The 288,358-nt window shown below is 42.7% G+C and overlaps 8 protein-coding genes, 3 long non-coding RNA genes and 1 pseudogene across 22 annotated transcripts in view; 4 read left to right on the top strand and 8 right to left on the bottom strand.

The window, feature by feature from the left end:
• LOC130405542 (uncharacterized) overlaps positions 1–32,420 on the bottom strand; it is a 44,363-nt gene extending 11,943 nt beyond the window's left edge. For 2 of the 3 annotated variants that reach the window (XM_056610686.1, XM_056610687.1), the window contains exons 1-22: positions 30,344–30,469; positions 28,989–29,036; positions 28,499–28,783; positions 28,065–28,106; positions 27,765–27,800; positions 27,202–27,273; positions 25,329–25,442; positions 24,637–24,684; positions 24,136–24,423; positions 23,702–23,743; positions 23,402–23,437; positions 22,839–22,910; positions 20,966–21,079; positions 20,274–20,321; positions 19,773–20,060; positions 19,339–19,380; positions 19,039–19,074; positions 18,476–18,547; positions 16,603–16,716; positions 15,911–15,958; positions 15,410–15,697; positions 14,194–14,226 (exon numbers count right to left, since the gene is read on the bottom strand). In XM_056610686.1, the coding sequence (XP_056466661.1) occupies positions 14,194–14,226; positions 15,410–15,697; positions 15,911–15,958; positions 16,603–16,716; positions 18,476–18,547; positions 19,039–19,074; positions 19,339–19,380; positions 19,773–20,060; positions 20,274–20,321; positions 20,966–21,079; positions 22,839–22,910; positions 23,402–23,437; positions 23,702–23,743; positions 24,136–24,423; positions 24,637–24,684; positions 25,329–25,442; positions 27,202–27,273; positions 27,765–27,800; positions 28,065–28,106; positions 28,499–28,783; positions 28,989–29,036; positions 30,344–30,410 (2,233 nt within the window). In that variant the 5' untranslated portion in view covers positions 30,411–30,469. Of the gene's footprint in view, positions 1–11,873; positions 11,910–12,017; positions 12,084–12,163; positions 12,306–12,520; positions 12,647–13,012; positions 13,146–13,342; positions 13,396–13,506; positions 13,557–13,777; positions 13,811–14,193; positions 14,227–15,409; positions 15,698–15,910; positions 15,959–16,602; positions 16,717–18,475; positions 18,548–19,038; positions 19,075–19,338; positions 19,381–19,772; positions 20,061–20,273; positions 20,322–20,965; positions 21,080–22,838; positions 22,911–23,401; positions 23,438–23,701; positions 23,744–24,135; positions 24,424–24,636; positions 24,685–25,328; positions 25,443–27,201; positions 27,274–27,764; positions 27,801–28,064; positions 28,107–28,498; positions 28,784–28,988; positions 29,037–30,343; positions 30,470–32,016 lie in introns of those variants that run through there. The other variant, XM_056610685.1, reaches the window with a different exon arrangement.
• Positions 32,421–33,638: 1,218 nt separating this feature from the next.
• LOC130406312 (uncharacterized) lies at positions 33,639–36,890 on the bottom strand. Its single transcript, XM_056611810.1, has 6 exons — positions 36,879–36,890; positions 36,530–36,658; positions 36,396–36,443; positions 36,217–36,285; positions 35,221–35,493; positions 33,639–34,173 (listed from the first exon to the last, which is right to left on the bottom strand). Exons 2-6 carry the CDS (start codon positions 36,636–36,638, stop codon positions 34,136–34,138), a joined length of 537 nt encoding a protein of 178 aa, XP_056467785.1. The 5' UTR covers positions 36,639–36,658; positions 36,879–36,890; the 3' UTR covers positions 33,639–34,135.
• Positions 36,891–38,444: 1,554 nt separating this feature from the next.
• On the bottom strand, positions 38,445–38,881 carry LOC130405451 (uncharacterized). The gene is made up of 3 exons (XR_008904336.1): positions 38,777–38,881; positions 38,605–38,654; positions 38,445–38,498 (listed from the first exon to the last, which is right to left on the bottom strand). It is a non-coding gene; the product is annotated as an uncharacterized LOC130405451 (long non-coding RNA).
• A 7,935-nt stretch (positions 38,882–46,816) lies between these two features.
• On the bottom strand, positions 46,817–72,630 carry LOC130406242 (uncharacterized). Of its 3 annotated transcripts, none has more exons than XM_056611712.1 (14): positions 70,773–72,630; positions 66,241–66,522; positions 62,510–62,782; positions 61,583–61,681; positions 58,163–58,234; positions 55,492–55,541; positions 55,347–55,399; positions 54,934–55,160; positions 54,222–54,478; positions 53,669–53,803; positions 53,427–53,568; positions 53,275–53,348; positions 52,209–52,467; positions 46,817–48,599 (listed from the first exon to the last, which is right to left on the bottom strand). In XM_056611712.1, exons 1-14 carry the CDS (start codon positions 70,777–70,779, stop codon positions 48,340–48,342), a joined length of 2,190 nt encoding a protein of 729 aa, XP_056467687.1. In that variant the 5' UTR covers positions 70,780–72,630; the 3' UTR covers positions 46,817–48,339. The 3 variants fall into 3 exon arrangements, with proteins under 3 accessions (XP_056467687.1, XP_056467688.1, XP_056467689.1); XM_056611714.1 differs by having other exon boundaries at positions 48,484–48,599; positions 53,270–53,348; XM_056611713.1 differs by lacking the exon at positions 58,163–58,234.
• Positions 72,631–86,034: 13,404 nt separating this feature from the next.
• Positions 86,035–138,141, bottom strand: LOC130405755 (uncharacterized). Of its 7 annotated transcripts, none has more exons than XM_056610941.1 (24): positions 138,054–138,141; positions 136,142–136,414; positions 135,424–135,696; positions 134,729–134,998; positions 133,722–133,961; positions 132,479–132,577; positions 126,817–126,930; positions 121,191–121,463; positions 120,588–120,860; positions 119,986–120,255; positions 118,552–118,650; positions 114,247–114,360; positions 112,156–112,443; positions 107,707–107,841; positions 100,063–100,185; positions 99,635–99,760; positions 96,590–96,712; positions 96,164–96,289; positions 93,413–93,460; positions 92,486–92,764; positions 92,229–92,276; positions 91,152–91,229; positions 90,728–91,018; positions 86,035–90,545 (listed from the first exon to the last, which is right to left on the bottom strand). In XM_056610941.1, exons 2-24 carry the CDS (start codon positions 136,332–136,334, stop codon positions 90,493–90,495), a joined length of 3,936 nt encoding a protein of 1,311 aa, XP_056466916.1. In that variant the 5' UTR covers positions 136,335–136,414; positions 138,054–138,141; the 3' UTR covers positions 86,035–90,492. The 7 variants fall into 7 exon arrangements, with proteins under 7 accessions (XP_056466916.1, XP_056466910.1, XP_056466911.1 ...); XM_056610935.1 differs by lacking the exon at positions 138,054–138,141 and adding an exon at positions 137,594–137,792; XM_056610936.1 differs by lacking the exon at positions 138,054–138,141 and adding an exon at positions 137,594–137,792 and having other exon boundaries at positions 96,590–96,709.
• A 1,203-nt stretch (positions 138,142–139,344) lies between these two features.
• On the top strand, positions 139,345–140,006 carry LOC130405786 (uncharacterized). Its single transcript, XR_008904377.1, has 3 exons — positions 139,345–139,412; positions 139,505–139,537; positions 139,747–140,006. It is a non-coding gene; the product is annotated as an uncharacterized LOC130405786 (long non-coding RNA).
• A 983-nt stretch (positions 140,007–140,989) lies between these two features.
• LOC130406730 (uncharacterized) lies at positions 140,990–188,273 on the bottom strand. Its single transcript, XM_056612417.1, has 16 exons — positions 187,969–188,273; positions 182,597–182,869; positions 181,985–182,257; positions 181,460–181,648; positions 180,211–180,450; positions 179,834–179,932; positions 176,629–176,919; positions 175,137–175,244; positions 173,264–173,551; positions 168,894–168,965; positions 165,901–166,008; positions 163,993–164,280; positions 142,992–143,270; positions 141,617–141,694; positions 141,189–141,479; positions 140,990–141,006 (listed from the first exon to the last, which is right to left on the bottom strand). Exons 1-16 carry the CDS (start codon positions 188,207–188,209, stop codon positions 140,990–140,992), a joined length of 3,135 nt encoding a protein of 1,044 aa, XP_056468392.1. The 5' UTR covers positions 188,210–188,273.
• On the top strand, positions 184,904–185,018 carry LOC130406754 (5S ribosomal RNA; annotated as a pseudogene).
• A 26,343-nt stretch (positions 188,274–214,616) lies between the features above and the next one.
• Positions 214,617–215,416, bottom strand: LOC130405784 (uncharacterized). Its single transcript, XR_008904375.1, has 2 exons — positions 215,219–215,416; positions 214,617–214,914 (listed from the first exon to the last, which is right to left on the bottom strand). It is a non-coding gene; the product is annotated as an uncharacterized LOC130405784 (long non-coding RNA).
• A 4,418-nt stretch (positions 215,417–219,834) lies between these two features.
• On the bottom strand, positions 219,835–240,690 carry LOC130406728 (uncharacterized). Its single transcript, XM_056612415.1, has 20 exons — positions 240,328–240,690; positions 240,049–240,096; positions 239,827–239,907; positions 239,399–239,686; positions 237,947–238,210; positions 236,882–237,145; positions 235,687–235,956; positions 235,120–235,176; positions 234,299–234,592; positions 229,811–229,879; positions 226,978–227,084; positions 226,747–226,884; positions 224,876–225,447; positions 224,341–224,525; positions 222,029–222,117; positions 221,604–221,777; positions 221,297–221,516; positions 220,980–221,165; positions 220,712–220,821; positions 219,835–220,538 (listed from the first exon to the last, which is right to left on the bottom strand). The coding sequence occupies exons 1-20, from the start codon at positions 240,644–240,646 to the stop codon at positions 220,431–220,433; spliced, it is 3,843 nt and encodes a 1,280-aa protein (XP_056468390.1). The 5' UTR covers positions 240,647–240,690; the 3' UTR covers positions 219,835–220,430.
• A 5,740-nt stretch (positions 240,691–246,430) lies between these two features.
• On the top strand, positions 246,431–250,793 carry LOC130406727 (zinc finger MYM-type protein 1-like). Its single transcript, XM_056612414.1, has 3 exons — positions 246,431–248,265; positions 248,569–248,878; positions 250,509–250,793. Exons 1-3 carry the CDS (start codon positions 246,671–246,673, stop codon positions 250,791–250,793), a joined length of 2,190 nt encoding a protein of 729 aa, XP_056468389.1. The 5' UTR covers positions 246,431–246,670.
• Positions 250,794–286,243: 35,450 nt separating this feature from the next.
• LOC130405765 (NACHT, LRR and PYD domains-containing protein 1 homolog) overlaps positions 286,244–288,358 on the top strand; it is a 53,483-nt gene continuing 51,368 nt past the window's right edge. Inside the window, exon 1 of one of the 2 annotated variants that reach the window (XM_056610958.1) lies at positions 286,244–286,492. In XM_056610958.1, the coding sequence (XP_056466933.1) occupies positions 286,486–286,492 (7 nt within the window). In that variant the 5' untranslated portion in view covers positions 286,244–286,485. Of the gene's footprint in view, positions 286,493–287,217; positions 287,311–288,358 lie in introns of those variants that run through there. The other variant, XM_056610960.1, reaches the window with a different exon arrangement.

Genomic DNA, 288,358 nt, shown 5'->3' with positions numbered 1-288,358 from the left:
CAAAGACACTGCAGACACTGCTGCCACCAACAACCGTCAGGTTACCAGCCAACGCGCTCTACCACCTGAGCTACTGCCGCCACACAGTATATATATTAACAATGTAAATCGCAGAGTTAGGCCTACTCCAGACCTCCCTCCAGACACAGACAGACTGTCCTAGCTCACAGAACCAGTGAGTCATCGTCACTCTGGTCAAGGCTCTCTACTGCAGGTTCAGCTGTAGGTGCTACCTTGAATGAATAAGCAGCTTATGTTCCAAAAAGCTTCAAAACATGATCAGGCAGCTGGTGCTCAAAGCAAGCATCACCTGACAGCTTTAATCCACTCTGCTTTAATCCATATCGGATGTATACGATGGAGTTTAAGGTCTGCAAGGACATCCGGTTCCTGAGTTTGCTTTTTACCACCAGGACTGAGCTGAGTCTGAACAAATATTTCTAAATTGAGCTCCTAATCAAACATAACAGTGTTTTAGGAAGAAAACAAAAAATATATATTTGGATTGAATGACAAAATTATTAATCAGTTGAATACACAACCTTAAAATTTTACATTTGTCAAAATGGATATTTCTTAATTGAGCTCCTAATTAAAAATATCTATATTTCACAGTATTTTGAAATAAAAAAAAGTTATTTTAAAAATAAAACAAAAAATGTTTATTTGAATTGAATTACAAAATAATAATCAGATGAAGTACGGCTTAAAACCCTTTTTCCAGTGTACAATGAATATATGACGTAAATAATAATAGATTGATGAATAGAAAACAATGGAAAACGTTAAACTTCATAACGTACTATTGTATTCACAACACAAGGTGTGTAATGGGACCGGATTGACCGGCTGCTCGGTCTGGATGCTGGCCGAGGTCGGACTCTGAGAAGTCCTCCTGACCGATGGTCACTATCGAGGTAACGCTGCCCACATCACCTTAGAGGACTACTTTAAAGCCTCACTGGCAGCAGCGGCACACGGCACGGAAACAGACATTACCCTAACCCCAAGTATCATTACGACGACGCCACCTGCAGATCTAATAGGCAGTGCACCTATTACACCAAACACACTTCTTTTCAATACATCACATTTATTTAGCTTTTGTCAAAAGCAAACGAGAGTACGTTCATTGAACTAATAAGATACAAACTAACTAGTAAAGGAAAACGTGATTACATACATACATTACATGTTGTGTTTCAATGTGTCATGTCAATGTGTGTAATTAATGTTTTCTGTTTTTACATGCAACGGCTGCTGGGTCGCAAGACAAATTTCAGCACTGCTGACGAATAAAATTCATATCATATCATACAATTGATCAAATAAGCCAACTGCTTTAGGTGCTACAAATAGAATCAAGTCGGAGAAAGTTATTTTTATTTGTGTATATTTATATATATGATATATTTCATAGATCAATGCTCATGCATGAAAGACGTTCACTGTGTGGGGGTGAAGTACGTTACCTTTCAATAACCGACGAGTCTCGACAGGTAGGTCCTCCAGGCCCTGCAGACCTCTCAGCAGGTCCTGTGCTGTGGCCTTTCCTGGGCTTCGTCGCTTCCACAGCCGCAACATGTTCCGTCTACGCATGTACTCATCTTTGTTGTCTTTCTTGATCTCGTCCAGATCTCCCTTCTTCAGCCCCAGGTGGAGGGCTGCCGGCTCCCACTTCCGTCCCAGCGATTTTGCCACATCCTGGAGCAGCTTACCAGACAGATCCCGACCTGCCGAGAGGGTTTTATTGTCGCCTACAAAAAGATACACAAAACCCAATCAGGCAGGTCAAGTTCCACCTTCTGATGATGTAGCACTCAACATTATTTTTTATATTGCCCCTTTAGAAATGGGTGTGAGGGTGGACTGGCCATCTGGCATACCGGGCATCGTCCCGGTGGGCCGTTGACCCAATGTGGGCCGGTCCGGTCCGCTATGTTTTCTTTTTTCCTCTCTCTCTAAATTCTCTCCAATTGGTCCGGCCAATGGGCTACAGAGAGCTAGCAGTGTGTTGCCAACATCGACGCATATTATTGGTCTATGTTTGTCATTGTCAATCAATCATGGGCTGACTGGCTCAGAGAGCCCTGACAGTGATGTCAATCACAACACAAACCAGGGTGGGCGGGACCTCATGGCATGGGCCGGAGTCGCGGGAGCCGGTACGGAGCTGAAAACGCCCGGGTGGTGCTGAAAAACGGCGACTTAAGCCTCTGGAGGTGGAAGTTAAATGTTCCAGGAGACGAGCGAGTGGAGGCATATATTCTAAGTAACGTTAGCCTGGGGCTAGCTAGGCTACATTTTGAGATGTCCAAAACAAAGTAGAAAACGTTTTTAATGTTACATTGAATGTGATGTGACCTAATTAACTGCATACTTGTGACAACATATTAGCGCAGAGTTGAAGGGCTGTGACTGTTGGTAGTTGTGGTGGATTTTGTTTAAATAGGCCGAATTGGAATATTATGGGTTATTATTGTTCAGATGATTTGGCTAAGCTAGCTAACAGCTGCTAACGTTAGCAGTCTCTTGTTGCCATAGCAACAGTAAACATTGATATGGACTAATGAGCTGTAAATAATAATAATAATAATACATTTAATTTAGAGGCTTCTTTCAAGACACCCAAGGTCACCTTACAGAGCATATAGTCATCATACATTTTTTAAAAAACAAGACATTGTGGAAAAAATAAATAAATAAACATAAGAAATAAGAAATAAATAAAACAAAAACAAGACAAAACAAAACAAAAAAACAATCAAAACAGTGATCAGTTAGACGTTGTGTGCGAGTTTGAACAGGTGAGTTTTGAGTTGTGACTTGAAGGTTGTAATGGTGTCTGACTGTTTTATGTGTGGGGGGAGGGAGTTCCAGAGCCTGGGTGCTGAACAGCTGAATGACCGGGCACCCATTGAAGTGAGTCGTGATGTGGGGATACATAGTAGTCCAGCAGAGGTTGAGCGGAGGGAGCGGGAGGGAGTGTATTCTTGGAGGAGGTCACAGAGATAACTGGGGGCTAGGATGTGGAGAGCTTTGTAGGTGAGGAGTAGGGTTTTGTATTGGATGCGGTAGTGTACTGGGAGCCAGTGAAGTTGAATGAGGACAGGGGTGATGTGGTCAGATGATTTGAAAAAACTCGGTTTTTTAAATAGAGATGCAGAATCAAGCTGTATGTATGTTGTAGTAGATATGGCGGGTGGAGATGCAGCAACCACAGGATGTCTGTTGACTTCCTGTTCGGGTCACACCTTTCTTGTCAGCAGCACAAGAAACACAAACTTGAAAAACAAAAAACGGAACTATGATTCGGATATACAGGGTTCTTCCCGTTCGTCTCGTCCCACCCCTAGTGCTAATGATGTAGTGGGCTGGTCTGGAGAGAAAATTCCAGGGCTGAATTTTTCTCCCAGTCCACCCCTGGGTTAAAGGTTGGGTACGCGATTTGCGAAACGTCAGCAGATTTTGAAAATACACAACTCAAATGGTCCTACCCCCTCTCCTTCAACGCTGACTCTGACTCCACCCATTCCAAGTACCTGGACGCGCAATCATGCACGAGCGCGAACAGAGATGCGCGAGAGCGAGCCAGGCTAGCGTAGGTTTTCGTTTAACAACATGGCACTACATTCAGCTGTAAATTGCACCCAGTACCGCGGGAAGTAGGGGTTTTGGGGGTGCTGCAACACCCCCTGTCCGAGGCCCTGTCTTATCACAGAAAACGATCATTTCTAAAAACCAAAGTGGAGATTTCTGAAAACGCCGGTTATGTGTTGTCGTATCAACGGGGAGAAACGGGATTTTAGGTTCTGAAGCGTCACATTATGCACCAGGAAATGCTTAACGTCATGTGAGCGCCCGCTGTACCGTATTGGTCCGAATATAAACACAAACCCCATTGTAATACGACCTATATTTGGAAAAAAGATTTGAAGACCAGATCTTGATTTCATGAATAAATAAATTGTATTAATTGAAATAATATACGAAAATAAAAAGGCATAGAATAAAACACTGCATTGCCACTAAACAGTAGTGCAAATAGGCCGTACTGATGTGTACACCAAAGACTTCCTGACACTCCTCTGCCCCGCTGTGTTCGCTCTGGCTGTGGTCGCTCCGAACTGTTTCGGCCCGTGGCAAAGCGAGTCATCCTCGCTACTGTCCAAGGCATGTTGAGACGCAGCATTTATTTAATGCTCATATGTCCTAGTGCTGAAAAAAGGTTATATGAAAAAGTGTGAGGGTAGCGGTGGTGCGCTAAACTTGTTCTGTGAGCAGCTGGATGTGAACCATGGTGTGAAGGAAGTGAACACAACGATCGATTTTCAACTGTGCGCGCATGCACTGGTGTAATTGAGCTGCGCTGCTATATATCTTTTTTATCAATGTGACGAGTTGCGAGTCTAGTGCAGGCCGGGTTTTTTTTTCCAGCACCCCCTGCTGAGAATACGTTCTCGCGGCTATGGTTGCACCAGATGTTATAAACATTAAACGGTCACATAAATCATTACTATTTTTAGAAAATGTATGTTTGTTTCATTTAATTGTATTGGAAGTCCTGGTTTTCACTAGGGTTGCCGCGGTGTGGACATTTTCACACCGAGTAATACACTCGTCTCAACACCGGTATTACCGAGTATAAACGGTATAAACTTTGAAAATAGGTCAACCGCCACACAAGCATCGGTTTTTAGACCCTTCTCGTCCTTCAGTTGCCGCCAACGTTCAAAAGCAGCGCCTAGGATTATTCTTGATTTCAGTTTTTCTCTTTCAGCGTTTTTATTATCAATTACTCTCTGAAAAAGAGTTTTCCTTCTCTTTGCTGGTGGTGGTGGTGGTGGTGGTGGTGGTGGTGGTGGTGGTGGTGGTGGTGGGGATTGTGGCGTCTTGTCTGCCATGGAAATTGTCTTCTACTGCTAGGTCCAAATGTGGATTGACTAGTTCCAGTAGATACCGCAGGATAACAACAAACAGGAGCTTGCTCTGGGTCACGAGCTCTGGGTCACGAGTACTGCACGAAGGGGTCGCGCGCGGGGCGCGGGGGAGGGGGGGAGGGGGAGTGCAGTACGACCGTTTGATTGACGTACTTACTGTCCAATGAAACTCGGTGGCAATGGAAATGATTGGCTGGAGTTTTTCGAGCCCTGCCCGTTCCACAGATGATTGACAAGTTTAATTTTCATGTCAGTACTTCTAACTCAGTGGCTGTAAGCGGGTTATGATAAGGATTTCAAGTAATTTTCCAAAAATGGCCAAAAAAGCAAATCACCTACGCAACCTTTAAGGTGAGGGTTACCAAACTATAAAAGCTATCCTGTCACACTAGCATCAACCCCAATGAGCCAAGGATCACAGCAGCACTCAGTAAAGCACTTACCTCTCGTTTGTTCCTTTGGCTTTACTACCGTCTTGTCGTGCCCAAGTGCTAGGATATGAAAAAGGATCGTCAGTCTTAAAAATTTTCGTCATCACCATCAGAGGGCCACATGAACAGTTGAACACGCACTTCCACTAATCGGATATGGGAGAAGCAACCAAATAATTCTAAATAACAAAAAAAAAAAATGGATAGATGTCTGCATGTTTATTGAACCAACGACATTAAGTAAAGGTATGGTTTTCATGATCAATTTTTCTTTTAATTTCTGCACTGCTCATCACCATGGCTCTGTCTTTATTCCTCGCTGATGAGGAAGGCCCAGGGCCCCGGGATCGTTTGAAAAGGAATCGTCCTCTATCGGTGAACAGCATAACTACAATGACTGATTCAGTTGCGGTTAAAAAAATTAAAAGCCGCCAGTTGTCCATCCCTGATCTTGAGGGTTATGGAGGTAGACGTATTACTCCTAAAACTAAGAGCCTTCAACTCACCCAGCGGGCCGTCACTAGCCGGCTTTTTGAGGTGCAGAGACGAGGACAGCTCACCAGGACGGCTCCCCGGTCCACTACTGCATGACGGCTTCTTAACAGGTTTAGATCGAAGTCCTGAAAGACACATCAAGAGAAATGGTAATTTTTTTTTACTTCCAAAAAAGACTCTACATCTCTCAACATCTGATGGCCACAGATCATGCAGATGGCTACTGATAAATGTGCCACAAAGTCTGTTAAATTACCACAACTCAATAAGTTATGTATGTCCCAAAAGAGAGAGAGAGGGAGAGGGAGAGAGAGAGAGAGAGAGAGAGAGAGAGAGAGAGAGAGAGAGAATTAAATTACTTATTTGTCTTTTATGCACTCATTTTACAGTAATTTGTGTATGCAGACCTGAAGCACACCTGAAGCACACCTGCAGACCAACAGGTTCATATAAGACAGTGGTTCTCAACCTTTTTTGAGCAAACGCCCCCCCTGACCTTACCCTGATCCTCTGGCGAAAAATAAACGAACAACCCCACTCACACTCGTGTTATATTGCTTAAAGTCGTCAATGCATCGTTTTTCATTGATTTTGCGTTGGTCACTAAAAGCAATGAATGCCCTCTGGCTCTGAGTCGGTTTTGGTGCGAGGAATATTAATGAATATTCATGACATGCAATTAAACTTCCAGAGCGACAGGGGGGAGGGGGAGAGAGAGAGAGAGAGAGAGAGAGAGAGAGAGAGAGAGAGAGAGAGAGAGAGAGAGAGAGAGAGAGAGAGAGAGAGAGAGAGAGAGAGAGAGAGAGAGAGAGAGAGAGAGAGAGAGAGAGAGAGTCGGAGAGGGAAAGGGAGAGGGAGAGAAAGACCAAGAAAGAAGAGTTGGGGAAGAAATGGTTGGATTGAACATTCATTCCCGCGACTCCCGGCCGCCACGTCTCCCGTCGTGCCCCGGCCGCGGCACCCTGCGGATCGGGCACTGTGATCTTGGGCACCGCGACCACTCCCGCGACTCCCGCCATGCCCCGTGAATGAATGAATGAATGGCCCGGGAACCACGGGCACCGCGGCCCGGGCAACGCGGACTCCACCAAAACAGATCGCACGCAGAGGCCTAATAAGGCCTATATATTTTGTATTTGAAATGCAACAGCCTTTTCGTGGAGACTACGCTCAGAGCAGCTGGAACTGAACAAGAGGAAGGAGGAAAACGGACTATGAAACAAAATTTGATATTTTTTTCTTGCTATCGGCCATGTTTGATTGTGTTGTGTTGGTTATTGAACTGTTATACCGCGAACTTGGGTTATGTTTATCAGCGTTAGTATAGAGATCATGACGATAGCTGATGTAACGGGAGTCCGGGCGTGTGCAGGACCGAACCGCAATGTATTATCACTGTTCCACTGCGCATAGACAGTAAAAAGTAGCTGAGACGGTAGAGGGGTTAGAAACCAATAAATGAAAATAGGCTATTTATTTCAGGTAGCCTATTTTTGCACCCCCCCAAAAAAAAAGGTGGTTTTTTTTGTTTTTGTTTTTTAAACCAAAAATGGAATCATGTTCCAAGCGCCCCCCTAGGTTGTGCGAACGCCCCCCGGGCCCAGGGGCCCCGTTGAGAAACCATGATATAAGAGCACCTTATTATCGTCACAATGATGCATTTCAGCCTCCCCGGGTAGGACAATCCCGCAGTTATTGATCTAATTTCCATCCTGACAACCCGTAGCAGTATTTATCGTAGGCCTATGCTATGGCTTTGGTCCAAAGACGATACATTGAAAAGCTAGGTCTACGACTACCAGAAATGGAAACCAACCGAGTCCTATAAATAATATGCCCGCACAAGCAGCGACATGTTAGTAATAAAACAAACAAACTGTATAGTGTTATGGAACCGTGGGAAAGTGAGTTAATTCATGCAATCACAGACGGGAAGGGTTGAGCGATGAATACTTGAGTGAATCTAATATACAGTGAAAGGACAATGAATCTGAAATCAGTCCAGATTTAGTAATGTTCCTTTACAACAGCACAGTATAGACCGACCACTACAGTATAAATTACCGCTAAAACCAATGTGAATTTCAATAGTAGGCTCCACCAAAAGGATGAAAAAATTCCAAGGGTAGGCTACTTTATCACAGCTTACCTTCCATCGTTTGTGGTCAGCATGGGCTATGTGGCTTCTTTAAGATACAATATCGACCAACAAGAATCTACTTTGGTTTTCACAGACTACTTCCTATAATTTGCGCTCTTTTTTTATTGGTTTCGATTGTTGTACCATGACGTGTTTCGTGTATGTACACCTGGAACAACAGGTTGGTTTCGGTTTCGGATGGGAAAATCACTTTAAAATATCTCAAAGAGGTTTGGTTTTAAATATAGTTATCATCCAAGGTATACTTACCACGAGCCAAGAGATAATGAAACGAACTGGTATATGCTCCTGTCCTGTAGAAGCCACACGTTAAAATCTTATTCGAGAATGATGTCCTTTAAAAGCACTACACTACCCACAATCCTAAAATGTGTCGCCTCGTCTTTGATTGGTTGAGCTTGCTGGTACCATGGAAACGTTTACTGCCGGCGCGGAAGTCAAGCCGTGGGTTTATGCGGCTGAACTCGGTCGTTTGCCACAGAGCGATCGTGACGTCCCTTTCTGACATGACGCGGGTTTTTAGAGATGAGGACAGAGCGTCATGTCCAAAGGGGTGAAGACCAGTACATGTCCGGCCGTGTACTGGACTGTGGTGTTTGTGAGAGCTAGCTTGAATGAGAAGACATACAGGGTGATGGTGAGTTTTGCAGGCCGGTTAGTTAGGTAGCTGACTTGACATAGCAACTTGGACTAATCAAGTCGTTGAAAAAAAATAAGGATTTGGCAGTGCTATATAGTAATATCAGGGTAGGATAAAGACTAGGAATACATCATATTGAATGAATATGTAACTCCAATGTATTGAAAACCAGTAACGTTATTCCCATATCCTTCCACTCATTATCTTGGCAACCACACTCGACGGGAATCGATGGAAGAAAAGCTGCCTTTTCAAGACGTAAATAATCGGATTGATATCGGTATCGCCTGCTAGCAAAAGATGCGGTATCGGTATCGGAAGTGAAAAAGTGGTATCGGGACATCTTATGAGCAAGTATGAGATCACCTGATTTGAAGACCTTCAGGATTCCACGATGGCCTTGTCAGAACCCGATCCAGGATACAATTAGCTGCAGACGCATACGTAAACATACACACCCATACACAATCAAATACACAGATGTACACACACAGAAGCATGTTGTGGCATTGCAAGTACCATTTCTCCAGGAATTGTAAGAATTCTGGTTAAATCTGTAGATGTAAAACTATAGGACAGTTTACAAATAAAGGTCATTTTTCCTTGGAACGCAATTTTCTTCCCATGTCAATATAATAATTACTAATCATTGAGCTGAATGGGACTAATAGCTTTACACTAATGTATTCCATTATCTATTGAATGCTGTTGAATTATATTAATTTCATTAATGTTTTAATTGATATTGAATATGTTGGCATGACTAGTACAGAAATATGTTGGACAATAAAGCAAGAAGGCAGCCTTTCCCACAAACCACTTTTATTTTTTCCCCAAACAGACGTCTGAACCTTCCTGGCTCGGGATCAGAAAGTTAACATAATATATAAAAACAATGAACTGACACAGTACCATTAGCCTCTTGGGGAACCTGTAGAAAAGATTGTGCTAGTCGTAGTGGATTGTTAAAAAGGATAATTATCTTTCTTTGGCACAATGTCAACTTGTTCAGAAACTCTGATCACAACCATCTATACCTACTGCCTATAGGTACCTGAGGGGAACAGCTTAGCACTATCAGAGGATGGAGGACCTATTCTGAACATGACATCAATAATTACTTTAAGGTCAAGACATTTGGGAAAAGATTGCAGACTGAAAACTCATCTCTCTTCTTTATCTCTTGTTTCTATAATGTAGCGCTTAAAGGAGCTGCCTTATTGAAAGCATTTCATGTGCTTGCACGATTCTTGCTCTTTTTGGGTTGTATCTTCCATTGTGGAATGCAATTACTGTAAGTCGCTTTGCACTTAAGTGTCAGCTAAATACATTTAATGTAAAAATACAGAATTGAATAAATCAGTCCATATTTTCAATTCTCGTGGAAGGGGCTGATCACACAGCACAGGGTCGCAACTGAAGCTGATGCTTCAAAAATGCCTTGGCAGAGAGTATGTGCATCTTGACCACTGGTAGAGCAAAGCTGCATGAGCAATTGTGCCTCGGCAAGATCTTAGCTCTTACGGCTGCTTACACTTTTGAATAATCTGTTCTGAACTGTTACTAGCTTGAATACAATTGCACTTGATTTCAATTATCCAGTAGGTTACGATGGAACCAAAAACGTGTCAACCCAAAATTAAGTTCAACTTTAGTGCAATACGTGTGTTGTTGTTTGCCTTTATGTTCAATAGGGTTAGTCAGAACAATGTAGTGAGTGAGTGATTATTCCTAGAGACAATATTGGGACAATGGGTATTTCTCCACGCTGGCCAAATGACGCTGTCGGACACAGAGATAACGTCTAACTACCAAAACAAAGACTAAACTACAACACAGAGACACGAGAACTACAAAACCAGATCTCCTCTGAAATATTAGAAACACCATAAAAAGCTGTAAAATCCACACTCAAGCTGCCTCTCGGGGGAACTGTAAATATTTCCGTGATCAGTTCCGAGACCAACAAAATGAAAATTCCTATCTATACCTGAATATGGGAGGTACAGCTTAGTACACATGTACTAGCACAGGAAGGAGGACATAAACTAAACATGATATCAACAATTTGTCAGCTAAATAAATGTAATGTCTTATCAAAACAAAGTCAGCAGTGACGATTTCTTTAAAAATGGCATTCATAGTTACAACTCAGCCGCAGCAGCAGGAGAAGGGATCAGACCCAGGGTGATGCATAAGAGCTCGTCCCTAACCTTCATGCTATCGATCATTATCCGACATGCTGTCTCCCCTTTCCCGATCACCATGTCGATCAAACAACGTGCTCGTTCTGCTGTGATCTTGTGGTTCTCCATCACAGTGTCCTTCTCCTCAGTACTGAACACCTTCTGCTGCCAAAGGTCATCCAGGAGACCATTGATAAGTGGGGTTTTAATTCTTTGCACAAATTCTGAACGGATCCTTTTAAGCTCCTCTGGAAGAGAAATCCAAAGGCAATATAAATCAACTATCGTGCAAACAAAATAGTTGATTAATTAAACTCTTTTTTATTGGGTTAAAGACAAAACCGTTTGTCGCACCAGCTTGATCACTCTCAACATAAAAGTCCATTGTTGAACAACCCTGATAGTTTGGTTAAAACTTGCTTCCAGTTCAGATCAATAATAATAATAAAAAAACAATGCCTATCATACAGCAGGCCAGGCATGTTCAAAGTTAAACTGTCTGTCCCTTGTGCATTAAGATCACAGCTCACCTTCCATAGTTTATAGTAACGCAGCTTTGCGCCGATTCCATATACTTTAGTTTTTCCCTCACACTTCCTTGAGGCTAACTGCAGATTCTTTACAGGTTAGAACATTTTCTTTGACATTTCACATTTCTATGACGCGTGTTTCATTCGTGCAGATAAACCATCATCAACAATTAAGTGTTGAGAATAATCCTATCTCCTATAACTTTAATATGTAGATGAGCTTTGGTCCAAACGCGATACAGAGACCTACGAAAGGGTTTTGAGGAACCCTCTCATGACCTGCTGGTATCTTTACACTTTTCGGCTTCCATATGGGTTTCATTTTTTAATTGCAGGTTGTACGCAAATATTAAACCAATATCATTTGGGCTATATGGGAAAATTATAATCCTTCTTTGAATTTAACAATACAATGATTACTGATAAACAGGAGCTTTCATAAATATGTATACAAATAATGTTTTTCATTCCAACACCTTCCATGGCTCACCTGACTGACTGCTCTTTTGTCCTTGGCTCTGCTCTCCTGAAGAGAAGGGGGATGTTGTGGCTGATTAAACGTGCCTAATAATCCTACTATCCGATTGGAACACCAACAATGATCCAAAGAACACAGCATCAAAGAAAAGTGTACCTCTCCCTCTGTTGTTGGCCTCCTGGTTCATCTTCGGAAGAGAACTTTTCATGCCTTTCCAATCCTCTAGAATTTGCCATAGAAAGGATCATCAGAGTCTTATGATGCAAACCACAAAAACAATACAAATTGTGTCTATTGGTTACCTTCTCTGATTGTAGCAGACCACAAAGGCTCATCACAGTCTGAGTCCATGAGAGACAACTTGAAAGGAGGACGCTCAAGCGCGCTGAAGCGTACTACAAAAAAACCCTTAGACGCCAACACTGCAGTGGTGAATTTCTGATTCTACACACACACACACACACACACACACACACACACACACACACACACACACACACACACACACACACACACACACACACACACACACACACACACACACACACACACACACACACACACACACAGAGTTATTTTTCAATAAACTTTCTCTTCATGAACTGCACAAAACATTTTCATTACAGGATTAGGTACATAAATGGGGGCACAACACATACCTTGTTTTCAATTTGCCCTTCTGGCTCGATTGTGAGGTGGTAGACCTTCTCTTCCAGCAAACAGCGGGCTGATTTGTCAATCTTGATCCATTGCTTATCACCTGTTTGAATTTGTTCTTCAACAGCCTGAAGACAAAGGACCAGAATGTACAGGAACCAATGGCAGAGAGGAAGAGGAAGAGGGGGGTATTAATATGGGAGACTTGAGTTATTGTCAAGATCGAAGATCCCAGAAACAGAAAGACATGGGCACTCGAGAAAGAAGACGTTAAACTGAGTTATCTAGCCTAGCCTATTGCAGTCTAGCCTAGCCCAGTCCAATTTAGCGCATAGGCCTTTAGCCTAGTTTGTCCCAGCTTAGTCTATCACAGCTTAGCTCAATTTAGCAAAGCCCAGTTTAGTGCAGTCTGTCCGTCTATCCATGACTCGGTTTATCAACACACAGGGACTCTCGTTCCATTACTGACTCTGTGGTCCATTTTGTTTCATTACCTCGGTCTCAGGGATGGTGTTCAAGGACAAAAACACGCGGAAGATGTGGTCCGTTCGGCATTGTCTCTTCAGCTCCTTGTAAACCAGCACAGCCCCGTCGTGCTTCACCGGAAGACTGCTGGGAATGATGGGACTAACACACACACACACACACACACACACACACACACACACACACACACACACACACACACACACACACACACACACACACACACACACACACACACACACACACACACACACACACACACACACACACACACACAGTTGGGAACATATAATTCTGATAACCCCATGGGACTGATGTCAGGACCGAATGTCACTCACTTGGAGCTCTGCTTTGAAATCTCCGTTGGGGTAACCTTCACATACTCAGGGCTCTGTAAATGTTCAGAAGCAAACAACGATAAAGAGCAACACAACTTATTATCTTAACTTTAAGGTCATTTATGCAAATGTAATGGAAAGAAATGTATTTGGTTGAAATTCACCTGCTGAGCTGCTTTGCATTTTTCACGTTGTGACTTGACGTGCATCTCCTCTGTCAGGATAAATAATTACTGTCAGTAACAAAACCGACAGCATGTCCAGTGTGAGAGTAATGTGTACATTAAGCCCTAACAGTTGGCCTCACACACTGGCAGGCAGCATTCCCGGTTCACTGAACCGGGAATGTTTCTTTAACCCCCAGTGATATAATTCTGTTGTCAGATCACCTCGTCATTGAGACTCAAAGCTCAATGGAAGAGTGACACTGCTCACCTTCATCCTCTTCAGCAATCTCAGCACTGGCGTCTGGCAAAAAGACATAACAAGAAGAGAGAAAAACATTACACTTTTCGGCTTCCATTAGTTCACATTTTTTAATTGCAGGCTGTACACAAACATTAAACCAATATCATTTTGGCTACATGGGAAAATTATAATCCTTGTTTCAACTTAACAATACATTGATTACTGGTCAACAACAGTAGCTTTTATTCATATGAATGTTTTCGCTCGATTCAACACAACGTTTAAATCATTTAAACAGCATGCTTGCTGTGTCTTCGGTGGGACTCGTCCCTGTGAAAGGGTGATCAATCAAACTCTGAAATGTGTGAAAGCACCTCCTCAACCAATCATGGGGAGTTTAGTTGAAAGCTCAAATTGTGGCTTATTTCAAAAAACAAACATACCTGAGCTACTGCTTTCCATTTTTGGTAGTAAATCTGCAACAGCACATAATTAGTGTTTAGTTAATAGTCTCAGGGCGTCACTGTTTGGTACTCAGCAGTGATTGGTTTTGTATTCAGTGTTAGCCTAAATGAAAGGATATCAGTAGCAACCCTCTCACTCACACACACACACACACACACACACACACACACACACACACACACACACACACACACACACACACACACACACACACACACACACACACACACACACACACACACACACACACACACACACACACACAGAGCCAATACCACCTATTCCAGGGGTTTTGAAACATATTTCTCATAAGGATGGCATCTGATTTTTGAAGAACAGTGATCCGGAACGATTGCCGATGTTTCTCACTTGGAAACAAACATCAACTTTAACACAGTTTATGGTTTGGACAGACATTATTTTGGTTACAACTTTACAACATTTGCTGTTTTTCCAATAACTTATTCCTTTTCGAAAGACAATTGAAACGTAATTAAACTGGGAACAGGATTGGCATAATTTCCAGCTACAATGAATATTCAACGCAACTAATAATCTATTGATGAATAGAGAACAACAACAGAAAACATTAAACTTCATAACGTACTATTGCATTCACAACACAAGGTGTGTAATGGGACCGGATTGACCGGCTGCTCGGTCTGGATGCGGGCCGAGGTCGGACTCTGAGAAGTCCTCCTGACCGATGGTCACTATCGAGGTAACGCTGCCCACATCACCTTAGAGGACTGCTTTAAAGCCTCACTGGCAGCAGCGGCACACGGCACGGAAACAAGACATAACCCTAACCCCAAATCCATTCATTACAACGACGCCACCTGCAGATCTAATGCTGGAGGCAGCGCACCTATTACACCAAACACACTTCTTTACAATACATCACATCACATTTACTTAGCTGACGCTTTTGTCCAAAGCAAACGACAGAACGTTCATTGAACTAGTAAGATACAAACCCAATAGTAAAGGAAAAAGTTATCAAGAAAAGTGCTTTAGGTGCTACACTAAAGAATCAAGTGAGTATTTTTTTTTTTATATATTGATATTTTTTGTTATGTAAATATCCAACCAATCCAACACAAAGCTCAACAAAAGTCCACTCATTAGCCAGAGTTTCATAGATCAATGCTCATGCATGAAAGACGTTCACTGTGTGGGGGTGAAGTACGTTACCTTTCAATAACCGACGAGTCTCGACAGGTAGGTCCTCCAGGCCTTCCAGACCTCTCAGCAGGTCCTGTGCTGTGGCCTTTCCTGGTCTTTGGTCCATCCACAGCCGCAACATGTTCCGTCTCTGCATGAACTCATCTTTGTTGTCTTTCTTGATCTCGTCCAGATCTCTCTTCTTCAGCCCCAGGTGGTGGGCCGCCTGCTCCCACCTACATCCCAGCGATTTTGCAACATCCTGGAGCAGCTTACCAGACAGATCCCGGCCTGCGGAGAGGGTTTCATTATTTCTGGCTGGAAAGAAAAAAAAAGACAATCCACACACAGGTAGGTCAAGTTCCACCTTCTGACGATGTACCACTGAACAAAAATATAGATTTAGATTGACCACTTTAGAAATGGGTTTGAGGGGTTAAGGTGAGGGTTACCAAATTATTAAAGGTAACCTGTCACTAGCATCAACACCAATGAGCCAAGGAACACAGCAGCACTCAGTAAAGCACTTACCTCTCGTTTGTTTCTTTGGCTTCACTACCGTCTTGTCGTCCCCAAGTGCTAGGATATGAAAAAGGATTGTCAGTCCTTAGATGAAAATCATGCACAAAATTTAGGAGACATTGATTAAAGTCTTCTTAACCATAGGATGTATCATCAATAAGATGTTTGTTTGATAGACTTAGTATATGCTATTTTAGGTCAACTTTCCATAAAAATAGGTGGTCGGTATTGTGCTATATCAAGTGTTAGGTTCGTATGCAATTTTTGGGGTAAGATTGTGATGATATAGAGCAGGGATGGGCAACTTTCAAGATAAAGAGGGCCAACAATTTTCAGCATCACCATCAGAGGGCCACATGAACGCGTACCTCAACTAGTCGGATATGAGAGAAGCTACAAAATAATTCTAAATAAGAACAAAATATTTGTATATATGTGTATATGTCTGCATGTTTATTGAACCGACATACATTAAGTACCTATTTTCCATGCTCAAATGCATTTTTAACATGGGCCCCGAGATTGTTTGCTTAGGAATCATCCTCTATCGGGGAACAGCATAATTACAATGACTCGCTAAATTAAGTAAGTTGTGTTTAAAAAATAAAACCTTTTTTTAAAGGCCGCCAGTTGTCCATCCCTGATCTTGAGGGTTATGCAGGTAGATGTATTACTCCTAAAACTAAGAGCCTTCAACTCACCCAGAATCCCGTTACTAGCAGGCATTTTGAGGGGCAGAGACGAGGACAGCTCCCCAGGACGGCTCCCCGGTCCGCTACTGTGTGACGGCTTCTTAACAGGTTTAGATCGAAGTCCTGAAAGACACATCAAGAGAAATGGTAAACATATATGTAAACGTACACAATACATTACACAATCATAAAGATACCAGATGCAGACAGGATATAAAAATGCTTTAATGTTCTATTAGTGTCCAGTCCAGCTCGTGGTCACACTTCTGATTGGATTTGAGCCATTGTTTTAGTTGTCCTGTAAAATAAGAATATGTGGGGCACTCTCCAAATATATATATATATATATATATATAGATATAGAGAGAGAAATATACAATTATTTAGTTATAATATTATAAGTAGACCATAGCTTTTATTCAATTATCGTTATAACAAGATCTGTATCATGACCATTGAACAGCCTGAATGAAATTCATATTGACGGTATGGAACTATATCCCTATTCACGCACACCCATCTTGAATTTAATAGACCATTCTCGTTGCTTCGAGGAAGTCTGGTGGTCTCCGTAGCTTAGATAACAAATAAATAAATAAATAAATATCCTTAAAACGATCCAATAGGAAAGGTGCTCACAGCGTCGTAGAGCCGTAGTCGGGTTAGTAGGCCTACAGGTGTGGCTGCTGGGGCACCCGCTCTGAACGTCAAACATCGCCGGGTATGGAATAACATTGTATGCCATATCTCCATCTGCAGACGACGCCGAAGGGTACTTTTCCCGTCAGCTAGCGACGCTAAAGTGCCCTTGCCAACAGTCGTATACGTTCTCGAAGTGAGACTGTGTTGTCAAAACACACCCTACACACTCAGGAGGAAGAATGACCTCTCACACATGATAACTTAATGAATTATTTCAAATAACCCTGCCTCGTTAATTGTGTCCGTGCACATCTCTCAGAGTGACGTTATAGCCTAGGCCTACTAGCCACCAGACAGTGATAAAAAAAATGAAAGGAGTCACGTTGAATACAAAAGAAACGTATTAATTACAAGTCTAAACTGTGGGAAATAGAACGATATGGGGGCGAGAGCGTGCACTGCGCAGCCCTTCTGAAGTCTAAAACAATCTCCCGATTGAAATGCTTTGGTTTAATATTGAATTCATTTAATATTAAAGTATATATTATATATATATATATAAATATAAAATTATTTAACGTGTAGCTTTTATTCAATTATCGTTATAACAAGATCTGTAGCCTAATTGACCATTGGAAATCCACTTCCACCAATTTGTAAGTATGGTTCAGGTATACCAGAAAATATTAAGCTATTCATAATACAAAAACAATGTAAAAAATAAGGTTAAAATACTATGTTTACTTTTTTGGAAAACTCCATAATATGTCTCCTTTAAACATCTTCCATGGCTCACCTGACTTACTACTCTTTCGTCCTTGGCTCTGCTCTACTGAAGAGAAGGGGGAGGTTATGATTGATTAAACTTGCCTGGTTATCCTACTATCCGATTGGAACACGAAAAACCGACAGCATGTCCAGTGTAAGGGTAATGTGTACATTAAGCGCTCCAATAACAGTTGGCCTCATGATACACTGGCAGGCAGAAATCCTGGTTCAGTGAACCGGGAATGTTTCTTTAACCCCCAGTGAAATACTTCTGTTGTCACATCACCTCGTCATTGAGACTCAAAGCTCAATGGAAGAGTGACACTGCTCACCTTCATCCTCTTCATCATCTTCTTCAATCTCAGCACTGGCGTGTGGCAAAAAGACATAACAAGAAGAGAGCCAGAAGGAGGCATGGAGAGACTTGAGGTATGTAGCGAGAGTGAAGAACCAGAAGAACCACGACTCTTACCAGAATCAGAACAGTCCTCTTCACACCTGTCCACCACGGACATGCTTGCTGTGTCTTCTGTGAGACTCGTCCCTGTGAAAGAGGGATCAATCAGACTCTGAAATGTCTAAAAGCACCTCCTCAACCAATCATGGGGGGTTTAGTTGAAAGCTCAACTTATGGCTTATTTCAAAATACAAACATAACTTAGCTACTGCTTTCCATTTTTGGTAGTAAATCTGCAACAGCACATAATTAGTGTTTAACTAATAGTTTCATGGAGTCACTGTTTGTTAATCGGCAGTGATTGGTTTTGTATTGTTTTTTAGCCTATGTAAAAGGGTTTTGAGGAACCCTCTCATGACTTGCTTGTATCTTCACACTTTTCGACTTCCATTAGTTAAAAAATAATAATTGCAGGCCGTACACAAACATTAAACCAATATCTTGTTCTCTATATGGGAAAATTATGATCCTTGTTTCAACTTAGCAATACATTGATTACTGGTCAACAAAAGTAGCTTTTATTAATATGAATATTTTGGCTCGATCCAACACAACGTTTAACATCTTCCATGGCCCACCTGAGTGACTGCTCTTTCGTCCTTGGCTCTGCTCTCCTGAAGGGGGAAGTTATGATTGATTATACTTGCCTGGTTATCCTACTATCCGATTGGAACACGAAAAACCAACAGCATGTCCAGTGTAAGGGTAATGTGTACATTAAGCGCTCCAATAACAGTTGGCCTCATGATACACTGGCAGGCAGCATTCCCGGTTCAGTGAACCTGGATATATTTCTTTAACCTCCAGTGAAATACTTCTGTTGTCAGATCACCTCGTCATTGAGATTCAAAGCTCAATGGAAGAGTGACACTGCTCACCTTCATCATCTTTATCATCTTCATCAATCTCAACACTGGCTTCTGGCAAAAAGACAAAACAAGAAGGGGGTGAGACAGAGGTTTGGAGAAGCCTGGAGGTATGTAGCGTGAGAGAAGAACCAGAAGAACCACGACTCTTACCTGAATAAAAATAAAAATTGGATTTGTATTCAGTGTTAGCCTCAATAAAAGGATAACAGCTTTAGGTGCTACACTATAGAATCAAGATGATGGAGAAAGCTATTTTTATTTGTGTATATTTATATATTTTTATGTAAATATTACCAGGTAAGGCTGATTTCGTGCCACTTTACAACCATGTAACCAAACTCATGCGACACAAAGCTCAACAAAAGTCCACTCATTAGCCAGAGTTTCATAGATCAATGCTCATGCATGAAAGACGTTCACTGTGTGGGGGTGAAGTACGTTACCTTTCAATAACCGACGAGTCTCGACAGGTAGGTCCTCCAGGCCTTCCAGACCTCTCAGCAGGTCCTGTGCTGTGGCCTTTCCTGGTCTTTGGTCCATCCACAGCCGCAACATGTTCCGTCTCTGCATGAACTCATCTTTGTTGTCTTTCTTGATCTCGTCCAGATCTCTCTTCTTCAGCCCCAGGTGGTGGGCCGCCTGCTCCCACCTACATCCCAGCGATTTTGCAACATCCTGGAGCAGCTTACCAGACAGATCCCGGCCTGCGGAGAGGGTTTCATTATTTCTGGCTGGAAAGAAAAAAAAAGACAATCCACACACAGGTAGGTCAAGTTCCACCTTCTGACGATGTACCACTGAACAAAAATATAGATTTAGATTGACCACTTTAGAAATGGGTTTGAGGGGTTAAGGTGAGGGTTACCAAATTATTAAAGGTAACCTGTCACTAGCATCAACACCAATGAGCCAAGGAACACAGCAGCACTCAGTAAAGCACTTACCTCTCGTTTGTTTCTTTGGCTTTACTACCGTCTTGTCGTCCCCAAGTGCTAGGATATGAAAAAGGATCGTCAGTCCTTAGATGAAAATCATGCACAAAATTTAGGAGACATTGATTAAAGTCTTCTTAACCATAGGATGTATCATCAATAAGATGTTTGTTTGATAGACTTAGTATATGCTATTTTAGGTCAACTTTCCATAAAAATAGGTGGTCGGTATTGTGCTATATCAAGTGTTAGGTTCGTATGCAATTTTTGGGGTAAGATTGTGATGATATAGAGCAGGGATGGGCAACTTTCAAGATAAAGAGGGCCAACAATTTTCAGCATCACCATCAGAGGGCCACATGAACGCGTACCTCAACTAGTCGGATATGAGAGAAGCTACAAAATAATTCTAAATAAGAACAAAATATTTGTATATATGTGTATATGTCTGCATGTTTATTGAACCGACATACATTAAGTACCTATTTTCCATGCTCAAATGCATTTTTAACATGGGCCCCGAGATTGTTTGCTTAGGAATCATCCTCTATCGGGGAACAGCATAATTACAAGGACTCGCTAAATTAAGTAAGTTGTGTTTAAAAAATAAAACCTTTTTTTAAAGGCCGCCAGTTGTCCATCCCTGATCTTGAGGGTTATGCAGGTAGATGTATTACTCCTAAAACTAAGAGCCTTCAACTCACCCAGAATCCCGTTACTAGCAGGCATTTTGAGGGGCAGAGACGAGGACAGCTCCCCAGGACGGCTCCCCGGTCCGCTACTGTGTGACGGCTTCTTAACAGGTTTAGATCGAAGTCCTGAAAGACACATCAAGAGAAATGGTAAACATATATGTAAACGTACACAATACATTACACAATCATAAAGATACCAGATGCAGACAGGATATAAAAATGCTTTAATGTTCTATTAGTGTCCAGTCCAGCTCGTGGTCACACTTCTGATTGGATTTGAGCCATTGTTTTAGTTGTCCTGTAAAATAAGAATATGTGGGGCACTCTCCAAATATATATATATATATATATATATAGATATAGAGAGAGAAATATACAATTATTTAGTTATAATATTATAAGTAGACCATAGCTTTTATTCAATTATCGTTATAACAAGATCTGTATCATGACCATTGAACAGCCTGAATGAAATTCATATTGACGGTATGGAACTATATCCCTATTCACGCACACCCATCTTGAATTTAATAGACCATTCTCGTTGCTTCGAGGAAGTCTGGTGGTCTCCGTAGCTTAGATAACAAATAAATAAATAAATAAATATCCTTAAAACGATCCAATAGGAAAGGTGCTCACAGCGTCGTAGAGCCGTAGTCGGGTTAGTAGGCCTACAGGTGTGGCTGCTGGGGCACCCGCTCTGAACGTCAAACATCGCCGGGTATGGAATAACATTGTATGCCATATCTCCATCTGCAGACGACGCCGAAGGGTACTTTTCCCGTCAGCTAGCGACGCTAAAGTGCCCTTGCCAACAGTCGTATACGTTCTCGAAGTGAGACTGTGTTGTCAAAACACACCCTACACACTCAGGAGGAAGAATGACCTCTCACACATGATAACTTAATGAATTATTTCAAATAACCCTGCCTCGTTAATTGTGTCCGTGCACATCTCTCAGAGTGACGTTATAGCCTAGGCCTACTAGCCACCAGACAGTGATAAAAAAAATGAAAGGAGTCACGTTGAATACAAAAGAAACGTATTAATTACAAGTCTAAACTGTGGGAAATAGAACGATATGGGGGCGAGAGCGTGCACTGCGCAGCCCTTCTGAAGTCTAAAACAATCTCCCGATTGAAATGCTTTGGTTTAATATTGAATTCATTTAATATTAAAGTATATATTATATATATATATATAAATATAAAATTATTTAACGTGTAGCTTTTATTCAATTATCGTTATAACAAGATCTGTAGCCTAATTGACCATTGGAAATCCACTTCCACCAATTTGTAAGTATGGTTCAGGTATACCAGAAAATATTAAGCTATTCATAATACAAAAACAATGTAAAAAATAAGGTTAAAATACTATGTTTACTTTTTTGGAAAACTCCATAATATGTCTCCTTTAAACATCTTCCATGGCTCACCTGACTTACTACTCTTTCGTCCTTGGCTCTGCTCTACTGAAGAGAAGGGGGAGGTTATGATTGATTAAACTTGCCTGGTTATCCTACTATCCGATTGGAACACGAAAAACCGACAGCATGTCCAGTGTAAGGGTAATGTGTACATTAAGCGCTCCAATAACAGTTGGCCTCATGATACACTGGCAGGCAGAAATCCTGGTTCAGTGAACCGGGAATGTTTCTTTAACCCCCAGTGAAATACTTCTGTTGTCACATCACCTCGTCATTGAGACTCAAAGCTCAATGGAAGAGTGACACTGCTCACCTTCATCCTCTTCATCATCTTCTTCAATCTCAGCACTGGCGTGTGGCAAAAAGACATAACAAGAAGAGAGCCAGAAGGAGGCATGGAGAGACTTGAGGTATGTAGCGAGAGTGAAGAACCAGAAGAACCACGACTCTTACCAGAATCAGAACAGTCCTCTTCACACCTGTCCACCACGGACATGCTTGCTGTGTCTTCTGTGAGACTCGTCCCTGTGAAAGAGGGATCAATCAGACTCTGAAATGTCTAAAAGCACCTCCTCAACCAATCATGGGGGGTTTAGTTGAAAGCTCAACTTATGGCTTATTTCAAAATACAAACATAACTTAGCTACTGCTTTCCATTTTTGGTAGTAAATCTGCAACAGCACATAATTAGTGTTTAACTAATAGTTTCATGGAGTCACTGTTTGTTAATCGGCAGTGATTGGTTTTGTATTGTTTTTTAGCCTATGTAAAAGGGTTTTGAGGAACCCTCTCATGACTTGCTTGTATCTTCACACTTTTCGACTTCCATTAGTTAAAAAATAATAATTGCAGGCCGTACACAAACATTAAACCAATATCTTGTTCTCTATATGGGAAAATTATGATCCTTGTTTCAACTTAGCAATACATTGATTACTGGTCAACAAAAGTAGCTTTTATTAATATGAATATTTTGGCTCGATCCAACACAACGTTTAACATCTTCCATGGCCCACCTGAGTGACTGCTCTTTCGTCCTTGGCTCTGCTCTCCTGAAGGGGGAAGTTATGATTGATTATACTTGCCTGGTTATCCTACTATCCGATTGGAACACGAAAAACCAACAGCATGTCCAGTGTAAGGGTAATGTGTACATTAAGCGCTCCAATAACAGTTGGCCTCATGATACACTGGCAGGCAGCATTCCCGGTTCAGTGAACCTGGATATATTTCTTTAACCTCCAGTGAAATACTTCTGTTGTCAGATCACCTCGTCATTGAGATTCAAAGCTCAATGGAAGAGTGACACTGCTCACCTTCATCATCTTTATCATCTTCATCAATCTCAACACTGGCTTCTGGCAAAAAGACAAAACAAGAAGGGGGTGAGACAGAGGTTTGGAGAAGCCTGGAGGTATGTAGCGTGAGAGAAGAACCAGAAGAACCACGACTCTTACCTGAATAAAAATAAAAATTGGATTTGTATTCAGTGTTAGCCTCAATAAAAGGATAACAGCTTTAGGTGCTACACTATAGAATCAAGATGATGGAGAAAGCTATTTTTATTTGTGTATATTTATATATTTTTATGTAAATATTACCAGGTAAGGCTGATTTCGTGCCACTTTACAACCATGTAACCAAACTCATGCGACACAAAGCTCAACAAAAGTCCACTCATTAGCCAGAGTTTCATAGATCAATGCTCATGCATGAAAGACGTTCACTGTGTGGGGGTGAAGTACGTTACCTTTCAATAACCGACGAGTCTCGACAGGTAGGTCCTCCAGGCCTTCCAGACCTCTCAGCAGGTCCTGTGCTGTGGCCTTTCCTGGTCTTTGGTCCATCCACAGCCGCAACATGTTCCGTCTCTGCATGAACTCATCTTTGTTGTCTTTCTTGATCTCGTCCAGATCTCTCTTCTTCAGCCCCAGGTGGTGGGCCGCCTGCTCCCACCTACATCCCAGCGATTTTGCAACATCCTGGAGCAGCTTACCAGACAGATCCCGGCCTGCGGAGAGGGTTTCATTATTTCTGGCTGGAAAGAAAAAAAAAGACAATCCACACACAGGTAGGTCAAGTTCCACCTTCTGACGATGTACCACTGAACAAAAATATAGATTTAGATTGACCACTTTAGAAATGGGTTTGAGGGGTTAAGGTGAGGGTTACCAAATTATTAAAGGTAACCTGTCACTAGCATCAACACCAATGAGCCAAGGAACACAGCAGCACTCAGTAAAGCACTTACCTCTCGTTTGTTTCTTTGGCTTCACTACCGTCTTGTCGTCCCCAAGTGCTAGGATATGAAAAAGGATTGTCAGTCCTTAGATGAAAATCATGCACAAAATTTAGGAGACATTGATTAAAGTCTTCTTAACCATAGGATGTATCATCAATAAGATGTTTGTTTGATAGACTTAGTATATGCTATTTTAGGTCAACTTTCCATAAAAATAGGTGGTCGGTATTGTGCTATATCAAGTGTTAGGTTCGTATGCAATTTTTGGGGTAAGATTGTGATGATATAGAGCAGGGATGGGCAACTTTCAAGATAAAGAGGGCCAACAATTTTCAGCATCACCATCAGAGGGCCACATGAACGCGTACCTCAACTAGTCGGATATGAGAGAAGCTACAAAATAATTCTAAATAAGAACAAAATATTTGTATATATGTGTATATGTCTGCATGTTTATTGAACCGACATACATTAAGTACCTATTTTCCATGCTCAAATGCATTTTTAACATGGGCCCCGAGATTGTTTGCTTAGGAATCATCCTCTATCGGGGAACAGCATAATTACAAGGACTCGCTAAATTAAGTAAGTTGTGTTTAAAAAATAAAACCTTTTTTTAAAGGCCGCCAGTTGTCCATCCCTGATCTTGAGGGTTATGCAGGTAGATGTATTACTCCTAAAACTAAGAGCCTTCAACTCACCCAGAATCCCGTTACTAGCAGGCATTTTGAGGGGCAGAGACGAGGACAGCTCCCCAGGACGGCTCCCCGGTCCGCTACTGTGTGACGGCTTCTTAACAGGTTTAGATCGAAGTCCTGAAAGACACATCAAGAGAAATGGTAAACATATATGTAAACGTACACAATACATTACACAATCATAAAGATACCAGATGCAGACAGGATATAAAAATGCTTTAATGTTCTATTAGTGTCCAGTCCAGCTCGTGGTCACACTTCTGATTGGATTTGAGCCATTGTTTTAGTTGTCCTGTAAAATAAGAATATGTGGGGCACTCTCCAAATATATATATATATATATATATATATAGATATAGAGAGAGAAATATACAATTATTTAGTTATAATATTATAAGTAGACCATAGCTTTTATTCAATTATCGTTATAACAAGATCTGTATCATGACCATTGAACAGCCTGAATGAAATTCATATTGACGGTATGGAACTATATCCCTATTCACGCACACCCATCTTGAATTTAATAGACCATTCTCGTTGCTTCGAGGAAGTCTGGTGGTCTCCGTAGCTTAGATAACAAATAAATAAATAAATAAATATCCTTAAAACGATCCAATAGGAAAGGTGCTCACAGCGTCGTAGAGCCGTAGTCGGGTTAGTAGGCCTACAGGTGTGGCTGCTGGGGCACCCGCTCTGAACGTCAAACATCGCCGGGTATGGAATAACATTGTATGCCATATCTCCATCTGCAGACGACGCCGAAGGGTACTTTTCCCGTCAGCTAGCGACGCTAAAGTGCCCTTGCCAACAGTCGTATACGTTCTCGAAGTGAGACTGTGTTGTCAAAACACACCCTACACACTCAGGAGGAAGAATGACCTCTCACACATGATAACTTAATGAATTATTTCAAATAACCCTGCCTCGTTAATTGTGTCCGTGCACATCTCTCAGAGTGACGTTATAGCCTAGGCCTACTAGCCACCAGACAGTGATAAAAAAAATGAAAGGAGTCACGTTGAATACAAAAGAAACGTATTAATTACAAGTCTAAACTGTGGGAAATAGAACGATATGGGGGCGAGAGCGTGCACTGCGCAGCCCTTCTGAAGTCTAAAACAATCTCCCGATTGAAATGCTTTGGTTTAATATTGAATTCATTTAATATTAAAGTATATATTATATATATATATAAATATAAAATTATTTAACGTGTAGCTTTTATTCAATTATCGTTATAACAAGATCTGTAGCCTAATTGACCATTGGAAATCCACTTCCACCAATTTGTAAGTATGGTTCAGGTATACCAGAAAATATTAAGCTATTCATAATACAAAAACAATGTAAAAAATAAGGTTAAAATACTATGTTTACTTTTTTGGAAAACTCCATAATATGTCTCCTTTAAACATCTTCCATGGCTCACCTGACTTACTACTCTTTCGTCCTTGGCTCTGCTCTACTGAAGAGAAGGGGGAGGTTATGATTGATTAAACTTGCCTGGTTATCCTACTATCCGATTGGAACACGAAAAACCGACAGCATGTCCAGTGTAAGGGTAATGTGTACATTAAGCGCTCCAATAACAGTTGGCCTCATGATACACTGGCAGGCAGAAATCCTGGTTCAGTGAACCGGGAATGTTTCTTTAACCCCCAGTGAAATACTTCTGTTGTCACATCACCTCGTCATTGAGACTCAAAGCTCAATGGAAGAGTGACACTGCTCACCTTCATCCTCTTCATCATCTTCTTCAATCTCAGCACTGGCGTGTGGCAAAAAGACATAACAAGAAGAGAGCCAGAAGGAGGCATGGAGAGACTTGAGGTATGTAGCGAGAGTGAAGAACCAGAAGAACCACGACTCTTACCAGAATCAGAACAGTCCTCTTCACACCTGTCCACCACGGACATGCTTGCTGTGTCTTCTGTGAGACTCGTCCCTGTGAAAGAGGGATCAATCAGACTCTGAAATGTCTAAAAGCACCTCCTCAACCAATCATGGGGGGTTTAGTTGAAAGCTCAACTTATGGCTTATTTCAAAATACAAACATAACTTAGCTACTGCTTTCCATTTTTGGTAGTAAATCTGCAACAGCACATAATTAGTGTTTAACTAATAGTTTCATGGAGTCACTGTTTGTTAATCGGCAGTGATTGGTTTTGTATTGTTTTTTAGCCTATGTAAAAGGGTTTTGAGGAACCCTCTCATGACTTGCTTGTATCTTCACACTTTTCGACTTCCATTAGTTAAAAAATAATAATTGCAGGCCGTACACAAACATTAAACCAATATCTTGTTCTCTATATGGGAAAATTATGATCCTTGTTTCAACTTAGCAATACATTGATTACTGGTCAACAAAAGTAGCTTTTATTAATATGAATATTTTGGCTCGATCCAACACAACGTTTAACATCTTCCATGGCCCACCTGAGTGACTGCTCTTTCGTCCTTGGCTCTGCTCTCCTGAAGGGGGAAGTTATGATTGATTATACTTGCCTGGTTATCCTACTATCCGATTGGAACACGAAAAACCAACAGCATGTCCAGTGTAAGGGTAATGTGTACATTAAGCGCTCCAATAACAGTTGGCCTCATGATACACTGGCAGGCAGCATTCCCGGTTCAGTGAACCTGGATATATTTCTTTAACCTCCAGTGAAATACTTCTGTTGTCAGATCACCTCGTCATTGAGATTCAAAGCTCAATGGAAGAGTGACACTGCTCACCTTCATCATCTTTATCATCTTCATCAATCTCAACACTGGCTTCTGGCAAAAAGACAAAACAAGAAGGGGGTGAGACAGAGGTTTGGAGAAGCCTGGAGGTATGTAGCGTGAGAGAAGAACCAGAAGAACCACGACTCTTACCTGAATAAAAATAAAAATTGGATTTGTATTCAGTGTTAGCCTCAATAAAAGGATAACAGCTTTAGGTGCTACACTATAGAATCAAGATGATGGAGAAAGCTATTTTTATTTGTGTATATTTATATATTTTTATGTAAATATTACCAGGTAAGGCTGATTTCGTGCCACTTTACAACCATGTAACCAAACTCATGCGACACAAAGCTCAACAAAAGTCCACTCATTAGCCAGAGTTTCATAGATCAATGCTCATGCATGAAAGACGTTCACTGTGTGGGGGTGAAGTACGTTACCTTTCAATAACCGACGAGTCTCGACAGGTAGGTCCTCCAGGCCTTCCAGACCTCTCAGCAGGTCCTGTGCTGTGGCCTTTCCTGGTCTTTGGTCCATCCACAGCCGCAACATGTTCCGTCTCTGCATGAACTCATCTTTGTTGTCTTTCTTGATCTCGTCCAGATCTCTCTTCTTCAGCCCCAGGTGGTGGGCCGCCTGCTCCCACCTACATCCCAGCGATTTTGCAACATCCTGGAGCAGCTTACCAGACAGATCCCGGCCTGCGGAGAGGGTTTTATTGTCTCCTAAAAAAGACACACAAAACCCAATCAGGCAGGTCAAGTTCCACCTTCTGATGATGTACCACTCAACATTATTTTTTATATTGCCCCTTTAGAAATGGGTGTTAGGGGTTAAGGTGAGGGTTACCAAACTATAAAAGCTATCCTGTCACACTAGCATCAACACCAATGAGCCAAGGAACACAGCAGCACTCAGTAAAGCACTTACCTCTCGTTTGTTTCTTTGGCTTTACTACCGTCTTGTCGTGCCCAAGTGCTAGGATATGAAAAAGGATTGTCAGTCTTTCGATGAAAACAGTGCACAAAATCATTCCAAGTGGGAGGTTGCATTCGATAATGAATCACTGGATTCCAGTCAAATCAAAAAACAAAAAGGCAATATAAAAATGACGGCGTGCAAACCCGATTGTTGAAGCAAGGTGTTCAACACATTGTTCTGAATTATTGACCTCAGAATTTAATAATAATAATAATAATAATACATTTAATTTAGAGGCGCCTTTCAAGACACCCAAGGTCACCTTACAGAGCATCACAAATCGTTTAAAAAAAGAGAGACATTGTGGAAAAAAATTAATAAATAAATAAATATATATAATAAATAAAAAATAAAACAAAAACAAGACAAAACAAAACAAACAAACAATCAAAACAGTGATCAGTTAGACGTTGTGTGCGAGTTTGAACAGGTGAGTTTTGAGTTGTGACTTAAAGGTTGTAATGGTGTCTGACTGTTTTATGTGTGGGGGGAGGGAATTCCAGAGCCTGGGTGCTGAACAGCTGAATGACCGGGCACCAATTGTAGTGAGTCGTGATGTGGGGATACATAGTAGTCCAGCAGAGGTTGAGCGGAGGGAGCGGGAGGGAGTGTATTCTTGGAGGAGGCCGCAGAGATAACTGGGGGCTAGGTTGTGGAGAGATTTGTAGGTGAGGAGTAGGGTTTTGTATTGGATGCGGTAGTGTACTGGGAGCCAGTGAAGTTGGATGAGGACAGGGGTGATGTGGTCAGATGATTTGGTGCGGGTGATGATCCGGGCGGCCGAGTTCTTAATTGATCTGCAGTCTGTTGATGAGTTTGGTGGGGAGTCCGGTGAGGAGGGCGTTGCAGTAGTCTATGCGTGATGTGACAAATGAGTGAACTAGGATTTCAGTGCTGGATTGGGTCAGTGATGGGCGGAGTCTGGCGATATTGCGGAGGTGGAAGAATGCAGTCCGGGTGATGTTGTGAATATGTGGTGCGAATGAGAGGGTGTTGTCCAGGATGACGCCGAGGCTCTTGACTTTGGAGGAGAAGGGTACTGGGAATCCATCGATGATTATGAGTGGAGCTGGGGTGTGTTGTGATTTAGTGAGGGTGGATTTGGATCCGATGAGCGGGGCCTCAGTCTTGTTTCCATTGAGTAATTTAGGAGCCATTGATTAAACTCTTCTTAACCTCTGTAAATATCAAACCATTTGTCATACCACCTTGTCCCCACAACTTATCTCATCACTAAGCGTGTAGGAGCCGCATTTAAGTTTTTTATGTTTTGACTGACTCACTAATTACCCCTTCTTTCCCACCTGTGGTGAGTGCACACCTGCGACAGGTGCTGATGGTGCCCCCTTTAAATAGGTGACGGAAGTGCATGACGAGGAGAAGGCTGGCAAGCAGATACAGTTATTGACCGTCTGTTTGTGAACTGTGCAACTTGACCCTAACCCTACTGCTTTGCATCCTTAATTTGTTATATTTCATTTACAATAAATGACGGCCTTGGACAGTCAAACTCTTACTCTTTTTTGGACACAAACTGCGCGTCAAACAATGCCATCACCAGCTTTCTCCGTGTGGCAAAAGGACAAGAAACCTGGGATCTTGGGGTTATAGGAAAACCCAACCACGGTTTGGTTGCCATTACAAAGATTGTGTATCTCAAAATATGCTATATTAGCTAAACTTTCCATAAAAATAAGTAGTTTCTCGTTATTGGGTTATATCAAGTGTAAGGTTCGTATGCATTTTTGGGGTTTAGATTTTGATAATATATAGAGCAGGGATGGGCAACTTTCAAGATAAAGAGGGCTCACATACATCATCATTCAATGATGGCCTTTTAACTCTATGAACAGATACTCTGCTTCCCATGACGGAAAGGTATGGTTTTTTTTGATCGAGTTTTCTTTTAATTTCTGCACTGCTCATCACCATGGCTCTGTCTTTATTCCTCGCTGATGAGGAAGGACCAGGGCCCCGAGATCGTTTGCTCGGCCAGGAACCGCTACTGAGAACTCCAGAAGAAGTCATTTAGTAATGTTACAATAGAATGGATCGACCACAACAGTAGGCCCTACTACTAAACACTTGACACTGATGCTTTAGACACCAATACATTCACAACCAATGCGCATCATATCATACAGTAATAGTGTACATCAAAATGTTAAAAAGTACAAATGTAGTTAAAAAAAAAACTCGGCTTACCTTCCATAGTTTACAGTAAACATTGGAGGCGTACCTGACTAAGTTCAGATGCATTTTAACCTCAAACTTGTTTTGCAGGTTTGGTATCAATCAGTTACAATGGCCTGCAACGAGTTCACATGAAGACCGCCATATTTTCGTCGTCACACATTAACACGTAGACAACTCCCGAATATACAGTTGTATAGCGCAGAATAGATAGATATAGATAATTTAATTACTTATTCGTCTTTCTTTTATGCACTAACTTTACAGTAATTTGTGTGTGCACACCTGATGCAGACCAACCTGTTCATAATAAGAGCACCATTATCGTCACAATAATGCAATTCAGCCTCTCCGGGTAGGACTATCCCGCAGTTATTGATCTAATTTCCATCCTGACAACCCGTAGCAGTATTTCGTATCGTAGCCTATTGCTTTTGTTTTGTCCAAAGACGACACATTGAAAAGTTAGGTCTACCAGAAAGGGGCGCCCACTGAGTCTTATTAATAAATCCCACACAAGCAGCAACATGTTAAGATAAAAAAAATGCGCATAGTGTTAAGGATCCGTTGGAAAGTGAGTAAATTCATCATGCGATCACCGACAGTGAAGGGTTGAACGTAGAATACAGGAGTGAACCGAATCTACAGTGAAAGGACACTTAATCTGAAATCAGTCAAGATTTAGTAATGTTTCTTTGCAATAGCACAGTATATAGTCCTACCGACCACTACAGTATATTACCTATGGAATTTCAATAGTGTACACCAAAACCAAAACGCTTACCTTCCATCGTTTGCGGTCAGCACGGGCTATGTGGCTTCCTTAAGATACAATATCGACAAACATGAATCTGCTTTCGATTTCAGAGAATACCTCCTTTATTTTTTGGTTTCGATTCATGTCTTTACCTTGACGTGTATCGTGCACACCTGACGCACCAGGTTGGTTTCGGACGGGGAAATTCCTTTCAAATATCTCAAAGACGTTTTGTTTAAAGGCCATCATTTCGTATTCATAAACTTATCACGAGACACGATTTAATTCGCGAGGACATTTAAAAGCACTAAAGTATCCAAGGCCTAATAGTCGTTTACTACTTTAACCGGACCGACAAACCAAAAACCCAGTCGAAACTAGATGGATAAAGTGTGTAGGCCTATGCCTAGTTCAACGCAGGGTTCGTGACGCAGGTTTTACTTTTTCGCCACCTAAAGAGTTTGTTATGTACGGTCATTCAAAAACGCCATGTTATTTATTTCCCATAGACATTTGACAGATGGAACCAGGAGCCTCGGAGGCGGGACTTATTTTTCAGAGGTCTATGGTTATTCAACTGCTCGTTAGACCGTTGGGCTGCCGCAAGATGTGCGTTATTTAGAAAATATTTCAGTAGTTGATTGCCATCTATTTTTGTATGTCGTGGCAAAGAAAAAATGAAACCCCCTAAACGTATCATCCGCCTTGTCCTTCACCTTCCAGCTGCAGTGGTTCACCTCCCACCAGTAGCCTACCAGTTAGTCTCATAATACAGTCTACCAATACACAATGAGTATCTGGAAACTATGATATTCTCCCGACCTAAGCCTTTGTTCCCAGCTTGAAAACAATGCTTCGTTTGAGCCTTCTGATGATGACCTACGCTACAGCCAGGACAAACGCGCACCTGTCGACCAGGGAACAATAATTAACAAAAATTGACTTGACTGGTCAATGCTCCCTAGGGGAGGAAACTGCCACCAGGTGGAGCTAGAGATCTTCCCGACAGAGGATCGAGGTCCCGCAGAAAGATGACGCGCATTCCATCCGTGGTCAAGAAACTTTTCATACCTTTTTATAGGCATAATGCATGTATCCCTGTCGCCACCTAAATGTGGAGTTTAAAATAACAATTTAAAAAAGAAATGATGATACACATAGGCCTATAATGCCAGATCAATGTTCTTTGCAATTAAGAAATATCTTGCCTAATTTCATAATAGTTAAAGGCCTAATACATTTTGCAATACAATTAAAATAATCGGATGATACATAAATATGCCCAATTTTGTAAACCTTACACATCAAATAATAACACGTGTCAAATGTCCATATTATTTCAAATAAAGCCGTTCCCTTCGCCGTCAACATCCCATCAACATTTGAAGACAATTAAGGGCCTTAATTTCAGAGTCGTTCCACTGTCACACACTAAAGACTACTGACCTACAGAATACCACAACTAGGCCATAACAAGAATCATAATTATATAAATAGTCATTTTACTTACAGCCTTTGTTACTTACTTATGTCACAAAAGAACAAATGAGCTAAGCATTGAACAATCCTCATTATACATAAATAATGAGGGTCGTTCGATGCTTAGCTAATTTGTTCTTTTATGGCGTCATATAAATGAATAGCGTCAATAGCAGGAGGAATTTCGAAGCGCATATATACTATGTTTATTCAAATGTTCTGACATCATACACCTATTTTTTCAGGTGCCATGAATAACATTACACATGAATCTACTGAATTTTCATTGTTGACCCAACAGCTTTAGTGCTGTCAAGCGATTAAAATATTTAATCGTGATTAATCACATTATTGTCATAGTTAACTTATGATTAGTCGCAATTCTTTTTTCTATGCTAAATATCCCTTGATTTCTTCGTCCCATTAATTGTTCTCATTTTAATGCTCTTATCACCATGGAGAAGTGCATCGGCTTGCCTTGTGAAAATGTTTTTTTATTGATAACAACATTGGCATATACTGATCAAAACAGGACGAAACAAAATAAAAGCTTATAGTGCAATTAAACGATGAACATAAAAAACATACTGCCTTGAACATAGCAGTCAGGCTACTGCTTCTTTGTTTTTGAGCCAAAGAAAAATAAAACACACTGTTACGCATTTGCTTAGCGACCTGGTTGTGTCAGGGTACCATTTATCCAGTCTGAGGAAACAAAAACAGAAAGGAAATGAGTGCACATCAGTATACTTCAGAAAGCAGTAACAACCACAAATATATTGAATTGAATATCAAAGCAAACTAACACCTGAAGAATCATTCCACATCCCCACAACCCTCCATCTTGTTTCACATCATATCACAGAAGTGAGATTCTCTCTCTATATGCAGCCTCATGGGGCATGGCGTCCCCTCTGTTGGGAGTATGGATCTGGACGTTTAGTGTAGAGCTCCCTTGACACCGGGCGCATAACGAATAAATGACATGAAAAGCAAGAACAACTGGGGAAAACAAATTCGTCAACTATTTACATCGTTTCCTATGTGAATATGTGGCCTTTTCTAATAAGAATCACACCCAAAAAGCGGATGGATTTAACCTCATATGGTAAGGACACGCTTTGTTGTTTGACTCCAAATCAACATATATATGTATTTAGACAATTAAAATATATTGGAGCTTCACTTTTAATCTAACTTGCAAGTATAAATAGTGTGGCGAACGGCAGTTGGCTGATGGGGGATAATGATTAGTGGAAGTGTCTCTGTTGGCTCTTGGAGACGTTCGTTTTCTAGGTTTTTGGGGTTGCTTCCCTGTTCAATAACTAAAAGTAGGCCAATCACACGTTGGTATCCAAAACGAAACGGTTGCGATTCCACAGCACACCGTCAAAATCAAAAGCATCTATATTCATGTATGAAAATATATATTCAAGCACAGAAAATAAATGTGAATGTAGTTTAATACTATGGATGCGGTAAGACTGTGTGTGGAATAAACTGAATATTAGTACCGCCATTTTATACCACTCGTGACCAGGGAGATTAGTGACAAGGTGAACTACCACGAAGGTACCTGATTGTATTTGATTAAAACTGGATGATTCACAGGCTAAATCAGTCAAAAATCCACAATCGATTCTAAATGTATGTGTAGTCTTCGCAAAAAATATTTCATGATTTTTTTATTAGGCGAAAAACTCGAAATTAACAACATGACGCGATCTGCAGACTGGGGGTGAAGTGCGTTACCTCTCAATAACTGACGGGTCTCGACAGGTAGGTCCTTCAGGTCCTCCAGACCTCTCAGCAGGTCCTGTGCTGTGGCCTCGCTTGGTGTTCGGCGCTTCCACAGCTCCAACATCTTCAGTTTTTGCATGGTCACATCCGCTTCCTCTGCCTTGATGTCGTCCAGATCTGTGGTGCTCAGGTCCAAGTAGACGCCCACCCGCCTCCACTCCTGTCCCAGCGTTTCGGCCACCTGCAGGAGCTGCTTACCGGACAGAGCCTGACCTCGGTTTGTTTCTGGAAAATAGACACCATGGTTATTCATTCATTTGATAAATACACTGGGAACATTTCCAACTTAGTTTCTACTCAAAGTGCATGCAAACTTAAAACTCATAAAGAATTGAGTGCGATATTAACATTAAAGATATCGTATGTCATTTCTGCCGCTAGGGGTTTTGTAATCAAAACAATGTAACGTGTGGTAGCCCAGTGCTGTGTTATAGCCCAGTGGTCAAACAATCATTCTAAAGATAACTTTGAGCATGTTGAACGTTCTTGTAACTTCACAACATTACCATACACATTACACCGACTACAGTGATGTGACGGTAATCACCGGTATGAGTCCCGTGTGTCTTGTGATGTTTAGGCCTACCTGCCCAGGAGAGGGTAGGACAGCAGCAAATCCTCTCTATTGAGCCATCGCTTGGTCAATACTTCTATATAATTACAAAGTGACCTTTAGCATGGATAAAACTACAGATTTTTCTGGGTTTGAACATTTTTGGAAACAATTTGGATAATGTAAGGATACAACATCGATATATACATCATAGGTCTAGTTGTTTTTTGTTATTTAGATGCATTAATGTTACATATTAGGCCATTAACATCATTAACAACTAGCTATGGCAAATAGTTGCTATGTAATAACGTTATATAGAAACTATTGTTACTAGCTAATTGTTAATGTTAACTTCTATTAATTATTTAATTGCATCACCTTCCAAGGCTCACCTGGCAACAAAGGAATGTTATTCGGCATCACTTCCAAACGGGCCTTCTTTTTTTGGCATGAGCTCTGCACTGCAAGAAGAAAAGGCGGATGTCATCGATAATGTATACCTGTCGTCCGAATGACTGAACAACAATGATCCAAAGAACACTGCACCACTAAGAAACGTGTGAAGTGATACCTTCCGTTATTTTCCTTGGCTTTGGTTCCTCCTTGTCCGCCCAGTCCCCTAGGATTTGCCACGAAGAACATCATCACATAGTCTTACGATGCAAACCATAAAAAACACAAAATTAAATTGTGTACTTCTGTAACCTTTTGTGATTCTAGCAGTCCATAATTCCTGGTTAATGTCTGGGTCCATGAGAAACAATTCGAAAGGGGGAGGCTGATCGAAGGTGGCTACAAAGAAGCCCTTCAGCATTGTTCCTTCAGTGATGAATTCTATTTGCTGTGTGTGTGCAAACACACACACACACACACACACACACACACACACACACACACACACACACACACACACACACACACACACACACACACACACACACACACACACACACACACACACACACATACACACACACACACACTCTTTATGGACTGCACAGCAGTGCAGGATTATGTACATGCAAATTAGATTGAATGGGTTCACAACACATACCGAAGGCATAATTTTCCCTTCTGGCTTGCTTTCGAGTTGGTAGTTCTTCTCTTCCAGCCTACAGGCGGCCGATAGGTGCATATTGATCAATTTCTTACCAGAAGAGAGCACCTGTTCTTCAATAGCCTGAACACACAGGAACAGGATGTGTAGGAACATATGATCAGAGATGGAGAATGGGAGGAAGAGTGAGAAGGAAAAAGTAATATGTAAGATGAGATTCATTTTCAAGATAACAAATGATGGAAACAGAAAGACAGATGGAACCTCTAACCCTCAACTGAGTTATCTAGCCAAGTCTACTCCACTCTAACCGCGCCTAGTCTGGCCTAGACCAATCCAGTCAAGCAAAATGTAGTCTAGTCCAGCCTGGCCAGTTCTTGACTAGCCCAGTCCAGCCTTGCCAGTTCTTGAATAGCCCAGTCCAGCCTTGCCAGTTCTTGAAAAGCCCAGTCCAGCCTATCTTAGTCTATAACCAGGACTCTCGTTCCATTACTGACTCATTGGTCCATTTGCCTTGTCACCTTGATGTCAGATTTGTTGTTCGGGGCCAAAAACACATGGAAGCAGAATTGTTCTAGATGGTCCTGATGCTTGTAAACCAGCACCGCCCCGTGGTGCTTCGCATGCTGATGGCTCGGAATGATGGGACCCACAGGAGAAAGCGAGGACACGCGCCATTTAACATGGCTCGCCGTGAAGTCCACCGTAGGCTCCATGTTGGCATGGCTGCCCTTTACGTGCAGAACACTGAAGCTGAGCTCATGCTCAGGTTCTGTGGAAACGTTAGCATAACATAACATTATTCTAGCCTGTTGGGAAACGATCATAGCCAGTATGTACATGAAATACCATAATTCAGAGTGTAATTCATGCGAAAGTAAAACGCATGATTGTGTGATTTTTTTTACGGAAAGTTTGACAAAGCAATATCTGGAACATGGAACAGAAACAGAGATCCAACTATCAAAATTCCCTCCCTCTCTCTCGCCAATAACTCTAATTTGGAGAATCCCGTTCAAGGCATTACGTCGCTGGACGAGAACTCCTGGGAACGAGGTTACAAAAGCTGCCATGCACACACATGCAGTATTCGGCTCATTAATCCCCCCCCCCCCCCCTCACTCTAATTATATTCTCACCAGTAAGGCACAGAGAGTGGGGGAAATGGATAAACTTGAGCACAGATGGATCCTTGTTGACCACATCCACATCATAAATCGATCCAGCAGGTCTCCAGGAGTCATGGAGGAACTCAGAGGATTCAGACCAGGACAGAACCGAGTAGCGGACCAGAGCCTGCTCCGACACTTCAAACACCAGACCTGTAGCCGAACACTCATAGGTCCCCTCGCCTTCCAGCTGTACCCTAACACACACACACACACACACACACACACACACACACACACACACACACACACACACACACACACACACACACACACACACACACACACACACACACACACACACACACACACACACACATCCATATAACAACAGAATCTGTTTGTGGTTGGGACCGTATTATTCAGATAACCCCATGGGACCGAATGTCACTCACTTGAAGCACCACTTTGAAATCTCCGTTGGGGTAACCTTCACATACTCAGGGCTCTGTAAAAAATCAGAAGCAAACAACAATAAAAAGCAACACAACTTATTATCTTTAAAGTAATTTATGTAAATATAATGGAAAGAAATGTATTAGGTTGAAATTCACCTGCTGAGCTGCTTCGCATTTTTCATGTTGTGACTTGACGTGCATCTCCTCTGTCAGGATAAATAATTACTGTCAGTAACAAAACCGACAGCATGTCCAGTGTAAGAGTAATGTGTACATTAAGCCCTCCAATAACATTTGGCCTCGTGATACACTGTCAGGCAGCACTCACCGGGACAGCTCCCCCGTCTGCTACTGCATGACGGCTTCTTCTTAACAGGTTTAGAACGATTCTGTACAAGTCCTGAAAGACAAATCAAGAGAATTTGCAAATGGAATTAATAATTTTTTCTACTTTCTAATAAATACAGAAAAAAAAGAATGTACTTCCTCAGTTTACTACTGCTAAACCAAACTGTTTTAGTGTTTGATCAAAGAGCCACAACGGCCAAGCGAGTTCTCTACGTGTCCTAAATTTCGACGGTTTTCATGTCAGCCTACATTAGGTACAATTTAAATATATACCACAACATCAACATCATGCATAATGTCCGTATATATTGAAATAATTGTACGTGTTATTTAGCAAAGTGATTTGCTCCTGAAGAATTTGGGCCCTTTCTTGCACCCAGTGCAATTGACTTTCTACACCGACACATATATCATTGCTAGAACTTTGCACCCGGCTTAAAGCTAATTTTTCCCCCGCGCAAACTCGCGCCCCTACACATGCGCCTGGAGTGACGCGTCTGCCGTGTTTTTTGTAGTCTGCAATGAAAAAGCAGGACCGTGTTATTTATTTATATGGGACTTGGTTATATTTGTATTTGATTTTAAGATAAATTACGACGTTTCATTAACAGTTAAGTCTGTTTGTATATTGCAGGTTCAAACCTTAATACCATTCCATAATACCAGGTTAATATATGTTTCCTCTAGGAGTATATGAGTTTGGAAATTCTAGACAAACGTTTAATTAATGCTTTACACTTTAACCCGTAAGATTTTAGTCGACTAAAATCAAAATAATATTTAGTCTACAAATACTAGACTAAAACTAAAACAATTCAGATGACTAAAATACGACAAAAACTAAATTGCATTTAAGTCAAAAGACTATGACTAAAACCAAATGAAAACTAGCTGTCACAATTAACATTAGCATGGTATTAGTATAGCATAGGTCTACCTTTATCAATGCATGTCCCCTCTAGATTCTTGTGTTTTCCATGGGAAAGGCTGACGTCAGAGTTGTTGATGAGGCCACTCGTTTGACCCCTCATGGGAACTGCCGAGTTGTGTTCCTGAAAACGTAATGCCACGTCAGATGATGCGTCATAAAACATAATACACGGAGGTCAAAGTCTGATTGTTATGTTGTGTAATCATAAGAAGTAGGCCTACTTGAGGAAGTTGTGGAGCAGACACAGTTTCAGTGGAGGCCAAGGTTCTACAATTACAACTACAATTAGGGCATTTAGCAGACGCGTTTATCCAAAGCGACTTACATCGGTTAATACACACATTGACACACCGACGGAGACAGCCAGCTCGTCAGGAGCAGTTAGGGTTGTCTTGCTCAGGTGTCCCTGAGCTAAACCGACCCCTCTAACGGAATCGTGACCTCCACTGAAACACACTGTGTGCATATATTTCTCATTCTCTGTAAAGAACATAACAGGATAAAAATAAGATAATAAAAATTGTTTTTGGTATTAAGTTATTCTTATTCAATTAGATCTCTGCATTGGACCCATGACTAGCTAGCCATCCTAGCCATCATGATAACGGGACATCCCATTCGGTTTCGTTACACGGATCAGCCTGGACCTCTAAGGAAATGACAATGGAATGGACTGTGGGGACTGTCTGTGTCGTAGATGACCTAAGCAGGCAAATCTTGTACTGAGTCATAGATTATGATTATTTTATTAGATTCAGCCGCTGCTGTAAACACATTCGTCGTCTCTCGAAACAACGAGTGGAATCGTTAACATCTAGGATAAACCCATCCATGCCCTCCCCAGTCTACTGCAGAATTAGACTCAATAACAACTATTACACCAGAAAAACTAGAGGATGCACTAGCTGCGTTTCTCTAAGGAAAATCCATTTTCGCAGTTCTAAAAACTTTCAAATGGGGAGTTTGTTCACCTTGTGCCTTAAACTGCAGGATATGTAGCGGACAGACTCGTTCCAGTCTCTGCTGCAGCCGGTGGAGATCAGAGCGGCTCAGTAGGTCCTTGCGCTCTATTTTTTGTGTAGACCCAGGGATAATAGCATAAAAACGTACATAGTGCAGCCTTATTGCAGACTATTCCTATGTAAAGCACTCTGAAGGGCCTGTTAGAAGTGTGCTATCTAAATTAAATTGTCTATGAATTTGAAAACATGATCTCAAAAATTAAAACTATATTCATAATTAGAAACATTCACAAAACATCAAGAACAGCCCTGGGTTTAGTGAGTACCAGTATTGCGAAAGTTCTTACAACATTCAGCGCCACAGCTGAACGTTTGAGGTCGATGCTCAAAATAAATTGATGTATTTCAATATACAGCTTGTCAGAAGACCAATGTTAATGCATGCAATGAAATCTCACGTTTCAAAAAGTTTCCAAAGTGTTAAAATCACTGGTTAGTACTGTATCCTACTGTCTACAACAGTAAAAAAAGCAGGTAAAGAACTGCGTGGTCAGTGGAGCTCCAGTGTGGGTTTAACGCACATAGACGGTATATTATACAGGTTAAACTGACTTAACATAGGCTGTAATAGCAGTAATTATGTATTCATAGTATTAGGTCATATTATGTTATTGTGATATACTATTTAACTGGTGTGTGTTCAATGTATTTTGATATTCCTGAAAGACAAATCCAGAGACTTCCTCAGTTTACTTCTGCTAAACTGAATTGTTTCAGCGTTTGCTCAAAGTAGCCCAAATAATCAAGCTGAATTTCCGAAGTGTGTCATGGTCTGTCTTTGTCTTCATATTGTTAGGTGTTTGATCTCTCCTTGTCCACTAGATCAGTCTTTCCCAAAGAATGGGTCGCGACTCACATAAATTCGGTCACCAATTTCTTTACACATTAGCATTTTACATTTCAACAATAAGCATGTTTTTGATAGTACTGAATGTTTGTATTGGTCTGATAATTTTACTTATAACATTGAATCTAGTTGAAAGGCTGAGGTACATTGTGTTTGTTTTACTGATGAGAGGAAATAAAAATAATGAGATAGCCAAAACAAGTTGATGTTAACTCCGCCTAAAAGCATTTATTTGGTCTCATTTATAAAGTATTTAATACGTGTATTATGTTTTCAATAACAAGTGCATAAAACAAAGTTGTGATTCATCTCTTTGAAATGGCTGGTTTAACTTCATATATGATGGGTTGCGGAATTGGCAGTAAAAACATTCAGGAATGATCATTTATGCACAAATTTGTTGGATCGTGATGGTTGTAATTTAAAAAAAAATGGAGACCCCAGAAAGAAAGTTTGGGAAACACTGCACTAGATGTGCTTAGACTTTTCCCCTCACTTCACATCGCCAGCCTGCAGTCACCACATTCCCCTCAGCTGTGCGTTTATCTTCCCACCTGCAACTCATTCCCTGATTAGTCTCTTTGTAGCTGCCAGCAGAAACATGTTTACAAGCTTACCTGTTCATGTAATGTATAGCGGAACTATTGTTCTGAGGTGCAGACATTTATTGCTGTAGCACCAGCATCGGAGCATGCAGCGCATGCCGAGCCAATTGCCGCTCGTTGAGATAAGTGGTAACTCACTACATTTGTTAGTTCACAGAGAGACACACAGGAGAGAAGTTGCCTCCGTGTTACCTGTTTCTCTCCCTGGAGTTTACGCGGCCAATGAGGTTTGCATAGTTCATTTAATGTGTAATTATCATGTGGTGTTCTCTGTGATAATATTCTTATTTATGTAACTCATGTAGGATTTCTATGCTTTTATTTAGTTCTCACGGCATGTTTGATGGCATCGAGGAAGATAAGACTCCGCTAATAAATGCCCGTAAGCAAGAACGACTTGCGTCCATGACTGTTCACTGGAGGGAGCTAGTCTTCCCCTTAATACAATACGAAAATGACAGCTTTCTGTAAAGAATGTTCTTGTATATGCACTCAGTACTTGGTTGGGGCTCCTTTTGTATGAATTAATGCATCAATGCGGAGTGGCATAGAGTGTGTTATGAGATGTGTTATGTGTTATGGAAGCCCAGGGTGCTTCGATAGTGGCCTTCAGCTTGTCTGCATGGTTGGGTCTCGTGTCTCTCATCATAATCTTGACAATACCCCATACATTTTCTATTTTATTCTAGTTTGCTGGCCATCAAGCACAAGTAATCCTATGGTCATTAAGCCATGTATGGGCACTTTTGGCCACGTGGGCAGGTGCCAAGTTCTGCTGGAAAAGGAAATCGGCACCTCCATAAACCTTGTCAGCAGAAGGAAGCTTGAAGTCCCAAAAGTCTCCAAATCATCACTGACTGTTGAAACTTCACAAATCGAGACCAGTTCTCTTAGCCTTGGTAAGACGCTGCTGACGTTGTCTCTGGTTCACTTGACAAGAGGGATGCTACTGTTGTAGTAGCCCATGTAATGGATACGTCTGTGCGTGGTGGCTCTTGAGGCACTGACTTCTGCCTCAGTCCACTTCTTTTGAAGCTCCTACTTTTGCCTGACCTTCCCCTCAGGCTAGGGGTTATCCTTGTTGCTTGTGTACCTTCTTCTACCACACTTTCAAGTACCACTCAACTTTCTATGAATATGCTTGGATACAGCTCTGTGAACAGCCAGCTTATTTAGCGATGAGATTTTGAGGCTAAAGGCCCATTCACACCCTACGGTAAATACGGATACGGGCCGCTTCGTCAGGTCCTGGAGGTGTTTCGTCCGTCAATGGGTCCGTTGCCTCTGAGCTTACGAATCCGGAGTGCTCCGGGAGAAACTGAGCAATACCACCGGAAATGGAGGCGGCAGTATAGAGTCAAAAGTCAGACCCTACGCGAAAATAGATAGAGTAGTATAGTCTCGCAAAGCCAGACCAAACTACAGCAAGTAGAATGGTCTGGAGCCACGCTACCTCGAGCCGTCTATCCGTGGGGAAACTGGGCGGGCCTGTTTTTATTAAATTTATAAAATTTATAAATGTGGCTGAAACGGGTGCATTCAGCATTTTTCAACATAAGCATTTGAATATAATATTATAGTCAATATGTTCTTTGGAAAAACGATTTTTGGGGGGGAGTTGAGGTATTGCACTTTGGCCAAAGCTTTTGTCCTTAATGGCATTTTCCCCTTACATTACTTTTATACTTCAAGTAGTTTAGAAACCAGTACTTTTGCACTTTTACTTGAGTAAAAAGCTTGAGTTGATGCTTCAACTTGTACAGAAGTATTTGTAAACCCGAGTATACTTCTACCTGAGTAATGAATGTGAAACTTTTGACACCTCTGTAATTTTCTGAGACACTGAATTCATGGTTTTCATGAGCCGTTAGCCATAATCATGAAGATTAATACAAATACAGGCTTGAAATATTTAACTTTGGGTGAAATGAATCTATATAATATGAGTTTAACTTTTTTAATTGAAATTAACTTTTAGACAATATTCTAATTGATTGAGATGCACCTGAATGCATATAAAATGTTTAATTAAAATGTAAAAAAAAGTGACATGGAAATGTATTTTTGGAGGGGTTAGAAAAATGAAGCAAAGCTCGAGCTAAATCTGTGTATTCAGCAGCAAAAGTTTACAAACTGCACCCCGTATTCATCAAGCTACCATCAGCTTGCATTATTAAACTACATGAGCTCAGGTTTATCAACTCCCATTCGGCCTGTAACGTATCGTAAAGTAATAGTGTACACAAAAATGTTAAAAGTCCAAAAGTTAGTTTAAGACAAACGCTTACCTTTCCATGTGTCCAGTAAACGTAGGCTACGTGACTTCGTTCGGATGCGTTATGAACCAATATCAATCTTCTCAGCTTAACCTTAAAATGGCTCTGTGGTCTAACCTATATAGTCTCTCGTTAGGCCTACCTCAGAGTTATTGCTTATTTCTACCCTGATAAGGATTTTGATAACACAAAGCAGTAATTAATCTATTAATCATTAACCAACTTATTGAAGTCAATAGAACCGTTCAGGTGTATCAACTCCTATTCGGCCTGGCTATGAATGCACTTTTTTTATGTATTACAATGTCTATCAATTTATCTACTATTGCAATAAAATATTTATATGCAAGAATCCATTTCATGTATGGTAGACCTTCAAAGAGGATACATTGTTGTGCTTCGTTCTACCTAGCCTATTGGCAAGGAACGAAGCAAACCGCTGGTTGACTCTCTATAGACGGACTACTGGAACCAGCAATAGAAGACCATCTCTGTCTTTCTGTCTTACATAGTTTTGATAGGGCAATATGTAAAGCGTCTTAGAGTACCACATTAAGCGCTATATACATTTCATATATTATTATCTCAATAGGACCATCAATATTAAGTACAAAAAACACCCTGTGTAGTGTTGTGGGGTTGGTAAGTTACAAAACTGTGCCGTGTGAAAGTGGGTGAACTCGTGATATCACAGACAGTGAGGAGTGAGGAGATAAACATGAACTACAGGAGTCACACCAGGAGTCTACAGAACACAGTGGATCTGTAGTCTGTACACATTTAGTAATTTCCATTAGAATAGCACAGTATAGACCGACCACTATGCTAGGTCCTATAACTAACCTCTGGACACTGACGCTTCGCAATACTTGGAGACCAATTTGCACATATGGTGAGTCAAATTTATTATAAAGTCCAAAGGTAGTTTAATAGAAACTCTGCTTATCTACCATCGTTTCTGGTAAACGTAGGCTATCTTTTCCATGACGGGATTTGTGGGAAACCGGTTTCCACAAAGGTTACCCAGGGCCTCTTTCGTGTCTGAGAAGGCCGTGACCAGCCCTGGGTTTAGTGAGTACCAGTATTGCGAAAGTTCTTACAACATTCAGCGCCACAGCTGAACGTTTGAGGTCGATGCTCAAAATAAATTGATGTATTTCAATATACAGCTTGTCAGAAGACCAATGTTAATGCATGCAATGAAATCTCACGTTTCAAAAAGTTTCCAAAGTGTTAAAATCACTGATTAGTAGATCTCCTCCCACCAGGTCAGGGCCTCCTGAGCTGCAGACCTTTACCTCTACAGGGCTGACCCGAGGTCAGCGGCGCCAGGGACCAACCGGTGTAGGAGCTCACCATCCCTGGGATTCCTGGAGATCCCTGGTCGTGGAGGTTGAGAGAAATCTGCCCTCGCAGCCACCTTGGAAGGCTGCGGCCCAGCTCCGTCCCAGCTGGTGTGATGCCCCAGGAAGTGGACGGACGACCGGCCGAACTGGCCCATGGCCGGCCGCACAATGAGGCCGTGCTGGTTGAGGCGTTCAAAAAGGATCCGTGGGTGGGGCGGGTAGACGAGAAGGAAGGGGAGGTCCTTCAGACGGAATCCATCAGACTCTGGAAAGCTTGTGCGGCGCTTTAAGACTGAAGGGCCAACGCAGGACCTCGAAGCCTGAACGTTGGGATGACTGCGGTTTTAGGGATATCGTGTTGACCAACCAGTACCAGTGACAGCCCCGGACGAGGTCCGCCTTAGAGAGCACCGTCTGTCCAACCAGCCGGGACAAAGGATCCTGGATATGAGGGACTGGACACGGGTCTGGGATGGTGGAGCTGTTGAGACGGCGGTAGTCGCCACACGGCCGGTAGCCTGTCTGATCTGGGCACCACGGGCAGGGGAGAAGCCCAAGGGCTGTCTGACCGACGGACGTGGCCAGGCGCTCCGTGCTCCTGAACTGGGCCTCGGCCACGGCAGGTCCGGCTGGGTCGAGGCGCCGGGGGCGGGCGTGGACCGGGGGGCCCGCTGTGGGTATGTGGTGTACGTTTACACGCTACTGTCTGGCTCACCTTCAGTCTCTCTACTTACTGTAAGGAATACCTGCCCCCACTCACTCTGAAAGCACCTGAGCTCACATTTCTACTCAGATCTTTAGAGCCGTGAGTGAAACCATGAATAACGTTACACGTTAATCCACTGAAGGGTCAATGGTCACCCAATAGCTGATGTATTCCATCATTCATAGAATGCTGCTGAATATATTAATGTGATAATATTTACTATATCAAAAGTATTGATTGATATTATGTTGTTAAGACAGGTTTAAAAATATGCAAGAAAGCAGCCTTTTCCACAATTTTAATTTTTTTATTTTCCCCCAAACAGATGTCTGAACTTTCCTGGGTCAGGATAATGTGACGGTCAAAACCCTGAGAGTGGGAGTTTGGTTATATCCATGTTAACATGTATAATTTATATACCGTACATAAAAAGATTATATGACCCAATGCTAGCTGCCACTTGGGGAAAATGATTAAAGTTTATTTTAGTCATTGTGGATTATCAAAAATGTCGAAGCAAAGACAAAATCTTTCTGTGGCATAATGTCAACATGTTTTACAAAGTCTGTGATCACAACCATACAAAAATAACTTGAATATGTTTACAAATTTTACATTTAAGGCATTTAGCAGACGCTTTTATCCAAAGCGACACACAACCATTCATACACACGGCGGAGTTGACCATGCAATGTTCCATCAGCTCATCGGGAGCAGTTAGGGTTAGGTGTCGAACTAGCGACCTTCTGTTTACAAGCCAACCTGCCAACCTCCTATATCTGGATATAGTAGGTAGGCCTACCCGAGAGGAAAAGCTTGGTAGACTTTATATATGTATGCATTAGGGATGGGTGTGAGGAATCGATTACTCGAGTACAACTCGGTTGGTGGACAGGCAAACTCGAGTTTGCATATACACACAAAATGAAGTTTAATCTAATAAAGTTTCCGAAGCAAATGTATACATTTTCTGTGCGGTGCCACTGGCGCGTGTTGTGTGCACAAAGCAAATTAAATGCATCAAATTTCTCTGTGGCACGTGCCGTGTGCACAACGCCAGAATTAAAAAAGTTAAGAGATGGCGGTTAGAGCGCAGCCCAGAATGGAAATATTTTACAGAAATAGATCATAAGATGAAATGTAAAATATGCCAAGTGAAATTGAGCTACCAGAGTACTATGCGGCAAGTACTATGTGGCAACATATACTCCTGAAACACAATGGTGAGTTCAGGAAAGCAGACCCGCAGCAACCAAATGTGTCAGCTATTTTCACCGCCGCAAGACGCTGCTGTAATCCCGTCCGTGGAGAGAAGATCACGGCAATGAGTATTTTTTTAGTTCATTTGCTGCCGTTTTATTATTTTTGTAAGGAAAATGTGTTTTGAACTTTTGCAAAAATATATGGTGGATACTCTGATAACTGAGAATTGAGAATAAGCATTGTTTGGTTGGTAATATTGCCGTTCATCATTAGGCCTATTCCTGCTGCAGATGCGTTGCATTCTAAAAATAGATTTGATTAAACGAGTACTTGATTGATCCTTGAGGAATTCATTCGATCACTCGAGTTTGGAATTTTCTTTCTCATACCTAGTATGTCTGTCTGTCTGTCTGTCTGTCTGTCTGTGTAGGTATTAGCACAGGCAGGAGGTCCTATTCTTAACAGGTGTTCAACAATTACCTCCTGTCTAAACAAAGTCGGTGGTGACAATTTCTTTAAAAAATACGTTCATAGTTACAACTCACCCACACCATCTGTAGGGGAAGAGAGCCAACGTGCGATTGAGCTTGGTCTGTCAATAGCCAGGCTACAGACCCAGGGTGATGCATAAGGGATTGTCCCTAACCTTCATACTATCAATCATCACCTGACTTGCTCTCTCCCCTTTCTTCATCACCTTATCGATCAGAAAACGTGCCCGGTCTGTTGTGCTCCTCTGCTCCTCCATCACAGAGTCCTTGTCCTCAGTACTGAACACCTTCTGCTGCCAAAGATCATCCAGGAGACCTCTGATAACTGAGATTGAAACTCTCTTCACGAATTCAGAACGGATCCCTCGAAGCTCCCCTGGAAGAGAAATCAAAAGGCAATTTCAAATGACGCGTGCAAACACGATAGTTGATTCATTAAACTAGTCTTTATTGGGGTAGAGATAAAACCGTTTGTCGCACCAACTTGTTCACTCACAACATAAACAAAGTCCTTAAACAAACAATCTTGATCAGGGATGGGCAACTTTCATGATAAAGAGGGCCACATTTTTCACCATAACCATCGGAGGGCCACATGACTGCACACTAGGGATGTGTCGGTCGCGACTGATTCGTTACAACGAACGAATCCCGAACGTGAACGACAAGAACTGGTTCCCCAAAACAAGAAGAACTGGTTCTTTGATTCTTTTTTTTTAACATAAACCAAACATATGGTCACGTAAATAAAATATACAAACGAACAGAGCTCCGTCTCCCCGCGACTTCCATTGATTGAGTCTACAACTTTCTCAAAGATTCAGCCAATGAGAGGTAGCAATGGTGTTGGAATGGCACCTGGGTAAACCAATGACAAGGCGGTACCGTCGAATATGCGCGCTTTCTCTGTCTGACGTATCTTGGGTCATACCATTCGACTCATATATCCCCCTACATTTTTTCGAAAATAGACTTGACCTCCATCTGTTTATTGGATAAACGCATTTCCCAATCCCAGGAGTCTTTGCTCCATTCTACGTCAATTTAAGAACAAACAAAGAAATTAAACTGCAGTTCGTATTTTTTATTTATGACCATGCAAGTTCTGTAATGCCTGAACAATGAAGAAATAAATGTAAAGTAAAATAAAATTATAAATGTAAAACCATGAATGAAATATAGAGAGTAAGCAAGTGATATAAATATTGGTGGGACGTTTGACTTACTATAGAGCAGGCATCTCCAAACGGCGGACTGCGGTCTTGACAGTCCTATCTGGACCCATGACCAATTATAAAAAAATGTTTTTTATTTTTTATTTTTTTTAAGATGTAATCTGACGTAACGAACGAATCAAATAAACAAATCGTTATAGTGAACTGAACTGAAAGAACTAGTTCCCGGAAAAGAATCATTTTGCCCATCCCTACTGCACACTTCAACTAAACGTGAGCTGAGAGAAGCTACACAATTTTGAATTTGGTAGATATGATTTCCTGTATTCTGGTGCATTTTGGGGATGGCCACTACCTAAAAAATCATCCAGAATCATAACCTATGTACGGTATGTTAATTGAACCAACATACATTAATTTCATGTTTTCCATGCTCAAACAGCCACATGAATGGTCAGTATTTTTATCAGTGCAAAGGGCTCACATACATCATCATTCAATGAAGTCAAAAAACTGAAAAACAGTGGCCCAACATTAAGTGCAACAACTCAATGAACTCAAACCCAACAAGCAGTTGTAGTAGTTGTAGTGGCGACTTAAGTGGATATCTTTAATGACTGATATCGCTTCTAAGCAAACTAGACGCATGGGTTTGCCTTTGAATTCTATGAATTCTTCTCATCTTTCTTGACCGAGTTTTCTGTAACTCGATCAATTATTATTATTATTATTTTTATTTTATTTTTTATTATGTGCGGGCCTGACTGAGTGAGGATGCGGGCCGCACTGAGTGAGGATGCGGGCCGCATGCGGCCCGTGGGCCGCCAGTTGCCCATCCCTGATCTTGATAGTTCATTGAAACTTGTTTCCAGTTCAGATCAATAATTAAAAAAAATATAGTTATTAAATAATGATTAAATAGGCCTATTGTGATGGAAGTATTCTCTGGCTTTGTCTCACGCGCTCTCATTGTCGTTTCACTTGCTCGCACACACTCTAAAGATCATTAGCAATTAGCACAAATGTCGAAGGAAAACAAAATTTCCGTTATACATGCTCTTCATCACGGACACGTACACTTGTTTTACACCTCTCCTATTTGAGAAAAAATATAATAACGGATAAATGGCTTAAAGGGGACCTATTATGCTTTTTCGACTTTTCTAACTTATAAACGTTGTTATAATGATTGATAGTCATGTTTAACCATACTAAAGTGTCAAATAATGACGTACATGCATTTCGACGTATTCCCTGTTGACAGTCTGGGGTGGCTGTGCAGAGCGCTAAACACTCGGGACAACGATTGCGATTCACTTCCGGGAAACATCTCCGTAGACGTACTCCTGCCACGCCCCCATATGCCTGGTCAAATCTGCCCGCGCGCGCACTCCAAGGAAGGTAACCAATCACAACGGAGTAGGGTTGGCAGGAGGGGGGCGAGGGGGCGGAGAAGGACGAAACGGAGCGTTGACAGAGAAGGCTGAAAGCGCCCAGATGAGAGGAAGAGTTTCCCGAAAATCTACATCGTTTTTTGTGTATGGTTAAACATGACTATCAATCATTATAACAACGTTTATAGTTCCTAAAAGTCGAAAAGCATAATAGGTCCCCTTTAAAGAAGTTAATCCCACACCCAGAGAGGCAAAATAAAACTGCACTGGTACTACACATGAAGCCCGGGCTGTGGGAGCAGCTCCTCAGGTCATACTGGTACGATCACCAGTTCTGATGCTGCTTTAGCTGTACTGGTGCTCCTCAGGTCATACTGGGGGGATCACCAGTTCTGATGCTGCTGTAGCTGTACTGGTGCTCCTCAGGTCATACTGGTACGATCACCAGTTCTGATGCTGCTGTAGCTCTACTGGTGCTCCTCAGGTCATACTGGTACGATCACCAGTTCTGATGCTGCTGTAGCACCAGTTCTGATGCTGCTGTAGCTCTACTGGTGCTCCTCAGGTCATACTGGTATGATCACCAGTTCTGATGCTGCTGTAGCTCTACTGGTGCTCCTCAGGTCATACTGGTACGATCACCAGTTCTGATGCTGCTGTAGCTCTACTGGTGCTGCCACCAGTATGGACAGTGATGACGAAGCAGCCCAAGACCCCCAGACCCCCGCCCCAGGAAAACACCAAATTGACAGGGAGGTTGGGGTCTATAACAACAACTATATTACTATGGGGTTCACTTACACTGGGAGTGAGGACTTCCCTCAGCCACAGTGTGTCATATGTGCACAGGTTCTGTCTAATAACTGTTTGAAACCTTCTCTCAAGCAACGTTTTTTGAGCGTCAACTGAGGCAACTTTCTTACCCCAACAAATGTCTAACAGCCACAGATACTATTAGGAGGGCAGGGCCAGCGTCTTACATGGTCAGTGATAGAGTGGCTACATCAGGCAAACCTCAGACGTTTGGAGAAAATATACTATTTCACATACAAGCCAGTGATTTCTATGCAGTCGTTTTTTTAATTAGCAGAATTACAAACAAAAAACTATGACTTGATGATACGTGACGTGAGTTTGGGAACCACTGAATTACATCAGTAAAATAAGGTCAGGAATCTTGTATGGGTACTGTAGACAACTTTTATAAATATAGATGGTTGCGGTCTAACATACAGTTGAATAGATTCCCTAGCATCAATTTGTGGCAAAATGGACAAGACAATGTACAAGACATATGTTCTTGACTGATTGTGAATATTTGATAGAATTACAGAAAAAATGGGTCTGGATTAGTTCATATTGACCATATTGATCCGTTACATAACTGCAGCTGTAACATGCATTAACTCAACTCACCTTCTGCCTGTGTTGCCCTGGAGGTGGCTGGAGGGCTGGATGTGGTGCTGGATGTTGGATGTCCTGCAGCCTGTGTTGCCCTGGAGGGAGCTGGAGGGCTGGATGTGGTGCTGGATGTTGGATGTCCTGCAGCCTGTGTTGCCCTGGAGGGAGCTGGAGGGCTGGATGTGGTGCTGGATGTTGGATGTCCTGCAGCCTGTGTTGCCCTGGAGGTGGCTGGAGGGCTGGATGTGGTGCTGGATGTTGGATGTCCTGCAGGCTGTTTTGAAACATACAGTTCATCCATACTGTTTTAAGACATTCTACTGCATATAAGGTAGCACTTTACAAATAAACTCCATATAATTTGACTTAGAATTACATTTAATTAGTAACAAGGTGTAACTAATGTTCAACATTAATAACTAGAAAATGGATTTCCGTCAGGAAATGCGGTTAGTGCAAAGTGAGGTTTAAATATCTTTTAATTAACACAGTGAGTAAGTGAGTGTGGTAGGAACTTGGAAAAGTATGCTATTGACCTTATCCCTTCACAACCAGTTAATCGAGATAAGCTCACAGAATGATGAGGATTGTACCGTTGGACTCTGTGGAGTCTCAGCTTTCATATTATATATATTGTTTTTGTCGATAGACATTTTTGAAATTGTTGTTAGCATTAAGCTTCTGCCGAAAGTACACCAGATAAAGAGCCTAGCCTCTAGCCATATAAACGGGGGTCTTCACACAATCGCCCGTTACGTGAAAATCATATTTCCAATTGATTCATTATTTTAGCGCCAATATAACAAGAAATACCGTAACTGTTTAAGCTCTACATTGTTTTTCTAGGTTAAATATTGACATTTGGCTCCGCAACTTCTGAAATGGTTAGAAAAGTTGTTTACTTAAGGTATTTAAGGTTTTAAAAGTTGGATATTTAAAAAACTATAGTTATAAAACTAGTCACTCATGATTCCAAGCAAATGAGAACATTTTACAATTGGAATGGAGTCTCCAGCCCAAATAATTTAGGAGGAGTAGAATTGGGAATAAACAGAGACCCCAAATAGTTGGCTGACCGTACATGCTCCAGAGAGAGGCGAGGTGAAGATGGGAGATCAGATGTCACTTCTGGTTTCTCCTCACTGTGCCAATCCTCTAAAATTTGCCATATAAAGGATCATCAGAGCCTTAAAATTCAAGCACAAAACAATTCTAAATGTGTCCATTGGTTACCTTCTTCGATTGTAAAAATCAAAAAGGGTAAAGGTTCGTTTATCAAGGAGTCCTTGAGAAACAATCTGAAAGGAGGAAGCTTCCTGAAGCGTACTCTAAAAAAGCCCTTCAGTCCCAACACTGCAGTGGTGAATTCAAGATCCTGTGAACACACACACATTAATTTTCATTTGCATTGCAGGATTAATTATATGCAAACGAGAATCAAAATAAATATAAGCTTAATGGGGGCACAATAATACCGTGGGTTCAATTTGTCCTTCTGGCTCACTTGCGAGGCAGTAGAACTTCTCTTCCAGCCTACAGGTGAGATGTTTGTATGTTTCTGTAATCTTGATGCCATTCTTCCTGGCCTTGAGCACCTGTTCTTCAATAGCCTGCACACACAGCAACAGGATTAACAAATGGTCAGAGATGGAGAGAGGGAGGGACAGTAAGAGGGAGGTATTAATATGTGCGATGACTTTCAAGATAGCAGATCACAGAAACAGACAGATGGAGGCTCAAGAGAGGATCTTCAACCGAGTGATGTATCCTGTATCCTAGCCTAAGTGCAGTCTAGCCTGTTACAGGCTAGCCCAGCCAACCTATTTAAGTCTATCCCAGTTCAGCATAGCCTCGTCCAGTCCAGCTAAATTTATCCCAGCTTGGTCTAGCACAACTTAGCAGCTAAGTCTTAGCTCATCTTAGCCTAGCCCAGTTTACTGTAGTCTGTCCATTTATCCATTAATCTGTTTACCAACACACAGGGACTCTCGTTCTATTAGTTAATCGTTAACCATTGTTCTACGTCACCTTGATCTCAGAACTGCTGTTCGAGCCCAAATACACTCGGAGGATGAAGTCTTTTTTGTTCAGCTCCTTGTAAATCAGCACCAACCCATGGTGCTTCCAATTCCGATTGCACAGAAAGCAACTCCGAATGACACCCAGGAGAGAAAGCGAGGACACGCGCCATTCAACATGGCTGGCCGTGAAGCCCACCGTCGACTCAATGTCTGCATGGCGATCCTTTACGTGCAGAACACTGAAGCTCAGATCACGCAAAGGTTCTGTTGAAACATGAACAATCCTTTATTCAAGCCCTTTGGGAAATGATAATAGCCAGTAAGTGGTTCCAGCGATGATTTTCTAATTGAGATTGTATTTGAAAAATAAGCAGGGCTATTGTAAAATGTGAACAAGAGGAATACTAAACTGGGAGCCATGGCAAGTTCCATGTCAATCAATCAAATATTATGAAAAAAGGTATTCCGTTGCCTATTTGGTATCTTTAAAATTATAAAGTCCAGAACATTTTAGGAAAATAACGAATACTGAAATAATAGATACGTATATATTATATTGAGTTTCAAAAGTCATTATGGGCAGAGTGAGTCAGCCCAAACCAAGAAATAACCAAAATGGTTGGTCAACAAAACACTGCCAAAGCTGCCATGCACTCAGAGATTCTTAGAGGATTCGGCCTATGAATCCCCCCCTCTTCACAGTCAGAGTGTGTTCTTACCAGCAAGGCACAGAGAGTGTGGGAAATGGATAAACTTGAGCACAGATGGATCCTTGTTGACCACATCCACGTCATAAATCGATCCAGCAGGTCTCCAGGAGTCTTTGAGGAAATCAGAGAATTGGAACCAGGACAGGACCGAGTAGCGGACCAGAGCCTGCTCCGACACTTCAAACACCAGACCTGTAGCCGAACACTCATAGGTCCCCTCGCCTTCCAGCTGTAGCCTAACACACACACACACACACACACACACACACACACACACACACACAGACACACACAGACACACACAGACACACACACACACACACACACACACACACACACACACACACACACACAGTTTGTTGTTGTGAACATATTATTCTGGTAACCCAATGGGACTGATTTCAGGATCGAATGACACTCACTCGAAGCTCCACTTAGTAATCTTTGTTGGGGTAACCTTCTTATACTCAGGACTCTGTAAAAGCAGAAGCAAACAACATTAAAGAGCAATACTGAATTTATGCAATGTAAATTTAATGTAAAAGTATATATTTTGGCAAAATTCACCTGCTGAGCTGCTTTACATTTTTCACAATGTGACTTGAAGTGCATCTCCTCTGTCAGGATAAATAATTATTGTCAGTAACAAAACTGACAGCATGTCCAGTGTGAGAGTAATGTGTACATTAAGCCCTCCAATAACAGTTGGCCTCATGATACACTGGCAGGCAGCATTCCTGGTTCAGTGAACCTGGACATATTTTTTTAACAACCAGTGAAATACGCATTTGACGCATGAATGAGATGCGTCAAAATAGAAATGTATTTGATGCAGCATCAAGCCAGAAAACCATTCATTACATTGATGGAATCTAACACTCTATGATTGGTGGCAGCGCTATTACACAAAACACTGCCAATACATTAGGCAAGGCAAGGCAAGGCAAGGCAACTTTATTTATATAGCACTTTTCATACACAAGGCAGACTCAAAGTGCTTCACATATAAACATTGTTATACAATAAAATAAAATAATAGATAAGTAAAAGAAAACATATGCAAAGAAATGAGTAAAATAGAAAGTGCAATGTGTTTAAGATCAGATCAACAGTCTCTCTGGTATCCGCGTCGGGACTCCAACCCGACCTAAAAGGAACTTGGTACTTTCTCTGGGACTCCAACCCGGATTCTAGTAACCCTTATCCTTTCTCTCTGGTATCAGATCATGTATCTTTCTGGTAAAAATAGAAAATTTAATTGAAAGTTAAAAAGGCTTTTTAGTAAGTAAAATTGAAAGTCCAATGTATTTAAGAAAGTGAGAAAATTAAATTGAAAGTTAAAAAGGCATTTTAGTAAAATAAAGGTAAAGTATTTAAGATTTAGCAGAAAGCTAAAGCAAGCATAAAAGTCTTCAATCTTGTTTTGAAGGTGCTCAGAGTTGGGGCAAGTCTTAAATCTGTCAAAATAGTTTATTCCAGCTATTTGTTGCATAGTAACTAAATCCTGCTTTCCCATGTTTCGTGTTTACTCTGGGGATAATTAACAGATTGGTCTCAGAAGATCTTAGTGTTCTAGAAGGCTTATGTAGTGGAAGCATATCAGTTAAATAGTTTGGGCCTAAACCATGTAGGGATTTATAGGTTAGCAACATGATTTTAAAATCAATTCTCTGACCTACAGGAAGCCAATGTAACGATTTAAGAATTGGTGTAATATGTTCAAATTTTTTGGTCTTTGTTAAAACTCTAGCAGCAGCATTCTGAACAAGCTGAAGCTTCCTTAGAGTTTGTTTTGGGAGACCTGTAAGGAGACCATTGCAGTAATCAAGCTTACTAGTGATAAAGGCATGTACAAGTTTTTGTAAGTCTTCGGTGGACATGAGCCCTCTAAGTCTTGCTACATTTTTAAGGTGATAATATGCAGATTTTGTAACTGATTTGATGTGACTTTCGAAATGCAAATCAGAATCCATGATAACCCCTAGATTTCTGGCTTTGATTGAGGTTTTCAGGGACAGAGAGTGAAGGTGTTGGGTTACTTTAAGCCTTTCCGTTTTAGCACCAAATACAATTATCTCTGTTTTATCCTCATTTAGCTGAAGGAAATTTCGGCACATCCAGTATTTCACTTGCTCAATGCACTGGCACAGCAGATCTATGGGCCGATAGTCATTTGGTGATAGCGATACATAGATTTGCGTGTCATCAGCATAGCAATGATGGTCAATATTGTTATTATGCATGATTTGCCCTAGTGGGAGCATGTAGATGTTGAATAAAGAGGGTCCTAAGATCGAATTACTTGGCACATGCACATTTAATTTGTGTGTGTGTGTGTGTGTGTGTGTGTGTGTGCGCGTGCGTGTGTGCGTGCATGCGTGTGAAATCCATCCAATAACAGTGGCCCTCATGATTCACTGGCAGGCAGCATTCCTGGTTCAGGGTGTGAACCAGGACATTTCTTTAACATTGAAATACTCCTCTCATCAGATCTCCGATAAGTCTTTCACACATGCACTGTATGCCGGGCACTCTCTGGATAATACCCAGAGGGGCTGTATGTGTGAACACAAATCCTGAATCCGACCCTCCAGAGTTTACCAGGAGTTTATCCATCCAGGCCCCTAGTGTAAAGTCTGGAGAATCAGAGAGCTGAAGAGTTCACAAAGAGCGAGTGGGCGTGTTGCTGACGTGTTGATGGTGTTTCTATTATGCGACTGGCGCCAAACCAGAAGGACAGAGTGTTCCTGCTTCGTATGATTTTCTTCTCGCCTGTATTCTACGTTCCAGCTTCTTTCTGCATTTGAATCTTCTATTGATATTACGTATAAGTCTTAATAAATGGTGTATTGATATCTGCTCAAAAACATTACGGAGTCTGAAACTTCATCCGCGATCTGCGATGTGTTGTAAACAAACCTCTGCGACTTCCACTGCATGTTTTATGCATCACGTCCTAGCTCCTACACACTCCCCACAGGCTCCACCCCTCGCCTTAAGTATCCAGAGTATCTCCAGGATGTGGGAACACGACTAATGCAGCTTATCTTCTGTTGTGTATTGCAAGTGTGAAAGGGAACTCCAGATCAACTCACAACCTTATTCTCCAGATTTCATCCGGAGTTCATGTGTGAAAGGCCTACCATTCATTGAGACTCAAAGCTCAATGGAGAAGTGACACTGCTCCCCTTCATCCTCTTCATCAATATCAGAAAACCAGAAGAACCACTACTCTTACCAGAATCAGAACCATCCTCCTCTTCGTACCTGTCCACCTGGGGCATGCTTGCTGTGTCTTCGAGACTCGTCCCTATGAAAAGGTGCTCAAGCTCGGGTTGAGTGCTTTAAGACATTTCAATCTTAGGGTGTTTAGTTGAAAGCTCAATTTATGGCTTAAATTGTGACAATATATCTGCAACAACACGCAAATCTGCATCGACAAGCAAACAATTCATTACAACGATGTCACCTACAACTCTATGGCTGTGGCACCGCACCTATTACAAAAACAAACACTTTTTTACATTACGTAGCATTTATTTTGCAGATGCTTCTGTCCAAATTCAACTAACAGTAAGTACGGGTTAGGTTACGATTAACCTTGAAGATACAACCCAAAAAGTGGAAGAATCATAGGAGTGAATCAGAGAACTTTTTTGCCCGCCGGCCACTGTGGCAGGTGGATTTAAAAATCGTCTAATCCGTTTTACATCAAAATTAAATGACCAATGTGTGGTTTCATAGAGGGTAAATTGGGTAAATTGGGTTGCTAGCTCTAACAGGCAATTTACCTAGGGCAGTGTAAACACACGGACCATGCCGGGGAAAAGGCGTGCATAAGACGGGCATATTTGGCAGTGTAAAAACGTCTTAGAAATCTTACAACGTCTTACCAAACGAGTAAATATCAATAAGAAATCAATAAGAAAGGCGAAGAAGGGGGGCGTTCGGCGAAAACTGATCTAACTGTATGGTTTTGGAACTGTGGAGGCGCATTGGCATGCGTACGACAAATGTATTAGATATGCAAATTCGATCTGACCTATGCCCACCACAGTGGTGGGCATAGTGACACAATTTACCCGCCAGCATACAAATCGACCCATAGTAAATGTGTACATTTCCATCCCTGGAGTGAATACAATTAATCAAATAAGAAAACTTTCAGTGCTACATTATAGAAACAACAGATAGAGAAGGTTAGGGCTGTCAAGATAATGTGTTAATGCTTGCGATTAATTTTGAAACATGAATTTTATTACCTAACACAAATTAAAGCATTTGCTCAGTTTTTTCACAAGGGTCTCTGATTTGGGTGCACGTCAGATCTGCCAGCTTAGTGTGTCGGGTGTACGATTGCTGCTCTGTTTCTCTTTTGTGGGGAAATGGCCGACCGGTTGGTAGTGATCGCCTACATGCAGTGGTGAGGTCTATTTTATTGTATAGTGGGTATACTGTGATGATTCCCTCCCAGCCTCGTACACACCTGTCCCGCCGGTACATGTATGTGTGTGGCGCTTATGGGGTATCGCACCACACTCACTAACGCAGGGGTCTACCGTGCACATTTTTTCAGTGGGTATACGGAAATCCTGGAGTGTTCCTAGTGGGTATACGGCGTATACCTGCGTATCATGTAGACTACACCACTGCCTATATGGTGGTGGGATGTGTCATTGCCTCTCGACTTCCCATGTGAGAATGAGCGTGTGCTGGGGAGCCAAACCTAGGGAGTCAAATGGGAGGCCAAAGGGGTCCCAACTAAGCCTCATTGACTTAAATAGACGTAAAATTAAGTGTTTTTGATTCCATAATGCCTCATTTTTGCGCCGTTGCATTTTATAACTTACTTTATTACTCCGCTTTTTCACAACCCTACAATGACAAACCTTTCGACGGCTTTTTAACACATCTTTTCTTGTAGAATCTTGAAGAAAAGTTGTGCTAAAAAGCCTAGAAAAAAATCTAGATGTTCAGTGTGTCTGTTTCCCGATAGTGATTATGCATGCGTTCTAGTCTGCTAGGCTATGGATCCAAATACTTGAACTAGAAAATCCAAATCCACTCCAATATTCAATCTAATATGCAACGCAGATTAAATCTGATTTCTGCATTGAAGAATCGTTCGGGGAGGTTGCTCATTTGTGATGGAACTGATATAAATGTCATCAATATAGTGCTCACGTATTATAAAATATAGATAGAGATTACATATTCCTTGTCTCATCACATGCCATGAAAGCAGAATATTGTTATGGTTCTTGCAATTGCTATTGAACTAACATATTCAGTCCAATCGCAAAAGCTTCCTCCAGAATGAGCAACCACCAAGTCTTCAAAGTAAGACGCTGTAATATTGTTTGAGTCCTCATATAATGGTTTAATCTGTGTTTCCTTCATAGGAGATTACCAGCGGAGTTATTGTGGATTTTATGTTCAAGTATTTGGATGACGACTAGTGGACACCAAGTGGCCAAACTTTATCTAAATCTATTTACGTTTATAAATCCCGTGGCCGTGTGCGGACCGCCTGCGTATTTCACTAGCAGCGCACCGCGGCGATGTAGCGCCCGCTACGGGGGTTGACGGGCGGAATGTGTCTCTGCTTCTCTGCTCGATGAAAGAGAGAAGGATGGCTGTTCCATCCAGTCCTGCCTGAAGTCTGCTACTACCAGCTGATCTCTGGAAGGTAGTAAAGTCTATGTACTAAACACTGCATGAGCTTGGTGTCTGGCTGAGCCACTTGTCCAAGTAGCACATCGTAGTGATCTAGATTAATTGACCTATCATATCAACACATTAGGCCTCTACGGTATTTTCATGAGTTTCCCTGAAGTTAGGGGGTAAGGCCATATGACGCTATTGACATGTGACCAACGCAACGGACCATTAGTGTAAAATAAACTCTGAATATCTCTGGGTTTGAACATTGTTGGAAACATTTTGGATTATGAAAGAACACAACTCAACAGAATATATTAGGTATATTTAATGCGTAAATGTTACATATAAGGCCTTGATATATGAGGAATTTTATTATAGACGTGCTTATGTTTCCTTTTGTTGGATTGCATCAGAGACCAGGAGGGTTTTTAGTTGAACAGACAGTTAAGATTGCTTCATTGTGCTGCTTTGACATCAGTCTTCTGTATTATAATATGAAATTATGTACCCTTTGTTTCTTTTGTCCTCTAGAACCACACACACACACACACACACACACACACACACACACACACACACACACACACACACACACACACACACACACACACACACACACACACACACACACACACAATTTACAGCCAAGAACTATGTCTGACCAGTCTTCTTAATTTTAATGCTATAGAAATGGAATGTATGGACTCCGGAAAATGTTGAAAAAGTACAAACGTGAGTCAGGCAAATTATTTATGTTGAAAACAAGCCATAAGTTTAGAATTGATAACCCAGGATCCCAAACAGATATTCCAGAAAGCCATACACCTTTGGCCTTGTTTATTAAAATCAAGTATGTATTGATTAAATTAGGTCTTATGTTATTATATGATAAATTATTTATCTGGTGTGTATAAAATGTATTTTGACAGGAAAGAACTATGATATAGAGGGTTATGTTACTTATTACTCCTAAACCTAGGAGACTTAAACTTACCCAGCTCGCTGTCGCCTTCATGCATTTTGAGGGGCCGAGACGGGGACATCAGACCAGGACCCTCCTTTCTACTGAATGACTTCTGACTCCTACGAAACCCTGAAAAACAAATAAGAGAATTTGCAGATGAAATTAATTCATTTTCTTTTCACTCAAGAAATACTGAAAATGAAGTATATATAGCGGACAACATCTAAGATTTTGGGTGACATTATACAATTGGCTGTCTGGTGCAGTTATCGTAATATTTGATGTTCTTTTGTAAGACAAGGAATCAGAATGTATTGTTAGTGTAGATTTATCTTAATACCAGCTGTTCTTAGATTGAACAGTTCTAAAGAGAGAGTAGAAAGAGCAGAAGAGAGCAAGGTTATGAAACTAAACAACTAAGAACCGCCCTCTCCCTCTTTGCTCCCTCGCTCCCTGCGTTTATAATGATAATAATAATAATAATAATAATAATAATAACAACAACAACAACTAGGACTGCAAGCAGCCCCCGAGGTATTCACAGCCCGCCCACCGCCAACCCCAGCGACCGCCTTATCAAGGGATTCACGTCATGATCCTAGACGCAACTATGCCTCCGATAGGGGCGGGGCTTTCTTCAGCACTGGCTCTTATTTTAGTCCCCAAATCAAACGTCACACACACACACACACACACACACACACACACACACACACACACACACACACACACACACACACACACACACACACACACACACACACACACACACACACACACACACACACACACACTTAAAAGAAGATGCTGTTTATGTGTGATTCTGGCCCCTACAGGTGAAGAGGTGCATTATTCTTAATAGCAATTACTTTGATTGACACCGAAACTTCAGCAAAGTAGTTGCTGAAAGAACTTTACACACATAATGAGGAAACTTCATTAACATGTTAAACTCACTGATCCAGGCAGAAGTTGGGGTCAGACCCAGGGTCCAGCATAGGTCAGGGTGCCTCTCCGTCAGATAATCAACCATCAGGCGACTTTCTCTCTCCCCTTTCCTCATCACCGTGTCAATGAGACAACGTGCTCTGTCTTCACTGGTCATCTGGCCCTCTACAGTCTTCTCCTCCTGGCCATTCAACACATTCTTCTTTCTAAGGTAATGCAGGAGACCGATGACATCGTCGTCCGACAACCTGTTGATTAATTCAGAGCGAATCCTTCTAAGTTCTGAAAGACAAATCAAGAGAAATGGAAAATAATATTAAAATAAAACGTTACAACTATTCTCAGATTACCACTAGTGGTAGTGTTGGTTCAAGATGCCACAAAAACCAAACTGATTTCTCAGCATCACCTAAACTTCTGTGTGTTCATCTTAATTCACAGCCTACATGAAGTGCATATAGTGGACAATATTTAAGATTTTGGGTGACATTATACAATTGGCTGTCTGGTGCAGTTATCGTAATATTTGATGTTCTTTTGTAAGACGAGGAATCAGAATGTATTGTTAGTGTAGATTTATCTTAATACCAGCTGTTATTAGATTTGACAGTTCTAAAGAGAGAGTAGAAAGACCAGAAGAGAGCAAGGTTATGAAACTAAACAACTAAGAACCGCCCTCTCCCTCTTTGCTCCCTCGCTCCCTGCGTTTATAGTCATAACAATAATAATAATAATAATAATAATAACAACAACAACTAGGACTGCAAGCAGCCCCCGAGGTATTCACAGCCCGCCCACCGCCGACCCCAGCGACCGCCTTATCAAGGGATTCACGTCATGATCCTAGACGCAACTATGCCTCCGATAGGGGCGGGGCTTCCTTCAGCACTGGGTCCACCTCTCTGAGGAAGTGTGTTCCACAACCAGAAAACACCACAACACTGCCACACAATGTCTTTTTTCTTGCAGCAGATTCCCCACAAGGAGGGCATTGCAGTGTTCCAGACGGGATGAAGGCATTGATGAGACGCTGGCAGGTCGGCTCAACAGGTGATTGGTTTTGTTCCTGAGGTTGAAGAAGTTAACTCTGGTAATGTTCTTGATGTGTGCCTCGAGGGACAGTTTTCTGACCAGTATCACTCCCATGTTGCGGACTCTTGTGCGTTAGGAGTGGGTCAAGAGAGCATGTGTTAGTGAGCCTCATCTGGCTAACTAGCTTTGACACATAAGCTTTATCTATGGTGGAAGAGAGGCTGACCCCTAGGTGTACCGGGGGGGAGGAAACTATATTGACGTTGGTTCTGTCAAGTATGTTTCGGAGAAAAAATGATGTATTTATTACACATAACGGGAGAGGAGATGGCCCCTGAGTTAGGTCAGAAGAGCCTGTTTTCTGTAGAGAACAGTACTCTTGTCATTCCCCTTCCGTTATTGATACTGTTGGAATAGTGGCAGTTGTGTGCATTTTTAATGTCCTGTTGGTGCTGCTGAAACATCTGTATGTACCGTCAGAACACTTCTCTTACTTTGACGCTCCAGACGGCAGCCTCCACTTTAAATGAATGGAGCTCCTTGTTGAGCCATTGAGAGGATCTGTTAAAGGAGACTGTGGAATTCTGTGGGATGTATACATATTCTTATATTTACGTACTAGCTCTGGTATTTGTCACATGCTGTGAATAGCAAAATACAAATGCTGTTGTGTGCTCTGTAACCTGTGCTCTCTTTCCCACAGTTCGAACTGAGGCTGCTGTGACATGGACAAACTCCTCTGTTCCTTACTGCCTGACGTCATGAGACCAGCAGATTGATTCCTGACATGTTCTGAATGTCATGACATGTCAGGCATGCCAAAATCAATTGGAATGCATACGATAATTGTAAAAAACCTTGCGCTCATGGTCTGCTCTGTTCTTTGCCGCTCCTCGCTGGAATGCCAAAATTAAATCTGTGCTGCCAAGTTCCTACAAGATACCAACTGGTGCACCCTGGATAAAATGGGCGTGTCAAGATAACTTTTGACCGTTCATTGTAAAATGCTAACTTGTGTAATGGGACGGTACTTGGTCCGCAAAAGATAACGTATCACAAAGACCCAAGAACACGAGTACAGACAAGAATGCAGAAGGCCAAATGCATTTACAATCAAAAACTTTACAATAATTGATTACAAGTGCGGGATTGGCAAAAAACTCAATAGTGAGCATAATAGTGACAGCCAGAGGCGTCACTATAGGTAATGACAGCAGAGGCGGACTGGGACAAAAAGAATCGGCCCGGGCATTTTGGACCAGACCGGCCCAACACATTCAATAACGCACACCTATTCAGTCTTTTCTAGGGCTGTAACGATACACAAACTCACGATTCGGTTTCTATCACGATTTTTGAACCACGAAAGAATACTATTAAAGTATAGCTAAATTAATAAAGAAATAACCAAAGATTGCAGTTGGAGGATGCTTTTTGCTGGTAGGCAAAAACCCTCAACTGTTTGGTTGGTTTAGTCAAATATCCTTATTAACGCTTCTTATTAGACTACGTAGCTTAAATAATGACATAATCAGGCCGCATAGAATGCAACATGTTTAATAGCCTAACTTTCATTAGATGGGGAAAAACATGAACGTCTAACATGAACGTCGCAAAAGACGAGGCATAGTGTTACGAGTAGCATATGTGTGTGCGCGAGAATGGCAGTGTGCGTATGCGTGTGTGAGTGACGTCAGTGAGTGAGTGGACGAGCGAGGAGAGCGAGCGGTAGCGCGTGTCTAGTGAAGAAGCGAACGAGTCCGGTAGAATAAAGTACCCATCCTGTCAATAATCGGTGGCCGCTTCATTCCGACCTATAAGCAGACAAGCTGCCAGTCAAATCACACAAAACAATAGAGACAGGATCACACAGGCAATTTTTTTCGCGCTTGGCCCACTCTGGATAAATGCCGTTCATATCGCATATGAGGACTTCGACGGCTGTGGAGAAATGCAATCCTCCGTAGCCACAGAGAGCTGTCATCACAGAGAGGGCATCTCGTCGCATACTTACGGCATCGATGAGAGCGGGCGGTGTCAGCAGACTATTGTTTAGACAAATTATTAGCAAATTTCAATCTGACAATTTGACAGGAGAGTTAGAAAGGGCATATCGCGCTTCTGCCTTCTCACACCGCGAGACAGGTTCGTGGCTTTGAGTGTCGCGATTTCGGTTTCGATACGCGTATCGTTACAGCCCTAGTCTTTTCGGTTTCTTGAATGTGTATACCAACTGTGCAACTCTTTAAAACCACGTACCTTAAGCCATGCAATGAGTTAACGGGAATCAGTGAGAGCGGACACATTAAATACTTCCAAAAAGTGTACCTTTACGAAACGGAACAACTCAACGAAGGGCCCTGGGGAAGAAATGGGTCAAGCCACCCCCAAACTGACACACACACACACACACACACACACACACACACACACACACACACACACACACACACACACACACACACACACACACACACACACACACACACACACACACACACACAAACCCTGATGCCAACCCTCCCCTTTAATCCAGGCTTGGGACCGACACCTAGTTGAGCTGGCATGCCCCCTGAAGTGGCTGGGTTAGGCTAAACTATAAACATATATTACAAAGACTCCCACTAAATAAAGCCATATACACTACGGAACCACATCTAAAATACCCCCCGCCCCACCCCTGTGTGTGTGGGGGTGAAGTACGTTACCTTCCAATAACAGACAAGTCTCGACAGATAGGTCCTTCATGTCTTCCAGACCTCTCAGCAGGTCCTGAGCTGTGGCCTTTCCTGGTCTTCGGTCCTTCCACAGCCGCAACATGTTCCGTCTCTGCATGTACTCATCTTTCTTTTCCTTCTTGATCTCGTCCAGATCTTCCTTCTTCAGCCCCAGGTGGAGGGCCACCTGCTCCCACTTCTGTCGCAGAGTTTTTGCAACATCCTGGAGCTGCTCATCAGACAGATCCGGCCCTGGGGAGCTGGCTTCATAGCCTCTCGAGATGATGTACAAGTCAACCAAAATGTAGATATTACCTCTTTAGAAATGGGTGTGAGGGGTTAAGGTGAGGCTACAAACCTAATTATCTTTATTTAAGTAGAAATTCAACTTGAAATCATTTGAACTTAAAGAACATCAACCAGACTATGTTCAGTCCACGTCAGCTCCACTAATACATCATGAATCAAATCTCCTTAAGACTGGTGCAGAGGTTTGAGTGACAGGTCTGATGGCCCTCCCTCGCCCCTAATTACTATTGGACAGATGCCCATCACCCACCCCTAATACTAACTCTATGAACTCTATGGGTAGAATCGAAAAGTCAACTCAACCTCACGTCTATTGGTATTGATTGATTTTTGTAAAAAATAATTATTTTAATATAATAATTGTATGTACCCGCTCAATCTGGCAACACTGACCGTAGAGGAAACGATTAAACAACAGCCTCGGGTTTAGAAGAAGCCAATTTAAATGTACAGCGGGGGATGGTGAAGTTTAAAAAAGTTCCCGTAATATCTTATGAAGCCACCCATTTAGAGAATGTATGAGACTAGCAACATCGGACCATGCGGAAACAATCCAACCAGCTTTGACAAGTAGAGATAAATTGTTGGCTTTATGCTGTAATGTTTCTAAAAAACCATATTAAATAAGAATGGAACAACTAGTTGGCTGTGTCGCCTATTAACACGTTAAGGTCCCATGGCATGAAAATCTCACTTTATGAGGTTTTCTAAAACTTGCTATCGGTGTAAAACAAGCACGAGGTATCCTGCTCGCCTTTGAAAAAATGGAAGCTTAGGCGCGCTGATTTGTAATGTGGTCCCATATGTTGTCATAAGGGAACAAGCTACCTCCCCTCTCTGCCTTGCCCGCCCAGAGAATTTGGCCCGCCAATAAGACAATGAGCTACGACCGTGCGAGCGCCACATGGTGTGTGTGTGATTACACACAGTGTAACGCAAGTGTTTGCTGTTGGTATTATGGCGCATAACACATTGGTTCTTTGACGTCTCTTGTATTTCAACAAGGAGAATGTAGTTTGGGTTACCTCAGCCATGGTTGAGAAGGAATTGGGGGAAAGGAACTTTGGCCTTGACTCCCTGAAGTACATGAACTGCGACATGCTGAATGCTGCCGGTTGCCGCGAGGCACCACCGCCCGGCAGCGGGCAGCGGGAAGTGTGAGGTTCAGTCTACTTCAGGTTGATGTGAAAGTGGAAGAACTGGAGACGTCGGAGAACCCGATGCAGTCGTTTGTTATTCAAATATCGTCTGGAGGCGCACACAGCTTCTGATAATATGTATTATAGGATATAGATATCTAGGTATTATATGATATTATTTAGATATAGAGCTCCAGGACTGTAACGCAAGTGTTGTACACTTCCTAGTTATTTGGATAACCGTTCTGCTGTTGGTGTTATGGCGCATAACACGTCGGACTCTGGTATTTCCACAACGAGACTCGTAGTGGGGGTTATCTCAGCCATGGTTGAGAAGGAATTGGGGGAAAGGGACTTTGGCTTTGACTCCCTGAAGTACATGAACCCCGACATGGAGGAGAAAGGGATTGTTGCCCACGAATGTCTTCCGCTTGAGCCCCGCTTCCCGCTTCCCGCTGCCGAGGGACCACCGCCTCGGCGCTGCAGGAGGCGGTGGTGCCTAAGCGCTGACCGCTGCCGAGGCGGTCCGTGGTCCCTCGGCAGCGAGGCTCCGGCGGGAGACAACTGCAGGCAACAATCCCTTTCTCCTCCATGTCGTGGTTCAGTCTACTTCAGATTGATGTGGACGTGGAAGAACCAGAGACATCGGAGAACCCGACACATTCGTTTGAGATTCATAATATCGTCTGGAGACTAACACAGCTTTTGGCCGTGATAATATATATTATATGATATAGATATCTATGTATAATATGATATTATTTAGATATAGTGCTCCAGGACTCCCGTGTGTTCTAGAATATTTACAGAACATGGCTAAAGGCTGTTTGCGCCACGCCATTGCGATACATCCACTGTAAACAGAGCGCATGGTACCGTGGCTGCAAGCTGCTCAGGGCCACACCCCAACCCTCCTCCTTGACCCTCCTCTCTCCTCCTCATTTGCATTAAAGCTACAGACACCCAAACGGCGCGTTTGGGGAAAGCTCAATGTGCGACTGGCACATTGAGCTTTTACAGCCACTCGTAGTGGCTGTAATTCTGCACCACGGCTGAATTTCGGGAACGTCTTCAAATACTGTGTTTGGGGACCACTAATATCTATATTAACCCATTTAGGCCTAAAGCGCCTGGAAAAAATGCCTGTAAAACCTATAGGCGATTTCAGAAAAGCCCCCAAAACCTGAAGTTTTTCTAGAAATTCAGCAATTGTGTCAACGCCTACTAAATTACTGATTTCTCAGCCCCTGTAACAGATAGGAACACAATTCAAAAAGTATTTGAGAGCTGACACCTGTGGCTTTCATGGGAAATTGGAGTTTTTATTTACAAATATTTACAATATTTACATACAGGTAGAAAAGTAAATAAAAAAGTAAAAAAATATGTAACAGTGCAGGAACAGCACAAAACAGTAAAAAAAATAAAGTATAATAAAGTGAAATAAGTATATAAGAAAGTAATAAAGTATATAATAACAAACATGGGAAGGGGAACAGACTGGGACTAAAACTGTAAACAGTCTGCGTTTTAAATTACATGCACTTGTATGTGATGACTACTGAATAAAAGTATTATGCATAATACAAATACAATTGCATTCCATCCTAAGAAGTAGCGTAATTAAAAGATACAGGCTATAATTTGGGAATGTATAGTAGCCTAGGCTTTATTGTTCTGGAGATCGCAGTTAGGTGTGAAATTCCAAAGAAGCTCTATTCTTTGGAAGAGCCTTGAACATCCTGCATACGGGCCCGTCGTTGCCTTGTTACGCCACTGGTGACATTCCAGAGAAGCTTATCTGGTTTTACGGGTGCTTTACGCATCTCCGGGACAGTAATACATCTCTTACATATAAACTGTCGTAATTTCTTATTACAGCATCATCACAATCAATAAGTATTAGGCCTACTATTGATAAGTATAAGTGACATTCCAGAGAAGCTTATCTGGTTTTACGCACCCGGGTGCTTTACGCATCTCCGGGACAGTAATACATCTCTTACATATAAACTGTAGTAATTGCTTATTACAGCATCATCCCAATCAATAAGTATTACTATTGTCCTTGCCTCCAGCTGGACGCAAATCTGTCCCGGGACATATTTCTGGCGAATTGCGTCCGAAAGAGATTCTTACTCTGTCGCCAGTAATCTCTTCGCACCGGCAACACAAGCAGCCCCATTCCCATAGCCCCATTCCATACTTCTTCTTCCTCGTCGTCATTCACGAACATGTGCCTTAACCATAATTCCCGGTCAATCGGTTCGTATTCGTCATCAAAGTACTCGGCCTCATCAACATCTTCGAAGCCGTGAAACTCCTCGAAATCGCTACCGTCAGAAAAGTCTTCAGTCCCAAATTCCGCCATACTTGCTTGAAGAAATTTCTGAACTAAACTCACGAGGAACAAGTTGACACCTATATGTGTCTATTTTGATGCATTTCATTGGCCCAGAGGCCGACACTTTGGGCAAAAACCCCCCTAATACAGAAAAACGACGCAAACGCTTTCCCGTCCTTAAAGGTAGAATGACGCAACAGCGCCCCCGGCTTTAAAGGTAGAACAGCGGCAATGCTTTCCCGGCTTAAATGGGTTAAAGCATTCACAAAGTCGCATGCCATGGGACCTTTAAACCGCCAAAATTAGAAGTTTGATGTGTGATTATCTACCCGACATTATCGTGTCTAATCTAAATCTAAATATTACGTGTTAACACGAGTTTGGTCTTGTTAAAGCAACATGTCTAAGAGTTGATTTGCTTTAATGGTCGATGCCGACGTCGTGTCGACACGGACTGGTCGTTAAAGTGTTTGTTGTGGACATACACAGACCCTGAAGATATCAGGAATCTACAGAACACAAGTGGATCTGAACTTTACACAGTTTGTAGTTTTCCATTACAATAGCATAGTATAGCCCGACCAATTTACTCTACAAAAAAACTCTGACACTGATCATTCTCCATTATTATGAAACCAATGTGCATATAATATCATAGGCTACAGTAGTGTAATAGGGTGCACCAAAATGTTGCAAAATCCCAAGATAGTTTTATGACAAACACGGCTTACCTGCCATAGTTCTGGGTCAGCTTGGGCTATGTACATTTGTTCAGATGCATTATAAACCAATTTGAATCTGCTTTGTTTTGACCTCACCAACTTCCTTTATCTTGCGTTGTTTTTCATTGGTTAGAATATTCTCTTTCATGACGTTTTTCATGCATGCAGACCAACAGGTTTTATCTACTCCACCTCAGTGCTGCATTCAACACTGTAGACCATACATTACTTCTGGAAAGGTTAGAAAACTGGGTGGGGCTTTCAGGCACTGTCTTAAATTGGTTCAGGTCCTACCTACAAAATAGGAACTACTTTGTTTCCATTGGCGACTTTGTATCAGAATCAACCAACGTGACATGTGGAGTCCCACAAGGTTCGATCTTAGGACCCTCTTTATTCAACATCTACATGCTCCCACTAGGGCAAATCATGCAAAATAACAATATTGACCATCATTGCTATGCTGATGACACGCAAATCTATGTATCGCTATCACCAAATGACTATCGGCCCATAGATCTGCTGTGCCAGTGCATTGAGCAAGTGAAGGAATGGATGTGCCGAAATTTCAATCTCAATGAGGACAAAACAGAGATAATTGTATTTGGTTCTAAAACGGAAAGGCTTAAAGTAACCCAACACCTTCACTCTCTGTCCCTGAAAACCTCAATCAAAGCCAGAAATCTAGGGGTTATCATGGATTCAGATTTACATTTTGACAGTCACATCAAATCAGTTACAAAATCGGCATATTATCACCTTAAAAATGTAGCAAGACTTAGAGGGCTCATGTCCACCGAAGACTTACAAAAACTTGTACATGCCTTTATCACTAGTAAGCTTGATTACTGCAATGGTCTCCTTACAGGTCTCCCAAAACAAACTCTGAGGAAGCTTCAGCTTGTTCAGAATGCTGCTGCTAGAGTTCTAACAAAGTCCAAAAAATTTGATCATATTACACCAATTCTGAAATCGTTACATTGGCTTCCTGTAGGTCAGAGAATTGATTTTAAAATCATGTTGCTTACCTATAAATCCCTACATGGTTTAGGCCCAAAATATTTAACTGATATGCTTCCACTACATCAGCCTTTTAGACCACTAAGAAGCTCTGAGACCAATCTGTTAATTATCCCCAGAGTAAACACAAAACATGGGAAAGCACGATTTAGTTACTACGCAACAAATAGCTGGAATAAACTCCCAGAGGATTTAAGACTTGCCCCAACTCTGAGCACCTTTAAAACAAGACTGAAGACTTTTATGTTTGCTATAGCTTTCTGCTAAATCTTAAAGACATTGCACTTTCTAAAAAAGCTTTTTTAACTTTGCCTTTATTTTAACTTCTATTTTTTTTTTGCGGATGTTTTTCTTTTACTTACCTATTATTTTATTTTATTGTATGACAATGTTTATATGTGAAGCACTTTGAGTCTGCCTTGTGTATGAAAAGTGCTATATAAATAAAGTTGCCTTGCCTTGCCTAATTGTTGTCACACTGTAGCCACCCAAATAAGCGTCTCCAGATAAAACTATATCGCAATTACAGATCAAATCTCCTTCCTGGTAAATATTTTGACAACGCGAGTAGTATAAAATAACACTATTTCGTATGGCAGGCCTATTACTTTTGTCCAAAGGTAAAACATTGAATAGGTATGTCTCCCTGAATCCGACTTCCTACTATTATTTAACGTTAAAAAAATTAGATATGCAAAATTCAATGCATGAAATTCAGCGTTAACATCCAGGGACCCAAGGAAGAGCAATCGATCCTAGATGCCAGATCGTGCTCAAGCAAGGGGAGCGAGCGGGAATAAGAGTTGAATAATAGTAAATCGTTGGACTCTAAACAGCATTTTACACATTTGACTATAATAGGAAATGCTGAAAGGTAAATCAAAGTAATTAAACACTGTAGCTTTTTATGGAGAAAGAAGCAACGGTGATGGACCGTACTAAACGCCCTATCCATTGTATGGGTCTGTACATGGTTGCACGACGGCGTTCCAGACTGTGCTGTCGGACTACAAGGACGTAATTGCATCCGCTTGGACAGAACAGCTGACTGCTGTAAATCACGTGGAGGGGGTCTGTGCATCTATCTAAACAAATCCTGGTGTACAGACATCCTTACCATCGCTAAGCACTGTTCTGCCAACATTGAATTTCTCATGGTTAATAATAGGCCTTCCGAGAGAATTCACCTCCATTATAACCATCGCTGCTTACATACCACCTGATGCTAATGCCAAGCTAGCTATGAAAGAACTACATGCTGCCGTTAGCAATCAACAGACACGACACCCGGAGTCTGCTTTCATCATTGCTGGCGATTTTAACCACTCCAACCTAAAAACTGTTCTACCCAAATTCTATCAACACGTTTCCTGCCCCACAAGAGGAGATAAGACCTTAAACCATGTCTACACTATCATCAAAGAAGCATATAAGGCCCTACTTCTCCCCCACCTGGGTCAGTCAGACCACATCTCCCTGTTTCTCCTACCTAAATATCACCCCCTCATCAGGCGAGTAAAGCCTTCAGTCAAGTCAATGAAGGTTTGGCCCGAGGGAGCAGATCTCAAACTTCAACACCGGCTTCATCACACCAATTTGACTGACTTTGCTGTCACAAACACAGTAGACCTACACACAGACATCCAACTTCCAACCACACTAGACCCCTATCAGTTTGCCTACCGTCAGAACAGGAGCACGGACGACGCCATCACCACAGTCCTAAACCCAGCCCTTAAACACCTGGACCTGTGTAACACCTACGTAAGGCTGCTGTTTATTGATTTCAGCTCGGCATTCAATTCAATCATCCCCTCCAAACTAATCAATAAGCTTAGTGTCCTTGGCATCAACCCCCTCCTACGCAATTGGATACTGGACTTTCTGACCAACAGACCCCAGCATGTCAGACGGGATAAGCTCACCTCGCAAACACTCATCCTGAACACTGGTCTTCCTCAGGGCTGCGTGCTGAGTCCCCTCCTCTACTCCCTCTTCACAGGTGACTGCAGTCCTGTTCATGCTTCAAACACAATCTTGAAGTTTGCAGACGACACAACAGTGGTCGGGCTCATCAGCAAAAACGATGTGTCGGCATACAGGGAAGAGGTCCGGCACCTGGCAGAGTGGTGCAGCAACAACAACCTGGCCCTCAACACAAGCAAGACTAAAGAGATCATCCTGGACTTCAGAAGGAACAGAACAGGCACACACCGCCCTGTCCATTTCAATGGGGAGGAGGTTGAGCGTGTCACCAGCTTTAAGTTCCTTAGAGTCCACATCTCTAAGGACCTCTCCTGGACCCCCAACATCACAACCCTGATCAAGAAGGCACACAAGCGCATGTTCTTCCTCAGGAAATTGGCTGAAGTCCATCTATCCCCCCAAGTGCTGCTGAACTTTTTACCCATCCATATCTCATACTGCCTAGTCCCTACTGCTAAATCACACTTGTCTGCACTACCTGCACTTTACTTTATAACTGTTGTAATTAACTTTTGCTGCACAGATATTATACTGTAAATATATTTATACATGTTGCTCAAACTGATGTTGGCACTCTGGTTAGACCCACCTACCTTTCGTTGCATTGCAACCTGTTACTGTGCAATGACAATAAAGTGAATCTAATCTAATCTATAATTTATTTAGCACATTTAATACCAAGGAGAGGGGGGGATCTTTTGTTTTATTTATGTTTTTGTGATAATGCACTTTTTTTTTTACTGCAGTTTATGAATAAACGACAAACTAATGCCTGTATGTGAAGTGTGTATCATTGCAGTGACTTGGGGGGATTTACATGCAGCGTAAGGATAATTGTAGTTGGCTGCTATTACACAAACCTCCCCGTGGTGCAGCGTGGGAAACACTGATTTGTTCAATCTCATATTGCTATATGATTATTACTATCAGCAGGCCAATATCTGTATACCTACCTAAGGTATACAGAGATCCGACACAGACAGCATGCGTCAGCTGTATCCAGCAGAACAAACCTCGCGATCGAAGAGGTCTGCACCCACACCACAGAAGGGCAAATGGAAACCATCACAGTTGCCCTCCCAAACGTCTCCGTCACATCAGTGTACAAACCCCCCAAAAGTCTGTATCTCCACTCTGAACTGCCAGACAGATGCAAGGGGAGATACCCCATCAGCATTGGGGACGTCAATGCCCATAGCACATTGTGGGGTTATGCAGTGAACAATCAAGATGGAGAGGAAGTCGAAACCTGGCTCGAGTCGAAACACCTGACCCTGATCCACAACGCCAAACTGCCTAAATCTTTCCACAGCACCAGATGGAAACGAGGATATAACCCAGACCTTGTCTGTGTGAAGAGGGAACTAATATCCAGAGCTGTGAAAGAGGTCCTGAACCCTATTCCCCACAAGCAACACCAGCCAATCACCATAACCATCTGATCCGTTCTCCAAGCAACAACCGTCCCCTTCCGCAGAAGGTTCAATCTGCAGAAGGCCACCTGAATGTCATTCCAACAGGAGACTGAAGACCCCATCCCAAGCATTCCTCCACACCCCAAGAACTATACCATGTTCACAGAACTGCTGAAAAGGTCAGCCAGGCGACACATACCAAGAGAATGCCAGACTGAGTACATCCCCGGGCTGACTGAAACATCCAGCGATCTGCTGGAAGCCTACCACAGGGCATACCAAGAGGACCCTTTCTCCTTCACCACCATGGAACTCGGTGAGATCCTGTTGAACACAGTCGGGGAAGATCGAAGGCAAGCCTGAAAGGAGCTGATAGAAAACACAAACATGACCAATAACAGCAGGAAGGCATGGGCCAAAATCCGCCATCTCTGTGAAGATAATACCACACCGCCCACGCTCACCAACAGTCACAGCAAACTCCGTTGCAGCACAGCTGGTGGCAAACGGTCTCAGCCAAAACCGGCGCAGACCCACAGGAGAATGCCGCCGGACAGCGGTACCAGACTGCCCTCAACCAGCCAGCGCTCTCACCAAGCCCTTTGACCTAGAATAACTCGGGAAAGTAGCAGGAATCGATGATGTACTGGCCTAAATGATACAGCACCTGGGACCTAAAGGGATGACCTGGCTGCTAGAAATGCTGAACTCATGCATGGCACAGAAACCATCCCACCTGTATGGAGAAAGGCCAAGACTGTCGCAATTTCCAAACCTGGAAAGGACCCATCATCCCCATAGAGCTACAGACTATGAGACATAGAGCACCCCCATAGAGCTACAGCCCCTACTACGAGAGGCTATTACTCCAACGCCTTATGCCACTTATAGACACCAAGCTTACTCGAGATCAAGCTGGCTTCCGCCCTGGCCGGTCCTGTGCTGGGCAGCTAGTGATAAAGATGGTAAAGAGCCGCATTTATTAGGGCACCAATTTGGGGCGATCCGATGTCCCTTTGCCTACGTTTGGTGTGATGCTGGGGCGATCTGTAGCCCGCTGCCTACTGAAGAACGAGAGCGCAGAGCCAACAGTATTAGACAACTGAAGCGGCAGCAGCTTGTAGTTCCACTCGAAGCACGGCGTGCCTTGGGAAGAAGCGCCCGACAGCAACCTGATTTAAATTTTCATCCTCATATCGGTATTATGACACTCGAGATATCGTTGGCTCTACTGACTCGTTGTGCTCTTGTTATGCGACCACAGAGGAATATCAACTGTTTTGCTTCAGCGACTCAACCTGTTTTTCCCTGGTGTCACAAAACAAATGCACCCATTCCAAGTGATCGATGATGGTCATAAGCGTCGATTACGGGGGGGACGGGGGGACATGTCCCCCCCACTATTTGAAATACGAATTTTGTCCCCACCACTTTTAAAGATATGCAAACCGAATGCGACTGAAAAAATCCCCAAATACTCAACCGAAATCGTCAAGTCTAAAATCATGCAATAGGCGCGCACGAAGACATCATTTATTAGATAGGCCTACCTACCTAATAAACCGTTGGAACACAAAAGACCGGAACCTATAGCAACGCCGGTAAACAAACCCCAACTCCCGAGAAGCCCAATCCCTATGAGCTCCCCGCGCTACGGCCATCCGGAGGCGCACAGAGCTTTTGGCCGTGATATTACCATTATATTATATTATATATACAATTATATTATATTATATACTATTATATAAAGAGCTCCGAGAGTCGCAAACGGCAACAATCACTTTCTCCTCCATGCTGCAGTTCACCCCGGACTGCACTGCACTGAGTTTGACGGTTGAACGCTGATTGGCTGTTATGTTACACATGTCACTCAGTGGCCACGCTGTTGAACGCTAATTGGCTGTCATCACGCGAAATTCGTGTCAAAGTTGAAATCTTTCAACTCGAGCGTATTTGTCGCGACAAATCCAAAAAATTCGCCCGATACGCGTCTATACGTTCACTTTGTATGGGATCTTGTCGCCCCGTTGCGTTTGGTGTGAACGCACTGGAGAAGTTTCAAGACAGACATCCAAAATTGAATTTTTTTTCAGGAAATAGTCGGCCCTTTTGCTTCCTATAAAAGTATGTTTGTGACACTGGATAACGATATGGATACATCATCTAGCCTGCATGTGGAGGGCCACATAAGGTAAGAAATTGGTTTACGTAAACTTTGCTGCTGGTTCTGTTTGCTCGTGATGACCTGGCCAAAGGTTACCCACGGTCCTAAGCGATTGTGATCCGATTCTGGTTGGTGCTCCAGCTAGTATGCATTGTTTATATAGATTGCAGCCAGTAGCAGCTACACACGGTGCGATTGCTATGCCAATGTGGTTATAGTTGTTTTGTCTGATTTGAGATATGTGACGACTTGGAGCCTGGTAGGCCTATCCTGACATAAATATCTTCTCGCATAACCTGTGTGATTATCCTAAACTGTAGGGGATTTTATTTGCGGGCAATTTGCTTATGATGTTGTAACGAGTGAAGTCTACATTGATTCTTCGCAAGTGTTTACTGGTGGTCAGGATTTGGCAGATGCAATTCTCCTCTGGGCGCTTGTTTTTTTCTTCTTTTTTTAATGCAGCATAACATATGCTACCAGCAGCCCTTGCTCGTCTTCAAAAGGCTCATGCTCAGTACCTCGTTTCATTTCGTACCCCCTTTACAGTCTGGCATTGTTTGTCTGGTAAACTTTGTTGATGTCAATATAAGTGTTAAATTGCACACACTGTTCTTTGTCCTGTGTGTATTAGTATTACGTATCCCGAGCCAATACCCTGGTGTTCCCAACGCCGTTTTGCAAAAAAAGCCAAAACACAAACAGTGGTTTTCAACTTTTATTGTTCGAATAGGTTTTTCAACACCTGACAATACACTGTTGAGCATTTTGTAATGCAGAGTTGAATGGATGAATAGCTTACATGAGGGTACCCAGCACTTTTGAAACCACACTCAAGCTTATTGCCCATTTTTATTACCACCACTTCTAAAAACAAACTGACGCCCTTGATGACGATGCAGGCGACTTCATGCCTGTCTACGCTTCAATCTCTAGCATGTTGCAGAAAACCTGCAACAGCACATTGTCACGCAATCTTTGCAGTCTAAAGTGACTTTATTCTGACGGAAACGTTGGGTGAAATGTTTTTTGTGACTCATAGTTCTCTGCAAATTGGCAAATCAAGTTGCATGGACTTCACTTCAGCTTTTTTCAAGTCTCAGCACAGACTCTTCATGACATTCTAAGCAGGGCTTGAACTGGATTACTGCCACTCGATGATGGATCCTGGATGAGCTTTCCCCATCTTATTAGAAAAGGTAATGGCTTCTTTATTGCTCTAATGCCACAGGCCCAATTTTTTTGTTATAGAAGCCACTGAACTGGTTTTTAGTCAGAGATCGTTATCTCTTACCAGTTGCTTCTTGTTCAGGTGCACAGATTGGAGGCCCTGATTTGACCATATCTGTCTTGTATGATTCGTCTTTCAATGCTTTAGGATATGGTGGACTGTCTCCATGGGGCTCTGATATTTCTCCTCATATCTGCTTTGCTATAACTTGATCTCTTGCTTCTATCCAGGTAATTACGATTTAATCTTTGCCTCATTTTTCATCACTTACAAAAGTTTCCTCTCTCATTCTGAACCATTATCCAACCGCTACTAGGAACACGCTTATGCATAAGCACAAAATTATCTGCAAAAATGAAAGCCCCATCCAACTTTTGCACCTCCTGTTCGTTCAGGTACACAGTGAAAGCTTCAGGGAGACAGTTCTTGAAGTCCTTCAAGAGAACAAGTCGTCTTATGTCTTCCCTGCTTTGAACTTTCTGTGCACTGCACCACCTATCAAACAGGCGATCTTTCTCGCGTGCAAACTCAACAAAAGGATGCTGATCTTGGTTCTTAGCATTCCTGAACTCCTGGCGATAAGCCTCAATGACCAGCACGTAGGCATGCAGTATGCGGTATTTGACTACGTCATACTGAGCTGCTTGGTCCATGCTTAGAGCGGACAACACCTCCTGGGCCTTACCAGTAAACACACACTGAAGCAATGACGGCCAAATCTCTTTCGGCCAACTATGGGTGGTTGCTACCCATTAGAAATTGGTGAAATATTATCCACCTCCTTCTCAGAGAAGGGTGGACCAAGACGCATATTTTTTACACACGTCAACACCACACAACTCGAGTTCAAGCTGCTTCAATGACAAAGCATGCTCTCGGGTCGCTCTCCAAGCATGCTCCATTCGCTTGTGCTCGAGTCTGCAAAGCTCTAGGAACAAAGTCACTTTTATATTCTTCTCTTGCGCTGTTATCACCAAGTCATAGTGCGTAGCCACTGTGCAGAGTTGTGATTTGGTGAGGCCAGACAACAGCCGAGGAGTTCATTTGGAAAAACAGATAACTCATGTTTTTTTATCGTGCATTACAAGAAATTGGACTGCAGTTGGGTCGCTTTGATTAAGTAAAAACAACTCAAGAATAAAGCTTACTTACAAAATGTAACTTTATTGAAAATGTGTGTGTGTTTTTGTTTACGTTAAAAGTATTTTTTTTGGGCAAAAGCAGATGTCTCCAAAAGCCATTTTTTCGCAAAAGCAGATAACTCCACGTCATGCTTCAGAGATACACAAAACCATGTATGGGCTTTAAGTGATTTTTTGAGAGATACATTAAAACAAGTAAATAAAGTGCAGGTAATCGCAGTAATAGTATCAAAGTATTCCGATTATTGTTTTACGGTGTTCAGTTTAAGTCAGTATTCAGTCTCAAAATAGTATTACGTGCGAGTCAATATCTTTTAATTATTTTAGTCTGTCACAATCACTCCTTATCACTGCATTCCTTGGTGTGTCGCAATCACCCCTGATCACTGCATTCCTTAAGGTCCTGTCTGCTGACGGACATCCTCATAGAGGTTGCAGATTGCCTGTCTGATTAACCGCTGGTTCACCTAGTAGTTTAACTGGCGTGGTATACATGCAAGACAACAGAGTGGCATTTTGTTTTTCTTTTACTGTTGTGGAATATAACACTCGGTTTATCATTGCCAACACCTCCGTAGACAGTGCAACATTTTTCTGCGTTGACGTGATAACAAGCAATGTAGGGAGCTTTTCCCTCACCGCTATAACTTTGCAACGTTACGGCAATACGTTTCAGCATCTCTCTTCTGTTTACACCCGTATCGGGATAACATTACAGGTTAATCCGTTTCGCTAAAATTATCCATCTTAGATTCCTTTTTTTAAGTTACATTTGCCGAAATGCCTCTCAGAGGGTTTAGGTTTAGGTTAAACTTTATTGTCCATGTGGGGAAATTTCTCTTTGGCACAATGCATCATTGCTTTCATAACAGATGGCTCGTCTTCCTTTGAACAGCCGTGTCACCTGACCTGAATATGGCTTGCTGTTTCGCTGAATGGATTTATCGGGTTGTGTTCAGAAACGGCAAGGATGTTTGGCGGTTTCTGCTGTGAAACGCAAATGGAGAATGACGCACGGCAGCCCATTAATTTTTTTGCAAATGAACTCAACTCTTCAGAAGGAGTCGCAATAAAACTCTAAAACTCAGTGAGCAACAAACTCACTCGAACAAGCGAAAACACAGAGCACAATTCACAAAAATCTATGTGCTAAGCTACCTATTCCCAATAGGCGTTATAGTAACACAAGCTAGGCTACCTTTAACAGCAAAGAGATACAAATAACTTTTTATTATTCCTGATTGGCTGACAGAAGAAGCGGCAGCTTCTGTTCTGGCGGTCAAAATACTGCGCCACTTTTGCACTCGCGATGGATAGAGAGAGACTCACAGAAGCTGTGGGTCTACTTAACAACATTTAGGAACTGTTGAGACATTGTCCACCATCTCTCGTCAATTAAACCAGGCCCAACTATTCAGGGGTCAAACTCCAGGCCCTGGCGCTTCTTGTTCTGCCGGAGGACCCCGTTACCAAACCAGACAGAATTTTGGTGGCTGGCCGTCGAGATCCACCAGGAGGAGGTAGGTTGATTAAAATATAGCCAATGACTCTTTTACTCTTTTTACGTTTATTAACGTCCTCCTATCTTCAGTGTTTCCCCAAATTCCTGTTAGCATGGTCGTGACGTTAGCACTGATTAATCGCTAGTGCTAGGCCACCGACATTACACGGGCCATTTTCCATTGAAAACTCTGCTGCTTGAACAAACCGGTTTCATGCGATTTCGTGCTCATGCTCACATACTTTTATTTATTGAATCGAGTCCCACAGCACGAGTGTCCGACTTTTTTCGTGCAGAACGCGAAAAAGTCCGGTTGAGGTCTAATTCGATTTTTATATCCGACAATGACTCTGCATGTAAACGCACTGACTGTATATTCAAATACATTTGACTTTGACTTTCACTAGGAGAAAAAGCTAGCAGCAGCAGTTATGGAAGAATATTGGTAGTAGGCTACCCAGGCTTACCCATAGTTTCAAACTATTTCAAACACATTTAGTAATTTGCTATTCAATGCGCAGGTTGTTACAGTGTAGTTCTGCATTTATTGGATTTCGTCTATCTTTGGGTATGGAGACATCAGAGTATGGTGTTTACAACAAGTCTAGTGCTAAATGAGAAAGCTCTAGAATTGGCTGGGTAGCTGGCCTAGCTGCTGAGTTGCAAGCATCTGGCTAGGTGATGATGTTTCTCTTGCCATTAAGATGAATCATGATGCAAGCTTCTCTCTTATTTATGCATTTTCCTTCATTTTTACAGTATGCACAATTTCATTTCAGATTGAGTTGTTGTAGTTTTGTTCGGCGGTCACCGGATTGGAATCGCCAACAACAAAAAGCAGAGTGAGTGGCAACATGTTGCTGCAGCAGTGAACTCTGTCAGTAGCACGGAGCGCACAGTCCCAGAATAAAAAAATAAGTGGTCTGACATAGAGTTACATATTTTTATGTAGCCTACCAATAAATCGTTATGGTCCCTAAATACCCTCTCCCTCCGAATCCTGCATGGTCCGCCAGAAGTGCCATATGGTGCAGCATTACCACGGCGCTCACCTCTGTATTTATAGGGTTACGGTAATAAGACTGAAGAGAACGCCTTGGATAATCAGTTTGTAATTACCCACGTAAAATGTTCTTGAACATAACCCCTTTATAATGCCTGATTTGTCATGAAAAGCATCAAGAGTAACGGACAACGATTGTGATGAGTGTGGCTTGGTTTTTCACACTTGGGATTTAATTGACGTTTGATCATGTGTTTACAGTGTCACATAAAAATATTATGTTATTGACAAATGTTGGACAGATGCTTTATTCCATGCAGTCGCGCCGTCAGTGGACAGTATGGAGTGACGGGATTAAATATAGAGAATTTCTTTTTATTTCTATTCTAAGGAGATATTTCTGGAGTTATAACTGAGAAATAACGCAGTCGACTTAAATTATTCTGATTAGGATTTAACGCATGATACGGGTTGAAATTAAATTGATGAAGGGCGATGATAAAACATAATCGTTCTTCTCACTCTGCAATTCTTCGGTCTGACTTCAGTTCACCACCACACCGTCTGTGTCGCCAATTCTCCTTTTCCTCCAAACCATGCGTACGCATGGGTCAGAGTTTGCTTAGGGCTGCGCACATTTTCCCGTCAAGTTGGTTTTTTATAGATCACAACCTTGGCGTGAAAAGTCACGTACGCAACTTTCAGCCCCGTTTTGTGCATACGCAACGGTTATAAATGAGACCCCTGGGGCCTCATGTACTAAGACTTGCGTTGATTTCATACTGAAACTTGGCGTACACCAAAACCCAGAAACTGTCTTACGCACAAATAAATTCAGATGTATCAAAGTGTGCGAACGCATGGATCCAAGCATGTTTCTTTTGTACATCTCGATCAACGTGGAATTGAGCGCACATGCCGAGGTGCCAAACTCCTCCCTGTCCACGCCCTCATTTAAATATGCAATTTCATTTAAATAGGCCTCTGGACCTGAGATTCACCTCTTAATCCGATCACCTGGCACCATGAACAGAGGCAAAAAACGAAACTTCACGGAGTCTGAGCTCGAGATTTTGCTCCACGAGGTAGAAATGCGCAAGCATATGCTATTGGAACCCTGTCAACATGCAAAACAAAAGAGAAGTGAGTGGGAGTGTGTTTGCGAGGCCGTCAATGCAGTGGGGTCTCAGCAGCGCACACACTCTGAAATTAAAAAAAAGTGGTCAGACCTCAAGGTGGAGGTGAAGCGGAGGGTTTCTGCCCACCGCCGAAGCGTGACCGCAACAGGTGGGGGGACGGGAGTGGGGGCACTCTCCCCCTTCGATTTGGGAGTGGCCGCTTTGATCGGTGACACAGCTCTCACCGGAGTGGTGGGAGCCCATGAAGGGGACGCCGATCATCCCCAAGGTAAATATGCTGAAGTCATAAATGCTGTAATTATACTGGTCATACAATTGGCTGCTTGCAATACACATAAGTCGTGCGTAAAGATGCCAGGATATTAAAGACTTTGACTCGTGTTTATTAACTTAAATTTTTTATTTTTGAATAGACAAGCACGGAGAGGGCACGGATTGCTCCGTCGGCCCCGGCGTCTCCAGCGCCCTTCGGATTTGACCATTTGCGATGTCCTCTAACAACGCTAACGCAGCCATTTTTAAAACAATTTTCTTCATCCATTGCGCATGCTTTTATAGCCACCCATATAATTGCAAGGTGTGTAAATTGTTCATTAGTGTGTCTCTGATGTGCAAATCACTCTGAGTCATTGTTTTCACCTTTTTTCCCAGTTTCCCAGCGTCACCTCTAAGTTTCGCCAAAGGAACAATAGCTGTAGAAACGTGCGTACGACAGCTCTGGAGCTGGCGTGGGGACCGCACATTTTTACGGTCATTTCACGTTTTGTACATCTGAACGTGAGCGTGGAAAAGGACGTACGCCACGTTTTTGTGCGTACGCAACCTTAGTACATGAGGCCCCTGGCCACTAGCGAGAAAATGGCCTATTGTTGTTGTGCTGTTCTGATGTTTATTTGATGAAAGGGAGACCCGTAGTGGTCAACTTTTAACGCAATGTTTTTGTACTAGTAGTCTTGCCGTAGTTCGACGATGCATGGTGAAACAAGAGTCATGTATTTTTTCTTTTTCGTATTGGTTGGCTAGAAAACACGTTTGCCTGTAAGTAGATGTCATACAGCTATCTTGACATGGAATTAAATTCGTTCAGAATGTATATTTTGATCCTTTATGCTAATCGCGAGCATCTTAATGTAATTTCCAATAGACGTTAGCCCTAAGCTAACGCATATGTTAATGTTTGTTATGAAACGTTTTAAACGGACAATATATGAATATTGTTCTTCAACGTCTGTATGAGATACTGAAAGATGTATTTTGTATCTGTCCAGTTTTACAGTGCTTCCTAAGTAAAGTTTGGAAAGGAAACAAGCTGCTTCACTCTTTATGAGGGAAAACTGTTAGCTATCTGCCGAGCTGATGTACCAGGCTAGTTCGCGCCACACACACACACAAAGAAGCAGGGGCAGAACACCTACCATTTTCACCCTGAATGGGAGGAAGATTATTGATTATTGTTGAGAAGGTGCCGTGCGCAGACGGAATGAAACCCCCACTGAAGTCCGTAGGTTAACGATACAACCCCCCCCTTGAAGGTAGGTTTGCAATGTTGACACTAGGCTGGTTGCACACACACACACACACACACACACACACACACACACACACACACACACACACACACAGTAGCTTACTTTGAGTGGATTCAGCGCTGTCCTCCCTCCCTCCCTGTCCTTAGCGGGAGGCGGCGTTTCTCCGAGCTGAACCTCCTCATCAACATATCCTTCCACTCAGTACTGCGCCGATGCTCTGAGAAGACGTTTTTCAGCTTGGAAAATGACTTTTCACACATTACTGTGCAAGCACCTAAAGTTAGGGCAAGGGTGTAGGCTGTGAGAACAGCCGGCATAGCCTGGAGTGCACAGTTGAATGTGCTAAGGATGTTTGCTATTGTCCATTTTCCGTCTTCGGGGTGTCATTAATTTTCTTAACTCACAAGCCACAGTATATTCAGATTCAGCCACATCAGTTCCAGCTAATAGCAGGAGAGGTGTGGTTACCTTTGATGGGTCCAGCTAATTATCTGACTGATTAATTAGACTGTTGGTGGGCTTTTCAACCACTTACGAATATCCATGATGATGAACTAGAAATGAAAGTAAGCTAGCGAAAACTCATCCAGCTTCACTTCAAAATGCGCGGTAACTGTTAGCGGCTAAATGGACGTAGTTACGTAGGCCTACGTAGCCTAGATCGGCAGATTTAATAGTCCGCCAAAGACGTTGACGTCGCTTAGCAACCGAAGACGCTGGGGTTGACAAGTTACCGGACTTCTTGCGGAGCGGTACCAAAGACGCCATTAGAGGCAAAAAATCCTTTGTTTACCTTGACAGCGGTCAATTATACCTAAGTTGTGAAGGGCCCATGCAAGTGAACGGAGCGTTAATAATATAAATAATAATATAAAATAAAAGGTGTTTTTTTTTGTTTGTTTTTGAGACGTGCCTCAAGTGGGGGGGCACAATCATTGTGGGGGGCGGGCCCGGCCCCCTATGGCCCGCCCATAGCGACGGGCCTGGGCTGGTAGATCTCGGGAGGTTGGCTACTTGAAAAGTAGATCTTGGGCATAGGTGTCGATTACGGGGGGGGACGGGGGGGACATGTCCCCCCCACTATTTGAAATACGAATTTTGTCCCCACCAGTTTTAAAAATGTGCAAACCAATTGCGACTGAAAAAATCCCCACATACTAAACCGAAATCGTCGAGTCTAAAATCATGCGATAGGCGCGCTCGAAGACATCATTTATTAGATAGGCCTACCTAATAAATCGTTGGAACACACAAGACCGGAACCCATAGCAACGCCGGTAAACAAACCCCGACTCCCGAGAAGCCCAATCCCTATGAGCTCCCCGCGCTACGGCCATCCGGAGGCACACAGAGCTTTTGGCTGTGATATTATATATACAATTATATTATATTATATACTATTTTATACAACGGGGGGCCTAAATCCAGCGATCTGATTGGTTCCTAACTGTTGTATAATAAGCGTATACGTAACTGCTATGACGCCCGATCATTTTGTGAAAGTATCACTCTGCGCCTTGAAGTGGAAACCGTTACAACCGTTCTCTCGGAGGGACGCTAAAGTGTGTTGCATAGCGACCGTCGTGCATTTTGAAGGCAGCCAGGAGGGACTACTTTTTGGTAGTCTTTAATAAAACGGCTACTTTGACTTTCTTGGTTTCTTTTTAAATGTAGTGTGTCTATGACTTTCGTTTCGCCATAACAGTAACCGTTGTATAAAAGCAATAGATCACTTCAGTCAGTGGCATGTGCTCATTATACCACTGTGAAGGGGGTCGCCGGCCCTCCGCTGCGCGTCGGGGCCGGACAACGCCCCTTAACAGTGGTATAATGAGCACATACCACAGCCTGGCGTGATCTATTGCTTAAATATATAGAGCTCCGAGAGTCGCAAACGGCAACAATCACTTTCTCCTCCATGCTGCAGTACACCCCGGACTGCACTGCGCTGAGTTTGACGGTTGAACGCTGATTGGCTGTTACGTTACACATGTCACTCAGTGGCCACGCTGTTGAACGCTGATTGGCTGTCATCACGCGAAATTCGTGTCAAAGTTTAAATTTGTCGCGCCACAAATCCTCGTGAACGCGCTCGCCTGTGCACGGCGAAAGTGTGGCGCGACAAATCAAAAAAATTCGCCCGATACGCCTCTATACGTTCACTTTGTATGGGATCTTGTCGTCCCGTTGCGTTTGGTGTGAACGCACTGGAGAAGTTTCAAGACAGACAGCCAAAATTGACATTTTTATTCAGAATATAGCCGTTTTGCTTCCTATAAAAAGCATGTTTGTGACACTGGATATCGATATGGATACGTCATCTAGCCTGCATGTGGAGGGCCACATAAGGTAAGAAATTGGTTTACGTAAACTTTGCTGCTGGTTCTGTTTGCTCGTGAATCGTGATGACCTGGCCAAAGGTTACCCACGGTCCTAAGCGATTTTGATCTGATTCTGGTTGGTGCTCCAGTTAGTATGCATTGTATATATAGATTGCAGCTAGTAGCAGCTACACACGGTGCGATTGCTATGCCAATGTGGTTATAGTGGGTTTTGTCTGATTGAGATATGTGACGACTTGGAGCCCGGTAGGCCTATCCTGACATAAATATGTTCTCGCATAACCTGTGTGATTATCCTAAACTGAAGGGGATTTTATTTGCGGACAATTTTCTTATGATGTAACGAGTGAAGTCTACATTGGTCCTTCGCAAGTATTTACTGGTGGTCAGGATTTGGCAGATGCAATTCTCCTCTGGGTGCTTGTATTTTTCTTCTTTTTTTAATGCAGCATAACATATGCTACCAGCAGCCCTTGCTCGTCTTCAAAAGGCTGATGCTCAGTACCTCGTTTCATTTCGTACCCCCTTCACAGTCTGGCATTGTTTTTCTGGTAAACTTTGTTGAAGTCAAGATAAGTGTTAAATTGCCAACACTGTTCTTTGTCCTGTGTGTATTAGTATTAGGCCTACATATCCCGAGCCAATACCCTGGTGTTTCCAACGCCGTTTTGCAAAACAAGCCAAAACACAAACTGTGGTTTTCAACTTTTATTGTTCGAATAGGATCTTCATAGGGCTGGCCCGAATGCCATTTTTCAGGCTTCGAATACTCGTTGGTTTTTACGAGCGAATATTCGAATACTCGTTCCAGAAAAAAACACCATCAAAAACAACATTAATAATCCTTATATACTCCCTGGAACCGATTTTGACAGTATCTGCATATTTTGTAGAAGATTTAATAGCTTTTGAACATTAATTAGTAGGCCTAAGTAGGTTGAAGTTCCTTCGTTTTTCCCCGTGAAAGCGAACAGCTGTTGCTCCGTTCCAAATCAGCTGTTCTCTGCCATCTCAGTCCTTACGGGAGCTTTTCAATTCATCCTGGAACGTGCATCTTTTCAGGAAATTTGTACAATAAATCCATAACAAATACAGAATATTGATTGTCTTATGTGTCCATATTATATCCATTATATTGACCGGGTATTCCCAAGACGCTCACGCTCTGCAGCAAGCCAGTTGATTGGCGCGGCGCTGTACAGCGAACGTAAACAAACAACTAAGCTAAGGTTTTAAGTATTACTTTTCCTCCAGAGATCCCACTAATGTTGTGTTATAAAGTAAAGGGAAACAAGATATCTATTCTTCCTCCACCTCTCTCGCTTCTCTGCTTGGTGTCGCTGACGCTTATAGTTTGCCTCCCTCCCTCGCTCTGGTAAAGTCACGTACGTGAAAAAAAAAAATAACGAAGCTCCGAATACTGATTTAAGCTTCAAATACTAATTTTCCGAACCAGTATTTGAATAATTTCAACACCTGACAATACACTGTACAGCATATTGTAATGCAGCGTTGAATGGATGAATAGCTTACATAAGGGTACCCAGCACTTTTCAAACCACACTCAAGCTTATGGTTATTGTCCCCACCACTTCTAAAAACAAACTGATTATAACGGATTCCAAAATGGCGCCCATTCATTCCTATGTAAACCATGGATATGGACTCACAGAAAGGGCTCGGTAAGTGTGGACTCAAACACTCACGCCCTTTGGATTTTGACATTGGGACAGCCCTAAAGCCTTAATAATTTTCCGAGAACACGCAGCAAAGTCTGTGAGTCCGGACATTGGGATAGGGCATATAGGTCACAGCTTACAAGTAAAGGTCCTTTTACATTGAGCGCAATTTTATACCCATGTCAATCTAATAATTACTAATCTGAACGGGACTAATAGCCCTACTTGAGTAGACTAGTTTTAATTGATATTGAATATGTTGGACAATGAAGCAAGAAGGCAGCCTTTCCCACCTTTCCCACTTTTATTTTTCCCCAAACAGACATCTGAACCTTCCTGGCTCGGGCTCAGAAAGTTAACATAATATATATAAAAACAATGAACTGACACAATCCTAGTGGATTGTTAAATAATCATTATCTTGCTTTGGCACAATGTCAACACAAATGTTCAGAAAAAAGTTGTTTCAGTGATCACAACCATCTATACCTGTCTATAGGAGGTAACCTGAGGGGAACAGCTTAGTACTAGCAGAGGAAGGAGGATCTATTCTAAACATGATATCAATGATTACTTTACAAGGTCAAGACTTTTGGAAAAAGACTGCAGACTGAAAACTCATCTCTCGTTTTTTTGTAATATAGCAATTAAAGAAGCTCCCTTATTGAACTCATTTCATGTACTTGCATGATTCCTGCTTTTTGGGTTTCATCTTCCATTGTGGAATGCAATTACTGTAAGTTGCTTTGCACTTAAGTGTCAGCTAAATAAATGTAATGTAAAAGTACAGAATTTAATAAATCTGTCTATTTTGAATTTCTGTGGAAGTGGCCGATAACACTAACCTGACTCTCGCCCGATGAATTTTTTCCACCTAGCTCCACTCATCCATGTATGATCAATCCATTGGAGAGGTGTTTTAGAAGGATGGGCCATAACAAAAATCCTTGATTGGATAAACCACTTGTCCGTCATCTTTATTGACGTGCTACTTCAACCACTCACATCGAAACCAACCCGTGACGCTGATGAGAGCGTTCTCTGATGTTCTTTTAAAGAAAGAATATTCGCTAGATTGGACAACACGGATGAAATAGCATCATCAATGTTGACGCTTGCCTCCTCGATGCGAGCCGCCATTGTTGTCTGAATCAAAAAAGTCCCTTGTCCGCTACGTCACATATATACAAATCCCGCCCGACAGTCCTGATTGGCTCGACCATTAAATCTGGTCCCCAAATCTGGGAGCGATCCCAGATGGATGAGTGGAGCTAGTTGGAACGAAATTCCTCTGTGGTCGCGAGTCAGGTTACATTAACACAGCACAGGGTCGCAACTGATGCCAACGCTTCAATAATGCCTTGGCAGAGTATGTGCATCTTGACCACTGGTGGAGCAAAGCTGCATGAGCAATTGTGCCATTTAAACAGTTTATACGGTAAAGATGGACTCGACAAGACCCTAGCTCTTACGGCTGCTTACACTTTCGAATAATCTTTCTTTCATCATCTGGCCGTATCCCAACGACCAGGATGCATTCACAGACAGCTTCACTGTTTCAGGTAATTCTGCATATCTTCACTGTTTTCTTTGGACAGAGCCATCTAGTTCACTATGGCACTTCATCAATTCTGAGGAAGCAAACAGACAGGTCCTTAGTGCACATACAAAAACCAAGTTCAACTCAATTGCAACTGCGACCACATTACATTACTACCACAAATAATATTGAATGGAAACGAATGGATCCCGTAAAAGAGGGGGGCTGCTCAAATGGGCTGGACGTTCACTGTGTGTGGGTGAAGTACGTTACCTGTCAATAACTGATGAGTCTCGACCGGTAGGTGCTTCAGGTCAGTCAGACAATTCAGCAGGTCCTGTGCTGTTGCCTTTCCTGGTGGTCTTCGGCCCTTCCACCGCACCAACATCATCAGCTTCTGCATGGCCACAGGTCTATGTTCTGCCTTGATGTCATCCAAATCTTTGGTCGTTAGCTCCAGGTGGATGGCAGTCGGCTCCCACTCCTGTCCCAGCGTATCGGCCACATTCATGAGCTCCTTGTCAGTCAGAGTCTGCCCTGTGGAGTGGGTTTCAGTGATGCTGTCTGAAAAAAAGACAAAGACAATCCACATACAGGCAGATCAAGACATCTCAAAAGAGAAAACACTCACGAAACATACTTCTTAATCATTTGTCCTGAGACCAATCATCTGATTCAAAAGATGACACCCGCTCACCTGACACATCTACCGTGCAAGGTTTCTTATGGGCCACTTCTTCAGATTTACTTCCATTTATTTTCCGGCCTCCATTTCCTGAAGATGTACATTACATAAATTGTCAATTTATTTATGTGTAAATTCTGCCCTGTTCCCTTTCAAGGAAATGCTATGTGACCCTGTGATACCAACTAGCTGTCTTTTCCAGTGACCATCATTGTCCTCTCAGTGGCCAGCAGGGAAAGGCTGGTTAAACGGCCTTGGCCCATTGTGTTACGGGTGTAGGACTTGAGCCACTTTAAACAGGAGAAGCTCCTTTCTACACCTGCAGATGTAGCTCCTATTGTTGCCACTAATGAGAACATTTTGTAAAGCTGAGGCATTGCACTGTCCAACTCCATTGTTAAGGGTTGCAGATAAGGACCCAGGTGAAGACCAGATGCAATTGGCAAAAATATTTATTCATTTTCTAAAGTCAAAACTGTAACGCACAAAAGATCCAGGCAAAGTTCCAACATGGAATGAAAAATCCAAAAACAGAAAATCACAAGGCAGAGAATTCAATTGGTAGAGCAGAAACAGGCAGAGCAAAAACAGGCAGATTATCTCACCAAACTCTAGTGCAATCTGAAAGCCTAACTGGACCAAGCCAAGTCCGTGGGAGGGACATAATCGAAGCAAAAATCTGTCAACGCACTAAAAAAAGTTGTTCTATGCAGCCCCATTGAAGTCGGTGGACGCTGACTTTCAACAAGCAAATGCAGTGTGACGCTATGGGAATTTATGAGAAGGAAATCTAGTCAGTCGACCTGCGATAAGCAGCTGATTCTGAACAAACTCGTCTTTGAGATGGACGTTTTCTAACGCATTTTTAGTCAATGAAATGTTAACACAACAGTATATAGTTGACCATTTAATTTTTTAAGTTTTAGGGGAGGCCAAGGTTCCCTTGTAGTCTTAGAAATTGCCACTGGTTTACGGGGTTAGGGTGAGTCTACAAACCTGTAACAAGCCTATGAAAGGTATCCGGTAAGATCAGCATTTTTAGAAGAAAATATGTAATATGTTCTCCAAGGAACACAGCACAACCCTTACCTTTGTTTTGTTTCCTTTGCTTTTCCAACGTCTTGTCGTCTACATGTCCTAGGATATGTAAAAGGATTGTCAGTCCATCTTACGATGTCAGCCATAAACCTACCAAGTGTAAAGTTTTATTCCACACAAATGTAATCCCGAGTGGACGATAATGAATCAGTGGATCCCAGTGGACTAAAGGACAAAGAAGCTCCCCTCTTGTCAAAACAAAGCTGGTACTGACCGTTTTAAAAAGTACATTCGTGGTAACAACTCACCCACACCAGCAGGAGAAGAGATAAGACCCAGGGTGGAGCATAAGTCATTGTACTTCTTCTTCATACTAGCAATCATTATCCGACTTGCTTTCTCCCCTTTACCGATCACCATATCGATCAGACACCGTGCTCGGTCCTTTCTGCTCCTCTCGTTCTCCATGACAGAGACTTTGTCCTCAGTACTGAACACTTTCTGCTCCAAAAGGTCATCCAGGAGACCTCTGATAACTGAGATTTTAACTGTCTTCACAAATTCACAACGGACCATTCGAAGCTCCACTGGAAAATAAATCAAAAGGCAAAAAAAAATGACGGCATGGAAACACGATAGTTGAGGCAGGGTGTTCAACACATTGTTCAGAATTTTGGACCACAGAATTCAGGAGACATTGATTAATCTCTTCTTGATCTCTGTATATTTTAAACCATTTGTCGTACCACCTTGTCCCCCACAACATATCTCATCAATAAGATGTTTGTTTGCTAGACTTGGTTTAATCAAAATATACTACATTAAGTTCACTTTTCCATAAGAATAAGCAGTTCCTCGTTATATAGTTAGTCAGGTGAGATGCGGTCGGTGAGGTGTTCTGTCTTGGGCCAGCTCGGTCAACCGTTGTCCGTTGTCTGTGCTCTTAATGAAGCCTATATCAACAATGTTTGGAGGCCTACTAATTGGCCCAATGTTTTAAGTACAGGTAGGTAGGTGTGTACTGCTATGCATTAATATTTATATTTATCTGTTCCTTAGACCATACAGCAAAGGTCCTTAATATTATAGTCATACATCAACTGCAGTAGGCCGGGCTAGGGCGAGCCTACAAACCTGTTACAAGCCTATGAAAAGGTATCCGGTCGAATCAGCATTTTAGAAGAAATGATGTAATATTTTCTCAAAGGAGCCAAGGAACACAGCAAAACCCTTACCTCTTTTTGGTTTCCTTGGCTTTACCACCGTCTTCTTGGATATATTTCCTACGATATGAAAAAGGATCGTCAGTCGGACTTACGATGTCAACCATAAACCTTCCAAGCAGTGGCGGTGGGTCAATAGGGGGCGCTAGGGCGCCGCACCTCCGTGAAATATCCACTTGAATATTTCTGCCAAGTATGAATCAACAATTATAATACAAAATAAATCGACAAAAATGCATGGTGTTTATCCTCGTTTAATTGTGTGATATACCGTACTTGCACTGCCAGCAACCATTTAAATGCGTCTGAACTTCAATGATTTGGGCATATAAACAAAATGAAGCAATTGTCCCATATTTCTAACAGCATTTGAATTAGACATTGAGACTCACAAAAAATGGATGCTATAGGACAGTGATCATGATTTGTCTCAATATGAGAATAGGCATTTTTATTTACTAGGCCTGGAATTTCGTGATTTTAGGGGCAAGGCCACTTGGCTTGCAGCGGGGCAATTCTTTTGGGGCACAAAGGCCACATGCCAGGGCATCAAGACCTTAAGTTAAAAAACATGATTTAGATTTAACCTAAATAGACAAATACATTTCTAAAAGCATTAACACCTTTTTACTAAACAGCGTAACGCTTCTAGAGAAATTGTTCATTGTTTTGCAGTTTTTATCTGCATCTTGAAGAGCCCTTTTGCAATAATTCTCCACTTCTTTTTCAAAAAGAAAATAAGTTGAGTGAATTTGTTAACGTTAAAACTTTATTATTGTCTATAAGTTTAGAATTTGCCATAAATAATATTTGTATTTTTAATTACACATTATAATAACGATTGCTAAAAAATTACAATAACCCTCCCTCTGGGCATACGATTTTCAGAAGGGCATCACGGCCAGATAGCGGGGCGACGACGGCCATGGCAGTCGTGGCCGCCGGGGAGATTCCTGCTCAGCACAAATACTCACTATTTCACGCTCTGGAAGTTATTCTACAAAGTCCTGCAATTTCTCAGATTAATACTATAAACTGCTTTTGAGTTGGCAATCCTTGATAAACGTTTGAATCACTGTATGACAACTAGAAAAAGTCCTGTGTATGATGTATGTTTGAAACAAGCCAGTGGCTTACAATTGATATCCCAGAATCCCAAAAGGATGTTTCCAGAAAGCCACACACCTTTGACCTTGGTCAAAAAATTATGTATGGTCTTATTATGTTATTATATGAGATACTTTTGAAGTAGTGTGTGTGAAATGTATTTTTTCAATTCAATTAGTCGAACCAGGTTTTTTCCGCTTTAGGTTCAATGCGCGTTCACGTGAAAGGGGCGTGTATCGCTTCATTTTACTCACCTTTACAAACTGGATAGATCAGGCAGTCTAGATAAATGTGTTCAAGTGAAAAGATTCTGCATATATTCTATACAATAACTATGCCAAATGCAGAATTTTTTCGCCATTAATCCCAATAGAGTGATGATGATATCAAAATGCAAAGGCATTTTGAAAACCTGCCTTATTATATATACCCAACCTGCCTTATTCTATAATTTAGGGAACTCACTTTAAATACCCCCTATGTAAGAAATATATCACATCTGTTTTCAACCGCAGAGAGTTAGCGCCGCGGCAGTGGCGTAGTGGATTAGTATAAGACCCGAACGCCAGCGACCGGGGTTCAAATCCGACGTGCTACCTCCACTCTGTCTCTCTCACCGAGCCCCATACGTTTCCTGTCCCCCCCTGCCCTCTTCCCTTTTGTTCTGATTCTCTTGGGAATCAGGTATTCATTTATTTCCCCCCCATTTTGTGGTTTAGTAGTTTACCATTCTTTACATTAATTATTTTGACTATACATTGTCATGTAAATATCAATGCATACATTGCAGTGTTTTGGTGAACTTTATATTTTATTCCGATATGCTAGCATGCACCACCTGACCTTGGTGTAATCATGCTAGTACCCCTCCCCCTCTGTGTGCTTTGTATAGGAGTTGGAGGATTGTTTAAGGGCACTTTCTGAAAGGAAGCTGTTTTATATTTATCTTCAGCGGCAAACAATAAATGGACGTCGGATTTCCCCGAGTCCGGACTGAGATCGTGGGTCACGTCTTGACTTAAGAAAAATACACAAAGCAGATTCAGCCGGTCACATACATAAGGATGATCAAATGGAAAACCTGCTCCCGACCAGGTTTGGTTGAGAGCATGAGTCACCATGGTGATACAGCGACGCTAAAAGAGATCGACTTTCGTGTCCCAGCTAACCCAGGCTTTGAGCGCAACATACCTCGCTAACCCACTAATCGAGGTTCGTAGTACAGGCCACTGGATTACTGTTCTCCTGTTTCCCTGAAGTTAGGGGGTAAGGCCATACGACACCATCGACATGTAACTGACGGCAACGGACCATCACTGTAAAGTAAACTATGGAGTTCTATGACCGGGCTATGGATGCAAACACATCCATTAGGAACTATGTCTGACCAAGTGTTTCCAGTTTTGGTCATTTGAGAAGCTAGAGAAATGGATTGTGTGGCCTTTGTTGGGTTCTATAAAATGTCAGTCATGTGAATCATTTGTACGAAACAAGCCATAGGTTTGGAATTGATGTTCCAGACTCCCAACAGATTCCAGAAAGCAACACACCGTTGACCTTGTTTAAAAAGTATGTATTTATAAAATGATTTCTTATTATGTTATATTATATGATTGATCTATAATGTATTATGATGATGATTATTTTTCAACTCACCCAGCATCCCGTCACTAGCAGGCATTTTGAGGGGCAGAGACGAGGAACTCTCACCAGGAAGGCTCCCCTGTCCGCTACTGCATGAAGGCTTCTCCTTAACAGGTTTAGATAGATTCTTTACAAGTCCTGAAAGACAAATCAAGAGAAATTACAGATGGATTTTCTTTTTTCGTTTTCAACTCAAGGACAATAATGAATGGGCTTGTTTGGGCGACTACAGACTACTGAAATATTATTTAAATACAATTATTCAAAATAACACCTGGAACAAGAATAGGCTCTAAAATGCTGGGGGAAACCCTGATGGCTACATGTCCTGCCTTTTCATCTCAGGCTTTGAGGGCCCTTCCCCCATTGGGTCCCTTGGTAACCAGTCCCCCCCCCCCCCCCACTATGACGCCCCTGTGTGTGGATGAAGTACTGTACCTTTCAATAACTGTTGAGTCTCGACCGGTAGGTCCTCAAGGCCCTTCATACCTCTCAGCGGGTCCTTTGCTTTGGCCTTTCCCGGTGAGCGATTGCAGCTTTTCCTTTTGGTTTTTTCACCTGCTTTGAGTTGGAAATCACTTTTGTAACACTGTATGACAACTCAGCACGACGTATGGTTAAACTGACGTAACATAAACCGTACATTACACAGATTAAATAGATTTAACATAGACCATTTAAAAATAAAAAACGACCTGCCTATGCAAAGTCTTTGTGTCAAAAACTGCATTAGCTTGGTGTCTGGCCTGAGCCACTTGTCAAAGTAGCACAGCGTAGTAAACTAGATTGAACTCGGCATAAGAGTTCAATGTTGTCGTTAGCTGTTACGTATTTCTGACCAATCGCAGTTCAAGGCCCACCTGGGCTGTACCACTTCGGGAGGGGCCGCTCAGTTACTCCCCTCTAGACAAAATCGACTTGGTTGCAACGTTGACAGTTTGTAATTACTGCGTCTGTTGAGTGAGTGAGAGGTTGCGGTTGCAAAGCTCAGGCTTCCTGACGGCGTCGCAAGGAATTTTATAAACGCAATATTGTTATCCCGCAGTAATCAGCCCGACAGCCCCGAAACGTTAACGGCCCACCGGGAACTCTCCCGATTACCACTCCGCCACCGTGTGTGTGTGTGTGTGTGTGTGTGTGTGTGTGTGTGTGTGTGTGTGTGTGTGTGGGCGTTATTCACTAGCCTGGTAATGTGTATAGGCCTACGTACGGTAGGAATATTCATACTGGTTTAAATAATAAATGTTATAATATTTCCCATCAAGAGTTTTGTTAGAAAGTTCAGTGATTGAAACAAATAAAAGCCTGGGCTATTGAAGTTTTACGGTAGGCCTACCACTGTCATGCACCTACCCGATGTCAAGTGGACCGGGTTGACTTCACTGCGGGTCTCTCTTCTTATATCAATCTTGCCAAATATATTTTATTACTGTCCTTCTCAACACTCTCTGATCTCACTAAAAGGCTAGCAGCACGAAATCAAGGGATAATTTGAATAGAAATAAAAATATTTTAATTGCTTGACAGCACTAATTATAATATGATATTGTGTACCCTGTGTTTCTTTTGTCATCAAACAACACGCACACGCACACACAGACCATACTGTCAAGAAGCTATAGAAATGGGTTGTGTGGACTCTGGTGGGTTCCATAAAATGTCGACCGTCACAAGATTTTCATAATCTAAAATATATGCCAGTCATACGAATGATTTATGTTTGAAAAGAATCCATAGGTTTAGGATTTATATCCCAGAATCCCCAACAGATATTCCAAAGAACACACACCTTTGACCTTGTTAAAAAAATCAAGTATGTATTTATAACTCATAGGGCCCTATCTTGCATCCGGCACAAGTGACTTCGTCACTGGCGCATGTGTCGTTGCTAGTTTACAACTGGCGCAGAGCGTTCTTTTCCCACCACCGCCACTCGCCGGTAAATTAGGGATTGATCATGCGCCGCAAGGGGCGGTTCGGCGGAAGGAGGAGGCGTGCTCTGGCGCAAACGGTATTTTGCCGTTTCTGAATACCATTGCGCTACTGACCAGGAAATACCTGGTTTAAAGTCAGTGGCACGTTGTTCTGATGCTATTTTAAGGGCGCATGCGATGCATACGAATTGCTTGTGCACCTCGCGCATACACTTTGCTTCTCCCATCTACCTAGCCGCACATTCTTGGTAAATTATTTGGCAAAGAACAGCTGATGCAGCGGTAATAAGTTGTACTTTTAATAATGAATCTGCAAACACCGTACAGCAAACACATATTTTCTTGACAGAGACATGGTGTAGGCCTACGTGCCCTTAACTTTTAGGATTGATGAGTATTTGATCGTGAAAAACATTATTTTACCGCAAGTGAGTGTTAAAAAGAATGAATGAATGCGGGCGCGCGTGTGTGCTCTGTATAAACACACGCAAACTAAACACGTAACGCACAATCAATGGCAATGTCTATTACCGCGGGGACACATGCATATTAGGATAGCATACAATACTGATAAGAAACAATGTTTATAATGTATTGCGTATATCATTAAATAGAACCACAGTTACCGCATATCATATGTTATATCATGTACGTTTTCTTTGCCGAAATTTATTTGAGGACTCAGTCTTTCTGAAGTTGTGGAAGAAAACCCCTTATTCCATGTGTGAATTAGGCCATATTATTTGGCAATAAACTGAGCCATTTGCAGTTTGAAATTCATGTGCATCTGTCTCATCGGAGACTGCAGACTCACTGTCAAAATATCAACTCGTCCGATTCAAATGCGCTCATGACTCTTAAATGGGATGGGAGCTCGCACTCTCATTGGTTTGTTGGACGTTACGCCCAAACCAAACCTACGGGTAACTAGGCTGCTTCAGACCAACCCTTTTGACACTTGCGCCGCTACGCAAGTGTCATTTATCCGCCTGTAAAATAGCGATAGCGACGTAGAACCGCCCACAAAGCTACTTGCGCTTTGCGCTTCCCACTTGCGTTTCAGACCGTTAAAATAGGGCCCATAGTATGTATTGGGTCTCAATATGTTATTATATGATCTTTTATTTATCTGGTGTGTGTGAAATGTATTTTGACAGGGTAAAACTATGATACAGAGTGTTATGTTACCCATTACTCCTAAAAGTAGGAGACTTACTGTGGGAAGGTATTTTGGGGAGGGATATAGACGGGAACGTCGGACCAGGATGGCCTTTCTGTCTGCTATATTTCTCAACATCACCTAAACTTCTGTGTGTTCTACTTAATTCATAGCCTACAATAAGTACACAATTTTTGCCACGGTATATGAGTGTCATTAACTTGCATTGGAGCAAAATCTGTGGCCATATCACAGGAATTGGTGTGTTTCCGTGAGGATTCCACGGATTTTGAGTTAAGCGTCCGTGGTCATTTCACAGATTTCTGTGAGACCAGGTTGACTACAGGATTATGCAGGTTGACTCACAAAAACTAGGAGACTTCAACTCACCGAGCATCCCGTCACTAGCAGGCATTTTGAGGGGCGGAGATGAGGACAACTCACCAGGACGGCTCCCCTGTCCGCTACTGCATGACGGCTCCTTCTTAACAGGTTTAGAACGATTCTGTACAAGTCCTGAAGGACAAATCAAGAGATATTACTGATGGATTTTTTTTTTTTCAACTCAAGCACAATAATGAATGGGCTTGTTTGCGCGATAGATTACAGACTACACTCAAATATTATTTCAACACAATTATTCAAAATAACACCTGGAACAAGAATAGGCTGTAAAATGCTGTGGGAAACCCTGATGGCTACTTGTCCTGCCTTTTCATCTCAGGCTTTGAGGGCCCTGCCCCCATTTGGGCCCTTGGTAACCGGTCCTGCTCCTCCCCCCCACTATGACGCCCCTGTGTGTGGGTGAAGTACTGTACCTATCAAAAACTGACGAGTCTTGACCGGTAGGTCCTCCAGACCCTTCATACCTCTCAGCGGGTCCTTTGCTTTGGCCTTTCCTGGTGGTCGATTGCAGCTTTTCCTTTTGGTTTTTTCACCTGCTTTGAGTCGGAAATCCTTGGTCAACTCACTTTTGTATCACTGTATGACAACTCAGCATGACGTATGGTTAAACTGACATAATTTAAACCGTATGATATACAGATTAAACAGATTTAACATAGACTTTAAATAATACAGATTTAACAGATTTAACATAGACTGTTTAAAAATAAAAAACAACCTGCCTAAGTAAAGTCTTTGGGTCAAAAATTGTATTAGCTTGATGTCTGGCATGAGCCACTTGCCAAAGTACCACAGCGTAGTAAGCTAGATTGCTATTGACTATACATCAATACATTAGGCCTTTACTGGATTACTGTTTTCGTGTGTTTCCCTGAACTTACGGGGTAAAGGCCATATGACGTCATCGACATGTGGCCGACGGCAGCGGACCGTTGTAAAGTAAACTATGGATATCTTTGGGTTACTTAACGTAATCCCTGGTTCTTTGATAACAGAGTGAGGTGTTTCACTATGGGAATCGCCTAGGCGTGACCTACTACTGGAAGCTCCAATTGCACCACGTCTGTCCTTGACAGACAGGTCGGACTGTGCCACAGGGTCCCGCCCCCTGCACTTATACAGTCTACCCGCCCTCCTCAAATCATTCTATACCGGTTTCTTTCTGTGTAAATGCAAGGAGGGACGTGTTGGTGAAACACCTCACTCTGTTATCAAAGAACCAGAGATTACGTTAAGTAACCCAAAGTTATTTTTCTAACTTCGCTCTGTGTTTCACTATGGGAGATATAGACCACTCCCGTATTGCATATGTCTCCCGATGCAAATTCAGCCAGGCAGCAAATATCCCTTTGAGTCTGAGATCGTCTCCAGCACGGCTTGAGAAACAGAAGGCCCTGAGACATCCAGCCTATAAAACATAACGAAGGTGTGAGGCATAGCCCAGCTTGCCGCAGCACAAATGTCATGCACTGACACTCCCCTGAATAAGGCCCATGAAGTAGCCATACCCCTTGTGGAGTGGGCCCTCAAGCCATGGGGGGGCTGCAAGCCCCTACTTTCATAAGCAAGAGATATAGCCTCCACAATCCAGTGGGATATCCTCTGGCGGGACAAAGGCTTGCCTCTATGGGGAGTGGCCCAAGACACGAACAGTTGATCCCCTTTCCTAAAAGCAGCTAACCGACTCACATATACATGTAGGGCCCACACTGGGCATAATGTATTGAGTCTCTGCTCCTCCGCAGAGGAGAACGGAGGCGGGTGAAACGCAGACAGTTCCACCGTGAGACACCTATAGGTCGACTCAACCACCTTAGGCACAAAAGCCGGATTGGGCCGCAGGCAGACTTTGGAGATCCCCGGAGCAAACTGCAAGCAGGAGGGACGGATAGACAATGCCTGTAAATCACTCACACGCTTATCTGTGGTTAAAGCTAAGAGCAACACCACTTTCAGCGACACAAACTTCATCCCCACCGCCTCCAACGGCTCAAATGGGTGATGAGACAGGGCATCCAGCACCACCGATAAATCCCACAAAGGGACCAGGGGCCTGGAAACCGGGAGCTTGTGACACGCCCCCTTCATGAAGCGACAAACCAAGGGATGCTGCCCTGCAGGCTTATCCCCAAAGCCAACATGACAAGCTGAGATGGCCGCCAAGTACACTTTAATCGTGGAAAATAATCCCTTTTCCAATAATCCCTGCAGGAAACACAGTAGGTCCACCACGGAACACTGATATGGAATGGCGTGCCTCGAGTCGCACCAGTCCTAGAAAACCCGCCACTTGCCACTGTAGAGCCGGCGAGTGGAAAGGGCCCTTGCATTCTGAATAGTGTCAACGACCTGTGCAGGCAGGCCTGCCGCATTCAAGTTCCACCTCTCACGGGCCAAGCCCAGAGCGCTATGCGGTCGGGGTGCGGATGGTGAAGCTCCCCGCCCGCTTGGGAGAGGAGATCCCTGCGCAGGGGAAGGGGCCATGGGTCGCCCGCCAGGAGTTGTATTATTTCCGCCACCCAATGTTTGGATGGCCACCGCAGCGCTATCAGGATTAGAGACAGACTCTGTTCCCTCACCCTGGCTAGGGTGGGGGAGATCAGGCTGAGAGGGGGGAAGGCATATAGCAGCACGTTTGGCAATGGATGGGCCAGCGCATCTACCCCTAGAGGAGCCTTTACGTCTGACAGGGAGAAAAACAACGGGCACTGAGTGTTTTCCCGCGAGGCGAAGAGATCTACGGCTGCCAAGCCATATCTCCACCATATTTGTCCCACTACCTGTGGATGAAGAGTCCACTCCCCGTACAGGGGGTTTCCTCTGGACATAAGATCTGCTCCTCTGTTCAGGAAACCTGGTACATGTGTCGCCCGAAGGGACAGGAGCCTGGTGCTGCTCCACAAGATTTAGGGCATTTAGGATTTAAGATAATTTCTCGAGCTAACTTGTGTAGTTTCAGTGAGCGAGTGCCGCCCTGCCGGTTGACGTATGCAACTACAGTGGAATTGTCTGTCTTTACCAAGACATGGCGGCCCTGGATAAATTGTAGGAAGTGTTTTAGAGCAAGGAACACTGCCCAAAGTTCCAGGATGTTTATGTGAGCCTGAGCTAGATTGTGGCTCCAGGTGCCGTTCACTGCTCTGCCCATCATTGTCGCACCCCACCCTGACAAGGACGCGTCCATTGTCATGGTTACCCTGGACGACACCGCCCCCAGCGGGACGCCCGCTGTCAGAACCGTGCGCACCGACCATGGGCGGAGAGCGGTAAGACACGCTGGTGTTACTTTCACCTTGCGATTCAGTTGGCGACGGGAGCACAGACGTAGTGCTGCGACCCAGCGCTGAAAATCTCTCATCAGAAGCCCCAAATGTACTACTGATATCACCGAAGCCATAAGGCCAAGTAGGCGTAGGCATAACCAGAACGATACGGTCTCTCCCCGCCTGAAGAGGGAGAGACACTGCGTGAGAGACGTTAGTCTCCTCTCTGATAGTGTGACGCGATAAGAGAGAGAGTTTATGTGGAGACCCAAATATTCACGATAGCCCGAACGGGACTACTTGGTATTCGTAAGCCCTGTTCTGAAACGTGAACCGGAGAAATTTCCAGTGTGCGGGATAGATGGCAGTGTGAATACACACACTGTAACGCAAGTGTTGTACACTTCATTTTTATTTGGATAACCGTTCTCCTGTTGGTGTTATGACGCATAACACGTCGGGTTCTCTGACGTCTCTTGTATTTCCACAACGAGACTCGTAGTAGGGGTTAATTCAGCCATGGCTCAGAAGGAATTGGGGGAAAGGAACTTTGGCTTTGACTCCCTGAAGTACATGAACCGCGACATGGAGGAGGAAGGGATTGTTGCACGCGATTGTTTCGGCATCACCGTCTCGGCGCTGCCCGCATCCGAGGCGGTGGTGCCTCGTCAGCGGGCAGCGGGGCTCCGGCATGAGACAATCGCAAGCAACAATCCCTTTCTCCTCCATGTCGCGGTTCAGTCTACTTCAGTTTGATCTGGAAGAGGAAGAACCAGAGACGTCGGAGAACATGACTCATGACTCATGTCGCACACAGCTTTTGGCCGTGATAATATATATTATATGATAGAGATATCTATGTATAATATGATATTATTTAGATATAGAGCTCCAGGACTCCCGCCGGAGCACCCGGAGTGTTCTAGAATATTTACAGAACATGGCTGAAAGCTGTGTGTGCCTCGCCATTGCGATACATCCACTGTAAACATGCAACCCAGTCTCACGTGAAACAGTCACGTCACACCACTTAAACTATTAATTGGTGATCTGGGACACGTCATTTAAATTTTTTGGTGCCAAAAACACAAATTTCAAACTCATTCTAAAAAGAAGAGATGAAGCAGCTACCTTTTTTCCGTCACGGTTTGCCTACAGAGCAGCGCACCTGCTTAAAATATATCCGTGAATTGTCACAATTTCTCAGAATCCAAGGTGAAAGTAGAAACGGGTGGCCAAAAGCTGTCATATGTTAGAAATGTGTGCTTTTTGGCACGAAGAAATTGAAAATACGTGTCCCAGATCACGAATAAATAGATTAAATGACGTGACAGTGTCACGTATTTCCGTGAGACTGGGTTGAAACATGAGCGCATGGTACCGTGGTCGCAAGCTGCTCAGGGCCACACCCCCACCCTCCACCTTGACCCGCCTCTAAAAAATGGCGAAAGCTCATTGTGGGACTGGCTCGTAGTGGCTATAATTATGCACCAAGATTGAATTTCTCGAACGTCTTCAAGTACTTTATTAGGGGCCCACTAACAGCTAGATAAAGTTATACATAAATTAGCATGCCATGGAATCTTTAAATTATTATTTTTGTATTTTTGTATGGGAAACCTAATTCTAAACTCTTTATTTTGTATTTTTGCATTTATTGTTTCTTAGATAGGGTATTTTATATTATTGAGTTGTAATTGTTTCTGACGAATGACACACTAGGCAAGTTTGCCTGTTCCGTGCTGCAGGAAGATTCAGCACGATTCCCCCCCTCCCCACTCCCCCTGCTGGCCCGTGGTCACACTGCTCCCAAAGGCCGTGGCCTGGGCACGATTGCTCCTTCATACATACGACATCACGTCGTAATACGATAAATATGTCATGCGATAAATACGTCATCACCAAGCGTGGTGTCCAACTGCGACTTGAATGCTGTCGTCAGCCCAAATTTCAAGTAAGCACTCGACTTCACTATCGCGCCAACGTAAACCCACTCGTGAACCACTAGCCGCCATGGTTTAAAATGACTGTTGTGGGGAAGAAGGGCATGGACCTATAAAGAAAGAAGGGTCGCGCAAGGACTACGTCATCCAGCTCATGTTGCGTATCCGCCTGTGTGCGCGTGTCATCTCATTAGCATCTGTACTTTGGCCACGGCACACCTCTCCCAAGTGTGCCGCGGCCAAGGGGCTGTTCCGTGCTGGAATACGGATGGCGTGGTCACACTAGCCAAACGTTCTAGACTTTAGTATGCAAATGAGCTCGGGCACGGGACCACGGCCCTAGTGTGAGTGGCCCCTAAAACTCTGACCAGAGCTGGCAGCAGCAGCAATAAATGACATATTCAAAAGACTCAAGTATCCCGTCGTCTCCTTCGCACATTAGTACTGAGGGCAGTCGTACAGTGTTTATATAGTCAACAAATATTTATTTATTGATGGTTTATAGTTTATTCGATGCAAGTGCCTAATGGAAACTAGTTTTAATTTGACTGTTTAGTGTCCTAGAAACTGATGACAATATCAGACACTGCACAGCCGTTGACCACTTAATGGTGTATTTTTCAATAAGGCCTTTAGAAATAGCTAAATCACAAAGCAATTACAATGTGGTCAAAAGAAGTTCAGGCATCCACTAAGCGGTTTTACACTGGCAAATATGCCCGTCTTATTTAAAGATTTTACCTGGCATTGTCCTCGCATTTACACTGACAAAGGAAATATACCGTCTTGATTTCGCACCCCAATGTCCCCTCACGAACCCTACACATATTGGGGGTTTCATTTTCATGTAAAAGCGATTAGACGGCATCACGGTACCAGGGGCAGGACTTGGGTAGAGGAGTTGATGACGTAGGAACATGAGTAGTTCTAACTGGAGAAATACGTGAGCTGCTGACTATCGTTGGAGAGAAGAGGATGCAGTCGAATTTAACGAAGACGTGAAAGATGGGGCAATCTACGAAAGTAGCAGAGAAAGGTTCCTTACGAGGCTTTCATCGGGATAACAAGAAGCAAGACAGTGAAATTGTGAACTCTGCCAAGCAGCGACCGTACCTGCTTGGCAGTGTAAAAATGCATAATGAACCCGTTTCACTTCATTGTCACCAGATTAAAGATAATGTGTGACCAATTTGTTTTGGTAAACTATTAAGAAATATAAATAGTTTGCATTCAAAAATATATACTTCTGTCATACGTATGATGTATGTTTGAAACAAGCCATAGGTTTAGAATATGTATCCCAGAATTCCAACAGATATTCCTTGTTTAAAAAAGTAATTGTGTATTTATAAAATTAGGTCTCATTATGTTATGATATGATATACTTTTTAACTGGTGTGTGTGAAATGTATTTTCACAGGGAAGAACTATGATAGAGAGGGTTATGCAGTTAGACTTATTACTCCTAAAACTAGGAAACGTACCCAGTGTGCTGTCACTTAGGGTTTAATTAATAAAAGACAATGAATCAGAATTTCTTCATTGTAGATTTTGTATCATGTTCCTCCTGTTATTAAAACCTTTAAGAATTATATAGTTTTGTACTTACAAATTGATAACTGAATGAATGTTAATAATTTCTTGGAAAAAAATATAAAAATACATTCAAATTACAACATAAGTTGGCATAATGGAGCTGCTTTCAGACATCTTACACAACATGATAGTTAACTTGGATGTGCTATTCATTAGTTACACAAACATCACTGTATGAGACCACCAGATCGATTCCTGACATGTTCTGAAAGACCAATCAATAGAATTTGAACGCATACGATAATTGTAAAAATAATAATTCTAGGGTATCTGTGCTGCCAAGTTCCTACAAGATACCAACCGGTGCATCCTGGGTAAATTGGCTGTGTCAAGAACCCTTTTGACCGTTCATTGCAAAATGCAAACTTGTGTATTAGGACAGTACTTGGTCCGCATCCGAGTACGTATTACAAAGACCCAATAACGCAAGTACAGACAAGAACGCAGAAGGCCAAATGCATTTACAATCATAAACTTTAAAATGATTGTTAGACGAGACACACCAAACACAGACACTAGTTTCGCCAAGATTGCAATTGAGTTGGGTAATAATATTTATCATATTATATATTTATAAATAATATAATATTTGTTTCCTAGGTTAAGGTTCCACATTAGGTTGCTATGTTTGAAATATATCCAAATCAGCCGTTAATCACTTCTCGTAAGCTAACGTTGGAATGATGGAGTTTCTTTCAGGCATATTACACAACATGATAATTACCTTGGACGTGCTATTCATTAGTTGCACATTAGTCTCACAAACATGAAGGTATGCAGGACTTTACAAATACAGAGGTCCAAAATAATCGGAGCTTGCTAGGGAGGTTGTGGGACATGCAAGTAGGATTGTTGGTTGCATTTAAAGCCATTTGGAGATCAAACTTTGGATAACAATGGCTTCAAAACCATATTAGTTGACTCCTTTTCTGCACCATCTTAATCTAAGCGGATACCATTTTAAAGAAATAACCATTATTTATTTATTACTCCATTAGGTTTTTACAACTGCTTTGAGTTGCCAATCCTTGATCATCTTTCTTTTGTAGTCACTGCATGACGACCAGAGAAACCCTTCAGTTATGCATATGACTTACGTTGAAAATAAGCCATAGGTTTAAAATAACAGAACCCCCAACAGGCCAAATGAAACTTGTTTCAATAATTAATAAAGATTAACTACATTGATCTGGTGAGCGACCACGGGTTATACAGGTAGACTAATATCTCCTACAACTAGGAGACTTGAACTCACCATGCGAGCTACCAGGCATTTCAGCTGGAAACGACAACCCGCAGTCCATAGGGCCGGACAGCTCAGACTTGGACAAGCTCCCCTCTCTGCTACTGCCTGACGTCATCAGACCAGCAGATGTATTCTTTATCAGTCCTGAAAGACAAATCAATCGAATTTGCAAATTGCGTTAAATATTTTTTTGTTTTCTGAAAAATACCGATATGCAACATCTGACTTCCTCGGATACTACTTGAACATTATTGTGTCAGTGTGTGTTAAACATTTCACAAATAACCCAAAGTTATCCTCAACATGACCTGGACAGGTTGTTCATGTCAACTTACAACCCCCATGAAGTACACTGTAAACCAGTATAATGTTTATGTCCGGTCTGTCTGGGCCAAGTTGTTTGATTTCTAACTTCTCTTCCCATTTGAACCTCTCAAATGTTTTTTTTAACAGAAACTCAACAATGTTAATCATAGGTGCAACACCACTCGCCATATCTGCATCTGATATAGAAACGATGAAAGATACGCGCAGAATAATTTGAGTAAAAACAGTTCTAGAGTATGACCATGGGGCAGACTACTTTACGACCATAAAGGCGTCTTTTAGCGCGGATTGCAATTCTTGTTGCAGCCTGCAGGGTTATGCGATAAACATACGGAGGAACGCGGTCGCTGAGCTATTCTGCCCCACATTGCATGACACGTTAAACTCAACTAGAATCGCCACCATCACCCAAAATGTGATGTCAACCGACCAAAAATAGTCAGAAAGTCTACAGAAACTATATAGTGAATGTGAAATTCACATTATTAAAAATAGACTTGGAGCCATGATTTACTGAGGAACTAATTTTTTGGGAGCATGCTTTTGCAAGTAGTTTGCTGCCCCACCTGCTAATATGGACGGCACGCGCCTGCTGTAAGAAAGAATATATAACAATCATTATCATGGATCATGTTTGTCCCGTATCATGGAATTTATCAAAGTGAGTCCATGAATCAGAATGTATCGTATAATTGTAGTGTAGAATTATGTGAAGTACCAGCTGATCATATATTTTGATCCAAAGAGTTAAAGAAAACTTTGGGATTTCTCAACCTTGAGCCTATTTTCTATCATTTTGGGTCTAAGTGACTAATGGGGAGAGTGATTTATAAGATCCTTCCAGCAATGATTGAAAACACTGCAGCAGTAATCCACAAAAAACATCTGCAATGTGATCATTTGGGGCAAAGCGCTCGTCGATGTACGTCCTCTTAATGTGCTGGTTTTACCACTGACCGGCTCACATTATATATAACCATTATGGAAAGGATCCCTACAGAAAAATAAAACTTGTTTCTTTACCTTTTTGATCACGGTCTGTTTGTTATTGTGTCCATCCAGGTCTGATCTATTATTCATTTATCTATTTATTGGTGACTCCTATGGAAGTGTCACAGTGCACTCTTCATTTTATATCAGTTCTTATCTCTCTCCCCTCGGTACCCTTTCATCTGTTTCTGTGTGGCCGCGGTGGTGGTGAGGTGAGCCTTCTCTCTAGTTTTGGTCCGAACTATATTTTACGGACATTCATGTAATCAACTCTTCATTTTACAATCAGTCGGGAGAACGTTCTTGCTAGTTGTTCTTGGAAGAATGAACTTGAAGGTCACGAGCACGCAAGACGCTGTTGACAGTTTGAGACGGGGCGTTATGGTTGGTATTGTGCACAGCACAGAGGACGCCTGCAGTCCTCCAAAATAGGCACCAGGCTTTATCACCTAAAACAATTGAAGCTTAACCTACTCCTCAACCGTACACAAAAGAAAAAAAAAATATATATATATAATGTGTACTTAAAACAAAAATAACCCTTAACTAAGTGATTTCAAGTGTCATTGCGCATTTCTATGTGGGCAGACGGAAAAGCTGGAGTTTTTGATGGTTTATAGTTTATTTGATGCAAGTGCCTAATGGAAACTAGTTTTAATTTGACTGTTTAGTGTCCTAGAAACTGATGACAATATCAGACACTGCACAGCCTCTGACCACTTAATGGTGTTTTTTTCAACAAGATTTAGCAATAGCTAAATCACAAAGTAATTACAAAGTGGTCAAAAGAAGTTGAAGCATTCACTAAGCGTTTTTACGCTTCCAAATATGCCCGTCTTATTTGAATTGTTTTCCTGGCATGGTCCTCGCAGTTACACCGACCAAGGAAATATACCATCTTGATTTTTTCCTACCCCAATGTCCCCTCTCGAACCCTACACATATTGGGGGTTTCATTTTCATTGAAAAGTGATCAAACGGCATCGCGGTAGCAGGGGCAGGACTTGGGTAGAGGAGTTGATGACGTAGCAACATGAGCACTTCAACTGGAGAGACGGTGGAATCCACAAAGGATATGTCTGCGTTTTTGCACTTGTAAATAGTTAATCGTGTTTGTAGCCTAAACTCAGATGTAGTATCTTGCATGCGAGTGGCTTGAATAATAAAATAAAATAAACATTCAGAGTATGCAAATTATTCTAAAGAGGTCACCTTGCGTAGTCCCGCCTGCTCCAATGAACCAAAAAAGCTGGCTCCTTTATGAAGGGGGAATATACCCCCTCGGTTTTACAAAGGAAAGACAATGAAATTGTATCATCTGCCAAACAGCGAACGCATCTGTTTTGCAGTGTAAAAAGGGGGGGGATTTGAGGATTCAAGACTTGCCCCAACACTGAGCTCCTTTAAAACAAGACTGAAGACTTTTATGTTTGCTTTAGCTTTCTGCTAAATCTTAAATACTAAAAAGTATTTAAGATTCTAAAAAGCTTTTTTAACTTTGCCTTTGTTTCCTAATTTATTGCTAAAATGCCTTTTTAACTTTCTATTTTACTCATTTCTTTGCATGTTTTCTTTCACTTATGTACTATTTTATTTTATTGTATGATAATGTTTATATGTGAAGCACTTTGAGTCTACCTTGTGTATGAAAAGTGCTACATAAATAAAGTTGCCTTGCCTTTCCTTATGAACCCGGTTCAATTCATTATCACCAGATTAAAGATAACGTGTGATCATTTTCAACTATTTAGAAATATAAATAGATTGCATTCATATTCAAAAATATTCTTCAGTCATGTGTATGATGTATGTTTGAAAAAAGCTATAGGTTAAGAATTTGTATCCCAGAATCCTAACAGATATTCCTTGTTTAGAAAAGGAATTATGTATTTATAAAATTAGGTCTCATTATGTTATGAGGAACTTTTTAACTGGTGTGTGTGAAATGTATTTTTACAGGGAAGAACTATGATATATAGGGTTATGCAGGTAGACTTATTACTGCTAAAACTAGAAGACTTAAACTTACGCAGTGTGCTGTCACTTTGGGTGAAATTAATTAAAGACAATGAATCAAAATTTCTTCAATGTAGATTTTGTATCACGGTCCTCCTATTATTAACACCTTTAATAATTATATCGTTTTGTAGTTACAAATTGATAACTCAATGAATGTTAATAATTTCTTGGAAAATAATGGAAAAAATATTCAAATTACACTCAACTCTCAATCGGCTGTCTATAGAGCCATTGTTTGGATTATACTTGTAAAAAATAGGCCAATTAAAAATAACTCTGCCCTAATAGCACACCTACAATTAATTCATTCATTGAACAGAACACATCTCAGATTCAGAAGTATATCCCACTAGGTCAACAACAGTAAAAAGCAGTTTAAGTTAGTTAAATGCACAAAGACTGTATATAATTGCTAGGACCATGGGTCATTTAAGTCTGTATTTGAGTGTGTTGTCCCTCCCTACCAGAGTGAGGTGCTGTTTTTTCCCTCCTTCACTCTCCCACTCCCACTCTCACTCACAGGTGTTGGCTGGTGATTGGTGGGGAGCCGATCACTTCAAAAGGACTGTCTGCTGAGGATGACGGCCCCTCTAAGTGGTCCCGCTATGTCTCGATGGCTCGGTCTTCCCGCAAAGTGCCTGTGTTAAAAATCTTGATGTCTTGTTTGAACCTTTGCTTTGTTTTGACCAAAATAGCATTATTTCATCTGAGAAATATATGACTAAAATCAGACCAACCTTCCCCTTCTAATTCATTATTCCGTCTGTTTTAGCGTGTTGCGTTGCATATCACAGTGACTACAACTGAATACCTGGACACTCCTTCTCCACTGAGTATGGGTCATGCTGAAGGACAGACTTTGTTCATGAGCATAATGTGGAGCAGGGTTTGTACCAGATTGGAATTGGCGTTTAATTAAATATCGTATATCGGCCTGTTAAGGACCTCAACGACCTTTATAAAACATGTGTGTCCCCTGTTCCTTCATCAACTAAACTGCTGCCCAGCACCACTACTGGAATGTGTTTTCCTCATACCCCGATCAAAGTTTTCATCTCAGGCTCTGAGGGCCCTCCCCCCCCCCCCACTATGACGACCCTGGGTTTGGGTTAAATACGTTACCTTCCAATGACCGACGAGTTTTGACCGGTAGGACCTTCAGCCCTTCCAGACCGCTCAAGAGGTCCTGTGCTGTTGCCTTTCCTGGTCTTTGCTCCTTCCACAGCAGCAACATCTTCCGTCTCTGCTTGAACTCAGCCATCTCTTCTTTCTTGATGTCGTCCAGATCTTCGTCCGTCAGCCCCAGGTGGATGGCTGCCCGCTCCCACCTTCGTCCAAGAGTTTGTGCAACAACCCGGAGCTGCTTATCTGACAGATCCTGCCCTGGGGAGCGGGTTTCATAGACTTTGTCTGGAAAAAGAAACACAATCCACACACAGGTGGGTCAAGTTCCACATTCTGACGCAAAAATGCAGATATTACCACTTTAGAAATTGGTGTTAGGGGTTAAGGTGAGGCTACAAACCTGAACCAAACCTATAAAAGGTATCCTGTCACACTAGCACCACACACACACACACACACACACACACACACACACACACACACACACACACACACACACACACACACACACACACACACACACACACACACACACACGTGTTTAAAAAAAAAAAGGCGATTTTTAAACGTTCGCTGTGCCCCTCGCCAATGTCTTGGAAGCCAAACATTGCGCAGGGCAAACTCTATACTCGATTTTCAATGAAAAAAATATCTGGAGGGCTTATTCGATGGGTATACATGCCAAAACAAAGACCCTGGGATAAGTTTTCGCCGGAATTGCACTTTAAGTAGAACTTCAACTTGAAATCATCTTACCTGAAAGAACAACATAAACTGGAGAACATTGTACAGTCCACGCCAACTCCACCAATACATAATGAACCTGTGCATCGTGGGTAAAATTGCTGTGTCGAGAACACTTTTGACCGTTCATTGCAAAATGCAAACTTACAATCTTAAAGGGGACCTATTATGCTTTTTCGACTTTTATGATCTATAAACGTTGTTATAATGATTGATAGTCATGTTTAACCACACTAAAGTGTCAAATAATGACGTACATGCATTTCAACGTATTCCCTGCTGACAGTCTGGGGTGGCTGTGCAGAGCGCTAAACACTCGGGACAACGTTTGCGATTCACTTGTTCACATTTCCGGGAAATCATCTACGTAGAGGCACTCCTGCCGCGCCCCCAAATACCTGGTCGAATCTGCCCGCGCGCGCTTCAAGGAAGGTAACCAATCACAACGGAGTTGGGTTGGCAGGAGGGGGGCGAGGGGGCGGAGAAGGACGAAACCGAGCGTTGAATGCTGAAAGCGTCCAGATGAGAGGAAGAGTTTCCCGAAAATCTACATCGTTTTTTGTGTATGGTTAAACATGACTATCAATCATTATAACAACGTTTATAGGTCATCAAAGTCGAAAAAGCATAATAGGTCCCCTTTAAACTTTAAAATGATTGTTAGACTAGACTCACCAAACAAAGAAAGTAGTTTCGCCAACATTGTAATTGAGTTGAGTAATAAAAGGAACTATCGTGTTTGTTCATATTTCTTTCCCAGGTAAGGTTCCACATTAGGTTGCTTGGTTCAGCCTACTTTGTTTGAAGTATAACCAAATCAGCCGTTAATCACTTCTCGTTGGCATAATGGAGTTGCTTTCAGACATCATATACAACATGATAGTCTCACAAACGTGAACGTACCTCTGTATTTAGAAATGCAGAGGTCCAAAATAATCTGAGCTTGCTAGGGAGGTTGTGGGACATGCAAGTACGATTGTTTGTTTTATCCAATTGCATTTAACATCATTTTGAGCTAAAACATTGGATAACAATAGCTTTAAAACCATATCAGTGGACATTGGATTCTTAAGCAGATACATTTTTAAAGAAATAACCCATCATTTATTTGTTACTCCTCACGCTTTGAGTTGCCATCGTTGATCATCTTTCTTTTTTAGTCACTGCATGACGACCCCAAAAACCCTTTAGTCATGAATATGACTTATGTTCGAAATAAGCCATAAAAATGTTAGCCATAAAATGTTAAAAAGATAAACTACGTATTCATCAGGTAGGTGACCATGACATAGAGGGTTATCCATGTAGAGTAGTAACTCGTACAACTAGGAGTCTTGAACTCACCATGCGCGCTACCAAGCTTTTCAAGTGGAAGTGACGCCTCAGAGTCCACAGGGCCGGACAGCTCAGACTTGGACAAGCTCCGCTGTCCGCTACTGCCTGACGTCATCAGAGGTTCTGAAAGACAAATCAATAGAATTTGGAAATTGCGTTAAATATTTTTTGGGTTTTCTGAAAAATACTGAAATAATAATAATAATAATAATAATAATAATAAGTAATATCTGACATCCTCGGAAACTACTTAAACTACTTAACTAATTAATATGTCTGTGTATGTTAAAAAAATCACAAATAGCCCAAAGTAATCCTCAACATGACCTGGACCGGTTTTTCATGTCAATTTACAGCCCACATGAAGTACACTGTAAACATATATAACATGACTGTATCATGTATCATGTTTGTCACGTATCATGTCATTTATCAAAGTGAGTCCATGAATCAAATTGTATTGTTAGTGTAAAATGATGGGAAGTACCAGCTGTTCATAGATTTGGATTGAAAGAGAGTTAAAGGAAACTTTTGGGATTTCTCAACCTTAAGGGGAGAAGAAGGGTACTGAGCATGCAGAACGCTGTTGAGAGTTTGAGACGGTGCGCTCTTACTGGTATTGTGTAAACTACAGAGGACACCTGCATTCCTCCAAAATAGGAACCAGGCTTATCACCGAAAACAATTGAAGCTCAAACTGCTCCTCAACTGTACACTAAAAATGTAAAGTCTATTAAAAACAAAAACAACCCTTTCATACTGCTTCTGTAGTTTATTTGATCAAGTAAATGTTATACAGTTGTTGGCCGGCTTTCCTTCAACCATTGTCGTCCGCCCACTGCCCTGTCAGCTGCAGTGGTCCGTGGGGCGAGAGGGTCTCAGAGAGCTACTGGCCGGCTGGCTAGCTAGCTTGCCCCTGAATACGAAATCTACACAGTTAACTCCTCGCCTAAAACTTTATCAGAAGTGAATTTAGTGATGAAATAGCATTCGAAAATTGTAAAAAAAACAACAATGCGCTCATGGTCTGCTCTGTTGTTGGGGTGCGGCCAAGTTCCTTCAAGATACCAACCGGAGCATCCTGAGTAAAATGGGCGTGTCGAGAAGACATTTAAGCTAAATTGCCATTGACGTATCATATCAATACATTAGGCCTCTTCTGTCAAAAAAATAAGGGCTGACACCATTGGGGTGGTCAAGGGTCAAAGGGTCAAACTGAGAAGTCACCACTATGAGACCCTACATTATAAATGTCAAAGAGCAAATCAAATAATATTTACTTAAAGGACAGAGTTTCCTGTATTCTCATCAAGGAGGAGAATGCATAAGGGGATCTCTGCTCCCTCGTGACCCCAGGCACAAAGGTTAATGTTAGATAACGCTAGGAAAAGGTAGAGTGGCTAGACAATGCAAGGAATAGGATATAGAACTTACATGATGAAGGGGAAACAACATGATAGATTTTTCCATCACAAATCATGTGTGGAGCAGAGCTCATCTCAGCATTTCTGAGACCTGTGCCACGGTTTAAGAAGTCCTCGCATTAGACAATGCGGGAAACTTCAGCTTGCGCAGCTCTTTGAGCGGCAGAGGTTGATTTCCCATTTGGGGACGTCTCCTTGCGAAGCTAATAGAGAGGCGCAGGGCAAACTCAGGGCGAATGTTTGTTCACGTTTATAACTCAAATAAACTAGCCTAACTGTATAAATTCAGATGACTATTTCGTTAAACAGTTTAGACAGAAACGATTGACTTGGTTCCTGAATTTCCCCCACAGGGGCTAAAGGCCATATGACGCCATCCACATTGACCTACGGCACAACGGGCCATTACTGTAAAGTAAACTATGGATATCTCTGGGTTGGAACAATGTTTAAACATTTTAGATTGGTCAAGTAACTCAACATAATATATAACAAAGTATATTTAATAGGTAAATGTTACATATTAGGCCTTTAATATCTGAGGGATTTTATTATAGACGGATACATGGATATTTTAACTGATTAATGTTGGATTGAATCAGAGACCAGGAGGGTTTTTACACACACACACACACACACACACACACACACACACACACACACACACACACACACACACACACACACACACACACACACACACACACACACACACACACACACACACACACATCTTAACATCTTACTGCCAAGAACTATGTCTGACCAAGTGCTCTCCAGTCTTTGTCATTTGAGAAGCTATAGAAATGGACTGGTGGGTTCAGTAAAATGTCGACCTCCACAAAAAGTTTATAATCTAAAATATGTGCCATATGTCATGCGAATGATTTATGTTTGAAACAAGCCATAGGTTTAGAATTGTTATCCCAGATCCCCAAGATATTCCACAACATGCCACACACCTTTGACCTTCTTTAAAAAAAACAATGTATTTATTAAATTAGGTCTTATTATGTTATTATATGATCTGTAATTATCTGGTGTGTATTGTGTAATGTATTTTGACAGGGAAAAACTATGATATAGAGCAGGGGTACTCAAGTAGAAATGATGAGGGGCCACAATTTTTTTTTTCAGTGACTCAAGGGGCCGGTCGGTATACGTGTGACTGAGGCCGATATATGCTCTGTTTTAGACGTAACGCGTAAGCACGTAAGATACATAACCCCCCCTTGCGCGGTAAAATATCCCCCCTTACGTGCGTCGGCCAAAATTCCTGACTATGCGACTAAAACACTACGGCCCTACGCAGCTCGCAAAGACTGTGATTGGTCAGCTAACCACATCCTTTCAGGAGTCTCACATTTCCGGTTTTACAGCATAATAGCGCCATTTTTAAAAGGCTGTGACAGAAGCGAATGAAGAATTTTGAAGAAGGAGAAGAAGAAAACACAAGAACGAATTATGATAATTATAAATATAAACAAGCCAGCGATTTCAAATTCCACGCCCACAGATTCGTTCGTTGCTCCCCCTACTGTTCTGGCGGAGAATCCCCTTGCAACACGCGCAATCCTTAAGGAACCTTAAAGGAACCGTAAATCAAAACTTGTCTAAAACAAGTCCCTTGTGTAAATTACGTGCCTACGTCTCTGCGTCTAAAACGACCCTAAATCGGCCTTGACTGCTGCTGAGATGGACTGTCTGCCTCGAGTTTGGGAGGGCTGGAGCGGTCTGTGGGCTGGAGTGCTATCTGTTTATCGTTGCAACCCCCAGCCTCGTATTGAGATCGCGGCGCGCGGTTTCAAAATAAGAGCGCCCAGCACGTTTTTTTTTTTTTATAATTAAAAAAACTTTTCAAAACAGCTCGAGGGCCATTAATAGACACCCCGCGGGCCACAAAAGGCCCGCGGGCCGCTACTTGAGTATGACTGATATAGAGGGTTATGTTACTTATTAGTCCTTAACCTACACTGTAAAAACGTAAAAAAAAAAAAAAACTTAAAATTGTTGGTCTCATTATGATTTCTGAGTAAAATGAATATAAAACATTAAGTATTCATGTCAACTGTGCAATGCAATTTAGTCCAACCAACAAAGTTGAGTTTTGGGTCAAGAGTTGGGCTCACTGTAGTATCTTTGTTAGCAAGACTCACGGGTTTAAGTCAGACTCTGTCGTGATGCCGGTTGGGAAAAAGGGGTTTATTGCCTTTTGTCAATTTGTTTCTGTTAGGTTAAGTGGGGTTAACGGGTTTGGGGTCTTTATTGTTTGTGTGTTGTTTATTGTGTGTAGTGTTGCCGCCACCGTTACCGAGACTTGCATGTCCGTTGGTTGGGTGTGCGGTGCGCTGTGTGTTGCGGGTGTGTGTTAAATAAAGGCAGCTCTCGGGATCGTGCGGTGTATGAGGCACGAGAGTTGCGTCACCGTTTAACCTGAGCTGCCGTCTCGTGCAGAACGAGTTTGACCATAATGTCAAACTTGTTCTGCACTTTGGTTTGCTGCATTCAGACAGCGATTCTCTGCAGCTGAACTAGCTACATGTTGTTTGTTCTAGTGCTGTCTGGCATTCAGAAATGTAAAACGGAAGTTTCCATTTTTTTATTTTAATAATGTGAACTTAAAACTTGCTTTGCATTCTTTGAACGTTTTTTTTTTTTTAATAATATTAACCTTAATTTGAAATATTAAGTTAACAACCCTGACTTACTTTTTTGAGTTTTGTAAAATATAAAAACCTTAGTTGGTATAACTCTAACTTTCAAGTTTGTCTAAAGAAGAAAATGATCTTTTGATGGGCTCAAAACTCAAAAATTGATTGCAGTAAGTTGCCTTGCAATTTTGAGTTTTCTCAACTTTTTATTTTTTACAGTGTAGGAGACTGAAACTTACCCAGCTCGCTGTCGCCTTCATGCATTTCGAGGGGCAGAGACGGGGACATCAGACCAGGACTCTCCTGTTTGATACTGAATGACGGATCCCCACCAAACCCTGAAGACAAATCAAGAGAATTTGAGATGGCATTAATTGAAAAAAAATGGACAAAAAAAATACTGAAATAAAAATAAACACTTCCTCAGTTGACTTCTGGTAAACCAAATTGTTTCAGTGTTTGATCAAAGTGCCACGAATAACCAACCCACTAAACATTGGACGTTGGATAGACGTGCAGATCCTGTTTATATCAGGTCGGTACATGGCCAATTCTGGACGTCATTTTTTGGGACGTCATACATTTTTTGGACGTCATTTGGATCCCTTTGACAGCTGCAGGAAATGTATACATGATCACACTGCGCAATGCCGTCGGAGTGACGTCTTTTCTGTGTCATTATTGGTCGTCAAATTTCGGTCCACTGAAGGGGTTGTTTTGTAACGCCAGGTGACGTCGTTTTTCGACGTCTAATGTTGACCTCTGTGGGACCTCCGAACATGGGCTATTTAGTTAAAATGTGGTCGTTTGTGGACGTCTTTTCAACATCAAATTGAGACTAATTTTAGACGTCTTTGTTATACTACTTCTTAATGTTTCAAGATGTTTTCTGTACCATTAGGTTTCCTGTAGCTGTAGCATTTCACCTTAGAACTGGGTACGGTTTTTGGCCGTCATTTGGAAGCGTATGACAGGTGCAGGAAATGTATGCACGATGTCATATTTGTGTATTATGATTTTTTGTTGTTATCTTACATTTTCTGGTTTATTTATTTTAAGTAGGCCTAATCAAGTAATTTTTTATACATATATATTTATTTTTGCATGTATCTGTTTATTTACTTGAAAATGCGGTTTGTTGGAAAAGTTCAGTAAATAATTGGCCTAGGTGTGTCTTTGTTTGTGTGTGTGTGTGCACTGGCATGTGGCCTACGGGTGGGTCAAAAGCATGCGAGCTAGACGGAGGGAGGGAGAGCCATTGATCGGTCCATAATCATTTATCCGACGCTGCAATTAAATAAATTGCCGTTTCTCTTTTTCTGATCGCAAAAACCATAAACATGTAAATAAATAAAATAAATTATAGAAGTAGTATAAAAAAGACGTCTAAAATGAGTCTACAAGTCTACACAAACGACCACATTTGGACTAGTCAAGCGATTCCACACACACACACACACACACACACACACACACACACACACACACACACACACACACACACACTTACTTAAGATATGCCGTTTATATGTGATTCTTGGCCCCTGCAGGTAAAGTGGTGCATTACGCTTAACAGCAATTACTTTGATTGACACTGAAACTTCAGCAAATTAGTTATGGACAAAAAACTTTACACACATGTTAAGGGAACTTTAAAAACACCTTAAACTCACTGATCTGAGCAGTTTTGGTCGGATCCAGGGTTGAGCATAGTTCAGGGTGTTTCTCCGTCAGATAATCAACCATCAGGCTACTTGCTTTACCCCCTTTCTCTTTTACCGTATCAATTAGACAATGTGCTTTGTCTTCTCTGGTCGTCTTCCCCTCTACAGTGTTCTTCTCCTCGTCATTCAACACATTTAACTTCCAAAGGTTATGCAGGAGATTGATGAAATCGTTGTAAGACAACATGTCGACTAATTTAGAGCGAATCCTTTCAAGTTCTGAAAGAGAAATCAAGAGAAAAGGCAAATTAAATGAATTAAAAGAAAATTCTCAACATAATAATCTGAATTGATAATTTCTGGGATAATAATTTATCAATTCTTTAAAATATACAATCAAAATCACAACTCCCCTGTAAAACACACACACACACACACACACACACACACACACACACACACACACACACACACACACACACACACACACAGTTTATATGTGATTCTGGGCCCCTACAGGTGAAGTGGTGCATTACGCTTAACAGCAATTACTTTGATTGAAAAAACTTTACACACATGTTAAGGGAACTTTATAAACATGCTGAACTCACTGATCCGAGCAGAAGTTGGGGTCAGACCCAGGGTTAAGCATAGTTCAGGGTGCCTCTCCGTCAGATAATCAACCATCAGGCTACTTGCTCTCTCCCCTTTCCCCAGCACTGCATAAATGAGACAACGTGCTTTGTCTTCTCTGGTCGTCTTCCCCTCTACAGTCTTCTTCTCCTCGTCATTAAACACATTAATCTCCCTGAGGAAACGCAGGAGATTGATGACATCGTGGTCTGACAACGTGTAGACTAATTTAGAGCGAATCCTTCCAAGTTCTGAAATACAAATCAAGAGAAAAGGCAAATTAAACAAATGTAAGTTTCTTCTCAACCAAATTATCTCTGCATTGACAATTTCTGGGATAATAATTGATAAATTCTTTAAAATATACACTCAAAATCACAACTCGCCTGTGAAACACACAGACACAGACACAGACACAGACACACACACACACAGTTTATACGTGATTCTGTGCCCCTACAGGTGAAGTATTGCATTACGCTTAACATCAATTCCTTTGATTGACCCCAAACTTCAGCAAATTAGATGCTGAAAAACGTAACACACCTGTTAAGGGAACTTTATGAACATGTTAAACTCACTGATCAGAGCAGAAGTTGGGGTCAGACCCAGGGTCGGCCATAGTTCAGGGGGTTTCTCCGTCAAATAATCAACCATCACGCTACTTTCTCTCGCCCCTTTCTTCATCACCGTATCAATGAGACATCGTGCTTTGCCTTCACTTGTTATCCACCCCTCTACAGTCTCCTTCTCCTCGTCATTCAACACATTCATCTCCCTAAGGTAACGCAGGAGATTGATGACGTCTTGGTCCAACAACATGTCGACTAATTTAGAGCGAATCCTTCCAAGTTCTGAAAGACAAATCAAGAGAAAAACAAAACGTTACAACTTTTCTTAGATTACCACTTGTGGTGGTAGTGTTGGTTCAAGATGCCACAAAAAACGAATTTCCCAACTTTACCTAAGCTTCTGTGTTCATCTTAATTCACAGCCTACATTAAAGGTCCCATGACATGCTATTTTATGGATGCTTTCACGTAGGTATTAGTGGGCCACTAACACAGTATTCAAATACGTTCCCGAAATTCAGCCGTGGTGCAGAGTTACAGCCACTCCGAGCCAGTCGCACATTGAGCTTCCCCCAAATGCGCTGTTTTGGTGTCTGTAGCTTTAATATAAATGAGGAGGAGAGAGGCGGGTCAAGGAGGAGGGTGGGGGTGTGGCCCTGAGCAGCTTGCAGCCACGGTACCATGCGCTCTGTTTACAGGTGTGACATTATAAAATTGGCTGTCTGGTGCAGATATCGGAATATTTGATGTTCTTTTGTAAGACAATGAATCAGAATGTACTGTGGGTGTAGATTTATCTTAATACCAGCTGTTATTAGATTTGAAAGTTCAAAAGAGAGAGTAGAAAAGAGCAGAAGAGAGCAAGGTTATGAAACTAAACAACTAAGAACCGCCCTCTCCCTCTTTGCTCCCTCGCTCCCTGCATTTATAATAATAATAATAATAATAACTAGGACTGTCTGCAAACAGCCCTCGAGGTAATCACAGCCCATGCACCGCCGTCCCCAGCGACCACCTTCTTAAGCGATTCGCTGGACACGTCATAATCCTAGGCCAGGGGCGGATGGTGTATAGGGGCGATTCGGGCGACGCACTACCAACTGGGAGAAAGAGGATTTTTTTTCTAACAAATTCTATCACAGCAAAAGTAGTTTTCAGTGTTCTAGACATATTATCATTGTCCAATCAGAATCGTCAGATTCAAGTCGCGTTTCAAATGGTCCCGCCTTTCTGGGCGAATTCATTGACGTGGAAAATCGCCCCAGGATTCTCCGTTGACTGTCATGTTAAAACTATTTTTTTCGGAAAATGAGCCTTCAATGCATTTTCAATGGGGATTTGGGACTTGCGTCATACGTAACTGAGCAAAGAGCGCGAAGGGATATCTTCAATCAAGTCACTTCCTAATTTCAACATGGCTGCTAATGTGTGCAATTCCGTTGCGTCTCTGAAAGAAGTTCCTTTAAGTCGACGATCCAATTCAGATAAATTCTTGGCATTAAAACAATCAGGACCTCCAAGACCAAAATCAATAAAAAAAGCGTTGACATTCTGTCGACGTGAAGAAGAAGGACATTGATGCAGCAGTCTTCATCAAAAGTGCCCTCGAGAGCTTGACAAGAAGTGTGCAGACCATTAGGTAAGATAACATTTATATTATTTGATCCTTCTCAAAGCAAAGCTTTGTTATGAGAACATATGCATTAAAGGAGACTGTATTTGTGTTCTTTTTTATAATATATGATCTTTTTTATAATATATTGCCATTGGTGTATTCTAGCTTGCTTTACTCTGTGCTGGACATCCCGGTTAGGCGAGGCACAATGGATAGCTTAAAAAAAAGTGTTTAACACTAACATTATGCATCCCTGCCCATTTTAAGTGGGTATACTCATCATGCCTTCAGTGTGTCTTGAACAACCACACATAAAAGGTTGCCCATATTATATTGATATATTATCGTATTTGTCTAAATACATACTTGACTGTAGATAGATTTATTAATCTGACCAGCTGCAAGAGCCATCAGGAACCGACAGACCAAGGACGGCTTTGACAGAAGAGGCGAAGCAGAGGCTGTCTGAAGAGGTCTGCGACACCATCCTGGCTCACATCAAAGCGAGGTTCTCTTTCACTGGCCACCTTGTGAGTGCTACCTTAGTACAAGGAAATATGTTTGAAAGGTACTGCCATTCATTTCCTGTTGATGCTCTGAATGCCTCTGTGAAGGCATATCCCACGCTCAGAGGTGGGTAGGAACGCGCTACAAATACTTGAGTAACTTTTTGGATAAATTGTAATTTTAGGAGTAGTTTTATTGCACCATACTTTTACTTTTACTTGAGTAAATATTTGAAGAAAGAACGGTACTTTTACGCCGTTCCATTTGGCTACGTGACGGTCGTTACTTTGTTTTTTTAGATCTTTTCTTTTATTACATGCAAGATCTATTTTTATCACGTGAATATTCCTTAGCCCAAGTGAAGGACTTCAAGGACCTCGGGGTCTTGTTCGCGAGTGAGGGTACTATGGAGCGTGAGATTGGCCGGAGAATCGGAGCAGCGGGGGCGGAATTGCGTTCGCTTTACCGCACCGTTGTTACGAAAAGAGAGCTGAGTCGCAAGGCAAAGCTCTCGATCTACCGGTCGATCTTCGTTCCTATCCTCCCCTATGGTCATGAGGGTTGGGTGATGACCGAAAGGACGAGATCGCGGGTACAAGCGGCCGAGAGGCAATTGAATAACGCCTGCACACACACAGGCACGCACGCACACGCAGAGTGGTAATCGGGAGAGTTGGGAGAATTCTCTGTAGCCCGTTAACGTTTCGGGGGGCGCCGGGTCACACACACACAGTTTTTCACCCACTCCGTATCCAGCTTATTCCATGCTTACAGCACCCAGGCTACTATGCGGCGAGCTGGGGCTCTCATGTTCTCCCCTGCGGTGTATTCCTTGTCCGCATCCCCTGCCATCCAGTTGTCATACGATTCATGCAGACTGGTTTTGAACGGCTGATTACATGGATGTACTTTGTTAATAATGTTAGTTAACAGTTATACGTGTATTGGTTTTAATTAATATAATTTTGGATAAACCGAATTTATTTTAATGTTATTTAAAGGTTGATGTAGCCTATTTAATTTTACAAAGATTTAATTTGTTATTGTTTTAGTTCAAGGGTTATACACCTTATTTATTTTATTTAAAAGGATGTTATTTACATTATCTTTATTTGAACCTTGCTGTTTTATATTTTGTTGGTGTCTATTTTGTACCGTTTGTGTTGCTGTTTATTAAAAAAATAAATCGGAGAAACTCAGTAGGCCTACTTGTACTCGAGTAATTGAGTAGACTTTTCACTGCATACTTTTTTACTCTTACTTGAGTAATTATTTTTACGAGTACTTTTACTTCTACTTGAGTAATTATAATCTTAAAGTAACAATACTTTTACTTGAGTACATTTTTTAGCTCCTCTGCCCACCACTGCCCACGCTGAACAAGGCAAAGCTCAAGACGGAACTGTCTCTAATCTATGAGAATCCTGAATCAAGGCTTGCTGTGGTGCACTGGCACTGTACCAGGTTATCATGAGCTACAACCTCCAGGAGACATTCTCTGAGACTGTGAGTTTGTTGAACATTCTCATAACTACTCCTATGACAACAGCTGAAGCTGAGAGATGTTTCTCAACTTTGAAAATAATTAAGACATTCCTGTGAAATTCAATGGGCCAGGAAAGTCTGAATGCACTGGCCATGCTCTCCATGGAGAGGGAACTAGTCCTCAACATGCGTGATTTCAATGAGAAAGTCATTGACCGCTTTGCTGCACTGAAAGAGAGACTAGCAAAGTTTCAGTACAAGTAATGTAGTCTCTCTCTCTCTCTCTCTCTCTCTCTCTCTCTCTCTCTCTCTCTCTCTCTCTCTCTCTCTCTCTCTCTCTCTCTCTCTCTCTCTCTCTCTCTCTCTCTCTCTCTCTCTCTCTCTCTCTCTCTCTCTCAAAAGTTTAATTAGACTTGTATTCTTTCACCTGAGAAAAATATTACTGAAATCAGACCAACTTTCCCCTTCTTACAAATTATTCTGTCTGTTTTAGCGTGTTGCATTGCATATCGCACTGACTACAACTGAATACCTGGACTCTCCTTCTCCACTGAGTATGGTTGATCCTGAATGACACACTTTGATATTGAGAATATTGGTGTTTTATTAAATATTGTATATCGGCCTGTGAAGGTCCTCAACCTCCTTTATAAAACCTGATGTGTGTCCCTTGTTTCTTTAAGACTTAAACTGCTGTCCAGCAGCAGTTTGCTGGAATATGTTTTCCTCCTGCCTGTTCAGAGAAATTGTAGTTTTTACAGATACCTTTTTTCTTGTTTTACCATGATCATTTTCATGCCCTATATCTGCCAAACATACCATAAGCAATGACATAAACTATAGATTGTTCATATTTCTTTACTAGTTTGGGGTTAAAGATTTATTTTTTTGGTTCAAACTCTTTGTTTGAATTAGATCCAAATCACGACGTTAATCACTCATAAGTTAACCTTGGCATAACGGAGCTGCTTTCAGACATCTTACAGAACATGATCGTTACCTTGGACGTGCTATTCATTAGTTACACAATCATCTCACAAACATCACCGTAGGAAAACAGCAGATCGGTTCCTGACATGCACTGAAAGACTAATCAATAGAATTTGAATGCATACGATAATTAAAAAAAAACACGTTGCGTTATTCGTCTGCTCTGCTGCTTGCCGCTTTTCGCTAAAATGCAAAAATTAATTCTGGGGTATCTGTGCTGCCAAGTTCCTACAAGATACCAACCGGTGCATCCTTGGTAAAATTGCTGTGTCGAGAACACTTTTGACTTTAAAATGATTGTTAGACTCACCAAACACAGACAGTAGTTTCGCCAACATTGTAATTGAGTTGAGTAATAAAAGGAACTATCTTGTTTGTTCATATTTCTTTCCCAGGTAAGGTTCCACATTAGGTTGCTTGGTTCAGCCTACTTTGTTTGAAATATATCCAAATCAGCCGTTAATCACTTCTCGTAAGCTAACGTTGGCATAATGGAGTTGCTTTCAGACATCATATACAACATGATAGTCTCACAAACGTGAACGTACCTCTGTATTTAGAAATGCAGAGGTCCAAAATAATCTGAGCTTGCTAGCGAGGTTGTGGGACATGCAAGTACGATTGTTGGTTTTATCCAAGTGCATTTAAAGTCGTTTTGAGATAAAACATTGGATAACAATAGCTTTAAAACCATATCAGTGGACAGTGGATTCTTAAGCAAATACATTTTTAAAGAAATAATCCATTATTACTCCATTAGGTTTTTACACCTGCTTTGAGTTGCCATCGTTGATCATCTTTCTTTTTTAGTCACTGCATGACGACCCCAAAAACCCTTTAGTCATGAATATGACTTATGTTCAAAATAAGCCATAGGTTTAAAATCTGTATCCCAGAACCCCAAACTGGCCAAATATATATATATACCATTTAAAAATGTTAAAATGATACACTACGTATTCATCAGGTGGGTGACCATCACATAGAGGGTTATACATGTAGACTAATAACTCGTACAACTAGGAGTCTTGAACTCACCATGCGTGCTACCAAGCTTTTCAAGTGGAAGTGAGGACTCAGAGTCCACAGGGCCGGACAGCTCAGACTTGGACAAGCTCCCCTGTCCGCTACTGCCTGACGTCATCAGAGGTTCTGAAAGACAAATCAATAGAATTTGCAAATTGCGTTAAATATTTTTTCGTTTTCTGAAAAATACTGAAATGTAATATCTGACATCCTCGGATACTACTTAAACATTAATATGTCAGTGTATGTAAAAGTTTTTACAAATAACCCAAAGTAATCCTAAACATGACCTGTACACTGTAAATAAATATAACATGACTGTATCATGTATCATGTTTGTCACGTATCATGTCATTTATCAAAGTGAGTCCATGAATCAGAATGTATTGCCTATTCTTTCCGATAATTTTGGGTATAAGTGACTAATGCGGAGAGCGATTCTTGAGATCCTTCCAATATTGAGTGAAAACACTGCAGACGTAATCCACATAAAACTGATATACGAAGAATGTCGCAGGGAACTCTATCATTTTATATTAGTTCCTAGCTCTGTCCCCTCGCCACCCTTTCATCTGTATCTGTGTGGCCGCGGTGGTTGTGTGGCCGCTCTTGTTTTGGCCGCACTATATTTTAAGGACTTCCATGTGATCAACTCGTCATTTTACAATCAGTGGGGAGAACATTCTTGCTAGTTATTCTTGTAGGAATTAGGGGGAATGAGCATGCAGAACGCTGTTGAGAGTTTGAGACGGTGTGTTCTTATTGGTATTGTGTAAACTACAGAGGACACCTGCATTCCTCCAAAATAGGAACCAGGCTTATCACCGAAAACAATTGAAGCTCAAACTGCTCCTCAACAGTACACTAAAATGTAAAGTCTATTAAAAACCAAAACAACCCTTTCATACTGCTTCTGTAGTTTATTTTATAAAATAAATGTTAGACAGTTGTTGGCCGGCTTTTCTTCAACCATTGTCGTCCGCCGTCTGCCCTGTTAGCTGCAGTGGTCCGTGGGGCGAGAGGGTCTCAGAGAGCTGCTGGCCGGCCGGCTAGCTAGCTTGCCCCTAAATATGAAATCTACACAGTTGATTCCTTGCCTAAAACTTTATCAGAAGTGAATTTAGTGATGAAATAGCATACGAAAATTGTAAAAAAAAACATTGCGATCATGGTCTGCTCTGTTGTTTGGGTGCGGCCAAGTTCCTTCAAGTTACCAACCGGAGCATCCTGAGTAAAATGGGCGTGCCGAGAAGACATTTAAGTTAGATTGCTATTGACATATCATATCAATACATTAGGCCTCTTCTGTAAAAAAAATAATGGCTGACACTATTGGGGTGGTCAAGGGTCAAAGGGTCAAACTGAGAAGTCACTAGGGGTGTGACGATACACTCAGCTCATGAGACGAGATGAGACACGATATTGGGTTCACGAGAACGAGACGAGACGAGATTTTAAGAAAACTACGATGACAAAATATATGACTGGACCAACAGACTTTTATTTAACCTAGTTGCGCATGCATTTTGAAATGCTTTATTATAACTCTTTACATGCATGAAATTGAAACTTAAACAAAAATGTATAAAAGTTAAAGTAAAATAAATTAAATTAAATAATTCTCTGCAAACAATATTATGTGCAAAACCAAATCAAAGTACCAAAAATGCTGCCAAACAAATGATTTAAAAGTGGCGGGGGTATTTTCCGACGTCATTCTGGCTGTCTTTAGCTGTGTTCGAAATCGTTCCCTATACACTCACTCACTATTCCCTATATAGTGTTCATGACTATTTAGGGAACGAACAAACGAGAATTCGGACACTACGCTGAACATTTCTAAACGTCATTTGCGTCAGTAAATGCGCCGGGTATTTGTGTGACGTAGACAGATGCGCCCACATCATGTAAAAAAAACAAAAAACGGGCGCTCACGAGGAAAGCTGAAGGTTGTATTGTTGTTGAATGTTACAATTCCTTGTTCAAGTTTTTTTTTAATTAATTGTTAATGTTAAATATTCTATGTTAAATCCCAAATAAATTGTTGACATTTCTAAACGAAAGCCGGAGACAAACAAACATTACCGCATTGCATTGTGGTATACGGGAGTGACATGTAGGGAACATCGTATGTACACTAAAATTTTGGGTATTTTAAGTGCACTATAAAGTGCATGAAATTCACCACTGAGAATTCGAACACCACTACAAAATGGCGAGCACCCTATATAATGCACTATATCCGTGATAGGGAACGATTTCGAACACAGCTTATGTGTCCGTCCTTCTCCTCCTCTTCTAATTTTCCTTCTCCTTCTTTAGGTTTTCGCAGTCTAGACGTAGCAAAGGCGCATTACTGCCCCCACAGGACAGAAATAGAAGTTTGGATAGCTCACAAATCTCGCGAGACAGATTTTTTTAACTCGACGGGTAATATCATCGAGTTTAATCTCGAGTTTAATCTCGCGAGATCTCGTGGGACGAGATCTCGTCACACCCCTAGAAGTCACCACTATGAGACCCTACATTATAATTGTCAATGAGCAAATCAAATTATATTTACTTAAAGATCCCATGCCATTCTATTTTATGATGCTTTAATATAGGTATTAGTGGGCCACAAACACAGTATTCAAAGACGTCCCCGAAATTCAGCCGTGGTGCAGAGTTACAGTCACTCCGAAACAGTCGCACATTGAGCTTCCCCCAAACGCGCTGTTTCGGTGGGCGTGTCAAGGCAGGTCAAGGAGGGGGGTGGGGGTGTGGCCCTGAGCAGCTTGTAGCCACTACCATGCGCTCTGTATACGGTGGGCGTGTCAAGGCAGGTCAAGGAGGGGGGTGGGGGTGTGGCCCTGAGCAACTTGTAGCCACGGACAGTACCATGCGCTCTGTTTACGGTGGATGTATCGCAATGGCTCGTAGAAACCCATATTATACATAGATATCTATATCATATAATATATAATATTATCACCTGGCCCTGAGCAGCTTGTAGCCACGGTACCATGCGCTCTGTTTACGGTGGATGTATCGCAATGGCTCTTAGAAACCCATATTATACATAGATATCTATATCATATAATATATAATATATATTATCACGGCCAAAAGCTGTGTGAGCCTCCAGACGATAGGTTATTATGAATCTCAAACGACCGCGTCTACTTCAGATTGATGTGGAAGTGGAAGAACCAGCCGCGAATGTATCCCGCTTGAGCCCTGCTTCCCGCCGCCTCGGCAGCGGTCAGCGCTAATCACCGCCTCCTGAAGCCGAGGCGGTGGTCCATCGGCAGCGAGGCTCCGTCGGGAGACGACCGCGGTCAACAATCCCTTTCTCCTCCATGTCGTGGTTCATGACTTCAGGGAGTCAAAGCCAAAGTTCCTTTCCCCCAATTCATTCTCAACCATGGCTGAGATAACCCCCACTACGGGTCTAGTTGTAGAAATACCATAGACGAGAGTCCGACGTGTTATGCGCCATCACACCAACAGCAGAACGGTTATCCAAATAACAAGGAAGTGTACAACACTTGCGTTACAGTCCTGGAGCTCTATATCTAAATAATATCATATAATACATAGATATCTATATCAAATAATACATATTATCACGGCCAAAAGCTGTGTGCACGTCGAGACGATATAATGAATCACAAAGGACTTCGTCGGGTTCTCCGACGTCTCTGGTTCTTCCACTTCCACATCAATCTGTAGTAGACAGAACCGTGCGCTGCCTGCTGCCTGCTGCCTGCTGCCGGCGCAAGGCACCACCGCCCGGCTGCCCGCTGCCGGGCGGTGGTGCTTCGCGGCGGTGGTGCCTCGCGGCAACCGGCGGCAGGCAGCATGTTGCAGTTCATGTAGTTCGATGTCGTTCTGCCATTGCATTCAAAATTCTGTAACTAGCCTGTTACTACGAACTAAGCAACTGCCGTACACGTATTAGCATTTAGCACTAGCTCAATCACGACTCCTTCAGAATTCTTGTGGGTGGTTACGAACCAACCAAGTGGGAAGGGACATGAATAATAGTTTGACAACGCTACGTCACAGTGTCACCTTATCCAGATCGGCTCATTTCTTCTGCCTTTTTCCTTTCATTGCCTATTGCATTCAGGAGACAAACTGCATAGATTTCAAACTTACCACAGCTCACAAACTTATTCAGACCTATGTTATTCAACAAACAATAGGAAAAATGTGATTTTAATGGCATGGGCTCTTTAAAGGACAGAGTTTCCTGTATTCTCATCAAGGAGAAGAATGCATAAGGGGATCTCTGCTCCCTCGTGACCGGTATACCCCAGGCACAAAGGTTAATGTTAGATAACGCTAGGAAAAGGTAGAGTGGCTAGACAATGCAAGGAATAGGATATAGAATTTACATGATGAAGGGGAAACAACATGATAAATAGATAGATTTTCCATCACACATCATGTGTGGAGCAGAGCTGTACTCAGCATTTCGGAGACCTGTGCCACGGTTTAAGAAGTCCTCGCATTAGACAATGCCGCAGACTCCAGCTTGAGCAGCTCTTTGAGCGGCACAGGTTGATTTCCCATTTGGGGACGTCTCCTTGCGAAGCTAATAGAGAGGTGCAGGGCGAACTCAGGGCGAATGTTTGTTCACGTTTATAACTCAAATAAACTAGCCTAATTGTTATAAATTCGGATGACCCTTTCGTCAAACAGTTTAGACAGAAACGATTGACTTGGTTCCTGAATTCCCCCCACAGGGGGTAAAGGCCGTATGACGCCATCCACATTGACCTACGGCACAACGGACCATTACTGTAAAGTAAACTATGGATATCTCTGGGTTTGAACATTGTTGAAACATTTTAGATTGGTCAAGTAACTCAACATAATATATAACAAAGTATATTTAATAGGTAAATGCTACATATTAGGCCTTTCATATCTGAGGGAATTTATTATAGACGGGTTACATGGATATTTTAACTGATGAATGTTGGATTGCATCAGAGACCAGCAGGGTTTTTACATAACACACACACACACACACACACACACACACACACACACACACACACACACACACACACACACACACACACACACACACACACACACACACACACACACACACACACACACACACACACACACACACCTTACTGCCAAGAACTATGTCTGACCAAGTGCTCTCCAGTCTTTGTCATTTGAGAAGCTATAGAAATGGACTCTGGTGGGTTCAGTAAAATGTCGACCTCCACAAAAAGTTTTTAATCTAAAATATGTGCCATATGTCATGTGATTGATTTATGTTTGAAACAAGCCATAGGTTTAGAATTGTTATCCCAGATCCCCCAGATATTCCACAACATGCCACACACCTTTGACCTTGTTTAAAAAATGTATTAAATTAGGTATTATGTTATTATATGATCTGTAATTATCTGGTGAGTATTGTGTAATGTATTTTGATAGGGCAAAACTATGATATAGAGGGTTATGTTACTTATTAGTCCTAAACCTACACTGTAAAAACGAAAACTTAAAATTGTTGCTCTCATTATGATTTCTGAGTAAAATGAATATAAAACATTAAGTATTCATGTCAACTGTGCAATGCAATTTAGTCCAACCAAGGAAGAACTATGATATAGAGGGTTTTGTTACTTATAACACCTAAACCAAGGAGCCTTAAACTTACCCAGCTCGCTGTCGCCTTCATGCATTTCGAGGGGCAGAGACGGGGACATCAGACCAGGACTCTCCTGTCTGCTACTGAATGACGGATCCTCACCAAACCCTGAACATGACCCATTATGGACATCTATTTGACGTTCAAACTAGGTCACAATTTGGATGTCAAACCATGACCCAACTTGGACTTCATATTTACTTTCAACATTTCACCTTTGAACTGGGTAATTTTTTTGGACGTCATTTGGACGCCTATGACAGCTGCAGGAAATGTATGATCCCACTGCGCAATGCCGTCGGAGTGACGTTTTTTCTGTGTCATTATTGGTCGTCAAATTTCGGTCCACTGAAGGGGTTGTTTTGTAACGCCAGGCGACGTCTACTGTTGACCTCTGTGGGACCTCCGTGGATGGGCTATTTAGTTCAAAAGTGGTCGTTTGTGGAAGCCTTTTCAACATCAAATTTAGACTAATTTTAGACGTCTTTTTTATACTACTTCTTAATGTTTCAAGATATTTTCTGTACCATTAGGTTTCCTGTAGCTATAACATTTCACCTTAGAACAGGGTACGGTTTTTGGCCATCATTTGGAAGCGTATGACAGGTACAGGAAATGTATGCATGATGTAATATTTGTATATTATGATATTTTGTTGTTATTTTACATTTTCGTGTGTGTGTGTGTGTGTGTGTGTGTGTGTGTGTGTGTGTGTGTGTGTGTGTGTGTGTGTGTGTGTGTGTGTGTGTGTGTGTGTGTGTGTGTGTGTGTGTGTGTGTGTGTGTGTGTGTGTGTGCAGTGGCATGTGGCATGTGGCCTACGGGTGGGTCCATAATCATTTATCCGACGCTGCAAAAATAAATAAATTATAGAAGTAGTATAAAAAAGATGTCTAAAATGAGTCAACCAGTCTACACAAACGCCCACATTTGCACTATAAATGGCCCTTGCACAGAGGTCCAGAGGACGTCAACATTAGACGTTCGGTAGACGTCGAAAAAAGTACGTTGCCTGTCGTTACAAAACAATCCCTGCAGTGGACCGAAATTTGACGTACAATAATGAAACAGAAAAGACGTCACTCCGACGACACATTGCGCAGTGGGAGGCTGAGTTCACTACGTGACCTTAGTTCCTCCTGTTATTAACACATTTAAGAATCATATAGTTTTGGACAAACGAGATGATAATTGAATGAAGGTAAATAATTCCTTTTAAAATAATGAAAAAATACATTTAAATAGCAACTCGCCTATCCTTAGTTCAGGGTGCCTCGTCGTCAGATAATCAACCATCAGGCTACTTGCTCTCTCCCCTTTCTCCAACACCGTATCAATGAGACAACGTGCTTTGTCTTCTCTGTTTGTCTTCCCCTCTACAGTCTTCTTCTCCTCGTCATTCAACACATTCATCGCCCTCAGGTAATGCAGGAGATTGATGACGTCGTGGTCTGACAACATGCCGAATAATTTAGAGCCAATCCTTCCAAGTTCTGAAAGACAAGTCAAGAGAAATGGAAAATGGCATTAAAGCAAAACGTTACACCTATTCTCAAATTACCACCTGTTGTTGTAGTGTTGGTTGAAGTTGCCAAATAAAACGAATTTCTCAACTTTACCTATAAGCTTGTGTGTTCATCTTAAATTACAGATTACATCAAGTACACATAATGGAAAATATTTAAGATTTTGGTATCAGAATGCATTGTTGGTGTCGATTAATCTTAAATACCATCTATTATTAGATTTGACAGTTCTAAAGAGAGAGTAGAAAGAGCAGAAGAGAGCAAGGTTACGAAACTGAACAACAAAGAACCGCCCTCTCCCTCTTTGCTCCCTCGCTCCCTGCGTTAATATTAATAATAGTAATAATAATAATAACTAGGACTGCAAGCAGCCCCCGAGGTATTCGCAGCCCGCACACCGACCAAGGCGACCACCTTTTCAAGCGATTCCCGCTTGCACACACACACACACACACACACACACACACACACACACACACACACACACACACACACACACACACACACACACACACACACACACACACACACACACACACACACACACACACACACACACACACACACACACACTTAAAATATGCAGTTTATATGTGATTCTTGGCCCCTGCAGGTAAAGTGGTGCATTACCCCTAACAGCAATTACTTTGATTGACGCTGAAACTTCAGCAATTTAGTTACGGACAAAAAACTTTACACATGTTAAGGGAACTTTAAAAACACGTTAAACTCACTGATCTGAGCAGTTTTGGTCGGATCCAGGGTTGAGCATAGTTCAGGGTGTTTCTCCGTCAGATAATCAACCATCAGGCTACTTGCTTTCCCCCCTTTCTCTTTTACCGTATCAATTAGGCAATGTGCTTTGTCTTCTCTGGTCGTCTTCCCCTCTACAGTGTTCTTCTCCTCGTCATTCAACACATTTATCTTCCTAAGGTAATGCAGGAGATTGATGAAATCGTTGTATGACAACATGTAGACTAATTTAGAGCGAATCCTTTGAAGTTCTGAAAGACAAATCAAGAGAAAAGGCAAATTAAATTAATTAAAAGAAAATTCTCAACATAATAATCTGCATTGATAATTTCTGGGATAATAATTTATCAATTCTTTAAAATATACTATCAAAATCACAACTCCCCTGTGAAACACACACACACACACACACACACACACACACACACACACACACACACACACACACACACACACACACACACACACACACACACACACACACACACACACACACACACACACACACACACACACACACACACACACACACTATGTGATTCTGGGCCCCTACAGGTGAAGTGGTGCATTACGCTTAACAGCAATTACTTTGATTAACACTGAAACTTAAGCAAAATAGTTGGTGAAAAAACGTAACACACATGTTAAGGGAACTTTATAAACATTTTGAACTCACTGATCCGAGCAGAAGTTGGGGTCAGACCCAGGGTTAAGCATAGTTCAGGTTGCCTCGCCGTCAGATAATCAACCATCAGGCTTATTTCTCGCTCCCCTTTCCCCAGCACTGTATCAATGAGACAACGTGCTTTGTCTTCTCTGGTCGTCTTCCCCTCTATAGTCTTCTTCTCCTCGTCATTCAACACATTCATCTCCCTAAGGTAACGCAGGAGATTGATGACATCGTGGTCCGACAACGTGTAGACTAATTTAGAGCCAATCCTTCCAAGTTCTGAAATACAAATCAAAAGAAAAGGCAAATGAAACAAATGTAAGTTTCTTCTCAACCAAATTATCTCTGCATTGACAATTTCTGGGATAAAAATTGATAAATTCTTTAAAATATACACTCAAAATCACAACTCGCCTGTGAAACACACACACACACACACACACACACACACACACACACACACACACACACACACACACACACACACACACACACACACACACACACACACACACACACACACACACACACACACACACACACACACACACACACACACACACACACACACACACAGTTTATATGTGATTCTGGGCCCCTACAGGAGAAGTGGTCCATTACGCTTAACATCAATTACTTTGATTGACACCAACATTTCAGCAAATTAGTTTCTGACAAACTTAACACACATGTTAAGGTAACTTTATGAAAATGTCAAACTCACTGATGAGAGCAGAAGTTGGGGTCAGTCCCAGGGTCGGCCATAGTTCAGGGGGCTTCTCAGTCAGATAATCAACCATCACACTACATGCTCTCTCCCCTTTCTTCATCACCGTATCAATGAGACAACGTGCTCTGTCTTCACTTGTCATCCACCCCTCTACAGTCTCCTTCTCCTCGTCATTCAACACATTCATCTCCCTAAGGTAACGCAGGAGATTGATGACATCTTGGTCCAATAACAGTATGACTAATTTAGAGCGAATCCTTCCAAGTTCTGAAAGACAAATCAAGAGAAAAACAAAACGTCACAACTTTTCTTAGATTACCACTTGTGGTGGTAGTGTTGGTACAAGATTAGGGTTGGGCAATCTTCTACAAGCTTCCATCGTCCGATAGCGCCCCCTAGCGATCACCGATAGTCGATGCTATCGGGGGGCAATGTGTGGTTAACATAACCGAGTGTCTGACTGATTGTTAATGTGTTGATAGTGTTGTGGAGGCATGACGCATCTAATTAACATTATTCGTTGGCAGGTTGTATTAATAAGTCTCGGAACATAAGCAGAGAGAGAGACGTCCCCGGAGTCGCCTTGAAAAAAACAAAAAGTGTGTGTGTGTGTGTGTGTGTGTGTGTGTGTGTGTGTGTGTGTGTGTGTGTGTGTGTGTGTGTGTGTGTGTGTGTGTGTGTGTGTGTGTGTGTGTGTGTGTGTGTGTGTGTGTGTGTGTGTGTGTGTGTGAGACGTCAACCTCATAGGGCACAGAGACAAACGCTCTTCAAATTAGCCTACACATATTTGTTTGAGGAGTGAATTTGCTCCTAATAGATTGGTTTGCTGATAGCCTGCTGCTGTGGAATTGCCGACAGGTGTCATCAAAATTGGCCCGTGGATAAGCAACGAATTTAGGGTGGGAACGGTCAGGTTCCTCTAGTCAGTCCAAGTATTGTTCATTATGGAAAGTTCAGCTCAACGGGAGCATTAGTGGCAGGCAGACAAACGGCAAACTGACAAATTCGACGTATATTTTTGTACGGAATCTCCGTGCTTCTGAAATGCGCGAACATCTCCGCCCAGCGCTCGTCCGCTGGTTTTAAAATGTCCATCAGCATTCGACTGTGCGATCATCCCTATATTGCCCATGGGCAATAGGGATCACATGACCCCTCACACATTGTTGAAATCATATGCTGGATGCTTTAATGTTTTTATGTGTTTTTTAGTTAATGCTCGGGCTATAAGAAGACCACGTTGGCTATTTAATCGCGGAATAAAGGGGACCTTTCATAGTGGTTGGTGGAAATCGAGACATTTTAGTGTCAAAAGGTTGTCGGTAGTCGGGACACGCAACTCAAAATCGGGACGTCTGGTCACCCTACGAGTAGACTAATAATAAGGTAGGCCTATATTAAGATGTTATAAAGTCCAAAGATAGTTTATTGACAAAAACGGCTTACCTTCCATAGTTTCTTGTGAAGGTAGGCATACGTTGCAACATCGACCAATATGATTAATCTACTTTCGATTTTAACAGACTTCCTTTATCTTTCAGGGTTCTAATTGGTTGGATTATCCTCTTTTCCATCACGTGTTTCTACCTGATGCAGACCAACAGGTTCAGGTTACACCAATAAGACCGCCTTAGGTCATCACACGCCGTAGCCTACCACACCCAGCCTCTCTGGGTAGAACTACCTGGTGGTTATGGAGCTCAATTCCTTCCTGATAAACATTATGACAACACATATTAGCAGTGGTGATTTTAGACTCTTTTTAGTGCTGCTCAAGCACACTTACATTTTATTTCAGCAACCCTACAGAAATGAAGTTAAATTAAATGATATTTTTCAGTATCATTTTAGAAAAAGGAGGAAGTGAACTTCATAGTGCATTTTAAAGTGGAAAGTTTGTTCTTACCATGAAGAAACGAACTGTTCTGATAGTTGGTAGGCTGGAAAGCCTGCAACACAGCGGAAGTAGAAGTGAAAACTAAAGTGGTTGATATCGCATCTGAATTAGTCACGTAGCCTATGTTTACTGCACCATGGGAGGTAAACCGAATTGATCTCGAAACACCTTTGGACTTTGTAACATTGTGTTACACCATTTATGAGGCTACTATATGACGGGATATTCACATCAGTTTTAGAAGTAGGCTATTGCGATCGATCAGTGTGGTCAGGGTTTAGTTATAGGGCCTACTGTAGTGGTTGGTCTGTGCTATTGAACAGTACTAAATGTGGACTGAGTTCATATCCAGTATACTTGTGTTCTGTAGACTCCTGGTGTGACTCCTGAAATTCATATTTATCTCCTCACTGTGATATCAGTGAGTTCAAGTTAAAACTCAACTTTATTTCGACTTGTCCTATTCCACAACACTGTACATGGGGTTTGCTGTATATAGGTGCATTTATAATACAATGTTTAATTAATAACCATAGGCCTATTGTGATATAAGTCTATTCTGGCTGCGTTCAGTAGTCTGTCTGTATCGAGTGGACTCACGTTTCCTGCATATTGTTCTGCACAACAGAGATGGTCTACAGTAGGAAGGGAGGTACCCCTACCTGTTGTAGAACCGAGCACAGCAATGCTCTTAGAATCTCCACGAAGGTCTCCTACTATAGGCCTACTTGTAACAGATAATTGTATTCAAATATTTGTCTGCAAAAGTAGATAAATTGATGGATGTTGTGATTGATAGATTAAAAAAGTGAATTTATAGTCAGGCCGAATGGGAGTTGATACACCACTCAAGAGTTGATAAGTAACATGCCCTTAAGAATCGCTGTCTGCATTTAATTAACCCCAAAATGTTTGGAAAATAGGCTCAACGTTGAGTAGGCCTATCATGTATCATGATACATGATACATATATTACCTATATTAATGTAGTTTGTAAGTTTACATGAAAACCCTGCAAGCTGTGGTCATGTTGAGAGTCCAGTTGGGTTATTTGTGGAATTTTGTATATTAGTAGTAACCCAAGGAAGTCAGCTGTTCAATTTCAGTATTGTGGGTAAAAATATGCAAAAATGTACATAACATGACTATTAATTAGAAACAAACTACAAATGTATTCATGTTAACAATCGTTTATTGGAGTATAACATTTCCTAAACACACACACTCAATGATCAAATACAGGGAATGCTTTGTGGTGCATGACAAAACCTGTTCTCTCTTTCTCTCTCTTTCTCACAAAAGCCACACCATGCATGTTCCCCACGGTGCGCTGGCTTGAGGAGAAGGACGCTTCAGATTCAGATTCTGGTAAGAGTTCTGGTTCTCTTCTCACGCTACATACCTCCAGGCTTCTCCCTCCCTCCCTCTCACCCTCCCTTCTTGTTTTGTCTTTTTGCCAGACACCAGTGCTGAGATTGATGAAGATAATAAGGGTGAGCAGTTACACTCTTCCATTGAGCTTTGAGTCTCAATGACTAGGTGATCTGACAACAGAAGTATTGCATTCTGTTGTGTGTGTGTCTATAAAGTTCATAGGATTGCTTCTATACAAAACGTATCACTGCTAACTGCAGAATTGTGTCTGGTTGCAGATTTACCATTCCTCCATCTCACCCTCCCTTCTGTTTTGTCTTTTTGCCAGTTGCCAGTGCTGAGGTTGATGAAGGTGAGCACACATACACAAACAAATACACAGATGTAGTGGCATTGCAAGTACCATTTCTTCAGGAATGGTAAGAATTCTAGTTAAGTCTGTAAATGTAAAACTATAGGTCACAGCTTACAAGTAAAGGTCCTTTTACATTGAACGCAATTTTCTTTCCATGTCAACATAATAATTACTAATCATTGAGCTGAATGGGACTAATAGCTTTACACTAATGTATCCCATTATCTATTGAATGCTGTTGAATTATATTAATGTCATTGACGTTTTAATTGATATTGAATATGTTGGCATGACTAGTACAGAAATATGTTGGACAATAAAGCAAGAAGGCAGCCTTTCCCACAAACAAACCACTTTTATTTTTCCCCGAACAGACGTCTGAACCTTCCTGGCTCGGGCTCAGAAAGTTAACATAATATATATAAAAACAATGAACCGACACAGTACCAGCTGCCTCTTGGGGAACCTTAGAAAAAGATTGTGCAAATCGTAGTGGATGGTTTAAAATGATCATTATCTTTCTTTGGCATGAAGTCAACTTGTTTCAGAAACTCTGTGATCACAACCATCTAGTTTTGTCTATAGGAGGTACCTGAGGGGAACAGCTTAGTAATAGCAGAGGAAGGAGGACCTATTCTAAACATGACATCATTAATTACTTTAAGTTCAAGACATTTGGAAAAAGATTGCAGACTGAAAACTCATCTCTTGTTTCTATAATTTAGCACTTAAAGAAGTTTCCTTACCGAATGCATTTCATGTACTTGCACGATTCCTGCTCTTTTTGGGTTGAATCTTCCATTGTGGAATGCAATTACTGTAAGTCGCTTTGCACTTAAGTGTCAGTTAGATAAATATAATCTAAAAGTACAGAATTTAATAAATCTGTCCATATTTTAATTATTGTGGAAGGGGCCGATAACACAGCACAGGGTCCTGCTAACGCTTCAAAAATGCCTTGGCACATACTGCATCTTGACCACTGGTGGAGCAAAGCTGAATGAGCAATTGTGCCATTTAAACAGTTTATACGGTAAAGATGGACTCGACAAGAGCCTAGCTCTTACGGCTGCTTACACTTTTGAATAATGTCTCTGTTGTCATCATCTGGCCGTATCCCAACGACCAGGATGCATTCAAAGACAGCTTCACTGTTTCAGGTTATTCTGCATATCTTCATTGTTCTCTTTGGACAGAGCCATCTAGTTCACTATGGCTACTGCTTAATCAAGGCTGAGGAAGCAAAGAGACACGTCCTTAGTGCACATACAAAAAACAAGTTAAACTCAATTGCAACTGCGACCACATTACATTACTACCACAAATAATATATAATGTAAACTAATGGATCCTGTAAAAGAGGGGAGCTGCTCAAATGGTCTGGACGTTCACCGTGTGTGGGTGAAGTACGTTACCTGTCAACGACAGACGAGTCTCGACCGGTAGGTCCTCCATGTCTTCCAAACCTCTCAGCAGGTCCTGTGCTGTGGCCTTTCCTTGTGGTCGTCGGCGCGTCCACATCACCAACATCTTCAGCTTCTGCATGGCCACAGATCTATGTTCTGCCTTGATTTCCTCCAAAGCTTTGGTCGTTATTTCCAGATGGATGGCAATCGTCTCCCACTCATTTCCCAGCGTTTTGGCCACATTCATGAGCTCCTTTTCAGTCAGAGTCGGCCCTGTGGAGTGGGTTTCAGTGATGCGGTCTGGGAAAAAAAAAGACAAAGACAATCCACATACAGGCAGATCAAGTCATCTCAAAAGATAAAACACTCACGAAACATACTTCTTAATCATTTGTCCTGAGAATAATCATCTGATTCAAAAGATGTCACCCGCTCACCTGACACATCTACCGTGCAAGGTTTCTTATTGGCCACTTCTTCAGATTTACTTCCATTTCTTTTCCGGCCTCCATTTCCTGAAGACGTACATTATATAAATTGTCAATTTATTTATGGGTAAATTCTGCCCTGTTCCCTTTCAAGGAAATGCTCTGTGACCCTGTGATACCAACTAGCGGTCTTTTCCAGTGACCATCATTGTCCTCTCAGTGGCCAGCAGAGATAGGCTGGTTAAACGGCCTTGGCCCATTGTGTTACGGGTGTAGGACTTGAGCCACTTTAAACAGGAGAAGCTCCTTTCTACACCTGCAGATGTAGCTCCTATTGTTGCCACTAATGAGAACATTTTGTAAAGCTGAGGCATTGCACTGTCCAACTCCATTGTTAAGGTTGCAGATAAGGACCCAGGTGCAGACCAGATGCAATTGGCAAAAATATTTATTCATTTTCTTCAGGATTCAAACAAAGGGTAGACAGGTCAAAAAGTCAATCTTAGAGTCAAAACTGTAACGCACAAAAGATCCAGGCAAAGTTCCAACATAGAATGAAAAAACAGAAAATCACAAGGCAGAGAAACAGGAAGAGCAAGCAGAAACAGGCAGAGCAAAAACAGGCAGAGTATCTCACCAAACCTTCTGGTGCAATCTGACAAAGCCTAACTGGACAAAGCCTAGTCCATGGGAGGGACATAATCGCAGCATAATCCATGACCGTCGACGCACTGAAAAAAGTTGTTCTATGCAGCCCCATTGAAGTCGGTGGACGCTGACTTTCAACAAGCAAATGCAGTGTGACGCTATGGGAATTTATGAGAAGGAAATCTAGTCAGTCGACCTGCGATAAGCAGCTGATTCTGAACAAACTCGTCTTTGAGATGGACGTTTTCTAACGCATTTTTAGTCAATGAAATGTCAACACAACAGGATATAGTTGAACATTTAATTTTTTAAGTTTTAGGGGAGGCCAAGCATCCCTTGTAGTCTTAGAGAAATCGCCACTGGTTTACGGGGTTAGGGTGAGTCTACAAACCTGTCTCAAGCCTATGAAAGGTATCCGGTCAAATCAGCATTGTAATATGTTCTCAGAGGAGCCTAGGAACACAGCACAACCCTTACCTTTGTTTTGTTTCCTTGGCTTTACCAACGTCTGGTCATCTACATGTCCTAAGATATGTAAAAGGATCGTCAGTCCATCTTACGATGTCAACCATAAACCTTCCAAGTGTAAAGTTTTATTCCACACAAATGTAATCCCGAGTGGAAGATAATGAATCAGTGGATCCCAGTGGGATAAGGACAAAGAAGCTCCCCTCTTGTCAAAACAAAGCTGGTACTGACCGTTTCTTTAAAAAGTACATTCATGGTAACAACTCACCCAAACCAGCAGGAAAAGGGATCAGACCCAGGGTGGAGCATAAGTCAGGGTCCCTCTTCTTCATACTAGCAATCATTATCCGACTTGCTTTCTCCCCTTTACCGATCACCATATCGATCAGACACCGTGCTCGGTCCTTTGTGCTCCTCTCGTTCTCCATCACAGAGTCCTTGACATCAGTAATGAACACTTTCTGCACCAAAAGGTCATCCAGGAGACCTTTGATAACTGCGATTTTAACTGTCTTCACAAATTCACAACGGACCCTTTGAAGCTCCACTGGAAAATAAATCAAAAGGCAAAATAAAATGACGGCATGGAAACACGATAGTTGAGGCAGGGTGTTCAACACATTGTTCAGAATTTTGGACCACAGATTTCAGGAGACATTGATTAAACTCTTCTTGACCTCTATATTTTAAACCGTTTGTCCTACCACCTCTTCCCCCACAACATATCTCATCAATAAGATGTTTGTTTGCTAGACCTGGTTTAATCAAAATCAGCAGTTTCTCATTATATAGTTAGTCAAGTAAGATTGAGTCGGCGAGGCGTTCTGTTTTGGACCAGCTCAGTCAAACGTTGTCCGTTGTCTTTGCTCTTAATGAAGCCTATATCAACAATGTTTGGAGGCCAACTATTTGGCCCAATGTTTTAAGTACAGGTATGTAGGTGTGTACTGCTATGCATTAATATATATATATATATATCTGTTCCTTAGACCATACAGCAAAGGTACTTAATATTATAGTCATCCATCAACTGTAGTAGGCTGGGCTAGGGCGAGCCTACAAACCTGTAACAAGCCTATGAAAAGGTATTCTGTCAAATCAGCATTTTTGAAGAAATTATGTAATATTTTCTCAAAGGAGCCAAGCAACACAGCAAAACCCTTACCTCTTTTTGGTTTCCTTGGCTTTACCACCGTCTTCTCGGATATATTTCCTACGATATGAAAAAGGATCGTCAGTCAGTCTTACGATGTCAACCATAAACCTTCCAAGCAGTGGCGGTGGGTCAATAGAGGGCGCTAGGGCGCCACCCCTCCGTGAAATATCCACCTGAATATTTCTGCCAAGTATGAATCAACAATTATAACTACAAAATAAATCGACAAAAATGCATGGTGTTCATCCTCGTTTAATTGTGTGATTTACCGTACTTGCACTGCCAGCAACCATTAAATGCGTCTGAACGTCAATGATTTGGGCTAGGCTAGTTATTGGTCATTCAAAATAAAGCCCTCCTCCAAGTCCGGCCACCTTGATGTCAATGTAAGCTCGCAAACTTTTTGCTGTCTTATCAAGCAGACACAACATTTGAAGAAAATTCGCCCTCGGGTCGCACTGGTGCGACCCAGCCCAATGGTATTGCTTTTCTTTTTTGTTATCACCACATGATTGGATAATTCAGCGAATCCATCAAATAGGCTACCTCCCTCAGGAGCATTCGCGCAACACAACTACATGTAGAGAAGAGATAGATCGCTAACTAGCAGAGAGTTGTAAGCACTTTCCACCCTTTTCAAGGCAAGGCAAGGCAAGGCAAGGCAACTTTATTTATATAGTACTTTTCATACACAAGGCAGACTCAAAGTGCTTCACATATAAACATTGTTATACATTAAAATAAAATAATAGATAAGTAAAAGAAAACATATGCAAAGAAATGAGTAAAATAGAAAGTTAAAAAGGCTTTTTAGTAAGTAAAATTGAAAGTGCAATGTATTTAAAGAGCCCATGCCATTAAAATCACATTTTTCCTGTTGTTTGTTGAATAACATAGGTCTGAATAAGTTTGTGAGCTGTGGTAAGTTTGAAATCTATGCAGTTTGTCTGCTGAATGCAATAGGCAATGAAAGGAAAAAGGCAGAAGAAATGAGCCAATCTGGATAAGGTGACACTGTAGCGTTGTCAAACTATTATTCATGGCCCTGCCCACTTGGTTGGTTCGTAACCACCCACAAGAATTCTGAAGGAGTCGTGATTGAGCTAGTGCTAAATGCTAATACGTGTATGGTAGTTGCTTAGTTCGTAGTAACAGGCTAGTTACAGAATTTTGAATGCAATGGCAGAACGACATCGAAGTACATGAACTGCGACATGCTGCCTGCCGCCGGTTGCCGCGAGGCACCACCGCCGCGAAGCACCACCGCCCGGCAGCGGGCAGCCGGGCGGTGGTGCCTCGCGCCGGCAGCCGGCAGCAGGCAGCGCGCGGTTCTGTCTACTACAGATTGATGTGGAAGTGGAAGAACCAGAGACGTCGGAGAACCCGACGAAGTCCTTTGTGATTCATTATATCGTCTGGACGTGCACACAGCTTTTGGCCGTGATAATATGTATTATTTGATATAGATATCTATGTATTATATGATATTATTTAGATATAGAGCTCCAGGACTGTAACGCAAGTGTTGTACACTTCCTTGTTATTTGGATAACCGTTCTGCTGTTGGTGTGATGGCGCATAGCACGTCGGACTCTCGTCTCTGGTATTTCTACAACTAGACCCGTAGTGGGGGTTATCTCAGCCATGGTTGAGAATGAATTGGGGGAAAGGAACTTTGGCTTTGACTCCCTGAAGTCATGAACCACGACATGGAGGAGAAAGGGATTGTTGACCGCGGTCGTCTCCCGCCAGAGCCTCGCTGCCGATGGACCACCGCCTCGGCTTCAGGATGCGGTGATTAGCGCTGACCGCTGCCGAGGCGGCGGGAAGCAGGGCTCAAGCGGGATACATTCGCGGCCAACAATCCCTTTCTCCTCCATGTCGTGGTTCATGTAGCCTACTTCAGGGAGTCAAAGCCAAAGTTCCTTTCCCCCAATTCATTCTCAACCATGGCTGAGATAACCCCCACTACGAGTCTCGTTGTAGAAATACCAGAGACGAGAGTCCGACGTGTTATGCCATAACACCAACAGCAGAACGGTTATCCAAATAACAAGGAAGTGTACAACACTTGCGTTACAGACCTGGAGCTCTGCTCTATATCTAAATAATATCATATAATACATAGATATCTATATCAAATAATACATCACGGCCAAAAGCTGTGTGCGCGTCCAGACGATATAATGAATCACAAAGGACTTTGTCGGGTTCTCCGACGTCTCTGGTTCTTCCACTTCCACATCAATCTGAAGTAGACGCGGTCGTTTGAGATTCATAATAACCTATCGTCTGGAGGCTCACACAGCTTTTGGCCGTGATAATATATATTATATATTATATGATATAGATATCTATGTATAATATGGGTTTCTACGAGCCATTGCGATACATCCACCGTAAACAGAGCGCATGGTACTGTCAGTGGCTACAAGCTGCTCAGGGCCACACCCCCACCCCCCTCCTTGACCTGCCTTGACACGCCCACCGTATACAGAGCGCATGGTAGTGGCTACAAGCTGCTCAGGGCCACACCCCCACCCCCCCTCCTTGACCTGCCTTGACACGCCCACCAAAACAGCGCGTTTGGGGGAAGCTCAATGTGCGACTGTTTCGGAGTGACTGTAACTCTGCACCACGGCTGAATTTCGGGGACGTCTTTGAATACTGTGTTTGTGGCCCACTAATACCTATATTAAAGCATCATAAAATAGAATGGCATGGGATCTTTAAGAAAGAGAGAAAATGAAATTGAAAGTTATTTAAGATCAGATCAACAGTCTCTCTGGAACCCAAGTCGGGACTACAACCCGACCTAAAGGACAATATTCTAGGACTCTAACCCAGCTTCTAGGACTCTAGCCCAGCAACCTTTCTCTCTGGTATCAGATCATGTATTTTTCTGGTAAAAATAGAAAATAAAGGGAAAGTTAAAAAGGCATTTTAGTAAAATAAAGGTAAAGTATTTAAGATTTAGCAGAAAGCTAAAGCAAACATAAAAGTCTTCAATCTTGTTTTGAAGGTGCTCAGAGTTGGGGCAAGTCTTAAATCCTCAGGGAGTTTATTCCAGCTATTTGTTGCATAGTAACTAAATCCTGCTTTCCCATGTTTCGTGTTTACTCTGGGGATAATTAACAGATTGGTCTCAGAAGATCTTAGTGTTCTAGAAGGCTTATGTAGTGGAAGCATATCAGTTAAATATTTTGGGCCTAAACCATGTAGGGATTTATAGGTTAGCAACATGATTTTAAAATCAATTCTCTGACCTACAGGAAGCCAATGTAACGATTTAAGAATTGGTGTAATATGTTCAAATTTTTTGGTCTTTGTTAAAACTCTAGCAGCAGCATTCTGAACAAGCTGAAGCTTCCTTAGAGTTTGTTTTGGGAGACCTGTAAGGAGACCATTGCAGTAATCAAGCTTACTAGTGATAAAGGCATGTACAAGTTTTTGTAAGTCTTCTGTGGACATGAGCCCTCTAAGTCTTGCTACATTTTTAAGGTGATAATATGCAGATTTTGTAACTGATTTGATGTGACTTTCGAAATGTAAATCAGAATCCATGATAACCCCTAGGTTTCTGGCTTTGATTGAGGTTTTCAGGGACAGAGAGTGAAGGTGTTGGGTTACTTTAAGCCTTTCCGTTTTAGCACCAAACACAATTATCTCTGTTTTATCCTCATTTAGCTGAAGGAAATTTCGGCACATCCAGTCTTTCACTTGCTCAATGCACTGGCACAGCAGATCTATGGGCCGATAGTCATTTGGTGATAGCGATACATAGATTTGCGTGTCATCAGCATAGCAATGTGGAATTTTCAGTGGACGAATTGGACTCCCCAAGCAATGTTATACTTAAAAAACCTTCAGCCTGTAACATATAAACAAAATGAAGCAACTGTCCCATATTTCTAAAAGCATTTGAATTAGACATTGAGACTCACAAAAAATGGACGCTATAGGACATTGATCATGATTTGTCTCAATATGAGATATAGGCATTTTTATTTACTCAGGACCTGGCCTGGAATTTCGTGATTTTAGGGGCAAGGCCACTTGGCTTGCAGCGGGGCAATTCTTTTGGGGCACAAAGGCCACATGCCAGGGCATCAAGAACTTAAGTTAAAAAACATGATTTAGATTTAACTTAAATAGACAAATACATTTCTAAAAGCATTAACACCTTTTTACTAAACAGCGTATCACTTCTAGAGAAATTGTTCATTGTTTTGCAGTTTTTATCTGCATCTTGAAGAGCCCTTTTGCAATAATTCTCCACTTCTTTTTCAAAGAGAAAATAAGTTGAGTGAATTTGTTGAATTTTGTTAAACGTTAACCGTCTATAAGATTAGAATTTTCCATAAATAATACATGTATTTTTAATTACACATTATAATAACGATTACTAAAAAATGACAATAACCCTCCCTCTGGGCATACGGTTTTCAGAAGGGCATCACGGCCAGATAGCGGGGCGACGACGGCCATGGCAGTCGTGGCCGCCGGTGAAATTCCTGCCCTGCTCAGCACAAATACTCACTATTTCTCGCTCTGGAAGTTATTCTACAAAATCCTGCAATTTCTCAGATTAATACAATAAACTGCTTTTGAGGTGGCAATCCTTGATAAACGTTTGAATCACTGTATGACAACTAGAAAAAGTCTTGCGTATGATGTATGTTTGAAACAAGCCAGTGGTTTACAATTGATACTTTTTAAGTGGTGTGTGTGAAATTTATTTTTTCAGGGAAGAACTATGATATATGTTCTCCCCACTTTTTTGGTCTGCACTATATTTTAAGGGCATCCATGTGATCAACTCCTTATTTTAAAATCAGTGGGGAGAACGTTCTTGCTAGTTGTACTTGGAAGACTGAAGGTCACAAGCACACAGGACGCTTTTGACAGTTTGAGACGGTGTTGTTGATGGTATTGTGCACAGCACAGAGGACGCCTGCAGTCCTCCAAAATAGGAACCAGACTTTATGACCTAAAACAATTGAAGGTCAACCTTCTCCTCAACCGTACACAAAAAATATATAATGTCTACTTAAAGGGACACTGTGGAATATTTTAAGTAATTTATTACCTCAAATCAACGTATTCATTCATAAATAAGTCCTCATTGGTGTAAAATTATCTTTGCCAAAAATCTCACTTATCCTCCTGAGCGAAGAATAATTAATATGTAGTTACATAGGACGAGTAAGCTTCATGGAGGCTTCCAGGGACAAAAAGCACTCCGTGGTACAGAAAATGCAAAGGCGTTTTCACTCTGAGTCAGCGTGAATGATGACTGAAATAATTCAATATCTTGCTCGAGGAATAATTACTCACACATCATTAGCTTACACTAATGATTCAATGCAGTTTGAAATTTGTTTGAAATAACGAACCTCATCATCACTCGAATGACTCGATGAGGTAGTATTGGATGTCATGACACAGCTTCTTGGCACATACTGCCCACCGTAGTTTTTGAACAGGTGAGCACTATAAGTTTGAATGCAATATACAATTGTACCACTAGATGGAAGTAATCTTTACACAGTGTCCCTTTAAAACAAAAATAACCCTTTCATACTGCTTCTGTAGTTTATTGGATAAAATAAATGTTATACAGTTGTTGGCCGGCTTTCCTTCAACCATTGTAGTCCGCCGTCTGCCCAGTTAGCTGCAGTGGTCCGTGGGGCGAGAGGGTCTCAGAGAGCTGCTGGCCGGCTGCCTAGCTAGTTTGCCCCAAAATTCAAAATCTGCACAGTAGATTCCTCGCCCAAATCTTTATCAGAGGTGAATTAAGTGATGAAATAGCATACAAAAAAAAAATATTGCGTTCTTTGTCTGCTCTGTTTACCGCTCCTCGCTGGAATGCCAAAATGAATTCTGGGGTATCTGTGCTGCCAAGTTCCTTCTAAATACCAACTGGTGCATCCTGGGTAAAATGGGCATGTCGAGAACACTTTTAAGCTAGTTTGCTATTGACGCATCATATCAATACAAATGGCCTCTTCTGTGCCCTGTACTTCGAACTTCGCTGAACATACCCAGGCTTTCTTGGGAAAGGATCCTGGATCGACAGAGACGCAACTCGAGATCAGAGTTAAATGGTACTACGAAGCTCACTTAGGATTTGATCAGTCGAACCAGGTTTTTTCCGCTTTAGGTTCAATGCGCGTTCACGTGAAAGGGGCGTGTATCGCGTCATTTTACTCACCTTTACAAACTGGATGGATCAGGCAGTCTAGATAAATGTGTACAAGTGAAAGATTCTGCATATATTCTATACAATAACTATGCCAAATGCAGAATTGTTCGCCATTAATCCCAATAGAGTGATGATGATTTCAAAATGCAAAAGCATTTTGAAAACCTGCCTTATTATATATACCCAACCCGCCTTATTCTATAATTTAGGGAACTCACTTTAAATACCCCCTATGTAAGAAATATATCACATCTGTTTTCAACCACAGAGAGTTAGCGGCGGTGGCGTAGTGGATTAGTATAATAAGACCCAAACGCCAGTGACCGGGGTTCAAATCTCGCCGGTCTACCATCATGCCTTTTACCCCCGTAGATGTGGTGCCAGCACGGCCCAATATGGGTTCAAGTTCGAAATAAGCACAAAGATATAATTCCATAACCTTTAGCGAATAAGTATTTCATATGCATGATAATTGGGACCTTTTAAGCTTCACATGCGTGTCACTTGGGAGAGGAACCCTGCACGCAGAAATTCAAGACCGACGCGCTACCTCCACTCTGTCTCTCTCACCGAGACACTATGAGCTAAGCATTGTCTACATGTAACAGGGTGTAATATCCCTTTAATTATAATTACACAAAATTGCCTTTTACAGATTTATTACCTGAAGTTTAGCTTTCCAGCTGCCTTATGTACCCCTTTCTATTGGATTTTGTTTTTTGATTTAGCTCCACCTCCTTCTGTACTCCCGCCCACATTTCTTAGAGCCCCATAAGTTTCCTGTCCCCCCTGCCCTCTTCCCTTTTGTCCCGATTCTCTTGGGAAGAGGTGTATGCATTTGTTTCCCCCCATTTTGTGATCAAATCTTAAACCATCTTCTAGTTTACCATTCTTTACATTAATTATTTTGACTATACATTGTCATGTAAATGTGTAAATGTGTGCTTTGTATTGGAGTTGGAGGATTGTTTAAGGGGGCTTTCTGAAAGGAAGCTGTTTTATATTTATCTTCAGCGGCAAACAATAAATGGACGTCGGATTTCCCGAGTCCGGACTGAGATCCTGGGTCACGTCTTGACTTAAGAAAAATACACAAAGCAGATTCAGCCGGTCACATACCAGTGGAGGCTTCTCCATTGAGGAGAGGGAGGAAGATCCTCCCTAAAATTGTTGAGAATAAAAAATGTAGATTGCCCCGACTATTGTAATGAATTAATGCCCTTAAATATGACTACTTTATTGCCTTTGAATATATAATGTTCGTTTCCCTAGGTAAAGGGACATTAGCACCCCCTATCGCCTATTGACAATTACTTCAGGGAGGAACGTCCTCCCTTCGCCGCCGTCCACTCCCATTCATTTTCTCGAAAGTACTGGCGGCCGGTGGATAACATGGGTTTCAATGGGAGAGAGGAGGAAAATCCTCCTCTGAGTGGGTGGGACCTTAAGGGGTCTGATTCGCGCAAAAATCTATCAGTCTGCGCTATGAACCAATAAGCAGGATCCCTGGATGTTGAGCAGTGTTGCCAGATTGGTCAGATTTCCCACCCAATTGGGCTACTTTTAACCATGTTAGGCTTGAAAAATTATCATTGGGCGGGAAATCTGCCCAATCTGGCAACGCTGTCGATAACAAACCCGGTCTGCATTGCCGCGGTGCTCAGTCTGAGAGACGCAGAGCAAGTGAAATCTGCGATAGCGAGATCCTAAATGCACAATGGAAACATTGGAAACGGAGGACATTGTTAACGTCTTATTACAAAAACCATTCCATTCATTCAGAAAGAGGTAGACCACTTCCCAAAATCAAGGTCATCAGAAGTAATGGCAACGTCAGTGTTGTGAGTGCTACATGGTTTGCTAGGTACGCATGACTTACTGGTAGCATTACAAGCAATTGTAACTGAAAATAAACATAGCTAAATAACTTCAGTCAGTGAGGGCAAAAATAGGCCCAATAATAGGCCCAGATTTTTTTATTTACTTTTACAAATCAATAGTAGGCCTGATTTGACTAATATGCTTTGCATCCTTTCCTTCTCAAATGACAGTGATGCCACTGGTGGCTTTGTATACATTTTGTTCACATAACTCCCTCCCTGCTATTTTGTAGTTCACCAAAACACCCTGAAACAACTTGAGTCTCACATTCTTATGCCACCATACACCAACAGTGCAAGCAGGCCAATGGCAACCAAGCGCGCAGTCCTTCCTCCCTCACTTTAAAAACCACCAGCCGCCACTGTCACATACATAAGGATGATCAAATGGAAAACCTGCTCCCGACCAGGTTTGGTTGAGAGCATAATGCCGCGTTTCCACTGCAGGGTGCGGTACGGTTCGGTTCGCAAAGGTGCGGTACGGATTGCGTTTCCACCGCCAAAAGTGGGCGTGACCCGGACTGAGTCGTACTCGTTTTGCCCTCGTTTTCAGTACTCCTCCGTTGGGGTACTGAAAACAAGACGAGACGCCTGAAAGGGTACCGGAAAATTTGAGCTACACACCCCCTCCGTTGATTGGTCAACAGAACCGTCACTTCCGGGCGATGTGGGGATAAAAACAAACAAACAGTAGCCTCGAGGTATTATTCTTTACAATGAACATGTGGCGTAAAACGCTTGCTTGGGCAAACAAGTAGGTGGAGACGTTCCTCTGCATTCTTGGGGAGGAAGACGGATGTTTACGTAGCTGCCGCGGCGATCGACATCCGGCCTACCATAAAGGGTACTGTCGGCGTTGGAAACGCGACCTCGGAACTGAGCTGGGCTATACCGCCCCCTCCCTCCCGGACTGAGGCGAATCGAACCGTACCGCACCCTGCAGTTGAAACGCGGCATAAGTCACCATGGTGATACAGCGACGCTAAAAGATATCGACTTTCGTGTCCCAGCTAACCCAGGCTTTGAGCGCAACATACCTCGCTAACCCACTAATCGAGGTTCGTAGTACAGGCCACTGGATTACTGTTCTCCTGTTTCCCTGAAGTTAGGGGGTAAGGCCATATGACACCATCGACATGTAATCGACGGCAACGGACCATTACTGTAAAGTAAACTATGGATATCTCTGGGTCTGAACATTGTTTGAAACACTTTAGATTCATCAAGTACACAACTCAACAGAATGAATAACATATATTTAATGCGAAAATGTTACATATAAGGGCTTTTAATATCTTAGGGATTTTATCATAGACGTGATTCTTTACGTGATATTTTAAATGATTAATGTTGGATTGCATCAGAGACAAGGAGGGTTAATAGTAGAACAGCCAAGAATGCTTCATTGTGCTGCTTTTACATCAGTCTTTTGTAGAATAATATATTATGTACCCTATGTTTCTTTTGTCATCTAGAACCCCCCACACACACACACACACACACACACACACACACACACACACACACACACACACACACACACACACACACACACACACACACACACACACACACACTTACATCCGGCGCAATTGACTTAATCACTGGCGCATGTGTCGTTGCTAGTTTGCAACTGGCGCAGAGCATTCTTTTCCCTCCTGCGCCACGCGTCGGTAAATTAGGGAATGACCTTGCGCCCCAAGGGGTGGCTCGGCGAAAGGAGGTGTGTTCTAGCGCAAACGTTCCCTGGTGCTATCTTGCAGTTTCAGAAAACACTTGCGCCACAAACCAGGAAATACCTGGTTTAAAGTGGCGTGTTGTTCAGATGCCATTTTAAGGGCACATGCATAATGTTGCTTGTGCACCTTGCGCATACACTTTGCTTCTCTCATCTACCTAGCCACACATTCTTGGTAAATTATTTGGGAAAGAACAGCTGATACAGCAGTAATAAGTTGTACTTTTAAATCAATGCATCTGCAAACACCGTACAGCAAACACATATTTACTTTTACTATCAAACATCGTGTACGTGCCCATAACTTTTAGGATTGATGAGTATTCGATTGTGAGAAAACATTGTTTTACCGCGAATGACTGTTAAAAAGAATGAATGAATGCGGGCGCGCGTGTGTGTATGTGTAACACACACACACACGCGCGGGCGCATCCATCTGTTTAAACAAACGCAAACAAACACGTAAGGCATAATACATACAGTCCATGGCAATGAATATTAACGGGGGGACACATTAGGAACACAAGTCGGTACTTGTGTTCCTAATGTGTGCAACATCTACGGCGATGTTGCACCGGTAAACTAGCGACATCGCCGTAGAACCGCCCACAAAGCTACTTGCGCTTGGCGCTTCTCACTTGCGTTTCAGACCGTTAAAATAGGGCCCTATGAGTTCTATGACCGGGCTATGGATGCAAACACATCCATTAGGAACTATGTCTGACCATGGGTTTTCAAGCCTTGGTCATTTGAGAAGCTATAGAAATGGATTGTGTGGACTATGTTGGGTTCCATAAAATATCAGTCATGTGAATCATTTGTACGAAACAAGCCATAGGTTTGGAATTGATATCCCAGAATCCCAACAGATTCCAGAAAGCAACACACCGTTGACCTTGTTTAAAAAGTATGTATTTATAAAATGAGTTCTTATTATGTTATATTATATGATTGATGTATAATGTATTATGATGATGATTATTTATCAACTCACCCAGTATCCCGTCACTAGCCGGCATTTTGAGGGGCAGATACGAGGACAGCTCACCAGGAAGGCTCTCCTGTCCGCTACTGCATGAAGGCTTCTTCTTAACAGGTTTAGATAGATTCTTTACAAGTCCTTAAAGACAAATAATGATAATAAATGGGCTTGTTTGCGCGATAGACCACAGACTACTCAAATATTATTTAAACACAATTATTCAAAATAACACCTGGAACAAGAATAGGCTCTAAAATGCTGAAGGAAACCCTGATGGCTACCTGTCCTGCCCCTCAACTGTACCTTTCAATAACTGTTGAGTCTCGACCGGTAGGTCCTCCAGGCCCTTAATACCTCTCAGCGGGTCCTTTGCTTTGGCCTTTCCTGGTGGTCGATTGCCGCTTTTCCTTTTGGTTTTTTCACCTGCTTTGAGTTGGAAATCCTTGATCAACTCACTTTTGTAACACTGCATGACAACTCAGCACGACGTATGGTTAAACTGACAAAACATAAACCGTATATTATACAGATTTAACATAGACTGTATATAATAAAGATTAAATAGATTTCACATAGACTGTTTAAACATAAAAAACAACCTGCCTAAGTAAAGTCTTTGCGTCAAAAGTTGCATTAGCTTGGTGTCTGGCATTAGCCACTTGACAAAGTAGAACAGCGTAGTAAGCTAGATTGCTATTGATGCATCATATCGATACATTAGGCCTCTACTGGATTACTGTTTTCGTGTGTTTCCCTGAAGTTACGGGGTAAAGGCCATATGACGTCATCGACATGTGACCGACGGCAACGGACCGTTACTGTAAAGTAAACTATGGATATCTCTGGGTTTGAACATTGTTGGAAACATTTCGGATTATGCAAATGCACTACTCAACAGAATATATAACATAGTATGTTTAATGCGTAAATGTTACATATTAGGCCGTTACTATCTGAGGGATTTATTAACGACGTGTTTCATGGAAATTTTAACTGATGAATGTTGGATTTCATCAGGGCAGATGCACGTGTTGGCAGGGCCTGGTGCTGGAGCACTGAACGGCTAAAGTACCGTAGTTAAAAAGCATTTATTCAGCATTTGCATATGAAGTACCTAACCTGCCTTCCCATCATATGCTGGTTCTTTCCAGCATCACCAACTTATTAGTTGCAATGGCGATTTGATGACCCCACTGTGATTCTGGGATATTCTTTATGTTGACTGCTGCTACTCCAGTGCTAACGCCTTAATTAAGTTGGTTCACAATTGTCATCCCTTTCCTACTTTATTTTATGTGACCCAAATGTCCCTTTATTGGGGAAAGACGTGACTTTAGTGGTGCTAATTAGTGCTTCATCATTAGCAGTCACTCAGTCAGTCACTCCATGTAGCTGATCGCTGATCAGCTGCGTTACTGTTTTTTCGGAGAATCCAAGTTCAGCGGTGGAATAAACCATTTTGTGACTTCTGTAAGGGGTGACAGTTAGCCACCACTATTTTTTTCTTTAGAAAGTTTAGTCACTTAAACCTTTTATTCAGCCAAAGTTACTTAAGATATTATTTACTTAGAAATAAGAAATTACAAACAAAAAACAACTTTTCATCTCAGGCTTTGAGGGCCCTCTCCCCATTGGGACCCTGGGTAACCAGTCCTATATTAATTATCTGGTGACGTGAAATGTATTTCGAAAGGAAAGTACTATGATATAGACTAGAGGGTTACGCAGGTCGACTCACTAAAACTAGGAGACTTCAACTCACCCAGCGTCCCGTCACTAGCTGGCTTTTTGAGGGGCGGATACGAGGACAGATCACCAGGACGGCTCCCCTGTCCGCTACTGCATGACGGCTTCTTCTTAACAGGTTTAGATCGATTCTGTACAAGTCCTGAAAGACAAATCAAGAGAAATAGCAGATGGATTATTTTCAACTCAAGCACAATAATGAATGGGCTTGTTTGCGTGATAGACTACACACTACATTCAAACATTATTTAAACAGAATTATTCAAAATAACACCTGGAACAAGAATAGGCTGTAAAATGCTGGGGGAAACCCTTATGGCTACTTGCCTTTTCATCTCAGGCTTTGAGGGCCCTCCCACCATTGGGGCCCTTGGTAACCAGTCCTGCTCCCCGCCCCCTACTATGACGCCCCTGTGTGTGGGTGAAGTACTGTACCTATCTTGACCGGTAGGTCCTCCAGACCCTTCACACATCTCAGCGGGTCCTTTTCTTTGGCCTTTCCTGGTGGTCGATTGCCGCTTTTCCTTTTGGTTTTTTCACCTGCTTTTGAGTTGGAAATCCTTGGTCAACTCACTTTTGTATCACTGTATGACAACTCATCACGACGTATGGTTAAGCAGACATAACATAAACCGTATATTACACAGATTAAACAGATTTAACATAGACTGTAAATAATAGAGATTAAACAGATTTAACATAGACTGTATATAATAAAGATTAAATAGATTTCACATAGACTGTTTAAACATAAAAAACAACCTGCCTAAGTAAAGTCTTTGTGTCAAAAACTGCATTAGCTTGATGTCTGGCATGAGCCCCTTGACAAAGTACCACAGCGTAGTGAGCTAGATTGCTATTGATGCATTATATCAATACATTAGGCCTCTAATGGATTGCTGTTTCCCTGAAGTTAGGGGGTAAGGCCATAGGACGCCATCGACATGTGACCGACGGCAGCGGACCGTTACTGTAAAGTAAACTATGGACATCTCTGGGATTGAACATTGTTGGAAACATTTTGGATTATGCAAATACACAACTCAACAGAATATATAACGTAGTATATTTAATCCATACAAGTTATATATTAGGCTGTTAATATCTGAGGGATTTATTATAGACGTGTTTCATGGACATTTTAACTGATGAATGTTGGACTTCATCAGGGCAGATCCAGGTGTTGGCAGGGCCTGGTGCTGGAGCACTGATCGGCTAAAGTACCTTAGCTAAAAAGCTTTTTTTCAGCCTTTGCATATGAAGCACCTAACCTGCCTTCCCATAATATGCTGCTTCTTTCCAGCGTCACCAGTTAACTTATTAGTTGATTTGATGGCCACACTGGGATTCTGGGATATTCTTTATGTTGACTGCTACTACACCAATGCTAACTCCTTAATTAAGTTGGTTCACAGTTGTCACCCCTTTCCTACTTTATTTTCTTTCATGTGAGCCAAATTTCCCTTTCTTGGGGAAAGACGTGACTATAGTGGTGCTAATTAGTGCTCCATCATTAGCAGTGAGTCAGTCAGTCACTCCATGCAGCAGATCGCTGATCAGCTGCGTTACTTTTTCTCGGGAATCTACGTGCAGCGGTGGAATAAACCATTTTGTGCCTTCTGTAAGGGGTGACAGTTAGCCACCATTTACATTTACATTTAGGGCATTAAGCCGACGCTTTTATCCATAGCGACTTACAATAAGTACATTTGTCATGTACTTATGTACCACTATTTTTTTCTTTAGAAAGTTTAGTCACTTAACCTTTTATTCAGCCAAAGTTACTTAGGATATTATTTACTTAGAAATAAGAAATTACAAACAAAAAACAACTTTTCATCTCAGGCTTTGAGGGCCCTCCCCCCATTGGGACCCTGGGTAACCAGTCGGGAGGGTTATGCAGCCAGGTTGACTCACTAAAACTAGGAGACTTCAACTCACCCAGCACCCCGTCATACGACGGAGTATTAGGGTCACACGTGTAAAAAAAAATTGCCGTGATGAGATTAAAATCGACACGTCGACTTTAAAGTCAACATGTCGACATTAAACTCGAAATGTCGAGAATAAAGTTGAAATGTCATGTCGACTTTAATCTCGACTTTAAACTCGAAATGTCGAGAATAAAGTTGAAACATCATATCGACTTTAATCTCGACGTGTCCAATTTCCGTTCCTCTGTCAGCACGCAGACGCTCCGGGCATCCTCCCAAGCGTGCAGCGGATGACATGAAGTAGTCATCCGCTGTAGTAGTGCGGCATTGCCATCAGTGGTTGCATTGACGGTTTTAGTCGCTATATTGTTTGGATGGAGGCCTACATCACAAACAATGACCCCAGGGTTATTGCCGACTACTTCGTGTCATCCGCTGCACGCTTGGGAGGATGCCCGGAGCGTCTGCGTGCCGGCAGAGGAACGGAAATTGTCGAGATTAAAGTCCACATGACATTTCAACTTTATTCTCGACATTTCGAGTTTAATGTCGACATGTTGACTTTAAAGTCGACGCGTCGATTTTAATCTCGTCACGGCGCAAAAAACTCAAGCACAATAATGAATGGGATTGTTTGCATGATAGACTACAGACTACTCAAATATTATTTAAACACAATTATTCAAAATAACACCTGGAACAAGAAAAGGTTGTAACATGCTGTGGGAAACCCTGATGGCTACTTGTCCTGCCTTTTCATCTCAGGCTTTGAGGGCCCTCCCCCCATTGGGGCCCTTGATAACTAGTCCTGCTCCCCCCCCTCCCCTACTATGACGGACCTGTGTGTTGGTGAAGTACTGTGCCTTTCAATGACTGGAGTCGCAACAGACTGGAGTCACAACAGACGTATAATAGCCATATGCCCTAGAGGGTTCCGTCCATGGCCCGTGCCGATGAACTATACCTTACGTCACGGAACATTGATGACAGAGATATCAACTCAGTCGGCGCCGGGAAGATGTCCAACGGCTCGACAGAAAATTTGAAGTGGAAGCAACAAACTCTTAAACCCTTAGCCATTTTTATAAAACGCGTATTTTGTGATGCTGTGTTATTGCTGTAATAAGGATGAGTGTGAGACGTCTTAGAACAGTTGCTGATGTTTAATATTTTTTAAAGGTCCTATTGTAGCGACAGTTTTCCTATAAAGGCCGCTAAGAGGCTTAGGTGGGCTCCAGGCAGTTACGCGTCCTTCATTGAATCCAAGTCTGTTGATGAATATTGTTTGGGAGTTTATTAGAAGACCGAATGACAACTCATGAATGAAAACCTCTAGAGGGTAATGAAAACAAATAAATGAAAGATAAAGTGATGATGATGACAACGCTAATGAGGGTTGTTACTGACGGTAATTTGACGGTAGTTTGACGGTAGTTTGATGGTAAACAGAAAATATAATCAGGTTCGCCACTAACCCCCTTTGTCTCTTACCCCCGCCTGCCTGAGTGCCCCGGTATATAGATTAAACGACACCCATGTGTCAATCAAACGGAAGTGACATGAACCAAAACAGTGTGAGTAACCCTTCAAAATAAACAATAAACAAACAGACCAAATATGCATTTTGGCCCCTACAGGTCCCATGGCATTAAAATTTCACTTTATGAGGTTTTCTAACATTAATACAAGTTCCCCTAGCCTGCCTATGGTCCCCCAGTGGCTAGAAATTATGTTAAGTGTAAAAAGAGCACTAGGTATCCTGCTCCTCCTTGGAAAAATGAAAGCTCAGACGCTCTGATTTTGAATTTGGCCCCATATGTCGTCAGAAGGGGCCAAGTTAGCTCCCCTTTCTCTACCTTGCCTGCCTAGAGAATTTGGCCCGCCAATGAGCTACTACCGTGCAAGCGCCACATGTCTGTCTGAGTGTGAATACACACACTGTAACGCAAGTGTTGTACACTTCTTTGTTATTTCAATAACCGTTCTGCTGTTGGTGTTATGTCGCATAACACATCAGGTTCTCTGATGTCTCTTGTATTTCCACAACGAGACTGTAGTGGGGGTTATCTCAGCCTGGGTTGAGAAGGGATTGGGGGAAAATAAACTTTGGCATTGATTCCCTGAAGTAAATGAACCGCGACATGGAGGAGAAAGTGATTTTCCACGATTGTCTCCTGCTGGAGCCTGGCTGCCCGCTGCCAAGACACCACCGCCGCGGGGCACCACCTCTGCGGGGCGTGGGGCCTCGGCGCTGCCCGCTGGCTGCCCGCTGGCTGCCCGCTGGCTGCCCGCTGGCTGCCCGCTGGCTGCCCGCTTCACTTCATTGTCACCAGATTAAAGATAATCTGGTGTGATGTGACCATTTTCTTTTGGTAAACTATTTAGAAATATTAGGTTTAGAATTTGTATCCCAGAATCCCAACAGATATTCCTTGTTTAAAAAAGGAATTATGTATTTATAAAATTTGGTCTCATGATATGATAAACTTTTTAACTGGTGGGTGTGAAATGTATTTTGACAGGGAAGAAATATGATATAGAGGGTTATGCAGGTAGCCTTATTACTCTTAAGACTAGGAGACTTAAACGCAGTGTGCTGTGACATTGGGTGAAATTAATTAAAGACATTGAATCAGAATTTCTTCATTGTAGATTTTGTATCACGTTCCTCCTATTATTAACACCTTTAAGAATTATATTGTTTTGTAGTTACAAATTGATAACTCAATGAATGTTAATAATTGGCACTAGCACAACTACAATGAATTAATTCATTAAACAGGAGACATCTCAGATTCACAAGTATATCCCTCTAGGTCAGGGATGGGCAACTTTCATGATAAAGAGGGCCACATTTTTCATCATAACCATCGGAGGGCCACATGACTGCACACTTCAACTAAACGTGAGCTGAGAGAAGCTACACAATTTTGAATTTGGTAGATATGATTTCCTGTATTCTGGTGCATTTTGGGGATGGCCACTACCTAAAAAATCATCCAGAATCATAACCTATGTACGGTATGTTAATTGAACCAACATACATTAATTTCATGTTTTCCATGCTCAAGCAGCCACATGAATGGTCAGTATTTTTATCAGTGCAAAGGGCTCACATACATCATCATTCAATGAAGTCAGAAAACTGAAAAACAGTGGCCCAACATTAAGTGCAACAACTCAATGAACTCAAACCCAACAAGCAGTTGTAGTAGTTGCAGTGGCGACTTAAGTGGATATCTTTAATGACTGATATCGCTTCTAAGCAAACTAGACGCATGGGTTTGCCTTCGAATTCTATGAATTCTTCTCATCTTTCTTGACCGAGTTTTCTGTAACTCGATCAATTATTATTATTATTCTTTTTTCTTTTCTTTTTTTATTATGTGCGGGCCGCACTGAGTGAGGATGCGGGCCGCACTGAGTGAGGATGCGGGCCGCACTGAGTGAGGATGTGGGCCGCATGCGGCCCGCGGGCCGCCAGTTGCCCATCCCTGCTCTAGGTCAACAACAGTAAAAAGCAGTTAAAGAACTGCGTGGTCAGTGGAGCTCTAGTTAGTTAAATGCACAAAGACTGTATATTATTGTTATGACCATGGGTCATTTGAGTCTGTATTTGAGTGTGTTGTCCCTCCCTACCAGAGTGAGGTGCTGTTTTTTCCCTCCCTCACTCTCACTCACAGGTGGTGGCTGGTGATTGGTGGGGAGTGGATCAGTCACACTTCAAAAGGACTGTGTGCTGAGGATGACGGCCCCTCTAAGTGGTCCCGCTATGTCTCGATGGCTGGGTCTTCCCGTAAAGTGCCTGTGTTAAAAATCTTGGTGTCTTGTTTGCAGGGACGTCCCTAGGAATTCTGGGCCCCCTGACAGAATTCAGTTATGGAGCCCCCCCCCCCCCCTCCCCTATTATATTTTTCCAAAAAAAATACAATTATATATAGCCTACATTCTTATATATTCATTCACATTTTATAATCATTAAATATTGGGTAATACTGGGTCAAAATTGGGTTGTCATTATCATCAGATGAAAATGAATAACAACTGTATAACAACATGATAAACCTACCTACTTACCTAGGCTACTTTGTACACTAGATAGTTAGTATTTAGTTACACATTTACACTTCTACTTAGACTCTCCTTCTCCCCTTCTTCTATTTCAACCTCACTGGTTTCTTCTGTGGGATCATCATGGTTTGAAGAGGGCCCTGACTCTAAGATACATCATATAATTCAGAATATATCTCATAATTATCTGAACATATTAAACAATGTTGTCAACAGTCTATTTGATTGGATTGAGCTGGGCATGACTAAACATGTATTTGTATGTTTTGATTTGCTGCATTAGCCTACAATAAATAGCTATTAATCTAAGGGTAGACTACTTGTAATTTTAGCTGACTTAAAACTTAAAAGCTAAAATGTAAGTATCCTTAGTTTAATGTCTGCTAATATTGTAATGCAGCCAATCAAAATATTCAAAATCTGTTTACATAAATGTTATTATCATGCTGGCAAGCAGTATGGAATGTTAATCATCGCATTATCTCCATTTATACAACGGGTGGCTTGAATCCAGCGATCTGATTGGTTCCTAACTGTTGTATAATGAGCGTATACATAACTGCTATGACGCCCAATCATTTTGTGAAAGTTTGCATATCACTCCGCACCTGGAAGTAGTTACAAAGTAAAACATATGTTGAATGATGGAGAGGGTGTAAATGTTGTTACTCCGGGAGTGAGCAAGGCGATGGAGAGACTAACGAAAGCTTAGGCACACGGCGAGTGAACTGCTCCATAGGATAAATTGCCGGCGAACCGCTCTATGGGAGCCTTCTCTCGGAGGGACGCTAAAGTGTGTTGCATAGCGACAGGCTGTGGTATGTGCTCATTATACCACTGTGAAGGGGGTCGCCGGCCCTCCGCTGCGCGTCGGGGCCGGACAACGCCCCTTAACAGTAGTACAATGAGCACATACCACAGCCTGTCGTGATCTATTGCTTAATTATACCATGGTCTGGGTGAATACTCGATTCTGATTGGCTGGAGGGTGTAGGTTAAAAAGTGTTAATTTACACCTAGGAAAGACGTTGACCCTATGAAGGCCACATTGCTTGGCAATGCCTGCATACGGGAGATATTAAATAGTCCGCTCGACTTGTAAAAATAATGTAAGCTTTTTCCTCTCTCTCTCTTTCCTCTCTTTCCTCCCCTGACAACCTGACTTCTTCATTTCACCGACCGGGATACACACAAACTGACTTGAGACTGCTAGTTTAAGACACTAGCAGTCTGCACTTGCTTCACAACGATCTGCCTGGCTGCTACTTTGCTCTGCAGTAGCGTAAGACTTGGGCTGTACCAAATAATGACAAATGAGAGGGGTGTTAATAGGGTGAAGACTTTCTAATGATTTTCTTAAAGAAATGGAGAAACAAACCACAACAAAACAAGGAAATAAACCACCTTAATTTGATGATTTAGTTTTGCACCAGCCTGGAATTGGCGTTTTATTAAATATCGCATATCGGCCTGTGAAGGTCCTCAACCTCCTTTATAAAACATGTGTGTCCCCCCCCCGCCACTATGACGACCCTGGGTTTGGGTGAAATACGTTACCTTCCAATAACCGACGAGTATTGACCGGTAGGACCTTCAGCCCTTCCAGACCACTCAGCAGGTCCTGTGCCGTGGCCTTTCCTGGTCTTCGGTCCTTCCACAGCAGCAACATCTTCCGTCTCTGCTTGAACTCAGCCATCTCTTCTTTCTTGATGTCGTCCAGATCTTCGTCCGTCAGCCCCAGGTGGAGGGCTGCCCGCTCCCACCTTCGTCCCAGAGTTTTTGCAACAACCCGGAGCTGCACAGCCGACAGATCCTGCCCTGGGGAGCGGGTTTCATCGACTTTGTCTGGAAAGAGAAACAACGCAATCCACACACAGGCGGGTCAAGTTCCACATTCTGACGATGTACCAGAAATGCAGATATTACCACTTTTAAAATCGGTGTGAGGGGTTAAGTCAAGGCTAAAAACCTGAACCAAACCTATAAAAGGTATCCTGTCACACTAGCCCCACACACACACAAACACACACACACATACGCACAGAAAATGTATGTTTGGTACATACGCTGTTCTTTCCAGCGTCACCAGTTAACTTATTAGCCTCACCATTGCGATACATCCACTGTAAACAGAGCGCATAGTACCATGGCTGCAAGCTGCTCAGTGCCACACCCCCACCCTCCTCCTTGACCCGCCTCTCTTCTCCTCATTTGCATTAAAGCTACAGACACCGAAACAGCGCATTTGGGGGAAGCTCAATGTGCGGCTCGTAGTGGCTGTAATTTTGCACCACGGCTGTATTTCGGGAACGACTTCAAATGCTGTGTTTGGGGCATACTAGTATCTATATCAAAGCATCCATGAAGTAGCATGCCATGGGACCTTTAAGTATCAAAAGTAAGAGTAATTTGGTGTAATGTAGTTCCAATGTCTTGCTATGTCCTTTATACACTTTATACACAGACAGAGAAGGCACTTAAAAATGAACGAGTCGTTCTTCCTTTCCACTACATCAAATAGTTTGCTTAAATATGGCCCTGGGGGCTTCATTTTTATATCTGGCACTTCTTCCATTATTGTGTGTTGGCTACAAACGTCAAACGTGACAGCGAAATTTGAAGGCTAAACAGAGATACGAGGAGAGGAGCAAAGTTGGGAGAAACCCGCCCAAACTGCAAGAATCATGATGTGTTCTGACTGTTACACTTGCAGTGCACGCGCAATCATTTGGACCTGTCACTGTACTGTCTATGGTCACGCATGCTGCACACAGACAGACACACACCCACACAGACAAACAGACACACAGACACACACACACACAGAAACACACACACACACACACACACACACACACACACACACACACACACACACACACACACACACACACACACACACACACACACACACACACACACACACACACACACACACAGTGACGCGCGCAGGGGCAACGCAAGCCAGCAAAGGTTATTTGCATCCAGGGGCCAGGGCTCCTGACATCACAGCTAATCTTAGGGTGCTGTCTTGTGATCAGACCACATGCAGAGTTAGACTAGACGCACCAAACACAGACAACACTCTCGCCAACATTGTTATTGAGTTCATAAGATAAAGGGAACTATCTTGTTTAAAAAGATGAACTACGTATTTATCTTGTGAGCAAACCATGACATAGAGGGTTACACAGGCAGACTAATAACTCCTACAACTAGGAGACTTGAACTCAGCATGCAGCCTACGAGGCCATTTAGGTGGAAACGATGCCCCCCAGTCCATAGGGCCGGACAGATCAGACTTACGTTTTATTCAGCCAAGTTACTTAGGATATTATTCACTTATTTACTTAGTCCCATATTAATTATCTGGTGACGTGAAATGTATTTTGAAACGAAATTACTATGATACAGACTAGAGGGTTATGCAGGTTAACTTGCTAAAACTAGGAGACTTCTACTCACCCAGCGTCCCGTCACTAGCAGACGAGGACAGCTCACCAGGAAGGCTCTCCTGTCCGCCACTGCATGACGGCTTCCTCTTAACAGGTTTAGATCGATTCTGTACAGGTCCTGAAAGACAAATCAAGAGAAAATCCAACAGATGGATTATTTTTTTATTTTATAAACTCAAACACAGTAATGAATGTGTGTGTGATAGACTACAGATTACATTCAAATATTATTTAAACACAATTATTAAAAATAAAACCTGGAACAAGAATAGGCTGTAATATGCTGTGGGAAACGCTGATGGCTACTTGTCCTGCATTTTAATCTCAGGTTTTGAGGGCCCTCCCCCGATTGGGGCCCTTGGTAACCAGTCCTGCTTCCATCGACATGTGACTCTGTCTGTCTGGACTGCATTTATATAGCGCTTTTCTAACCATTGGCCACCCAAAGCGCTTTACAAAATTGCCTCACATTCACGCACACATTCACACACCGACGGCCGGAGTCAACCATGCAGGGCGACTGCCAGCTGGTCGGGAGCAGTTAGGGTTAGGTGCCTTGCTCAAGGACACCTCGACACTCATCTAGGAGGAGACGGAGATCGAACAAACAACCTTCTGGTTACCAGCCAACCCGCTCTACCCCCTGAGCTACTGCCGCCCTGACTTGAACTCACCGTCCGTGACTGACGGCAACGGACCTTTACTGTAAAGTAAACTATGGACATCTCTGGGTTTTAACAGTGTCGGGTATATTTGGGATTATGCAAATACACAACTCAACAGAATATATAACATAGTATATTTAATGCACACATTTTACATATTAGCCCGTTAATATTTGAGGGATTTATTATAGACGTGTTTCGTGAAATTTTTAACTGATGAATGTTGAATTTCATCAAGGCAAGGCAAGGCAATTTTATTTATAAAGCACATTTCAGACACAGGGCCACTCAAGGTGCTTCACAGGGTGTAAATCAAATATAGAACACACATACAAAAAATAAGCAAATTTAAAGCATGGATAGAAATACAACATTTAAATAAAAGAAATAAAACATTTGTACAAAAAAAAAAAATAATAATTAAAATTACAGGTTAAAAGGGAAACAAGAAAGTTTTGAGACCCGATTTAAACAAGCTGAGATTCTCCGTGGACCTCAGACTCTCTGGCAGTCCGTTCCAGATATTGGGCGCATAAACGCTGAATGCCGCCTCTCCCTGTCTAGTCCTAGCTCTGGGGATTTTTAAAAGACCTGTCCCAGACAACCTAAGAGCTCTGGTCGGTTCATAGCGGATCAGCAGATCGGTCATGTATTTTGGCCCTAGACCATTTAGGGCTTTATATACCAAAATCAATATTTTTAAATCAATTCTCTGTTTGACAGGAAGCCAGTGTAAGGACTTCAGAACTGGGGTGATGTGATCCACTTTTTTGGTCCTAGTGAGGACTCGAGCAGCAGCGTTTGGAATTAGCTGAAGCTGTCTGATTGATTTTTTTGGAAGGCCTGCAAAGACACTATTACAGTAGTCAAGTCTACTAAAAATAAATGCAAGTTTTTCTAAGTCCTGCTGAGACATTAGCCCTTTAATTCTCGATATATTTTTAAGGTGGTAGTAGGCTGACTTAGTAATTGATGTAATGTGTTTTTTGAAATTTAAGTCGGAATCTATGACTACTCCAGATGCACTCCACCTGCATCAGGGCAGATGCACGTGTTGGCAGGGCCTGGTGCTGGAGCACTGATCGGCTAAAGTACCGTAGTTAAAAAGCTTTATTCAGCATTTGCATATGAAGTACCTAACCTGCCTTCACATAATATGCTGGTTCTTTCCAGCATCACCAGTTAACTTATTAGTTGCAAAGGCGATTTGATGGCCACACTGTGATTCTGGGATATTCTTTATGTTGACTGCTGCTACTCCAGTGCTAACGCCTTAATTAAGTTGGATCACAGTTGTCACCCCTTTCCTACTTTATTTTTCTGTAAGGGGTGACAGTTAGCCACCATTTACATTTACATTTACATTTAGGGCATTTAGCAGATGCTTTTATCCAAAGCGACCTACAATAAGTACATTTGTCATGTACTTATGTACCACTATTTTTTTCTTTAGAAAGTTTAGTCACTTAACCTTTTATTCAGCCAAAGTTACTTAGGATATTATTTACTTAGAAATAAGAAATTACAAACAAAAAACAACTTTTCATCTCAGGCTTTGAGGGCCCTCCCCCCATTGGGACCCTGGGTAACCAGTCGGGAGGGTTATGCAGGTTGACTCACTAAAACTAGGAGACTTCAACTCACCCAGCACCCCGTCATACGACGGAGTATTAGGGTCACACGTGTAAAAAAAATAATTGCCGTGACGAGATTAAAATCGACACGTCGACTTTAAAGTCAACATGTTGACATTAAACTCGAAATGTCTAGAATAAAGTTGAAATGTCATGTCAACTTTTATCTCGACGTGTCGACTTTAAACTCAAAATGTCGAGAATAAAGTTGAAACATCATATCGACTTTAATCTCGACGTGTCCAATTTCCGTTCCTCTGTCAGCACGCAGACGCTCCGGGCATCCTCCCAAGCGTGCAGCGGATGACACGAAGTAGCCATCCGCTGTAGTGGTGCTGCATTGCCATCAGTGGTTGCATTGACGGTTTTAGTCGCTATATTGTTTGGATGGAGGCCTACACCACAAACAATGACCCTAGGGGTTATTGCCGACTACTTCGTGTCATCCGCTGCACGCTTGGGAGGATGCCCGGAGCGTCTGCGTGCTGACAGAGGAACGGAAATTGTCGAGATTAAAGTCGACATGACATTTCAACTTTATTCTCGACATTTCGAGTTTAATGTCGACATGTTGACTTTAAAATCGACGCGTCGATTTTAATCTCGTCACGGCGCAAAAAAAAAATTTCTTCACGTGTGGCCCTAATACTCCGTCGTACCGTCACTAGCAGGCTTTTTGAGGCACAGAGACGAGGACAGCTCACCAGGACGGCTCCTCTGTGCGCTACTGAATGACAGCTTCTTCTTAACAGGTTTAGATCGATTCTGCACAAGTCCTGAAAGACAAATCAAGAGAAATTGCAGAAGGATCATATTTATTTTTTTCCACTTAAGCACAATAATGAATGGGCTTGCTTGCATGATAGACTACAGACTACTCAAATATTATTGAAACAAGATTATTCAAAATAACACCTGGAACAAGAAAAGGTTGTAACATGCTGTGGGAAACCCTGATGGCTACTTGTCCTGCCTTTTCATCTCAGGCTTTGAGGGCCCTCCCCCCATTGGGGCCCTTGATAACTAGTCCTGCTCCCCCCCCTCCCCTACTATGAGGGCCCTGTGTGTTGGTGAAGTACTGTGCCTTTCAACGACTGGAGTCGCAACAGATTGGAGTCACAACAGACTTATATAGCCATATGCCCCTGAGGCTTCCGTCCATTGCCTGTGCCCATGAACTATACCTGATGTCACGGAACATAGATGACAGAGATATCAACTCAGTCGGCGCTGCGAAGATGTCCAACGGCTCCACAGAAAATTTGAAGTGGAAGCAACAAACTCTTAAACCCTTCGCCATTTTTATAAAACGTGTATTTCGTGATGCTGTGTTATTGCTGCAATAAGGATGAGGGTGAGACGTCTTAGAACAGTTGCTGATGGTTAATATTTTTTAAAAGTCCTATTGTAGCGACAGTTTTCCTATAAAGGAAAAAAGGAACTTTGGCATTGATTCCCTGAAGTAAATGAACCGCGACATGGAGGAGAAATTGATTTTCCACGATTGTCTCCTGCTGGAGCCTGGCTGCCCGCTGCCAAGACACCACCGCCGCGGGGCGTGGGGCCTCGGCGCTGCCCGCTGGCTGCCCCCTGGCTGCCCCCTGGCTGCCCCCTGGCTGCCCCCTGGCTGCCCGCTTCACTTCATTGTCACCAGATTAAAGATAACGTGTGACCATTTTCTTTTGGTAAACTATTTAGAAATATTAGGTTTAGAATTTGTATCCCAGAATCCCAACAGATATTCCTTGTTTAAAAAAGGAATTATGTATTTATAAAATTAGGTCTCATTATGTTATGATATGATAAACTTTTTAACTGGTGGGTGTGAAATGTATTTTGACAGGGAAGAAATATGATAGAGAGGGTTATGCAGGTAGCCTTATTACTCTTAAAACTAGGAGACTTAAACGCAGTGTGCTGTCACATTGGGTGAAATTAATTAAAGACATTGAATCAGAATTTCTTCATTGTAGATTTTGTATCACGTTCCTCCTATTATTAACACCTTTAAGAATTATATTGTTCTGTAGTTACAAATTGATAGCTCAATGAATGTTAATAATTGGCACTAGCACAACTACAATTAATTCATTCATTAAACAGGAGACATCTCAGATTCACAAGTATATCCCTCTAGGTCAACAACAGTAAAAAGCAGTTAAAGAACTGCGTGGTCAGTGGAGCTCTAGTTAGTTAAATGCACAAAGACTGTATATTATTGTTATGACCATGGGTCATTTGAGTCTGTATTTGAGTGTGTTGTCCCTCCCTACCACGGTGAGGTGCTGTTTTTTCCCTCCCTCACTCTCTCTCACTCTCACTCACAGGTGGTGGCTGGTGATTGGTGGGGAGCGGATCAGTCACACTTCAAAAGGACTGTGTGCTGAGGATGACGGCCCCTCTAAGTGGTCCCGCTATGTCTCGATAGCTGGGTCTTCCCGCAAAGTGCCTGTGTTAAAAATCTTGGTGTCTTGTTTGCAGGGACGTCCCTAGGAATTCTGGGCCCCCTGACAGAATTCAGTTATTATTTGTTTCCAAAAAAAATACAATTATATATAGCCTACATTCTTATATATTCATTCACATTTTATAATCATTAGACATTGGGTAATACTGGGTCAAAATTGGGTTGTCATTATCATCAGATGAAAATGAATAACTGTATAACAACATGATAAACCTACCTACTTACCTAGGCTACTTTGTACACTAGATAGTTAGTATTTAATTACACATTTACCTGGGTTGTAGTAACTACAGACAGAAATAAGCTAATAGACTGTGACAGTGCTGCTTCTACTGAGAATGTCCTCCTTCTCCCCTTCTTCTATTTCAACCTCACTGGTTTCTTCTGTGGGATCATCATGGCTTGAAGAGGGCCCTGACTCTAATGCCGCTTTTCCACCGCACATGTAGCTCGACTCGACACGACATGACTCGACACGACTCGACACGGTAGCAGCGCGGGTCCTTTTCCACCGCAAATAGTACCTACGGGACGTGGGCGGGGTCGGCTGCGCGAAAGGGCCGTGACGTATTTTTGTACGCGACGCAAACAACACCTACGTAACCCACACATGGACAGAACCCACATAACAACAATGGAGAACATCGATGCGATGGTATTCGTGTTCGTATTATTAGCTGGCATGTTGAAGAAGTGGAATATGTTGGCTGCGGTGCTGCTATGGCTGTTACCAGCATGGTTGCCATGTCGCTCTCGTGACTTCGTCACACTCTCTGGCCAATCAGTGGCCGGCCGTCTGCCGACGTCACCTTTTAGCATCGGCTCAGCCGCTTGGAACCTAGAGCGAGGCGGTACTAGAAAAAGCAGCCATTCAGGTACCAGATACCATGTTTTTGCGGTGGAAACGCAAAAAAGGCAAGCTGAGTCGAGTCGAGTCCAGTCGTGTCGAGCTGGTACCATGCAGTGGAAAAGCGGCATAAGATACATCATATAATTCAGAATATATCTCATAATTATCTGAACATATTAAACAATGTTGTCAACAGTCTATTTGATTGGATTGAGCTTGGCATGACTAAATATGTATTTGTATGTTTTGATTTGCTGCATTAGCCTACAATAAATAGCAGCTATTAATCTAAGGGTAGACTACTTGTAATTTTAGCTGACTTAAAACTTAAAAGCCAGCTAAAATGTAAGTATCCTTAGTTTAATGTCTGCTAATATTGTAATGCAGCCAATCGAAATATTCAAAATCTGTTTACATAAATGTTATTATCATGCTGGCAAGCAGTATGGAATGTTAATCATCGCATTATCTCCATTTATACAACGGGTGGCTTGAATCCAGCGATCTGATTGGTTCCTAACTGTTGTATATTGAGCGTAAACAGAACTGCTATGACGCCCAATCATTTTGTGAAAGTTTGCATATCACTCCGCACCTGGAAGTAGAAGCAGTTACAAAGTAAAAAATATGTTGAATGATGGAGAGGGTGTAAATGTTGTTACTCCGGGAGTGAGCAAGGCGATGGAGAGACAAACGAAAGCTTAGGCACACGGCGAGTGAACTGCTCCATAGGATAAATTGCCGGCGAACCGCTCTATGGGAGCCTTCTCTCGGAGGGACGCTAAAGTGTGTTGCATAGCGACAGGCTGTGGTATGTGCTCATTATACCACTGTGAAGGGGGTCGCCGGCCCACCGCTGCGCGTCGGGGCCGGACAACGCCCCTTAACAGTGGTATAATGAGCACATACCACAGCCTGTCGTGATCTATTGCTTAATTATACCATGGTCTGGGTGAATACTCGATTCTGATTGGCTGGAGGGTGTAGGTTAAAAAGTGTTAATTTACACATAGGAAAGACGTTGACCCTATGAAGGCCACATTGCTTGGCAATGCCTGCATACGGGAGATATTAAATAGTCCGCTCGACTTGTAAAAATAATGTAGGCTTTTTGTAGATAGGTAGGCTATTGGATATCATGTGAATGGTAATGCAAACGATCTTTTCAGTTTTATCATCGAGTGCAGGCTGTAGTTATTTTAGCTACAGTAGCGCTAGCTGCTAGGCTAGGCTTATTATCAGGTTGTTGTGAAAGTGTAGAGGAAGGAATATACCTTTCTTGGTAAAAAACTGGATGACATACTGTCAACCGCTTTGAGCTCTTTCCTCTCTCTCTTTCCTCTCTTTCCTCCCCTGACAAACTGACTTCTTCATTTCACCGACCGGGATACACACAAACTGACTTGAGACTGCTCGTTTAAGACACTAGCAGTCTGCACCTGCTTCACAACGATCCGCCTGGCTGCCACTTTGCTCTGCAGTAGCGTTGGGCTGTACCAAATAATGACAAATGAGAGGGGTGATAATAGGGTGAAGACTTTCTAATGTTTTTCTTAAAAAAAATGGAGAAACAAACCACAACAAAACAAGGAAATAAACCACCTTAATTTGATGATTTAGTTTTGCACCAGCCTGGAATTGGCGTTTTATTAAATATCGCATATCGGCCTGTGAAGGTCCTCAACCTCCTTTATAAAACATGTGTGTCCCCCCCCCCCGCCACTATGACGACCCTGGGTTTGGGTGAAATTCGTTACCTTCCAATGACCGACGAGTATTGACCGGTAGGACCTTCAGCCCTTCCAGACCACTCAGCAGGTCCTGTGCCGTGGCCTTTCCTGGTCTTCGGTCCTTCCACAGCAGCAACATCTTCCGTCTCTGCTTGAACTCAGCCATCTCTTCTTTCTTGATGTCGTCCAGATCTTCGTCCGTCAGCCCCAGGTGGATGGCTGCCCGCTCCCACCTCTTTCCCAGAGTTTTTGCAACAACCCGGAGCTGCACAGCCGACATATCCTGCCCTGAGGAGCGGGTTTCATCGACTTTGTCTGGAAAAAGAAACAACGCAATCCACACACAGGCGGGTCAAGTTCCACATTCTGACGATGTACCAAAAATGCAGATATTACCACTTTTAAAATCGGTGTGAGGGGTTAAGTCAAGGCTACAAACCTGAACCAAACCTATAAAAGGTATCCTGTCACACTAGCAACCACACACACACAAACACACACACACATACACACAGAAAATGTATGTTTGGTACATACGCTGTTCTTTCCAGCGTCACCAGTTAACTTATTAGGCTCACCATTGCGATACATTCACTGTAAACAGAGCGCATAGTACCATGGCTGCAAGCTGCTCAGGGCCACACCCCCACCCTCCTCCTTGACCCGCCTCGCTCCTCCTCATTTGCATTAAAGCTACAGACACCGAAACAGCGCATTTGGGGGAAGCTAAATGTGCGGCTCGTAGTGGCTGTAATTTTGCACCACGGCTGTATTTCGGGAACGACTTCAAATGCTGTGTTTGGGGCATACTAGTATCTATATTAAAGCATCCATGAAGTAGCATGCCATGGGACCTTTAAGTATCAAAAGTAAGAGTCATTTGGTGTAATGTAGTTCCAATGTCTTGCTATGTCCTTTATACACTTTATACACAGACAGAGAAGGCACTTAAAAATTAACGAGTCGTTCTTCCTTTCCACTACATCAAATAGTTTGCTTAAATATGGCCCTGGGGGCTTCATTTTTATATCTGGCACTTCTTCCATTATTGTGTGTTGGCTACAAACGTCAAACGTGACAGCGAAATTTGAAGGCTAAACAGAGATACGAGGACAGGAGCAAAGTTGAGAGGAACCCGCCCAAACTGCAAGAATCATGATGTGTTCTGACTGTTACACTTGCGGTGCACGCGCAATCATTTGGACCTGTCACTGTACTGTCTATGGTCACGCATGCTGCACACAGACAGACACACACCCACACAGACAAACAGACACACAGACACACACACACACACACACACACACACACACACACACACACACACACACACACACACACACACACACACACACACACACACACACACACACAGACGCGCGCAGGGGCAACGCAAGCCAGCAAAGGTTATTTGCATCCAGGGGCCAGGGCTCCTGACATCACAGCTAATCTTAGGGTGCTGTCTTGTGATCAGACCACATGCAGAGTTAGACTAGACGCACCAAACACAGACAAGAGTCCCGCCAACATTGTTATTGAGTTCATAAGATAAAGGGAACTATCTTGTTTAAAAAGATGAACTACGTATTTATCTTGTGAGCAAACCATGACATAGAGGGTTACACAGGCAGACTAATAACTCCTACAACTAGGAGACTTGAACTCAGCATGCAGCCTACGAGGCCATTTAGGTGGAAACGACGCCCCCCAGTCCATAGGGCCGGACAGATCAGACTTACACGTTTTATTCAGCCAAGTTACTTAGGATATTATTCACTTATTTACTCAGTCCCATATTAATTATCTGGTGACGTGAAATGTATTTTGAAACGAAATTACTATGATATAGACTAGAGGGTTATGCAGGTTGACTTGCTAAAACTAGGAGACTTCTACTCACCCAGCGTCCCGTCACTAGCAGACGAGGACAGCTCACCAGGACGGCTCCCCTGTGCGCTACTGCATGACGGCTTCTTCTTAACAGGTTTAGATCGATTCTGTACAGGTCCTGAAAGACAAATCAAGAGAAAATCCAACAGATGGATTATTATTTTTTTTTTTTTAACTCAAACACAATAATGAATGTGTGTGTGATAGACAACAGAATACATTCAAATATTATTTAAACACAATTATTCAAAATAAAACCTGGAACAAGAATAGGCTGTAAAATGCTGAGGGAAACCCTGATGGCTGCTTGTCCTACAGGTTTTGAGGGCCCTCCCCCGATTGGGGCCCTTGGTAACCAGTCCTGCTTCCATCGACATGTGACTCTGTCCTGCATCTCTACAGCGCTTTTCTAACCATTGGCCACCCAAAGCCCTTTACAATGCTGCCTCACATTCACCATTCACGCACACATTCACACGCCGACGGCGGAGTCAACCATGCAAAGCGACAGCCAGCTCGTCGGGAGCAGTTAGGGTTAGGTGCCTTGCTCAAGGACACCTCGAACCAACAACCTTCAGGTTACCAGCCAACCCGCTCTACCCCCTGAGCTACTGCCGCCCTGACTTGAACTTACGGTCCGTGACCGACGGCAACGGACCTTTACTGTAAAGTAAACTATGGACATCTCTGGGTTTGAACATTGTTGGATATATTCTGGATTATGCAAATACAGAACTCAACAGAATATATAACATAGTATATTTAATGCATACATTTTACATATTAGCCCGTTAATATCTGACTGGGATTTATTATAGAGGTGTTTCGTGAACATTTTAACTGATGAATGTTGGATTTCATCAGGGCAGATGCAGGTGTTGGCAGGGTCTGGTGCTGGAGCACTGATCGGCTGGAGTACCTCAGATAAAAAGCATTGTTTCAGCATTTTTTGCATATGAAGCACCTTACCTACATTTCCATAATATCCAGGTTCTTCCAGCGACACCAGTTAACTTATTAGTTGCAAAGGCGATTTGATGGCCACATCGGATTCTGGGATCTTTTTTATGTTGACTGCTACTAAGTAGTAGTAGACTGCTACTACTACGCCTTACTGAAGTTGGTTCACAGTTGTCATCCTTTTCCTACTTTCTTTTCTTTTGTGACCCCGATTTCCCTTTCTTGGGGAAAGACGTGACTATTGTGATGCAAATAAAATGACTTAACCATTTTACGCCTCCTGTAAGGGCTGACAACTATATTACGAAGCTCAGTCACGTAAACATTTATTCAGCTAATTTAAAAAGGTATTTACGACATGATTTACTTGGAAACAGAAAAAACACTTTTCCTCCCAGGCTTTGAGGGCCCTCCCCCCATTGGGGCCCTGGGTACCAAGTCTCCCCACACACACACACACACACACACACACACACACACACACACACACACACACACACACACACTATGATGCCTGTGTTGGTGTGGGTGAAGTAAGTTACCTTCCAATAACCGACGAGTCTCGACCGGTAGGTCCTTCAGTTTTTCCAGGCCTCTCAGCATGTCCTGTGCTGTGGCCTCTCCTGGTGGTCTTTGGTGCTTCCAGAACATCAACATTCTTTGTCTATTATGAATCACAGGTCTATGTTTTGCCTTGATGACGTCCAGTTCTTCTTTCTTCAGCCCCAGGAGGATGGCCGCCTGCTTCCACTCCTTTCCCAGTGTTGCGGCCACCTTCATGAGCTGATCATCGGTCAGATCCTGCCCTGCGGAACGGGTGTCATGGTCTCTGTCTGGAAAAAGATGTAATGGTTATAAATATGTGTTGTAGTAAAATGTTTAAAATGCTTAATGCAGTAAATAAGTAAAAAAATGCTTCAAAATGCAAAAAAAAAGAAAAAGAAAAAAAGCTCTTGACCATGAGGAAACATTATAAAATCGCTGGCTTAATGCTGTAATGTTTCTAAAACCCCTTAAAGATTAGAATGGAATGACCAGTTGGCTTTGACGCCTATTAACACGTTAACCCAAAATGAGACGTTTAATGTGTGATTATCTACCTTAACATGTTAACATGTCAAATCTAAATATTACGTGTTACCACAGACTTTGGTTGCGTTAAAGCCCCCGTCGTGTTCGAGGACCGACGTTGTATTGACGCCGACTGGGCGTTAACGTGTTTGATGTGGACTTACCGTGAAGATACCAGGGGCCCTATCTTGCATCCGGCGCAATTGACTTTCTCACTGGCGCATGTGTCGTTGCTAGTATACAACTGGCGCAGAGCGTTCTTTTAGCTCCTGCGCCACACGTCGGTAAATTAGGGAATGATCTTCCGCCCCAAGGGGCGGCTCGGCGAAAGGAGGAGGCGTGTTCTGGCGCAAACGTTCCCTGGTGCTATTTTGCAGTTTCAGAAATCACCTACGCCACAAACCAGGAAATACCTGGTTTAAAGTCAGTGGCGCGTTGTTCAGATGCTATTTTAAGGGTGCATGCATAATGTTGCTTGTGCACCTCGCGCATACACTTTGCTTCTCTCATCTACCTAGCCACACATTCTTGGTAAATTATTTGGGAAAGAGCAGCTGATACAGCAGTAATAAGTTGTACTTTTAAATCAATGCATCTGCAAACAGCGTACAGCAAACATATATTTTTTTGACAGACATCGTGTACATGCCCCTAACTTTTAGGATTTATGAGCATTTTATTGTGAGAAAACATTGTTTTACCGCGAGGGAGTGTTAAAAAGAATGAATGAATGCGGGCGAGCGCGTGTGTATGTGTAAAATTATGGGTCTCTGGCATCGGCGTCGGCAGACCCTTTTCACCGGGGCACGTGCCCCGGTGTGGATCTGCGGTGCCTGGGTATGCCTGGGGCACTGATTTTTTAATTAATTTATTTATTTATACCTTTAATTTTTTTTTATTTAAGTCTGACTCATCTGGCAATCTACAGAATGCATGCTTGCATTTTTTTTTCTTAAAATAGGCCTATAGACTACCACTTTCGTAAGAATTTAAGTCCGACATACGGACAGAGTAATTAGAATCCACTTGCGGCCACTCGGAGCATGTTGCAGCCGGAGAGTTGCCTGTAACACAGAGCCAGGAGTTCGTCATATCTTAGGCTATCTTTAAGAAACACGGTACTACTAGTCCTCCTAGTTAAGACACAAAACATTGATTGTACAAAATTTGACACCCTGAAGAAATGTACTATTTGAATTACGTCAATAGAATGCATGGTGCCCCCCTCATTGGCCGGCCGCTGCAATGAAATGTATGTGACGAATGCACACACTGAGGAGAGAATCATTCTCCTTGATATCGACTTTTTGAACCTGTCCAGCACAGCGTCAGCGACCATTCACTCCGGCCGGCGTGAAGTGAAGTAAACAGTAAGCGTTACATTTTTATCCTCTGGAAGCATAGAATGTCTAACAAATGTGTATGTCTAACAAATGTGTATGCCAAAAAAATTTTAGCTTGCGTGCTTCGCGCGCTCGCATTGTAATTTGGTGCCAGATTGTGCCCCGGTATGGTAGTGGGTGGGCTGACGCCCCTGGTCTCTGGAAAAAAAGCTGAGCCCTAACCCTAACCCAAAACCTCAGACCCCCCCTCCCTGCCCTCAGTCAGACAGGGCCAAGTTTCCGTGTGGGGGTCCCAGTTAGGCCCTAGAATAAGGCAGTACATTTTTCTGGCGGCAGGACTTTCCTATCTCGAAGACTGTCTTTCCACTAAATTCTGATCAACTACGTCTTACAGGCTTAAACTTCTTTCATTTTTTTTCTGTATGGGCTAAAACTCCAAATCTCAGATATGTCGTTCTCGGGACCCTGGGAAATGCGTATGCATTTTGGCAACTCTAGCTATCTTGAAATGGCGGGAAAAGGGGCGTGACCTCCAACAGTAAGGTTAATGTGCAGGTTAGTTTCTGGTCTCCATTTTTGGTGGGATGGAGGTGTAAATGTGTGCCTTAAGGTGTGTAGATACAATAAGGTGTGTAGATTTCAAAAACATGTTTTTTAAATCTGGGGTCAAAAGATCAAAAGGAGCCGGCACCACGCCCATTTTTTTTTGTCGTAATTAAAGAGAGGCCTGATTCTGAGATATGCATGTTGGATGGCTAAGGTGTAGGTGTGAGAAGAACTTCAGGCTCGCTTGCAGCGGCTCTTGCAAGCGAGCCGCTGGGTGAGGTGCAACGAGATGGAGAATATAACACACACACACACACACACACACACACACACACACACACACACACACACACACACACACACACACACACACACACACACACACACACACACGCCTTACTGCCAAGAACTATGTCTGACCAAGTGTTCTCCAGTCTTGGTCATTTAAAAAGCTATAGAAATGGAATTTGTGGACTCAGTAAATTGTCGACCTCCAGAAAAAGTATATAATCGAAAATATATGTCAGTCATGTGAATGATTAATGTTTGAAACAAGCCATAGGTTTAGAATTTATATCCCAGATCCCATAGATTTTCCAGAAAGTCAGACACCTTTGACCTTGTTTAAAAAATAAAGCATGTATTTATTAAATTAGGTCTTATTATGTTATTATATGATCTGTAATTATCTGGTGTGTGTATTGTGTAATGTATTTTGATAGGGAAAAACTATGATATAGAGGGATATGTTACTTATTAGTCCTAAACCTAGGAGACTGAAACTTACCCAGCTCGCTGTCGCCTTCATGCATTTCGAGGGGCAGAGACGGGGACATCAGACCAGGACTCTCCTGTCTGCTACTGAATGACGGATCCCCACCAAACCCTGAAAGACAAATCAATAGAATTTGAAGATGGCATTAATTAAAAGAAAATGGACTCAAAAAATACTTAAATTAAAAAAAACACTTCCTCAGTTTACCAATTTGTTTCAGTGTTTGATCAAAGTGCCACAAATAACCAAGCTGAGTTCACACGTGACCTTAGTTCCTCCTGTAGTTATACATTTAACAATTATATAGTTTTGTACTAACAAGATGATAATTGTCTGAAGGTAAATAATTCCTTGGAAAATAATGTAAAATACTTTTAATAGCAACTCGCCTATCCGTAGTTCAGGGTGCCTCTCCGTCAGATAATCAACCATCAGGCTACTTGCACTCTCTCCTTTCTCCATCACCGTATCAATGAGACAACGTGCTTTGTCTTCTCTGTTTGTCTTCCCCTCTACAGTCTTCTCCTCCTCGTCATTCAACATATTCATCTCCCTCAGGTAATGCAGGAGATTGATGACGTCGTGGTCCGAGAACATGCAAAATAATTTAGAGCCAATCCTTCCAAGTTCTGAAAGACAAATCAAGAGAAATGGAAAATGGCATTAAAGCAAAACGTTACAACTATTCTAAAATTACCACTTGTTGTTGTAGTGTTGGTTGAAGATGCCGAATAGAACCAATTTCTCAACTTTACCTTTTATAAGCTTCTGTGTGTTCATCTTAATTTACAGATTACATTAAGTACACATAATGGACAATATTTAAGATTTTGGGTGACATTATACAATTGGCTGTCCGGTGCAGTTATCGTTTTATTTGATGTTCTTTTTAAGACAAGGAATCAGAATGTATTGTTGGTGTAGATTTATCTTAATACCAGCTGTTATTAGATTTGACAGTTCTAAAGAGAGAGTAGAAAGAGCAGAAGAGAGCAAGGTTATGAAACTAAACAACTAAGAACCGCCCTCTCCCTCTTTGCTCCCTCGCTCCCTGCGTTTATAATGATAATAATAATAATAATAATAATAATAATAATAATATTAATAAATAATGATAATAATAATAATAATAACAACAACAACAATTAGGACTGCAAGCAGCCCCCGAGGTATTCACAGCCCGCCCACCGCCAACCCCAGCGACCGCCTTATCAAGGGATTCACGTCATGATCCTAGACGCAACTATGCCTCTGATAGGGGCGGGGCTTTTTTTGCTCGCAAAATCAAACAACACACACACACACACACACACACACACACACACACACACACACACACACACACACACACACACACACACACACACACACACACACACACACACACACACTTAAAATATGCAGTTTATATGTGATTCTTGGCCCCTGCAGGTAAAGTGGTGCATTACGCTTAACAGCGATTACTTTGATTGACACCGAAACTTGAGCAAATTAGTTATTGACATGAAACTTTACACACATGTTAAGGTAACTTCAAAAACATGTTAAACTCACTGATCTGAGCAGAAATTTGGGTCGGATCCAGGGTTGAGCATAGTTCAGGGTGCCTCTTCGTCAGATAATCAACCGTAAGCCTACTTGCTGTCGCTCCTTTCCCCATCACCGTATCAATGAGACAACGTGCTTTGTCTTCAGTGGTCGTCTTCCCCTCTACAGTCTTCTTCTCCTCGTCATTCAACACATTTAACTTCCTAAGGTTATGCAGGAGATCGATGAAATCATTGTATGACAACATGTCGACGAATTTAGAGCGAATCCTTCCAAGTTCTGAAAGACAAATCAAGAGAAAGGGCAAATTAAATGAATTTATAAAAAAATTATCAACAAAATAATCTCTGCATTGATAATTTCTGGGATAATAATTGTATCTATTCTTTAAAATATACCATCAAAATCACCACTCGCCTGTGAAACACACAAACACAAATACACACACACACACACACACAGTTTGTATGTGATTCTGGGCCCCTACAGGTGAAGTGGTGCATTACGCTTAACAGCAATTAACAGCAATTCGATTGACACCGAAATTTCAGCAAAATAGTTGCTGACAAAACTTTACACACATGTTAAGGGTACTTCATAAACATGTTAACTCACTGATCAGAGCAGAAGTTGGGGTCAGACCCAGGGTTAAGCATAGTTCAGGGTGCTTCTCCGTCAGATAATCAACCATCAGGCTACTTGCTGTCGCCCCTTTCCCCATCACTGTATAAATGAGACAACGTGCTTTGGCTTCTCTGTTCGTCTTCTCCTCTACAGTCTTCTTCTGCTTGTCATTAAACACATTCATCCCCCAAAGGCAACGCAGGAGTTTGATGACATTGTGGTCTGACAACGTGTAGACTAATTTAGAGCGAATGCTTCCAAGTTCTGAAATACAAATCAAGAGAAAAGGCAAATTAAACAAATATAAATTTTTTCTTAACCAAATTATCTCTGCATTAACAAATTCTGGGATAATAATTGATACATTCTTTAGAATATACACTCAAAATGACACACACCAACACACACACACACACACACACACACACACACACACACACACATACACACACACAGTTTATATGTGATTCTGGGCCCCTACAGGTGAAGTCTTGCATTATGCTTAACGTCAATCGCTTTGATTGACACCGAAACTTCAGCAGATTAGTTGCTGACAAACTTAACACACATGTTAAGGTAACTTTATGAACATGTTCAACTCACTGATCAGAGCAGAAGTTGGGGTCAGACCCAGGGTTGGCCATAGTGCAGGGGGCCTCTCTGTCAGATAATCAACCATCACGCTACTTTCTCTATCCCCTTTCTTCATCACCGTGTCAATGAGACAACGTGCTCTGTCTTCTCTGGTCGTCTTCTCCTCTACAGTCTTCTTCTCCTCGTCATTCAACACATTCATCTCCCAAAGGTAACGCAGGAGATTGGTGACATCATGGTTCAACAACAGGTCGACTAATTTAGAGCGATTCCTACCAAGTTCTGAAAGACAAATCAAGAGAAAAACAAAACGTCACAACTATTCTTAGATTACCACTTCTGGTGGTAATAGGTTCAAGAAGCCACAAAAAAACGAATTTCCCAACTTTACCAAAAAGCTTCTGTGTGTTCATCTTAATTCACATCCTACATTAAGTACACATAAATAGTGTCCATTGAGATTTTGGGTGACATTATACAATTGGCTGTCTGGTGCAGATATCGTAATATTTTATGCTATTTTATAAGACAAGGAATTGTTGGTGTCGATTTATCTTAATACCAGCTGTTCTTAGATTTGACAGTTCTGAAGAGAAAGTAGAAAGAGCAGAAGAGAGCAAGGTTATGAAACTAAATAACTAAGAACCGCCCTCTCCCTCTTTGCTCCCTCGCTCCCTGCGTTTATAGAAATAATAATAATTAAAGCAGCAAGCAGCATTTTACGGGTGCCAAGCCGAAAGCCGAACAATAAGACCAATCTCAGACCATTAAAACCCTGACGCAGACCACGAAGACCCTGTCAGACCATTAAGACTGTGACACAGACCATTAAAACCCTGACGAAGACAATTAAGACCTTTTCTGTTTGCATACGTTTGACAACATTTGTGAGAATGTTCGCATCAGCTTGGATCTGTTGATGGGCGAACAAAATTTCATGACCGTACTTGGAAAGGCTGAGGAGTTATGATTCTTTAAAGTTTTCAAATGATCGCTTTAGCGCCCCCTCTATTCCTATTTTGATGAACTTTAGCCTGGTTAACCTTGACCTATGCTGCTTTAAACACACACCAATTTTGGTGATGATTGTCACAAGTTTACCCCACCCTTAGTCACCTATCATTGATTGGGCTAATTCGGACGTCCAGCTGCCATTTTGTTACAGGTTCTGGGCTTCCTAGGCACATTTGCTCAACATGAGGAGATACAAATGTATATACAAAATGATTTCATGACTGTGGAAGAAAAAGGTCAGATAATATGTCCGTCCTCCCCCTATCGCCCAATCTGGGTACAATATGGAGTGGTTGCATTTTCAGTTAATTGTTTTACCGCTCCTTATAGCCCAATAGGGATACAATTTGGCTTGGTTCATCTTGACCCATCTGCCTTTGACTACACCAAGGTTGATGAGGATTGGTTTAAATGAACCTTGCCCTCTGGCATTAAGATAATTTCGGACGATTTTGAGCCTCTGGCGGCCATGTTGTTTTGTCAATCGACTTCATTTTACTGGACCAGTTGGAACTTTGGTCCCCAACAGCCAGTAAGTTAGTCCCGCTCAAATCAAACATTCTATGAACTGTGGTGATTATAGTCACAGTCACAGTCACACACAGTCACGCCATGATTGAAAGTATGCTGACTCTATCTTGTTCAGAATTAGATTTTGAAAAACTTTTCTATTGGACTCAAGATCATAGGAGTCCATTTTGATGTTGATACAAGCATTTAATTCTTTACCCGTTTTAAACCACACCCTTTTTTGAAGTCAATGGCTCCTGGGTGCTTTAATATTTATTGGACAGACTTCGCTTTATATCAGATTGAAGAAATGGGTCCATCGATGATATGTGCTAAAGGACTTTTGTCTGCGTTTAAAAACCTAGGATCCTCAGGGGACCCAACACTTCCATAGTGTTTTTAACAAAGTTCAAGATAGTCGTAAATCTATCCAAATAAAGTCATAGATTTTGCAAGCATATTTGTTCACCATGAGGGTATGCATGTGCGAACAAAGTTTCATTTTTCCTCTAACAATGTCTTTCTTTGGCAGCGGGGCTGCTGCAGGGAGCTGGGGGAGCAGAGCAAGCAAGAGGATCAGTACTGGTTGAGGAGGTCGGACAGGTTGAACGACCTTGAAGACAATTTGTGAGCCGATGGCGAGCAAGTTGAGGTCAAATGAGGGGGCGTCATGACGGGTAGGGAGGTGGGAGCAGCGGAGTTGGACTGGTGGGGGATCCTAGGTTCCTCATCCTCCTGCCATTGCTCCCTTGAAGGATCTCCCTCTTCCGTTATACCCGCATGGATATCCACTCCCCCGGCGATACCACCCTGAATACGCCCGATCTCGTCTGATCTTAGAAGCTAAGCAGGGTCGGGCCTAGTACTTGGATGGGAGACCGCCTGGGAATACCAGGTGCTGTAAGTGGTGTCGGGTGGTGGCCAATAGGTGGCACTCTTCCCTCTGGCCCCTTCACTCATCAATCCCGATGCCCCAGTGCAGTGATGGGGACACTGTGCTGTGGAAGGTGCCGTCCTTCGGAGGAGACGTAAAACCGAGGTCCTGACTCACTGTGGTCATAAAAGATCCCAGGACACTTATCGCAAAGAGGCCTATTCAACTAGCGGCCCGTGGGCCAATTGCGGCCCGTGGGCCAATTGCGGCCCCTCATAATTTTTTTCTGGCCCGCAAGAGGTTGCATGCAAAAAATAAATAAAATAAAGGAGAAACATAGTTGCATGCAAATCAGGTTTCTGTGTGTAGCCGTTGATACTAGCCAGTATCAGTACCCCACAATCAGGAACTGGCATCACTTATTCTGACAATGTTTGGCTCAACCGATACATGTGAGTCTAGCTTTTCTCATATGAATGCCATCAGAACAAGGGCACGTTGCTCCATGACCTATGAGAAGCTGCATGAGTGTCTCAGGATGAGCCAAACTAGGCAAACAAGGCAGTGCAATCTTTCTCACTGACTCACTGGCTCAAAATGTCTCATATGTACAGTAGTTCTGTTTTGTGATGATTCAAACAACATTGTTGAATTCTAAATACCTGTCCAAAATATGTGAGAACAAAATCTTTTATAATGATACGATTAAAAGTGAAGAAGGAAGGAATGTGTGGTTTTCCTTTTCGGCCCACTTGTTAAGGAGGTTGAATAGCCATGGAGTAGGGGTTTCCCCGGTGTCCTGGCCCAACCAGGCTCCTTCAATCTGGCCCCCTAATAATACTCCTGTACAATTGGCTGACTCATCAATTCCCTCACTCTCCACCTCAAGCTGGTGTGTGGTGAGCGTTCTGGCGCAGATTGGCTGCTGTGCATCACCCAAGTGGGTGCTACTGGTGGTGGTGAGTTAGGTCCCCCCCTTCTGTAAGCGTCTTTGGGTCATTGAAAAGCGCTATATAAATGTAATGAATTATTATTAGGGCCAGCAGGGCCTTCTCTGCTGGCCCTGTCAAAATCGAAATAATATATATATTGTGGCAGACGCCAGGGAGGAGTGAGGGGAGTGGTAGGTCTGGCAACCAGCTGGCTCCACCCCCAAGCCATATATGGACTTCCTCCCTCTAACGAGGCAAGCCTGGGGATCGTTAGGCAGGGGTGCTTGGGCTTAAGAGGGCGAGCAAACAGTCGCGAAGGGGAAGGAAGGCTTAGGAAGGGGAAACTGGAGCTAGAGCTAGGGCTAGCACAGGACAGGACAGGACAGGACAGGACAGGACAGGACAGGACAGGACAGGACAGGACAGGACAGGACAGGCAGGATCTGTGTGATCGCCTGGAAGCACGGAACGGCTTAAGGGAAAGAGATAGGTTGAAAGTGTTGGACTGGATCATAGAGGAGGTGGACGACCCTTTTCCCACCTTGGTTTTGGTTTTACTAGGTAAATAAACCATTCTGCTTGGAACTGCTCTGTGTGTTGTGTCATTTTTTTCTACTGAACTTGGTAGCGTGGAAACCCCACACCCACTGGCCCGCTACAATATATATATTATTTTCTTCAAAATTACATTAATTTGTGTCTGAACGCATCTTAATTCCATATTTTTTTAAGTACTCACAACATAATTCCAGAAGGAAAACCGTTTTTGTTGTAAGGCTGAGCTCAGCTGAATAACGCATCACAGCTAGGTTACATGGACCGGCGGGGCCAGCCCTAAAAGTATTGCTACCCTTTCGCTGAAGCTGCCACCTCCCATTGGATAATAAATTTGACTGACGTGTGTAATCAGCAAAATGTTGATGTGTAGTAATAGAATGGTCCCAAGGCCCAGCAATATGCCGGCTCTGGCCCCCGGTGATGTCATCAGCGAATTAGAATCGTTGGTGGTACAGAGTTGATAGTGAACTACCATGGCCACCGCCTTCACAGCACCTTGTTTGCCTTTTTCAAGGCGATCGTTTGGAGAGAAGACAGATTTAATTTCAAGAGGAAGACCTACACCGAAGCTGGATGGGCTGACCTAGGTCGGTAAAGGTTTTGTGCGGCACTTTGCAGAGTGCAACTACAGCCGCTATGACTGGCTAACGGCTAGCACCGTTCAGAACGACCTATTCTACTCGCCGTGTTTGCTGTTCAACATCAGTGAGGGGACATGGAACAGCGCCGGATTTAGCATTCTTAACAGCTTCACCAAGGCAGCTTTAAAACATCAGGCCATGGGTGAAGGGTGAGTTTTACTTTGCACTGTGTAGGAGCGATAATGTTGTTGTGGTACTTTAGTTTATAACACATTTTTTTTAATGGTTGGAAACCCAAATATATTGCCGGAATTTGGGCAGTCGGCTTAATGGTAATGCTGTGTGTGTGGATGCCGATTAATAAGCATATTAAATGAACCCGTTCACTACTACTCCTGTGGGCTTAATATTCTGTCTGGAATAGCTGTTGTAAAATATGTGGCATAAAGGCCTACTTTTATGTTTCATTTTTGTTAATGAACTGGCGTTGCATTTTTAATATTGTCGCTATAGGCTACTTTATTTAATCCGTTGAAGTTGCGAAAGCATCCGGTGAAAATAACAATAACTGAACACTTGTTTTTGTGTTGTGTGTGATTAGCAATCTGGATGCGGAGTGACATAAGGAAAGATCTGATGGTGATGCTGCATTACTCTAGCTCTGCAGTAATGCAAAGTGGTGTGCGCTGTTGTTGTTGCTGAAGATCTGACCATGGTGAGGATTCACTTTATGGGATAGGAGTGGGTCAAGAGAGCATGTGATAGTGTGCCTCATCTGGCTAGCTTTTAAACATAAGCTTTATCTTTGGTGGAAGAGAGGCTGACTCCTGGGTGTACGGGAGGGGGGGACTTAACATGTGTTAAGTTCCCTTAACACATGTTAAGAGAACTTTAAAAACATGTCCAACTCACTGATCAGTGCAGAAGTTGGGTTCAGACCCAGGGCTGAGCATAGTTCAGGGCGCCTCTCTGTCAAATAATCCACCATCAGGCTACTTTCTCTCTTCCCTTTCTCCATCACAGTATCAATGAGACAATGTGCTCTGTCTTTACTGGTCGTCTTCCCCTCTACAGTCTTCTTCTCCTCTTCATTCAACACATTCCTCTCCCAAAGGTAACGCAGGAGATTGATGACATCGTCGTCCAACAACATGTCGACTAATTTAGAGCGAATCCTTCCAAGTTCTGAAAGACAAATCAAAAGAAAAACAAAACGTTACAACTATTCTTAGATTACCACTTGTGGTGGTAGCGTTGGTACAAGATGCCACAAAAAACGAATTTCCCAACTTTACCTAAGCTTCTGTGTTTTCATCTTAATTCACAGCCTACATTGAGTACAGATAAATAGTGTCCATTAAGATTTTGGGTGACATTATACAATTGGATGTCTGATGCAAATATCGTAATATTTTATGTTCTTTTATAAATCAAATGAATCAGAATGTACTGTGGGTGTAGACTTGTCTTAAATTCCAGCTGTTATTAGATTTGACAGTTTTAAAGAGAGAGTAGAAAGAGCAGAAGAGAACAAGGTTATGAAACTAAACAACTAAGAACCGCCCTCTCCCTCTTTGCTCCCTCGCTCCCTGCGTTTATAGTAATAATAATAATAACTAGGACTGTCTGCAAGCAGCCCTCGAGGTATTCACAGCCCATGCACCGCCGTCCCAAGCGACCGCCTTCTCAAGCAATTTGCGGGACATGTCATGAGCCTAAACGCAACTATGCCTCTGACAGGGGCGGGTCTTTCTTCAGCACTGGGTCCACTTTTCTTCTTCTTCTGTCATATGTCCTTAGACCTTCAATTGTGTTGAGGCGAGCCAATCCAATGCATTTTCAATGTGTCTAATACATGCATAGATGAACTAGTAGAATAACTTAATTTCCTTTCATCATCTGCCTCTGGCCCAGTCATTAAAGAAATTACTCTGAGCACTTCGAGGAAGCATAGCTGTACTCTTGAGGATTCACTGATTTCCAAACTGGTTAAAGATCTTTGCCAACTAAACCCTTTCAGTGCTTCTTTAGAGGTGGATGGGCCTTGAAGCACTCACTACAGGAGACACCAATTTAAGAAGGAGATCTCTCATTGACTGAGCCAGTTGAGTACATACTTGATAGTGACAAGGAAAAAACATAACAGTATGTACCAATTCCCTCTTTATTGTCTCAACTTGTGAACAACAGACACATTCAAGACACAATATTGCAGAACAAAAGGCCATCTGATGTTTCCTCTGGATACAAATCATTTTGTGATCGATTGTTCCTAAGAGAAAACAACTTTTTATGTGGAGATGAATTTACACTCCCACTTATTCTTTACATAGATGACTTTGAAGTATGCAACCCACAGTAAACATCCCGCAAGAAGCATAAAGTCACGGCTGTACACTGGGTGTTCGCAGACATTCATGCTACCTTGCGATCAACAATGACTGCCATTTACATAGCCATTCTTTGTAAGGCAGATGATGTCAAGCAATATGGATACCCAAAAGTGTTGGAGCCACTGCTTCAAGATTTGAATCCTTGAAGATAATGTTATTTTTTTTACCAAGTCTAGATAAATGGGTCAAGGGTACTGTATTTGCTGTAGTCACAGTCAATCTTGGCGCTCACTCTATGAAAACTCTAAGTTTTTCTGCCTCGCGCGTCTGTCCCTTTTTCGCATTGCAGAGCATTCGCAGATCAAGGAGCACGAAGTAAGAGAATAACTTTTCCCCCCCCGGACTAAGGGGCCACTCACACTAGGGCCGCGGCCCCGTGCCCGAGCTCATTTGCATACTAAAGTCCAGAACGTTTGGCTAGAGTGACCACGCCATCCAGCACGGAACAGCCCCTTGGCCACGGCACACTTGGGAGAGGTGTGCCGTGGCCAAAGTACAGATGTTAATGAGATGACACGCGCACACGCGTGGATACGCAACGTGAGCTGGATGACGTAGTCCTTGCGCGACCCTTCTTTCTTTATAGGTCCATGCCCTTCTTCCCCACAACAATCATTTTAAACAATGGCGGCAAGCGGTTCACGAGTGGGTTTACGTTGGTGCGATAGTGAAGTCGAGTGTTTACTTGAAATTTGGGCCGACGACAGCATTCACGTTGTTGTTCTCCACTGTTGTTATGGCGGCGAGGACGCTTGGTGATGACGTATTTATCGTATTACGACGTGATGACGTATGTATGAAGGAGCAATCGTGCCCAGGCCACGGCCTTTGGGAGCAGTGTGGCCACGGGCCAGCGGGGGAGTGGGGAGGGGGGGAATCGTGCTGAATCTTCCTGCAGCACGGAACAGGCAAACGGCCCTAGTGTGAGTGGCCCTTGAGTCCTGCCAAAGCATGCATGTCAAAGCAGCATTGTGTGACCTTGATGGAGCTCATCATTGAGGAGTAAAAAGACAGTGTCCCGTCTCTGACACAATGAGTTACTGACACATAATTTCCTGGCACATAAGGTTATCCCCCAAGTCAAACGACAAAACAAACAGTCCACAAGTTGTTCCCTTGACTTTTTCATCACGCAAGAATATAGGAGGCAATGCACATGAAGATTGGTGCTTGTTGAGGATCCTTCCTGTTTTGATAGGTGACAAATTACCAGAAGATGACCCAGCATGGGAGGTTTTGATGACCCTGAAAGATGTTGTCGAGCTTGTCATGGCTCCTGTCCACACAGATGAGACACTAGGATATATGGAAAGCAAGATCAGTGAACACCGTTACAGGTATTTAAATGTGTTCCCAGATGAGAAACTGAAACCGAAACACCTCTTCCTTGAACCTTATCCATGGCTTACACCTGCTTTTGGAGCACTTGTGGCTCTTTTGACAATAAGGTTTGAAGCCAAACACCTCTTCTTGAAAAGGATTGTGAGGCAGAATGACGGCATAACACATCCATGATGTGTTGGCCTTTGAATTTCATCATTCAAAGGCCAACACTGTCAGTGTCCAGAATGACTCGCGTGGCAGTCAACGTTCCAAAAGACAGCATTAAGGAGTCATTTGCAAGGAAGTTCCCTGGGGTAGTGGTTGGAATGTAGTATATAGTCTAGAGTGTTGGAATGTTGTTGCCCTTCGGATCAACAGGAGGATTGCCTGACTTTAGAGAAATACTTAAAATAATCATTGTGCATGAAAGCCCTGTCTTTGTTCTGAAGTTACTGAGTGGGTGGTACCATGAACAGTTGAGGAGCTCCACAGTGGAGCCAACAGGAGAGCTTGAAGTCCTTCAGCATTCGGGAATGAAAGATGCATACCCCTTGGCTGCGTATAATACAGCACATGGTCAAATGATGTCCCTTAAACACTTCATTTGCACATCACAGTAGGTACACTTCAGTTGAATTATTCTGTTATCATGCCATATCAATCATGTGTCAAGCACTGCATGTAAAAAAAAAAAGTTTAAAGTTTAACAACAAGGCACAAAGTCTAAAGGACTGCCCACACCAAGTATAACTATATAAAAAAAAAGCTAACTCAGGTGCATGGAGTAGTCTAGACTGTAGCTTTATAGCTGTGGTATGGACTCTTGACGCATATGATATACGTCACCACACCCGCACTTGGAACTCGGCACAGAGATGGCGATCTCTCTGCTCCACTTCACCACTTTTTTTCAAGGCGAGGATAAAAGCATAGAAAGAGGTGAAAACCACTATAAGTCGGGGCATGTGGAGAGCTTTAGTTATGTGCCATCTCCTATGTGCCATCTCTGTGCCGAGTTCCAAGTGCGGGTGTGGTGATGTATATCATATGCGTAGAGAGCAGCGAAGAGCTGTAGTTCACAAAGCGGCCTCACATAAAACCAAACATTTTCAAACTTCTTCTCAAAATTTTTTAGTTTTCTTTGCATGAAAAATTATCATTTAAATCCACAAACAACATATGTGTAATCCAGGGCATATAAAGACTGGGACCAGAAAATAATTATTTTCTCTCCATTGACACCCATTCATATTTTTCGATCTCATAGGTCCCATGAGCTCTACCGGAAGGGCGTGACTTCGCCACTCTATATCCGTTGGATATCCAATACATGTATTAAATGTATTATGTTCATAGGAACCCATATTTCTTTTTATTTACAATCGTGTTAACTTTAAGAGTATTATACTGATTACTTTTTGTTCAAAGTTCAAAGTCTGAAAGTGTTCTTTCCTTGTTCAGCTAAAATCTGTTTTATTTATAAGTGGCAATGTACAATTATTTGTTATGTCAAATATCCTGCCACAATTTATTAAAAAATAATCGTTATTTTTGAATTGCAGCTAGTCACATGTTTTTTTTTTTGTGTAGAATTCTGTTCATTTTTACACCTCAAAAATCTCATATTCAAAGCTATCTAAGATATCAATAAGCTAATGTTGCAGCTGAAATGTTCTCCACATCACAAGACATGATATGATACCATCTTTTAAGCACAGTAATTGTTTGTTGTCCCAACATGTCAGTAGAACTACGCAGAAGTGCTTGTCTATGGTATGAAAAGCCTGTGTGTAAAAAAGCGAATTCTGAACTGAAGCTGGGTAGCTGGTTTTAATATAGTACTGGTGCACCCCCTGTAATCTCAGATGCACCCCAAGGCATTCTGTTCTGGAACCGGGCCTGGTAGGGGGGTCTGGGGTCCTGCTCCCCCCGAAGATTTTTTTGTGCTTTTCATATTAAAACGAAGCAATAAAGACAAAATAGAACATTTTCCCCTAAAGACAAAATATAACATTTACTTACAAAGACGAATGGAGCCGGGGAACTAAGTTTTTACTTAATTTATTTGCCTTGTAGAATTCAGATGCAAACACATCAATAATAATTGGGAATTAACGGTATACACAATTTAACATTCTCTCTTTCTGTCTCTATCTGTATGTGTGTTTGTGAGAGAGTGAGAGTGAGGAATGTGATTCTAAAAGGGGTGAGTGTGTTACGGACAATCTTTTGTGTTGGTAACTTCACTCCTATCTACAGTTAAGTATGCATTTAGACAAATACGATAGAATATCAATATAATATGTGCAACCTTTTATGTGTGGTTGTTCAAGACACACTGAAGGCATGATGCCACCATAGGTTTGCAGAGAACTATATACAATATACTGACGGCGCCGTTGGAAGTTTTACCGTTAGGCTAGTAGCTTTAAGCTAATACGGACCACGCTCGTCTCTACCTTTTTGTTTTATTGTAATAACACCACACGTCGCTCACTTCTTGAAGTTTTGTAAAGTATTAAAATGTTTATTGATTGTTGTAAAGCACCTTAAAGATACTGTTAAAAACGGGTTAAGAAAAGTTACTTGAAGTTCAGTAATAAGAAAATGTTTGATATAGCCTACAAGGTAGGTACTGTTAAAAATACTAGTTCAGTAAAACCTAATGGGTTTTAAGAGCATTAAAGATGCACCTTGTACAAACTGTTTATTGTATCAGAGAGATGAAAGAACAACACTGTGAGAAAAGGTGTGTTTTGAATTGAAGAGTATTTTTTGTGTATTTTGGTTTGTTTTAAGAACATGGAAAATATGTCTAATTAGACAACATATGGAGTAATATGATGCTGAGTTTAAAATGCATGGACAATGTGAAGATAAACGGTAACCTTCAGTAAATGGAGAAGTTAAATGAATAAATATAACTAATGAGGATCTGAAAAGACAAGTCACGTCTCCCGGGTCAGCATTCTTTTCTCTTTGTTTCAGTTATCTATAATCTGTCCACGGCGATCCCACCTGGGACCCGTTACATATGCATTTAGACAAATACGATAGAATATCAATATAATATGTGCAACCTTTTATGTGTGGTTGTTCAAGACACACTGAAGGCATGATGCCACCATAGGTTTGCAGAGAACTATATACAATATACTCACTGAAGGTATGATGCCACCATAGGTTTGCAGAGAACTATATACAATATACTCACTGAAGGCATGATGCCACCATAGGTTTGCAGAGAACTATATACAATATACACACTGAAGGCATGATGCCACCATAGGTTCGCAGAGAACTGCATACAATATGCACACTGATGGCATGATGCCACCATAGGTTTGCAGAGAACTATAGACAATATACACACTGAAGTCATGATGCCACCATAGGTTTGCAGAGAACTACATACAATATATTTCATGTCCAATTTTTCTGAATTGGATCGTCGACTAAAAGGATCTTCTTTGAGAGACGAAACGGAATTGTGCACGTTTGCAGCCATGTTGAAATCAGCAAGTGACTTGATCGAAGATATCCCTTTCGCGCTCTTTGCTCAGTTACGTATGACGCAAGCACGTTAGGGCGAGTCCCAAATCCCCATTGAAAATGCATTGTAGGCTCAATTTCCGAAAAACATTTTAACATTAGAGTCACGTCGATGAAATCGCCCATAGAGGCGGGACCATTTGAAACGCGACTTGAATCTGACGATTCTGATTGGACAATGACAGATAATAGGTCTAGAACACTGAAAACTACTTTTGCCGTGATAGAATAAAAAAAATAAGAAAATCTTCTTTCTCCCAGTTGGTAGTGCGTCGCCCAAATCGCCCCTATACACCATCCGCCCCTGGATCCAAGTGATAAAATCAGCAATGATGCATGACCTTTCCAAAGTCATATTCTCTTACACAGCCTACCCTTCAAGTATGCAAGTATCCTCAGTGGCTGGAGCCCTTGTTCAGAAGTTTCCATGCCTTAAGGAGCCAGGGTCCTTCGCAGGGATTTATGGCTGGCAGATGCGCATGAAGAAGAAGATGCACAAATACCGTGGCAGGCTGAAATCGCGAAAATATCCCTTTGCTAAAATAGAAGTAAACACATTAAGGTGAAAGCTGCCGGCCGATGTAGCCCCATCGAAAAATGTGAAAAAGCCAGGCTTGAGTTGATCAATGAAATTAAAAAGAATGACGAAAAGATAATCTCAGAAAAAAAGTCCTAAACCTTTTCAAGTTGAAGAGTGGAGGTGGTGACACTCAGCCCGGCTGTGTCCTCAAAGAAAGGTGGCCGGCATTATTCAGTGAGGCACAGGTAAGAGTTTGATAAATAAATATTTTATTTTCCACCAAGAACTGTTGTTCATCTCATTTGTCAACTGAAACTTTGAGAATTGATGTTGGAAGTGTGTTATGTTGTCTCTTTACTCGTTTACTAGATCAAAGAAGAGTTCCGTCGTATAACGACAATTTCCCTGTAAGAGACGTTCATGAAACTGGATGGATACACGCCACGTCTTCTGCAGCTGATGCGTGCCAAAGGAGGAGCTGTTGGTTCTAGGATGCAGCAATTAACACAACACACCAGCAATTCACTCACACACACACACACACATTTACAACTGCAAAGTGACCAGTAGAACATAGACACACTCACTCACTCTCACTCACAGGCACAAACTCGCACACAAACAAAGCAGAAGCGCTGAGTTGTAATGCTATTTCTCTTTTTTAGCAAACCGGTTTAAATGTACTGTTATGTATGTTTGTTCAGAAACCAGTTTGAAATGACCTGGCTGCAGAAACACACACACACATTCACAGCTGCCAAGTCACCAAGGTGCACACACACATAATCACACCCGCCAGCCCACCCACCCACCCACCCACCCACCCACCCACACACACACACACCCACACACACACACACACACACACACACACACACACACACACACACACACACACACACACACACACACAGAGTTGTATGAAAAAAAAATTGAGCAAACAAAACCGTTTATTATTGTTTGAATGTAGTGTGAATGTTTTGTGATCCTCTTGCATATACTTCAAGAAACTTTTGATCATTTGGTTGATTCAACAAGTTGACTTCATCAACACTTTCTGATGTGTCTGAAAATAACTTCAAGTAAATCTAACCTTCCCTGAATAGGTAATACTTAATTAGTAATATTAGCTAATTATTACTGACATGATTAAGTAGATTAACAATGCCACAGTCAGGCATTCACAGTCAGTAAATTATTCTTATTGAATTAATTTGAGTAATTTGTATTGAAAATTCGTAGGTAAACTTTATCATTTTCTTTTAGCATTTCATAGCTGTTGAATGGAGGTAGTCTTTACTCAAAATATGGAAATTTACCCAACCAAAGTATATGCAAATTGTTACCTGAGATGAATTGGGTCAATTGTGTGTGTGTGTGTGTGTGTGTGTGTGTGTGTGTGTGTGTGTGTGTGTGTGTGTGTGTGTGTGTGTGTGTGTGTGTGTGTGTGTGTATGTGTGTGTGTGTGTGTGTGTGTGTGTGTGTGTGTGTGTGTGTGTGTGTGTGTGTGTGTGTGTGTGGTGTGTGCTCGAGAGAGAGAGAGAGAGAGAGAGAGAGAGAGAGAGAGAGAGAGAGAGAGAGAGAGAGAGAGAGAAATGCCAACCTCATAGAGCACAGAGACAAACGCTCTACAAATTTGCCTACACATATTTGTTTGAGGAGTGAATTTGCTCCTAATAGATTGGTTTGCTGATAGCCTGCTGCTGTGGAATTGCCGACAGGTGTCATCAAAATTGGCCCGTGGATAAGCAACGCCTTTAGGTTGGGAACGGTCAGGTTCCTCTCTTCAGTCCAAGTATTGTTCATTATGGAAAGTTCAGCTCAACGGGAGCATTAGTGCCAGGCAGTCACACGGCAAACTGACAAATTGGACATATTTTTGTACAGAAACTCCGTGCTTCTGAAATGCGCGAACATCTCCGCCCAGCGCTCGTACGCTGGTTTTCCATCAGCATTCGACTGTGTGATCCCTGTTGCCTATGCCCTCACACATTGTTGAAATCATATGCTGGATTCTTTAATGTTTTTATGTGGTTTTAGTTAACAATCGGGCTATAATAAGACCACGTTGGCTATGTAATCGCGGAAAAAAATTGGACATTTCATAGTGGTTGGTGGAAACCGGGTCATTTTAGCGTCCCGAATGGCCTTTGTCGGGTGTCGGGACACGCAACTCAAAATCGGGAGGTCTGGTCACCCTACGAGTAGCCTAATAAGGTAGGCCTACATTAAAATGTTAAAAAGTCCAAAGATAGTTTTATGACAAAAACGGCTTACCTTCCATAGTTTCTTGTGAACGTAGGCTATGATGCAATATCGACCAATATGATGAATCTACTTTCGTGTTTAACAGACTTCCTTTATCTTGCAGGATTCTAATTGGTTGGATTATTCTATTTTCCATCACGTGTTTCTACCTGATGCAGACCAACAGCTTCAGGTTACACCAATAAAACCGCCTTAGGTCATCACACGCAGTACCCCACCCAGCCTCTCTGGGTAAGACTACCCCACTCTCAGGGTAGGAGTCGAACTTCCCCGCTCAGCTTCTCTGGGTAGGACTACCTGGCGGTTATGGAGCTCATTTCCATCCTGATAAACATTATGACAACACATAGCAGCAGTGGTGATTTAGACTCTTTTTAGTCCTGCTAATTACATTTTATTTCAGCAACCCTACAAAAATGAAGTTAAATGATGTGATATTTTTAAGTATAATTTTAGAAAAAGAAGGAGGAAGTGAACTTCATGGCGCAGTGGGAATTTTTTTTTTACCATGAAGAAACGAACTGTTCTGACAGTTGGTAGGCTGGAAAGCCTGCAACACAACGGAACCGAAGTAGAAGTGAAAACGAAAGTGGTTGATATCACATCTGAATTAGTCACGTAGCCTATGTTTACTGCACCATGGAAGGTAAACCGAATTGATCTCGATTTAAATACCTTTGGACTCTGTAACATTGTGTCACACCATTTATGAGGCTACTATATGACGGGATATTCACATCGGAATATTGCGATCGATCAGTGTGGTCAGGGTTTAGTTATAGGGCCTACTGTAGTGGTCGGGCCGTACTATTGTAACATTACTAAATGTAACATTACTAAATGAGTTCATATCCAGTATACTTGTGTTCTGTAGACTCCTGGTGTGACTCCTGAAATTCATGTTTTTCTCCTCACTGTGATATCAGGAGTTCAAGTTAAAACTCAACTTTATTTCGACTTGTCCAATTCCACAACACTGTACATGGGGTTTGCTGTACATAGGTGCATTTAAAATACAATGTATAATTAATATCCATAGGCCTATTATTGTGATACAAGTCTATTCTGGCTGCGTTCAGTAGTCCGTCTGTATCGAGGTGTCGGAGCAGGCTCTGGTCCACTACTCGGTTCTGTCCTGGTCTGAAACCTCTGAGTTCCTCCATGACTCCTGGAGACCTGCTGGATCGGTTTATGATGTGGATGTGGTCAACAAGGATCCATCTGTGCTCAAGTTTATCCATTTCCCACTCTCTGTGCCTTGCTGGTAAGAACACTCCTGATTTACCAGCCACCTAAACCAAACCCAGCTTTCGTCCCCGACATACATGACCTCCTCACCACACTCTATACAACCCCAGGGAATATCATCATACTCATACATCATGTGATTTTAATATTCATGTTAACAACCCCCCTTCCTACTCTGTACCTGAATTCCTTAATCTTCTTGACAGTCTCAACCTCACCCAACACGTCAATGTCCCAACACACTCCAGAGGCCACACTCTTGATTTGTTGACCACCAACTCCACCTCCATCAGCAATCTTTCGCTGCACGATCTGGGCGTGTCCGACCATAAGGCCATCTCAATGGAGCTACCCACCCTGTCCCCCCTCAATAAGCCCGACAGACAAATCAGTTTCAGGAACCTTAAAAATATCAACCCAGTCACCATGACTACTGACCTCCTCCATCTCTCCGCTGCCAGCCCCCCTTCAGTCACTGAATCTGTGGATCTCTACAATTCATCACTCAGCACCCTCCTGGACCGCCATGCCCCAGTCAAGCTCAGAACCGTCACCTTCACATGCTCAGCCCCCTGGTACACCAGTGAGCTACGACTGCTGAAGAGAACGGGGCGTGTCCTTGAGCGGCGTTTCATGGACTCAGGACTTGCTGTTCACAAACTAGCCTACCGGAAACATCAGAAGGCCTACAGCAAGTCCCTCAGTGACACACGGTCCCGGTTCTACTCCCAGATAATCAATAATAGCCCTGGTGACTCCAAGCAGCTTTTCTCAACTATAAATCATCTCCTCAATCCTCAGACCCCCCTACACTCAGACAACACGCAGGAGCGGTGCAACAGCTTCATCTCCTTCTTCAAATCAAAAGTTGACAACATCCGCTCCCTTCTCTCCAGCCCCCCCCGCCCCTCCGCCCTCCCCTCTCTCTAGCCCCCCTGCTCTCTCTTCTCCCCCGCCCCCGCCCTCTCTTTTCCCCAGCCCCTCTGCCCCTCCTTCATCTCCAGTCACATCCGCCAATCCTCAGTCCGGGACTACTCAGCTCCTCTGCTGTTTCACCGACACCACTCAGCATGAGATTGAAGACATCCTAAGGAAGATGAAGCCCTCCACCTGTGACCTGGACACATTTCCCTCAACCCTGATAAAAGGTCACTCCTCTGCAATTAGTCCCATGATCACCAAAATTATCAATCAGTCCCTCCGGTCCGGCCATGTGCCCACGTCTCTGAAAACTGCTGTCATCAAGCCACTACTCAAGAAGCCCAGCCTTGACCCCGAAGCACCTGCCAACTATTGCCCCATCTCCAACCTCCATTTCCTATCAAAGGTGTTGGAAAAGGTAGATTCTGCCCAACTCCACAACTACCTTATAACAGACAGTCTATATGAGAAGTTCCAGTCTGATTTCCGCTCTGGCCACAGTACGGAAACTGCCCTGGTCAGGGTCACCAATGAGCTGCTGATGTCTGCTGATGCTGGCTCTCCATCAATTCTCATCCTTCTCGACCTCACCGCAGCTTTTGACACCGTCGACCACCACGTCCTTCTACACCGCCTTCACTCCTCCATCGGACTCTCTGACACTACCCTGGCCTGGTTCACATCATATCTCACGGACAGAACAGAGTATGTATCCCTGGGTGATGCTAAATCATACACGCACTCTGTCATCTGTGGTGTCCCTCAAGGATCAGTCCTTGGCCCCACCCTCTTCACGCTATACATGCTCCCCCTTGGTCGTGTCATCAGCCGGCATGGAATACCTTTCCACTGCTACACTGATGACACCCAACTCTACATCAAAACAAACCCAACTCTCTCTGCAGCTCTATCCACACTTTCCACCTGCCTGGAGGAGATAAAGGTGTGGATGGCGGCTAACTTTCTGCAGCTCAATGGCTCAAAAACGGAAGCCATTCTTGTTGGCACTCCACACCAGACCCAGTCATCCAGTATCACCAACATCAGCCATGACATCCACCTCTCATCCTTAGTCACTAACCTTGGTGTCAAAATGGATCCTCACTTGACCTTTGAGGCCCACATTCAATATCTCTGCAAAACCTCCTTCTTCCACCTCAGAAACATTGCAGAACTCTGCCCCAAACTCACTCTCCCCAATTCCGAAAAACGTGTCCACGCCTTTGTCTCCTCCAGGCTGGACTACGGCAACGCACTCTTCATCAGGATCCCCAGAAAGAACATCCAGCGGCTGCAGTACATCCAGAATTGTGCTGCCAGGATCCTGATGGGGGTGCGGAGATACCACCACATCACACCCATCCTCAAATCCCTCCACTGGCTTCCTGTCCAGTACAGGATCCAATTCAAGATCTCCCTTCTGTCCCACCAGTGCCTCCATGGCACTGCCCCCCTATACCTCAAAGAACTCATCACCCCCCATTCCTCCTCACGCCATCTCCGCAGGCCTATTTATTTATTTTTTGTTGCATTTTTCTCTTTTCTTTTAATGTGCATTGTAGCACTTTGACATCATTGAATTGATATAAAGTGCGTTACAAATAAAATGTATTATTATTATTATAACACACGCTGACTGTGAAGAGGGTGGGATTCATAAGCCGAATACTCTCAGAATCTCTGTGTGCATGGCAGCTTTGGCAGTGTTTTGTTGACCAACCATTCTGGTAATTTCTTGGTTTCCATGGAGCTTTGAAGGACGTTCCATCTCAAGGCTCCCAGTCTAGTTTCCCCCTTGTTTTCAAATTGTACAAGATCCCTGCTTATTTTTAAAATGCAATCTGGATTACAAAATCATCTCTAGCTAACAACTTGTAATATGTTTATTGTTTTACTTTCACATGTGTTTCTCCAGACTTATGAGTTTATGTACATACTGGCTATTATAATTTCCCAACAGGCTTGAATAAATAATGTAACTTTTCCACAGAACCGGAGCATGAGCTGAGCTTCAATGTTCTGCATGTAAAGGAACGCCATGCCAACATTGAGTCGACGGTGGACTTCATGGCGAGCCCTGTTAAATGGAGCGTTTCCTCGCTTTCTCCTCCTGGGTCTCATCCTTCCGAGCAGTCTGCAGGTGAAGCACCATGCGTTGGTGCTGATTTACAAGGAGCGGATCACATACCAAAAAAAGATATCAATCTTCCACGTGTTTTTGGCCTGGAACAACGTCTCTGTTAGGCCTTTCACACCAAAAAGAACCAAGAGCCAGTTCCGGGCTGGTGCTAGGGCCAGTTCAAGACTGGTTCCAGCCTTATCCCAGTCATGAACCAGTTGGTTTCACATCGGCCAGAGCAAGCCATGGAGCCGGCGAGAGCAACGTCATGACGTCACTGCAAACGTCTGCATACGTCTCCGCTTTCAAAGATAGCCTTTGTCCGGGTTGCTCCCTCTAACTTCTTCTTGACCTCGGAAGAAGACCAGAATCCAAGGAGACAGGTTGTCTCCTCCACGGTCCACTGCGTTTTCATCTTCACGTCCATTGTTTACTTCAGTGTTTTTAAAAAAGGCTGTTCTTCGTTGGTCTTCCTGTTTATGAAGGTAAGGATAACCCCGCCCCCTGCCCTGGCGTAAAGGCAGTTCTCTTTCTAGCCCAGCACAATCCTGGGTTTGGAGTTGAACCGTTTTTTACAGGCCGGAGGCGGTTCTCTGGCATTGTGAAACCAAAACACTGGCTCCTGCTCCAAACTAGCCCGGAACGGGCTCCGGTTTTGCGGCGGTGTGAAAGGCCCATGAGATCCAGGTGATGAAGCAAAACGGATGAGAGTCCCTGTGTGTTGATAAACCGGATAAACGGACAGACTACACTAAACTAAGGCTATGCTAAGATGAAAAATTAGAAATTGTTAATAAATTGTTGGCATCTAAGGGATTTTTTGAAGTACGCTTCAGTGAGCGTCCTCCTTTCGAATTGTTTCTGAAGGACTCGGACTGTGATGAACCTTTGTGGTCTGCTACAATCAGAGAAGGAAACCAATGGACACAACTGGAATTGTTTTTGTGGTTTGCATCGTAAGACTCTGATGATCTTTTCTGTGACAAATTCTAGAGGATTGGAAATTCAAGATGAAACCAAGGGTAAAAACAAGACGTAGGTTATTACCTTTGAAGAAGACCCAAGTGGCAAACACCAGACCGGGAGATACATTTTTCTTTGTTACGCTGTGTTCTTTGGATCATTGTTGGTGTTCCAATCGGATAGTAGGATTATAAGGCACGTTTAATCAGCCATAACATCCCCCTTCTCTTCAGGAGAGCAGAGCCAAGGACAAAAGAGCAGTCAGTCAGTCAGGTGAGTCATGGAAGATGTTTAAACTATTAAACGTTGTGTTGCATCGAGCCAAAACATTAATATTAATAAAAGCTACTGTTGTTGACCAGTAATCAATGTATTGTTAAAGGGATACTTCACCGGTGGAGATATGAAGGTTATATGAACTAAATAATTCTATGTATTACAAATGTGCAAAAGAAATGAAATGAAATGGGTTCATCCTAGCCTGAGAAAAGGCAAAAAGTGTCTCTCTGGCTCTCAAGTAAGAAATCCTCCAACTACCACAGTGCATTGCGCTGGCTGCACCGCCCGCCTGTTTCCGTTTGTAGGGGGAAGGACACGTGGTACTAGCACGAGTGGTAGCGCGAGCAAACTTTGAGTAAACATATCCCCGTGATGATACGTTCTAGTTTAGACTTCTGCCCCCGTTTTTTCAACCGCATCATTTGTATATTACTGTACAGCATAAAAACATTTGCTAATTACAGTAGCTCAACATATCAAGTATTTGTACTCAAACTTTTCTCCCCAGTTGAAATAAGTGTTTATCTTATACAGTAGGCATACTTTAGTATAACAGCACTTGGGTAAGTAAACAAATCACAACAACCAACACGAATTTGAAGTTTTGCTAATTTTGTGTGTGACAAAGTGGGGGTGAAAAACGGTTTTATATTTACCCCAATAAAGAAGTTTAATTAATCATCTATCGTGATTGCACGCCATCATTAGGTATTCAGAGTATCTGTTGATATGTAAGGTTATTTCATATTGCCTTTTTATTCCAGGGGAACTTCAAAGGATCTATTCTGAATGTGTGCAGAGAGTTTCAATCCCAGTTATCAGAGGTCTCCTGGATGACCTTTGGTAGCAGAAAGTGTTCAGTACTGAGGACAAGGACACTGTGATGGAGAACCACAAGATCAGAGCGGACCGAGCACGGAGTCTGATTGACATGGTGATCAGACAGAGGGACCTTGAATTATGCATCACCTTGGGCCTGATCTCTTCTCCCTAAGTAATTTTAGTCATTTTAAAGAAACTCACTGCCAACTTTGTTTTGACAAGACAAGCTGAAAAAGTAATTGCTGCTGTCCTGTTCAGAATAGGTCCTCCTTCCTGGGCTACTACATGTGTACCAAGCTGTTCCCCTCAGGTACCTCCTATATCCAAGTATAGATAGGAATTTTGTTACATTTTATTAAAATAATTTTAGTATGGTTGTTATCATGGAGTTTAATAAATAAAGTTGATTATGCCAAAGAAAGAAAAGATTTTTGCTTATCTGGACATTTGTAACAATCCACTGAATTTTATTAGGGTTGGATTTTTATTTATTTATTATTTTATAATTTTTTATATGTTATCATGGATATGACTAAAATCCAACTTGCGGGGTTTCACAATAACATTAGCCTGACCAGGGCCCCGTTTCCCGACAACGATGGATCCACGCTCGTACGATCATTCTCACGATGGATCTTGCGATCCATCGTCAATTTCTTTGGAGCGTTTCCCCGAAACTCCTCTTAACATGAACGCGCGCGTTCACTGCACTCACAACTTTTGTAGGATTGTAACTGTCTACGGACACGGTGCTGAAATGTGCTCCATAGGAGGGGGAGACGCAGGAATGTCGCAGGAAAATGGGGTTAAAAAATCACACCATCAAGGCCAACAGCAGAGTAGCATACGAAAAGAATAGACTGCTTATATGAATGCTAAAGATATTAAAACACAATTGATTAGGCCTAGGCCGACCTATGCATCAGTCCTAATCCTGAATGCAGTGTGCATACATTTTTTCACGGCATTTCCCCCCCTGGAATAATTCCATATTAACAAAAATCAAAAATAGCTTGTGTGACAACTACATGTATCTTAATGTGCTGATTTCTGAAACGTGCTTTGCACAGCAAAGAAAGCCGACTTTATCTGATTCCGCATAAGGTCTCATTGATTGGCGCACACTCTAGAATAATTGTAGAAATTAAAAATGCAACGTTCCATAATTCAAATGCAGAGGCTAGGGATTGACACACGGCTACTGCTGTCCCGATTAGGAGAGCTTGGTCTAGATCCTGCCCATATTGTTGGGCAGGATAAAGTAGGCTATAGGTCTTTTTAACCTGCCAAGCCGGTTCGGTCGCAGCTTGGCACGCCCGGCGATTTCACCTTCTTATCTCAAGTTTCTTGCGTAAAACCAAGGGGGTCAAATCCCCCGTTCTTCACGGCGCGGGCTTCCTTGGTTTACTGGATTAGGCGGGGCTGCGCACAGAGTCTCTGACCTCTTTAGAATAATTTGTATTATTGTATTATTTGTAATTTCTTTATGAATGAAGACACCCGCATGCAATAATGAGTTCACGTCTGAGCAGATCCGGACAGTAACGGAGTACATTTACTAAAGTACAATTGTGAGGGATCTGTACTTTACTCGAGTATCATTTTTGGGGAATACTCATGACTTTACTCAAGTAAATTTGAGAGGCAAATATTGTACTCTTTACTGCGCTACTTTTCTATTCATAACTGTACTCACGGTCCGTGAGTACCCGTTACTTCTTCTAAAAAATAAAAAATGCAACCGCAAAGAAAAATCTTAGAAACCCTAGATTTATTGTTTCCCTCTCAAACGTGATTGGATTGTGCAGGCGCCACTGATTAGGACAGCCTTCATCCTATCAGCAATCACCTTCGCTTTCCGCCAAAGTCAACTCCATGGTCAGATTTAGATGAGACGATTGTTGATTTGATTGATGAAAAAACAGAGAAACTCACACATACATACAATTGTTAGCTGAATTTTCTTTTCTGATATTACATATTTAAGTAAGCTGAGCAATTGTTTTTATGTTCTTAAGTATACTGTTATTGCCTTGTGGGCAAGTGTGAACTGTTAAATAAAGCAACATGGTGAAAATATGAAAATGACTTGATTTTACTTCAATTCCTTTTACATTCTCCAAGGTATTAACATTTTTCATAGCTCCAAGTAGGACGTTTCTATTCATAAATGTTAGCACTGTGGCAGTAGTAATGCAATATTTAGAAAATGTACTCTTGTACTCATGATACTCAAGTACTTTTAAGAACAAGTACTTCAGTACTTTTACTTAAGTAGACATCTGACTGTAGTACTTTAACTTCTACTTGAGTAAAATTTAGCAAGGGGTATCTGTACTTTTACTCAAGTAAGGAAGCTGTGTACTCTGTCCGCCTCTACGTCTGAGTGTAGACTACAAACGTGATTAACTATGGTCAGGGATGTTCGTTACTGTCTAGACAGGGTCCAATAAATAGTGAACTTCATCACAGCCTCACCGAAGCGCCTACAGTGCTTAATGCAAACAATCGCAACAAAAAACGCCTGCAGAAATTCTCAGAAACACGCTGGTCTCAGCATGATGCATGTCTAGTAGCCTATGTCTTCTGTCATTGATCAATATGAGGACATTTTAACCACGATGGTTGAATTAAAATCAGAGGGAGACAGCAAGTGCAGCACGAAAGTGACCTCCCACACAAGACCAATGGAATCATTTGATTTTATTATATGCCTTGTGACGTGGCGATTGATCGGTACATTTCGGTTGCGCATGTATTTTTGGAATTTTAAATTGCTGCAATAAATTATGTTGTTGTTGACGTTTAACATGTCTCCATCATTGCGAAATTGCGCCAGTTGGGCATTCCGTGGGATTTGATGTTTTTTTTTTCCTGCTCGTGGCACCCCCCACAAATATGCCGCCCCGGGCGGCTGCCTGGTTCGCCCGTGCCTAAAACCGCCACTGAAAGGCATCCAATACACAGAATGTCCGCTGGTGACGCCACTGAGGCTATAGTAGGCTAACGATGCTCTTAGCATCCTACGAGTAGGTACCCCTTGAGTCCTCGGTAGCTATGAGCGTTTTCACGACATTCGTTACCAACGATGCTTTCGGGAAACGGTGTGAGAACTGTACGATGCTCGTACGACGCACTCCACGATCCACTCAGGCTAACGATGCTTTTGGGGAAACTGGGCCCAGGAATGTTCAGGCCTCTGTTCGGGGCAAAATAAAATGGTCAAACAAACGCTTTCTTGCTTCATTTGTTTGACATATTTATATGCACATGCCAACACAATTAATATCAGTAAACTTTAGTAAAAATGGAATCACTGTGGGAGTGTGTGCGGATGATGGCCGGTGTAAATAGCCTCACCTGGCGGAGGCTGATTGGACCCTGGTGCTGGGTGAGGCTGCACACCTGTTGCATATTGTATAATCAAGGTGCGCAGGTTAAACCAGCCATCAGACACACGCACTCCGTAGAACTACTGCCTGGTAGGGGAGCCCTCTTGTCATGTTAATAATCATAATTTTGCAATAAACCAACACCACCACCCTGCGTCCATCGTCTGGAGGAGCCCAGAAGTAGTCTCCTAGGTGGAGTGTAGTATTGACGTTTGGTACGATTACATTAATATAACTCCACCATTCTATAACTCAAGGAACGTAATACTTTTAATAAAGACAATGTGGACCATAGGTCCATGAACTGGCACAGAGAGGTTTAACAGCAGGAAACCTAGAATGAAAAAGGTGCATGTAACGACCCAACAAGGGAACAAATGAAGTTAACATATATATGGTAGCCTAGATATGGGGAGAGAGAGGGATTGAGGGGCAGGTGGGAAGATGTAAGAAAGGAAGGTGAGGGGAATGAAGCGATCTCAGATGGGAGTGGCAGGATCTTTGAAGGGGAAGAGTCAGAGGACATCTGGGACAGGTGGAGAACAGCAACTAAAGGAGGGAGACACTTCCTTAAGAGATCACACAAACTATTGAAATAAATCACTGCCATGCGTCTATTTGAAATTGCTTGATTCATTAATGAAAAAATATTTTTAAGAACATTTTTAATGTCCCAATAAAGGCAGGACCTCCTATATCAGAGATCAAATACCACAGCTCCCAGTGGGACCAAGAGGTCGCTGCAGAAACTTCTTTAAAAGATCACTATGACTATCAACTATGGAAGCAAATCACTGCCAGACGTCTACTGCTACGCATGGTCAAAATCTTTATCAGGGTTGAAATTAACAATAACTTTGAGGTAGGCCGACCCAGCATTTCTTCACGTTTTTAACTATGTGGCTTTATTAAAACATATTTTCAACCTCACTTTGCACTACAGAACTCACCGCATTTCCTGCAGGAAATCCATTTTCCAGTTTGCCTTAATAAAAGCTTCATAAAGTGGTTATCCATCCATCCATCCATCCATCCATCCATCCATCCATCATGTTGGTATATGCTCCTGCACTACACTACACACAATCTAGCTAATGCTATGCTGATGATACACAGCTCTACATCAGGACAACCCCCACTTCTTCTGCTCCTCTGCCAACATCCACACTGACCACCTGCCTGGAGGAGATAGAGGCGTGGATGAAGCTCAACTTCCTACAACTTAACAGCCATAAAACGGAAGCCATCCTTATTGGCACGCCACATCAGCTCCGCTCCCCCACCATCACCAATATCACCTTCTCTGGCAAAAACATCCCCCTTTCCACATCCGTCACCAACCTCGGTGTTAAAATGGACCCACAACTTAATTTTGACACCCACATCAAACACCTCTGTAAGACAGCTTTATACCACCTCAGGAACATCGCCAAACTCCGCCAATCACTCACCCTGGCTGATGCAGAGAAGCTCGTCCATGCCTTTGTCTCCTCCAGGTTGGACTACTGCAATGCACTCCTCATTGGGATCCCTGGCAAGAGCATCCAGAGGCTCCAATACATTCAAAACAGTGCTGCCAGGGTCCTGATGAGGGTGCGCAAGCATGACCACATCACCCCCATCCTGAAATCACTGCACTGGCTCCCTGTCTCACTCAGAATTGAGTACAAGGTCTCCCTCCTCACCCACCAGTGCCTTCACGGACTTGCCCCCCTCTACCTTCAGGAACTCCTCACCCCCCCGACAAACTCACGTACACTCCGTTCAGGATCCACTCACACCCTCCAAACCCGACATACGAAGCTGTGCACCATGGGTGATCGGGCCTTTTCTGCTGCTGCCCCTAGACTATGGAACGCCCTCCCTGACCACCTGAGGGCTCCACAGACTACAGCTCTTTTTAAACGGAACCTCAAAACCCATCTCTTTAAAAGAGCATTTAGCTAAACTTTCTTTGAGGTTCCCCCTTTTTAATAGTTTTTTGGTATTTTTTTCTCTGAAGCACTTTGAGATTCTTGAATATAAAGTGCATTATAAATACAATTTATTATTATTATTATTATTATTAATGTTAAGGTGTAACACGACGTCTATGATTGGTGGAGCTCGCCGTTACCATGGAAACGTTAACCCGCACCCGCGAAAGTGTATGCATAGATTAATGTCGATTACCGCTGTACTCGATCACGGAGCGACGCTGACGTCGCTTTCTGATATGACACGGTTTATTAGAGATGAGGACAGAGTGTCCAAATGGGGGAAAACCAGTACAAGTCCGACCGTGTACTGGACTGCTGTGTTTGTGAGGACCGGCTTGAAAGAGAAGACAATACAGGGTTGAGGTGAGTTCCGCAGGCTGGCTAGTTAGGAATATGGCTTTAGTTGTAGTAATCATCTCATTATCATGCTGCAGTGAATATTAAAAAAATGCAATGATTAAAAAAAAAAAAATACAAGCACTAGGTCTAGCTACAAATTGAATGCTGATGACAAGACTTATGGAAAGTTTGAGAACTGTTACTAAGTTTAGTTAGCTGTAGATAAAAGTAGCTGTATTTAGTGAAAAGGATAAAAAGGTTTAAGAGAAGATAGCTAACGTTAGCTAATTTAGGTGTTTAAAAAGTGAGTAAAGAATAATAAAAGTATAAATAATGCAAAAACTATAATAGTACACTATGATGATGGTATAACAAACAATAAGATAAATAATTGGGAAGATCAATATGCCCCTTCCTTATAGTCATGTTGACACTACGTAGACAAATAAGATCACGTTGGTCATCATATCCTGTAAATCAAAAGGAAACTTAAGGAATGTCAAATGTATGGATCATTGTATTATTTTTAAAGTCCGATCACACCCAATGCTCTTCATTGTGGTGAACAGGCTGTGAGTGGGATGCAATTCTTTACAGGTCTGCACTGGCGACTCTGTAGTCAGCAATTCTACCTCCTGCGGGTTTCCCCCGTGGGGACGACAAGGGCCGCCACTCTGCTGCTTTGATGAGCAGCAGACAGCGGGGCAGAAGGACAATCCCCTCTGGCATGCTCTGAGGAAGGGGCGGCTGGCGGCTAGCCATTTTGGAAGGGTGCTGATGGCGAAGTGTGTCATCCCTTCCCTCAGTTCTAAGCTCTGGGAATCAGGAACTGCATGGAGTGCTGGCTGTACAGTGGGGTGGAGCTAGTGAGCAGGAAGGGAAGCAGGCATTTGAAGAAGCTACGGGCATGAAGGTCAGAGGGTCTGGTTTGTGGCTGGCTGACTCTGGGATCCTGGGGGCCTCCCCGATGGTCTGGTGGGAGAGACAGACATCGTTGAGGTGAAGGGCCCATTCCGGTGGAGGGACCATACGGCAAGTACCACGCTCGGGATGCTGGTTTAAGCCGTAGTCTGCGTTTATTCACAAGAATAGGCAAAATAACAAGGTATACAGTATATCACTGTGCTAGGGTCTCGTGGCCTCGTAGCCTGGGACGTGTCGATGGCCTCCTCCTTGTAGGTCTGACTGCCTGTCCCCTGGAATGAGTCCTCGGCTGCCTTTTAAGATGTCCGCCCGCTCCTTTCCTTCCTCCGGCCAGGTGTTCCCCGTCTGGCTGATGAGGGTGAGGGATGAAGTGCTCTCTGCCTCCGGCTAGCGGATGGCGGCGGTACACGCCCTCCACCACCCGCCCCCGGATCCCCCTGGGGGGGAGCGGGTTGTCACAACACACACACACACACACACACACACACACACACACACACACACACACACACACACACACACACACACACACACACACACACACACACACACACACACAACAACAACACCAACATCCCACACTCACCCAATAATTTGCAAAAAAGGCCAAACATCCACTCTTGAGTTGCGTGCTTTCTGGCTGAGTTCTGTGATCAGAAGGTGGCAGATAGACAGCCCCACCGCGGCCTCCCAGCGGACCTGCTCCTGCATGCCTTTCTCTTTGGTAAATGTTGGTGCTGCAAAATGTTTAATCGGAGTGTTGATTGTTGTCAAAAGATGTGAAGGTGTTTCTGAAAGTGGATCCTTCAAGGGGAAAAAAATAACATGTTGTTCAAATTGACCATCACATTACCTGACTTCCAAGCGGGCCGTTTGGGGGTCTACTTTGGGTTGCCGAGGACAGGCAGTTGTTACCCCTCAGTGTTTGATTAACCAGGTTGAATTATAAACATCCACTCAGTTCTGGGTTTACTTACCGCATCGCAGAAGTTTCCTCTCTCCGTTGTCCTCCCTGCTGAATCCCTGCATGGTAAAGTGGTGTAATGTATCCACATGTAGGATGGGTTATGAACTGCTGCTGGACGCTACTGACCACGCTGCCAAACCTCCCTTCCTGAGTGAGGTAGTCACTTAACGTGTTGCCCATTTGGCCTTACCAGCTAAAACCGCATCAGAATGATTCTCGGATGTTGAAAGTGAGTCAACGTAAACGTGTGTGAGTGTGACATTGTGCGCGTGTGCTTGTGTGTGTTCATTGGTATGTGTTTGGCTGTTGCGTGTGGTTGTGACTACCCGTCGCGGTCTGTTCTGTTCAACATGAACGTTCCTTCACAGATATGAAGCTCAGTAACCTTGCCGACACGTTCAAAAGAAATAGGAAAATATGTTAAATAGCCTATCTTTAGTTTAGCTATAAGAGTTGTAATGATCATATGCACATTATCATGGGGACGTGTGTCCATCCTCTGTTCTTATTTATTCTGGTGTTTTTTTATTATTATTGTTGAATGAGCTAACTCATTGCATCAACACACTCAGCCAATTGTCAGCATGAGGTCTAGTTGGTGGCTGTAAAAGGCTCAGATATCAGTTATCACAATCTGGCGATAGTGAAACTACTAAGACATGTTACCGTGATGCCTACTCAACGTGTGGCCTTTGTGCTTTATTTGTTTACTTCTAATGTATATTTATGTTGTACTATTTTTTTAATAAAGTTTGTCTCAAAAAGAACCACAGATTTTGTGTAACACTCTCCATTTAATTATTATACATAAACATAACGACTGTTATGAAATGGATCAAAGCACATCATGTAAAGTATGATGCTACGCAGGGACGCGGGAAGTGGGGGTGCTTAGGGGTGCTGCAGCACCCCCCCCCCTGGCGGTGGCGTAACTGCAAGTGAGAACGTTTTCTGAACAAATCAATTCTTTTTTTTTTTGTATAATTGTATCATACAACATGATTTTTCATTAAATTATTGACGTCCACCCTTTTTATGATATTTATCATATTATCATTTCATTTTATTTAGAACATTGTCTGTGTAGGCTGACGTAGGCTATGACGCACAACGCAGAACTGTCCATAGCTGAATGGTAAGCCGTTTCTCAATTCGTTCCAATTCGAAGCACGCATCAAGCGAGTACTGTCAGAGCCCGTCTACGAAGAGCCTGGGCACTCCCTATACGCCCCATTGTACCGATTTTGGTTGTAGTTCCATGAGACATCCACTGGGGGTGATCGCGGGCGAGTAGATTCATACTTTATTGTCATTGTGCAAACTTGTACAATGAAATTGGGGGTGGTGCTCACTACCCATAGTGCAAAATAAAACTGTGCAAAAATACAAACACAAACAACAGCAATAGGCACAATAAATATAAATATGCAGTCAACATATAAGTGTCTTTTTTTTTAAATAAATAAATATGGTAGAGGATTTCACATGTCCATTGGGGGGGGGTCAGGCGTTAAGTAGACGAATTGCCCAGGGGTAGAAGGTATTCCTCAGCCTGTTTGTCCGGCTCCCAAGGGACCTGTATCTCCTACCCGAAGGGAGGAGTTGGAAGAAGCCATGGCCGGGGTGTGATGGGTCACTCATAATTCTTTTTGCCCTATTCAGCCCCCGGGAGGTGGCAATGTTCTCCAGGGAGGGCAGGGGGCAGCCGATGATTTTTCCTGCCGTCTTAATAACCCCCTGCAGGGTTTTCCTGTCTTTGGCTGTGCAGTTTGCGTACCACACCGTAATGCCATACACCAGTACACTTTCAACAGCAGAGTGGTAAAAGGTCTGCAGCAGCTTTGTCCCCACCTGGCATTTCCTCAGCAGTCTTAGAAAAAATAGCCTCTGCTGAGCTTTTCCGACCACCGCAACCGTGTTGGTGTGCCAGGTTAGGTCCTTACTGACCTGCATCCCCAGAAACTTGAAGGAGGAGACCTTCTCCACGCAGACCCCGTCTATCTGGAGTGGGGTGGGGTCACCTCTCGTCGCGCTCCAGTCAAATATCATCTCCTTGGTTTTGCTGGCGTTCAGCAAAAGGTTATTAGCTGAACACCAGGCTGTGAGCCTCTGGACTTCCTCCCTGTATGCTGTCTCGTCACCGTTGGAGATGAGACCCATCACTGTAGTGTCATCCGCAAATTTGACGATGACATTGGAGTGATGGGCGGGGACGCAGTCATGCGTGTAAAGAGAATACAGGAAGGGGCTCAGCACACAGCCCTGAGGGGAGCCCGTGCTGAGTGTCAGGGTGGAAGATGTTTGTGTCCCCATCCTCACTGTCTGTGGACGGTCCGTCAGGAAGCTGTAAATCCATTTACAGGTTGGGGCAGGGAAATCCAGGTCAGTCAGCTTCCTGATGAGAATGTTCGGCAAGATTGTGTTAAACGCCGAACTAAAGTCAACAAAAAGCATCCTGACATAATTCCCCTGTTTTTCCAGGTGACTTGCTGCAGTGTGGTGGACAGTGGCGATTGCATCAGCTGTCGACCTGTTTGCTTTATAAGCAAACTGATGCTGGTCAAAGTTTTGAGGGATTGTCCAGATTGAATAGGAGTCTATGGGGCTAAACGGCTAATTATGCCTCTTTCACCTGCTTGTCGTTGAAATATCGCAAATTTTATTGTAGATTCCGCAAGTTCAATATAGATTATGGTTCAAAAGTCAAATGAGTAAGTCCTTTCGATTTCTTACAGTTTGGGCCGTTGTTGGCCATACACGCTAGCATTCTGCTAATGAATGCTGATTGGTCAGGGACGGACTTGCGACTGATTACGACCGGAGACCCCTCTTACGGCATCTGAAGCTGAAGAGCAATCAGAAACGTGTTAACTCAATTTTTGAGTACTGTATTTATATTTTCCTGCAGGTCCTTTTATTTTTTAGATAGTATGTATGGTGAAAGTACATGGGCATAAATGAATGAATGAATTTCTTCCATTTCTTGTGTTCAATGTTCAATGTGTTATATACATGGTAGGTACGGTATGACCACCTTAAATAATACAGTCAATATCCCGCTCAATATCATTTAATCTGTCATTGTCTATTTTTCGAAAATAAAGATAGTTTAAAAAAGAAATGCCTCGTAAATGTGCAATGATAAACTGCACTTACAGTGGAAACGTATTGTCCGTCTTTTCGTTTACCAAGGACAGAAAAAGGTAACGTTCTTGCTTGCTCCTGTATGAATTGTCCTAGGCTACCTGAGGCTTCACCTGGTAAGGAAAGTTGCGCTGGAGCCCGGGTAATATCGCACATGACTTATTCAAGTTGCGCGCTAGACATTCTCTAAAGTGTCGAGACTCGAGCACTTAGCTTACCTTAACCGATTGTTCCATACAAATGGTTAGTTAACGATTTAACAACTTCAACATCTGCTATTACAGTCGTTATTTTTTTGTAGGACTTGGGCTAATGACCTTGCACAGAGGGAAAACCATCTACACCACTTGTCATTGATTTCTATGCATTCACTGATCTTTACAGATGGTTTTTTTTTAAGCCATTGAATATACCGTAATTGCTCTGCCATGCAACACATTATAAGCTACACATGTTTGTTAAATGAGAAATATGGTCTGGGTCACATTGAAACAGTAACAGTTGTAAAACAGTAATTATACAAACATTATACCAACATTGCAACAGGCAAGTTTATTCAAACATCACACTAACGAGAACACAATAAGAACAGTGACTAATAAAAAAAAAAGAGAAATGATTTAACAACACTGAACATACTGAACAGAGGCAGGGGAAAAGGACAGAGGAAGAAGACTTGTCCGTTGTCACAGCATCAAGGTCCGACTGTCGAGATCAAGAAAGGAAGAGGCATGAGGAGAACAACAGAACACTGCTCTCTAGCAGATTGTTTACTGATGTAAACTAAATTGATGCAGTCTTAAAATTATGATTCTAATCCAGGTTTCTATTTTAGGAGAAAGAAATGGCTCATAATCGTTACCAAAAAAAAAAGCTTTATCATCGGCACTAGTGAGGATTAGAAAAAACACTCTCTGTAAGTAACATACATATGTAAAACATTCGCGCATTTCTTTTTTTTACATTAGCTCACTAAAACTCTGTAACTAGGGCAAAAAAAAAGCCTTACCTCCAACAGCTGGTGTTATCGTTGCGGGACAAGGGAAGTGCTTTAGAAACTGCCGTAAAGCAGTACCTCTGACAGTATTACAGTGTGTGACGTCATCGCATGTTTTTAACGCCTTTTTAGAACAGATACGTGACCTTAAAAAATGCAATATTCAGCTGAGTTTATTATCTTAGCCCCACCCTTTGATAGCAACTTTAAAATTACATCGTGAGAAAAGTGGATTCTGAGGATAAAACCCCGTTGGCTCCCATTCATTCTGGACTCGCCTACGAGCGCCCCGAGTGGTCAAAGATTATTACTGCAACCAGTCCAGAAAACCGGAACTAACCCGCGAGTGCCAGTTCTCCTCATATGCCGCTTTCACACCAAAAAGAACCGAGAGCCAGTTCCGGGCTGGTGCTAGGGCCAGTTCCAAACTGGTTCCAGCCTTACCCCAGTTAAGAACCGGTTGGTTTCACACCGGCCAGAGCCAGCCATAGAGCCGGCGTGAGCAACGTCATGACGTCACTACAAACGTCTCCGCTAGTGATCTTGGACAGAAGCATACGGCCGACATCTTTCTTTATTCTGGGTGGAAATAGTAACATAGTTACGCCATTAAATGCGTTTATGGAAACATTTTTAGCGAGAAATGTGCATTTTACTTTCATAATGTTCGCTCGGTGAATGTGAAGGATGTTTGGTTTGATAGTTATGACGAAGAGGGAACGCTCCGTTCACTTGCATGGACACGGACTCATCTAGCTGCGTTGGCGCGTTGACCCACCACACAATGATCAAGCGTCAGGTTAGGCGCGCAGAAGAACCCTCGCGCCAGTTTCAAACACAACAACAACAATTTCGTCTTCGATTCAATCCGTGTATGGTTCATTCTTTGAATATTCCGATTTAAAACAAAATCAGAAAAAACAAAAAAGAACCATACACGGATTCACGTCCATTGTTTACTTCGGTGTTTTAAAACACTGGTCTTCCTGTTTATGAAGGTACGGATAACTCCGCCCCCTGCCCCCGGCGTAAAAGCGGTTCTAGTTCTAGCCCAGCTCTAAAGTGGGGCCAGAGTTGAACCGGTTTTTAGGGGCCGGAGCCGGTTCTTTGGCGGTGTGAAACCAAAGCCCTGGCCCTAGCTCCGAACTGGCCCGGAACCGGCCCCGATTTTGCGGCGGTGTGAAAGGGGCAATATTAGACATTAGCCGTTTCTCAATTCGCGTACTTGTGCGTGCTCGTGGACTCGTGAAACGTCATCAGTCGTTGCCCGAGCACTGTTCCAATTCGAAGCACGCATCAAGCGAGTACTGTCGTAAAACCCGGAAGTGTTCTGGATGCGTGCTCGATATCGCCGTTTCACCGAGCATGCATCGGAGGTGGCTCGTGTGTGCTTGCTCCCGCTATAAATCCCAGGATGCATTTCGCACTCGCAGCAGTACGAGGGCGGACAATATGGAGAAGACGCACAAGTTACAACTGTAGCTTAAGTTACTCTTAACTTATATATATATTTATATAATATATAATATAATAATAATAATAATATATAAATATATATATGTAAGGTCGTGTGTGTATAGCTTATACACATGACAGGACACTCATATCTTTTCAATTGTTATTCATTTAGAATATTTACATACTATTTGAAAATGAAAGAGGCTGGGATTTTGTTTTGTATCATTTGTTTATATTGTTCAGTAGTATATGCCTAAATGAGGCCGTAGCCAGGCGTGGCCTTCCCTACAGGCGGGTCAGGCGGCCGCCTAGAGCGCCATCTAGAGGGGGGGCGCAAAATATAAAATGCGCGAAAAAAAAACAAAAACAAAAAAAAAACACTTATTGGCCACGTCTCCCCGTCAACAACACGCGCCCCCCCCCCCCCCCCCCCCCCCCCGTCAACAATCGCTTTACACCCCCCCCCCCCCGTCAACAATCGCTTCATACCCCCCCCCCCCCCCGTCAACAATCGCTTTATACACCCTCCCCCCTCGCCTAGAGCGCCAAATGTGCTGGGGCCGCCCCTGGCCGTAGCACAGTTAACGGACGAGCAGAGGTGGTGACGTCATCGAGTCCGCTGCTGTTCCAATTGCAGGTACGTACTCGCGTGCTCGCAAGTATGTGCTTGAAGTACAGACTTGCCAAGTACGTGCTTGCAAGTCATCGAGTCCGTAGTACGCGTGCTAGGAATTGAGAAACGGCCGTACTCTGCTGATTTTACGTAAGCATGTTGGTGTTCAACATCTGTTGTAGTGAACATTCTAAAACTGGTGTAAAATGTTGCTGCCATATTAATAGACACGTTGAATATTATCGCTTTGATTCTGGCATCCCGCACGTAAACTGGTTGGCAAAAAAAGAGCAAAGACGGACGGTTCACTTGACGGAGAAACCGTCACTTTCCTCATATCAGACAACTCGTAACTTTGGAGGAAAATGAAGGCTTTCTTTTATTGTCCCTTTCCTTTGTAAACCTTTAGAAATAACCTCCTGAATCCTTGTTATAACGCTGTGTATAATCCCGGACCGCAACAGCGGTCGACACATTTCGACAGTGTTACCCCTTATGGGCTTTTCATGACGACAGATAAAAAACGACAGTGTTACCCTTTACGTTTCATTTGATAAAAACGACAGTGTTACCCCTTATGTTTTTTTTCATGACGACCAATAAAAAACAAGTGTTACCCCTTATGTTTTTATTCATGACGACCAATAAAAAACAAGTGTTACCCCTTATGGTTTTTTTCATGACGACCATGGAAAAACGACAGTGTCACCCCTCATGTTTCATTTGATAAAAACGACAGTGTTACCCCTTGTGTTTTTTTTCATGACGACCAAAGAAAAACAGTGTTACCCCCTATGTTTTGTTTGATAAATATCTACAGCGTTACCCCTTATGTTTATTTCATGACAATACACAACAATCAATGATCAATAAAGAGGATATACATGACATTAAAATGTATGTGTGTATTTCTATTACTTCCCTTATGTTTTTTTTCATGACGACCAATAAACGACAGTGTTACCCCTTATATTTTATTTGACAAAGACAACAGTGTTACCCCTTATGTTTTTTTTCATGACGACCAATAAAAAACAACAGTGTTACCCCTCATGTTTCATTTGATAAAAACGACAGTGTTACCCCTCATGTTTCATTTGATAAAAACGACAGTGTTACCCCTTGTGTTTTTTTTCATGACGACCAAAGAAAAACAAGTGTTACCCCCTATGTTTTATTTGATAAATATCGACAGCGTTACCCCTTATGTTTATTTCATGACAATACACAATAATCAATGATCAATAAAGAGGATATACATGACATTAAAATGTATGTGTGTATTTCTATTACTTCCCTTATGTTTTTTTTCATGACGACCAATAAAAAACAACTGTTACCCCTCATGTTTCATTTGATAAAAACGACAGTGTTACCCCTTGTGTTTTTTTTCATGACGACCAAAGAAAAACAACAGTGTTACCCCCTATGTTTTATTTGATAAATATCGACAGCGTTACCCCTTATGTTTATTTCATGACAATACACAATAATCAATGATCAATAAAGAGGATATACATGACATTAAAATGTATGTGTGTATTTCTATTACTTCCCTTATGTTTTTTTTCATGACGACCAATAAAAAACGACAGTGTTACCCCTTATATTTATTTGACAAAGACAACAGTGTTACCCCTTATGTTTTTTTTCATGACGACCAATAAAAAACAACAGGGGCGATTCTAGGGAGTGTGGGGGTGTCACGTTAAAATTGTACCGGGGGCGAAAATTGTACCGGCCTACGTCATCGTTTGTTTACATCCTGACAACCTGCCCTGCAACAGACGACGCGATGCAGAAAACATGTTTCCAAACGACGAAATAACATAATACAGATAGCGGATCGCTATCTGTATTATGATGGATAGCGATAACACTTGTTTTTACTTTATATTTGTATTGTATTTAATTGTTTAATCGAAACAATAAAAAAAATTGCCCGCGAAACGGGCGATCGCGTCAAATGACAAATGTTTTGCCCGCGAAACGGGCGATCGCGTCAAATGACGTAGGAGGGTTAATGAAACATAATACAGATAACGGATCGCTAGAAAACACTTGTTTTTACTTTATATTTGCATTGTATTGAATTGTTTAATCGAATTTAGCTAGTAAACTGAGTGTTTTAAGCAGGTTTCATAGTCTAGAATGTTCAAGAACCTTCCTACGTGATTTGACGCGTCATTTGACGCGATCGCCCGTTTCGCGGTCAAGTTTCTTTATTGTTTCGATTAAACAATTAAATACAATACAAATACAAGTGTTATCGCTATATATCATAATTCAGATAGCGATCCGCTATCTGTATTATGTTATTTCGTCGTTTGGAAACATGTTTTCTGCATCGCGTCGTCTGTTGCAGGGCAGGTTGTCAGGTTGTCAGGATGTAAACAAACGATGACGTAGGCCGGTACAATTTTCGCCCCCGGTACAATTTTAACGTGACAGGGGCCCTAGGCAGAGGATTGTTGAGGGGGGGGGGGGGGGGGGGAGCGATTGGGGGGGGGGGGGGGTTATGGAGCGATTGTTGACGGGGGGGGGGGGTGTATGGAGCGATTTTTTTTTTTTTTTTTAGGCTCTAGGGGGCCCCCCTAGTAGTGGCCCGGGGCCCCAAGCAATTGCGGGGCCCCGGGCAATTGCCTGGTATGCCTAATGGGATGCAGCGCCTCTGAGTGTTACCCCTTATGTTTTTTTCATGACGACCAATAAAAAACAACAGCGTTACCCCTTATGTTTTTTTTCATGACGACCAATAAAAAACAACAGTGTTACCCCCTATGTTTTATTTGATAAATATCGACAGTGTTACCCATTATGTTTATTTCATGACGGCCGATAAAAAACGACCGAGTTACCCCTCATGTTTTTTCTATGTTGACCAATAAAAAACGACAGTGTTACCCCTTATATTTTGAGTTTGAGATCTCAATTATGGGATATTGCCTAATATCCCGAGATAGCGAACCAATCAAATTGCGCCATTTTAGGAGGTTCACGTGTAGCATATGCTAATAGGTCATTATTGTGACTGCACCTTCAGCAATATTAGCTGTGGGATCAAGGTTTCAGTTTGTTTTCCCGACACCACTTTACGCAACAGTGTTGTAAAGTGTTGAAACCATTTCCCATCGGTCATCGTGGAGCCTGATTCTAAAGACCGGGGAAGAGGTACAACTTTCTGGTTAAGGTGCATCGGTCTTTGACAGCCATCTGTCTTACACTCGCTGAAGGAGGCTCATCTTCAAAACGCTTCAGGACCTGTGGGATGGAGAGCACACGCTAGGATGAAACAACCACATGCTGTTGGTCGAGGTCAGCTCTATCTGGATGGACGGGAATGTGAGGCTGTCCATCAAACAACCAGACGTCAGCATGAGAGAAGGACACTCACTCTGCACACCAGCCTAACGAGAACGATCTGGGTGACTTGCCTTTCTGAAGAGTTCGTCGATGTGGTCCTCGTGTGCGTGGCGGTTGAAGATCTCCACAAGGTGTTGGATTAAAAAAGAACCTTGGATTTTATGTGTATACGACCTCGTGTCTGCAGAATAGAGTGAAAAGATAATTAGAAGTCGTTGTTCAGAGATGGGTGTTCATTTGCAAGTCCTGATTCCAACAATTCCAGTTGTTTTGTATCCTCAACCTATTCTGTAATGAAGACTAAACTTTATCAGCACAGACAAAAATAAATCAACTCACCGGCGGTGCAGGACAGAAGTGAAACCATGTCTTTTTCTTTGTGTACCATGCGAATAGCATCCTCCTCGACGTCTGCGTCCACTTCATCTGCCAGGTGAGGTGGGAGGGCCGCATCCACCTGCACTACCGGGGCCTGCTCTGGGACAGACCCAGGCCCATCGCAGACTATCGCAGAGCCATCTTTATCTGGAAGAGAATACAGTGAATGGAGTAGACCAGTAATTCACTAAAGGTTTCGGGAATCTTTTAAAACGAAATATGGTAAAACAGGTTTATGGTTATGGTATGTTCAAATCGAAAAAGGAACCCAAGCACACCTCCTCTGCAGGCTTGGATGATGATGACTTTGGGTTTGTTGAGCAGGTTTGGACAATGAGCCGAATCCAAGTGTTTGAAGATATTGTCAATGGGGAACTGGTCGTGATGGACGCCTAAAATGGCTCCCCTCACCCCATGGGACCTGATGACCACAAAGACAGAGTCTGTCGTGGCCAGACGGGGGTCTTTAGAAAACCTTTTGACGGCCTCGTCCATCTCCTGTGCGAGAACATGAATCAGTCAACAACACTCATCGCAGGACCACAGATCACATGAAACCTCTTGTGTGAGTGAGGCCCAACGTACCGCTCCACTGAGGTCTCTGTGTTGCTCCACGTTGTATCCCAATGAGATCAGCAGTTTGCTCATATCCTGCTCGTCTTTCTCAGCACCATGCCGATCACTCAAGTGTTTAAAGTGCATGTTGGTGATCAGCAGAGCCATGCGCGTCCTGTTGGCTGGGGCCATGATGGTGTATATCTGACCACATCATTCAATAGAAGAAAGGAAACAGGTGCATGACATATGACTGACACAGCATGCATTGTCTTATCTGATCGTTTGATAGTTCACATCAATTTATGTGAGCCTATGCCGATCAGAACAACCCACCAGATAACCGTTTATGGTTGGCTAAAACACATGCATGAGGTCAATGTTAGAGGAATAACAAGATATGAATGAGGAGCAGCAACACGACGCAGCCTTTAAAGGGCAGAGGAAGGACTAACGTTGTCTCTGTCCTTCAGCTTCTCAGTCTTGAACTGCTCAGAGCTGAGGAGGAGTTCAGAGGTCCTGCCCTTCGTCTCTGTTGGGGAAACTTCCAGGAACAGAAAAAGAAAGATCACTCGTACAATTGCTGCAGGATTTTACTTGACAAATTTGATCCGAATAACTGCATGCAAGTCATCTTTATACGATGCTTTAACCTCCTGAGATCCAGCCAATAGGCTTCCTGCTCGCATGTTAATGAAAGAAAAAACATCAAGCAGAGATTTATTAAATGTCTCTTATCAAGGACATTTGAACTCATATTAAAGGGACTCTCACCTTTGTTGCATTTTTACACCTTTTTGGATAAGGTTAAATTGGTATTAATAAGGTAATGACACTCTAAAATGCAAGACAGACCCACCAGGAGTAAAAACAAACAATTATTTCACTCTCATAATATTTAGTGAAAACTTCAACCAATAAAATTCTTCGGACCGAAGGACCTTATTGGCCGACAGACCTGTCCGTTTGCTGCATGGACATATAAGGTTTTCCGTCTGCTTCTTGTGGCGCATTCGGGCCCGCGTCATCAAGGCGCATCCTCAACTAGAGGGTTTGTTTTGATTCCACGGCAGACAGTAGCGAGTAGCGACCGTAGCGACTGACGATGGCAGACCAAAGTGGTCCACGGCGTACTGAAACTGCACCATTCAGTCCGATTAGGGGACTCATCTCGGACTCAGACTGACAGAGTTACCCTCCTCTGGAGCCTTAGGAAGACCTCCAGAGTGTTGGCCACCAACTGCACCATTCAGTCCGACAAGGGGACCCGATTCGGCCTCAGAAGCCAAGTGGTCCCGCTCCCCTGGATGATTCTCAGGACCTCCAGACCGTTGGCAACCAACCGCACCACTAAGTCCGATTAGGGGACCCGTTTCGGACTCAGACGCGACGTTGTCCCGCTAATCTGGAGCTCCAGGAAGACCTCCAGACCGTTGGCAAACAACCGCACCATTCAGTCCGATTAGGGGACCCATTTCGGCCTCAGACGCTACTTGTCCCGCTACTCTGTTTGTAATGCTCATACACCTTTCTTATACTCAGTGGGACCACTGTCCTTCAACATGGGGCCTCAAAACGGTATCACACGAAGCCCATAAAATTACAGTGAGCCACCTGCTAAATTTCTTGTTTACTAGACCCCTGGTAGATATTATGACCCCTGGGAGACTAAACACAACCCATGGGAGTCTAAACACAACCCATGGGAGTCTAAACACAACCCATGGGAGTCTAGAACTTTTGTACTCTAAAAAATAACGCTTAGGGGGTGGGGCATTGGAGGAAGGCGGGATGATTTGAATGTGCTGTAATTCTCAAATGCAACAAAGGTGAGAGTCCCTTTAATGGCAGAAGTCATAAACGTTTATGGCAGTTTTATACGTTTATATTTTTTATATATACCGTAAGTTCATGACAGTGTCATGTCATAGTTATGACAGTGAAATGTCACTCTTAGATAGATATCTTCAAATTAAGTGTGACCATGTTTTTTCTTAATGGTAGTTTGACAATTGAATTTGTTGTTGGAGGAAGCCTTGGATGTTACAGTAACGTTGCAATGAATTTACTGTTTCAGAATTGACTGCTGAATTGAATATATCTGCACCTCAAACAGATCTGACCTGAGGAGAATAAATGAGGAATAAAGAAAGATTTTTTAAATGCTATAAAGTCTCAACATTGTATTTACTGCATTGGTTTTATTTCAAAAGTCAGTTGTGAGACATATATATTCCCCTTTAAAGGGACTCTCACCTTTGTTGCATTTGAGAATTACACCACATTCAAATCATCCCGCCTTGCTCCAATGCCCCACCCCCTAAGCGTTATTGAGTACAAAAGTTGATTTTTTTTCTGTTTTAACTACTGTAATTTGCACTGCTTGTTCAGCATTTTAAAACTGGTTAAATGTTTTTTTTTTTAAAAAATACATTGTTTGAAAGGCACAATGAATTGAGAATATAAACGTAACTGTAAAATAATGTACATGTATTCTGAATAATTGTAATTAGTTTTGTCTTTGAATTTATGGGTATACTTTTGCCTCCTTAAGGTACATAATGTCATGTCCCCCCAGCTGTACCTCATTAAGGACCAACTCTGTACCTTTCCTACCTTTCTGTCACTAGGGGTACAGAAATGTTCTTTTAGAGGTACAGACAAGAAGGTACAAATATGTACCAATGTTTAAGGTACAGTGTTGTACCATGCTATGGTACCACTGGGGGGACAAAGCATTTGTACCCTTTTAGGACAATTCCTGTACCTTGATCTCTTAGTGTGTAGGGACTGGTTGGCAGACGGGGAAGAGGGCCTTCAGGGACGGGGAAGACCAGACGTGTCCGCAGAGAGGTGTGAGGTTGGGACATCTGTCTGCGTCCATCATTGCGGTTGTACTTATTGCTCACATCGTTGTGAACCGTCATCAGGATACTGGTTAAGTCTTGGCCACTGGGAAGCATAGCACACACAAGTCCCAGTCAGTTATAAGTGAACGGTTAATCATTATGAAGTATGATTCCTTCAGTCAGAAAGAGCTTTACTTGGAATCATGGATTTCATTTTCTGATATAAGTATTAGGATACTAATTAAAAATGATAAAACAACAACTGTATATGTATATTATAATGACAAAGAAAATAAATATGTAACAATTAAAAATCTAAGAAAATAAGTTAAAGCGTGCAAGCATGCAAAGCCTATGGTAAATTACATTTACTAATTCATTAGCTTAAGTTATTTCGTAATTTGAAACTAGATACAATGACAGACGACAACGTCTTAGGTAGGTTCCACTAACCGTGGAACCAACTTCACAAGGTTATGGCACAAGGACTGGATGAACCAGGAGCCTCGGCCATCGACTCTCATAGAGGTATAGGAGGGAGTGGTAGCCATGGCGGTCAGGAAATCTGCCGAGGTGGGTACCCACTCACTCTCCTCCACGGCGTCGCTGCAGAGGTCCCCAGTGCTGCTGGGTCCGTCCGTCTGGGTGTGGTCCCCAGTGCTACTGGGTCCGTCGGTTTGGTCCCTGACCTCTGGGCGGGCGGGTCTGTTGTCCAGGACGGGGACCGCCTGCTCATTCTGGTTGCCCTGGCAGGCCTGGATGAAGAACAGCTTGGGCTTCCCTCTCAGAGAGGCGCACCGCACCCCATTCAGGACGTCAGTGAGCTCCTTCAACCGGACCACCCCCCCGTCCACCCCGTACACGCCGCCCTCCAGGCCGTGGCTCAGGACCACGCAAACCACGCAGTCCATCCCACTGTGGTCCCTGCGGGCCAGCTCCCGCATGGAGGAGAGCATCTGGTCTCTGGTGGCGTCCCGCAGCACCTCCACCTGGAAGCCCAGCCAGGTGAACACAAGCCTCAGGCTCTCTGCGGGACCAGGGGCACGCGCGCGCGCGCACACACACACACACACACACACACACACACACACACACACACACACACACACACACACACACACACACACACACACACACACACACACACACACACACACACACACACACACACACACACACACACACATTCCAGGGATGAATCTTTGCAAATAGATAACAATAGATATAAATATTACATGATAGTAAAAAATGGTAAAAATGAGTGTATGTACTGTATAATACTGAATAATTTATAAAAAAGCAGAATCTGGACTATGACTGAGACTATAAGTATGGTATTAGCATAGCATGGGCCTACCTAGGGATGGGAATCGAGAACCGGTCAACCGATTCCTTGGAATCGTTAGCAAGCCTGCTTAACGATTCCGCTTATCGGTTCCGGTCGCGGCAAATGCGTCGTGACGTCTCACACACGCTGCTTTGATTTGGTTCATAACGCAGCAAACATGTCGCCGCCGAGGAAGAATCGGCGTTCGGTTTGGTGTGTGTTCACACCAAACGCGACGGGGCGACAAGATCCCATACAAAGTGAACGTAGAGACGCGTATAAGGGCGAGTTTTTCGCGGGAGAAAACCGATGACAAGTTTTTTCGTGATGACAGCCAATCAGCGTTCAACAGCGTGATAACTGAGTGACATGTGTAACGTAACAGCCAATCCGCGTTCAGCCGTCAAACTCAGTGCAGTGCAGTCCGGGTGAACCGCGGAATGGAGGAGAAAGTGATTGTTGCAGTTTGCGACTCCCGGAGCTCTATATATAATAGTATATAATATATTATATACTATATTATAATTGTATATATAATATCACGGCCAACAGCTCTGTCGCCTCCGGATGGCCGTAGCGTGGGGAGCTCTCATAGGGATTGGGCTTCTCGGGGTTTGTTTACCAGCATTGCTATGGTTTCCGGTCTTGTGTGTTCCAACGGTTTATTAGGTAGGCCCATCTAATAAATCTCTGTCTAATCAATGCTTCATTTTGTTTATGTCAGTTTAATTTTGTTACAAGTTGAATGCAAATGAGCACTGTTAGAATTCCAAAAGGCACAAGCTCTTACTTGGCTGTTTTCAGTCTTGAAAATGTCTTGAAAATGTACAATTTCCTAATACTAGAAGCACTTCTGATCAGATATTAAAGAGATGTAATGCAAACAAACACATTTATACTTATTTTCTCACCCAATGAGAATCGATAAGAGAATCGATAAGGAATCGGATCGATAAGCAGAATCGGAATCGGAATCGGAATCGTGAAATTCTTATCAATTCTCATCCCTAGGCCTACCTTCATCAATTTCTGTCACCATCCGTTGACTTTGGGCCAGACCGGAACGGCTGAAGTCAAAGTTGTTGACGATCAAGCAGTAGCCTTTTGGTTGAGCCTTCATGGGATATGGTGTATCCTAGAAACACCAAGCTGCATGAGATGAGGCTCCATATGACACCAGAGGTCAAAATCGGACTGTAATGTTGTGTAACCATTAGAAGTACTGAACCTCTTCATCTTCGTTTGTTGCTTGAGGGAGTTGTGGAGCAGACTCAGGGGTGTTGGTTTCACTGGAGGACAGGGTTTTAGTGGAGGACACAGCGTGGCTCTCATTCTCTGTAACGAAGGTGACAAAATAAAAAGAAGACACACATCACTGCAGGGTTGGCTACGAAGAAGCCAACCAGCAGGGTCTCTGAGACAGAGACTTTGCATTGGGATAAAGATGACACTGCGTAGGCTAATTAATTAATTAATCAGACTCGTATTTTAGGCTTTTAAGATGAGGAGTTGCCACAAGCCTCAAGACACGAGGAAAATGTGGACCACGCTAGAAAGTAGAGGGGGGGGGGGGGGCTTTTTTCAGGTCAGAGCAGCTGCCCCTCAAAATTCCTGTGCACGTCCCTGCTGAGAAGACATCCTTTAATCAGGATGTTGGTGAACTTCAGGAGGGGTGTATGTAACCAGGGTGAAATGACATGTCTTTCTTTTATTGAAACTTCACCAAATACTGATTAACATGATTATATGTTATTATTATATGTTGAACGATTTGGGGAAATAATCGAATTGCGATTAATTTGACCAATAGTGCGATTGCGATTTAGTTTGTGATTTTTCTTTTTAAAGCTCCTTGTGTTCTGCATTATTCGCCAAACAAGAAGTAAGTCATTCTATAGTAGGACCAACACAAAATTGGAATCAGTCAACGCATAAACTCTGCTCTTTCCTTTAGGCCAGGCCTATGTGTTGAGATTAATTGATGCATTAATGGATATTAAACATCTTTATTAAACTATTGAATTGGAAAAAAAAAAAAAAAAAGAATCTTACTGATCTCCAGTTAGTAACAGTAACAAATCACAGAAAAGGAACAAAGAAAAGTTTAAGAAAAGTCTGTGTTTTGCAACGTCTATGCAGCGCAAAGCTATGGATGTTGTTGGTTTTGTCGTCACATTTGAGAATGTCATTTGTTTTGTAGACAATGAAAATGTGTAATGGGCAACTTAAGTTGTTATAATTAAGGCTGTGAACATGCAGCTGTGCTGTCATTTCAACATACACTTTGTGAAGGCACATTTTAAGAGTTTTATTGTATACACGTGTGTCTGAGTGCCACAGGGTTTCCCGTGTGTTTGTTTGCTAGGAGGGGAATGCTGACCCGTGTACGGTGTACTATATGCTCAGTGACACTTTCCTTTTGTCTCATGCAGGTATGAATTTTTGATCTGTTCTATATTTAATATCAATGCTGGTCATATTTCCGTTTTTGGGAATGCAGGAAATTGCATTAAGTATGTTGTTTTGTTTATTTTCATATTATTTTGTTAAATATTTCTATATATTAGCGGTCTGCGCTAACCTAACTGAGGAGGGGAATGCTGACCCGTGTATGGGGTACTAGATACTCAGTGACACTTTTCTTCTGGCTCACGCAGATCTAAATACATGTGAACAGCCAGCATCAATTGTGGTCCACAGTCCTTCTTCCGCACAGCGCAGAGAGATTTATTCGTTATACTGTAATAATGGTGTCATGACAGCCAGTCTATCCTTCATGATATCTTAATGACAAATCAAAATGGTACCACTTTACTTGAGGTCTGAGAATTTATTCATGACAACCAGTTTTGTGAAATATCCTGTCGCACATCTATCTGACAACCTGGTCTCACAGGAATCCGTGAAATGCCTACGGTCGGACACTTAACTCGAAATCCGTGGACACATCACGGAAACACGCCGATTTCCGTGATGTGGCCACGGAATTCGCTCCAATGCAAGTTAATGACGCTGATGTTCCGTGGCTCACACACGGATCCCCGTTTCAACGAGCGAGTCGACCACGGGGGCTTAACTCAAAACCCGGGGTGGTCTCACTGAAACACTTAAATTGTCCTTGTTGTGTCCACGGAAGTTGCTCCAATGCAAGTAAATGACAATGATATTCCGTGGCACACACACAGATTCCCGTTTCAATCTGTGTGTGTGCTCCCGTTTCAATCTGTGTGTGTGCCACATTTGACCACAGCGGGGGCTTAACTCAAAATCCGCGGTGGTCTGACGGAATCACTTCAATTGTCCGTGATGTGGCCACGGAATTTGCTCCAATGCAAGTAAATGACACTTTTATTTACTTGCATTGGAGCAAGTGGCTCACACACGGATATCGGCGTCTTTCCGTGATGTGGCCACGGATTTCGAGTTAAGCGTCCGACCGTAGTCATTTCACGGATTCCTGTGAGACCATGTTGCAATCTGACCAAGTGCTAGAATTGGTCTGCAACCTTGCACATCTAATTATAAGAATCATTATATCAATATTTCATGAATACCAAAAGAGGTGCATTTTCTGTTTATGTCAAGTTGTCATGACAGAGACATCCTATGGTAACACCATCCTGGTTAATGTCAAGTTGTAATTGTAAAGACATCCCAAACAAATGTAATGTCACGTTGTCAACTTCTGGTAATGCCACTTCAATGAATGTCAACTTGTCATAATCAAGACAACCCATACAATGTCAGCTTGTCATAAAAATTAACGAATGACATTTAATGACAGAAGTCCTAAACGTTTATGACATGTTTATACCGTTTATGACAAGTTCATGACAGTGTCATGTCATAGTTATGACAGTGACATGACACTCTTATGTAGATACCTTCAAATAAAGTGTCAACAAACCTTTTTTATTGTGGAAACCTTTGTGAACTCTGATCAGTCGGATCGGTTTAGAGCAGCTATGAGATGCGCCTTGCGCTTTCTATAATAATCCTACTATCCAATTGAAACTCCAACAATGATCCAAATAACATAAGACCACAAAGAACAACTTTACCGTTGGACCGCTGGAACTGGTTTAGGAATCTTTCCAATAGATTTGGTAACTCCTCGCCGGTCCAATAATCTAGAGTTTGCCATAGAAAGGAACATGTGTCATGAGTCATGCAAACCACCAAACAATTTCAAATCGTGTACATTCCTTATCATCGTTGATTGTACGTTAGGGTACAATTGTACGTTAGGGTACAATCAACGAAGTACCCTAACATTAAATGTAAAGTAACATTACGTTACATTTATTTTGCCGACGCTTTGGTCCATAGCGACCAACAGTAATTGTGTTCAACCATGAAGATACAATGCGAGTAAATGCAATTAATAAAATTAGCAACTGCTTTAAGTGCTACATTATTGAAACAAGAGATATTTTTATTTATAGATAAGGGCTGTCAAGATAATGCGGTAACGCTTTCGACTTTTCTGTTTTTTCACAAACGTCTCTGATTTTGACCTGGGTGCACGTCGGTTCTGCCAGCTTAGTGTGTTGGGCGTACGATTGCTGCCGCTTCTTTTTTTTGGGGAAATGGCCGACCGTTTGGTAGTGAATGCCTATACTTTGGTGGGCTGTGTCATTGCTGCTTGGCTTCCCAACTACGCCTCATTGTGGATGGGTATTGACTTAAATAGATGTAAAATTCAGTGTTTTAGATTTCATAACGCTGCATTTTGCGCCGTTGTATTTTAGTACTTTCTTTATTACATTTTAGTGGTTCACAACGCTGTCGTTCACTCAGTTTTCCCCACTCTACAATGAAAAACCTTTGGTTGGCTTTTTAACACACCAGCGTTTTCCGGACTGATTCCCTGGTATCGACCCTGCCTGTCCCCGACCTGCATGCTCTGTCCCGATGATCCACCATGCCTTCCGCCCCCGACAACGGATTCTGCCTGTGCCCTGCCTGATATCTTCAAACTGTCCATAACAGTGGCGGCTGCTGGTCTTTTAAAGAGGGGAAGCTCATTTTTGGCCTACATCAAAATAGTTGTCAATTTATTTATACCTCAATTCGGCCCTCCGTTCCTTTTCAAGAAAATGGTCTGTGACCCTGTTAAATTAATAATGGAAGCAATTTCGCCAAGCAAATACCAAGAAATGTGTTGCAGTTTGTCATTAGAATTCACTTGCAAAATCCGCGATGGGACTGTCACTGAACTCAGATAGTGAAGTGACTGTGTATATCTCAAAATAGCTGTCAATCAAAAAGTGATTCAGACTTTCGACTGATCCACCAATCATAACGCGGAAGCCCAGCGTCCAGGCTAGCCCAGGCCAGCCCACTGCTCCATCCACCCCCAGAGACGCTGAGCGTCCGGGGGCGGGACAAATCTGGGCATTTATCCAATGACCGTCGAGTTTCGAGGCAATGAAAAAAACTGTTCCATGCAGTCTCATTGAAGTGAATGGACGCTCGGCTTCTACGGTCTAATGCATTGACATTACGGGAATGTATGAGAAGTTAACAAAATCGAGTCAGTCTTGGATAAGATTCTTATCGAACTTGTCTTCGAAATGAACGTATTTTAACGAATTTGTAGTCAATGAAATGTTAACACAACAATACATATTTGACAATTTAATGTTCGAAATTTTAGGGGAAGCTGAGCTTCCCTTGCAGTCTTAGAGAAATCGCCACTGGTCCATAAGTATTGTGTTAAATAAAAGTCCTTACCGACTGTCTGCCTCCCTACGTGTGCTGCATTTGGGTCCTCTCCCGACCCGTTACAAATATACGGTAGTGCTAATATTATAATATATTAATAGATATTAAATATTTCTTGTCTCATCACATGCTATGAAAGCAGAAATTTGTGATGGTTCTTGCAATTGCTATTAAAGTTGTGTTGTCTCTCCTGGCACTCATTTAATATTCTTACATTGATTTCTTAAATATGTATATGTAAAAACGGATGTGAATAATTACTTTACAGTTAAAATAAGACAATGTATAAATTCATATTATTTTGCCGTTTTAGGTTTGCGATTATGTCACTTCCGGTTTAGTCACTTCCTGTGACGTCATTTCCTGTCCTCTGTAGAAGGAATGGCAGACATGTGCATCTTCTGATTGTAATCCGCTAGCATCCACATGAAAGCATCTAAGAGGCAATGCCGTCAATTTGTTTAATCAATGCAAGACATGTTTAAGATAATATATTAGAGTGGATTTAGTTAAAAATAATGTTTGATGTGTTGTTAAAAACGTTTTGGTTAGCAATTGTGTACAAACTAAAATCAATGCAATTGGCATCAGAATGTCTTCATACAGTGTTAGACAGTTTATATTATTATTTACAACTATGTACAACATGCTGTTTAGTCAAATGTACATTCAGTATTTTTGTATTCTTTTATTTGCAGTTTTCACCGTCTGTTAATGAGGAATTGTGACAGTAAATGGTCAACCTTACTACGACTCTGTCTTCATTGGCTACGGTTTAACTCGGTGTCAAGTCAGAGTTACAACACACTGCACGAGAACATTACAAAAGTACTAACATATTCAGTCCAATGGCAAAAGCTTCCTCCAGAATGAGCAACCACCAAGTCTTCAAAGTAAGACGCTGTAATATTGTTTGAGTCCTGATAATCTGGTTTAATCTGTGTTTCCTTCATAGGAGATTACTAGCGGAGTGATTGTGGATTTTATGTTTAAGTATTTGGGTGACACCTAGTGGCCAAACTTGATCCAAATCTATTCACGTCTAAACAAGCGGCGACTATCCCGTGGTCGTGTGCGTACCCGCGGCGATTTTCTTGATAAAAGAGAAAAGGATGGCTGTTCCATCCAGTCCTGCCTGAAGTCTGCTACTACCACCTGATTTCTGAAAGGTAGTAAACTCTTTGTCGAAAACACTGCATGAGCTTGGTGTCTGGCTGAGCCACTTGTCCAAGTAGCACAGCGTAGTGAGCTAGATTGCTAATGACCTATCGTTTCAATTAGGGATCGACCGATATATCGGTCAGCCGATATTATCGGTCAGCCGATATTATCGGCCGATATTCGCGTTTTTACGTGTATCGTATCGGCCGATATGCGGCTGATTTTCGCCGATATTCTTTTCGCCAATTTTTTTTTTTTTACTTGTTCTACCTCACCTGTTTTTAATATTTGTTAAATATTGTTCATCTACTTGTTCTTACTTGTTCTAACTCACCTCTTTTTACTATTTGTTAAATATTGTTTTTTATATTGAAGTTCAATAAATGACTTGTAACATTTGTTATCAGTGTAGTTTTTATGATTGAGGGAGCAAAAGCAGTATCGGCTCTAAATATCGCCTCAAGAAAATCGGTATCGGCGTATCGGCTAAGGCTGATGAAAAAATATCGGTATCGTATCGGCCCTAAAAAATCTGTATCGGTCGATCCCTAGTTTCAATTAGAGCTGTCAGTTAAACGCGTTATTAACGGCATTAACGCAAACCAAATTTAACGGCGTTAAATTTTTTATCGCGCGATTAACGCAATTATTTTATTGAAAAAAAATAAATAATAATAATAATTCTTTGGCCCAAAACAAAGAAGCAGTAGCCTGACTGCTATGTTCAAATGACATTTGTTCAAAGCAGTCGTTTAATTGCACTATAGGCTCTTTTTTTGAATCGTCCTGTTTTGATCAGTATATTCCAATGTTGTTATCAATAAAAAATCATTTGCACAAGGCAAGCCGATGCACTGCACCATGTTGATAAGAGCATTAAAATGAGAAGAATTATGGGACAAAAAAATCAGGGGATAGTTAGCATAGAAAAATAATTTGTGATTAATTGCGATTAATCGCGAGTTAACTATGACATTAATGCGATTAATCACGATTACATATTTTAATCGCTTGACAGCTCTAGTTTCAATACATTAAGCCTCTACTGCATTACTGGATTACTGTTTTTGTGTGTTTCTCTGAAGTTAGAGGGTAAGGCCATATGACGCCATCGACATGTAACCGACGGCAACAGACCATCACTGTAAAGTAAACTATGGATATCTCTGGGTTTGAACATTTTGGACTATGCAAGTACACAGCTCAACAGAATATATAACATAGTATATTTAATGCGTAAATGTTACATATTAGTCCTATAATATGAGGGATTTTCTTAGACGGGTTACATGGATATTTTAACTGATGAATGTTGGATTGCATCAGAGACCAGGAGCGTTTTTAGTGGAACAGCCAGTTAAGACTGCTTCATTGTGCTACTTTTACATCAAGTCTTTTGTAGAATAATATGATACATGTACCCTGTTTCTTTGGTCTAAGAATGACCTAAGAAGAAACATTTTATTCAACCAATTTGAAAAAGGTATTTAGGACATGATTTACCTTGAAACCAAAAACAACTTTTCATCCCAGGCTTTGAGTCCCCCCCCCAACTCTGTGTGTGTGTGTGTGTGTGTGTGTGTGTGTGTGTGTGTGTGTGTGTGTGTGTGTGTGTGTGTGTGTGTGTGTGTGTGTGTGTGTGTGTGTGTATGGTACGTTACCTGTCAATAACAGACGAGTCTCGAACGGTATGTCCTTCATGTCTTCCAGGCCTTTCAGCAGGTCCTGAGCTGTGGCCTCTCCTGGTGGTCTTTGGCGCTTCCACTGCACCAACATCTTGTATTTCTGCATGGCCACATCCGTCTGTCTGTCTGCCTGGATGCAGTCCAGATCTGTGATGCTCAGCTCCAGGTGGATGGCCGCCTGCTCCCACTCCTGTCCCAGCATTTCAGCCACCTTCATGAGCTGTTTATTGGACAGATTGCGCCCTGCGGAGCGGGTTTTATTGTCTCTGGCTATAAACAAAGACAATCCACACACAGGCAGGTCAGGTTCCATCTATCGAGAGACCAAAATGTAGATATTACCACTTTAGAAATGGGTGTGAGGGGTTAAGGTGAGGCTAAAAAACTGAACCGAACTACAAAAGGCAGTGTTTCCCCCAACACTTTGTGGTTAAGGCGGCCGCCTTAACGATAGGGCCCTGCCTTGACTACCAATGTATAGAAAAGAAGAATGTATTTTTTTATAGAATTTTTTTATCATATGCATTAACAAAGTAGAAAACTCGTAGGGGAAAAAAACATACTTCCATCAGGCATAAAAAATAAAGATAAATAATGCATCGGTAATACTGTTCACAACAATGGTCGTGCCATAAAGCTTTTGGAATGGAATTGAAACGTAGACAAAACCTCCGCCCCCCCCCCTCCGCCCCCCGCTCCTTGACTAGCTTGAGCAAGACATTTTCTGGGGGAAACACTGATCCTATCATTAACACAGATGAGCCAAGGAACACAGCAGCACTAAGTAAAACACCTACCCCTTGAAAAAAACGTTGGTTCCTTTGGCTTTACTAGCGTCTTGTCGTCCCAATGTCCTAGGATATGAAAAAGGATCGTCAGTCTTTAGATGAATTTGGGGGCCCCAAGCGCATTAAGATGCGCCCTGGACAGGAATTCCGAGCGGGGGAGGGGGGGTATCGCGTTGTCCTGTGTACTACAGTGAGTTTCAACACACACTAACAATCCCCCGTCCCCTCCCTTGTCTGTTCCATTTGGGAACATGTTTGGTAAACATGTTTTATTACACTTGTTTCATGTAATTTAATTAAGAGCGCCACCAGAGGGCGCCCCCAACACATTGCGCTGGCCCTAGCGCTCACAGTTTTTCGTTGCATTTTATTCATAACCAGTCGTTGTCTTGGGGCCCCAGGCCAGCTTGGGGCCCCAAGCAATTGCTTGGTTTGCTTGCCTTCTCGCGACGGGCCTGCCCGAGTGGACAATAATAAATCACTGGATCCCAGTGGATTAAAGGACAAAGAAGCTCCCCTCTTGTCAAAACAAAGCTGAACGTTTCTTTAAAAAGTACATTCATAGTTACAACTCACCCACACCAGCAGGAGAAGAGATCAGACCCAGGGTGGAGCATAAGTCAGGGTCCCTCTTCTTCATACTATCAATCATTATCAGACTTGCTCTCTCCCCTTTCGCGGTCACCCTGTCGATCAGACAACGTGCTCTTGTTCTGAAGTCCTCCATCATATAGTCCTTTTCCTCAGTACTGAACACGTGCTGCTGCCAAAGATCATCCAGGAGACCTTTGATAACTTTGTTTGAAACTCTATTCACAAATTCAGAACGGATCCTTTGAAGTTCCCCTGGAATAGAAATCGAAAGGCATTGATTAATCTCTTCTTAACCTCTGTTAATATTAAACCGTTTGTCATACCACCTTGTCCCCCACAACATATCTCATCATTAAGATGTTTGTTTGCTAGACTTGGTATCATCAAAATATCCCACATTAAGTCTTTTCCACAAGAATAAGTACTGTATATAGTTATGCTCAGTCAAGTGAGATACGGTCGGTGAGGTGTTCTGTCTTGGGCCAGCTCGGTCAAACTTTGTCTGTTGTCAGTCATCTTGATGTAGCCTTTATCAATAATGTTTGGAGGCCTACTACTAGTTTACCCAATGTTTTAAGTAAAGGTACGTAGGTATGTAATGCTAGGCATTTATAAGGTGTAAAACCAATCTGTACATAGACCATAGACCAGAAATACTTAATATTGTAGTCTTACACCAACTGTAGTAGGCTGATTGTTTGTTAATAATTCTAAAAACCCACCGTCAGGCACAGTGTTGGAGTAACGTGTTGCAAAATTAAAGCATTACTGTAATGCATTACTTTTTGCTGAAACACTGTAATGTAAGGCATTACAAAAAAAATTATGAAAACACATTTTACTCTCCGCATCAACAGTAGGGCTAGAACGGAGCAAAAAGACTACAACCAGCCTGCCTTTCCGTTTCCGGTCAACGAGCAATGAGTGTTCCAACAGAAATCAAATTAAACATGACAGAAACTGTATTTGACTACGATCCTTGATTTGGAACATCAACAAACACCACTAACCACTCGGGAGTTGCACATTTCTGAAAACGAACGTTTAGGGTTGTTTTAAGGACCAATTTGTGAATACCCATTGCCAGCCATTGTGTAGCAGGCAGGGGCGATTCGATATGAGCCAAATACCCCACTATGACGCCCGCCCGCCCGTGTGTGTGGGTGAAGTACGTTACCGCTTAATGACAGAGGAGTATTGTCCGGTAGGTCCTCCATGTCTTCCAGACCTCTCAGCAGGTCCTGAGCTGTGGCCTTTCCTGGTGGTCTTTGGCGCTTCCACAGCACCAACATCCTCAGCTTCTGCATGACCACAGATCTATGTTTTGCCTTGATGTCGTCCAGATCTTTGGTCTTCAGCTCCAGGTGGACGACCGCCTGCTGCCACTTCTGTCCCAGAGTTTGGGCCACCTCCAGGAGCTGCTTATCGGACAGATTCTGCCCTGCGGAGCGGGTTTTTGTAGAAGCCGACGGTAGCTCAGTTAAGCTCTGCTGGTATCCCCCTCCAGCTAGTTTTTTAGTGTTTGATGATTACATTTTATTATGTTTTATATTTGTTGAATGTTGCAGGACAAAATGTGATGCATGCTTTATATCAGAGGGTTTCATTATAGACAGTGTTTGAGCTATACCCCCCTGTTGCTCAGTTTGATTTCTTTATATTCCAGTTATTGTTTTATTGAGGAAAAATCACCACTACAGACGGGTTCTCCCTGAGATTACTACTTATAAACATAAAGGTTCAAGGGTTTGTTCAAAATTGCACAAAAACCCAAATTAATTCTCCACATGACCTGGACAGGATATTCATGTAAACCTACAGCCTACATAAAGTACACTGTTAATATATGCAACATGACTATCATGTATCATGTTTGTCATGTTTCATGGAATTTATCATCAAATTGAGTGAAAACACTTCAGCCGTAATCCACCCGAACAGGCTGTAGTGCGATCATTAGCAAATTAGTGCTCCAGTTTAAGCTGTCAGTCAATCATTCACTCAGCATTACTGTTTGGGGAATCCTGTTGCAGTGGTGGAATAAACCATTCTGCGCCTTCTATAAGGGGTGACAATGAGCCTCCACTATTTATTTATAAACAGAGTTCAGTTACTTGAACATTTTATTCAGCCAATTTAAAGTTAGTTAAGACATTATTAACCCCATTGGGGCCCTGGGTACCCAGTCCTCCTTTCCCCCACTATGACGCCTGCCCGTGTGTGTTTGGTTGAAGTACGTTACCTCTCAATAACTGACGAGTCTCGACCGGTAGGTCCTCCAGGTCTTTCAGACCTCTCAGCAGGTCATGAGCTGTGGCCTCTCCTGGTAGTCTTCGGCGCTTCCACAGCACCAACATCTTCTGCTTCTGCATGGCCTCAGATCTATGTTCTGCCTTGATGTCCTCCAGATCTTTGGTCTCCAGCCCCAGGTGGAGGGCCGCCTGCTCCCACTCCTGTCCCAGCGTTTGGGCCACCTCCAGGAGCTGCGTATCGGACATATTCTGCCCTGCGGAGCGGATTTTTATAGAAGCCGACGGTAGCTCAGTTAAGCTCTGCTGGTATCTCCAGCTAGTTTTTTAGTGTTTGATGATTGCATTTGATTATGTTTTATATTTGTTGAATGTTGCAGGACAAAATATGATGCATGCTTTATATCGGAGGGTTTCATTATAGACGGTGTTTGAGCTATTCAGTTATAAGATTTAATTATAAAACATTTATTGAGTTTGTTTGCTTAATATATATATTTGCTTAAAAACTATGATTATTTGATATTTGTTTGCTCATTTGGATTATAAATTAAAGTTAATTAAAATGATTGGGCAGCTGTGGCTCACCGGGTGTCTGACCTATACATAGAGGGAATAGGTAAGACAGGCAGTGGGAAGGGTCATGGTTCTTTACCAGCTGTACCAGAGAGACCAAGGAGATGAGGCGGCAGGTTCCCAGTCAGGCACATTTGTTTTGTTTGCTTGTAATACCAGAAAATAAACCTTCAGAAACCCCAAAATCCCGACTGGACAGTTGACTCTTTACCCACACTGCGTAAGATTCGCCCCCCTGTTGCTCAGTTTGATTTCTTTATATTCCAGTTATTGTTTTATTGAGGAAAAATGGCGACTACAGACGGGTTACATGGTTATTTTAACCTATGAATTTTAGATTGCATCTCCCTGAGATTACTGCTTACAAACATAAAGGTTCAAGGGTTTGTTCAAAATTGCACAAAAACCCAAATTAATTCTCCACATGACCTGGACAGGATATTCATGTAAACCTACAGCCTACATTAAGTACACTAATATATGCAACATTACTATCATGTATCATGTTTGTCATGTTTCATGGAATTCATCATCAAATTGAGTGAAAACACTTCAGCTGTAATCCACCAAAACAGGCTGCAGTGTGATCATTAGCAAATTAGTGCTCCAGTTTAAGCTGTCAGTCAATCAGTATTACTGTTTGGGGAATCCTCGTGCAGTGGTGGAATAAACCATTCTGCGCCTTCTATAAGGGGTGACAGTGAGCCTCCACTATTTATTAATAAACAGAGTTCAGTTACTTGAACATTTTATTCAGCCAATTTAAAGTTAGTCAAGACATTATTAACCCCATTGTGGCCCTGGGTACCCAGTCCTCCTTCCCCCCCACTATGACGCCCGCCCGTGTGTGTTTGGTTGAAGTACGTTACCTTCCAATAACAGACGAGTCTCGTCCGGTAGGTCCTCCAGGTCTTTCAGACCTTCCAGCAGGTCCTTAGCTGTGGCCTCTCCTGGTCTTCGGCGCTTCCACAGCACCAACATCTTCTGCTTCTGCATGGCCACAGATCTATGTTCTGCCTTGATGTCCTCCAGATCTTTGGTCTCCAGCCCCAGGTGGAGGGCCGTCTGATCCCACTCCTGTCCCAGCGTTTGGGCCACCTTCAGGAGCTGCTTCTCGGACAGAGCCTGCCCTGCGGAGCGGGTTTCAGTGTTGCTGCCTGGGAAAAAAGACAAAGACAATCCACACACACAGGCAGTTCAAGTTCCACCTATCGAGATGATGGACTAATCAAGGAATATACTTTTTTAATTTTGTCCTGAGACCAATCATCTCTTTCAAAAGATGTCACCCGCTAACCTGACCCATCCACCGTGCAAGGTTTCGTATTGGTCACTTCTTCTTCTGATTCACTTCTCTTTCTTTTCCAGCCTCGATTTCCTGAAGATAAATTTAAATGGGTTTGAGGGGTAAAGTTGAGTCTACAAAGTCTACAAGGTATCTGGTCGAATCTGCATTTTTTGAGGAACATACAGTACGTCATTCAGGGAGCCACAAAGCACCACTACGCAAAACACTAACCTCTCGTTTTTTTCCTTGGCTCTACTACCGTCTTGTGGTCCCCATGTCCTAGGATAAGAAAGGGATTGTCAGAAAAAAAAAAAAAAAAGACAGTCCATAGACAGGCAGGTCAAGTTCCACCTATCGAGATGATGGACCACTCAAGGAAGAATACTTTCCTAATGTTTCGGGAGTAATCATTTTGTACTGAATCATCTCATTCAATAGATGACACCCATAACACAATTTTACTTTTGAACTAAAATAGAAATGAACATATAATAGGACGAAAACTTTTACCAATACTCAAACTGCTCGATGAGGCGGTAGACCCACTGTCTTCCCATTCCACGTCTTTAAGCTTAGGATACGTTTCTAGGACTTCCTCGTCCTGCAGAAGCCCAATGAACTCGGTTTGTCTTCCTTTGTTAATGAGTTTGTCCACGAGCTTGATAACGAGATCCTCTGCGTCCCCCTTATTGATGGAGTTTAGTTTGGTGTATTCGCGGTGAGTTATCAGTCCTTTCTCTATCACTTTGTCAAGTATGAATTGGGGATCTGCCGATAGAATTTCTTGAATGATTGTCTTGTTGCGTACAATGGCGTTATTGAGTGCCATTCTTGAACCTCAGGGAGAGAGGGTGAAAAGGAAGCTGAAAGAGAGCGGACATTACGTGTTATGCTCCTCCTCTTAAACAAATAAGACAATGACACAAAGACAGAGATCAATTGACGGAAATGTTTCTAAAAAAATATATATATAAATATATAGATAATTATATATATGTATATATGCATATAAAAAGTAATATGTATGTAACCGAGCGTTTTATTGTTGTGTCTATTGGGCAATAAAAAAGAAGAATCGAACAACTCTACACGGGGCGATCCTCTTTATTATTTTCGCGCTCCCAACACACAGTCAAAACAGCGACCCACACGCAGACACTTCCGTTCTGCTCCTTCAAAATAAAGGTCCCTAACAGGAACTCGGTTACATAACTCCCCCCCCTTCAAAAGAAACGTCCCCGTTTCCACACAGCAACAACCTACGCGCACTTACGAAAAAAAGAAAAGAAAACGGAGCCACTTGCAACAATATGTAGCAGTAACGAGGGAACATAACATTTTTACCTTTAAATAACAATCAACACGATACTATGTAACGGGTATAAGAAATACTTCAATTATTTTATTGAAATTCCTGCTAAAATGTGTATATAGCCTGTATATTGAATTAATAATAATAATAATAATAATACATTTAATTTAGAGGCGCCTTTCAAAACACCCAAGGTCACCTTACAGAGCATATAGTCATCATACATATTTAAAAAAAAAACAAGACATTGTGGAAAAAAAAAATAAATAAATAAATAAACAAGCAATAAGAAATAAATAAAACAAAAACAAGACAAAACAAAACAAAAAAACAATCAAAACAGTGATCAGTTAGACGTTGTGTGCGAGTTTGAACAGGTGAGTTTTGAGTTGTGACTTGAAGGTTGTAATGGTGTCTGACTGTTTTATGTGTGGGGGGAGGGAGTTCCAGAGCCTGGGTGCTGAACAGCTGAATGACCGGGCACCCATTGTAGTGAGTCGTGATGTGGGGATACATAGTAGTCCAGCAGAGGTTGAGCGGAGGGAGCGGGAGGGAGTGTATTCTTGGAGGAGGTCGCAGAGATAACTGGGGGCTAGGTTGTGGAGAGCTTTGTAGGTGAGGAGTAGGGTTTTGTATTGGATGCGGTAGTGTACTGGGAGCCAGTGAAGTTGAATGAGGACAGGGGTGATGTGGTCAGATGATTTGGTGCGGGTGATGATCCGGGCGGCTGAGTTCTGAATGATCTGCAGTCTGTTGATGAGTTTGGTGGGGAGTCCGGTGAGGAGGGCGTTGCAGTAGTCTATGCGTGATGTGACAAATGAGTGAACTAGGATTTCAGTGCTGGATTGGGTCAGTGATGGGCGGAGTCTGGCGATGTTGCGGAGGTGGAAGAATGCAGTCCGGGTGATGTTGTGAATATGGGGTGCGAATGAGAGGGTGTTGTCCAGGATGACGCCGAGGCTCTTGACTTAGGAGGAGAAGGGTACTGGGAATCCATCGATAATTATGAGTGGAGCTGGGGTGTGTTGTGATTTAGTGAGGGTGGATTTGGATCCGATGAGCAGGGCCTCGGTCTTGTTTCCATTGAGTTGAATTGTCCTGCAATCAGTTTAATTGCGCCATCTACTGTTACCTTTAAGGCCGCGTTCACATCTAGCGTTTTTTGTAATAGGGAAAATTTGAGCCGACAGTTTAAAAAAAAAAAAAAAAAAAAAAGCTGGCAGCGTTTTTTGTCCTGTAAGCGCCGAGAGTGTTTTTTCCATCGCCTAGCAACGAACCCATTCTAGACCCGACGTTACTCGCCTACTACGTATCCAGGCTGGAGCCCATTAGACATGTCGTAGATCTCGACATGTTCTGTAATTTAAATTATTAATCGCTCCACCGGCACTTTCCCGAGTGATTTGTCCGCCATTGTTTCTTGTTTTGACGGTTCAGTTTCCTTCGTGACAAAGTCTCAATGTTCCGCTTGTGATTGGTCAGTTGCCAAAAAGACACCTGACGTCGGGCGCTTTCTTCCTGAAAGTTGAACTTTTTTCAACGCTCCGTATGGCAGAAAAAAAACGCTGGGCGAGGCGTTTAATAAAACGGCCGTGACTTTTTCCAGAAACGCTCTGCTCCATAGGAATATAATGTAAAACAAGCGCTGGCAGATTTAAAAAAACGCTAGATGTGAACGCAGCCTAAATCTATATATATGATCGCAAACCGGATGCGCTTCCAGTTTTCCAGCTCTCTGCTAACTATGTGTGTTAAATGTGCCATGAAGTTACGTTTCGTTCATTTTGTCCGCCATGTTCCACACGACGCCACGTGGCCTGTAAAATTTGATAGGCACCACTAAGGGGTGCCGTTACATAGTTTAATTATTTATCTAATGTTGCGTTTTGCATTTTGCATTTTTCTATTGTATTTTTTTCTTACTTTTCTATTTCACAAATATATAATAAAAGGATGATGTTTGTTAAAGAAATAAGTTAAGAATATATTGTATTGTTATGATAAAACCACTATACGATCACATGTTAAAAAGAATTCTGTTAAAAATCATTATATTGTATTAAGTCACATCTTGAAATGCTAATGCATTTCCTGTAACCGTAGAATGTCAAGATGTGATGTACTTGACCAGTTTTCCAGCTCTCTGCTTGGGATGTCGGATCCGGTGAAAGTGATAAATCATATATTGTGTGTGCGCATCTACCTCATTACAGCTACCACATAAAGAACCATCATCCAATCCAGCCTGTGTGTGTTCTTGGCGGTACGGGTACAGCAGTTACACTATACCCTTAACCATAAACACAGAGCATCCTACCCACTATTCCTAATCAAAATAGCTGTTTTGCCAAAATAATAAACCAAAATAATCACCACAATTATCTCAATTAAAACATTTGCGGTACAACATTTACGTTCTGCTCCACAGAAATAATAACAAACCAACATTCAAACAGCATGTCAACCCACATTCGTAGTTCAGATATAATACCACACATTGTTAGACACCCTGTTTGCATTGGAATGAACCGGTTAACTATAACTGATAAAGTCCTTGAAATGAACTGGCTGTCTCGCAGCTCTTCCTGAACGGGATACAGTCTGTGGTGGCAGCCCTGTGCCCCCAGCAACGAGGGGCTCCTCAGCTGTCCAGTCCCCATAGGAGGGTCCCTCGCCCTGCCGTGGTTGGGCATGAAGAGGGGAAGTGGGAGGGCAACTTGACAAGCCAGCGAGCAGTGGCAATGTGTAACGTTTCAGTCTGTCGTAATGGACTACCTGTGTCTGTGCGTCAGAGTCCAAAGGACAGGCAAACCGATGGGTAAGCCCCAGTTCTCCTTGAGAGCCCAACACAGCCAGGACCCGGTGTGGTCCCTTCCAGTGGGGAGCCAATTTCATACGGTCCTCTGTGGGATCATGAAGCCACACTAAATCCCCTACTGCATATGGTGTGTGACGGACGGCTCCGTCGTAGTACAGCTTTTGTTTCTCGTGTGCTTGGACACCGCTCTGTCTGGCACCACCAAACGCCATCTCCAGTCTCCCTGCCAAAGAGGCCACAAAGTCTGCATGGGAAGAAGGTAAATCTGATGATACCTGGGATGGCACCATTGGGATTATAGGGGGTGGTGCGTGTCGTGTTAATCCCTAAACATTTACAGTCTTTGCACAATCTCTGCTTCAAACTGCCGACCTTGATCACTGTGAACAGCTTCTGGAATACCATGCACTAAAACATAATCCTCTAACAAACACTGTGTTACCGACTGGGCTGTTTGGTTAGGAAGAGCATACAGATTTACATATTTGGTAAAGTAGTCTTCTACCACCGATACATATCTGTTACCCTGTTCGCCACTCTCTGAAATGGTAGAGTAGCTTGAGAACCCCCCATCGGCGCCCTATGCTTGGGCGCTGGGGCTTTGCGGGTTTGGCATGGGATGCACTGCTCGCACCACTGTTGATTATCTTTAAACATAGAGGGCCAATAACAAGTTTGCCTTGTCCGTTCCCATACTCGCTCTGCAGAAAAGTGTGCCGAGGCAGGACCCCCGTGTAGGTGCTGCAGCACATCAGGGACCAGCGAGGAGGGCACGACCACCTGACACGTCACCCCCCGTGCGGGAAGATTTCACTGTCCGGCAGAGCAGTCCGTTTTCTACAGCAAGGCGGGGATATTCAGTCCATAATTTCCAACATGACCGAGAGCTACCTTTCATGTGCCCCCCGCGGTGGTCGAGAACTACTCCCCTCAATCCATTGAAACACTGCACTTGTGTCAGGATCGGCTCTCTTATTCCAGTCCCGTCATGTGAAAGTGCATGCATGAAAGACATGTCAGACTCACTGTCTGTGTCCACTTGCTGCCCTGTGGTGAGGTCAGAGGTGCAGGGGATCCACAGCAGATGGCGGAGATGACAAAATGTCTGACCGGGGAACCAATGGCTCCGTGTCTGAGCCTACAGAATTCACCTGAGCAGCTGTCTCCTGATGGGTGTGATTCACCACACCAGACCCTGGGTTTTGAGGCCGCCTTGAGAGAGCATCAGCATTGACATGCTGCTGACCCTCTTTGTGCTGCATGACCCAGATAAAAGGGTCATGTGGGGTCCTTGTCAATCGACATGCTGCGAAGACCCAGCAGAGGCTTATGGTCAGTTATAATGGTGAAGGCGGCTGATCCAATGTAGTGTCTGAACTGGCGTACAGCCCACACCACAGCCCATAACTCTCTGTCGAATGTACACCATCACTTTTCGGTGGGAGCCAGCGACTGACTAGCATACACCAGCACTCTCTCCAGCCCTTCCCTGTCCTGAGCCAACACGGCCCCCAACACGGCCCCCCCCCCTCCAAGGTTGACGCGACATACAGAACCACAGAGTCACCGACCCCATTGGTGGTTCTATGATTTGTTCCAAAACAGGGGTCATTAATGGGCCACAGGTTATATTCATACATCCAAGCACACAAATAATCTATTCAGTACAGTGCAAATTCTCTCTCTCTCTCTCTCTCTCTCACCTCTCTGTTCAGCCCCCACTGACGGTTTCTCTTCTTACTCACGTTCCTGCTCGCGCTCTCTCTCTCACTCACTCACTCACGTATACACCTTGCCAAGCTCCTGTGCGACGTATCCACGGGTCAGCCAAGGCCTGTAGTCCCCGCCAACTGGAGACGCCCCGTCTTCGAGGCGGTACACGGCTTGTCTCGCCCAGGTAGGAAACCGTCCTCACGGCTGGTGTCAGAGAAGTTCATCTGGCACGGGCTCAAGAGAGATGTGAGGGCCTGGGTCGACACTTGCACTGCCTGTCAACGCGCCAAGGTGCATCGCCATGTCAAGGCCCCCCTGGAACACTTCTCGGTGCCCGAGCCGAGGTTCGACCATGTCAACGTGGACCTGGTGGGACCCCTACCCCCCTCGCATGGCTTCACTTACCTCTTCACCATGGTGGACAGGATGACGCGCTGGCCGGAGGCAGTCCCGCTCTCCTCAACGACAGCCCCCGACCTGGCCCGGGCGTTCATCGCGGTGTGGGTCTCCCCCGCTACGGCACTCCTGCTGACCTCTCCTCTGACCGTGGCCCGCAGTTTACTTCGGAGCTGTGGGCGGCGGCGGCAGAGAATCTGGGGGTCGTCGCTGCCCCCCGCCCCGCCCAACAAGAGGATGTGATGGACGATGTCACGCCTCCTCCCGCACCTCCTGACTTTGCCTACAGTCGTAGGGGCCGGGCCACACGCCCTCCGCGCCGCGAGGATTTTGAGTATTGAGCAGTGGCGGTTCCTTCATAGGGGCGATTTGTGCGACGCACTACCAAACAGAGTTTTTTTGTTTTTTTTTATCTAGTTGTTAAGGCGGGTGATTAATCTGCTGTATGCAAACTGGTTGTATATGTCATTGTCCAATCAGATTAAGGTCGCGCCTGGTGTTGCCACGCCCATTTGGGGCGATTTCTGTCAAGCCCAAATTTGCACCAGAACTCTCCCATTGACATTCATGGTACGTCCGTTTTTTTCAAAAATCATGCCCCCAATACATTTTCTATGAGGGTTTATGTGCTCGCACAAACGACGTGCTTACGTCATCTGTCTGTTGCTAACCCGCGGGAACATGAACATTCTACGAAGAAGATGGCGAGTGTCAAGTGCAATACTGTAGTATCTCTGAGAGAAGTGCCCTTTAGTCGTCGTACTAATGCGGAGAAGGAAGCGATAAAACAACTAGGACCCCCTAGACCTGATTTAAACATCAAGCAAGTGTCAACGAAAGGGGAGAAGGCCTACACACGATCTTTTAAAAATAACTGGTACGACAGAAAAACCTGGCTAGCCGGCTGTGATGTAGCCAATGCTCTTTTTTGCTACCCCTGCCTTCTCTTCCACCCAGAAAACAACACGGCAGACGGTACAGCGTGGACAATAAAAGGGGTAACGGATATGCAACATCTGTCGGACAAAGTTAAAAAGCACGAGAAGGCAAAAAAACACATGGACAGCTGTCTGAAGTTTTCAGCTTTAGGGAGAGTGAACATTGCTACACAGCTGGATGAGGGGTATCGGCTAGCAGTGCTTCGTCACAACGATGAGGTGAGCAAGAACCGCCACATACTCAATCGGCTCATCCAGTGTGTGAAGTTTTGCGGCATTTTTGAGCTAGCTTTGCGAGGCAGAGACGAAACCGAGGGCTCCGCCAACCCTGGTATTTTTCGGGGCCTTGTCGATTTTGTGGCACAGTTGGATGAGGTGTTTGATGAGCACCTGAAAACGGCAAGTGTCTTCAAGGGCACATCCAAGACGATTCAAAACGAACTGCTGGGGTGTATGCTGGGTGTGGTGAAGGAACGGATTGTCGAGGAGGTGAAGGCTGCGAAGTTTGTAGCCATCCAGGCTGACGAGACCACCGATGTCAGCACGCAGACCCAGCTGGTTCTTGTTCTCCGATACATCGACGGCAAGTATGCAGTGCATGAACGTTTTTTTGAGTTTCTTCCCCTCACCGAGTCAACGGCGACCTCTATAGCGAATGTGATCCTGGAGCGACTGAACAGTCTGTTTTCCGACGACGAGAGAGAGAAACTAATCGCTCAAGCGTATGATGGTGCCAGTGTGATGAGGGGAGAGAAGGCTGGTGTGCAGCAAAAGGTGCGTGAACACTTCAAAAATGCACATTATGTGCATTGTTACGCACACCAACTGAACCTGATCATGCAGCAAGCCACATCCAACATAAGCAAAGTGAAGGTTTTTTTCTCTGAGCTGAGTGGGATTTCGAGTTTTTTTTCCCGTTCACCCAAGAGGACCAGCATTCTCGATCAGGTCGTCGCCCGGAGACTGCCGAGGGCTTCAGCTACAAGATGGAATTTCAACAGCAGGATCGTCAACACTGTCAGTGAGAATCGAGCCGACCTCATTGAATGTTTCGAAACCATCAAGACATCATTTGACCAACCAACAGTGAGAGAGGCATCTGGGTTCATCCGAATGCTGCAAGATGAAGACTTCGTTTTTTTCTTGAGCGTTTTTCACAACATCATGCCCCATGTGGACATCCTGTACCAGCAACTCCAGCAGAAGGACATCGATGCAGTACTCATCCAGCGGGCCCTCCAGAGGTTCACAAGCAGTGTGCAGGCCATAAGGTAAGATTATAAGAATATATTGATAACTATGTTGTACCAATAATGATTAATTAAATTATGCCAATAATGATTAATTAAATGTAGCCTCTGTGGTGTAGTCTAGTTTGTTGAAATGACTGCACTAGCTTAAAATCCTTTGCAATACTAAAGAAAAGTTGTGAACTAAAGAGTTCTGTGTGTGTTTTATGTTGTTAAAAGGATACAGTGAAATAATGCTGTTTCAAATGGATAAACAGCCTGTAGCATGTAGACTACACAACAGCAAATGGCCCAACTAACAACAAATGTTGTGTATTTTCTCAGGGGCTCCCCCTCACTTCAGCAGGTCCAGGGAGAACCAGCTGCCAAACGATCAAGGACAGCGTTGGGAGAGGAAGAAAAGCAGAGGATGGCTAAAGAGATCTGTGACACCATCTTGGCTCACTGCAAGGAGCGGTTTTCCTTCACCGACCACCTAGTTAGTGCCACCTTACTGCAAGGAGATCTGTTTGGAAGGTACTGCCATTCATTTCCAACCGAAGCGCTGCATGCCACTGTGAAGGCATACCCCATGCTGGATCAAGCAAAGCTGCACACAGAGCTCTCCAGGGGCGGCGCCAAGCGGTTGCTTGCCGTTGCTTGCCGTTGCTATAGCAACCCCAAGCAATTGCTCAGAAACCCCAGAGCAACCCCTGATTTTTTGACAAACTCAAACAACATATTTGAAATAATGCCTTTTTCCGTAAAATGGTATTAAATAAGTTCAACTAAACCTATGGCCGAATGCGGTACCCGTCACCATACCGACCAATCCTGTCATATGAATCACCAGATTAAGTGCATAAGTGAGTAGCGTCAAAATTTCAGGGCCGTGACTGTCGTTCAAATCCAGTTCCCGAGCGTTGGGCATGCGCACACTCTGTAAGTGACATGAACAGATTAAAAAAAAACATACGCACAATTAACACAAACTATCCCAAGCAATATGTACAATATTAATTAATTATTATTTAATGTACATGAAACAATAATTTCATTAATAGCATAGTCTTACGAAAAATAAATAACATTTCAAATATGCGGACATCTCGCGGCGAGATTATCAGTCAGAGATGTTCGTTGCCGGCTCGTTGGCGCTTAAAAAATATGGACAAGTTTTTACTATTTCGAAAGAAATCAAGTTCAAACACGACTCGCGATGGCGAGGCTGAGGATGGGCTCGTTAATAGCCAGACTTGTGTTGGACTTGGTAGTTGTTCGGAGGGGGGTTATGCTGAGGTCAAGAAACTGAAGAAAATATTGTAGCCTACACAGTTCTGAATTAGCAATACAATGTTATCACATGGTTGCTAGCAATGTTGGTGTGTTACCGTATGGATAAAGTGGAATATTGCAAGAAGTCCTGTGATCAAGACATCGATTTAAGGTAGGCCGTTTGGTTATTAAGTTTGCCCGTCGCAGCATGTTGACTTGGGGCCCATGTGATTTGTTTTGAAGTAGAACTAGATTATAGGTTTGGCTCATGCCAAAGGATGGGTTTATCGTAGCCTGGTATGATCCGCCCTTAATAGAAGTATTATGAAGTATAATAGTATCAACAATAATAGCAACTATTGTATTAATGTTCCACATAGGCCTACATTTGAGACGTATCGCGCAACTAATGTGAATGCTTTGGAATGTACCGTGGCGACGGTGGGTCTGAGATGTGCAATTCACCACTATTGACAGGACAGCTAACCTTGTAGTTGGGGGACTGCTGACGGGCTGTTGATTGAACTATGTTTGTTATCGTGTGGCCGCAGTGCCACCTGGACTAGCAGTGAATGTGTACATGCCGCTGGGCTATTTTCATGTTGGCCTTCTTAAAGATCTTCCTCTATATTGTTCTATGTCTTTACGTCTTTATGTCTGTGCGTGTGTGAGGGAGAGGGAGAAAGATAGCGCACGTTGAACTGTCAAATGATACGATCACACTCAATCACAGTGGTGCGATTAGTCTGTGTTGTTACTGTACTGTAAACTTGCCTCGTACGGGACCGCAACCACCCCAACCCGTGCCGAAAATGTCTTCCCGGCCGTGTCTCTGCCAAATTCAGGTGTTTTGATCAAGGTTTTTTTTTTTTGACCAGCAACCTCTTGAATTCATACAGCAACTGTTAAGCAACTGCAACAAATTATTTCTGGCGCCGCCACTGGAGCTCTCCCTCATCTACGAAAACCCAGAGTTTAAGGGATGTTGTGGTGCACTGGCACTTTACCAGCTGCTCATGTCCTACAACCTACAGGACACGTTCTCAGAGACTGTTGCTCTGTTGAACATCATTATCACCACACCCATGACCACCTCTGAAGCAGAGAGATGCTTCTCAACTTTGAAGAGGATAAAGACCTTCCTGCGCAACTCCATGGGCCAGGAACGTCTTAACGCCCTGGCCATGCTTTCAATGGAACGGAAACTTGTCCTTAGCATGCCTGACTTCAATGAGAGAGTCATTGACTGCTTTGCTGCATTAAAAGAGAGACGCAGCAAATTCCAGTACAAGTGATTCTCTCTCTCTCTCTCTCTCTCTCTCTCTCTCTCTCTCTCTCTCTCTCTCTCTCTCTCTCTCTCTCTCTCTCTCTCTCTCTCTCTCTCTCTCTCTCTCTCTTCCCCCCCCCCCCGTCTTTCTCCCAGTAACAATATCAAGCTCTTTTCACCTGTTGTGTATTTTGTATGAAACAAAGCAGTGTTAAGGTTGCTTTTTTCAATTGCAGTATAACATTGCCATGCTTGAATATTTCAGTGTGAGGTTAGTGAGTCATGTTTTCTTTTAGAGTAGACCTTGTTCAGCAAATTGCTTATCACATGTACCTCATTTAGTTTCCCTTCAAATGCCTCATCAGTTTCTTTGCCAGTGCTCAGTCTTGGGATTGTCACCTGCAGATCACTTGACTTGTAAATTGATGTTTCTCTTGTACTCTGTTGTCTTTTTGGACTCTGAATGTTTACACCTTGCTAAGACTGTGACCTTTTTTTATTTTTGAGAAGAAGCTTACTTGTGGATGTTGGATATTCTTTGATATTTTTCCATTGTGACTTTTTTACTGCTACCTACTGAGCATTTTGAACTGTGGCAAAATATTTTGGACATCCTTCTTTTTGTATCTTGCTGGTCTACCATCGTGCCTTTGTTCAAGCACCTTTTTGACTCAGTAAAACATTTGAACTTGACTTCCCTTGTCTGCCTCTCTGCAATTGAGTCTCTCCTTTGGTCTTTTGGTAAACTGTCAGCCTGCTTAATTGATATCTGATACCTGCATTTATATGCACTAACAAGTTAGGGAAATGGTCTTGCTACCTAGACAAATATACCTCAATCCTATGGACTTTTATGGTACTTATGGACATAACGGGGGGAAATTGCACCACCTGAAAAAAATGTCAGGAGCCGCCACTGGCTCTCAGTGCAGGAGAAGTCCTTCTACCTTCATCAGGATGACGGTACCTTGGAACAGGGACGCTAATGATCCAAAACATCGAAGGAGAACAATGGGTATAATGAAGGTAATTATACCTTAATTTAGTGATATAATTTGTTGTGTTTTTTTTTATTCTGCTGAAAGCGATTCAAACACCAAATTCAAGTACATTTTATTTCACTGTGGTGGGCTCTGCAAACTGAAACTTACTTATCCAAATGAATCGTAGATCCTCAATGGATTCTGGATTCACTAAAGCACAGCAGAGCTGCACCACCACATCAGCGTCGCTTCGCAAGGTGTGCGGAATGAAACGCAGGATTTTAAATTCTTTCAAATGGGCTTTTGCCCTTTCAACATGGATCCTGGTCCCTGCAATGTCTTAAGTTAATTTGATCACTCTTTCAACCAGCCATGATTCAAAAATGGAGGTATGTTGACACTAACTCCTTCTGGCACAATGGCTAAGATTAGAAATCCCTTATCAGCAAGTATGAGATCACCTGACTTGAAGACCTCCAGGATTCCAAGATGGACTTGTCAGAACCAGATCAAGGATACAATTTGCTGCATACATACGCAAACATATGTACACATACACAAAAAAATACACAGATGTAGAGGCAGTGCAAGTACCATTTCTTCAGGAATGGTAAGAATTCTAGTTAAGTCTGTAAATGTAAAACTATAGGTACCAGCTTACAAGAAAGGGTCCTTTTACATTGAGCGCAATTTTCTTTCCATGTCAACATAATAATTACTAATCATTGAGCTGAATGGGACTAATAGCTTTACACTAATGTATCCCATCATCTATTGAATGCTGTTAAATTATATTAATGTCATTAATGTTTTAATTGATATTGAATATGTTGGCATGACTACTACAGAAATATGTTGGACAATAAAGCAAGAAGGAAGCCTTTCCCACAAACCACTTTTATTTTTCACCAAACAGACGTCTGTACCTTCCTGGCTCGGGCTCATAAAGTAAACATAATATATATTAAAAAAAGGGTACTGACACAATACTAGCAATGATCATTATCTTTCTTTGGCATATAGTCAACTTGTTTCAGAAACTCTGTGATCACAACCATCTAGTCTTGTCTATAGGAGGTACCTGAGGGGAACAGCTTAGTAATAGCAAAGGAAGGAGGACCTATTCTAAACATGACATCATTAATTACTTTAAGTTCAAGACATTTGGAAAAAGATTGCAGACTGAAAACTCATCTCTTGTTTCTATAATTTAGCACTTAAAGAAGTTTCCTTACCGAATGCATTTCATGTACTTGCACGATTCCTGCTCTTTTTGGGTTGAATCTCCCATTGTGGAATGCAATCATTGTAAGTCGCTTTGCACTTAAGTGTCAGTTAAATAAATGTAATCTAAAAGTACAGAATTTAATAAATCTGTCCATATTTTGAATTATTGTGGAAGGGGCCGATAACACAGCACAGGGTCCCAACTGATGCTAACGCTTCAAAAATGCCATGACACATACAAAGTATGTGCATCTTGACCAAAGCTGGTGGAGCAAAGCTGTATGAGCAATTGTGCCATTTAAAGAGTTTATATGGTAAAGATGGACTCGACAAGAGCCTAGCTCTTACGGCTGCTTACACTTTTGAATAATGTCTCTGTTGTCATCATCTGGCCGTATCCCAACGACCAGGATGCATTCACAGACAGCTTCACTGTTTCAGGTTATTCTGCATATCTTCATTGTTCTCTTTGGAAAGAGCCATCTAGTTCACTATGGCTACTGCTTAATCAAGTCTGAGGAAGCAAAGAGACACGTCCTTAGTGCACATACAAAAAACAAGTTAAACTCAATTGCAACTGCGACCACACTACATTACTACCACAAATAATATGTAATGTAAACTAATGGATCCTGTAAAAGAGGGGAGCTGCTCAAATGGTCTGGACTTTCACCGTGTGTGGGTTAAGTACGTTACCCGTCAATAACTGAAGAGTCTCGGCCGGTAGGTCCTCCAGGTCTTTCAGACCTTCCAGCAGGTCCTGAGCTGTGGCCTTTCCTGGTGGTCTTCGGCACTTCCACATCACCAACATCTTCAGCTTCTGCGTGGCCACAGATCTATGTTCTGCCTTGATGTCCTCCAAAGCTTTGGTCGTTATTTCCAGATGGATGGCAATCTGCTCCAACTCATTTCCCAGCGTTTTGGCCACATTCATGAGCTCCTTGTCAGTCAGAGTCTGCCCTATGGAGCGGGTTTCAGTGATGCTGTCTGGGAAAAAAAAGACAAAGACAATCCACATACAGGCAGATCAAGTCATCTCAAAAGATAAAACACTCACGAAACATACTTCTTAATCATTTGTCCTGAGACCAATCATCTGATTCAAAAGATGACACCCGCTCACCTGACACATCAACCGTGCAAGGTTTCTTATTGGACACTTCTTCTGATTTACTTCCATTTCTTTTCCGGCCTCCATTTCCTGAAGAAGTACATTATATAAATTGTCAATTTATTTATGTGCAAATTCTGCCCTGTTCCCTTTCAAGGAAATGCTCTGAGACCCTGTGACACCAACTAGCTGTCTTTTCCAGTGACCATCATTTTCCTCTCAGTGGCCAGCAGGGAAAGGCTGGTTAAACAATGGGCCTTGGCCCATTGTGTTACGGGTGTAGGACTTGAGCCACTTTAAACAGGAGAAGCTCCTTTCTACACCTGCAGATGTAGGTCCTATTGTTGCCACTAATGAGAACATTTTGTAAAGCTGAGGCATTGCACTGTCCAACTCCATTGTTAAGGGTTGCAGATAAGGACCCAGGTGCAGACCCAGGCAAAAATATTTATTCATTGGAGGGATTCAAACAAAGGGTAGACAAGCCAAAAAGTCAATCTTAGAGTCAAAACTGTAACGCACAAAAGATCCAGGCAAAGTTCCAACATAGAATGAAAAATCCAAAAAACAGAAAATCAAAAGGCAGAGAATTGAATTGGTAGAGCAGAAACAGGCAGAAGGTTTTATCTCACCAAACCTTCTGGTGCAATCTGACAAAGCCTAGTCTGTGGGAGGGACATAATCGCAGCATAATCCATGACCGTCGACGCACTAAAATAAGTTTTTCTACGCAGCCCCATTGAAGTCGGTAGACGGTTACTTTCAATAAGCAAATGCACTGTGGCGCTATGGGAATTTATGAGAAGGAAATATAGTCAGTCGACCTGCGATAAGCAGCTGATTCTGAACAAACTCGTCTTCGAGATGGACGTTTTCTAACGCATTTTTAGTCAATGAAATGTTAACACAACAGTATATATTTGACTTTTTAAGTTTTAGGTGAGGCCAAGCTTCCCTTGTAGTCTTAGAGAAATCGCCACTGATTTACGGGGTTAGGGTGAGTCCACAAACCTGCAACAAACCTATGAAAGGTTTCCGGTCAAAACAGCATTTTTAGAAGAAAATATGTAATATGTTCTCAGAGGAGCCAAGGATCACAGCAAAACCCTTACCTTTATTTTGTTTCCTTGGCTTTACCTCCGTCTTGTCGGATGTATGTCCTACGATATGAAAAAGGATCGTCAGTCAGTCTTACGATGTCAACAATACACCTTCCAAGTGTAAAGTTTTATTCCACCCAAATGTAATCCCGAGTGGACGATAATGATTCAGTGGATCCCAGTGGATTAAAGGACAAAGAAGCTCCCCTCTTGTCAAAACAAAGCTGGTACTGACCGTTTCTTCACAAGTACATTCATGGTAACAACTCACCCACACCAGCAGGAGAAGCGATCAGACCCAGGGTGGAGCATAAGTCATAGTACTTCTTCTTCATACTAGCAATCATTATCCGACTTGCTCTCTCCCCTTTCCTGATAACCATGTCGATCAGACACCGTGCCATGTCCGTTTTGATCTTCCCCTTCTCCATCACAGAGTATTTGTCGTCAGTGCTGAACACTTTCTGCTGCAAAAGGTCATCCAGGAGACCTTTGATAACTGAGATTTTAACTGTCTTCACAAATTCAGAATGGATCCTTTGAAGCTCCCCTGGAAGAGGAATCAAAAGGCAATATAAAATGACGACGTGCAAACACGATAGTTCAGGCAGGGTGTTCAACACATAGCCCTGAATTGTGGACCACAGAATTTAAGAGACATTGATCAAACTCTTCTTGACCTCTGTATATTTTAAACCGTTTGTCCTACCACCTTGTACCACACAACATATCTCATCAATAAGATGTTTGTTTGCTAGACTTGGTTTAATCAAAATATGCTACATTAAGTTCACTTTTCCATAAGAATAAGCAGTTTCTCGTTATATAGTTAGTCAAGGGAGATGCGGTCGGTGAGGTGTTCTGTCTTGGGCCAGCTCGGTCAAACGTTGTCCGTTGTCTGTGCTCTTAATGAAGCCTATATCAACAATGTTTGGGGGCCCACTATTTGGCCCAATGTTTTAAGTACAGGTAGGTAGGTGTGTACTGCTATGCATTCATATTTATATTTATCTGTACATAGACCATACAGCAAAGGTACTTAATAAGTCATACACCAATTGTAGTAGGCTGGGCTAAGGCGAACCTACAAACCTCTAACAAGCCTATGGAAGGTTTCCGGTGAAATCAGCATTTTTAGAAGAAAATATGTAATATGTTCTCAGAGGAACCAAGGATCACAGCAAAACCCTTACCTTTGTTTTGATTCCTTCGCTTTACCACCGTCTTGTCGGATATATGTCCTAAGATATGAAAAAGGATCGTCAGTCAGTCTCAGCTCGGTCAAACGTTGTCGGTTGTCTTAATGTAGCCTATATCAATAATGTTTGGGGGCCTACTATTTGGCCGAATGTTTTAATTACAGGTAGGTAGGTGTGTAGTGTACTGCTATGCATTTATCTGTACATAGACCATACAGCAAAGGTACTTAAAAATACAGTCTATGGGTGTGCACCGGTACATGTTGTGGCAGACACCAGGGAGGAGTGAGGGGAGGGGTAGGTCTGGCAACCTGCTGGCTCCACCCCCAAGCCATATATGGACTTCCTCACATTAACGAGGCGAGCCTGGGGATCGTTAAGCAGGGGTGCTTGTGCTTAAAAGAGCTAGCAAACAGACATGTGGGGAGGTTGAGGTTGGAGTTGGAAGAGAAGCTAGGGCTAGCAGAGGACAGGCAGTATCTGTGTGATCGCCTGGCAGGGTGGTACGCCCTGAGAGAGACAGGTGGAAGGTGTTGGACGGACATTGAACTGGAGCATACAGGAGGTGGATGACCCTTTTCCCACCCTGGTTTGGTTTACTCTGTAAATAAACCATTCTGCACTGGAACTGCTGTGTGTTGTGTCATTTATCTATCCGACTTGGTAGCGTGGAAACCCCACACCCACTGGCCCGCTACACATGGTGGAGAATGCAGGCAAGTTATCCCAGGTTGAGTAGATAGACCAACACACAGAGCAAATGGAAGCAAACATGGAGGCATTGTTGAGGAGGCAATTGGAGGCGAACATGGCACAGCTAGCCAGTAGCCGGGAGCTGCTGGGAGTGCTGACAGCCGGTCAGGTCGGCAGGGCTGCAGGTGCGGCAGTGCCCTGTCCTGGGCCCCAGCAGGTTTGTCTTGCCATGGCAAGAGACGCAGACACAGCCGCAAGAGACGCAGCCGCCGCCGCCGCAAGAGACGCCACCGCCGCAAGAGACGCAGTCGCCGCCGCCGCAAGAGATGCATCCGCCGCCGCCGCAAGAGATGCAGCCGCCGCCGCCGCAAGAGATGCAGCCGCCGCCGCAAGAGACGCCGCCGCCGCAAGAGGCGAAGCCACCGCCGCCGCAAGAGACGCAGCCGCCGCCGCCGCAAAAGAAGCAGCCGCCGCCGCCGCCGCAAGAGACGCAGCCGCCGCCGCCGCAAGAGACGCAGCCGCCGCAAGAGACGCAGCCGCCGCAATGCGTACTGCTATGCATTTATCTGTACATAGACCATTCGTGAGTATGACCACGTCGGTGGCACATTATCTAATACTCATGGTTTGACTGCAGTAACCCCGGTGAGTGCGTTGACCACGTCGGTGGGCACAACTCAGGCACTCGTGAGTTTGTTGCACACGTCGGTGTGGTACAACACAGAACTCCACGTTCGCTGCAGCAACCCCGGTAGTGCGTTGACCACGTCGGTGGGCACAACTCAGGCACATGTGACTTTAATTACCACGCCGGTGGCATAATATCAAACGCTCAAGTGCAGGGCACTCAGAGTTCATTGACCACGTCGGTTGTACAACACGGAAGTACACAATATTTGCTGCAGCAACACCGGTGAGTGCGTGACCACGTCGGTGGCACAGCTCGGGCACTCGTGAGTTCGTTGACCACATCAGTGGTTCAACACGAAAGCACTCAGGGCACGCAGCGACCCCGAAGAGTGAATCGACCACGGAGGTGGTACAGCACGAAAGCACTCGTGGCTCGCTGCGTAACAGTTGCAGTGCTCTAAATTTAAACTGATCTCGCTGATGGTATTTTACGCTCAACTGCTTTTACGTGATTCGTCGATCTCGCTTATGGTATTTTAAGCTTATCGTTTTACGGGTTTTATGATTGACTCTTAATATGTCGTGTACTGGGTATGCCTTTTATCTTCCAGAAGCAGTATAGATCCTTGTCCCCTTCTTCTACGGCGGGTATGTATGGTCTCATTACCCCCTTTCGCTATTCTATTTTTGGGGTCGGCTCCGCCCCTGCCAGTCCCGGCAGGACATGCAGAGTTATCACCTATTTCCAGCGTAGGCCTACGTCCTTTCTTTTGGGGAAGGCTCCGCCCCTGCTAGTCGTGGCAGGATACGCCGAGTCCGAACGTCATCCTGGATCAGTGACGGGGCTCATGCCAAAGATCTACCATGCAAAATATTCTCATGTCGTCATTTAAATAAATCCTGTTCATACTTATCGGTGATCGAGTCTTTGGCCGTTTCTCAATTCCTAGCACGCGTACTACGGACTCGATGACTTGCAAGTACGTACTTGGCAAGTCCGTTCTTCAAGCACAGACTTGCGAGGGCGCGAGTACGTACCTGCAATTGGAACAGCAGCGGACTCGATGACGTCACCACCTCTGCTCGTCCGTTAATAATAATAATAATAATAATAAATTTAAACCTCTGCTTGAGCTAGAACCCCAATTTACCCTCCCGGACCGGGAGGCTAAATTGGGGTTCTAGCTCAAGCAGGCAATTTACCTCGGGCAGTGTAAACGTGCGGACCGTGCCGCGAAAATGGCGTGCATAAGACGGCATATTAGGCAGTCTCGCGCTGCTCGAGCGGCAAGCAGTGCGAGAGCCTCCTGTAAGGGCTGACAGTGAGCCAAAACTATTTTTGTCCATACGAAGCTCGGTCAATTAAACATTTATTCAGCTAATTTAAAAAGGTATTTACGACATGATTTACTTGGAAACAGAAAAACTTTTCATCTCAGGCTTTGAGGGCCCCCCCCCCCATTGGGGCCCTGGGTACTTGGTCGTCGTCCCCCTCCCCACACACACACACACACACACACACACACACACACACACACACACACACACACACACACACACACACACACACACACACACACACACACACACACACACACACACACACACACTATGACGCCTTTGTGGGTGTGGTCGAAGTACGTTACCTGTCAATAACAAACGAGTCTCGTCCGGTATGTCTTTCAGACATCTCAGCAGCTCCTGTGCAGTGGCCTCTCCTGTTCTTCTTTTGCGCTTCCACAACACCAACATCTTGTGTTTTTTATAAATCAAAGATTTATGTTCTGCCTTGATGTCGTCCAGTTCGTTGGGCTTCAGCCCCAGGTGGAAGGCCGCCTGCTTCCACTCCTTTCCCAGCGTTTCGGCCACCTTCAGGAGCTGATCATCGGTCAGATCCTGCCCTGCGGAGCGGGTTTCAATTCAGACAAGTTCACCCTATTGAGATGATCTACCACTCAACCAAAATGTAGATATTACCACTTTAGAAATGGGTGTGAGGGGTTAAGGTGAAGCTACAAACGAATGAGCCAAAGAAAACAGCATCACCATCAACAGCACACACACACACAATCACACACACACACACACACACACACACACACACACACACACACACACACACACACACACACACACACACAAATGTATGTTTGGTACAAGAACTTCAATTAAAGCACCCTAAAAATAGGAATGCATTAAATGATCTTAAATGTAAGTAGAACTTCAACTTGGAATCGTCCTAACTTAAAGAATGTCAATTGGAGAACTATGTACAGCTTCCATCTCCCACCCCTAATATTAACCCTAGACCTAATAATATTAACACTAACCCTTCGGTTGAAACAAAATGTCAGCTCAACCTCACATATATTGGTATTGATTGACGTTTGTAAAAAAATATTACAATAATTGTGCTGGCTTTTTTCAAAACCAGCTCAAATCTGGTAACACTGACCGTAAAAGAAAGGAGTAAACAAGAGCTTGGTTTAGAATAAGTCAATTTAAATTCACAACAGGGGGCGGTGAAGTTTAAAAAACCTTAATATCTTATGAAACCACCCACTTAGAGAATGTATGAGACTAGCAACATCGGACCATGAGGAAACAATCAATGAAGGAGAGATAAATCGCTGGCTTAATGCTGTAATGTTTCTAAAACCCCTATTAGATTAGAATGGAACAACCAGTTGGCTTTGACGCCTATTAACACGTTTACCGTGACGCGACTGTTGTGAAGGAGTGCTTGAACGCCACTGCCGAGACGTTATTTGAAGGTAAACACATACTTGTAATACATTTTGTCTTACAAGTAGGTTCTGTCATATCTGGCTGTAGGTGAGTTTGTTAACTAAGATTCCTAGTGTTTAGAATTACGATTGTTTGTTCAAACTTTCCATCTGTTAATACTGTGTGAATTAGGCCTATTTAGTCAGCCTTTTAGCAGAGTGATCAGTTAAGAGGCCAATCTGTCTAGTTTCTGTCACTTAAGGTGAAACAAAAGGCTTGATAGCTGGGCGGAGCCAAGTCTGCCTAATACCACGACATCCAGAACTACAGACCGGTATCTTCTTTCATTCCAGTCTAAACCACTGGAACGTGCCGTTGCTAACCAACTGTCTTCCTATCTCTCATCTAACAACCTCCTTGACCCTCACCAGTCAGGTTTCAAGAAGGCACACTCCACTGAGACGGCTCTCCTCGCGGTGACTGAGTCCCTCCGTGCTGCCAGAGCCTCGTCCCTCTCATCGGTTCTCATTCTCCTCGACCTGTCCGCAGCATTTGACACGGGGAACCACCAGATCCTCCTTGCCACTCTTGCCGAATTTGGCATGAATCTGCTCTTTCCTGGTTCACATCCTACCTGACGAACCGCACCTATCAAGTGACATGGAATGCTCCCTTGTCCAAACCTTGCACGCTTGAAACTGGTGTCCCTCAAGGCTCTGTACTGGGGCCTCTTCTGTTCTCCCTCTATACCAGATCTCTGGGCTCGGTAATTGCATCACACAGCTTTTCCTATCACTGCTATGCTGACGACACTCAGCTATTTCTCTCTTTCCCCTCATCTGATAAAGCCCTGATTGCAACACGCATATCGGAATGTCTGGCGGACGTCAGCACCTGGACAACTGCCCATCACCTGAGGCTTAACCTCAACAACACCGAGCTCCTCCTTATCCCAGGGAAAGATTGCCCACACATGGACTTACTGGTCACCGTTGAGAACATCACTGTATCTCCCTCTCCAACTGCCAGAAACCTCAGTGTGGCATTGGACAATCAGATATGCTGCGCCGCAAACATCAATGCGGTGGCCCGATCCTGCAGATTTGCACTTTACAACATCCGCAGAATCCGGCCCTTCCTCACAAGGGAAGCAGCTCAGCTTCTAGTCCTATCACTGGTCATCTCCCGCCTCGACTACTGCAACTCACTCCTGGCTGGACTTCCTGCCTCTGCGATTAAACTTTTGCAGCGCATCCAGAATGCGGCAGCGCGCCTCGTGTTCAACCTACCTAAGTTCTCCCATGTGACCCCCCCTCTTCCGGGACCTCCACTGGCTCCCTATAGTAGCTTGCATCAAATTTAAGACGATGGTACTGGCATACAAGGCAGTCGATGGAACTGCCCCTGCCTACCTCCCAGCATTGCTAAAGCCACACACCCCAGCTCGATCCCTACGCTCAACTACCTCAGCTGGACGTCTGGTACCACCATCGCTAAGAGCTAGCAAAGGCCGTTCAGCAAAGTCACAACTTTTCTCGGTTTTGGGACCTCAGTGGTGGAACAAGCTCCCTGCCGCTCTCAGGACCGCAGAGTCGCTCACCATCTTCCAAAAAAGACTCAAGACTCACCTGTTCAGAGTCCACCTCGACACTGCATAGCCACCCTCCCCCTTCTGGCCACCATTGTACACTGTATTGTGTTTAGGGATGGGAATTGATAAGAATTTCTCGATTCCGATTCTGCTTATCGATCCGATTCCTTATCGATTCTCTTATCGATTCTCATTGGGTGAGAAAATAAGTACAAATGTGTTTGTTTGTATTAAATCTCTTTAATATCTGATCAGAAGTGCGTCTAGTATTAGGAAATTGTACTTTTTAAATCAATTGTTCTAGACAAAAAAATATATGTTTGGCTTTTTAAGCCCAAATGCCATCATTATGTGCCATAAAACTAAAAACAGACTGAAAACAGTCAAGCAAGTGCTCATTTGCATTCAACTTGTAACAAAATTCAACTGACAAACAAAATGAAGTATTGATTAGACATAGATTTATAAGATGGGCCTACCTAATAAACCGTTGGAACGCACAAGACAGGAAACCATAGCAACGCCGGTAAACAAACCCGAGAAGCCCAATCCCTATGAGAGCTCCCCACGCTACGGCCATCCGGAGGCGCACAGAGCTGTTGGCCCTGATATTATACAATTAAATTATATTATAAACTATTATATATAGAGCTCCGGGAGTCGCAACCGGCAACAATCACTTTCTCCTCCATGCTGCAGTTCACCCCGGACTGCACTGCACTGAGTTTGACGGTTGAACGCTGATTGGCTGTTACGTTACACATGTCACTCAGTTGTCACGTTGTTGAACGCTGATTGGCTGTCATCACGCGAAATTCGCATCAAAGTTGGAATATTTGAACTCGAGCGAATTTGTCGCGGCACAAATCCTCGTGAACGCGCTCGTGTGGCCCGACAAATCAAAACTTTTCTCTCGCAAATAATTTGCCCGATACGCGTCTCTACGTTCACTTTGTATGGGATCTTGTCGCCCCGTCGCGTTTGGTGTGAACGCACAATGCGCTTCTTCCTCGGCGGCGCCATGTTTGCTGCGTTCTGAACCAAAACATAGCAGCGTGTGTGTGACGTCATGACGCATTTGCCGCGACCGGAACCGATAAGAGGAATCGTTAAGCAGGCTTGCTAATGATTCCAAGGAATCAGTTGACTCGGCACCGGTTCTGAACAAGAACCGGTTCTCGATTCCCTTCCCTAGTGTTGTATTGTATTGTATTGTATTATAGTAGTTAACTGTGTAGCAACTGCAGTAGCTGCTATCATTGCTGTAACACGGGGAATTGGTTAGCCTAGCGATTGTTGTACTTGCTCTTGGTTCTATGAACATCCTTTCTGTACCGAAAGTGATATATTGATGCGCTTCTTATGACAAATGTAGTTATTGTAAGTTGCTTTGGATAAAAGCGTCTGCTAAATGCCCTAAATGTAAATGTAAAATGTAACAAAGGGATGAATTGTGTGAAAAATAAAACAAATCCCAATGTCAGCTGCAACGACAACCAGAAAATTTGAAATGTTAGCAGATGACGCACTGTCACAGCTTGATGCGGCTGTTCAGAGTGCCCCATCCTTACCAATTGATGAGTCTTCAGATGTAAGGATAATGCCCAGCGTTCGGTTTATGTGCGATTTTTTCATCAAGACAAGAAAGAGATCTGTGGGGACCTGTTGGGTCTAACACCACTTGAGACACACACAAGACGAGAAGATATTTATGAGGCTATTAAGGAGATGCTGTCAAAGAGGGGGATTGATCTAACAAAGTTGCCTCAGTCACTACAGATGGGGTACCTGTTTTGCTTACTTGAAAGGAAGGCCTAATGCTCTTTCTGTGTTTATTTGAAATGTAGGCCTGAGGGGTGTTCCACGAACGGAAGTTTAACAAACACTGAGTTAACGCTGAACTCTAGGTTGATTGACCCTGTGCCGACCAACCCAGAGTTTTCGGTTCCACAGCAGCGGGTATGCATTAGTTCAATCAACTCGGGGTTGGTTAACACAGGGTTGTGCGCATCCACGCCAAACTTAAAAAGACGTGATGTATGGATCATGGAAACCCTGATCGAAATGGCGAAACGGGCCGCTTATTTCAATGAAATGGAACTCCAGGTTCTCCTGGAGAGCTGTGACGAGGAGAAGGACATTATCACAAGAAAAGGGAACGCTAAAACCTCTGGAACCCGGAGAACCAAAGCCTGGCAGCGGATCGCTGACCGCGTAAATGCGTTAGTTACACGTCAAAAGCATGATCCTTAATATTTCAGCCATGAATATATAAATATCCCAGTTAAGCATTCTTAAAGATCCTACCACATAACCCCTTTCTTCTAAAACAATATGTACTCCGATTGCTTCCAAGCGGTCAGAGGATCAAGTATAAAAATGAAGTATAAAAAACATACAAACTGGTAAGCTTTTCCCACCATCGTATTGGTATAAATTTAAATAAGCCATTTTTTTAAGCCAATCGTGAAAAGGCTGACAGTCGGCAGACTGGATCTGGCCCTCAAATTGTCTTGACCCTGGTGGAGGAGCTGTTAATAAACATAAATTCAGGGCGCCCTGGCATGGAGGGGGTAGCCTACCTGGAGCAGTGACGTGCGGTGAAGTCAGTAAGTGGGTAGGCACTGAGTTATGAAAGCCAGATTACCTCATTTATTGTTTAGGCTAATAGGCTACTGTGGCATCCCGCCCCGTAAGCCTCGGCCCGGACCAGCCCGAGGGTTGGTCTTGGACGGCGTGTACCGCCGTCGCCCACCAGACGGCGACCGAGAGCAGCCCTTTCGCCTCCCCAATCAGGGTGATTGGTGGACACCTGGCCGGTGGCAGAGGAGATATAAAAGGGCTGACACTTGGACAGCACGGCACAGCACGGGAGGAAGAAGGAAGCGCTCGGGTCCACGTGCAGCTAGAGGCCCACGGAGGCCCTCGAGACCGCGAGTGCCTTGGTTGACTAAAGTTGACTGTTAATAAATGCCCGCAATGGCTTTAACCTTCACCAAACGCGTTGTTTGTACCGGTAACCCGGCTCATTTAAGGAGCGGGTTGCCACACTACGTGACAACAGTAGGCTATGCACAGAACAGCCGCTGACTGGTGGCACAGCCACAAAGCCAATCCTTTTTCTCGTACCAATCCGTTTGAAACGAGCGAACAATTTTCGGTCCCTTTTTCTGCAAGAATGCATCAAGTGTTGGCATAGGCCTCCCTTTTGCCAGTAGCTCATTTTTGCTAGTAAAGTTGAGTTTAGAGAAATTTCTTAGCTCTAAAATATCGGTAGATGTCGCTGCTGTCATTTTAACTTTTTGAGTTTCGCGGGGATTACGTGTAGCCGGTGTAATGACGTCAGCTGCGCAAATGTCCAGTAATATCTCGATTTCGATTGGTCCATGTTTGATACGTAGCGTAGATGATTACTGGCATAACATATTTACGTACAAAGGCACAGCAGAGTTGTGCCTTTCGGCGTAGATGTTAAAGAATACAGAATCGAAGTGCGCATGCGCCACATTAGTTTTTCGTTGCTGTTCACAATGAATGGACAGTAAAGGCACTGCTTATTCTACCGTTTTTTTGTATTTGATGTTGCGTAACTGATACAATTGTCATCGTAACGTCTAAACAATTGGAATAACGTATATATTGCATATATATCACAAGAATACTCGGTACAAATACAAATACAAGTTTATTAAATAAAATTATTATTATAGGGCTGGGCGATAAACCGATTTTATCGATTAATTCGAGTGTGTAGCTCACGTCGACTTGTTCAAATGAAAATCGGTTTTCTCTTCAACATCCGCAAACGCTTCCCTCTCAGCTCCCGTAGTTTGGAATGGGCTCAGCCCTCCCCCCGCACAGAGAGCGCGCATTTACCAAAGTGATACACAAACATGGCAGCGAGTTTGACAAGTTGTATACCACAATTTATTCATATATGTATAATCTATTTTGAGGTAAACATAATTCATTTGAAATATATCTGTGTGGTTTAATAATTCGTTGATCTGTTGGTAATTCGTCGATCTTTTGGTGATGCCTCGGGGCTCCAGTAGGGGGATCGCGCTCCTCTTCCTCATTCAATACAGACGAGTGAAGGAAAGAGCTGCGTGCGTGTGTGTTTTTCCTCATTCTTCTCCCGTTACTATTCCCTTTCTTAAGGTAATTATTACCGTTTGCAAAACACTGTATATTTATGACCAGTGTTGAAAGTTTGAATGTTATGTTGGCACTTTATCAGAAGTCCTCTTATCATTAGAAATAGTTTATGTTTACAGAAATATTTTATTTTATATTTTATATATTTTACATTTTATGTTATGTTACAGGTTACACTGTTTACAATGGCAGGGCCTGCCATAATGCTTTTTTATGTAAATCGATTTAAATCAGAAATCGGATTTCTTATGAAAAAATCGGGGATTTTTATTTTAGGCCATATCGCCCAGCCCTAGTTGAATGTAGGTTTTTGTGTTTTCTTGTATTTTAGTTTTTTTTGCCTTCGAAGTAACACATGCAAACCGTGTGCTTGCCACAGCGCATACTATTCCAAATGTTTATTTTTTTGGTAACTGGGTAGAAAACCTAAAAGTGACAATTCATCAACTTCACAGATCAAGATGGATCAGTGCTTGTAATGAAGCCGCCGGCTACGATCGAACATTCTCCAGTGGATGCAAGTCCGTTAGGACTATTTTATACTTTATGTTGTAAATGCCTCTCGGCATAGTACTCAGACAATATTGCTCTTTGTATGATAGGAGGCCGATACAAATCTTGGATGGGTCATCTGAAACGACTGTGAGGTGCTCAGCATCTCCAGCATTATAGCCTAGATAAAACTACCATTTGAAAAAAACGGAGGGCTACGCAAATAGTCTGGAGTGAACTGAGGCCAGGTCCTCGATTGGTAGTGTTGGCTATGTAAGGCTATTTAAATATATTAAAGATTTGCGCGAGAATCTATATCTCTCCACTCCAGCAAAAAGTCATCCAATATGCCAAGATGTCGAGCCGTGGTCTTATCAAACGCTCCCGGTGGATTGCACGTATAATTTGCGCTCTGATATCAGCAGTTCTCTCATCAAAAGAGCATGCCATTGTGAACACATGAAATCTGCGGTGAACGCCGGTTGAAATACCCAAAACCGGGTTATGTTTCAAACTTAACCTGCGCAAAACCTGGTCCGACCAGGTTTGATTCAGAGCATATGTTGCTATAGCAACTAACATACCGTGATCCTTTTGGAACGGAAAACCTAGGGTTACAGCAAACCCTGGGTTAACTTACCCGGTTATGTGATAAAACCGGCTTTGTGGAACACCCCACTGGTGTACCTGTTTTGCTTACTTGAAATGTAGGCCTAATGCACTTTTTATGCTTACTTGAAAAGCAGGCCTAATGTACCTGTTTTGTTTACTTGAAATGTTAATATGCGTTACTTTGTCTTTGTTTTTCATGGTTAAAAGTAAGCTATTTGGAGATTGAAAATAAATACATCTGAAATTATAAGGAAATATGCTGTGTTGATTGTATTAGACAAAAGTAGGCTATAAGGACGTGGTAGGTTAGAGGTTCTGACCTTTCATGGAAGGAATTTTTAGTAACTGGACCTTGTTCAATTTTAATTGAAGGCCCCTGGACTATAGCAACCTGGTCTCACAGGAATCCGTGAAATGACTACGGACGCTTAACTCAAAATCAGTGGAATCCTCATGAAAACACGGCAATTTCCGTGACTTGGCCACGGATTTTGCTTCAATGCAAGTTAGTGACACTCATATTCCGTGGCACACACACAGATCCCCGTCTCAACGACTGAGTCAACCATGGGCGCATAATTCAAAATCTGTGGTGGCCTCACGGAATCACTTAAATTGTCCTTGACATGCCAACGGAATTTGCTCCAATGCAAGTCAATGACACTCATATTCCGTGGCACACACACAGATCCCTGTTTCAACGACCGAGTCAACCTGGTATCACAGGGATCCGTGAAATGACCATATATATATAGATGAAATTTATATTGACGGTATGGTAATATATCCCTATTCTCGCCCTTGCACCCATCTTGAATTTATTAGACCATTTTCATTGCTTCGAGGTCTGGTGGCCTAAATAAATATACATTCATAAATAAATATCTATAAATATGTATGTGTATTTATATATATATTAGAGCTGTCAAGCGATTAAAATATTTAATCGTGATTAATCGCAATAATGTCATAGTTAACTCACGATTAATCTCAAATTATTTTTCTATGCTAAATATCCCTTGATTTTTTTGTCCCATAATTCTTCTCATTTTAATTCTATTATCAACATGGTGAAGTGCATCGGCTTGCCTTGTGCAAATTATTTTTTATTGATAACAACATTGGCATATACTGATCAAAAGAGGACGATACAAAAAAAGAGCCTATAGTGCAATTAAACGACTGCTTTGAACAAATGTCATTTGAACATAGCAGTCAGGCTACTGCTTCTTTGTTTTGAGCCAAAGAAAAAAGAAAACTTTTTTTTTTTTTAAATAAAATAATTGCGTTAATCGCGCGATATTTTTTTTAACGCCGTTAAAATTGGTTTGCGTTCACGCCGTTAATAACGCGTTTAACTGACAGCTCTAATATATATATATATATACACACATACATATTTATACATATTAATGCCTATATATTAATTTATTTTGCTGCTTCGAGGAGGTCTGGTAGTCTCTGTATATAATAAAAAAAATATATAAATATGTAATAATAATAATAAAAATGTTTATTATATCCGGAGACCACCAGACCTCCTTGAAGTAACGAAAGTGGTCTATTAAATTCAAGATTAGTTAGAATAGGGATATAGTTATATATTATTGATAGTTAGAGTATTACTTTTCTTATAAACTCCTTGAGGTAGATTTTTCATTTGTCAAACGTTGATCCAACATGCAATAAAAAGGGATAGTAAGAGTTTTGCGCTGTTCATTTATTAAAATTCTTCCATCCCTGAAAAAAGTTGGCCGGTATGGGCCTGAAAATGGCTGAAAATGGGACCCAATCCGGCCCTGTAAGAATGTAACAACCAGTTGGCTGTAACCGCCTATGAACACGTAAAACCGCCGAAACCCATACGACACTGATCGTATTATAATCTCATCAAACCAATGCACATATAATATCATACAGTAGCCTAATAAGGTGTGCTAAAAAGTTACAAAGTCCAAAGATAGTTTTATGACAAAAGACGGCTTACCTTCCATAGTTTCGTTTCAACGTTGCGTGGTCGACCAATATGAATCTACATCCGTCTTTAACAGACTTCCTTTATTTTGCAGTTTTCTTATTGGTTGGATTATTCTCTTTTCCATAACGTGTTTCTACCTGATGTTTCTACCTGATACACCATTAAGACTGCCTTATGGTCGTCACACGCTGTAGCCTGCCCCACCCTCTGGATAGGACTACCCCACCCTCTGGGTAGAACTACCTGGCAGTTATGGAACTGATTTCCATCCTGAAAAACATTACGACAACACGTAGCATCAGTGGTGATTTTAGAGTATTTTTAGAGCTGCACACCTTCATTTTATTTCAGCATCCCTACAAAAATAAATTGATATGATATTTTCCAATATCATTGCAGAAGGAGAAAGGGGGAAGAGAATTTCATGGCGCAAGAAAATTGGTTCGGACAGTTATTAACTGATGGAAAGCCTGCAACACAGCGGAAGTAGCGGTGAAAGCGAAAGTAGATATTGCATCTGAAATAGTCACGTAGCCTACGTTTACTGGAAAGCATGGAAGGTAAGCCGAAAGATTTTTTTCAATCACAAATCATGTGCGGAGCAGAGCTGATGTCAGCATTTCTGAGACCTGTGCCACGGTATAAATATTGCCGTAAAACTTGTGCATGTTTATAACTCAAATAAAAAAATTGTTTTAAATTCGGATGACTCTTTCGTTAAACAGTTTAGACAGAAACAATTGACTTGGTTCCTGAAATCCCCCCACAGGGGGTAAAGGCCGTATGACGCCATCCACATTGACCTACGGCACAACGGACCATTACTGTAAAGTAAACTATGGATATCTCTGGGTTTGAACAATGTAAAACATTTTAGATTGGTCAAGTAACTCAACATAATATATAACAAAGTATATTTAATAGGTAAATGCTACATATTAGGCATTTAATATCTAAGGGATTTTATCATAGACCGGTTAAATGGATATTTTAACTGATGAATGTTGGATTGCATCAGAGAGCAGGAGGGTTTTTAACATCCAATGCAGTGGATCCAATGCAGTGATCAAGTTTGCCGATGACACGACAGTGATGGGCCTGATCACTGATGGTGATGAGACGGCCTATAGGGGCGAGGTCGACTGTCTGGCTCAGTACAGCCAGGACAACAACCTCATTCTCAACACCGATAAAACCAAGGAGCTCGTAGTGGACTTCAGAAGGAAGAGACAGATTCAACACCCCATCTCCATCAATGGGTCTGCTGTTGAGAGGGTACACAGCATTAAGTTCCTGGGGGTCCACATCACCAGAGACCTCACCTGGGAGGAGCACACCAATCAGGTGGTGAAAAAAGCACAGCGGCGCCTATTTCACCTTAGGCATCTGAAAAAGTTTGGCGTGGGGCCCAAGATCCTGGGGGCCTTCTTCAGAGGCAAAACGGAGAGCATATTGACTGGATGCATCACTGCCTGGTACGGGAACTGCACTGCCCAAAGCCGCAAAATGCTGCAAAGGGTAGTGCGGACAGCTGAGAGGATCAGCGGATGTGAGCTTCCCTCCATCCAGGAAACCTACAAGGCCCGGTGTGTCAGGAAGGCCCTCCGAATCATTGGGGACCCCAGCCACCCCAACCAGAAACTGTTTGAGCTACTGCCGTCAGGGAGGCGGTACCAAAGACTAAGGGCCAAAACCCAGAGGATGACAAGCAGTTTTTTCCCCCTAGCAGTCAGACTCCTGGAAAAACACACTACCCCCCAACCATCCACACGCACACCACAACAACAGACTGGTTTTTAACCATCTATTGTATTTGTCCAGCATTTGTCTATTGCACAATAACCTGTGGCTGCTATCAATAACACTTGAACACACTACACTTCATACTTTATTACACCTCATTACTTTTTAGCATTATTGATGCTGCTACTTACTTATTTATTTTTTTACTTTGTTCCTTTTCATATGGTTTCTTATTCTTATTTATTTTATCTTTTACTGTTGCTGCTATGTGAATGTTGAGGAACCAAGCCTAAGATTTTAACTCTTGTGTACTGTACAATAAGATGTAATAAAAGTGTGATTCTGATTCTGATTCTTATATGATCTCTAATTATCTGCAGACCTGCAAACTCCTCAGAGGAAAAATGGTGACAGTGTCATGGGGGGATTTTTTAACCCTTTTTTATTGTAATATACAAATGACACTAGTCTGAGCGTGACTTAACAAAACTCAGCATACTTTATCAAATATCAATGTCAAAACATCCTTGAGGCTTATAAAAAATATTTTAATCTCAATTAACTGTCACAAAATCATTTTTTTGTCTCTTAGCCTGTGGGGTGTTCCACAAAGCCGGTTTTATAACATAAGTTAACCCAGGGTTTGCTGTAACTAGAGATGTTCCGATACCATTTTTTCCCTCCCGATACCGATTCCGATACTTATGCTGTGGGTATCGGCCGATACCGAGTACCGATACCAGTATGTTACAAAAATGACTGTGATATGATTATCATTGTGGTAAGGCCTGGGTCAGGTTAAACCCTTTGTAAATGAATGAATGAATAAGGCAAATTAAAGCCATTTATTTTTAAATAGAACAGTATAAAAAACAGTAGTGCAACAGCAACTTAAATAATAGTTATTTTAAAAAAATAATAAAGTGTAGCCACAATATCTTTAAAGGAGCATTTCACCGGTGCAGACATGAATATGTATTGAAATTGGGTCCTATATGTAGTCGAATAATAAAATAAAATTCTAATTTGGTGCCGTCTTGACCGAGAAAAGGCAGAAAGTGACTTTTTGGCGCTTGTGGATTGAAGACAACAACTCCCACCATGCACAGCTTCGCTGGCGGCCACTCCCGCTGATCATCTCCGCCTATCGGACACCTCCTTGTTCCATCTACTAATGGAACAAATCAGCGTGGAGCTTGAACCGACGTCACTAGAGTAGTGACGCTTGCACAGAAGCATACGGCCGTCATCTTTCCTTATTCTGGGTGGAAATAGTAACATAGTTACGCCATTAAATGCGTTTATGTAAACATTTTTAGCGAGAAATGTGCATTTTAATTTCATAATGTTCGCTCGTTGAATTTGAAGGATGTTTTTTTTGATAGTTATGACGAAGAGGGAACGCTCCATTCACTTGCATGGACAGCGTCTCTGGTTGCTAAGCAACCTCAACGTCTTGGCGGACTATATTATTGTTATTTATATCCGAGATTATTTAATCTAACCTGATCTAAACTCTATCATGCACCCAAACATGGCGGCGTTTGGGTTTCCTACCTCGGACTCCTAAATCCAGCGCAGCCACAGGCGCCTTGGCGCGTTGAACCAATTTTTGTGACACACAATGATCAAGCGACAAGTTAGGCACGTTACACGCGTTTGGTGTGGCCGTAGGCCGTGTCCACCAAAAGCGTTTTTTTTATGCGGTTTCACCCAAAAAATCGGCTTCGTGTGGACGGGGCCAAGAAGGCGAATACACGTCACCAAGACGGGGAGATTTACGCCACTATCTGCCAATGGATCGTGGATGCCTGGGCTGATATAACAGTCTCCACTGTGGTCCAAGCTTTCACGAAGGCAGGAATAATCACTGAACTGCCAGGCAACAACAGCGACAATGACTCGGATAATGACGAGAGGAATCCGGGCATGTTGGATGCCGTAGCCTACTCGCCCAACTGTTCAATTCGCACACACAAGAATTCGAGGAATTCGTAGACGGGGAATGAACTGAAAAGGTGAGCTTATTGTTAAGAGATATTGATCAGATATTGTTAATATGCACATTAACGTTTGAACATCGTTACCATGGGAGTGACCGGAGTTGTCAGAACGCTTAATAAAGTTTGACTTTATCTGACTGTTTTGTTGACATTCTCTATAGCACAGCTCGGTCTTGTCTATGCTATGCGCCTAATAATCCGGTGCGCCCTATATATGAAAACAGTTCTAAAATAGGCCATTCATTAAAGGTGCGCCTTATAATCCGGTGTGCCTTATAGTACGGAAAATACGGTAGTCCTCGTTTGTATTTCTTTCGAAATGGTGAACTTTTGCATGGAGCCATCTTCTATGTCAGATCCAGTACCCTCCGCCAATGTACTTCAGTTTTATCAACAGCCTCTGTTATCTTAGCTTCAGACGCTGTGGATGTTAGTTTCTGCTGGTGAAGTCCCACCCACTGGCACTGCTCTAATAGGTCTGTAGCGTCAGTGGGTCCCACCCCCTCGTCGTGCTCTTTAGCGTGACGCGTCTTCAAGTGTTTTATTAAGTTGCTAGTGTTGAAATTAGCAACACTCGTGCCACCCCTGGAAATCTTTTCACGGCATACGTTGCATGTCGCAGTCTTGCTGGTGGGAGCATCCAGCGTGAAATATTGCCACACCGCCGACATGATAACGCTAGCTCCTTGATTGACAGGTGATCAATTCTTCTTCGCCCCTCTAAAACAGTAGGCTGCAGATGGCAGCACAGCGCAACTGTTTTAAGAGCCGCGAAGAAGAACTGTGTCAGCGCTAACGGAGCTAACCAGTAAATAGCTTTCTATTTTAATAAATTACGTGGTATCGGAGGTGCCTGGACTCCAGTACTCGCCGATACCGATACCAGCATTTTCGGCAGTATCGGAGACATTTCCGATACTGGTATCGGAATCGGAACAACTCTGGCTGTAACCCTAGGTTTTCCGTTCCAAAAGGATCACGGTATGTTAGTTGCTACAGAAACATATGCTCTGAATCAAACCTGGTCGGAGCAGGTTTTGCGCAGGTTAAGTTTGAAACATAACCCGGTTTTGGGTATTTAAACCCGCGTTCACCGCAGATTTCATGTGTTCACAATGGCATGCTCTTTTGATGAGAGTACTGCTGATATCGGAGCCCAAATTATACGTGCAATCCATCGGGAGCGATTGATAAGACCACGGCTCGACATCTTGGCATATCAAATGACTTTTTGCTGGAGTGGAGAGATAGGTCTATAGATTCACCCGCAAATCTTTAATATATTTAAATAGCCTTACATAGCCAACACTACCAATCGAGGACCTGGCCTCAGTTCACTCCAGACTATTTGCGTAGCCCTCCGTTTTTTGCAAATGGTAGTTTTATCTAGGCTATAATGTTGGAGATGCTGAGCACATCTCAATCCTTTCAGATTACCCATCCAAGATTTGTATCGGCCTCCTATCATACAAAGATCAATATTGTCTGAGTACTATGCCGAGAGGCACTTCCAACACAAAGTATAAAATAGTCCTAACGGACTTGCATCCACTGGAGAATGTTTGATCGTTACACGCACTAATCCATCTTGATCTGTGAAGTTGATGAATTGTCACTTTTAGGTTTTCTACCCAGTTACCAAAAAAAGAAACCTTTGGAATAGTATGCGCTGTGGCAAGCACATGGTTTGCATGTGTTACTTCGAAGGCAAAAATAATCTCAAATACAAGAAAACACAAAAACCTACATTCCACCAGTAGGGTATGGCCCCTGACTCTCTGAGGAGGTAGGTACCTCCAGGTACCCCCTCCATGCCAGGGCGCCCTGAATTTATGTTTATTAACAGCTCCTCCACCGGGGTCAAGACAATTTGAGGGCCAGATCCAGTCTCCCGACTGTCGGCCTTTTCACGATTGGCTTTAAAAAATGGCCTATTTAAATTTATACCAATACGATGGTGGGAAAAGATTACTAGTTTGTATTTTTTTTATACTTCATTTTTATACTTGATCCGCTGACCGCTTGGAAGCCATCGGAGTACATATTTCTTTAGAAGAAAAGGGTTATGTGGTAGGATCTTTAAGAATGCTTAACTGGGATATTTATATATTCATGGCTCAAATATTAAGGATCATGCTTTTGACGTGTAACTAACGCATTTACGGCTTTGGTTCTCCGGGTTGCAGAGGCTTTAGCGTTCCCTTTTCTTGTGATAATGTCCTTCTCCTCATCATAGCTCTCCAGGAGAACCTGAAGTTCCATTTCATTGAAATAAGCGGCCCGTTTCGCCATTTCGATCGGGGTTTCCATGATCCATACATCACGTCTTTTTAGGTTTGGCGTGGACGCGCACAACCCTGTGTTAACTAGAGCTGTAGCGACGCGTCGATGATGTCGACGCGTCGGCGTCAGAAATTCGTCGACGACAGATTTCTCCGTCAACGATTTGACGGAGGACAATGGACAACAACACAGAGAACACAGTCCACACTTTGCTGAGTCTGTTGCTTATTTGGATATATGTTTACCGTTTAATGAGAAAGAAGGCTCGTCGCCTTTATTATGTCTGTGGTCGTCGCATGGACTATACGTGATCCAGCTCAGGTTGCGTAGCCGTGCGTTTGCGCGACTGCGCGTGTCGGCTCATTAGCATCTGTACTGTAGCGGCCCGTACCGTAGCAGCACACCTCTCCCAAGTGGCCAAATTGGCCCGGCCTGGCCAGACTGGCCACACTCACACTGGCAGATTTGAGCACGGCTGGCCTTTCATTTTGTATAACAGTGAAACTATTTTATTTATTTTATTTTGTGTAAAGCAGAAGGTTTTTTGCTGTGCAAAACTGTTGTTAAATAAAGTATATTATTAAGAATTTTTTGGTATTTATTTGAGATACATTGTGGTTTTTATTAATCGAGCAACAGAAATAGATAACCATCCAATTATTCATTAGATTAGTCGACTAATCGATGAAATAATCGCCCGATTAATCGTTTAATAAATAATCGTTTACCCCCAGCCCTACTGTTAACCAACCCTGAGTTGATTGAACTAATGCATAACCGCTGCTGTGGAACCGAAAACTCTGGGTTGGTCGGCACAGGGTCAATCAACCTAGAGTTCAGCGTTAACTCAGTGTTTGTTAAACCTCCGTTCGTGGAACACCCCTCTGGACGAGTGTTTCGCAAGCTCTCTTGCTTTGTTTGGCCGCATGCATGCGCATGCGCGGTAGCCAGGCGACCATCTCATCCAATGGCGAGCTCAGTTGGCGCTGTGTGCTACAAGATTCCGATTGGCCCAGAGAAATGTCAATTATAAGAAAATGGAAAATGGTATTAAAGCACAACGTTACAACTATTCTCAAATTACCACCTGTTGTTGTAGTGTTGGTTGAAGATGCCAAATCAAACGAATTTCTCAACTTTACCCATAAGCTTCTGTGTGTTCATCTTAATTTACAGATTACATTAAGTACAAATAATGGACAATATTTAAGATTTTGGTATCAGAATGCATTGTTGGTGTCGATTAATCTTAAATACCATCTATTATTAGATTTGACAGTTCTAAAGAGAGAGTAGAAAGAGCAGAAGAGAGCAAGGTTATTAAACTAAACAACAAAGAACCGCCCTCTCCCTCTTTGCTCCCTCGCTCTCTGCGTTAATATTAATAATAGTAATAATAATAATAACTAGGACTGCAAGCAGCCCCCGAGGTATTCGCAGCCCGCACATCGCCGACCAAGGCGACCGCCTTTTCAAGCGAATCCCGCTTGCACACACACACACACACACACAGACACACAGACACGCACACACACACACTTAAAATATGCAGTTTATATGTGATTCTTGGCCCCTGCAGTGGTGCCATCAAAGTAATTGCTGTTGCTTAACAGCAATTACTTTGATTGACGCTGAAACTTCAGCAAATTAGTTATGGACAAAAAACTTTACACATGTTAAGGGAACTTTAAAAACATGTTAAACTCACTGATCTGAGCAGTTGGGGTCAGACCCAGGGTTGAGCATAGTTCAGGGTGTTTCTCCGTCAGATAATCAACCATCACGCTACTTGCTTTCACCCCTTTCTCCATCACCGTATCAATGAGACAACGTGCTTTGCCTTCACTTGTCATCCACCCCTCTACAGTCTCCTTCTCCTCGTCATTCAACACATTCATCTCCCGAAGGAAACGCAGGAGATTGATGACATCTGGGTCCAACAACATGTCGACTAATTTAGAGCGAATCCTTCCAAGTTCTGAAAGACAAATCAAGAGAAAAACAAAACGTTACAACTTTTCTTAGATTACCACTTGTGGTGGTAGTGTTGGTACAAGATGCCACAAAAAACGAATTTCCCAACTTTACCTAAGCTTCTGTGTTCATCTTAATTCACAGCCTACATTAAAGGTCCAATGACATGCTATTTTATGGATGCTTTCACGTAGGTATTAGAGGGCCACTAACACAGTATTCAAATACGTTCCTGAAATTCAGCCGTTGTGCAGAGTTACGGCCACTCCGAGCGAGTCGCACATTGAGCTTCCCCCAAATGCGCTGTTTTGGTGTCCGTAGCTATAATGCAAATGAGGAGGAGCGAGGCGGGTCAAGGAGGAGGGTGGGGGTGTGGCCCTGAGCAGCTTGCAGCCACGGTACCATGCGCTCTGTTTACAGTGGATGTATCGCAATGTCGAGGCGCACACAGCCTTTAGCCGTGTTCTGTGAATATTCTAATCTAGAACACATGGGAGTCCTGGAGCTCTCAATGTAAATAATATCATATTATGCATAGATATCTATATCATATAATATATATTATCACGGCCAAAAGCTGTGTGAGTCGATATTCTGAATCTCAAACGCCCGCTGGGTTCTCCGACGTTCCTGGTTCTTCCACGTCCACATCAATCTGAAGTAGACTGAACCGCGACATGGAGGAGAAAGGGATTGTTGCCGGGCAGCGCTTAGGCACCTCCGCCTCCTGCAGCGCAGAGGCGGTGGGCCCTCGGCGGCGGGAAGCGGGGCTCAAGCAGGTGACATTCGCGGCCAACAATCCTTTTCTCCTCCATGTCGTGGTTCATGTTTTTGAGGGAGTCAAAGCCAAAGTCCCTTTCCCCCAATTCATTCTCAACCATGGCTGAGATAACCCCCACTACGAGTCTCGTTGTGGAAATACCAGAGACGAGAGTCTGACGTGTTATGCGCCATAACACCAAAAGCAGAACGGTTATCCAAATAACAAGGAAGTGTACAACACTTGTGTTACAGTCCTGGAGCACTATATCTAAATAATATCATATAATACATAGATATCTATATCATATAATGCATATTATCATGGCCAAAAGCTGTGTGCGCCTCCAGACGATATCATGAATCACAAACGACTTTGTCGGGTTCTCCGACGTCTCTGGTTCCTCCACTTCCACATCAATCTGAAGTCGACTGAACAGCGCGCTGCCTGCTGCCGGCTGCCGGGTGGTGTTGCCTCGCCGCAACCGGCGGCATGTCGCAGTTCATGTACTTCAGGGAGTCAAAGTTTCTTTCCCCCAATTCCTTCTCAACCATGGCTGAGATAACCCCCACTACAGTCTTGTTGTGGAAATACAAGAGACGTCAAAGAACCGACAGCTAAGACTTGTGTTACAGTGTGTGTAATGACACACACACACATGTGGCGCTCGCACGGTCGTGTCTCATTGGCGGGCAAAATTCTCTGGGCGGGCAAGGCAGAGAACGTTACTAAATGTGAGTTCATATATCAGGTGATATCAGGTGTTCACTCACTTTTACACTGAACTGTTTTGTGACTATTCCATAACACTATACAGGGGGTTACTTATATTTAGGTATATTTATAATACAATGTTTAATTAATAACCATAGGCCTATTGTGATATAAGTCTATTCTGGCTGCGTTCAGTAGTCTGTCTGTATCGAGTGGACTCGCGTTCCCTGCATATTGTTCTGCACAACAGAGATGGTCTACAGTAGGAAGGGAGGTACCCCTACCTGTTGTAGAACCGAGCACAGCAATGCTCTTAGAATCTCCACAAAGGTCTTCTAATATACTTGAAGCAGATTATTGTATACTAGTATTTGTCTGCAAAAATGTATACATTTATAGATTTTGTGATTTATAGATTTAAAAAGTGCATTTATAGCCATGCCGAATGGGAGTTGATATACCACATAAACACTTGGAAAATAAAGAGTTGATAAGTATATTTCCCATGAGCATCGCTGTCCGCATTTAATTAATCCCAAAATGGTTGGAAAATAGGCTCAAGGTTGAGTATCATGTATCATGATACATGATAAATATGTTACATATATTAATGTAGGTTGAGTCCAGTTGGGTTATTGTACATAACATGACTATTAAGTAGAAGCAAAATACATGATACAAGATCGTGCTACAGCACCATACTAGAGAAATACTGTTAAATGTATTCATGTTAACAATAGTTTATTGGAGTGTAACATTTCCTACACACCAGAGATGGAAATTAACTTTTTTGCCCACCAGCCACTGTGGCAGGTAGATTTAAAAATCTACCAGCCATTCATCTTTTTTACCAGCCACTTTTTATACGCTATATATTTTTTTAATATATGCGTACATTTTAAACAATATAATAGTAACAATAGATAAGAAAAGTTACTATAAGTAACAAACGTATGATAGTAAGCATAATTGGCTCTTAACACTAATATTCAGAAAAAAACACTGCCTCAAAAGGCTATTGGCTGAAGCAATACAAGTAGAGGCATATACTTGAACTTTATACTCTGAACTTTTAAACGTTGCAAACTCCAAAATCGTAATGATATATTTGTGTGGCATTCAGTCCAATGCTGAAAATATATCTGTGGCATTCAGTAGACCAATGCTGTGGTAAAGTGAGTAAAGTACCAAGTGTTTCTTTCTGTTCAATAGATAGAACTTTATCAATCCCCTCTAGGAGAAATTTGTGAATGTTTCCCCATAAAACAATAATGGTAAAATAATAAAATACAAAACACAACGGTAACTGTTTAAGTCAAGCCCTCCAATCCAAAGGCTCAACTTAACCACTCCCCCTACTCACTTCCACCAATGCAAAGCGAACAGAACTGAGTAGGGGAGGGCGTAGCCTAACTAGTTTGTGAACGACCCAGAGAAACGCAATGCATATTCAATGTAAACATGTATGAGGCTTTAATAAAATCCCGGACGATTTTGAATTTCCGCCACACATTTTTTAAAAGTGACTCAAAAAGAGGGCATGTCCGGGCAAAAGAGGACGTCTGGTTACCCTACGTATGGGAAACCGATTTGATCCCTACCTGTAACACTGTCAAATAGCGGCCCAAATTTGTGGGCGCTATCCTGGTAATTTCTCTGTTTGAGAAATGCGAAGTGTGGCGTGTGAGCGTGTGCATGGGTTGAATTTTGTGTGTCTCACGCCGAATGCGAGAGACTTGAGAGCCCTGTTACCGATATATTATCCCGGATTCTGACAGTCGCAATTCAGCAAAAGAGGCGTAGAAGAAGGGGGCCGGACGTTGACAGTAATGGTTGTGGAACCGTGCAGCGCCGTATAACGAATGTATTAAATATGCAAATTTGGATCGGACCTGATTGGAAAGTATTACCCGACACAGTGGCGGGTGAAGTGACACGATTCACCCGCCACCATACAAATCCACCCGCAAATGGCGTGTGGCGGGTGTTAATTTCCATCCCTGCTACACACACACACTCAATGGCCAGATACAGTGAATGCTGTGCAGTGCATGACAAATCCTGTATTCTCTCTCTCTCTCTCTCTCTCTCTCTCTCACACACACGCCCCAGCATGCATGTGGCCCATGGTATGCTACACACCTCCAGGCTTCTCCCTCTCACCCTCCCTTCTTGTTTTGTCTTTTTGCCAGACACCAGTGCTGAGATTGATGAAGATAATAAGGGTGAGCAGTTACACTCTTCCATTGAGCTTTGAGTCTCAATGACTAGGTGATCTGACAACAGAAGTGTTTCATTAAGTTGTGTGTGTGTCTATAAGGTTCATATGCTTCTGTACAAAACATATCACTACTAACTGCAGAATTGTGTCTGGTTGCAGATTTACCATTCCTCCATCTCACCCTCCCTTCTGCTTTGTCTTTTTGCCAGTTGCCAGTGCTGAGGTTGAACAGCATGCTGCCTGCCAGTGTATCATGAGGCCGACTGTTATTCAGGGGCGGTTCCTTAGAGGAGACAACGAAGGCAACACCTCCTCGTGATTTAAAAAATAAAAATAAATAAAAAGATTTACGTGATGATGAAATTATTATTCAATTCTTCTTTTTTTTCAAAATGATCTATGTGAAATGTGTGTTTATTATTGAATAATTGCATGAAAATGTTGGAAGGGTTCTTCTCGATTAACCACCAAAGTGGTTCGACCTCAAAGCTTCAAATAAGTATGCTAGGGACACCTAGTGGTGATTGAAATTGTGATGAAAGAAAAAGAGTTTCCAGTGAACCCAACCCATAATGTGATGTTTGCTTTAGGTGCTGATACAACATCAAACTATTTGAGAATTAAAGTCATTTCAGAGTGTGTGTGAGCGTGCTATTCATAAATATCTCCGGAGCTCATGGTAGAAAATAAATCATTTGGCAAAGATTTGAAGTAGTCCTCCCAGCCAAAATAGACTTATCAACTACAGTAGGCCTACTAATAATTGTAACAATACTGTAATACTTGAAGTGATTAATGGATTAAAGTGGTATCACACTGCATGATGACTGAGAATGAGTGTGATTAATTCATTATAGCCATTAAAGTGATCTTGGAACTTGGTAGAGTCTTCTTTTTGTAAATGATGTGCAAATTAAGAACCCATATCGTGGAAAAGCCCGAGATGAAGCCTCGACGGTCACACACATCGTCATTTCGCCTATGTGAATCCTACTCGATACGGAGCTTTGCTGGGGGAGGAGCCGACGTAGCCTCCTCGACACACGCCCCGATGCCTCGACGCAAACCATAACATCACTAACTTGAAAACTTGACAAATATATCAAAACTGTACCATGTATCATGTTTGTCAAGTATCATGCCATTTATCAAACTGCCCTGCGGAGCGGGTTTCATTGTCTCCTGTCTGTGAAAAAGACTAAGACAATTCACCTATCGAGATGATGGACCACTCAACCAAAATCTCGACCCCCCCCGTTTTATCCATGACACCCCCTGAAAGCCTCAAAAGCATTATTTGATGGGGGACTCAAATTTTGTCAAAAAAAACCCTGTATTTTATTTTATTGTCACTTATGGCCACTTAAATGTTTTTAAGCTCACCATGTCCAGTATTCAGCATTCAAAACATGTATTCACAAATACGTTATTTTTTGCCAAGCGGAGCCAGCCAGTCTTGTGTCCGTATGCAAATTAAACATGTTCGCCAAACAGAAGAAAGACGTAATGTTGCAAAGTCATACTAAAAACGGCTAGCAAGCGAAAGCTAACCAGAGTGTATCACACACACACATTGGGTCTATTCTAACTTAAGGTAAGAGGCTATCTTTTAAATCTTTGCAGTGACTGAATTGTGATGATAGAACTGGGACATATAGGGTGCACTGTGCATAAGATGAGTGCGTGCTACTGTGCGCGTGCATGTCCTTTCCGGCTTCGGCATACTGCATGGTTATGAAGGCTTTGTGGTCGGTTGTGGCCTTAAGAAGCAGCCTTAGAGTTGCAGAAGTTGGAGTGATAGTTTACATGCGTGCGAAAGAGAGAGCGAGAGAGAGAGCGCACCTGCCGTGGTGATGTTTGGCTTGTTGTCTTAAATGTTGTCAGCATCCGCCGTCGTTGGACGAATGTGCTTTGTGTATGTGTTCAATGATGTATTTGTCTGATCGTATTTGGTGCAGATGGATGGTTAAATAATGTCACACGATTGGTCATACTGCAGGTTTTCCTTTGCAAGTGCACCGATTGCATGCCAGTCTCCGATAGGCTATACCTGGCATTTATTCAGTTGTTGATTGCTCTCCTAAGTGCGCCATATTGGTGCCAATTATTGCTATGTTTGCGTTGCAATGCACAACTTTTCCTCTCCTTGTTATAAAACATTGTGCATCCAAACAACTTTAGCCAATGCAGCCTCCTATGTCAGTACTGACATAGGAGGCATTGGCTAAAGTGTTCCTTTACGAATAGGCTACTTTAGCATATCGGATGATAATTTTTTTTTTTGTCATGTAGGCTAGTATAGACGATTGCTTGCATCCATGAAATATTGTAATGTTATAGGTCAACTGCATATTGAGAAGATTTAGATCGGTATTGCGCAACAATCCGGGGATGGGGACCCCCGAATATTGACGGGTATTTCGAACACTGGCTCTAAACCTACAAAAAAAAAACTATAAAAAGGTATCCTATCACACACACACACACACACACACACACACACACACACACACACACACACACACACACACACACACACACACACACACACACACACACACACACACACACACACACACACACACACACACACGATGTGTTCATGTTGATGTTCTGTGAATTTGGTCTGTTTAGATTTTTCTGTCTTTTTTTTTTTACAATAAATGTTAATTTTGGAATACAACTTTTTACAAATTTCTGTGTCCATTCACTGCAGTTATTCATGTAGGCTAACCCCAGGCCCGCCGCTCCCTATACGCATAGTGCGTAGGGCACCAAGTACCTGAGGGGGCACCAAAAATTAAGGTTTGTAAAAAATATATATATATTGAATTAAAAAAACAGATGTATACAAATAATTCTTAATTGTATATCCCCCCCCCTAACCGGGTTTCACAGGCCTGCATTCAAATGACATTCTGTCTAGAGACTTAGCTGACGCTATTCCCGCTCGCGTAGGGCACTGAAACGGCCAACAGCGGCCCTGCGTAAACCAGTAGTCTGAGACATTGTTTACAGGTTAAAAGGGAGTTCAATAAAATTTGTTAATGATCAATGGTTTTTTTGTTAATGTAAGGGCAGTTAAAACAGGCAGGTCAAATTTGACCGGGAGCACCAAAGCAGGGCCGTGCAGAGACCTTTGGAGGGGCAGGTGCTCAAAGTTAAAAAAGGGGCACATGGAGCACGCATTTGAAACACGATACAGAAGCATACCTTGCTATACAACCGGTTGAATTGTAGCAACCCATATTCATAAAGAATGTAACATGGAATCACAACATATACCATATCATTGTACATACTCATATATTTGTTAGAGGTCAGTGCAAAGCAAAATTTGTCTCTGTTTTACCTCATGGGTACATTGAACAGCTTCTGTTGGGGGGGTTGGTGAGGAGGCTGCTGCTGCTGATATTGCTGGAGGTGGGCTGTATTGATCTCATAGTGTAGACACTAGAAAGAGCATGGGAGAGATAGTGGCTGTTATGTGATCATAACAAGTTGCAAAGATAACTAACATTGAAAATGGCTCACTGTGACTTACCTGCCATACTGCTGAACACTCAAACTGAATACCTCTGCAATGTAAATAACTGGTGCATGTGTTATTCTTACCTTTTGTGCTCTTTGTCATCCAACTGGTGAGTGATCCACTGCCTTTCGCAGCCTCACGCAGCTCCTTTTGTTTTTGTTTTAACCTCCTCTCCTTACGAGGCATCTCTGCAGAATGAAATATGATCGTTAAACTACAATCTGATGCACATAAAACACACACACAAACAGTGACATTTCATACCTTTTCAAAAATTGTACTGTATAGCCACAAATTTAGGCTAATCCATTCATAATCTGCCCTTTATTATTCCTAGTGCTACTAATAAAGTAAAAGAATACAAATATTTTTTTATTCTTTTATTCAATTTGACTATCGACTTTGCGCAAGACAACAAGGTTCTAAAAGTTATATAATTTGTATGTATAGCTATTATATTTAATTTGTGTGTAAATGTTATAAATAAACAAGTACTGATGTTTAAATGAGAGGTTGAGAAAATCAAAACTCAAATTCTTCTATTATTGTTGTATTTATACTGTAGGCTAATAGTCCAAAATTGTGTGAATATGCATATTGCATATAGTGAAATAACATAGTCTATGCCTCATTGCCTCTAGAAACATAGGTAAAAACAGCTTGGCAGTAAAATAACACATGATATCTCTCTAATGCACTTTGCCCATGACAAGAGAAACATACAGAAACGACAACAAAAAAAGTTTGATGTACTTTTTCCCCACAGCAGGCTGTGTGTGGTTAACTAGCGGCTATAATTTGTGAGAGGTCTGTGTGCAGATTTGGATGATACAGAGGATGCTCATTGCTCACTTCACTTTGTCAGTCATCTTGCAAGAATACACCGTGCACAAACGAATACCGCTGCAGAACCTACTCACCGGACCAGTTGTTCACTCCCTCGGGTCTTCTTCGGTTTAACGAGACTAGTAGTGGCCGTCTCCAGCATCTTAGCGAGCAGGGCACGCCTGGGCACGTCAGGGCAGTGAGGGCAGCGTGAGGGCACGTTGTGGATCATGTGACCGACCAAGGTAGATCTAAATTATTATTATTATTATTAATTATTTTGTCTCATCTCATCTTCTTCCGCTTATCCGGGGTCGGGTCGCGGGGGGAGCAGCTCAAGCAGGGGGCCCCAGACTTCCCTTTCCCGGGCCACATTGACCAACTCTGACGGGGGGATCCCGAGGCGTTCCCAGGCCAGTGTTGAGATATAATCTCTCCACCTAGTCCTGGGTCTTCCCCGAGGTCTCCTCCCCACTGGACGTGCCTGAAACACCTCCCAAGGAAGGCGCCCAGTGGGCATCCTTACCAGATGCCCGAAACACCTCAGCTGACTCCTTTCTAAGTAAAGGAGCAGCGGCTCTAATCCGAGTTCCTCACGGATTATTTTGTTTTATTTATTATTATTTTGGGCCACAGAGACGGACTTTCTCACACACACACACACACACACACACACACACACACACACACACACACACACACACACACACACACACACACACACACACACACACACACACACACACACACACACACACACACACACACACACACAAAACACACACACAAAACACACACTGACAAAAGGGCACTTTGGGCATCAAGGGGCAAAGGGGCAGGTGCTCAAGCCCCCTATGCCCCCCCCCCCTCTGCACGTGCCTGCACCAAAGTATAGGGGGGAGAAACGAACACGACACAAAGGTTAATTGAAGTAAACGGGTTCCTCCTTCCCTTAAATTGGAGGTGATGTTGTCAGGCATAGAACGTAATATCTTACCTATGGTTTCATCAACCCTTTAATGAACAAGTTGTGCACAAATCACGTCATGGAAAATATAGGCCTACCGTTACTGATGGAAAGCCTGAAACACGCGGAAGTAACGGTGACAACGAAAGTAGATATCGCATCTGAAATAGTCACGTAGCCTACGTTTACTGGAAACCATGGAAGGTAAGCCGAGTTTATCTCCAACTACCTTTGGACTTTGTAACATTGTGGTTCAAGCCTACCTTTTATAAGGCTACTTTATGACGTGATATGCGCTTCGGTTTTAGAAGTAATGCGATCGATCAGTGTGGTAAGGGTTTAGTTGTAAGGCCTACTGTAGTGGCCGTTCCGCGCTATCCTACTAAATCTGCAATGTGGACTGAGTTCAGATCCAGTGTCCTTGTGTTCTGTAGACTCCTGATGTGAATTTCACAACACTATAAAGGGGGTTGTTAATAACCATAGGCATACTATTCTGGCTGTATCGAGTGGACTCCCGTTTCCTGCATATTGTTCTGCACAAGAAACATTGATGGTCCAGGGTTTCCCGCAGAAAATGTGTTAATTAAGGTGGTGGGGTTTGCCGTCAGACGGGGGGGAGGGGTTGCTGAACAATTTGTGCAATTTTAACTTTTAAAATATTCAAAACCAAACTTTTTTTATGACGACGGCGGGCGTGTTGCTTGGGCAGCCGCCTACGCTGTAAAGTGCTCATCTGTGGTCTATATAGGAATGTTTGCTTTTTATTTTTATCATATTTTTTTAAATATATCTATATAAATAATCTGCGCTATACAACTGTATATTCGGGAGTTGGCTACGTTAAAACTGTTAATGTGTGACGACAATAAGGCGGTGAACTCGTGTGAACTCGTTGCGCACAAATCACGCCACGGAACAGGCCATTGTAACTGATTGATACCAAACCTGCAAAACAAGTTTGAGGTTAAAGTGCATCTGAATTTAGTCAGGTAGCCTACGTTTACTGGAAACTATGGACGGTAAACCGATTTATTTTTTAAAAAACTACATTTGTACTTTTTAACATTTTGATGTATGGCCTACATTACTGTTTGATAGGCTATGTTATGCGCATTGGTTTTAAAAGTATTGGTGTCTAAGCATCAGTGTCAAGTGTTTAGTAGTAGGGCCTACTGTAGTGGTCGATCAGCAGTGGTGTAGTCCAGGGTATACGCGGGTATACGGCGTATACCCACTTATTTTTCAGTCAGCATTGCGTATACCCACTTCTAAACCCCCCCAGATGCGCACCATTCAGTAGTATCTGCAAGCGAAATCGCGCACTTTTACCCGGTGAAGCCATGACCCACGCTACTCTGCAACTTATTGGCCAATACTCGCTGCCTTTACTGATTAGATTGGTTAACTATAGGCATGACGACGAATGAGCCAATCGGAGGGAGAGAAAGGCGGGTCATGCCGAAGTAAATATCGCGAAAGACAAATTTACTTTTACAAGTTTACTTTAAATGATTTTCTATAATAATCCGGTAAAATGAAGCGAGCTATCCAAACAAAAATTTCATTTGACAATTTCAAACGTCCTCGCGAATCAATATCAGCCAGCAGCTCAGCAGTTAATGTTAGCGATCGTACACCGGTACAGTTACCGTCGATGCCCGCTCTGCCCCCCGCCCCCGTCGGAGAGGAGGCTGTTTGAGACCTGGTTGAAGAGCCATCGGGCTGCCTCTTCTGTGCGTTCTAGACAGTGCAGTGTGAAAACTCCTGCAGAAAGCAAGTCTGTCTGGAATATACTGTAGTATGATCATGGTTAGAAACCCAGTACTGGGCTCAGAGAGCATATCACAGTTGATGTGTTGTAAATGCATTTATTTAAAAAATTGAATTGAATTGAATTAAATATTGTTGTTTTGTTACATATTGTTTTGTTGAATAATTTGAATGATGATGTTCAATCATCATATGATATTTATATATATATTGATATTATACATATCTAACGAGATGATTGTTGTGGAAGAGAAATAATCTAATGTTTAATCTAAGGTGAAATATGAATAAGGATGC

This window comes from Gadus chalcogrammus, chromosome 16 (assembly GCF_026213295.1).
Source record: "Gadus chalcogrammus isolate NIFS_2021 chromosome 16, NIFS_Gcha_1.0, whole genome shotgun sequence".
NCBI lineage: Eukaryota > Metazoa > Chordata > Actinopteri > Gadiformes > Gadidae > Gadus > Gadus chalcogrammus.
Note: the sequence above shows the minus strand (reverse complement) of the source record. Positions and strands in the feature narration are given on the sequence as shown.

Excerpts from the sequence above, each read along its gene's own strand:
- LOC130406730 (XM_056612417.1), bottom strand. The coding sequence starts at position 188,209 with ATGTTGTTGGACGACGATGTCATCAATCTCCTGCGTTACCTTTGGGAG. Across the intron at positions 181,649-181,984 it reads CCCAACTTCTGCTCTGATCA|AACTTGGAAGGATTCGCTCT; the intron begins GTGAGTTAACAT and ends TTTGTCTTTCAG. Across the intron at positions 175,245-176,628 it reads GACTCGTCGGTTATTGGAAG|GACCTGTACAGAATCGATCT; the intron begins GTAACTTACTTC and ends TTTGTCTTTCAG.
- LOC130406728 (XM_056612415.1), bottom strand. The coding sequence starts at position 240,646 with ATGGCACTCAATAACGCCATTGTACGCAACAAGACAATCATTCAAGAA. Across the intron at positions 229,880-234,298 it reads GACTCGTCTGTTATTGACAG|ATTATTGGACCGGCGAGGAG; the intron begins GTAACGTACCAT and ends GGCAAACTCTAG. Across the intron at positions 221,517-221,603 it reads ACAGAGACCTCAGTGGAGCG|GAGATGGACGAGGCCGTCAA; the intron begins GTACGTTGGGCC and ends GTTCTCGCACAG.
- LOC130406312 (XM_056611810.1), bottom strand. The coding sequence starts at position 36,638 with ATGCTGAAGGGCTTCTTTGTAGCCACCTTCGATCAGCCTCCCCCTTTC. Across the intron at positions 36,444-36,529 it reads GACTGCTAGAATCACAAAAG|GGGACTGGGCGGACAAGGAG; the intron begins GTTACAGAAGTA and ends GGCAAATCCTAG. Across the intron at positions 34,174-35,220 it reads GACCCGTCAGTTATTGAGAG|ACTGGATAAATGGTACCCTG; the intron begins GTAACGCACTTC and ends TTGTTTCCTCAG.
- LOC130406727 (XM_056612414.1), top strand. The coding sequence starts at position 246,671 with ATGAGGGTTTATGTGCTCGCACAAACGACGTGCTTACGTCATCTGTCT. Across the intron at positions 248,266-248,568 it reads AGCAGTGTGCAGGCCATAAG|GGGCTCCCCCTCACTTCAGC; the intron begins GTAAGATTATAA and ends GTATTTTCTCAG. Across the intron at positions 248,879-250,508 it reads GCGCCAAGCGGTTGCTTGCC|CTGCTCATGTCCTACAACCT; the intron begins GTTGCTTGCCGT and ends GCACTTTACCAG.
- LOC130406242 (XM_056611712.1), bottom strand. Across the intron at positions 62,783-66,240 it reads GACTTGTCTGTTATTGGAAG|AACTTAGAAGGATTCGCTCT; the intron begins GTAACGTACTTC and ends TTTGTCTTTCAG. Across the intron at positions 61,682-62,509 it reads CCCAACTTCTGCCTGGATCA|GGTTTCGTAGGAGTCAGAAG; the intron begins GTGAGTTTAACA and ends TTTGTTTTTCAG.
- LOC130405755 (XM_056610935.1), bottom strand. Across the intron at positions 135,697-136,141 it reads CCCAACTTCTGCTCTCATCA|AACTTGGAAGGATTGGCTCT; the intron begins GTGAGTTTGACA and ends TTTGTATTTCAG. Across the intron at positions 118,651-119,985 it reads GACCAAAACTGCTCAGATCA|GGTTTGGTGGGGATCCGTCA; the intron begins GTGAGTTTAAGG and ends ATTTGTCTTCAG.